The sequence below is a fragment of the Achroia grisella genome, unplaced genomic scaffold (genome assembly GCF_030625045.1).
Source record: "Achroia grisella isolate CSIRO2021 unplaced genomic scaffold, CSIRO_AGI_Agris_v1 utg1080, whole genome shotgun sequence".
In the NCBI taxonomy this organism is placed as follows: domain Eukaryota; kingdom Metazoa; phylum Arthropoda; class Insecta; order Lepidoptera; family Pyralidae; genus Achroia; species Achroia grisella.
Genome location: NW_026712570.1, coordinates 1,098,273 through 1,353,169, shown reverse-complemented (window position 1 = coordinate 1,353,169; position 254,897 = coordinate 1,098,273). Strand labels below are relative to the sequence as shown.

General features: G+C 35.1%; 19 protein-coding genes and 1 pseudogene across 19 annotated transcripts; 8 read left to right on the top strand and 12 right to left on the bottom strand.

Annotated features, from left to right (window-relative positions):
* Window positions 1-16,357: 16,357 nt before the first annotated feature.
* LOC131841986 (protein C1orf43 homolog) lies at window positions 16,358-23,351 on the top strand. Its single transcript, XM_059190417.1, has 5 exons — window positions 16,358-16,715; window positions 16,789-16,942; window positions 17,663-17,882; window positions 18,938-19,097; window positions 23,078-23,351. The coding sequence occupies exons 1-5, from the start codon at window positions 16,557-16,559 to the stop codon at window positions 23,177-23,179; spliced, it is 795 nt and encodes a 264-aa protein (XP_059046400.1). The 5' UTR covers window positions 16,358-16,556; the 3' UTR covers window positions 23,180-23,351.
* Window positions 23,352-26,893: 3,542 nt separating this feature from the next.
* LOC131841946 (focadhesin) lies at window positions 26,894-53,229 on the bottom strand. Its single transcript, XM_059190356.1, has 19 exons — window positions 52,768-53,229; window positions 52,045-52,248; window positions 51,392-51,551; window positions 50,772-50,914; window positions 49,411-49,562; window positions 48,285-48,847; window positions 47,023-47,127; window positions 45,409-45,530; window positions 44,707-44,931; window positions 43,934-44,126; window positions 43,349-43,442; window positions 40,417-40,628; window positions 39,016-39,258; window positions 37,228-37,497; window positions 30,955-31,151; window positions 30,472-30,591; window positions 29,990-30,179; window positions 29,419-29,546; window positions 26,894-27,274 (listed from the first exon to the last, which is right to left on the bottom strand). The coding sequence occupies exons 1-19, from the start codon at window positions 53,046-53,048 to the stop codon at window positions 27,232-27,234; spliced, it is 3,645 nt and encodes a 1,214-aa protein (XP_059046339.1). The 5' UTR covers window positions 53,049-53,229; the 3' UTR covers window positions 26,894-27,231.
* LOC131841954 (uncharacterized) lies at window positions 34,529-36,252 on the top strand. Its single transcript, XM_059190369.1, has 2 exons — window positions 34,529-34,941; window positions 35,680-36,252. Exons 1-2 carry the CDS (start codon window positions 34,579-34,581, stop codon window positions 35,926-35,928), a joined length of 612 nt encoding a protein of 203 aa, XP_059046352.1. The 5' UTR covers window positions 34,529-34,578; the 3' UTR covers window positions 35,929-36,252.
* Window positions 53,230-53,284: 55 nt separating the features above from the next.
* Window positions 53,285-56,659, top strand: LOC131841961 (probable protein BRICK1-B). Its single transcript, XM_059190380.1, has 3 exons — window positions 53,285-53,535; window positions 53,864-53,946; window positions 55,096-56,659. Exons 1-3 carry the CDS (start codon window positions 53,415-53,417, stop codon window positions 55,120-55,122), a joined length of 231 nt encoding a protein of 76 aa, XP_059046363.1. The 5' UTR covers window positions 53,285-53,414; the 3' UTR covers window positions 55,123-56,659.
* A 2,077-nt stretch (window positions 56,660-58,736) lies between these two features.
* On the bottom strand, window positions 58,737-65,000 carry LOC131842327 (3-ketoacyl-CoA thiolase, mitochondrial-like). The gene is made up of 8 exons (XM_059190869.1): window positions 64,519-65,000; window positions 63,833-63,999; window positions 63,023-63,154; window positions 61,953-62,217; window positions 61,357-61,532; window positions 60,308-60,508; window positions 59,585-59,739; window positions 58,737-58,923 (listed from the first exon to the last, which is right to left on the bottom strand). Exons 1-8 carry the CDS (start codon window positions 64,535-64,537, stop codon window positions 58,842-58,844), a joined length of 1,197 nt encoding a protein of 398 aa, XP_059046852.1. The 5' UTR covers window positions 64,538-65,000; the 3' UTR covers window positions 58,737-58,841.
* A 1,275-nt stretch (window positions 65,001-66,275) lies between these two features.
* On the bottom strand, window positions 66,276-74,789 carry LOC131842479 (3-ketoacyl-CoA thiolase, mitochondrial-like). Its single transcript, XM_059191017.1, has 8 exons — window positions 74,163-74,789; window positions 71,826-72,020; window positions 70,479-70,613; window positions 70,118-70,382; window positions 69,167-69,342; window positions 68,283-68,483; window positions 67,339-67,493; window positions 66,276-66,510 (listed from the first exon to the last, which is right to left on the bottom strand). Exons 1-8 carry the CDS (start codon window positions 74,787-74,789, stop codon window positions 66,429-66,431), a joined length of 1,836 nt encoding a protein of 611 aa, XP_059047000.1. The 3' UTR covers window positions 66,276-66,428.
* A 10,789-nt stretch (window positions 74,790-85,578) lies between these two features.
* On the bottom strand, window positions 85,579-97,645 carry LOC131842050 (3-ketoacyl-CoA thiolase, mitochondrial). Its single transcript, XM_059190488.1, has 8 exons — window positions 97,497-97,645; window positions 95,974-96,140; window positions 95,252-95,383; window positions 90,745-91,009; window positions 90,059-90,234; window positions 87,657-87,851; window positions 86,777-86,931; window positions 85,579-86,241 (listed from the first exon to the last, which is right to left on the bottom strand). Exons 1-8 carry the CDS (start codon window positions 97,513-97,515, stop codon window positions 86,160-86,162), a joined length of 1,191 nt encoding a protein of 396 aa, XP_059046471.1. The 5' UTR covers window positions 97,516-97,645; the 3' UTR covers window positions 85,579-86,159.
* A 596-nt stretch (window positions 97,646-98,241) lies between these two features.
* On the top strand, window positions 98,242-100,184 carry LOC131842178 (acyl-CoA-binding domain-containing protein 6-like). Its single transcript, XM_059190711.1, is given in 2 exon segments — window positions 98,242-98,983; window positions 99,323-100,184. Coding segments are annotated over 2 exon segments (1,410 nt in total). The 5' UTR covers window positions 98,242-98,343; the 3' UTR covers window positions 100,093-100,184.
* A 4,420-nt stretch (window positions 100,185-104,604) lies between these two features.
* On the bottom strand, window positions 104,605-114,554 carry LOC131842032 (CCR4-NOT transcription complex subunit 11). The gene is made up of 10 exons (XM_059190466.1): window positions 114,429-114,554; window positions 114,259-114,350; window positions 112,871-113,094; window positions 112,075-112,235; window positions 111,008-111,158; window positions 110,514-110,645; window positions 109,552-109,746; window positions 107,916-108,055; window positions 106,332-106,497; window positions 104,605-105,264 (listed from the first exon to the last, which is right to left on the bottom strand). Exons 1-10 carry the CDS (start codon window positions 114,470-114,472, stop codon window positions 105,133-105,135), a joined length of 1,437 nt encoding a protein of 478 aa, XP_059046449.1. The 5' UTR covers window positions 114,473-114,554; the 3' UTR covers window positions 104,605-105,132.
* A 2,593-nt stretch (window positions 114,555-117,147) lies between these two features.
* On the top strand, window positions 117,148-163,796 carry LOC131841994 (E3 ubiquitin-protein ligase Nedd-4). The gene is made up of 21 exons (XM_059190429.1): window positions 117,148-117,306; window positions 122,182-122,261; window positions 132,659-132,740; window positions 133,898-133,936; window positions 134,736-134,905; window positions 138,345-138,495; window positions 139,396-139,455; window positions 140,438-140,553; window positions 141,806-141,926; window positions 146,201-146,788; window positions 152,061-152,142; window positions 153,459-153,557; window positions 154,370-154,498; window positions 155,375-155,499; window positions 156,331-156,472; window positions 157,087-157,296; window positions 157,840-157,946; window positions 159,371-159,504; window positions 160,952-161,180; window positions 162,988-163,157; window positions 163,694-163,796. Exons 1-21 carry the CDS (start codon window positions 117,148-117,150, stop codon window positions 163,794-163,796), a joined length of 3,096 nt encoding a protein of 1,031 aa, XP_059046412.1.
* Window positions 163,797-180,644: 16,848 nt separating this feature from the next.
* On the top strand, window positions 180,645-207,825 carry LOC131842141 (nose resistant to fluoxetine protein 6-like). The gene is made up of 13 exons (XM_059190666.1): window positions 180,645-180,796; window positions 183,299-183,435; window positions 191,834-191,989; window positions 192,394-192,556; window positions 193,803-193,920; window positions 194,867-194,954; window positions 196,010-196,176; window positions 196,796-196,981; window positions 199,801-199,980; window positions 201,837-201,987; window positions 203,375-203,558; window positions 205,749-205,891; window positions 207,100-207,825. The coding sequence occupies exons 1-13, from the start codon at window positions 180,724-180,726 to the stop codon at window positions 207,334-207,336; spliced, it is 1,983 nt and encodes a 660-aa protein (XP_059046649.1). The 5' UTR covers window positions 180,645-180,723; the 3' UTR covers window positions 207,337-207,825.
* A 1,801-nt stretch (window positions 207,826-209,626) lies between these two features.
* LOC131842465 (uncharacterized) lies at window positions 209,627-211,725 on the bottom strand. The gene is made up of 3 exons (XM_059190992.1): window positions 210,964-211,725; window positions 209,893-210,123; window positions 209,627-209,812 (listed from the first exon to the last, which is right to left on the bottom strand). The coding sequence occupies exons 1-3, from the start codon at window positions 211,723-211,725 to the stop codon at window positions 209,627-209,629; spliced, it is 1,179 nt and encodes a 392-aa protein (XP_059046975.1).
* Window positions 211,726-214,993: 3,268 nt separating this feature from the next.
* LOC131842120 (uncharacterized) lies at window positions 214,994-217,911 on the top strand. The gene is made up of 3 exons (XM_059190640.1): window positions 214,994-215,758; window positions 216,837-217,067; window positions 217,726-217,911. Exons 1-3 carry the CDS (start codon window positions 214,997-214,999, stop codon window positions 217,909-217,911), a joined length of 1,179 nt encoding a protein of 392 aa, XP_059046623.1. The 5' UTR covers window positions 214,994-214,996.
* A 3,244-nt stretch (window positions 217,912-221,155) lies between these two features.
* On the top strand, window positions 221,156-224,516 carry LOC131842060 (uncharacterized). The gene is made up of 3 exons (XM_059190498.1): window positions 221,156-222,029; window positions 223,123-223,353; window positions 224,271-224,516. The coding sequence occupies exons 1-3, from the start codon at window positions 221,268-221,270 to the stop codon at window positions 224,454-224,456; spliced, it is 1,179 nt and encodes a 392-aa protein (XP_059046481.1). The 5' UTR covers window positions 221,156-221,267; the 3' UTR covers window positions 224,457-224,516.
* Window positions 224,517-225,875: 1,359 nt separating this feature from the next.
* LOC131842068 (uncharacterized) lies at window positions 225,876-228,525 on the bottom strand. The gene is made up of 3 exons (XM_059190546.1): window positions 227,770-228,525; window positions 227,077-227,307; window positions 225,876-226,064 (listed from the first exon to the last, which is right to left on the bottom strand). Exons 1-3 carry the CDS (start codon window positions 228,523-228,525, stop codon window positions 225,876-225,878), a joined length of 1,176 nt encoding a protein of 391 aa, XP_059046529.1.
* Window positions 228,526-229,843: 1,318 nt separating this feature from the next.
* Window positions 229,844-232,015, bottom strand: LOC131842067 (uncharacterized kinase-like protein D1044.1). Its single transcript, XM_059190530.1, has 3 exons — window positions 231,260-232,015; window positions 230,740-230,970; window positions 229,844-230,032 (listed from the first exon to the last, which is right to left on the bottom strand). The coding sequence occupies exons 1-3, from the start codon at window positions 232,013-232,015 to the stop codon at window positions 229,844-229,846; spliced, it is 1,176 nt and encodes a 391-aa protein (XP_059046513.1).
* A 1,333-nt stretch (window positions 232,016-233,348) lies between these two features.
* On the bottom strand, window positions 233,349-237,520 carry LOC131842456 (uncharacterized; annotated as a pseudogene).
* A 2,253-nt stretch (window positions 237,521-239,773) lies between these two features.
* Window positions 239,774-242,347, bottom strand: LOC131842065 (uncharacterized). Its single transcript, XM_059190514.1, has 3 exons — window positions 241,592-242,347; window positions 240,390-240,620; window positions 239,774-239,962 (listed from the first exon to the last, which is right to left on the bottom strand). Exons 1-3 carry the CDS (start codon window positions 242,345-242,347, stop codon window positions 239,774-239,776), a joined length of 1,176 nt encoding a protein of 391 aa, XP_059046497.1.
* Window positions 242,348-243,975: 1,628 nt separating this feature from the next.
* LOC131842126 (uncharacterized) lies at window positions 243,976-246,706 on the bottom strand. Its single transcript, XM_059190646.1, has 3 exons — window positions 245,957-246,706; window positions 245,109-245,339; window positions 243,976-244,167 (listed from the first exon to the last, which is right to left on the bottom strand). Exons 1-3 carry the CDS (start codon window positions 246,704-246,706, stop codon window positions 243,976-243,978), a joined length of 1,173 nt encoding a protein of 390 aa, XP_059046629.1.
* A 4,685-nt stretch (window positions 246,707-251,391) lies between these two features.
* On the bottom strand, window positions 251,392-254,592 carry LOC131842072 (uncharacterized). The gene is made up of 3 exons (XM_059190559.1): window positions 253,846-254,592; window positions 252,211-252,441; window positions 251,392-251,589 (listed from the first exon to the last, which is right to left on the bottom strand). Exons 1-3 carry the CDS (start codon window positions 254,590-254,592, stop codon window positions 251,392-251,394), a joined length of 1,176 nt encoding a protein of 391 aa, XP_059046542.1.
* Between the last annotated feature and the right edge of the window lie 305 nt (window positions 254,593-254,897).

Below are 254,897 nucleotides of genomic sequence, written 5' to 3'. Positions count from 1 at the left end.
AAATTTGATTTGATTTAAGAATTATATATACATACATAATATTACTGGAAAGTTGTTAATTTAAAATTACAGACAGACACCTCAATTTTATTTAACGGTATAGATATAACATTTATAAATTTAAATCAATGAGTCAAACATAAATTGTGCAATTTCATTAAGGAAATTAAGCGTGATAATTGAATAAGTAGATATTTGTAGATATAGTTTGCATTATTTGTTTCTAAACCTACATATTAATCTGTACCATGATTTATTTAGGCTAATGACAAAGAGATTGTAAACGAATAATCATATAGAAAACAGCAATGGAAATACCAACAACATACCGATTACCTATTCCTAAAATTTACTAATCATTCATATGAACATCGAATCATTAACATTTTTCTATTTATTTATTTGCACAACACGGAAAAACCGATTTGTAGGAACTGTAGAAATTAGTACATAATTAAAACAAAATAAAAAAAGTAATGGAGTGTGTAAGGAATCAGGAACGAGAGTCTATGGCTTATAATAACGTCAGACCATAGAATAAATATTGTTGAAAATCGATGTTGTGCGATCTCTTAATTATATATTGATGGCGAGATTAATTACTAAAATGATACTACATATTCAATTTTCAACATATATTTCTATTGTAATTTTTTAACATTTTTATTTATTATTCCATTCAAATTAATGTAGGCTGCCAGTACTTGTCAATCTGCAACAAATATTGGTTGTTGGTGACATGCAAACTGTTTTAGCAGATCCTTCACACACTGCGGCTAAGGCAATTTGTTTACTGGTGAGGTAATGCAGTAATTAGTTTTAGGGTACAATGGGACTTGCATGTACTTTTAGATTGTACAAAAATCCCTAAAAGTAATTAGAAATAAAACAAATATGAAGAAAAATTCTTAGGAATTCACATACAGGGTAATAATAATAATTAATAAAAAAAGAACTTAAGATTTTTTTTTTATTTATCTGTCATGCTGCAATCTTCCATGTTGACTATATAGGAAGATATAAGAGATACCGTATTTTTTATGGATGATAATGGAATGATGCACTCGCCTCTAACGGTTTACCAGGCAGGGCACGAGTGGAGGATGATAAGATAAGCATGAATTGAGGGCAGTTAGCCCATCTTGGCAAATGGCAATTAACCACGAAGATTTTCAGGGGAGCCGCGTGGATGTTAACTTAACATGGTACATTGCTACCAACGGGGTTGTTAAGGGGAAAGGGATAATTAGTAGCTAGCCCAGGCTTCGCCTGCGTATACATTTCTTATACATATAAACCTTCCTCTAGAATCACTCCATCTATTTAAAAAAACCACTTCAAAATCCGTTGAGTAGTTTTAAAGATTTAAGCATACATAGGGACGGACAGAAAGCGACCGCGACTTTGTTTTATACTATGGAATGATGTGAAGAAATAACCCCATTGCTAACAATGTACCATGTCAGCTTGACGTAAACGCGGTTCCCCTTGGAAACGTGACGTAAACCTTCATGTTGTATGTGCGCGCTAAACTCAGAAACGGCTTTACTGATTTGGGTGCAGTTGTCACTGCATTATGGGAGCTACATGTAAAACTGTGCTGTTATTACTGCTTGGTATATTATTCCAATTGGTTCACAAACAAAAAGTCGAAGTCGCAGGTCAGAACTAGTCTATTAGTATAAAACAAAATATCTTTTTACGTGAATCCCAAACAAATAACAATATCATTTCTCCCGCGGTTGAGTAGTAAACGGAAAGGATACATTGCATTAGGGAGAGGAAATCTGGATGATGTTGTTAAACAATGCACTATCTTTTGTATAGCACAGGATCGGACTGAGTCAAGGTGGCTTTAGCCAGCCGGGCCCCAGCCCTCCCAGTCCCGCCATGTCATTTTTATGGATGACTAATTGTATCCGCGGTTTCTTATAGCCTATATGTTATTCTGATGTATAAGCTATATTACTGTAACGTGTCATGAAAATCCGTGAAGTAATTTTTGCGTGAAAGAGTAACAAACATCTATCCATACTCACAATGTATCACGTTTATTATATTAATAAGATAATGGAATGAACGCGCTAACAGATTACAGCGGCCACCAATGGAGGATGTTAAGATGAACATGAGGTCAGGTCTGTAAGCCCATCATGACACATTCATTAGGAATTCGTCACGATGGTTTCCAGGGAGAACCGCATGGAGGTCAATCTGACATGGTACAGTACTAGCAATGTACTATGTCAAACCAGTCAACATTATTAAAAACATCGACAGTTAACAATGTCTCTAACTAATCCACGGATACGACTTTAGTCTGAGAGCACTGCTAGGGGGCCCCGAGATCGTAGGGAGCCACGCGGGCCCTTCCAGGCTAGTCCGTCCCTGTACTGTACAGGTGCAACTGTTATCTACAGTAAATATTTAGAACTTTAAAGTATTTAACTACATATTATGTCCGGACTATGATATTTTATGGTCTTCCTCGACGTTGAGAAGATAAACTGAGGTAGTTTGTAACCTTCCACATTAGTGGATGCAGTCTTAATCACGGTGTTCTACAGAATCTATGGATAGATGTTATCTGTACTGACATAAGAAAGAGAGTGAATGAGAGTGGACTTTGTTATAAGGATACTCCGGAATCATCATCGCAGCCCGGAAGATGTCCACTGCTGGACATAGGCCTCCCCCTAAGATCTCCACGACGATCGGTCTTGCGCTGCCGGAGTTGGATGGAATCCAACTCCGGAATCGCTGAACAAATTTGAGAAATTCTTTTACCGTTTGTATGGTACCTGCATTACCATACTACAGAGTAATATAGGGTTGCCTACCAACATTTATTTATTAAAGGATAATAGTTTATTTTATTTGACTACTACCCTACTGCCCTACCGGCTTCGCACGGCTGTACATGTATTAGACATATAAATTATGTTATATATATAAAATATATTTTAGTCATCATATTCTATTTTTTTTTAAGCTTTTTATTTTAGTTCTTAGTTGTACAATTAGGTTATGTAAATACTAGTTATATAATAATATGTATAGTAATATAATACTACAATTATGATATGTTATTATACAATCCGTTACATAGTTTTAAAGATATAAGCGATCAGACAGCGGAATCGACTTAATTTTATACTATTTAAAGATTTATTTGTAGTTTTTAGTAACAGGTAGGTTTCAGGGGTAAGATTTATACATATACATATACACACTCGTGCGAAGCCGGGGCGTGTTAGCTAGTAAATTATAATAAGATTCCAACGTCATACGTTACGGAAAAGCAACGTAACAGAATATGAATTCGAATCGAGGTCCAGCGTTTGTCGAACCGAAATATAACCTTCCAACCGGAAGCAAGTCAGGATATCCTTTACATTTATGGTGCACTATCTCCATAGCATCCAGACGGACTTATAATAACGCCATTACGAGTTTATTTAATATGGCAACAGCGGCCATTTTGTAAGACATGCGCGTGCGCCGTTTCCTGCGACGAAAAGAGCGCTACCTACCCATTGTTTTGCTGGAGGGGATGCGTGTGAGGTGAATACATATCGTGTTGATAGTTTAACTATCGATTTGAAAGAATGTGAATACCTTTTTTAAAGTATTTAATATGCCTAGCTATTTTGTAGAGTCGTCTGTATAATATTGAAATGAAATGGTATTTTTTTTTATTTATAACTCTTTATTGCACCTTAAAAACAATACAAAAAAACAATATTCCGTGTTTATCCTAGTGTATCGCTAAAGCGATTTCTTCCAGACAACCTTTGGGTAGAGGAGAAAAGACAGAAGGTGGTGGATGGCGCGTGGATGGCGTGGATGGTGAATGGTATCTTAGAAACAATCAAGTAATAACGGCAGTCGCATAAAAAAACTAAAGGATTTTAGTTTACATTTAATTTATTAATAAAATACATTTTAAGTTATTGACTAACCATAACTATATAATAACAAGTTATATACTATTCGTTTTTTCGGACTACTCTAATGCTGGCCTTTACAGCTTCACCGGATGATATGGGGCGAGTACCGATGACACTCCAAACCCGCGGAAGGACTTATGGAGCGGCTGAATGCCAACTCCCGCCTGACGGATACTATTTTAGTCAGGCACCGCTAGGGGTTCGAACATCGGCTCAAGCCGTCGTAATTTCGATCCCCGTTTGAATTAGACGGGGGATCGATCGGAGGGGTAAAAGTTACGTGTGTGCGTATGTGTCAGAGCATCCACCGTCTAGGTCCGTGCTCAGCATAATGCTGTAGCGCCTATATCGCTGCAACGCTGTTTTTCAGCACAAGATTGAGGATAACTTCTATAACCAAGCCATAAAGGCCAACTGCAGCCAACAGCATTAGAATAGTTCGAAAAAATCAGTTTCCTTCAGTCTAATGATAAGATAACAAATAAACAGACAGACAAGTATTAACGTATTATTGGATGTTTATTTTAGACGGACAACGCCGCAAGACACAACTAGTATTTAATAGTGGGAAGGGGATTGTTAGTAATGTGGACTGTTACCCCATTGCCAGGAAGGTACCATGTTAGGTTGACCTCCGCGCGCTCTCCCCTGGAAACCATCGTGATTAATTTCTGGTGAATTTGTCACGATGGGCTAACTGACCTGACCTCATGCTCATCTTATCATCCTCCACTTGCGCCTCGCCGCGTAAACCCTCGTAGCAGATATAATATTAAATAAAATTGGAGTGTCTGTTTGTAATATTGAAATAACCGTTTTTTACTACATGCGTACATACAACAAAATAACATTTCTTAAAATTTTTGTTTGTCTGTCTGTCTGTTTGTTCCGGCTAATCTCTGAAATGGCTGGATCGATTCGATCGACGGGACTTTTTTGGCAGGTAGCTGATGTAATAAGGAGTAACTTAGGCTACTTTTATTTTATAACAATAAAGATAAATTCCACGCGGACGGAGTCGCGTGTACAGCTAGTCATCGATAAAAAAAACTAGTGTATAAGCCCTTCAAAACTAGTGTATGAGCCTTAGCGCATACGGGTGCAGAATTCCATTTTTTTTTTGTGATAGATAGTGGAATGGTGCACCCACCTGCGCTAACGGTTTACGCTGGCAAGGCACCAGTGGAGGATGATAAGATGAACATGAGGTCAGGTCAGTTAGCCCATCGTGACAAATTCACCAGGAACTTATCACGATAGTTTCCAGGGGGAACCGCGTGGAGGTCAACCTGACATAGTACATTGCTAGTAATGGGGTCATAAGTCCACATTACTAACAGGACGGAGACGTCCCCCTGCAGAATTCCATTAGAAAAACTAGTGTGTAAGTCGAAATAGCATCACGATTAAAGATGTACCAAACAATATTCAATTAGTACAAGAAATGGGGGCGTAGTATATATAATGAGTTGAGTCATCATTTCATCATTGGCCCATTCATCTGGCCGAGACAGAATGACACCCACTCGCAAAAAAGACAGACAGATCTTCTTATCTCATCTACCTGAGCTTACGAGAGATTTAGTAACGAGTTCTCAATTGGATTTATATACCGAACTGGACGGTAGGGAAAAAAATTAAAATTATAATATAAAAATCTGACGTTCATAAGCGGCTAAAATGTCCTACATTAATAAATGATTTTTTAATTTAGAATTTGAGTTGAAAGTTTAATATGTTTTGAGATAATTTAAGATTAAAATATAATTATCTATATTCAAATAAACTTAATATTTACACATTTGAATTGTTCATTTATTTATTCTACAACCTTTTTAAAATGAATCAGCATAAGAAGAATATGCAACACACTTGTCTATTGCTCTTTTAAACAAATCGTCGATCAAATAGAAAAATTACATTTTTCAAAATTAGAAGCTAGAATTGCCTCCTTTTATATCCTTCTTATTAAGTCAATTAAATTAACCACGCCGTCTTAATCATTATCTAAATATTTTTAAAATGATATGTTATACTTCTGTGTAAATTTAGAACTTTAAAAGGAAAAATAATTGAAATAAATTCAAAATCTTTAATTGCTTGTCTACAAGATAAGACAGCATTTCTGTCTTATCTTGAATACATACATTTTGAATACTGCCATTTTTCTATTGAACCGACGAAATATATTTCAACTTTACCTGTTTATAGTTTATAGAGTGTTACTCAATAGGTACTTGTAACAGTATGACCTCGGTGGTCTAGCGGTTTGGCACACCGCTTTACTTCCGATGGTCGCGGGCTCGGTTCCTCAAATTCAAAAATCATTTATTCATGTAGGACATTTTAGCCGCTTATAAACGTGATTTTTTTTAATATATTTTTTTACTTACCGTCCAGTTCAGTATATAGATCTAATTGAGAAGAATTACCTATACTACTGACGACCTCGGTGGTCTAGCGGTCTAGCACACCGCTTTACGACCGATAGTCGCGGGTTCGATTCCTCGCACGGCACAAACATTTGTATTCATGAGTATGATTGTTTGTATCGGTCTCGGTGTTTTCTATGTATAATATGTATGTATTTACAAAAAACATAATATATGTATATGTATCAGTTGTCTAGTATCCATAACACAAGCTTTAGCTAGCTTAATTTGGGTCTAGATGGCGCTGTGTGAATTGTCCTGAGATTATTATTATTATTATAAAAGAACTAGCAAGAAACTCATTTGAATTACTTCTTTTTTCGGTACAAACATTTATATGTATGTCATGAACATTATTGTTTGTACTGGTATAGGTGCTTTCTATGTCTATTATGTACGTATTTTCCCAAAAATAAGTATTTACTTCCGATGGTTGCGGGTTAATTTCTCGCACTTGTTACTCATGAATATGATTGTTTGTATCGGTCTGGAATATTATGTTATCTGTGGTCTGGGTATTTTTTTGTATATACATTATATAGATATTAAGAAAAAAATGTATCAAAATATAGAATTATTTCAGTTATCTAGTACCAACAACACAAGCTTTGCTTAACTTGGAACTAGATGGCACTGTATGAATCGTCCAATACTTATATACCTATGTACTTATATACTAAAGTATTCATAATGCAATAATTGAAAATAGTTTTTATTTCATGTCAAAAATACACGTTCATTTCGGAGCCTTATTTCCCTAATCAATTTTTTATTTATACATTTACTTCATGCTACTAATGGACCCTATTATAAATACCTTATAAACTAACATACATATATAATAATATATGGAATGAGTCACCTACGAAATTGCAACACTGTTTAAACAGAGTCCATGTGTGTATTGTTGAGATATATAATCAAGAAATTATCAATAATCGTAATTCAAGTTTGATTCAAAGAGTGGTAATCAAGATACAGCTTGCGTAGCATCTCCATATAGTTAGTGAGGTGTAGACATGCCGCCGGTAGCGTAGTGGCGACACTGGCGACACACGTTTCGTGCGCATATTTTCGCGTACCAACGCCATTGTGGAAGCTGCCGTACGCGATTTGAATGCGCACACGCATCATTGTGTCAAAAGTTTGGAAACATACCGAGTTTATATGTCGCTACAAAACGTATGATGGTTCATATCAAAATCAAAATATCTTCACTCATGTAGGTTTATTACTATAAGTGAAGAATTGATTCAGAATGTATCTTTGTATCTTCTTCCTTATAGTAAATTTAAAAAAGATCTATTAGAAGCTCTTATGATACGTCAAATCTGCCGACAGTTCGGTGTGCTATCAACACTTTACTAGATCGCGTGATGACAGTCATACGGATTTTATATGTCGCTACAAAACGTCCGATGGTGTATATCAACATATCTTTATTCATGTAGGTCTATTACAAACTCTTATGATACTTCAAATCTACCGTCAGTTCGGAGTACTATCAACACTATACTACATCGAGTAATGCCAGTGGTATACAGAGTTTATGAAACGTACGATGGTTCATATAAAAATCTAAATATCTTCACTCATGTAGGTCTATTACAGACTTAACAGTGTTAATATTGTATATGTTTCCAATATATACTCCATTTTATAACAACGATTACGTAATTATTACGTAATATATATATATATGGGTCGTTTCCTTCGGCAACTTTTGTAGTCTTGGGGTGCTAGTGATCACCCCCCATCCGCCTGCACGTCGTTTGTCTGGATCACCCAGTTTTTTAGAAATCGCTAAGTTAGTCTGAAATATTTCAAAAAAATCACAAGTTTCGTTTTCAAAGGTCGTTCTGTCATACTAACTTCAGTTTTCACCCCAGACTTTTGATTGTCTAGGATGCCTAAGGTATCCCTCCGTCTAGTTGAGTAAAAACTAGGTCGGATTTCGCTAAATTTTCATCCTAACTTTCGGTCTAAGTCCGAAAAATCGTAAGTTCCGTATACAACTCTCATCTCCCATTACCCTTTCTCCCCCCCATCCTAGAATTTTTTAACTATTTTTCCCGACATCCCCTCGCTCCCCCCCCCCCTCGATTGACACCACACTCGTCTGATTCTGACGATTTTTTTTGACAAATTAGTGGAGGGGGGAGGACAGACCAGTAGTATCGTGACATTGAGGGTGACGCAGCTAAAGTCGAGTCTTAACGCGAGTTTCAAGTCGTCTGTGGCCGTAGTCCCCACCAACATGAAGGAGGCCTACTGGCCGAAGGGGGTGGTGTATCGGCGCTACCGTGGCAGACGGCCGTCAGCAGTGCGATGACCATATAGACAATTTATATATTATATTAATATCATATATTATTCAAATGAATGTGCGTCTGTAAGGTATATATAGTTTTTTTTTTATGATAATGAAATGGTGCACCCGCCTGCGCTAACGGTTTACGCCGGCGGGGCACCAGTGGAGGATGATAAGATGATATGGTATATATAGTTAATAGCTTGAATAAAATAAATAATACGATGTGATGTATGAACACCGTCGCTTATGTAGTTGATGTTTGACTTATAACCAGGCGTTAAGGGAGTGAACCCACACTGTTAAAAAATGATGTAGGTATCCTATCTCTATTCAGAGACCTTACGTCTCTCCTCATCCAAGAGTGATAGCAATACTTCAAATCGAAATTTTGCCGTAAATATTTACGTTACTCCCTACTCGACTTTCTCTATTATTTCCTTATTGTATTATATATTTTTATATTGGAATATTTCGTTAATCTAAAAATTCATTACAACTCCAATGTACAATTTTTATACTGTTGTTGTATTGTACATGCGAATACGCTAAATATAGGTCCTTTTTTAGTGTATGACAAGTTTTTCAATTACGTATAGTATTAATCTAACTTGTTTAAAGAAAATCTGACAATTGTGAAACTTTAATATTAGTTACCTTATCGTATGGACAAAAAATCATCTATTTTAATTAGTTGTTGTAGAAAATTTACATAGTAATACGTTTTGTATAGAAAGGAGTAAGAAACAAAAATCATCTTTTTATGTCTCAAATAAAAACTGTTTATTAAAATGTTATTAAAATTTTAAAGTAATAATCGAGACATATCGGTCTATAACTCAGAGAAGGCATTGAGTCCACCTCTCTACTATCTTGTTATACCCTTTATTAATAAATTAATACAATAAAAGCGTGCAATACTGAAAAAATATACATGCAATCTGTCATAGGAATATATTTGGTTGCATATAAAGTAGGCAAACGTTTGCATTAGATGTGGAAAGCGAATGTATCTAGGTGCTTTCCATTGCATTGGTGTTCACGATGCCTAATGGTGACTCATGTCCAGGCAACTAGCAGACTACCAAACATTATATTTGCAAATGAAGTGCAAATCCGTCGTAACATGTCTGATAGGTAAAACCACATCCCTGTCTATGCGTCGTCTATGATTAAAACTTATATTGACCATAATGGAGGCAAGAAGGAGATAAGAAATTATACATCACTAGCTGTCCCGACAAACGTTGTTTTGCCTTAAAATAAAAAAAAAATTAGAGGTGGACTACCCCTAACATTTAGGAGGATGAAAAATAGATGTTGGCCGATTCTCAGACCTACTCAATACGCTCACAAAATTTCATGAGAATCAGTCAAGCCGTTTCGGAGGAGTATGGGAACGAAAACTGTGACACGAGAATTTTATATATAAGATTTATCGTATAAATTTGCAAAATAACATGTATAATAATAGAGTTTGTTTTAGGATAAGCGATATGGCCGCCTTTTGTTAACATATTTATTAGTTTTTTTTTTATAATTATTTTTCTGTGCACAAGAACGAGTTATATTATAAGTAGCTATTCGCCCCGGCTTCGCACGGGTGTACATGTATTATATATATTAACCTTCCTCTAGAATCACGCTATCTAGTAAAAAACCGCTTCAAAATCCGATACGTAGTTTTCAGTTTTATGCATACATAGGTACGGACAGACAGCGACAGCGACTTTATTTTATACTATGTAATGATAATAATAATAATAAAGATGCAGAAAGCGGTGCTGTTAGATTCTGCCCGCATTGTACGCCGGTTTCTCTCCCTGGGGCCCTGAACCCCGGCCGACTGTGCTTCTGCCGGTATGTTGCCATCCCCTCTCCTTAAGAGGGGAGATGAGAATATTTGAAAAAAAGAAAAAAATAATAATAAACTAGGATAATACACACAGCGCCAACTAGTCCCAAGTTAAGCAGAGCATGTGTTATAGGGGTTCTAGGCAGCTGATGATAAATACTCAAATAATAATAATATTCCTGTGCAATACAGGAGGTGATTGTTAGTAATATGATCTAATAACCCCATTGCTAGCAATGTACCATATCAGGTTGACCTCCACGTGGTTCAACTTGAAAACCATCGTGTAAATAAAAAAAAAAATCACATAGTGGTATTTAGTCTCAGATTAAGCAGAGCTTGTATTACTAGACAGCTGATATAAATACGCATGGGTGACGGTAGACTGTGCCGGTACGTAATGTCGACGATAAGTTCATTGGCCTCTATATTATTAAAAAAAAATACAATCTACAAACATTAGAATTACCAGAAAAACTACTTAATACACCAAGTAGGTCTGTCACAACTACAGATATTATTCAACAATTATTGCTAAAAGCCTAAACAAAACTGGTTCATTTATTTAAATTATTGTTCATGTCGTAACCGTAACCTCAGTCCAAGGTCGGTGGTTTTAGCGGGAACATGACAAAATGGCCGACCTACGTCACAAAATGGAGTACCGCCGCTAAACAAGAGGTCACGATGGGACAAAATGGAGTGATAATTGCGTAATTTATTTCACTTAAAAAATTTGATTTAATAAAGAAGAAAAATTATTTGAATTATAAAAAAAAATATTATATTAGCTTGAGCTATGATCACTTGTATGTTCTACCGGATATACAACGGACTGTGTTCTGAATCTTTCGACATGATGTCCAAGGCTACTTTTTACCATAGCACCGCTCGCCATCATCGGGTAATTCATCCGCACATGCTGGAACCTGGAACATAGTCTGTTTTTTTTTTGTTTTAATCATCTTTATTTCCTATAAGAGCAAATAATCTAAGCCCATACAGCCGTTGTCTTCACATATCGCATATCAATTTATTCATAAATTTATAAGTTTCTTGCTTTTTCAGTAAAATTTGAATAGTGCGCGGAATATTCAGATCCTTATAAATGCACATTGAATTGTCAATTGACCAAACGTTGTAAATTAAACTTAAATTTGACAATGTGGTTTCGGACAGTGCGGTTTCAAAGGAGCTGCCTCCCGCGTACATTTAGATTGTGGAAAGAATTATCCAGCATAAAATCCATAAATGAACTTATAACTAAAACAATAATAACGGAGCGGCATGAACTAAGGCTTCAGTAGCCCGACTTAGATCGAAAGGTAGTAACTTCAAATCTGGCCGAAACAAAAATCACCTTTCTGACTGGCTTTCGATGATGACGGAAATAGCAAACTTAATTGCTTTTTTCTAAATTGTACAGAAAACAACGCAAACACAATCATACTCATGAATACAACAAGTACATAGTACAAGAATCAAATCCGCGACCTGTAAGGCGGTGTAGGTACCTAAGCAGCTGGACCACCTACTTCGAAATACAATATCGTACTAATAATATAAACGCGAAAGTTTGTGATCATGGATGGATAAATGGATGTTTGTTACTTTTTAACGCAAAAACTACTGAAGGGATTTAGTTTATACATCAGATTAACATATAGACTATATTTTATATTGAAATTTAACATTTTATATACATGCCGTCGAAACTGCGAGCACAACTAGTAGATACATAGTTTCACAGTCACAAATAAAATCATATAAGTATGTGTTATGGGAGGGCCATCAAGCCCATCGAGTTCCCGATATGTTCAAGTACAATGAGTGGCCGGAAAATCAACGGATTCCATATACGAGGATATTATTGGTCATCGCCACCATATACCACGTTTTAGTCTATTGAATATGCAAACCACGTCCGTTACCAAAGACCGCCTTGCCCAGCTGTGAATAGAAAGAATCGCTATCATGGAATTTAGGTGTGTCCACACACGAAAATATCGATATCCCATATATTACATATTTATAAAATATCGATATCGATGTACCTTTTTTTTTTCTTGGGGAAATCCGTCATGGAGACCCGCCCGCTCCAGAGGTAAGGAGCGGGTACTGGCGGACTCCTACCGGCTAAAACCCCAAGGTGTACCTCTACTGCTTGTTGCCGGAGCTCCTAGTCCAACCACAAGTTCTGTTACAAATGAGTACATTTCTTTTTGATGAAGCAATGTAATATTAATAGAACAAAAAATATAATCAGGTTGTGAACACTGATTAAATTTTTTGTTCTTTGCGATAGCATATGCTGGTGGTCACTCTATTCTCCCAAATTTGAATTTTAATAACTGTATTTATCATAAACATGTTCCACTATTATTTGAAAAAAAAATACGAGCTGAGTTTCTTGTCAGTTCTTCTCATCTCGATATCATTCCGAACTGACGGTAGATTTGACATATCATAAGAGTCTGTAATAGACCTACATGAATAAAGATATTTTAAATTTTGAATTTTATTGTTAAAATTTTACCTACATATTTATTAAAGTTCAGCAAAAAATAAAAAAAATATCCAAAGGCGACACTGTCGCCTTTAGCTTTTATATAACCTTTAATCTGTTTGGCCACGAATGTATGGGTTTACGAGCTTTTTCCAAGGGAAATTTCGCCACTGCTTGTGCCAAAGATTTGTCAAAAAGTCACCGTGTCATTTAGTTTAGGCCATGTTCACTAAAACTGGCCATAATTTGAAGTCCAAAGAATTGAGACCTGGGCAAGATGAGGGCCATAAAGTCCGGAACGTTGGTTTCAAGCCAGATTTGGGTGATTCGTGCCTTATGACCAGGTGCAGAGTCCTCCTGGAAAGTCCACGGTATATTTTTAAAAAGTGTATTGCTGAGAGGTTTCCCAATATGATCTAAAACTGAATCTTGATACACTTTGGCTGAAGTTTTCACTCCTTTTTCGCAAAAATGTAGTTTTGCGACTCCTTGATAAGAGTATTTATGGCCAGACTAGTTATCACTATCAATATATATAGAGAAATGTATACCTATAAGAGCATACTTCCTAAAAGGACGGCAACGCACTTGCAATTCTTCTAGCGTTGCGGGTGCTCACGGGCGGCGGTAATCACTCATCAGGTGAGCCACAAGCTTGTCTGTCCCCTGTGCTATATATATACAGTGGCGTAGCTACCTAGGGGCTAGGCGGGGCAGTGTCCCGAGTCCTTCAAGCTCAGGGGCCCTTGAACCCTTACTAGAAAATCTCGATCGAATTGAACTTTTGAAAATTCTAATTTAAAACTCTCCCATTTTCAAAATAAACATGACAGGTTGCAATCTGACTTTAATCATGGAATTCGGAATCCTTCGGAGTTCCCTTAAATTCTTTCTTGGGTTGGCAGTGTTATCAATTTGACGGATAGCGATATGTGCGTTTTAACAGAACCGTAATGTAGGGCCTCACTGCTCAACAGTGGGACCCCATTTTGTTGTTTGTCCCAGGGCCCTTGGTTATCTAACTACGCCACTGTATATATAACCTTGGTCTGTTATATTAAATAATTGTCTATATACATAACCAGCGCTACGGACATTACGTTATCGTGTGGCACCTGGTATACCAGAGTCATTGCCGTTCCCAATAACGATGATCATGACAGATGTGGCATTTTATTAATGTTGCCGTTTATTTTACAGTTCTGTATTAATAATAATAATGTCTCAGGACAATTCACACAACGCCATCCAGTCCCAAGCTAAGCAGAGCTTGTGTTATGGGTACTAGACCACTGATATAAATATATGGATGCATTTTTTTGTAAATAAATACATATTATACATAGAAAACACCCAGACCGATACAAACAATCATACTCATATATAAATGTTTGTATCGTGCGAGGAATCCAACCCGCGACCATCGGATAGTAAACCACTATACCACCGAGGCTGTCGAATTACATGTTATCAGTCAATTTAATTGATGTTCTTTGAAAAAATATGGTTTCCTATATACCTGATAATTTACATCGATATTTCGAAATACCAAAATAAATAAAAACGAACTATCGATATTTTTTCGACAAACCTATTTGAGCTCGAACTACCGGTGGCTCTGTGCGTATGATGTACGTACTTACCACGAATGGAATATCTTCTAAGAATAGTACCTACTTGACAAATTTATATTCATGAATTGCATATAGGCTGAGATTGGGCGTTACTGTCTTTGTTCTTTTTTTAATAGATAATAGTAATAATAATAAAATTAAAGATATGTATAACCACACTATAATATAACCAACTATATGTTGTGGAATGCTGAAAAAAAAAGACATTTCTTTAGCATTAGATACATTAGTATTCTTATTTACAATAATAATACTGTATAACTTAAGGACTGTGTGAAAGATGATAGGTAAGAACGGGAGATAATAACGTGATGAGTGCGAACAGGGATGAATGGAAGAGAGAAAAACATATTACGACGACCACAAATAAATTAGATAAGGAAGAAGCAGATGATGATTACTATATAACTTAAAAGCTACAACATACTGGCAGTTGTACCTGATTGCAGCGAGCGCTGTCAGCGCGAGCGAGGTTTTCAGTAGCTCCACCAGACACGAGACTGCGTGCGTACAGATAACAAAAGAACATAAAATTTACGAATAAAATATATAACAACATAAAAATATGAACCATTTGGGTTTCTTGCCATTTCTTCTCTGAAATAGCTAGCTGAACTGGACGGTATGGATTTTGATAAAAAAGTATTTCATAAATACATAAGAGGCCGAAATATCCTATTACGCATGACTAAATATTATTTAATTATAATTCTATACATGTACTGAATCAGAAAGTCGGATCAGAAAGTCAGTAATATCTCATCTTTTACACCAGAATAAGCACAAGCTGCTCGTGGCAAAATTGGTGAAATTCATATGTCCAAGCAGACGACTATGTACTGTATCCCTTAAGACAAATAAGTTAAAAATGATCCTATCTAACGGTCTATCTATGTATGCAGACATACTTGAGTATCAATGGATTCCACCCTTGCACCTTGTTTCCTTTCATTATTTCTCTTTGTCGATTAATGTATGGATGTGTTTATGGATGTTTTCTAGACACGAAAGATGAGGTTCAAATATGGTTTGTGGGTACCATTTATATTGCAATTTCTTAATAGTCGATAACGCGTAATTAATACTCCATGTGTCAATGTTTCAGGTGTCAAAGGCAACGTTAATTGTTTACTTCTATCAGACGGGGCGTATGCTTGATAGCCATAATTGTTGTGTAAAAAATATTTGTTTGTATAATAAAACTGTTGATGGTTGGTCTTTCGTACCGTCATAGAACGGGGTTTGCCCCGACATCAACTTCGAGGACAACAAGCCCCAGGGACTGGATGATTATCCTCATATTGTCATGAATAATATTTAGTAAGTGGTCACTCTATAAAAATTAATCTTTATTTTGGTAAACATGTATAAGCTTATTTCAAAAGAATAAGATCTGTGCTCGAAAGCACTCCGAACTGACGGTTGATTCAATTTATCATAAGACTCTGTAATAGATCTACAGAATTAAAGATATTTATGATTTTGAGTGATAAGGGAATTAAATAATTCAATAACGGAATTAACCAATTCAATCTTGTAATAAAATCGTAAAAGCTGAACGCAACCATAACTGTCAACTGCAATTAGTCTAATGTCAATGTCAAACTTCCGTCAAAATAATCAGATTCCGACTGACTCAAATTAATATACAATTAAAATAATAAATAAATTAGTCTTAATAATTAATAATTTGCATTTATATTATTCTCTACTATTTATTATACTTTATTTGTGACAAGTTGATTGTTCTCTTACTTGTTTGATTTGATTTAGTTGCTGATTGAGTATTGTAATTCTTAGATTTGATCAAAACAATGTCCAATAAATAAAGGAAAGTGTAGGTTACGCAGTGAAAAAAGAACAGCACAATGCACGATTTTACAAGCATATTAAACATCATATTTATAATAAGCGGTGGGGTACTCACTTGCGTTATTTTGTTTATATTCGCCAAAAGGCAAATCACAAGGTTCGCTCTCCGCTCTCGTAGAGGTCCTCACGTTCCTATAGGTGCAGACGCTAAAAAAGTGAGTTAATTGTACTTAAATAAGAATTCATTCTATTATCATCAATTAAACTATAAAAATATACTTATTTCAGTGCCTAAAAAAGGAGATTGAACGTAGAATCGAAGCTGTACCACGGATCATGCACGAACCAAAGCTGTTGAGTGCCGAACCCTCACATTATATCTTGGAGCCCCAGCAGCCGTACCACTACAGGTTCAGAGCAGTGGATGATGTGAAGCTACTGGGTTTGTGATTACTATAGCATATACAATAATGTTACTTGAATCCAGAGAGTTTTCATGTTTGAATTTGAATATAAATTAACCTATTTGTTAATTTAGGATATGGTTTATCTATGTACCAAAATTACATTCCAATTTATGCAGATCTTATTAGTATGATGTAAAGTAGAGGTTCCCAAACTTTTTTGTGTCATAGACCCCTTGCCATATTTTTCGGTTTTGGGTAGACCCCCCATTCTTACTTGGTATTGATTTTTTGTAATTTTCTAACCATAGTATAGTTTAGTGTTAAAAACATAAAGTAAAAACACGATTACTGCTGTCGTACACCCCTTGCAGTTTGTCATAGACCCTTGGGGATAGATATAAATTACTTTGGGAAACACTGATGTGAAGGATCTAGTGGGTTAAGCATATGAAAACTACAGTTGCATCTGATGAATGTCTTACCTTCTTTTTATTGTTTTCCATCTAAAATAACCATACACTCAATCTCACATCCCAAACCCTATATGGTTGAAAAAATAAGAAAATATTAAGGGGTGGGTCACCCTTATCATTAAGGGGTAAATAGGTATTGATAGATTCTCAGCCCTACCCAATATGCACACAAAATGCCATAAAAATTGGTAAAGCCATTTTGGAGGAGTCTGGTAACAAACACCGTGACAGGAGAATTTTATATATAAGAAGATAATAAAATATAAAATAAATTGACTATAGAAGAAGAAATAGCCCGCCAAGATCCGGTGTTGCGGCGTCATCCGCGCGAGTCTCTCCGCGCGTTCCTGTTGTCGTCGCTGGCGGCGCCGCTGGACGGACGCGGACAGAAGCTGGTGCACCAGTTCTGTGATACATATGAGTTCGCCAGACACCACCCGGGAGAGTTTGGGGACGAAGAATATCAAGCCTACAGTCGACTCCTGTTGAAATTACTGGATGCGTAAGTCATATGGTAATCAAATATTAAAGAAAAATGCTCATACCTTCATAAAAGGCCATCAACGTAGTTGCAATTCCTATGGTGTTGTGGATGCTCATGGGTGATGGTAATCACTTACTATCAGGTGACCGGCAAACTCGCTTGTCTCTTATGCTATAAAAAACATTTGACTGGTGGTAAGCTCCTTCTGCAGAGTCTGATCGTCTGCTTTACTAATCCGCCGTAGAAGAGAAATCGCCCTCTAGCCTAATCGCCGGTATATCCTTGCCTCTAGATAAGGATATACCTAACTCCTAAGAAATTAAATTAATATTTTATGTAGGATAATGGTGGGTCAAGTAACGGGTCAACAGTACAGCATGGTAAGATGAGAATGAAGTTAGGTCAGTTAACCCATCGTGAGAAATTCACCAGAAACTTATCACACAAAAACACACAAGCTTGTTATGTGAATTACTGTATTGCCGACTATTCAGATTGCCAACTTCATGATATAAAAGATTTGTGCTGGGTCACATAGCAGGGTAAAATTTCAATGGACTGCTGTTCTCATTTCTCTGCTACTACCAGTCTTTCTATCACAACATGATATCGTCTAAAAAGCATGTAGGAGACATGCGACAGTAATGCTTTTCCGTAATCGACCTAATACATTTTGTCTATTACTCACTCGGCGAGCGACAAATGATCACCAATTACACAATACCCTCAGCTGGCTACTAAAAGTAGCCATAGTGGAACTCCATCTACAACTTCGATATAAGTTTCACTTCAACGAACTAGAGACGCTTGGGAAGTGGACTGTTAGTAATGTGGACTAATGATCCTTTTGCTAGCAATGTACCATGTCAGGACCTCCGAGCGGTTCCCCTTCGAAACCATCGTGATAAATTTCCGGTGAATTTGTCACGTTGACCTAAGTGATCCGACTACATGTTCAAACTATCATCCTCCAATGGTGCCTTGCCAGCGTAAAAGTTAGCGCCGGCGAGTGCACCATTATCATCCTCTAAAAAAAAACTAGAGCCGCTACAGTGAGCGTGGCGTGTCCTCAGGGCGCGGCTGCTGCGCAGCGTGGGCGCGGGCGGGCAGTCCCCGCGCGGCAGCCCCCTGCGGCGCACGCACGCCGCGCGCCTCCTGGACGCCGCGCGGCTGCGGCCCGGCCTGCCCGCGCTGCCCGGCGCCGCCAACCTGCGCAACTACACCGCGCTGCAGGTCGCTCTATATCGCACTATATCGCACTGTATCGCACTGTATCGCACTATATCGCCGCCCGCCTGCTGGACGCCGCGCGGCTGCGGCCCGGCCTGCCCGCGCTGCCCGGCGCCGCCAACCTGCGCAACTACACCGCGCTGCAGGTCGCTCTATATCGCACTATATCGCACTGTATCGCACTGTATCGCACTATATCGCCGCCCGCCTGCTGGACGCCGCGCGGCTGCGGCCCGGCCTGCCCGCGCTGCCCGGCGCCGCCAACCTGCGCAACTACACCGCGCTGCAGGTCGCTCTATATCGCACTATATCGCACTATATCGCACTGTATCGCACTGTATCGCACTATATCGCCGCCCGCCTGCTGGACGCCGCGCGGCTCGCAACTCGCTCTATATCGCCTATATCGCACTATATCGCGCGCACTGTATCGCACTATATCGCCGCCCGCCTGCTGGACGCCGCGCGGCTGCGGCCCGGCCTGCCCGCGCTGCCCGGCGCCGCCAACCTGCGCAACTACACCGCGCTGCAGGTCGCTCTATATCGCACTATATCGCACTATATCGCACTGTATCGCACTGTATCGCACTATATCGCCGCGCGCCTGCTGGACGCCGCGCGGCTGCGGCCCGGCCTGCCCGCGCTGCCCGGCGCCGCCAACCTGCGCAACTACACCGCGCTGCAGGTCGCTCTATATCGCACTATATCGCACTATATCGCACTGTATCGCACTGTATCGCACTATATCGCCGCGCGCCTGCTGGACGCCGCGCGGCTGCGGCCCGGCCTGCCCGCGCTGCCCGGCGCCGCCAACCTGCGCAACTACACCGCGCTGCAGGTCGCTCTATATCGCACTATATCGCACTGTATCGCACTGTATCGCACTATATCGCCGCCCGCCTGCTGGACGCCGCGCGGCTGCGGCCCGGCCTGCCCGCGCTGCCCGGCGCCGCCAACCTGCGCAACTACACCGCGCTGCAGGTCGCTCTATATCGCACTATATCGCACTGTATCGCACTGTATCGCACTATATCGCCGCCCGCCTGCTGGACGCCGCGCGGCTGCGGCCTGCCCGCGCTGCCCGGCGCCGCCAACCTGCGCAACTACACCGCGCTGCAGGTCGCTCTATATCGCACTATATCGCACTGTATCGCACTGTATCGCACTGTATCGCACTATATCGCCGCGCGCCTCCTGGACGCCGCGCGGCTGCGGCCCGGCCTGCCCGCGCTGCCCGGCGCCGCCAACCTGCGCAACTACACCGCGCTGCAGGTCGCTCTATATCGCACTATATCGCACTGTATCGCACTGTATCGCACTATATCGCCGCGCGCCTGCTGGACGCCGCGCGGCTGCGGCCCGGCCTGCCCGCGCTGCCCGGCGCCGCCAACCTGCGCAACTACACCGCGCTGCAGGTCGCTCTATATCGCACTATATCGCACTATATCGCACTGTATCGCACTGTATCGCACTATATCGCCGCGCGCCTGCTGGACGCCGCGCGGCTGCGGCCCGGCCTGCCCGCGCTGCCCGGCGCCGCCAACCTGCGCAACTACACCGCGCTGCAGGTCGCTCTATATCGCACTATATCGCACTGTATCACTGTATCGCACTATATCGCCGCCCGCCTGCTGGACGCCGCGCGGCTGCGGCCCGGCCTGCCCGCGCTGCCCGGCGCCGCCAACCTGCGCAACTACACCGCGCTGCAGGTCGCTCTATATCGCACTATATCGCACTGTATCGCACTGTATCGCACTATATCGCCGCCCGCCTGCTGGACGCCGCGCGGCTGCGGCCCGGCCTGCCCGCGCTGCCCGGCGCCGCCAACCTGCGCAACTACACCGCGCTGCAGGTCGCTCTATATCGCACTATATCGCACTATATCGCACTGTATCGCACTGTATCGCACTATATCGCCGCGCGCCTGCTGGACGCCGCGCGGCTGCGGCCCGGCCTGCCCGCGCTGCCCGGCGCCGCCAACCTGCGCAACTACACCGCGCTGCAGGTCGCTCTATATCGCACTATATCGCACTATATCGCACTGTATCGCACTGTATCGCACTATATCGCCGCCCGCCTGCTGGACGCCGCGCGGCTGCGGCCCGGCCTGCCCGCGCTGCCCGGCGCCGCCAACCTGCGCAACTACACCGCGCTGCAGGTCGCTCTATATCGCACTATATCGCACTATATCGCACTGTATCGCACTGTATCGCACTATATCGCCGCGCGCCTGCTGGACGCCGCGCGGCTGCGGCCCGGCCTGCCCGCGCTGCCCGGCGCCGCCAACCTGCGCAACTACACCGCGCTGCAGGTCGCTCTATATCGCACTATATCGCACTATATCGCACTGTATCGCACTGTATCGCACTATATCGCCGCGCGCCTGCTGGACGCCGCGCGGCTGCGGCCCGGCCTGCCCGCGCTGCCCGGCGCCGCCAACCTGCGCAACTACACCGCGCTGCAGGTCGCTCTATATCGCACTATATCGCACTGTATCGCACTGTATCGCACTATATCGCCGCCCGCCTGCTGGACGCCGCGCGGCTGCGGCCCGGCCTGCCCGCGCTGCCCGGCGCCGCCAACCTGCGCAACTACACCGCGCTGCAGGTCGCTCTATATCGCACTATATCGCACTGTATCGCACTGTATCGCACTATATCGCCGCCCGCCTGCTGGACGCCGCGCGGCTGCGGCCCGGCCTGCCCGCGCTGCCCGGCGCCGCCAACCTGCGCAACTACACCGCGCTGCAGGTCGCTCTATATCGCACTATATCGCACTATATCGCACTGTATCGCACTGTATCGCACTATATCGCCGCGCGCCTGCTGGACGCCGCGCGGCTGCGGCCCGGCCTGCCCGCGCTGCCCGGCGCCGCCAACCTGCGCAACTACACCGCGCTGCAGGTCGCTCTATATCGCACTATATCGCACTGTATCGCACTGTATCGCACTATATCGCCGCCCGCCTGCTGGACGCCGCGCGGCTCGCCGCCCGCGCTGCCCGGACCGCCAACCTGCGCAACTACACCGCGCTGCAGGTCGCTCTATATCGCACTATATCGCACTATATCGCACTGTATCGCACTGTATCGCACTATATCGCCGCGCGCCTGCTGGACGCCGCGCGGCTGCGGCCCGGCCTGCCCGCAACCTGCGCAACTACACCGCGCTGCAGGTCGCTCTATATCGCACTATATCGCACTATATCGCACTGTATCGCACTGTATCGCACTATATCGCCGCGCGCCTGCTGGACGCCGCGCGGCTGCGGCCCGGCCTGCCCGCGCTGCCCGGCGCCGCCAACCTGCGCAACTACACCGCGCTGCAGGTCGCTCTATATCGCACTATATCGCACTATATCGCACTGTATCGCACTGTATCGCACTATATCGCCGCGCGCCTGCTGGACGCCGCGCGGCTGCGGCCCGGCCTGCCCGCGCTGCCCGGCGCCGCCAACCTGCGCAACTACACCGCGCTGCAGGTCGCTCTATATCGCACTATATCGCACTATATCGCACTGTATCGCACTGTATCGCACTATATCGCCGCGCGCCTGCTGGACGCCGCGCGGCTGCGGCCCGGCCTGCCCGCGCTGCCCGGCGCCGCCAACCTGCGCAACTACACCGCGCTGCAGGTCGCTCTATATCGCACTATATCGCACTATATCGCACTGTATCGCACTGTATCGCACTATATCGCCGCGCGCCTGCTGGACGCCGCGCGGCTGCGGCCCGGCCTGCCCGCGCTGCCCGGCGCCGCCAACCTGCGCAACTACACCGCGCTGCAGGTCGCTCTATATCGCACTATATCGCACTATATCGCCGCGCGCCTGCTGGGCGCCGCATTTGTTTACTTATTATTATTTATCAAAATATGTAGTTTACTAAATGAAAAGTGTAATAATACCAAATTATACGGGTTTGTTTGTATCTATGTACCCCAAATCAATAGCAAATCGTCAATTATGTTACTATATATTTCCAGAACTTGCCAGTAGAGTCAAAACTGGACGAGATCATCCGTATCCCAGTGAAGAGCCCTACGGAGCCGCTGGTGAAGCCCCCCGCGGACGAAACGGCCGTCTGAGGGCGGCGCACCCGCCACGAGGCGCAGACCTTGTAGACGGGTTCATAACAATTATAGTACACACGACTACATACACAATGCAGAGTGTAAACTCACTACTATTACTGGGCACTAGCTCAATCTTAAAAGTGACATTAGTCAAACAAAATCATGTACACCTTAAAAAAATTATAAACATCATTGTCTATGTTTCACTACTCTCAAACACAATTTTTTTTCAACACTTCTACTACATTTTTGGGCACCAATTTAATGTGGAAAGTGTCAAACAATATGAGAAATTGACCATAGAGAGTGATGACGACACTTTTTTTAATCTGTAATTTAACTGGCATATTTTAATGTGCAAGCTCACTTGGGAAACAATAGGTACTATACACTGAATGCATATAGTCTACTTTGCTAATTAATACTATAGATAAATAGAGAATTTATTTATTTGACAATGTTTTATTTAAATTGTAGATCTTACAATAAAATATGGTATAATTGTTCTCCTCATCATCAGAAGTCATACAAACTACATTACAATGTAATAATAAGAAAGTTCAATAGTTTTATGTTAATTCTTGCAAAGTATAGAAAAAAAAGTATTCATAGTTATGTAAGAAATATGCACTGGCGATAATTTTCCAGAATGAGCACTGCCTAAAAACTTGACTTTCACTTTGTAATCTTCTGTAGAGTGGTGTAATAAGGTTTGATACTTTAGTGCAATTGTATAGGGCCAAACGTAAATTATGTAACATTTTCATATAATTTTGACCCTTTCTCTTGTGCTTATGATAGATGTAAATAAAAAAAATGAAAATAAATTGGCTTTAACAAAAATAGAAGTTCAGTTCAGAAGAATAATTGTAATACATTTTCTTACGTAATACTTGAACGGTCCCTTAGTATTTTGTTAATAGTTCACATTTCGTATTTTGATATTTAGATGTTAGATTTCGAAATGTTCACTTAGTCACTTTGTGAACACCATCTTCCCGCCTTTAAAGTTAGACATAATTTATTGATGGCCCCTATAATAAGTGGGTGCTTAGATCAGTTGTTACTAGTGCCAAATGTGGAACTAGCAGAAAGGTCGTAGGTTGTAATTTATTCGAGGTAACAATAAATGTATATATATTTAATTTTGTATAGGGCCTCGTTTATAGAACTTAGTCTGAAATTAGGTGTAATTGTATATTGAAGAAGGAATCTGCATGTTGACTCTAGTAACTAATTTCGAAATAAAATACATTAACTCAAAAATTATCCTTTTTAAAAATCACCTTTAATGTTTACAGTTTAAAGTCGAATTTACAAAATTTCATTTTTTTAGTTGTTGCAGATTCCAAACGTGTGATATATAAATATATAGGATCTTGCATTTGTAATGTTATGCGTTTTAAAATCATTACCCGATTCATAATATAGATTGGGGTGTGAAGAGTAGCCTAAAATGTCGACTGTTGTACTTTTTAAATAAAAATATTTATAATGCATATTTATATATTGTGGTATATTGAAAACGTGGGTGTGGGTGACACAGTGTAATATATTGTATGGAGAGGTTAGAAAATGAACTGTAAATATATAAAAAAGTGTATTTTGTAAATTTACGTACCTAAACCTATTTATAGTCCAATAAGCATATTATGTAATTAAATGTAATATAATTTAAACAACCAAAGGCTTGTTAATAAATATTAAACAAAGTATTTTTTTTTTTCTATAATTATCACACTCGTTTAAAACCAATTCTGAAGATATTGCGATGTACAATAAGCTGATTCGTATTTTGATGAGACAGCTTTCTCAATGAGCGAAAGATTAAAAGGTTAACTGACTATTCAAAAGTGCTTAAATTAAATTTATTTGCATATAAAGGATTTTCTATTCTATAATTTCACAGCTCTTTAAGAGTATATAGTACACTAGGAATATGCTACTAGACCTCCACGTGGTTCCCACAGGAAACTATCAAGATAAATTCTTGGTGAAGCTGTCATGATGGGCTAACTGACGTGACTTCATGTTCATCTCATGCTCCACTGGTGGCCCGCCAGCGTAAACCGTTAGCGCAGACGGTTGCTACATTCCATTATCTATAGCCCACAGCCACAGTCGGCTGTGGCTGTAAAAGAACGACGCTGGGGTGGTCGACCCCAGCAGAATGCCCGGGCAAGGAGCGCAAGCTCGGGGCCCGCACCCAGCGGTACACGGACCAGCGGACGACCCGGTATCTAATTTATACATATAAATAAAATTGGAGTGTCTATTTGTAATATTGAAGTAACCGTTTCTTACTACATGTATATGAATATAAATACGGTACATACACCAAAATAACATTTACAATTTTTGTCTGTCTGTTTGTTCCGGCTAATCTCTGAAATGGCTGGACCGATTTTGACGGAATTTTTATTGGCAGGTAGCTGATGTTAGAAGGAGTAACTTAGGCTACTTTTATTTAAGAAAAAATAAAGTTAAATTCCACGCAGACGAAATCGCGAGTACGGCTAGTCATCTATAAGAAATAGGTTGAATAGGTAGTAAATAATAACAAATAAATTGTATAACAAGTTTAATATCATAAAAATCGTATAAAAATCAATACTATGGACTAGACTGATCAGAGAATTCTTAACAAATAGATTTACTTTTAAACTTCCGCGTTTTGTATACATAAATACATTATTTTGTAAATATGTATAAATAATATTTACAAAATAATGTATTTAAGTATTTATCTCAGTTGTCTAGTACCCACAACATAAGCTCCGTGTTATAACAAACCTGAATCAATAACAATCAAATGATTAATTCAAACAAGGGGGGAAGTTAATTGTTAGTAATGTGGACTTATGTTCCCATTGCTAGCAATGTACCAAGTCAGGACCTCCACGCGGTTCCCCCTGGAAACCATAGTGATAAATTCATGGTGAATTTACTACGATGGGTTGACTGCCCTGACCTTATGTTCAACTTATCGTCTTCCACTGGTGCCCCGCCAGCGTAAACCGTTAGCGCAGGCGGGTGTACCGTTCCATTATCATCATTAAAAAAAATCACACAGCGCCATCTAGTCCTAAAGTAAGAAGACCTTGGGTTATGGCTACTAAGCAACTGATATAAATACAGTGTTATCTCACTAATCCGGCACTTCGATAGATAGGCACGTCCAATAATCCGGCACTTGTCAACCCACATCACATGAGCAGAAAAAAACGGCATATCTGCCAAAGATATATAATACTTCGCAATATGCGAGAAAAGGTTTTTAAGCAAGGACTACAAGTTACACAGAAGCAGCGCTCAATGATTTTAAAAGGATATTTTAAAACTAGTTAATTACATATGTACCTACATGTTAATTTAATACATTACATACATACAATTATTCTCTCTATGAAATGCTTTATTTTGTTCACTATATACCTATGACTTTTTCATTCTATTAGCTATGACGTAGTCTGGTGTTTTGAATAGTCATGCTCACTAAAATGTCCAGACTTGTGGCGGCGTGGTGGACTGGGTCATTGGGCTCCCTAAAATATGGTCCAGCGCAGTGATAGCTGGCTCATGGATGTAAAGTAAGAATAAAATTATTTAAAAGAGCAACACACAAGTTTCTTTCTTGTTCTTCTTAAGATGAGACAGCTTTCCGAATGAGCGGTAGATTATAAAAATGTGATAACTATTCAAAAGTTCTTCAATTAAATGATTTTCTATTCTATTCTATTCAGTATAATCCAGTAATCCGAACATTCTAATAATCCGGCACCCTCCAGTTTTTAATAGTGCCGGATTAGTGAGATTACACTGTACTTAAATGCATGATTTTGTCTGGTATTGGACTTGATGTTTTCTATTTACAAAAAACGTGTCTATCCACACTCACAAACTTCCACGTAAGACTGGCGACCCACTCTGCCTTCGCACGGGTGATTTATCATTTTTTTCCAGCTTTACAATACTATTTTGTGCATGTCTTGTACATATAAAACTTTCCCTTGAATCACTCGTATCCATTTCAGAAATCTGCCTTTAAATCTTTATTTTCAACATCATATGTCCATGGCGACTGCGTTTTTAACAAAGTGGCTCTCTCTGAAATAAAAACATTCAATCATTAATATATTGGGTATACGGGTGCTGCTTGTAGGGACTGGTCTGCTCTAATCACTATGACTGATTTCCTCTTATTAATTGTTTAACCAGTGGGTTATATATTCAATATTTTTTTTCTATTTGAGTATTTAATTGAATTAGTGCTAATTGGTGGTTTGTATTCACACACTTAAACTTAAAAATGTAAAGTAATAATAAAATTATTTAAAAGAGCAACACGCAAGTTTCTTGCTCGTTCTTCTTGTGATGAGACAGCTTTCCGAACGAGCGGTAGATTAAAAAATGTAATGACTATTCAAAAGTGCTTCAATGTAAGTTTATTTGAATAAATGATTTTCTATTCTATTCTATTTAATACTAGCCATGCCCGCCGGTTTCACATGCGTGAAATTTATAGTTAATATGTTATTCTAACTGTCTCTTAATTCTGTTAATTTTAAGCAAGACTACTGTAAAGTTTCATAAATATCCGTGCGTTCAGTAGTTTTTCCGTGAAAGTCTAACAAACATTTATGCATACTCACAAACTTTCTATTTGGCACATTGATTTTAGAAGAAACAGTCTAATCCATCACATTTAAAATAAGTAATCATGTTGCTAAGTAACAGTTGATATGTAACGTGCAACTGAATCAGATCGAGAATAAATTATATTTGCTGCTGTAAATGATCCACTGAATATCTCCATCACTTTCGCGTTTATAATATAATTAGAATTAAAACAAATCTACGACAGTTACAGAATAGTGCGGGGCGAAACAGAAAGCTAAAATATCGTATTCCATCATCTAATAAAAATTGGTGTACACATTGCATAACAAAAAATACAATTTAGTTGAGAATTTCCTTTCTGAAGTCGGTTAAAAAATGAGTTTTATTATGTGGTAGCTTAATTCCGTGGCGCTGCCTGGGTAGAATGCAGTTTATGAAATTTCTTGATGATAATCTAGCCATGCATAGCAAAAGGAAATTAAATCACTCAAGAATATTTTGAAAGATTTACTAAAGGAAAGATTTCTAATGTTACCATTATAAACAATTAAAAATTAAAAATCCTACCTCTTTACAATATTAGTATTGATGTACTAGTTCGGATCCGGATAAGCGTGAAATAGAATTACATAATACATAGATAAATAGAATAGTATGAAAGTGGCACCGGTGTCAGAGAGGTTGACGAGTAATCGTCTATCATGGTATGGACATGTAATGCGTAGGAACGAGGATAATATTTTAAGAAAGATGTTACAAATGAATGTGGATGGTTAGAAGGGCAGAGGAAGGCCGAAAAGGAGATGGATGGACTGTGTGAAAGATGATATGGTAAGAAAGGAAGTAAATAACGCGATGACTGCGAACAGGGATGAATGGAAGCGAAAAACATATTACGCCGACCACAAATAAATGGGATAAGGAAGAAGCAGATGATGATAATAGATAAATAGACCACCCAGACCAATAGAAACAATCACACCTAAATACAATTGTTCGAATCCTGTGAAAATCAAATCCTATCTTTCGGGCTACTCTACTGTTGTAATAGCTTCAAAAAAAGACAGATGTCCATACACTTGGATAGCACTTTTAATTATTTAGACTAATGATAAAAGGCCAAAGAAAAAAGTTTCAACTTTGTAGCTTCAAAAATATCAAATTTCTATGCAAATTTTTATGTCTGTCAATCCATTATTAAGAAGTAGTCAGGGACTAGACTCTAGACTATCTGTGTACCAAATTACATTTAAATAGCTTCAGTAGTTTTGGCGTGAAAGCGCGACAGACTGAGTTCATTTCGCATCTATAATATTAGTAAGGATCATAGCATCTAGATAGTGTGTTTTTTTTCGGACTACTCTAATGCTGTTGGCCGCAGCTGGCCTTTACAGCTTCACAGGACGATAAAGGGCGAGTGCAGATGACACTCCAAACCAAAGGTAGGACTTATGTAGCGGCTGAAGACCAACTCCCGCCTGACGGATACGACTTTAGTCTGAGGGCACCGCTAAGGGTTCGAAACTCGGCTCAGGACGTCGTAATTTCGAACCCCGTTTCTCGTGATCATCGGAAGTAAGGCGGAGTTCTAAACCACAGAATCATAGAGGTCGTCAAAAATATGTACTTACAATCTGGTCCATATCTTGTGATGGGCAAAGTGGTGCGAATGGCGGAGTGCCAATAGAGCTCGCTGGCACCACATCGCGGTGTCAGGTTCACCCACTGAGTCACGGGTGTGGTACAGCCATTCTAGCATCTGCAAGCATGTTGAACAAACCCTTCATATCTTCATAAATATTCTTTATTCTAATAAACTTAGTATAACCTCTTTTGAATAATCAGATTTTTTATTTCCGTTCAGTGTAAAGCTGTACATTACGACTCCGTGTCGAGTTGTACGCGTTACTAATAAGTCATGTAACACACTAAAGCATAAACTCACTAGTGTAGTAATTATTTCACCTGTATACTCACTACGTACATACTAAAATAAACAATAAATTATGTAGCGACACCTCATCACATCATATATAACGTTACAGTGGTGAGGTGATAACTGTCGCATTACACATCTTCAATTTTTTGAACCAAATATTACTAACAATACTAGTTAATATTTTTCATTCTTTAAAATCCGGCTCGAAGGACGCATTAATAGTCCTTCGAGCCGGATTGTAAACAAACAAATAGATATCTTACATGCACCGTGCAGTCGGTCCAGGCTTCCCGTGCGAATAACGCTGCACAAGCAGCTGGCAGCAGCGCCCGCCGACTGTTGGCGGTCAGCTGCTGTACAGCATCAGGACACAGCGCCCAGTGACCACAAAACGTCACCACGCTTAATATCAACACGTCGCATAGATACACTTTTGCCGATATGTCCACCGTTCTGAAAGCAATTCAGACAGATGGAGTAATCCGAGGTATTGTCAACTGTGAACGCAACACTTGACATGTCGGGAGGTGAGTCTGCCGCTGTACCTCCTTTTTTTTATATAGATAGATAGATAAACTTTTAATTACGTTAAAAAGCACACATATGTTACAGTAATATAAAGAAAAATGTAAAAATACAAAAAAGATGTAAATTAGTTGGTTTAACTTTTAAAAGTCAACTTAAAAATTAATTCCCACTTTTTTTTTTAAAAGATTATTGAAAATAATTTCTGAATTGAACTTACTCATTGAAAGCCACTTGTGTTCGAGCCATGAGCTGGAGAAACCACTCCCTGGTGGAAGGCTCGTCAGGTTTAGCAGCCTTTAGTGGATCCATCATACATTTTAATGAGAATTCTTGTCCGCTGCAAAGAGCAAACTTTTTATTGAAACTGTAGTTTGTTTTTAGTAGAATGTTGGAATATTCCAGTGAAATAATTATAATAATACACCGGGACAATTCACACAAATTCACTTGATATAAAACACGATAACTAATATAAATAGATTTTTTTTCGTAAATACATACATAGAGAACACCCAGACCGGTACAAACAATCATACCTACTCATGAACACAAATGTTTGTGCCGTGCGAGGAAACCAACCCGCGACCATCGGAAGTAAGACGGTGTGCTAAACCGCTAAACCACCGAGTCAATCAAATGAATGAATGACAAAAGCTATATTCATTATTTGAATAAATATTTAATATTTGTATTGGCTCACGTAATATCCTGCGCCTGCGCATCTATGAGTTCGTTGAGCCACACGAGAGATGATGAGGCGGAGGCTGCAGCGCATCTCACGTCTGCCGCCTTCCGCAGCAGTTCCGGTGACGTCTCCCACCAGGAGCTGGGCAAGGTCATCCTCTCCAGGTACTTGGATGACAGTGACCGGGTAGTGTTCACGTACGCTGGCCATGCCTGTCATAACCCAGAGGTAGAGTATACAGAACGTGGCCATTTTTTTTTATGGATGACAATAAAACGGTGCACCCGCGTGTGCTAACGGTTTACGCTGGCGGGGCACCAGTGGAGGATGATAAGATGAGCATGAGCTCAGGTCAGTTAGCCCATCGTGACATATTCACCACGATGGATGAAATTTATCACGATGGTCCAGGGGGAACCGTGTGGAGGTCAATGACATGGTACATTGCTAACAATAAGATCATCAATCCACATTTCTAGGAATCCCCTTTCCCCCCAACGTGGAAATTAATTCTTTTATTAAAAACGACATTGCTTTATTTAGTTCAATTAACAGATTGTCTATGAAAAATAAATATATAAAAAAAGTTGCGAAATAAAAAATATACCCGATAAATATGACTAAACATTTAGTTATATCTATTTATAAATATTTATCGGAATAACAAATCAGCTTTAATAATAATAAAGCTCTTATCAGCCAGACCATTTATAAAAGAAAAAATTATGACTGTAATTTCATTGTATATCTACCACAGCTTATTGACTATACACGATAAAAGCAATGAGTTAAATAAGATTTCCGATAATCATAATTACCATACGCGTAATAAAAAGGCAATATACAGTTGCCTAAAACAAGACTTGGTAAAACTTTTAAACAAGGCATTAGTATAAAAATCAAAATGTATAATAACCATATATGTATGTAAAATAAACTACCTATGCACCATAAGAGAATTACCCCCAAAACAATTCAAAACTAAAATAAAATCTTTTTTTGAAAAATAACCTTTTTATAATATTACCGAGTATTTATACCTAAATATAATTATGTCGTAATTATGAGTACGAAACATATTATGTTATTAGTTATTATTAATGTAATTTTATTAATTAATATAATTTTATTTAAAAATGTAATTTTGTTAATTAATGTAATTGTAATTGGATTGAATTTATATAAATATGAATTACTGTATGTTATACTATATGACTTGCTATATATGTAAAGAAGTTTTTTACATTGGTTAATAAACGAAATATGAAAAAAAATATATATATAAAAAGTTAATGACACAACAACGGAAATAATAATAATAATGTTTCGGCCGTAAGAGTGGTAAAAAACCAGTAAAAGCTGAGTGTGGGCGATAAAGGAAACCAGGGAATTGCAGGATACATATATATATTGTATATCATAAGAGTATATTACAAAGAAACACTACTAAATAGGGCCAGGAAGGGAAACCGAAAGGAATCATAGAAAACAGCGACAATTTAGAATATAATTTTGGTATTCGAAATATAAAGCTTATAAAATAGGCCATAGACTAAATATTCTAGGCCTATATTCCACACTGAGAAAATGCGACGTTTTATTTGACATTGATAAATGTTAGCACATTTTTTACATAATTTTAACAGCAACTTAGCACATTTTGTATTATTAGTCGTGTTGGCAACACTGACTTTACTTTGACCTTAGGACATTCTAATATCTATGTGTGTCGTTCGTTTAATTCAAACTTTTGTGACACTGCTACATTTCATTTTATCTGACAATAACAGATAAAAATCTTTATCATTTCTTTGTGTTGTGATATAAGATTAGGATAATAGTACTTATGCTGTACGTAATAAGTTTCATGATGTTTTTGATAATAACAAATCATTGTTTGATAAACTTGTTAGTGGTAGAAAGTATTTTTTGTATTCTGGTGCTAAAATTTATGAAATAAGAAACTATATTGCTATATAAACATTGACTATATATAATTTGATTTATATTTTATTTCTGTGGCATCCTGCTTAGTGTTTAATATTGTAAGACAATAATTATATTACTTACTAGCTGTACTCGCGACTTCGTCCGCGTGGAATTTAACTTTATTTTTCTAAATTAAAACTAGCCTAAGTTACTCTTTATTACATCAGCAAGCTGCCAAAAAAAAAGTCCCTTCAAAATCGGCCCAACCATTTCAGAGATAGCCGGAACAAACAGAGAGACAGCCAAAAATTTTAAAAAATGTTCGTTTGGTGTATGTACTGTATTTATATTCATATGCATGTATTAAAAAACGGTTATTTCAATATTACAAACAGACATTCCAATTTTATTTATATGTATAGACATATATATTCCACGCCTGATTTAGATAATAATTATTGGAATGCTATATTTAATTTGGGAAATAATAACATGTCTTGTGTTTTCTACATGTATCTTTGAATTACAATTCAAAAGAACATCTATAAGGTAATTATAATATGGGGTATTAGAAGCCTGAAGTAAATAAATAAATTACTAAATTAACGAGGGCAAAGAAGTCAAGTATATTCAATGCCATGGCGTGCCCTAATGCATCTAATGGTATGTCATTCATTTGAAACACAACAGAAGAAAACTCATGTACAGACAGGTGTACCCATACCCATGCAGACTATTGCACAATAACACAGATTTTTTTTTTTTTGTTGTAGACAAATATACAGATACAAAAGTAAACATTAATAGTGATATTAAAATATATATATATATATAAAATGGAACTCCTTGATTATGTTTATTCGATCAATGGTGAAATCTTTGAACCTGTATATCAACCATTGAAAAAGTATCAAGAAGTTAGTATATATGCTGAAAAATTGGATACAATAAACTTTTGCAAAATGGCCGAAACTGATGAAGATTGTGCGCTACCTGATGGTGAGGAATCCAGTGAGGGTATGTTAAATGATTGTCATTAAAAATTAAACTTAATAAATAAAATGAATGTCGAATTTCACAGTTTATCTGTTGCTATTTGTGAAAACCTCTCAGTGGTTTACATAATCATAATCATGAAGTGCGTAGCGATTTCTATCAACATAGAAACTGCAGGCCTCTTACTTGTTATTGTGTAGTCATTACCATAGTATTATTATTATCATAGTATAAAACATAGTCGCTGTCGCTGTCTGTCCGTCCCTATGTATGCTTAAATCTTTAAAACTACGCAACGGATTTTGAAGCGGTCCTTTTTAATAGATAGAGTGATTCAAGAGGAAGGTTTATATTTATAATACATGTACACCCACCCGTGCGAAGCCGCGGTGAGTGACTAGTTATTTATATAAAAAAATAATCACAAGAGCAACACGTTTCTCGCTCATTTCTTCTTGTGAAGAATCTGCATTCTGAATGAGTGGTAAATTAAAAAATATGGCTATTTAAAAGTGTTTTTAAAACTGAGTTTACTTCAATAAAGATTATTTCTATATTTATTCTAAAAAAACGCTAGTTTTTATATCGACTCAATATGTGTATAGTAAGCCTAGGTTTTCCTTTAATAAATAAATAAATAAAATATTATTTATTTCAGATATGCCAACGAGTGAAGATGGAGTATTTAGTATAGTGGGAGTAAATGGAAATGAAATGGGAGAAAACAAAATTATATTGGGAGATAACGAAATTAAATTGGGAGAAAGCGAAATTAAATTGGTATCAAATGAGATTGTATCGGATGATGAAATTAATGTGACAAATAGTGAGGACTCGTTTGAAGCGTCTTTAGATACCGAAGCGAAATTGTTTGTACTACTGGATTCTTATTATAAAATCACTTTGACATCTTACAACTCTATGGCTGCTACGGGCAGCGGATCGAGACATTGCTTTATTTGTAATACAGAAGTTGAGCCTGATGTTTTCAAACAGCACATAGATCATCATGATCATAAGAATAACATGCAGAAATATAAATTTCTGGATAAATACAAGAATAATTTAATTAGACAAGTAAGTATTTTCTCTAATATATATATGAGGGTAATTCACATAGAGTCATCTAGTCACAAGCTAATCAGAGCTTGTGTTATGGGTACTAGACAACTGATATAATTTTCACTCTTTTTTCTTTCTTTACACTTCAAAATAACTTATAAATATTAATTTTCGATTGTGCCACAAAACTATTTAAGAATAAAAAAAGCTGGCAACATCGTTAATGTCAAATTTGTCTCTGAGATAAAAAGCAGACTATCATCCTCGAGGGGCTAAATCGCCACGAAGAGCTAACTGAGGGAGGGATCCAAGTAGGGTATATTTGGGGGATATAAAAAAGAATTTTAACAAAAAACCAAAAAGAAACGCCAAATATGGCACTAGTTAAGCTGTTGTATAATGTCCCAATACCTTAATTTTTTTGTTTAATTTTGTCAATATAAAAAGGTCTTAAAACCAGTCCCCTAGTCGTTGTTGCCTCCGGAGTCGACACCGGGGCAAAGGGCCTTGCCCCGAGCCTCAACGTGCACCCTCTTAGGAGTGTGTCCCTTCGGATAACCCGTTTCATTCATTGCTAACTGACATGATTTCATGTTCATCCTATCATTCCCTATTAGTACCCCGCCAGTGTAAAACTAGAAGTAGGAGCATGCACTATTCCTTGGACAACTATTAAAAACTTACTTTAATTTTATTTTCAATATTCCTTGGATACCTCCATTACAAAATACTGACTGCATTTTTTATTTTCAGAGCCGCCTGACCTACCACTGTGCCATATGCAATGTTATTGTCTACCGTTCTGATTTACCTGCACATTTAGAATGCAACCCTCATAAGCAACTTATGAAACAAAATAGCGCCATTACGAAAAAACAACGCAAAAACCAAATGAAAGCTGGCCTCGCACTATATAAAGTTGAAACACAAAACGAAGTTATATACAAAAAAATGAAAGAAAAACAAATCATATTCCATTTGAGAGCTATTATCACAGACTGACACTGATCATCCGCAACCTCCTAGGGGGGTGAAGGTTGGAGCCTCGGGGCGAACCCCTTTGCTTCGGCAACCACGGGGGCAACCCCAGTAATACTTTTAAAGTAGACATAACCAAATTTAAGAAGTAATGCCATGCTTCGAGACCAATGTGTTTTGATAATAATAATTGCAAATCCCCTCCTCTACAATAGACCTATTACAAAAAGCCGTCACTCTCAACACATGCCGTATTGTACGGATATTTCTGTCGTCTTCACTTTCATCATCCTTAAATAACTTTTAAACTCATCCACGCTTGGCTAAGGCCCGCGTGCTTGATTGTATTACCCCTGTAAAAAAGGAGATATATAATATATCTTATATATAAAATTCTCGTGTCACAGTTTTCGTTCCCATACTCCTCCAAAACGGCTTGACCGATTCTCATTAAATTTTGTGAGCGTATTGAGTAGGTCTAAGAATCGGCCAACATCTATTTTTCATCCCCCTAAATGTTAGAGTTTTTCATCCCCCTAATTTCTTTTTTATTTTAAGGCAAAACAACGTTTGCCGTGACAGCTAGTATTATACATACATAAAATAATAATAATAATAATTTTTATTTTGCATCCAATATTTACAATTTAAATTGTTCCCTGGTACCCAAACTAAGTAGAAACTTGTATTTTAGGTACCAGGTGTTTTGTTTTTTGAAATTATATATTTCCTTTTTTAGTATTTTTTTTTAGTTTTATGTTTTCAGATAATACTGCAGCAGTTAAGAAGAGTTAAATTCTCATTCCCCGCCAGTTTATTACTTGTGATATTTAACATAGTGTGTTCCTTTTTTCTGTATATATCTTTACATAGTATAAAATAAAGTCGATTCCTCTGGCTGTTTACTCAGTTCTATTAAACTACGCAACGGATATTAATGCAGTTTCTAGCAGTAGATAGAGTTGGTTTATATGTATAATATAATAATAATAATATAATAATATCAGGACCATTCACACAGCGCCATCTAGGCCCAACTTAAGCTACATAAAGCTTGTGTTATGGGTACTAGATAACTGAAAAAAAATATCTATGTATCTGTACATTTTTTTTGTAAATAGATACATATTATACATAGAAAACACCCAGACCGATACAAACAATCACATGAATACAAATGTTTGTGCCGTGCGAGGAATCGAACCCGCGACCATCGGTCGTAAAGCGGTGTGCTAGACCGCTAGACCACCGAGGTCGTCAATATATGTACACCTGTGAAAATCCAGGACAGATAATTTATTTTTTTTATAAATATTAACTCACCACATTATCGTCCGATATTAGTGAGAAGTAATGCTCCACGATCTGAGATAACAGCGTACTGTTCGCATCGTGTATCCTCTCAGCCTCCAAGCATTGCCGTATCATGGCTAGTTGTTTAACAAACATGCATTCTTCCTCATTTTTCTTCACTCTGATTGTGGTGGAGAAGGATTCGCTGAGACACTGTTCTATGGGTCCTCGCAGTGAATTTGGAGGCAGTCCCCGGCATAGTATCGGTAGGATATCAAATACTTGCATTATTTCTGAATCCTACAAATATATAATAATAATAATAATACACATACAGAAAAAAATACTAAGTATACTGATCTAGCAATAGAACTAAAAAAGCAATGGCAGGTAGAAAAAGTAAAAACTCTCCCAATTATTATCTCGTCCACAGGTGTCATTCCAACATCCACATCCACACTCTAGCCTTGAAATATTACAGCTTCACCCACTTACTTTCATACTTCTCCAAAAAGCTGTAATTCTAAACACCTGTAGAATAGTCCGCAAATTTTTGTCATCATAATCATTTATTTTATAATTGTTATTGTTTGATGATATTCACCCGCAATGACAAGTTTAACACCCCATCAAAGGGAGATATATAATATATATATATATAAACAACAATAACATCATATTATACAAACACTAAATATTGGTACTAATAAAACATATCTGCTTCAAAAAACCACAATGCTGAATATCTGTCGCATTACAAATAAAATTTCTAACTTCCACAGTAATAACCTCTCCCACACTTGGCTAAGGCCCCTCCGATCCATCCCCCGTCCAATTCAAACGGGGACCGATGTTACGATGGCCTGAGCCGAGGATCGAACCCCTAGCGGTGCCCTCAGACTAAAGTCGTATCCATCAGGCGGGAGTTGGCTTTCAGCCCTCCATAAGTCTTTCCGCGGATTTGGAGTGCCATCTGCACTCGCCCCCTATCGTCCGGTGAAGCTGTAAAGGCCAGCTGCGGCCAACAACATTCCGTCCGAGTAGTCCGAAAAAAAACTTGGCTAAGGCCCGTGGGGTGTGGGTGAGTATCACCTTCTTTTAAACAACAGAAAAGAAAAAAGAATAATAATAATCTTGGATAATTCACACAGCGCCACCTAGTCCCAAGAGAAGCACAACTTGTAATATAGGTACTATACAAGACAACTGAACAAATACAATATAAAAACATACATTTTTGTAAATACATATAAATTAATAACCAGCGCCATCTAGTCTCACGGTAAGAAGAACTTGTCTCACGGTAAGCAGAACTTCTGATATGGGTACTAGACAACTGATATAAATACGATTTTTTTTGTAAATACATAGATAATATACATAGAAAACACCTAAATAAAAAACCAATACAAACAATCATACTCAAGAATACAAATGTTTGTGTCGTGAGAGGAATCGAAACCATCGGATGTTAAGTGGTATTCTAAACCGCTAGACTACCGAGGCCGTTCAATTTTATATATAAAAAATATTAACATCTGTAAACAACAATAAATACAAAAATACAAACATTATCATCTGCTTCTTCCTTATCCCATTTAATTGTGGTCGGCGTAATATGTTTTTCTCTTCCATTCATCCCTGTTCGCAATCATCTCGTTATTTACTCACCATATCATCTTTCACACAGTCAATCCATCTCTTTTTAGGCCTTCCTCTTCCTTTATAACCATCGACATTCATATGTAACACCTTCTTTAAGATATGATCTTCATTCCTACGCAGAACAGGAGTAGGTTATAAGGTCAGAATACTCACATCAGTAGTGCCAGGATCTATGCCCTGCAGATAATTCTCCAGGAACCTCCTCGCTGATGGAGAAGTCTGCGCTTGCCTGGCAGCCAACTTGATGCAGCCAGCCCGCCATAACGTGCCACGGTGGAAGGTCTCATGTAGAAAGCACAGGTCCATCGGAGGGAACGGCTTACAGTAGTCCTCGTTGAGGGTGTGCAGAATAGAGAGGAGGACTGCATCAGGGAATTCGAAGGATGGGGACGTGACCTATAAACAAACACCAACTTGAGGGCCGGCAACGCGCACGTGACACCCCTGTTCAACGCGTCCATAGGCTACGGTAACCATTTACCATCAGATGGACCGTATGCTTATTTGCCAGCAAATGGTATAAAAAAAATTGTAACATCACCGATTGCTATCAATGTACCATGTAAGGTTGATCTCCACACTTCCCCCTGGAATCGTGATGAATTCGTGGTGAATTTACCACGATGGGCTAACTGACCTGGCCTCAGTGGCGTAGCTACCTAGGAACTAGGCGGAGCAGTACCCCCGGGCCCTCAAGCTCAGGGGCCCTCGAACACTTACCAGAAAATCTCGATCCAACTGAAGTTTTCAAAATTCCTCCCAATTTTAAAATAAATATGACAGGTTGTAACCCGACTTAAATCATGGCAACTCAGTTGAGAGAAATTCGAAAGTTATACTTAATTCCCCTAAATTCTTTCTGTTGGTTGGCAGTGTTGTTAATTTTATGGATAGCAGTATGTGCGTTTTAATAACACTGTAATGTGTAAAGGGGGCAATGGGGCCCCACCGTTCATCAGTGGAACCCCATTATTTAATTTGCTCTAGGGCCCTTGGTTATCTAACTACGCGACTGCCTGGTCTCTATAATTTATTTTACCATTCTATTCTAGCGCCATCTACCACTATTACTACTACTAGCTACCACCTTTTGTCTTTTATCCTCTACCCAAAGGTTGTCTGGAAGAGATTGCGTAAGCGATAAGATCGCCTTTTGTACCTTATTACTCTAGTATATCTTATTAATGTTATAAACGCGAAAGTTTGTAAGTATGGATGTTTGTTACTCTTTCACGCAAAAACTACTTCACGGATTTTGATGAAACTTTACAGTTAACATCAGAATAACTTATCATTACATAGTATTAAACAAAGTCGCTGTTGCTATCTCTCCCTATGCATGCTTAAATCTTTAAAACTACGCAACGGATTTTGAAGCGGTTTTTTAAATAGATAGAGTGATTCAAGAGGAACGTTTATATTTATAATTCATGTACACCCGTGCGAAGCCGGGGCGAGTAGCTAGTAGGCTATATTTCACGTTGAAACCGCGGGTACAGCTAGTAAATAAATAAACACCCCTCTATTTTGAAGTCGGTTAATTGTAGCACGCACCTGAGTCCTGAAGCAGTGCAGCAACCCTCGTAGCACGGAGTGCGGGTGGAGGACAGCCAGCGACGGCAACGGCGGCTCGAGACGCCCGTCCAGCTGGTACGCGCCGCTGCGGAGACCGCGGACCTCGCGCTCTATCAAGTGCCGTGCCAGACGACCCACGCCCGCGAGTGCCGCCTGGTTGCTGTATTTGTATACCTCTGGCCACACCTCGCCTAGACGATATTTATTATTGATGATAATGGAATGATGCACCCGCCTGCGCTAACGGTTTACGCTGGCACCAGTGGAAGATGATAAGATGAGCATGAGGTGAGATCAGTTAGCTCATTATGACAAATTCACCAGGAATTTGTAATGGTGGTTTCCAGGGGGAACCGCGTGGAGGTCAACCTGAGTTGGGACATCGTCGTAGATATATTGCTAGCAATGTATCTAGTCTTCAGTTCACATTACTTAGCCTTTAAAATAATCAAATATTTATGTCTAGGGAGGGGTCCCTAGACTAATAAATAAATATTTGATTATTTTTATATACATATTTTTTCTTATCTATATAAATAAAATTGATATGTATCTTTGTCCCCGTGTTATTTGGGGGAATGTTATATGAGGAATTGAAATGTCGTAATATGAAAATGCGTTTTTTTTAAGGATGATAATGGAATGGTGGGCCCGCCTGCGCAAACGGTTTACACTGGCGGGGCACCAGTGGAGGATGATAAGATGAGCATGAGGTCAGGTCAGTTAGCTCATTATGACAAATTCACAAGGAATTTGTAATAACAGTTTCCAGGGGGAACCGCGTGGAGGTCAACCTGACTTGGGACATCGTCGTAGATATATTGCTAGCAACGTATCTAGTCTTCAGATCACATTACTAACAATTGCCTTTAAAATAATCAAATATTTATGTCTAGGGAGGGGTCCCTAGACTAATAAATAAATATTTGATTATTTTTATATACATATTTTTTTTTATCTATATAAATAAAATTGATATGTATCTTTGTCCCCGTGTTATTTGGGGGAATGTTATATGAGGGATTGAAATGTAATATGAAAATGCGTTTTTTTTTTTTAAGAATGATAATGGAATGGTGGGCCCGCCTGCGCTAACGGTTTACACTGGCGGGGCACCTATGGAGGATGATAAGATGAGCATGAGGTCAGGCCAGTTAGCCCATCGTGACAAATTCACCAAGAATTTATCACGATGGTTTCCAGGGGGAACCGCGTGGAGATCAACCTGACATGGTACATTGTTAGTAATGGAGTCATGAATCCACATTACTAACAATCAACTCCTCACTCCTCCCCATGAAAATGCGTTATAGGAGTACCGTGTTATAGAGGGAATTACTATATGTAGACGACGTCATGTAATCCGTTAGTTCGTTTGCCATCGAATTAAAAAAAACACAATCTAAAGTCAAATTATCGATCTATCACTCGATGTTTTGTTAAGCACTAAATTGATACCACATTGTGGTATCACCTTCCAGCAATGGTATTTCCGAACCGATACGATATTGAAACCTTCAAGAAGAGAGCTTATTCCTTTTTAAAAGGCCGACAACGCACTTGCAATTCCTCTGGTGTTGTGGGTGCGGCGGTAATCATTTACCATCAGGTGAACCGTCAGCTCGTTTGTCCCCTGTGCTATATATGTTAGGGTTCACATCAATATGACGACCTCGGTGGTCTAGCGGTCTAGTCTACCGCTTTACGACCGATGGTCGCGGGTTCGATTCCTCGCACGGCACAAACATTTGTATTCATGAGTATGATTGTTTGTATCGGTCTGGGTATTTTCTATGTATAATATGTATGTATTTACGAAAAAAAAAAATATCATGTATTTGTATCAGTTGTCTAGGACCCATAACACAAGCTTTAGCTAGCTTAACTTGGGTCTAGATGGCGCTGTGTGAATTGTCCTGAGATTATTATTATTATTATTATTAATATTGTAGAAAAATGTGATATTTCAAAAAGATATTAAAAGAAGGTAGTTTATGTTTAGTACTAATGCAGTGTTAAATGTAAAGATTATTACAAATATTGTGAATAGCGCCATCTAGTATTTATGAACCGAACTAAGATGTTTGTCATAAGATATTCGTTACCCCCCACTTCTCTCCCTACTACACTGACTTCAGTCTATAATTACAGAAGTCGGTAGTTGAATAATTCTCCCCTTCCGATCGATCCCCCGTCCAATTCAAACGGGAACCGATGTTACGACGGCCTGAGCCGAGATTCGAATCCCTAGCGGTGCCCTCAGATTAAAGTCGTATCTGTCAGGCGGGAGTCGGCCTTCAGCCGCTCCGTAAGTCCTTCCTTTGGTTTGTAGTTCCATCTGCACTCACCCCCTATCGTCCGGTGAAGCTGTAAAGGACAGCATAAGAGTACTCCGAAAACAAAAGTAATACTCCTTCGTTGAATAAGCCACGGCATTCAGTCGACAAGCACAGAACGTGCTAGTTGTACTTCGGATACTAAAATGAATTGTATTGGAGACGGGTTTATCCCGGATTTAGTTGGGCCTGGGGGAAGCTACAAGTAGTGAAGGTGAGTGTTAATGCATTCTAAAAGGGCCTTTTAAACCTACACCCGTGTCACAAGTCACGGGCGCTACTTGGGGTTTCTCTTCCAGAAGCCGGCTTCAGGATACTAAAGTGAATTGTATTAGAGACGGGTTTATCCCGGATTTAGTTGGGCCTGGGGGAAAGCTGCAAGTAGTGAAGGTGAGTGTTAATGCATTCTAAAAGGGCCTTTTAAACCTACACCCGTGTCACAAGTCACGGGCGCTACTAGGGATTTCTCTTCCGGCTTCACTACCTAAGTCGTCATCATAATTAGTGGTTGTTACATCTAAAACAAAATATGATACATAGAGATTCATTATTCATCCAGATTTGAAATTACTCACTGGGCACGTAATCCAAAACGTCTTCGGGATTCCTCGCTGCGTCCGCGGGAGTCTTGCAGTACGACGCCGGTAGTTTCACTGTCCTTCTATATATCTATAATATTTAAAATAAAATAACAATTATTTGCATAATAGACTGTACACGCGACTTCGTCCGTGTGGAATTTAACAAAAAAATTAATGAGAGATTTTTTTCTAAAATAAAAGTAGCTTTTAAGTTACTCCTAATTACATCAGATACCTGCCAATGAAAGTCTCGTCAAAATCGGTACAACCATTTACGAGATTACGGGAGTGTCTGTGTGTAATAATGAAATAACCGTTTTTTACTACTATGCATATAAATACGGTACATACACCAAAATAACACTTTTTATATGTCTGTCTGTTTGTTCCGGGTAATCTCGGAAATGGCTGAACCAATTTTAACGGGACTTTTTTTGGCAGGTAGCTGATATAATAAGGAGTAACTTAGGCTACTTTTATTTTAGAAAAATAAAGTTAAATTCCACGCGGACGAAGTCGCGGGTACAGATAGTCATCAATAAAGAAAAATTAGTTAGTACTAGAATATTATAATCTCACCTCTGGTACATCTTTAAGCTTGTAATCGTCTATTTTGTAAGCGGCAAGCGCGTCACAGGCCGCTTCAACAACCTCGGGGTGGTTGGACTCAGCGATGTAAGACCATAGCTTCCTCGCTGTATCGCTCAGTAACTTGTCATATTCAGGAGTCTGCACCCGTAGTGCTGGCACTTCTGACAGCAGCTTGCATAAGCTGGAAGCATTTAGTAAAGTATAAACTTCACTTCTGTTTGGTAACAGCATCGTAAACATTCTTACTAATATTATAAATTTGAAAGGGTTGTTTATTACTCTTTCGCGCAAAAACTACTGAACCGATCATCATGAAATTATGTACACATGTTCTTGGAGGTATTAGAATGAATATAGGATACGTTTTATTTAAAAACAAAAATTTTTTTATACCTAATAAACAAAAAAAAAATAAAATATCAGCATTTTGCTACTTCAGCCAGTAATGAAGTTATTTTTATGGATTTTATGTGAGTGAAGCCGCGGTTGAAAACTAGTAATTTAATAAATATTTATTCTTTTGTAAAAAATGATACGATAACCCGAAATGCAATGCTCAGATCAGTTCCGATTTTGATAAATCGGAACTGATCTGAGCATTGCTTGACATCAAAGATCGACACCGAGCAGCAGGTCCACACAAATGTACTATATGTATAAACACATGTATAGAATGTAGTTTCTACCATTTATTCTTATACAATTAATGTGACCAATGCTTTGTTGCAGTTGATTAATAGTAGGAAGGGAGAGAATGTAACCTGATCTGCATGGCGGGCCTGCGGTCGGGCCCCAGCTTGGGCTCCAGGGCCCTCCAGGTCCCGGGCGGCGCCACCGCCGCGCCGCGCCACAGGCAGCCCAGCGCATGCAGCGCCCGAGACCCCACCACACCACCGCCGCCACCGCCGCCACCGCCACCACGCTCCGTGCACCGGTTCAGGATCGACGATATCGTAGGCACCAACTCCAACCCGTGGCTCGACGGCCTGTGGAGTACCGTTGCCTTTTAAAAACATCAATTTAAAAAAAATGTGCTAAGGTAGCGATTAGTATTAGATGGAAAAAGTTTTTATTTGTAGTAAAAGTCACACACAAGGTAATATAAAAAGAAAAAGAAACTAAATAAAGTAAAAAGTAAAAAGTATATAAACTGCCAAAGGTAATGACAATATAAGGGTAATACTTGTTAGGCAAATGATAGGCACCACATTCCTTGTACTACTTACTTAAAGCATACATGCCTATAACAGTGTGGGCTGATCCTTTTGCCTTTCCCTGAGATGTCAAACAGAAATAAAAAAAAATTAATTGTCTATAGCATTGTCCCCATTCATTCCTAATTTAGGACCCACACTGTCGGTGGAGTTCTTGCCACTTTCCATGATCTATCTCATGACTATCATTACATATTGTCCCCGTGCAGATGAAATGTATTATTAATCTTTTTCACTTAAGTTGCTTACCTAATTTCACATATCCTCTCGACGGCCAGGGCTCTAGCGATCTCCACTTCCCAGCTGAGTTCGTCAGGCCGCCCCGTTCCAGTTTCCGCCAGTATCTCTTGCAGATACGGGAAGCAACGCACCTGCAATATTCAATTTATTGATTTGTAATAAAACATTAACAAAATTTACAAAAATCTGTGTTTATCTGTGTTGGAGTTGTGGACTTTGGGTTTCGTCCTTAGTCATTCGTGTCTGCTTGGGTAGGCTTCGTGGCAGAAGTGTCGAGGGCGATAAGATCAACCCGTTTATAACCAATTAACTTATATTTGGAATTATTTACAGTTAGAAACGATGTTAGCTCAACGATGGCGTTCGGCAGAGAGAGAGAGTTGCCAACATACAAATTTAAATGTAAATTATTATTAATGTTGCCAACAATCTCTAATTGTCATATTGAACTTATTATTAAATGTCAACGAAACGATTCTTTTCAGTTAATACTACTGTTAAACTAATCTTCGACACTCAATGTCTTGTTTTTTAGTAATAATGTATTATATATAAGTTTTTTTAATCACTGTATGTGTCAAAATAAAGAGAAAAAAAAACAATTATCGTATTCAATAAAATTAAAAAGTATCTTTAAAATTGAGCCAATGTTATAATAAGCCCGGACAATTCCCAGCGCAATCTAGTCCCAAATTAAGCACAGCTTATGTTATTATTGGTACTAAACTACTGATAGAAATACTTATATATTAATTTTTACATCCAAATCAATACAAACAATCATACTCATGAATATGAGAATTCCATACAAGATACATACAAATATTTGTATCATATCGAATTGTTAGGAACTCAATAATAAAATGTTTGAAGATCCCGTGATTTTTACTAATTATTCGTATAAATAATGACAGTGTCAAATTTAAATTGAGTATTTATTATCTAAAGACAGACAAGTCATCCATACTCTCCCAAGGGAAGGTGAAGGTTGGTTTAAAATTATATTACGGTCATAGTCACATTTAAGCAAAAAACGATATTTATAAGATATCTTAAGATATTTGATACACCATATTTCTTTTAACAAACTGTGATCAAAGTCACAATTGAAATTCCAAAAAGAAACTAATATTTTTTCATAGTCTCTCACCAACTGTTGGTTGTCATCTATGTGTTTTTATAATGTAGATGAATACCTTTCCCAAATGGTAAAAAAGTGACCATTCAAATTGACAGTTGTCTGTTGCATGTCAGAAATGTGCGGAACAAAATTTAAAATACCACAACCAATGTAGCACATTTTATGCAATAAAATTTAATTTAATTTCATAACTTCATTACATAGTATAAAGCAAAGTCGCTGTCGCTGTCTGTCCGTGCCTTACATAGGCATTTAAATCTTTAAAACTACGCAACGGATTATGAAGGTTTTTTTAAATATATAGAGATAGTGGTTCTAGAGGAAGGAAGGAAGGAAGAGGTATATATAATACATGTACACCCATGCGAAGCCGGGTCGAGTAGCTAGTAAGGTATACACTATGTTTGGGGATTTTAACAAACTGTGATTAAAGTAACATTTTAAACTCCTAAAAAAACTATTATTTTTTTATAGTCTCTCACCTGTGTTTCAGCTAAACTCGCATATAACATAATGAGGAAGGATGTTGGCGCTCCCTTGCCCGCCTTCAGCTTACTCAGGATAGACACTACAGTCGGTACATTTTCCTGTTAACATAAAAACTATATATATACTAGCAGTAGCCGCGACTTCGTGCGCGTGAAATTTAACTTTATTTTTCTAAAACAAAAGTAACCTAAGTTACTTCGGTCGGTCCATCCATTTCATTAGCCGGAACAAACAGACAGATAAAAATTATAAAAAATGATAATTTGGTGTATGTACCGTATTATATTCATATGCATGTAGTAAAAAACGGTTATATCAATATTACAAACAGACACTCCATTTTTTTTTATTTATTTATTTATTTATTCTTTTGCACACAAAAATGTATACAAGGCGGACTTAATGCCTGATGGCATTCTCTACCAGTCAACAGTCGCGTTGATCAGAGATAATAATAAGGCGGTGCAATTTAACAATTAATATATAAAGAAAAACAAATATGGATAAATACGGAAAAATAATATTATATATATTATTATATGCAAATATATAACTTACTAATATACCCGCATAAAACACATATACAATTACATAAATAAACAAAAATTAAGGCCTATTGATTACATACAAAATAATACATATATATGTATATATATACACACATACATATAATAAAATTATATTAAAATTGCATATATAGTCTCATGGGATATTCTGCAGTTAAAAGTTTGGCTGAATACTCTTACAGAAATTTTAAATAATGTTCACGCAATGATCTCTTCAAGGAGAATTTGGATTGACATCGTCTGAGGCCAACAGGAAGTGCATTCCAAAGATTGATAGCAGTAATAGTGAAAGACTGATAAGAGAAATTAGAGCGATGAGAAGGAGTATAAAGCAGGAGATTAGAAGAAGAGCGAAGATCACGAGAATGTGATGAACTAAGAAATTGAAATCTTTCTTTGAGGTACTGAGGAGATAGTGGATCGTATAGAACAGAAAAAAGTTGACAGAGAATTCTGACACTCCTGCGCTGGCGAATAGGAAGCCATTTCAGCTCAGAGCGGACGTGTGAGATATGGTCATACTTACGAAGACCGAATATGAAACGTATGCAATTATTGAGTAAACGATCCATTTTATTTAGGAAGTCTTGGTTAAGATTATTTTATTTATATGTATAGATATTTGTAATACATATTTATACTAATATATAATTGAGCAAAACATTTGTATCCTAAAAAGATAATCTTACCTTATATTTAGCTAATTTCGGTAATGCTCTCAAACACTCCAACTTTATACTTGGCGATTTGACATTTGCTATCTCATACAATAACAGCGGTAGCACCATGACTGACACCTCCTTCTTAACTCCTATCAACTCCACCACCACTCTCAAAGCCCTCAGGACCACCTCCTCAAACCAATCCTCCATCCTCTTCTCCAAACACACCCCGAGTAGAAACGGCAACAACTCAAATTTAAATGTGTCATCTACTTTTTCTATAGAATCAAACCAACTTTTCAATTTATCCGGATTATCTCTGACTCTCTCCCATGTCTCATTCAGTTTGAAGGTTATAGACAAATGGCTGTCCGTATAGAGTAATGATTGGAATATCTTATTAGTTTTTAAGTTGGGCATGTGTAGTCTGTTGTCTTTGGTGCTTGTTTGGTAGATGTCGAGTATTTTGGAGGCTATCTTCAGAGCTTCAGACGTGAGGTACGAGGGCAGATTGAGCCATTGTAATGACAGCGCAACGAACGCATTTAGTGATATCGTTGAGTGTTCATATTTATTTACAATATTAAGACCTGAAAATTAAAATAATTTAGATAACTAACTGCTACCTGCGGCTACGTCCGCGTGAAATTTCATTTTTTTTTTAAATGAAAGCAGTGAAATATAGCTTAAGCTAAGTTACTTTTCATGATATTAGTTATCTGCGAGTGAAAGTCCGTCAAAATAGACATTTCAGAGATTAGCAATATCAAACAGACAAACAGAACTTTTTTTTATGTAAGTACTATATTCAAACGGATTTTGTGAAAAGCTGTTTTTAAAATTACAAACAGACAATTAAATTTCATGTATTTGTACACTTTTCTAGAAGGTTTCAATATCGTATCAGTTCAGAAATAACACTGCTGGAAGGTGATTCACAATGTGCCTGGCAAGTTAGAAAACCCCACGATGGAGACATACAATAGAATAGAAAATAATTTATTCTAATAAACTTAATTTAAGCACTTTTGAATGGTCATAACAATTTTTTTAATCTACCGCTCATTTGGAAAACTGTCTCATCACAAGAAGAACGCCATTCATCCATATGATCAGGATGGTACTTTATGCAAAATATTCCAACACAACTTACACAAGTTGAAGAGTTCGTGCAGATGGAGTGCGGAGCTGATGGCGAGGTTTTCAGCCAGCAGTGCGATCACCAGGCCGGCCACGTTCCTCAACTGCGGCGCATCCAGAGCGAAGCAACGATCTATTAGTGTGTAGCAGGAGCGTGGATCTCGACTGTTTAAAACAATAGATTTGTTTTTATTTATTTCTTTCAGGCAACTTAATATTATTATATAACAACATTGGCCCATGAGAAAGGAAAATCAACTTTATGGTATTCGAGTTAGGGTCGATTTCTCTCTTTTTTTTAAATACTATTTTAATCTTACCAGTTTGGCAACTGGTAAGATTAAAATAGTATTTAAAAAAAAGAGAGAAATCGACCCTAACTCGAATTCTTCCCCTAAATCGTAGCTGTCTTCGAATACTGGCGTATTCGAAGACAGCTACGATTCGTACTCGATATTTAAAATTATTATGTAATCATTACACAGTATAAACTAGAGTCGCTGTCGCTGACTGACCGTCCCTATGTATGCTTAAATCTTTAAAACTACGCAACGGATTTTGAACCGTTTTTTTTTTAATAGATAGTGATTCAAGAGGAAGGTTTATATTTATAACACATGTACACCCATGCGTAGCCGGGGTGAGTAGCTAGTTATATACATATATATATCATAATATGTATATTATAAGTTTGAACATTATTAACGTTCTATTGTCAAATACTATACTTCTATAATGGTAAGCACTGGCAATCGTACAGGCAATATATATACATATATATTTGATGTATATTATAATCTATGTCTATATAAATTTAACATTTTTTCATTGCATGCCTAAATCCAGAAACCCGAGGGTTTCCGTGTTAGGAGTCAATGCCGGGGCAAAAGGGGTCCCGGGGCCCCAACACAATCCCCTAGTTAGATGCGGACGACCCATGTCAGTTAGTCCTTTCAATCTTTGTCAGGGTAGTTAACTTGATAACATCATCATCTGCTTCTTCCTTATCCCATTTATTTGGGGTCGGCGTAATATGTTTTTCCATTCATCTCTGTTCGCAGTCATTCCGTTATTTACTCCCTTTCTCACCATATCATCTTTCACACAGTCCATCCATCTCTTTTTCGGTCTTCCTCTACCCTTATAACCATCCACATTCATATGTAACACCGTCCTTAGGATATGATCTTCATTCCTACGCATTACATGCCCATACCACGATAGACGATTACTCTTTAACTTCTCTGACATCGGTGCCACTTTCATACTTCCTCTGATGTATTCATTCTTTATCTTGTCTATCCTCGTCACACCACACTTACAACACACATAGTTAACTTGATAACATGCTTTAGGAAATACAATTACTCTTACCCATGTTTAATAAGCTCGGTTGATATTCGCGCCAACATTGGTAGTAGAGCCACAATGTACTCAGTATGTTGTCTGTACACTGCCGCGTCAGTCACCACTGAATATGCCTCGAAAGCTTTCTCTATCAGGCTCGGGTTGCATACCTGTCAGTTGCAGTGAAAATAATAATGGCGGAATTTTTTTTTTTAGTTGATGTAAATGAAATGGTGTACTTGCGCAAACGGTTTACATAAGATACCAGGTAAGAAACATACGATGAGCATTAGTACAAGTGGGTTAGCCTAAAATACATTGCAATTTTATATCAAAATTTGTGATAATAAAATTCATATTCCAATAAACATACAGACAAGTTGATATAGGGACTGGTGGTGCTAATTAAGCTCTGGAAAGCTATTCAGAGCTTGTGTTATGGGTATTAGACAACTGATAGATACTTAGATACATTTTATTTCCAAATATATACATAAAAAACACCCAGACACACAAACAATCACACTCATGAATACAAAACGTTTGCACCATGCACAGAATCGAACCCACAACCATCGGAAGTAAAACTATGTGCTAAATCTACTTGCTTTAATTTTAAAATACAACTAGTGAAACATAAATGTAACCTGTTGACAACTGAGACAAGCTAGAAGTAACGTTGACTGAGCAGTGGACTGAGGCAGACTGAGCAGCAGTTGCCATGGCCTGATGCCACTACTGTGCTGGGGGTTACACGTCAGCCATATGAAAACTGCACGAAGAAGTTCCAAGCTGTTGGATGATACTCTGTAAAATAAAACAATATTACATTCAATAGAGTTTATTTACACTGTCAATTGGGTCTTATCATGAGTAATTTTAGGGTAAATAATAGTATATTACGATATAAGTGTGTTAGGATATTTATAACACATGAGGCAAAATTTTTCTGAAGGAGGTGTAATAGATTTGAAATAAACTCAACCATAAAATAGTGATGCAAACTGTTCCTTTCTGGCATATTATTTTTTTAAATCAACAGTGCCCTTGGATCATCCATTCCGCCCTGCCTAATGGCTGGCGCCGCAGTCAGTTCATAATTTTATATAAAAAATAATAAATAGTGCAGTTATGGAATATAACTTCACTATTTATGTTTATAACACACACATGTTTTATGACCTGCTTTATATATCGAATATCTGGTCTATCACCTATTGGTGAGAAGGAGGTAACAAAGTAGACAACTTTGTTCAAAGTGTATGAAAATAAATAAATATATGTAACCATAAAACCTTACATATAATCAGGATGTGTGCACAATGCATGCATTTGTACAAGTACATCCTCTTCTGCATTCTTATTTTTCTCCAGCACCGTTATGAACGGATGTTTGGGGGATTTCAGAGAGAACTGGCACTTGTACGGCTGTCCAGGTACAAGACGAGATTTCAGGTCCAAAATCAGTAGGCCAGCCATTGTGGAAATTATTGCTGAATGGTTGCTGTGATTGAGTAAAAAATATAAAATTGTAGTTAATAGTATATTTAAAAATCTTAGATACATATAATTTACAAAAATGACACATAAAATTATCACCAATTAAAATTTAAAAAAGTTAATTATAGTACAGCACATCAAGTTTAGCACATGACCTTACTTCCAATTATTGCAGGTTTGATCCCTTGGACAATAAATATATATTTAAATATTTCTATCATTTTTATTATGAGCACTAGACCCACAAGTTCTTCTTAAATTAGAACTGCAATTTAATAAATAGATTCTTCTCAGTGGGTAATTATTTAATTATCTTTATTAATTTTAAGAATTTTTACGATTAGTTTGTAATAATGGGGTTGACATATTCAAAACAAAAACCCCAAAATAAATTTAGATTAAAAAAAAATTTGAACTAGCTGGTGCTGTGTGAATTGCCTAGGGTTATTATTGTTATTATTATTTTCTTATTAGATTTAATAAAAGTAAGTATAGTAATATAATAAAAGAATATTGTACATACTGTGCGCTAGGTAGTAAGGTTATAACAGTCGACATAGTGTGCCCAATTTCTAATACACCCAGCTCCACCAGCGCCAACAGGCCTTGGCAAGCGGTCAAGCTCACTGTAGCCTCCTTGGAGGTACACTTTTCTCTTAAAAATTTCAATTCCTCATTCTCCAATACAAACTTTTGTCGAAGGTTGACTTTATACTTCGATTTAATTGTATATATTAACTTATCAATTGCGTTCACGATTAAAACACTGTTCTTTGTATTTAACTTGTATTCTATTTCTTCCATTTTTTTTATTTCTTTCAATTTCTTCAAATTTACAATGACACGCGCCGGGACAGCATTGAAAATGTTGTTTGAATACAGCTGATAATGTCAATTTTTTTTTTTTTCTTTTATCCTTCAGGAAAGGCAAAGGGAAATTAAATTTGTTAACGTGAGGGAATGATGGATATCCGTGGTTCAATCTGCTGAATGATAAACTAAGTGACTCCAGTCTTAATGTCAATCATATGTCATTGTGATTCAGTTTAGTTGTCCATTCAGTACATTAAATTCTGATTGATATATTTTGTTTCTAAATAATATATTCACAAAATCCTAAATATACATCTGAAATTAAACTAAATTACTGCCTAAAAATCCGATTTTAAAATGTCTACGCCACCGCGGGAGACTATCCAAAAGCAAATCCAACAAGATTGGGCGAACAGGGAATACATAGAAGTTATTACTGGAAGCATAAAGAAAATCACTGATTTCCTCAATTCTTTTGGTAAGTGAAAGTTAAAGAACATTATAATAGTAATAACGAAGTAGATTTTGTACAAGACAGTTTGCTTGGGTATTTCAAGTACTTTAGCCGAAATTACAGAGTACCTTAATTCACTAGTATAGCTACTAATGCCAATACATTATCACAATTATCACGGAAATACTTGATCCTTCTGGTTCTATTTACTTCTAAGGCGACGAGATTCACACACCACCACTTACAGTCAGTTCGACTGTCACTATCGTCCTTTTTGAAAATCTTTTATTGGAATCATAATGAATTATAACTCACTTTGGTGAATTAATTGATGACTTTTATTTTGTTTTAGACATGTCCTGCAGATCACGCCTAGCTACTTTGAATGAGAAACTCACATCTTTAGAAAGGAAAATTGATTATCTGGAGGCCTGTGTAAGTATAATTTTAGGATTAATCATGGATAACATTCTTTATTTATATATTTTTTTTATTATTACTATTTATGATAATATAATAGGGCTGATTAGAAGCTATGGTCTTGTTACATGCGTCCTCGCATATGTCTCTGGGCAGTGCCTGAATATCAGTGGTTTGCTACTTGTATGCAGTAAACAATACACTGAGGTGCTGCCTTTTTGCATATAGGCTATGCACACACACTACGTTACTCATACCGTTTTTTGTTAACTGTATTGCATTTTATTTTATCTGTATATTTGTTCTGTATTGTATTTTGTTTGACTTGACTAATGTAATTGTATATCTGTTTTTATTTTTGTTCTTAATATTACAGTGCCTTGTGTGTGTGCCTTAAACATGAATAAAATTTTTATATACTTAGCTATCTATTTTTTGTCAATTTTTTTTGTTCGGATCTGCCCTTTTCTGGGAAAGGCAAAAGGACTCAGCCTATACAGCCATTGTCTTCTGTAGTGTTTTCATATTATATTTTTTCCAATAATTGTCTTCATATAAGTTATATATCTTGAAATGTTGATATGACATACCAACATTTAAATCAGTCAATCTGGCAATCACGATATCCTTCCATACAAAACTTTATTTACTTTTAACACTGATATATAAGTTTCTATTATCATTATATTAATATACTAGCTGCACCCGCGACTTTGTCTGTATGGAATTTAACTTTATAAATAAAATTTCAGTATATGTTTATAATATTGAAATAACCGTTTTTTACTACATGCATATGATTATAAATACAGTACAAAAACCACAATAACATTTTTAACAAGTTTTGTCTGTCTGAAGTTAGTTAGTAATGTCTGAAATGGCTGGACCGATTTTGACATGACTTTTTTTTGGCAGGTAGCTGTTGTTATATAGAGTAACTTAGGCTGCTTTTATTTTAGAAAAATAAAATAAAATTACAGGCAGACAAAGTCAGGAGTACTGCTAGTTTTATTATAAGCAGCAATTGTAATAGTTTATTATTTGAGAAAAAGATGATTTTTATTATTGTGATCCTAAGCTCATATAAAGAGAGAAAAAATAATCTTTCTGATTGTAATATATTCATGTAATTGATTAAAAAAATACTCATATTTTTACTTGCAGGTAACCAAAGGAGAGACCCTCACATAGTAATTACAGTAATTTTTTGTTTATTATAATATTTGTATTATGTGCAACTTATCATAAAAATCTTTTTTTTGTTTTAACATACTACATAAAAAACATGACCGTACAGCCAAAAGCATATCTAATATGGAGTTCTCACTCAAAATGCTATCTAAAGTTTTTAAAATTTGGTGGAAAAAACATTGCATCATACAAGTACTTTTAGTTCTTGCCTCAGTTCAAATATTCTACTACCAAGTTGGGAATAAATAATTACTAATTGATTAAATTTATTTAAGTAAAGTTTTTTTTTAAATAGGTCACCAACAAGATTGATACCAACACAGTTACATTATATATAATACATTACAATCTATTTATTATACTAAGCGCAACCTTAATTATAGGCAACTACGACATTTATGTGACAAATTTGTGCTTACAATTCACAATTAACAAAACAAAAAACAACTTAGAATTCTACCTAAAAAAACGTGTACTGATTCAACTAGAACTAGTTTATTTCTATCTCTGCTGTGCTAAACTAGAAATCAATAAATAGTTAAACTAGTTTTAAAACGAATAATTATATGGTAAATAAAGGTAATTACCTCTCGTCGGATTTCACACAGGGTATTACAGGATATTACAGGTTATACCTATTCCAGACACCAGCTCCTCAAAGCAAATGTATTATAATAATAAATTGAAGCATTTTATTATAAAAAATCTACATGTATTATTGTCATCATTGTTATTATTTCATTGGAAGATCTAATTTGGATGCCGGCACCTATAATAATAATAATAAACTTTATTGGCCAATAAAACACTTTTACATTCAATACACATTACATTGTACTATCAACATTGACATTCGCTTTCGCGCTACTCCAGTTAGCTCGTGACCACGGCTAGTGCGACCTAGTCGATACGGCGAGAGAGGAAAATACCTTTATTTACCATACAATTATTCGTGTTAAAACCTGTTTACCTTTATTAATAATGTGTAATAAACAAAGTTTAAAAATAAGTATTGCAAACTATACAATTGTTTGTAATAATTTTGCAATATTTACAATGTCAGGTTTGACTTTGTAAAAACTCGTCCGCCTGATTATCTCAGTATCACTTATTCCAGCTTTGTGTGTATTTTGATTGAAGGGTAAGATTAACTATAATAAAAATGTGTATTAAACGAGGAAGTTTAAAAATAAATATTCCAAATTAGAAATTATGTAATTGTAATAATTTTGCAATATATTCAATGATGTCAGGATTGACTTTGTAAAATGTCGTCCGCGTGGTTACTCAGTCCCACTTATTCCAGCTTTGTATGTATTTTAGTTGAAGGGTAAGATTAACTATAATATATTTGTGTATTCAACGAGGAAGTTTAAAAATAAGTATTCCAAATTAAAAATTATGTAATTGTAATAATTTTGCAATATTTACAATGATGTCAGGATTGACTTTGTAAAATGTCGTCCGCGTGGTTACTCAGTCCCACTTATTCCAGCTTTGTATGTATTTTAGTTGAAGGGTAAGATTAACTATAATATATTTGTGTATTCAACGAGGAAGTTTAAAAATAAGTATTCCAAATTAGAAATTATGTAATTGTAATAATTTTGCAATATTTACAATGATGTCAGGATTGACTTTGTAAAAAGTCGTCCGCGTGGTTACTCAGTCCCACTTATTCCAGCTTTGTATGTATTTTAGTTGAAGGGTAAGATTAACTATAATATATTTGTGTATTCAACGAGGAAGTTTAAAAATAAGTATTCCAAATTAGAAATTATGTAATTGTAATAATTTTGCAATATTTACAATGATGTCAGGATTGACTTTGTAAAAAGTCGTCCGCGTGGTTACTCAGTCCCACTTATTCCAGCTTTGTATGTATTTTGATTGAAGGGTAAGATTAACTATAATATATTTGTGTATTCAACGAGGAAGTTTAAAAATATGTATTGCAAACTAGAAATTATACAATTGTTTGTAATAGTTTTGCAATATTTACAATAATGTCAGGTTTGACTTTGTAAAATCTCGTCCGCCTGATTATCTCAGTCTCACTTATTCCAGCTTTATATGTATTTTAGTTGAGGGTAAGATAAGGTGAAATTACTCGATAAGAGGCATGACTTACACTATGTAAGCTGTAGCATGTGACAGTTGCCTGTACAACGTTTTATTTGTAGACTACAACATTCTGTCTGGGTTAAATTTAAATTGCTACAGTTATTAATGATTTAATGTATTACGAATGTGGTCCAGCTGAAATATTAAGTCTAAAATTGGTAAATAGCAGCAACTTTCAAGAGTGAAACTTTATTTGAACTGTCATACGTACCGTGCTACAGCGCACATGGTATAGTCCTCCAGAATGGCAACATCTGAGTGGTATAACGGACGTCACATGGTAACGTGATGTCCCTAGTACTTATGTTATAAGCGATGGTTACCACTTACCATCAGGGGAATACTAGATTGAATGAAAAAATTGCAACTTATACTCTGACAGGTGACGACATCCAACATTTGAATGTATTTAGATTATACTTAAAAATCTTGGTAATTGACTTATATTTTAGGAAGCATTTTTGTCATACGCACCATGCTATATCGCATTGAGTATAATTAATATTACTTATATGTTTATTGTAGGTGTTAATGAAATGAATCGTATGTAGATTATGTAATGGATATCTTATAATCGAGCTTTAGATATAAGTTCCGTATTATTGTTAAATAAATATGCATAGTAACTTATAGTGTAATGCATTTAATTTAAATATATGTTAACAATATATTTCGCCTTTACATTGATATGTATCCACTATTAAACCTGTATATTATATACCTTCCATTATAAATGCGATAGTAACTATGTCTGTCTGTCTGTCTTACTTTCACGCTAAAACTACCGAACCGATTTAAATGAAATTTAGTATACAGATAGTATAGACCATGAGAAAGGACATAGTCTTTTTAAAGTGAAAAAGCTCAGAAAATATATCGTTAAATTTGAAGTAACAAAAAAATAGGAAATCTTTCTAATTAATATATGTTTGGATAAGGATTAATACCATTTTAATAAAAACACCACCAGAAATAATACATTATTTTAGAAGTAATTTGATTACCATAAAAAAGGTTATAGTGAGTTAATATTAAAAGAAAGACGTATGATTTTTAGAACTATTAATGGAGATCAATTCCGTCATACGAGTACATATTTTTTGCGTAACTTTGACCATTTATTTAGCGTACGCAACGGATCTCCTTAAAATGAAACTTTTGCCACATTTTTCGTTACTGATCCTTACAGTGTTTTGATTAATTCTACCCCCAAGGGGATGAAAGTTTGTATGAAACTTTGTCAATTCTAAACCGATCGTGCTGAGACTTTGCATGCATAAAGCTACTATGACGTAGGCATCCCCTAAAAAAGAATTTTGATTTATTCCACCCCTAAGGGGATGAAAGTTTGTATAAACCTTCTAAGATTTTCAACTGATTGAACTGAAATTAAAGATTGGAGCTACAATGATGAAAACACCATGGGGACAAAATAACGGATGTTGCAGGATGTAAATATATTAGTTTGAACCTATCAGTACCTAATAGAATAAATTAAGACGAACAAAATAATTTTTAGTTCTTTAGGCTACTTTTATTTTAGAAAAATAAAGTTAAATTCCACGCGGACGAAGTCGCAGGAACAGCTAGTGTAATCATAAAACTTCAAACATAACAGCTACGCCTTGACCTCCACCGCAACTCGACGCGGCGATTCCTCTTTTTAACTTCCGGCGGCTGAAAAAAAACGTTCAAAATTGTTATGCTGCATAGAGAAGTTTATGATAAATTTTACGGATTCTTGAAGTCATGATCTAACTACGTACATGGACCATATGATGATGTCTATAGGTACCCAAACATCAGGGTCAGAAGATTGTAGGATAGTCAGTAGTTTCTCGTGAAAATAGAAGAAATAATTCAGAAAATGATTTCATTATAGCACACGAAATCAGAAGTTTATTAAACAACGCTGTGGTAGGAAAAACAATTCCCCTCACCAAATAAATAATTCACCTCAGATTTAATTTAGAGTAGTTGTTCCCGCGACTTCGTCCGCGTGGAGATTATACTTTATTTTTCTAAAATAAAAGTAGCCTCAGTTACTCCGTATTTTATCAGCTACCTGCCAAAAAAAGTCCCGTCAAAAATGATATCTTTCTATATGTACCGTACATATAGAAAAATATCATTTTTGACGGGACTTTTTTTGGCAGGTAGCTGATGTAATAAGGAGTGACTTAGGCTACTTTTATATTCATGCATGTAGTAAAAAACGGTTATTTCAATATTACAAACAGATACTCCAGTTTTATTTATATGTATAGATGTATAGATATACAGCACTTTCGTCTTAACAAATTCTACCTCGAAAATTTCAGGATGCATGACTTCTTACCTCATTTCATGAACAATATGGACAGCCATCCTGGCGCCTGTAGCTGCTATGGGGTTCCCCATTGCTACAGCACCACCATTAACATTCACCTTACTAAGGTCTATATTTAGCTGTTTGGCGCAGATCACAACCTGTGATGCGAAGGTCTCGTTTATCTGAAATTGTATCATACCCATATATACCTTCTTTCCTAGATTTTAAAGGTAGAAGATTGATATTATTATTATTGAAGTTACAACGATTATTTATGAGAAATAGAAATCCAAATAAACTTAAAATAAGCTGGCCCCTCTTCCCCACTGGGCGCACTGGACCCGTGCCTAGGGCCCCGCGATGGAATGGGGCCCCTAGACTATTCTAGTCCTTACTCCATTACCAAACGATAACAGATAGCTACTCTACTCTCGCCTGAATTTTCCTTTAGTTCCTTTCATTTTGAATCAACTCCAAAAAAGGAGGTTGTGGTTCTTAATTCGGCTGTATTTTTTTAGGATTGTTACTTCATAACACTGTTAATTATAAACAGATTTGAAAACCTTTCTTTATATGAAAGAGTATACTTTCAGATTGGTCTCATTTTTTTAAGTTATTGTACTCGTTTTGTTTAACTAGATTATTAAAAAAACTCGATGCAAACAGTCTCTTTTAGTACGTCAGGGCTATGGCCTCCTCTGCAATCCAATATTGCATAGTTGGTTTTAAAAGAAAAAATAGAAATATTACCTCAAAGATATCCACGTCATTTACACTGACGCCCGAGATTTGTAATAACTTCTTCACAGCGGGAACAGCAGCCAGACCAGTTTCCAATGGATCGGCCCCTACACAAGACCAAGCCGCAACTCTTGCTAAAGGAAGCAGATTGTGCTGATTCACAGATTCTTCTCCAGCTAGTATTAACGCAGCAGCGCCGTCTGCTGGAGGCTGGAGAGAAGAACCACTTTTAGTTGCATTTAAATTTACAGTAATCTTAGTGAACAATTTTGTAATTTTCTCAGGTATATTATAGTGCAGCATAATACTCGAAGAATGAGGGAACGTCCCGCTTCAGGGAAAACGTCGAGTAATCCAGGTACCGTAGCCATAATCTCATATGTACAGTGTATATACAAGGTGTGATATAGTAATTCCATTTCAGCACGTAAGATAATAGATTGAAAGAAAAGAAAGAAAGAAAATTGTTTATATGGTACTCTGAAATTAATTTTTAAATTTTAATTTACATTACAGTACCAAATAGGTCTCCGCTCAGCATATGTCGTGACGGGGTGCCACGACGCTGGTTTTCAGCGGTTGCCTTCATATATAATATAATAATAATAATAATACACATACATACATTGCCAGAGTACCTTAGATAAGTCATTTTATCGAACGACACCTAAGTCACGCAGTGGTTAATATACGAGTATATAGTCAGTAGTTAGTCTAAGAATAATTCAAGAGCTAATACAAAAATTCCAACCTACTGTGTGTTTACTCGCAGCACTGCTCCTGTCATCATTAGTCGGAAAGACTATAATCATGAGGTGATACCTCACTACTGTAGCGTATCACTAATAACCTAAAGTATATTAACCTATCATCTCGCGCCGAGCGCACACGGTCCGTGAGGCGGAAAATGGGAGATGATTCCCCGCGCAGACGCCGCAGAGTAAAGACGTGGAACTCTGGCTAACGAACCGATATTATCGTGATGTCCAATTAATATAATAGAAGATATAAGACTTAGATTACAAATAAGTGAACACAATAACCATATTTTAACTTACTGATGAATTTCCAGTTGTGATCAATGATCCGTCATCTAGAATAGTTGGTAATTGCCGCAATTTTTCCGCATTTAAATCCGTTTTCGGTACTTCGTCTTTATCTACCACTATCTCTTTCTTCTTTGTTGTAACGGTCACATTTGTTATCTCTTTCTCGAAAATATTTGCTTCCTGAGCTGTAATTATTGAATTTTTATTTATTCCTATGTAACAATTATTGTAAACAAGCATACTCATAAATGGTGAACACTTAATGTGGCCCAAGACAACATCCTCGGATAATTCACACAGCGTCATAATACCAAGCAGAGCTTGTATGTGGTTTCTCTAATATGGTTGAGAGCAATGATGTCTGGCTCATGCGGTATACTCGTGAACGGGTGCTGCTTTTGGGAACTGGTATGGCTACTCATTAAATTATTTCCTTAGTTGATCATTCTCCCTAATTTGAAGAAAACGGTAATTTTGTAAAATAAATTTGTTCTTGTCAGTTATTCTTAGCTTCAAAGCTTTCCAAACTGACGGTAGATTCAATATATCATAAGACTCTGTAATAAACCTCATCTACATAAATAAAGATATTTGGATTCAATCACCTGCCTTCCATTTAAAGTGACTTAGTAAAGCAAAATCATCTATCTCCTCTCTTGAAATCTGATATTTCTTTGCTAAATCTTCTGCTACCTTCTCCAGTGTAACCCCGCTATAACTATCCAGAAACTGTTTTTTGATGTAGTCCTCGAATTGATACGAGGAACCCAGGGTGGAACCGAATCGAATATTCCTTACCAAATGTGGCAACGATGACATATGCTCTGTACCACCGGTCAATGATGTTTTTGCTAACCCTGTTATAATTTCCTGAAAATTTAATGTGTTGTAAACGCTTTAGTTATAAGTAATAACAATAATAAACCCAGGTCATCCACCCACAACGCCATCTAATCCCAAGCTCAGCTGTGCTTGTCTTTGTCATAGGTACCTACAACTGTTAGAAATACTTAAATTATTTTTTTGAAAATACATAATATTATATGAACAGGACGTTTTCGATTATATCCGTACCAAAAGTAACCTGACATTGATGGTGACGCGGCTGCAGTCAAGTCACAACGCGAGTTTCAAGGCGTTTGTAGCCCGGGTTCCCACCAACATGCTGCCCACCTTTATGAAGGAGGACTATTGGTCGAAGGGTATACCACACCCTTCGACCAGTAGTCCTCGGGGCTACCATGGCAGATTGCCGTCGTCAGTGTCGTGATCACAGACAATATCAATATCTTAATTTTATATTATTTCATATGTATGTTATTCTATAAGGTATTTATAATATGGGCCTAGTAGCCTGAAATAAATAAATGGTTAAAATAAAATAAATAATTTATGCAAACAGAATACACAGAATAATCCAAACAATCATACATATGAATACAAACGTTTGTACCGTACGAGGAGTGGAACCGCAAAGTAAAACAGTGTGCTAAAACGCTCGACCACCGAGAGATTAAAAATTACAAAAAGAAATATGTAAAACATTTAAATCAGTTGTCTATTATCCACAAAACAAGTTCTGTTAAGCTTGAGACTAGATGGCGCTATGTGAATTGTCCAGGGTTATTAATACTATTAATTATGACAGATATAAATGTGGGCAGTTAATTCTTACCACAGCACCATTCACTATAGTTTGCAACCCAGATCCGCATGCTTTGTTCACGCCCAGAGCTGGTCTATCGATAGGAACACCTGAGTATATACCACAGTATCTCGGAGTTTTACCACCATCGCACTGGCTCAACTAGAAAATCATATACAATTTCAACGTCTGGCCATTTATGGAGTAGCCAAAGCCTGTCAATTTCCATAGACAACTTTTTTACATTTCTGTAAACTCATTTCATGCATGTACATACGTTCCGGAGACTTGACTGATGAAATTAGGTGTTACTTTGAAGAAGTCCAATTCATTATTTTATAAATTTATATTAATTTGTTAAAACGCTACCATTAGCATATGTGAGATCACAAATATTCCATGCGATAACCGCCACTACTGGAAACGTTATGACCTCTATTTATAATCAAATTCCATCCGATATTCAATCTACACCCATCTTAAGACATCTGTTTGTCCTCTGAACGAGGCATCATCAGCCAATAAAAAGTAATTAGAACTCTTGTGTTAACTGTCGACACAATCGCAGTATAGTCGCATAGTATAGTATAGATTCTACTGTCGGAATTTAAGTACTAATAGAGAAGATCTGAACGCTTCCAGTAGTGGTGGTCAGTCTCCGCACTATATATTTGTGATCTCACACACGCCAATAGTGGCGGATTTGAACAAAATAGATTAAATTCATTAAGTAAGATTAATTGAGATTAATATAGAGACCAAATCAGATGATTAGATGCTAGCATCAACATCCTTACTTTTAGGTAGTTCCTACTTGTATTGAATAAAGCTAATACTTACAAAGTGAACGTTTGCCACAATTGTATTGTCTATATCAGAAGCATTAATATTAGAAGATCGAATAGCATCTTTAGCAGCAGCAGCAAACATCTGTGAAGCTGTAATGTCTTTCAATGGTCCACCATAACTGCAGAATGGCGTTCTTTTCGCTCCAATTATGAATATACCTGCAATTTTTAGACATAACTTTTTAAACGAATTGATTAATCCAATTTAAATGTCCTTGGTCTGTTCCATAGAGTTCAACAGTGAACAGAAAATTTAATATAATTTGGTACACCTGCATACCCCTTGATCATTTTTTTTTAATGTTCAAAAATATCAGTGATCATTTTATACAGTATAAAAAAATTAAATCGTCTTTATTGTCCAATAAAAACTCAATATTATCTAAATTATCTTCTGTTATATTTTAACTGTATGAATAAACCACAGAATCACTATTATTATTACATATCATTTAAATCTAGTATTATAAAGATACAATACAATTAATACAAAGAGCATGAAGTTAGTTATTGTAATTACTGCTTTGCAGGAAAAACCAGTAAATTCTACATAAATGTTTTATAGAAACAAAACAAACAGATAAAGAACACCAATTATACACACTCCGTTAAATTTGTGCATGCGCACTTTTGGGAGATTAAAATGTATGGGACTGTATTATTATTCAGTGAAAGTACCTTTGCTCGGCAATGCCATACTTCTCAAATTAAATTAATTTGCAATATAAATACCTACAATGTTTTGATATTTGTGTTGTTAAAACGAGTTATTACTTTAGCAATTGTACCGAGAGTGATATATAATTGTGTGAGTTCATATCTTCGCTTTATCAGCTTGTTGATACAACGATATTTTTGTTTGTTACATATTAAACTACAGAGCAATGTAATTGTCATTTATTATTGTATATTTAAACATTATTTTATGTAAATCTCGTCTCTCGAGAGATGGAATTTTTAGTGATAGCGATGCTACTGTAGGAGCTGAAATTGATAACTTATTTATTACATAACTTTTCTTTTAGATGTTAGCGGGATCAATTCCTCGTACGGTACAAACATTTGTATTCATGAGTACGATTGTTTGTATTGGTCTGGGTGTATTCTATGTATATTATGGAGGTGTTAATTTATATCAGTTGTTTGGTACCCATAACAAAAACTCATTTCATGTTGTGAGGATTATTATTATTATTTACTGTGGAGTTTATATACACACACCTTGGTACTTAAGTGGTCTCGGATAATGCGGTTTCAGAGCTTCCTGCCTCATTCCTCACAGTTAGATTGTGGAATGGACTACCTGCCGAGATTTTCTCGAGAGACTACAGCATTAGGTTAATTAAGGTTTTGATCCTCAAGAATAACATGAGAGTACCACGTCCATGGGCTAATAGAGAACAATTTACATTGTCAATATTAGATGCAAACTAAAAAATATTATTATTATTATAACATAAGCTTGTTTAACATTATAATTGCAAAAAAATCTTATTAAGTTTATTAATTGCCTTAAGTATTATAGAATATTAAATGTGTTATAAACTTAAAATTAAAGTTATTTTCATCACATATATGACAAAATATAGGTTAAGAAAATCACCATTGGCGGTTATACCCAAGTCCGTGAAATCTCCCCATCTATGGTATTTCTGCTGTGGATGAATCCAGTAAAAATCCCATAGATATTAAATAATTTTCATTAGATTTTTCTTAAGGTGCCAAGTTAGTAGAAATAATAGACGCTTTTTTCACTACTCTCATGCTGTTAGCCGCAGCTGGCCTTTACAGCTTCACTGGACGATAAGGGGCGAGTGTAGATGTCACTGCAAACCCGTGGAGCGACTGAAGGCCAACTCCCGCCTGATGGATACGACCTTAGTGTGAGGGCACTGCTAGGTGTTCGAACCTCGGCTCAGGCCGTCGTAATTTCCATACCCGCTTAAAGTGGACGGGGGAACTATCGGAGGGGAGTTAATAGATATTTGGGATAAGAAAATAAAGATACAAAAAGTTATTAATAAAAAAATATATATTTATATTTAATAAAATATGTATAAGTATCTTCAACATGATTATAATTATTTATTAACAACATATATTAGTTTTAATGCCTAATAACTTTTTACAATATACCTCTGTAATCTTTACATAATGCAGTTTTCAGCAATAGATAGGCTGATTCAAGAGGAAGGTTTTTATGTATAATACATGTACACCCGTGCGAAAACGGGGCGAATAGCTAGTAAATTAGACATAAATAAAATTGGAGTGTCTGTTTGTATTATTCAAATAACCGTTTTTCACTACCTGCATATGAATAAATACGGTACATACACCAAAATACATAGTTTGTCTGTCTGTTTGTTCCTGCTAACCTCTGAAATGGCTGGACCGATTTTGACACGACTTTTTTTGGCAGGTAGCTAATGTAATGAGGAGTAACTTAGGCTACTTTTATTTTAGAAAAATAAAGTTAAGTTCCACGCGGACGAAGTTGCTGATACAGGTAGTAAGTACAGGTTAACATAATCTTAGATTATCGCAGTCTATAGTTAACTCGCTGCACTCTCAGTATTCGCAGTTCATCACACAGCCTCGATCAATATGGCGATGCCCTGCCCTCCGCCGATGCACGCAGATCCTATTCCTCTTTTCAAGCCACGCCGTCTGTAATTAAACATTATATATATATATATAAAAGAGAGGTGTTTATATATATATATTATAGCTTAGGGGACAAACGAGTTTGCAGCTTACTTGATGGTAAGTGATTACCAGCGCACATGAGTAACCGCAACAAACGGAAATGCAAGTGCGTTATCAATTTAGCTCTTTTCTTAAAGGTTTCAATATCGTGTCGTTTCGGAAATACCATTGCTGGTAGGTGATTCCACAATGTGGTTGTGCGTGGCAAAAAGATTACACTACTCATTCATTCATAATTTAAGAGTGGGTTCGGTGGAGATCCCGCCACCTTCTACGATCTTCTATCAATCGTTTTAGTTGTTGATACGACACGACTCCAACTTTTTCCTTAACCTGCTTGATATAACTGTGTTTTGGTCTTCCTCTTCCTCTCTTTCCATTTATTTGTCCTTCGATAATATTACTAACTAGCTGTACACGCGACTTCGTCCGCGTGAAATTTATCTTTATTTTTCTAAAATAAAAGTAGCCTAAGTTACTCCTTATTACATCAGCTACCTGTCAAAATCGGTCCAGCCGTTTCAGAGATTGGCCGGAACAAACAGACAGACAGACAACAATTTAGAAAAATATTATTATGATGTATGTACCGTATTTGTATTCATATGGATGTATTAAAAATCGGTTATTTCAATATTACAAACAGACACTCCAATTTTATTTATATGTATAGATAAGTTCGTCGTGTCGTATCAAGTGCCCCAACATTTTCCCCCCGCCTATTCTCAATAATATTTACATGTCTCTTTTCTTTAACCCTTTCAAGTTGTAGTATATGCTTATTGGTACCTGAGTTCGTGAGTCAAATGAGCGGTGATCCTAGCACCTGACGCGCCCACGGGATGGCCGATGGCGATCGCACCACCGTTCACGTTCAGCTTACTCCGGTCCAGGCCCAGTTCCTTCACGCAGGCCAGTGTTTGCGCAGCGAAAGCCTCGTTGATCTGAAAAATCCAATTTACCTTCAAAAACTGTGGTAGACTCAATGTCATCCGCCTTTACCTCGTCTATATCTATTTTTTTATAAGAATAAAAAATATATAATGCAAGTTTCTCTTCGGACTACTCTATGGTGTTGGCCGCAGTTGGCCTTTACAGCTTCAACGGACGATAGGGGGCGAGTGCAGATGGCACTCCAAACCCGCAGTACTTATGGAGCGGCTGAAGGCCAACTCTCGCCAACGGATACGACTTTCTGAAGGCACCACTAGGGGTTCGAAACTCGGCTCAGGCCGTCGACATTTTAATCCACGTTTGGACGGGGGATCGTACGGAGGATATCGGATGGGGGAAGAGCCCACGCCCTCACCCCATTCGGTTAAATTAATAAAAAAAAACACAAACGACACATGAGCACAGATCAGAATAAACATTAAGAAACTGAACAGAGTAATTCAAACATTAGCGCCATCTGTGCAATCAGTCAAGCGGTTAGTAGATAGATACGCATAGGGCAGAGTGTTTACATATTCATTTTAATTTATACTATATTTTGGACAAACATAGAAAGGACATTAACAAAATTAAAACATAAAAAGAAATATAACTCAGTACAAAAGGTGGTCTTATCGCTAATTCAATCTCTCCCAGACAACCTTAGGAAAAAGAGTATTACCAAAAAAATAAAGTAGGTGGCGTATGAGTAGAAATATAATATTATACACACTTATGTAAATAAAATAGACATCAGCGAAAGTGCTCAGGACTCGGTTTTTGATACAACAGTTACCCACCTCAATCAAGTCGATGTCATTTAGCTTGAGTCCCGTTACGGACAGAACATTCTGTATGGCGGGGACTGGCCCGATGCCCATTATGCTCGGGTCTACCCCAACGAAGGACCAGCCCAAAATCCTCGCCAGCGGTTTCAAGCTGTGTTGCTTCAAAGCCTCCTCGCTGGACAGGATCAGAGCGCCAGCACCATCGTTAACTCCCTGTCAATAGAAGTACAGGGGATTGTTAGTAATGTGGACTGTTGACCTTACTTTTTTATGATAATGGAATGGTGCACCAGCCTGCGCTAACGGTTTAATCTGGCGGGGCACCAATGGAGGATGATAAGATGAACATGAGGTCCAATCAGGTAGCCCATCGTGACAAATTCACCAAGAATTTATCACAATGGTTTCCGAGTGACCTGATGGTACATTGCCCCTGTTGACCCTATTAGCAATGTGCCTGTCAGGTCGACCTCCACGCGCTTCCCCCTGGAAACCATCGTGATAAATTCATGGTGAATTTGTCACGTTGGGCCTAACTGATCTGACCTCATGTTCATCTTATCATCCTCCACTGATGGAGCATCAGTGGAGGATGATAAGCGTAAACTGTTATCGCAGGCGGGTGCACCATTCCATGATTATACATTAAACAAAATAGAAGTACAAATACATACATATATATACTTTTATAGACAATTCACACCAGCGCTATCTAGTCCCAAACTAAGCAGAGCTTGTATTATGGCTACTAGACAGCTGATATATATACTTAGATATTTTTTGGTTACAGTATTTTTTACGGTACCTGCTCCTTTGTATTCCTGAATTAAACAAATAGGTTCCATAACCATAATTAAATTTGTTTTACTAAGTCTATAATTGAACAATAAACCTACTGACGAATTTCCAGCTGTAACAACACCCCCCTTCCTGAACAGCACGGGCAGTCTGCTGAGTCCATCGATAACCGTGTCGGGACGTGGATGCTCATCTTTATTCAGAACCACCTCCTGTCTCTTCACTTTTACAGTCACAGGGGATATTTCTTCATTGAAAACGCCGGCATCGTATGCTGTGATAATTTAAAAGATAATTAAAGTCCGTATGGAGAGCTTCGAGAGGTTTAAAACCTTGAATTACGCCTAAAAAGTCGTGGGTTCAAATCTGGCCGATATAAAAAATGTGTCAATTTACATTTTTGACGATCTGGTACAATTCCCACAGCGCCATCTAGTTCCAACCTAAGCAAAGATTATGTTCATGTGCAACTGATACAAGTCCTTAATTACATATTTCTTTTATAAATATTTACATAGAAAACACCCAGACTGATACAAACAATCATTCATGAATACAAATTTTTACACCGTGCGAGGAATCGAACCAGCGACCATCGGAAGTAGTAAGGCGGCCCTTACCGACTAAAAAATTACTCAAATTGGTGGGGCTAATTTAAAAATGGCTCCTAAACAACTATATCTCCTTCCCCCACCCTTCCTCACCCTTCACGGTTTAAAATTCTCAAATTGATGTACATAAATTTACTGATAGCCCCAAAACAACAATAATAATAATAATCTCAGGACAATTCACACAGCGCCATCTAGACCCGAGTTAAGCTATCTAAAGCTTGTGTTAAGGGTACTAGATAACTGATACAAGTACATAGATATTTTTTTTCGTAAATACATACACATTATACATAGAAAACACCCAAACCGATACAAACAATCATACTTATCAATACAAATGTTTGTGCCGTGCGAGGAATCGAACCCGCGACCATCGTAAAGCGGTGTGCTAGACCGCTAGACCACCGAGGTCGTCAAACAAACAATAAATCTTACCGGCTTTCCATTTCTGTTGAGACTGTAACGCAAATTCGTCAACTTCGCTCCTCTTCAGTTCATACTTTTCTGCTAGATTCTCGGCCGTCTGCGGCATTGTGAAGTTGCAATAGCTGTCCAGGGATCCGGTGGTCAGCATATCCTCGAAATGGTAGCCAACACCGAGCGCGGTGCCGAAGCGGACGTTCCTAACTGCAAATGGTACTAATGACATATTCTCTGTACCACCAGCTAGTGACACCTGAGCCGATCCTGTCAGGATATCCTGTAATGAAGATATTATTTTAGGACGGGATTGTTAGGAACGAAGCAGCCAGATGACAATTCACAGAGTGCCATCTAGTTTTCACACGTGTTTTACCTGTGTACTATTCACAATAGCCTGGAACCCAGATCCGCACAGTCGGTTCACACCTAGCGCGGGCTTCTCCTGCGGGACCCCGGCCTTCAGAGCGGCGTGACGTGGCGACAAGCCACCGTCTGATGTACCACTCAACTACAACAATGTTTTTAAATTTAATTTTTTTTTATTGATGGAAATAGAATGTTGCACCCGCCTGCGCTAACGGTTTACTCCGGCGGGGCACCAGTGGAGGATGAAAAGATGAGTATGATGTCAGGTCAGTTAGCCCATCAAGACATATTCATCAGGAATTTGTAATGATGGTACCGCGTGGAGGTCAATCTGACATAGGACACAGGACATTGTTAGCAATGAGGTCATCAGTCCACATTTCTAACAAACCCTTTTGCCTCCGATGATAAAGGAAGTACTTAAGTAAAAAAAATTGATTTTTTTAATAATATGTTTTACGGCTCTGGATACAAGTCCTTTTTCGCCGAACTTAACAAATATACACATAACAAGTTCGTAACTCGAAGTTTTACAAAATTTACTTTAAAATAGAATTTCAATTGAGTTTCTTGCCAGTTCATCTCAATTGAAACTGTATACTGAACTGGACGGTAGGGAAAATAATAAAAAAAATTACGTTCATGAGCAGCTAAAATGTCCTACTTGAATAAATGCTTTTTGAATTTGAATTTGAATAAAATTAAAATATATATTTATTCATGTAGGTCTTAATCAGTAAAAATGAATGAAAATAGAGAGATGCTTCTATAGACGTTTATTACAGCAGAGCGCAGTGATAGAAGTGTTATGAAACAAAATCTATAAAAAGAACTCTCATACTTTAAATATGGATAAAATAATATAAAAACTGCCAGTGACTCTCATTGTAGGTCTAACATAATCTACCGTCAGTTCGGATTACTTCCGAGCTAAGCATTGACAAGAAACTCAGCTCTTATTCTTTGAATTTAATAACAATAATAATAACCTAAAATATAGACTATGTGTCTTAAACCAATATGACTATTCATAAGTTCTTATACTAAATTTATTTGAATAAAGATTATTTATATTCTATACTTAAATAGTCTGTAGCAATTTTTATATCATATCTTCTTACATATAAAATTCTCGTGTCACAGTTTTCGTTCCCACACTCCTCCGAAACGGCTTGACCGATTCTCATGAAATTTTGTGAACGTATTGAGTAGGTCTGAGAATCGGCCAACATCTATTTTTCATCCCCCTAAATGTTAGGGGTAGTCCACCCCTAAATTAATTTTTTTATTTTAAGGCAAAACAACGTTTGCCGGGACAGCTAGTAAAAATATATTAACGCGAATATATACTCACTCCATATACTTGTCCAATGTTGACACTGTCTACTAGAGCCGGTGCGATGTTGCTGGCTTTGAAGGCATCCTTGGCGGCAACGGCCAGCAGGTCAGAAGGATGGACGTCTTTCAGCAGACCACCCAATCGTCCAAATGGAGTCCGCTTCGCCGCCACCACGAATATACCTGCGGCAATAATAGAAATAGAAATAATCTTTATTCAAATAAACTTAATACAAACATTAAAAAAAATGTAACACATATAGAGGATAAAAAAAAATAGGCCAAAAGGACGTAGCTAAAAAAGAAGCGGCAGATTGTACTATAAAAAAAATAACTTTTGAATAGTCATATTCGTTTTATTCTACAGAACTCGATTTTCAGAACGCAGACTCATCACAAGAAGAATGAGCAAGAAACTTGTGGGTAGCTATAATCTTCTTTACATTTTTCTATCATTAATAATTATAATAATTAATAATAATAATCTCAGGATAATTCACACAGCGCCATCTAGATAATTGATACAAATACATAGATAATTTTATTTTCTTAAATACATACATAGAAAACACCAAGACCGATACAAACAATCATACTCATGAATACAAATATTTGTGCCGTGCGAGGAATCGAACCCGCGACCATCGGTCGAAAAGTGCTAGACCGCTAGACCACCAAGGTCGTCATTAACAGCAACAAGAAATTCTAGTCTTTAATAGTAGTTCCTAATCTTTAACATGTTAGTACTTTATTATTCGTGACAATTTTTTTTATGGATGATAATGGAATGGTGCACCCTCGTGCGTTAACGGATTACGCTGGCGGCGCATCAGCGAAGGATGATACGATGAGCATGACGTCAGGTCAGTTAGCACATCGTGACAAATTCACTAAGACATCACCACGATGGTTTCCAGAGGGAACAGCGTGGAGGTCAACCTGATATGGTCCACATTACCAAGAATCCTCTTTCCCCCTTATTTATGACCATTGTGTGGGTTGTTTTGCATCGGTTACTTTTATTGTGCTGTCAATCTGAATATTATCTTAAAATATGCGATAATGGTACGAGATAAGTTAAATGCATAAGCCTCGCTCGACGGGGTGCCGTGATAAAGGCCCAAAACAACAGTTGAATAACAAAATGCTAATATATTTTTTTTATAAGTCAACTAGCTACTCGCCCCGACTTTCCTCGGTGTGCATGTATTACACATGTAAACCTTCCTTTTGAATCACTCTATCTATTAAAAAAACCGCTTCAAAATCCGTTGCGAAGTTTTAAAGATTTAAGCATAAATAGGTAGAGATAGCAACAGCGACTTTGTTTTATACTATGTAATGATTAAATTAACCACGCCGTCTTGATCATTATCTAAATACTTTTAAAATTATATATAATACTTCTGTGTAAATTAAAACTTTAAAAATAATTTAACTAAATCTAAAACCTTTAAATGCTTATCTAAAAATTATTTTCTATTTAACCGACGAAATCTATACATGTAAGTAGAATTGGAGTGTCTGTTTGTAATATTGAAATAACCGTTTTTTACTACATGCATCTGAATATAAATACGGTACATACACAAAAATAAAATATTTACTATCTGTCTGTCTGTTTGATCCGTCTAATCTCTGAAATGGCTGGACCGATGTTGACGCGACTATTTTTGGCAGGTAGTTGATGTAATAAGGAGTAACTTAGGCTAATTTTATTTTAGAATAAAGCAAACGTTTATCTAATTTAATTTTATATGAGACAAGAAAGTGACATATATAAGTTGCGCGCGCAGCTACGCATGCGCGCTACCTATACAATATATTTATGTACGTACTAGCTGTTGAATTGGGAGATATTCCGAGTGAAATGATCTAGATTTTTAATGGATATTCTTAATAAAATACGAACATGATGTTAAACGTAACTTTTAATCTATCAATATATATTTTTTAACAATGACAGAATTTATTACTCAAATACAATTATGTATATGAACCTCTATGTTCATTCAACATGCCCCCTTAATTGTATTTTAATTTAACATGTATTTAAGAACTAAGTAATTAAGAACACCACTAAACATTTTAAGAAAACTACTTTAAAAAAAAATATTAATATTACTTACTCACTAAACTATAACTATTACAATAAACAAATTAAAACAAAACTTCTGTCTTAAAATAAAATAAAATTACTTGTATAGTTGCCCCCTTAATTTTGTTTTATAAACTAAGAAATAATATAAGACTTTAAATAAGAAAATTTTACATTTCCAAGAGGCTTCGTCAGAATATCAGCAATTTGATGCTCAGAGGGGCAATATTTTATTTTTAAAAGTCCTTCACTGACTTTTTCGTGTATATAATGATATCTGACATCGATGTGCTTTGATCTTCTGTTCATAATACCGTTGTTAATTAAATGAATTGTACTTTGATTATCTACATAAAGCGTTGCATTAACTTCTTCATTTACTACCTCACTAATTAAGTTTTTTAGGTACATTAACTCCCGGCAACAATCTGCAGCAGCTATATATTCGGATTCCGATGATGACATGGCAACTATGGGCTGTTGTCTTGATGACCATGTAATAGGACCTCCACATAGAAAGATTATATAGCCTGTTGTGCTCTTTCTTGTATGTGGATCATTAGCATAATCAGCATCACAATAAGCTTCTAAATGCAGATTACTGTTATAAAATTTAATACCTGAATTTGATGTCCCTAGCAGGTACCTTAATATTCGTTTTCCATTAATGACATTTTGCTTTGTTGGTTTTTCCACTCGTCTACTACAAAAATTAACCGCAAATGCTATATCAGGACGAGTTTTATTAGCAACATATAATAGCGACCCTATAAGTTCTCTGTAAGGAAAATACGAATTATTAAAATCTATTTCTTCATCTTCTGTCTCTATTTTGTTTGCTCCGATGCATATTGGTATTGGAGTACTTTTAGCATCTTTCATTTCAAATTTATTTATTATTTTGTTAATGTAATTTTCTTGTGTTAATGTAATATGATTATTTTCATTTTTATTAATTTCTATTCCTAGAAATAAACTAGGTTCTGTATTCAACGTCATTTCAAATTCATTTTCCAGCTCTTTTATTAACTTCTCCATTTCTTTTTTATCTTTTCCCATGAGTATTCCATCGTCTACATAAATACCCAATATAAGTGATTCATTTTTAAACAAACATTGATCAGCTTTTATAGGTAACAATCCTTTATTTTTTAAATATGATGTAAATCTCTCGTTCCATTTTAATGGTGCTTGTTTTAAGCCATAGAGTGATTTTTTTAATTTTACATATTTTTCTTCATAACCCTCTGGTAACTTCATGTATATATCTTCCAATAACTCTCCATATAAAAAAGCTGTTTTAATGTCAAATTGCATAATATTGTAATTTTTATATGCAGCAATAGCAAACATTGCTCTTAATGTACTTGTATTTATTACTGGACTGTACGTTTCCGTATAGTCGATTCCTTCTTTTTGTTGACAACCTTTTACTACTAATCTAGCCTTATAGCGACCACTTTCCTTAATTGTAAATACCCATTTTGCCGTTAGTATATTTTTATTTTTTTACTTCTTCCACATCTATTACATTCCACGTATTATTTTGCTCTAATGATTGCATTTCATCTGCTATAGCTTTTTTCCATTTTAATTTATCATCTCCAGATATTGCTTCTTTGTATGTTAAATATACGAAATCTGGATGTATATTTCGTTTCTTTTCTCTTTTTCCTCTACCTAGTAAAGTATCATCTTCTTCTATAATATTATTATTGTTTGAACAACATGGAGTATTCTGTAAAAAATTTGTTTGTATGTCTTGTGACTGTTCTTTATATTGTTCATACATATCATTCATACGTACCATCTCTACCGTATCATTAAAGTTTTTAATTTCTACATTGTCATTTTGGCAATCCATTAACAAAGGTGTATTATTATGTTTTTCCTTATTTATATTCATATCAAAATCATTGGCTATTTCATTAACATCATTATGAAAAATTACATCTCTCTCTACATAAATTTTTCTTTTCTCTTCCGACCACAATCTATATCCAGTAGGAGCATATCCAACCATTATTAATTTTTTGCTTCTAGGTTCAAGTTTCTTTAAATAACCAAGTTTTTTTACATATGCTGTACTGCCAAAACATTCGACATATTTAAGATTTGGTTTTTTATTTGTCCATTCTTCATATGGTGTAATATCCATTCCAACTGTAGGTAATCTATTAAGTAGGTATGTAGCCACTAAAACGGCCTCACCCCACATTTCATTTTTAAGTCCAGATTGGAATAATAAAGTACGAGCTTTTTCCATAATGCTTCGATTTAACCTTTCAGCTTTTCCATTTAACTGAGGTGTATGGTGAATAGTGTAATCTAGTTTTATCCCTTTTCTCTGACACCAGATTTTAAGATCATTATTGGTGTACTCACCACCATTATCACATCTTATAGTACTGACTTTATTCTCTGTTTCACGTTCAACTTCGTTAATATAATCTTTCAGGAGTTGTGACACTTCATACTTATTTCTCATTAAATAGGTTTTTACGAAATGTGTAAAATCATCAAGTACAGTCATAAAATATTTCTTACCATCCCAAGTTTCATCTTCGATACTACACACATCAGTATGAATAATTTCTAACTTTCTAGTAGCTTTATTTCTAGAATAAAATGGTTTTCGAGTTTGTTTCGCCATAATACAAATTTCACATTTAAAGTTGGTTAAAAATTTTTCATCTATGTTTATACCAGTTGCCAATTTTGATAATTTTAACAAAGATTCATTTGACGGATGTCCCATTTTAAAATGCCACATACTTGTGTTGTCTTTCTTTGTTGTATATAGTGACATATCTTTTCTGTCAATAAATGTTTCTAAATTTATGACATATAATCCTTCTGCTGTTCTTTTACCGTGTAGGATTGCTTCAGAATCTTTAGTAATAATTACAGACTGATCTGAGAAATTCACTTCACCGCCATTATTTGTTATATTGTTTACAGATAGGAGATTTTGAGTTAAACTGGGTACGAACAAAACTTTTTGCAGTATTATATTTCGACCAATTATTTTACCTTGACCCCGTGCCATCATAGTTTCATCATGTTTAGCAACACTGATCTCAGATTGAATTTCTTGAAAATCATGTAGTGTATCTCGGTTGTTTATCATGTGAATTGAACAACCCGAATCCACTATAAATTGTATGTTTTTCTGGTCATTTGACATTTCTTTAGATAGAAAGGTAACGTGTTTGTTATCCTTTTGATATTTATTTACAAATTGTTTTTTATCTGTACTATAGTTGTTCTTCTTTTGAATGTGGTATTTCCGAAAATAGCAATTAGCTTCTATGTGATTTGTCTTTTTACAAATAGAACATGGTTTTGTTCTACATTGCTTCGCATTATGACCCATGCGATTACAATTTAGACATTTTACAACTTTCTGCGTCTTAAAAGCAGTAGCAGTTGTATTCATATATTCAGTTTTATTCAGCCTATTTTCTTCCGTTAAAAGTCGACTTTTTAGGTTTTTAAGGGTCTTTTCATCTGTTTGTGTTGATTCCCATGCAGTAATAAAATATGAATAGTTGTCTGGTAATGAACTTAATATTTTTGATGTTACAACTTCGTCATCCAATTTTTGTCCAAGTTTTTTTAGTCTAAAAGTGAGATTTTCTATTTCTGACAGATATTCATTAATGTTATAACTAGGTCGATATTTATAGTTGAAGAATTCTTGTAAGATTTGACATTTATTACGTTCTTCTGAACCATCATATAAACTACAGAGATTGTCGAACATGTCTTTTGCATTTTCACAATTTAATAAATGTTGTACATGTTTTTTATCAATAGATGTAATTATAATAGCCTGAGCTTGAGCATCTTTTCTTTCCCAGTCGCCATCTTTTTTCAATTCATTATTGCTTGCTATTATTTCAAATAATCCTTTGGCTTTTAGTATTATTTTTATCTCGAACTTCCAGATATTATACGATTCATTATCTACTAGTCTTGTTATGTGGTCTTCATTACTATTACCCGATCTCGCCATTTTTAATGTTTTTAATTTTAATTATTATATTTTATGTAAATATTAATATATTTTATATTATTTGTAGTTATTAGCCCATAACCTGTTGAATTGGGAGATATTCCGAGTGAAATGATCTAGATTTTTAATGGATATTCTTAATAAAATACGAACATGATGTTAAACGTAACTTTTAATCTATCAATATATATTTTTTAACAATGACAGAATTTATTACTCAAATACAATTATGTATATGAACCTCTATGTTCATTCAACACTAGCTGTCACGGAAAACGTTGTTTTGCCTTAAAATAAAAAAAAAATTACAGGTGGACTACCCCTAACATTTAGGAGGATGAAAAATAGATGTTGGCCGATTCTCAGACCTACTCAAAACGCTCACAGAATTTAATGAGAATCGGTCAAGCCGTTTCGGAGGAGTATGGGAACGAAAACTGTGACACGAGAATTTTATATATAAGATATATACATAACACTACCAAATAAACTTACTAATGTACTTGTTTGACGAACTCGGTGGTCCAGCGGTCTAGTACACCGCTTTACGACCGATGGTCGCGGGTTCGATTCCTCGCACGGCACAAACATTTGTATTCATGAGTATGATTGTTTGTATCGGTCTGGGTGTTTTCTATGTATAATATGTATGTAATTACCAAAAAAAAATATCTATGTATTTGTATCAGTTATCTAGTACCCACAATACAAGCTTTAGCTAGCTTAACTTGGGTCTAAACGGCACTGTGTGAATTGTCCTAAGATTATTATTATTATTATTTATTATTATTAATGTACAATAAATAGTACAATTATTCCACCTGTATACTCACTACATACATACTACAATAAACAATATATTATGTAGCGACACCTCATCACATCATATATAACGTTACAGTGGTAATTTTTCCCCCGTCCAATTCGAACGGGGATCGAAATTACGACGGCCTGAGCCGAGGTTCGAACCCCTAGTGGTGCCCTCAGACTAAAGTCGTATCCGTCAGGCAGGAGTTGGCCTTCAGCCGCTCCATAAGTCCTTCCGCGGGTTTGGAGTGCTATCTGCACTCGCCCCATAACGTCCGGTGAAGCTGTAAAGGCCAGCTGCGGCCAACAGCATTAGAGTAGTCCGAAAAAAAAGGTGATAACCACCACGCTACAATGGGGTTGGGCTACTGTCAGGTGCTTTAGACCTGTAGCACTGCGACCTACATAGATCTATTGTGCTCGCCCTTTTTCAGAGTTCGCTACCTAGACCCGTTAGGGACAAGAATTGAAGGTTATTCTTAGGAGCGATGGTTTTTATCTCCTCAGGGTGATATAGAGTGTATACTTTCCAAAGGAGATATTTCGTTTATGCATGAGTGGGCTACAACCACATAGGAAGTGTAGAGGCGTTTCGTTTCAGCTTGTAGAGCTTGGCTTGGCTTGAAAGAAAGGGGAATCATGGCACCTTGGCTTGGAGTATATTAGATCGACCTACAGTCGGTACGCGTTCCTCTGGGACCACCATAATTACGACCTGACTTCATCCTTATCCCCAACTGGTGCCCCAGAGTATACCATTAGGATATTCCGGTGTATTATCCATGCGGGTAATGGCGACAGTAGTCTAACGGTTTAGCATTCCGATGGTAGCGGGTTCGATTTCACGCAGGGTACATACATTTTTATTTAGAGTATGATTGTTTGTATCGGTCTGTGTGTTTTCTATGTATTATTAAAATGTATATAAGTATGTATTTATATTAGTTGTCTAGTACCCATAACACAAGCTCTGCCTAGCCTGTGACTAGTTGGCGCTGTGTTAATAGTCCATGATTTTTATTATTATCGATTCTGATTAATAGGGAATTAATCAGAATCGAACTAAAATGTAATAGTTTGTTTTTTTTCGCACTACTCTAATGCTGTTGGCCGCAGCTGGCCTTTATAGCTTCACCGGACGATAGGGGGCGAGTGCAGATGGCACTCCAAACCCGCGGAAGGACTTATGGAGCGGCTGAAGGCCAACTCCCGCCTGACGTATACGACTTTAGTCTGAGGGCACCACTAGGGATTCGAACCTCGGTTGTCGTAACATCGGTCCCCGTTGAGTTGGACGGGGGATCGACCAGAGGGGAGTGTTTATGGTAGATTTTAGTTGTTAATAAGGTGGTTATTCTAAACACAGATAACATAACATTACATAGTGTAAAAGAGCTATAAATATTTTTACAATCCTCTTGTCTATTCCCAGCTGATACTGCATTATGAATGTGGCGTGCGAATCATGAAATAATGATTAAAGAGGCACTTTTATGAATAAACATTATTTCTATTTATACACCTAGATGTTGTTTGCAAGTCAAGTCGGACGAGTGAATCAGCTGTATTGCATTCTCGCTCTAATTCAACTGGACATTGAACTGTTATTGGAATAACTTGTTGATCAAATAGATAAACTAAACATATGATAACATAGTACGTATGTCACATAGCAATAGACTAAACCCACAGAACACAAATAATATTCATCATCATCATATAAATAAGTTATTTTTCTTCTGTTATTAAGTTATGTATCTATCTAATTATTTAGATATCGACTCCCATGTCATTTTAACTAAATAGCTGTCCCCGTAGTTTCACCCACTTAAAATTTATAGCCTATGTCTTATTCTGATCTATAAACTATATTATTGTAAAGTTTCATCAAAATCCGTTCACTAGTTTTTAAGTGATTTATCAATCCAGACTCACAAAATTTCGCGGTTATAATATTAGTCAGATAAGATTAGATGTTAATATACGAATTGACAAGTATTATTCCGAAGTTTATTACATTTGTGGATATAATATATTTATAAGGAATTTAAATAGTACATATTTATTAATAACTCACCTTTGTTTACAGCTACTGACATATTTTTTATATTTTGAGGTTATAACAGTGGAATGAAAACAAAAACAGCGCCACCCACGTACCGCGACTGTCCGCAACCGGCTTACGATCACGTGTGGTTGGTTGATTATTTGTGATAGCTGTAGGTATCTTGTAGTCATGGCGCTATTTGTTAATCACAGTATTTTACACTAGCTGTTAGCTCCGACTCCGTTTGTATTGTTTGAGATAAAAGATGTTATATCATATGATATAATATGTTAGTTATCATGATACAGTTTTGTTACGTTCAGCCGTTTAGTCGTGGAAAGGTAACAAACAAACGGGCAAATAAACACTTTCCATATTTACAAATTATTTCATATTTACAAATTAGGCAATTTAGGAAACTCAGATTAATAGTTCTCTCAATAATATATATAAAGTTCAGCTTTATTTAAATAACGTATGTTTATTTTATAAAATAGTATAGTTTAGGGGGGTCCGGCGGGGGGTTGGAACCACAATAAGGGTCTGGCAATGAGCAGAGCAAGTTATAATACTGTTACGAGCAATATGTGAAAAAATGGAGCATCTTAAAATAACGAATTTGATATGAAATTGTATACGCCGCCGCGCCGATGTTACCCAATATACGGTTTCAATAAGTCTGGTAGGATAAGGAACCAAGAAAACTGTCTGGCAATTTAGGAAACTCAGTTTAATAGTTCTCTCAATAATATATATAAAGTTCAGCTTTATTAAAATGACGTAAGTTTATTTCTAAAATAGTATAGTTTAGGGGGGTCCGGCGGGGGGTTGGAACCACACTACGTGTCTGGCAATGAGCAGCGCAAGTTATAATAATGCTACGAACAATATATGAAAATATGGAGTTTTTTAAAAAACGAATTTGATATGAAATTTTTTACACCTTTGTTACCTGTTACCTGCTAAAGGGACCACGATCCAGGTTTCATGTTTGGGGATCGTTCTTATCTGTGTTAGGGACACACATACAAGAACTTTCACGTTTACTAATATGACGTATGTCTGGCCGTCGTGGGCTCTTGCTCTATAACAATTACATACATACACAATATAGTATAGCGTCAGTCTTCATAGCGTAGTGGCCCAGTGATTTGCTAGCTTGAATTACGCCTATGTCGTGAGTTCAAATTGGCCAGATTTATTTTTTGACAAAAAAAAATGCCTTTATATTTTTATCGACAATGTCTCTGGCTGGGGGAAGGGAATTGTTAGTAATGTGGACTGATATTACTTGACCCCATTGTTAGCAATGACCATGTCAAGTTGACCTCCAAGCGGTTCCTCCTGGAAATCACAATGATAAATTCCAGGTCAATTTATCACGATGGGCTACCTGACCTGACATCATGTTCATCTTATCATCCTTCTCTGGTGCTCCACCAGCATATACCAATAGCGCATTATGATCCATAAAAAAAAGTATCTCTGGCCACTCCATCTCAGATAACAGTCCTGATGGTATGTCTGTTTGTTTACGAAGTAGAGGTATTGATTCATTAATTGGTACGTATGTATTTGCATTGTACTTCAAAGTCAACTAGATTGAACTTGATTGGCATTATTAACACTATGCACTTATGTATGTATGTATAATAATATTACAAAGCTGAAGAGTTTGTTTGTTTGAACGCGCTAATCTCAGGAACTACTGGTTCGAATTGAAAAATTCTTTTTGTGTTGTATAGTCCATTTGTCAAGAAAGGTTTTAAGCTATATAACATTACGCTACGACCAATAGAAGCGAAGCATCAGTGAAAAATGTTGCAAAAACGGGGAAAATTGTTCATAACCGTTTACGCAGCGCACGCAACGAAAGCTGAGGCACAGATAACATAATATTACATAGCTGAGGGCTTGCGTTAGTTAGTTAATATATGTAGGAAAGAATTATTCCTCTTTAAATGATCTAAAAAAATGTCCGCGACAGTATAACTATGTAATATTATATTATCTGTGGTATAACTATATAACTTTTGATTGACTCACTAACCTTTAATCGCGATAGTGATTGATATCCACGCGAAATCGCGGGCAGAGCTAGTGTATACATACATTACATACATAGGTAATGTTTGTACTGTGTACCTAACTACATAAGATAACAACTATCAACTCTTAGTGACAAGCAGAATGAGAGAGAAACTTGCACTTTGTACTTATGATAATTTGTATTGACGTATTTTATATGTATTTTTTATTTGTATAATAAATAGACATAAACTTATGAATAAGTACTTAGAATACATGTAGATATATGTAGTACTTAACCTACTGAACTGAAGATTAAACTTGTTCTGGCGTTAAACAGCTTGCTTTGTCAGCTGTGCAGTGCTTATTTATATACACTCGCTAGCAAAAGTATAGTATCACTATGTAATATTATATTATCTGTGGTACACTTGTGATACACTTACTTGGAATTAATTCCGCGCGATCTTGAGTAATAAGTAATAACTAGTTAAGAATTATAGAAATTGTATCATTTGAAAGGTCAGCGCGGAATCAAATTCAAGATTATTCCATACCTTTGCACGCAAGTGTATATAAAAAAAATCTATTCAAAAGAGCAACACACAAGTTTCTTGTTCAATCTTCTTGTGATGAATCTGCGTCCTGAATGAGTGGTAGAATAAAAAATATGACTATTCAAAAGTGCTTGTATTAAGTTTATTTGAATAAAGATTATTTCTTGCGGTGTGATGTGGCAATGGGGCACCCCCAACTTCAGTAGCATCCATAAGAAAAAAAAAATTTAAAACCCAGACTAATACGATCTTACTCATGAATACAAATGTTTGTACCGTGTGAGGATTCGAACCCGTACCATCAGAAATAAGCCGGTGTGCTATATACATAGAATCTATTATGAATATAACATTGTCTAATGGTTTGTATTTATTTACGATAAAATATATATCTATGTATATATGTGTAGATAACTGATACAAATTATCAGTTATCTAGTACCCATATAACACGAGCTTTAGCTAGCTTAACTTGGGTTGAGACTATTATTATATTATATTATTTATGATTATGATTGTCTCCATTGGTCTAAGAGTTACTAGGCATATTACTTATTTACAAAAAAAAATATTTAAGTATTTATATCAGTGGTCTAGTGCCCATAATACAAGCTCTACTTTACTTGGACCTAGATGGCGCTGTGTGAATTGTCTTGGATTATTATTATTATCATTGCTTCTCATCGTTATCAACAGAACAGTCTCCATCCTGTAAAAATATTCTACAGGTAATAAGAAACGAACTTTTTATTCCCTGGAGTCACCGTGCGGGTGCCAGATCCATCATGTGGTAGACAGGGAAAGAGCAGTCTCTCTCTCTGTCAGAGCAGTCACTCCGAGCAGTTCCTGGTACTTGTGACCCGGGTGTAGGTTTAAGGACCCCATCGCCGACGTACTTCATCATTCACGTTGAATGTTTATATTTCATTCCCTGCTTAAATTCGGTAGAAGACTGCTAGTGCAGCTTCAGATACATGTTCTGGTACTTAATCAAAGTATGAACTTCCTTTTGAATTGAGACGAAGCGATGACGACCGTGCATGGCAATAGTTGTTCATGCATGGGATTTTGATTTAATGTTAGTCATAGACACCTATATAAATACCTATATATTGTAAATAAACTGGCTTGAAAAAAAAGTAATTCAATCGAGTTTCTTGCCAGTTCTTCTCAATTGGATCTATATACCGAACTGGACGGTAGGGAAAAAATATATAATGTAAAAACTTGACGTTCATAAGCGGCTAAAATGTCCTACATGAATAAATGATTTTTGAATTTGAATTTGAATAACACGGCTGACAATGGAAAAATCAATATACCAATTATATCGCCAAGTCAATAAAAGAGTAAAGTATAAAAAAACAACTTTATTGATATCAAATACAATAAATAGTTTCACAAAATATAATCTCCACAGAATATTCTTATCCAACACTATCTAGACCTATATCATATGTAATATAAATAACAAGTATGACTTTGTGCAATTATTATGTACTTCAGTCATATAAATTCATTTTTGAACATACCTTTATTTCTATCGATTCTGAATTTGCAAGTGGAAAAATAATATTTCAGTTATTTACATTTATTATACATATATTTATATAAAATATATTTAATTGACACATATATTTAATATATATATTGTTACTACACAGTATATATATCTAGTTTTAAATTATGTACATAAAAAGATCATAGACTTGATTTCCTGTACTTTGCACCGTAGATAAATTACGGTAAAACATATTATCATTTTTCGTAACTTTTAATAAAACATAACATCACTCTATTGAGAAAACCTTGTAAGAGACAATGTGAAAACGGATTTTTACGAATTGTTATTCATAAAAGCGAAAGTATTTCTGTCTGTTTGTTAACATTTTTCAACGCATCGTAATCGCAGTAACACTAGACTTCCAAGTAGATCCAAACTCTGTTCATTGCCTGATTGTGCCTTGTTGTGTAGCAATATGGGTGTAGACGCAATAACGGTCGGAATTTGATCACCATTAGAGAAGGTCGTAACGGTAGTCAAGTTTCCACACCGAATATTTGTGACCACAAATATTCGGTGTGGAAACTTGTGGAGACTTGAGTGTTTCGCCTCAACAAGGCACAATCAGGCAATGAACAGAGTTTGGATATACTTCACACATACTAATTGTAGCGGAATTAAACACAATAATATAAATATATTAAGTATATATTATTTTAATTTATTCATTTCAAACTTAAAAAAAGAATTCCTCTTTATAACATTAATATAGATATATGACTGACCATTATAGTTTATTACGATATAAGTGCGTTATGATGTTTATAACACACTAGCCGGAATTTCAGCCCGAGCCAGACGAGGGCGTAATAAAGCCGAGTGTGTTAAAGACGCACGTATAACGTACGAAGTTTTTCAACACAGTTTTCAGGAAACAGAATAAAATATAATATTTTATTTTGTTAATTTTGGCACTTTCCCGCTGTTTCACTACTGGCTGACGCTGGGCGGGCAGAATGAAATTTGATAAAATAGCATATAATGTGGTTATGGAATATAACTTCATTACTTAAGTTTATAACGCACGCGTGTTTTATGCACTGTTTATATATCGGTAACCGGTGTTTAATTACACTTTACAAGTGTGTTGAAAAATACATTATATAACTGCTATGTGAGGTATACAGTTATATCTAAAGAGCCGTCTCTACTATAAAATTATGTTTGCCATATACGCGGTTTTCCCAGTGATGTGACGCCGTCGATGAGTTAGTATGGTAACTATATTAAATTATACGCTTTCGACCAGCACAGCGATGCCTTGTCCACCTCCGATGCAGGCTGATCCGATGGCTCTCTTCAGTCCACGTCGTCTGTGGGTAACAAGTAAGTAATTAGCTCATATTTTGTCTAGGTAGACTTTGTATAAAGTCTAAGTATAAGCTTTAAATCCGATGGTCGCTGGTTCGATTCTTCGGACGGTACAAGTATTTGTATTCATTGTTTGTATCGGTCTGGATGTTTTCTATGTATATTATGTATGCATTGGACTAGATGACGCTATGAGAATGGTCCAGGATTATTATTATTTTTATTTACACTATTGTCTCATTTTCTCAGCGTTTGCTGGTTTTTTATTCCCTATTCATCAAAATCATACGAAAAATAATAATAGTTAAAGATTTTTCGTGATACATTTTAGTTTTTATAAATAAGGCGATTAGTCTAAGACATATCTGTACATCTCAGTTGAGATACAGCTAGCTTAGCTTGGCACTAGATGGCTTTGTGTAAATTGTTATAATAATTGAGAAGAACCAGTAAGTAAAAAACTCAACTGTATGTAAATTGTCCTGAGATATTATAATTATTGACAAGAACTGACACGAAACTCAATTGAACTCTTACCTGAGTTCGTGAACTAAGTGCGCGGTGATGCGGGCCCCGGAGGCCCCGAGCGGGTGTCCGAGCGCGGTGGCGCCACCGTTCACGTTGAGTTTCTCGTGGTCCAGCTTCAGGGCCTTGGCGCACGACAGGGTCTGGGCTACGAACGCCTCGTTGATCTACACCAACAGAAAACATACATAATAACTAGCTGCTCCCGCGACTTCGTTCGCGTGGAATTTATCTTTATTTTTCTAAAATAAAAGTAGCCTAAGTACTCCTTATTACATCAGCTACCTGCCAAAAAAGTTCGGTCAAAATCAGTCCAGCCATTTCAGAGATTAGCAGGAACTAACAGACAGACAGACAAACAAAAAATCTGAAAAATATTATTTTGGTGTATGTACCGTATTTATATTCATATGCATGTAGTAAAAACGGTTATTTCAATATTACAAACAGACACTCCAATTTTATTTATATGTATTGATATCCTATCAGATCGACATCCACCCGGTTTATTGATCAAACGGAAATGAATAATGAAACAATTAGACAAAATGTTTTTTTATTATTATAAATGGGTTTGCGCTTGGTCTTACCTGATAGTAAATGATAGCAAGATCTATGATGTAGCGCGCTTATCTAATAAGGAGTAACTTAGGCTAGTTTTATTATAGAAAAATTAAATTTAAATTCATTATAATAAAAAAGAATAACATTTATTACATCACACATCCCATACAACAATAATTATGCACAGCAGCATATAAATTATTATTTGTAGGGGAAACGTAATGTCATTAGGTAAGTGAAAAAGAGGGGGGGGGGGGGACATACGGGCTCTAATATAACAATCAGTGCATACAATAGGTATAGGGTAGATTTCAAACAATTTATTTACCTCAATTAAGTCAATATCGTTCAACGTGAGCTTGGTAACTTTTAGTAGATTCTCGATGGCGGGCACTGGACCGATACCCATGATGGTGGGGTCCACCCCCACGTACGACCAGCCGACCAATCTCGCGAGAGGCTTCAGGTTCTTGGCTGCTTCCTCGTTAGCGAGGACTAAGGCACCCGATCCGTCGCTGATACCCTGTTAACCAAGCAAGTCATTATTACTAGTTTTTTTATAATAGCGTAGCGTAGCATAGACGGTTGAATGCGTAGCGGTTTCTATGTCGATTGTCGGATGCCTAATCCTTGTTAATGTAAATTTAATTAAAACAATATTTATTTAAAAGAGCAAAGCACAAGTTTCTTGCACATTCTTCTTGTGATGAGTCTGCGTTCCGAATGAGCGGTAGAATAAAAAAATGTGTCTATTCAAAAGTGTTTATATTAAGTTTATTTGAATAAAGATTATTTCTATTTCTAATAAACAATTTGGTAGCAAACAACCATATGATATGGTCCATCTGATGGCAGATGGTTATCGTAGCCTATAGACGCTTGAATCACCAGGGGTATAATGTCCACGTTGCCGACCCTTAAGAAACTTCATGAAAAACCCCATGCTGTAGTCTCGTGCGAAAACCTCAGCAGGTAGTTCATTACACAATCTAAGTGTACGCAGGAGGAAGCTCCTCTGAAACAGCACTGTCTGTGACCACAAAGATTCGAACGTGTGGATGAATTCCCTGTCCATGGCGAGTGGTTCTAGTTCGAATAATTTCGACCATAAATAATTTCATATTCAGTAAGACTATAGACAAACAATATTAATCTATTCACAATTTCACCACATACTGACAATAAATAAAAGAGTATATATGTATGTGTGTGTAATGTTTTTTTATTGATTTAATGTATTTTTTTTAAAGTATTAGTTGTCTGCACTCCTGTATATAAACAATAAGTGTGCAAAATGTCATACCCTTTCTTCAGCGCTATATTCGTAAAAATGGTAAAAAACTTTGCTTCACGTATTAATATGTATATTTACGGCTTCGGTCTAGGAGTTTTGTATATTACGTATTTACCACCAAACAACCATACAGGAACTCATTGAAATACACTCAAAATTTAATACAAATCGCTCCAGCCGTGTAGGAGTTAAGTGACAAAAATACAGAAGAATTATATTAAGATTTTTCAAGAAATCGTCATGAAGTAATAGGATATACAAATAGGTATCAGTAGAGAGATAACAATGTAATCTTGAAGGTTACATGTCCGTACAACGCTGTCCGTGTGTGGTGTGTGTGTATGTATGTATGTGTGTATGTACTCAAGACTTACGAGTACTGGTTACTTTATCATTGTTTAAACACAGGGTATTATGTATACCACGATAATAGCAACTGTCAAACGAAATGCAAAATCAGTATATATACAGTATGTATATTTGACGGCCTCTGTGATCTAGCAGTTTAGCACACCGCCTTATGATAGTCGCGGGTTCGATTCCTCGCACGGTACAAACATTTGTATTCAGGAGTATGATTGTTTGTTACGGTCTGAGTATTTTCTATATAATATGTATCTATTTACGAAAAAATATATATCTATGTATTTGTATCAGTTATAGTACTCAAAACACAAGCTTTAGCTAACTTAACTTGCTCGTGCTCGTGAACGGTCGCAAGCAGCGACCGTTCACGAGCATAACGGGTCAGCCAGCAATCACTGCGCTGAATCATATTCTAGGGACCTCAATGTCCCGTCCCACCAGCAATCACTGCGCTCAACCATATTCTAGAGACCCCAATGTCCCGTCCGACCAGCAATCACTGCGCTCAACCATATTCTAGAGACCCCAATATTTCGTCCCACCAGCAATCACTGCGCTCAACCATATTCTAGAGACCCCAATGTCCCGTCCCACCAGCAATCACTGCGCTCAACCATATTTTAGAGACCCCAATGTCCCGTCCTACCAGCTATCACTGCGCTCAACAATACTCTAGAGACCTCAATGTCCCGTCCGACCAGCAATCACTGCGCTCAACCATATTCTAGAGACCTCAATGTCCCGTCCGACCAGTAATCACTGCGCTCAACCATATTATAGGGACCCCAATGTTCCGTCCCACCAGCAATCACTGCGCTCAACCATATTCTAGGGACCCCAATGTCCCGTCCCATCATGCCGCGGCCTGTCTGGACATTTAAGATAGCATGACTGACTCATCACACTCATCCACACAGTCTAAAAAAAGTATACGTTCAGATAGATCGCATTTTATTTGTATAAAATGTTTTCGCCTATTTCAACGGCCAAACAGCTTGTTTCTTAAGCTGTTTAACGGTTTAAATGTGCCTTTAAGCTTTTAATTCTAATTACATAAAAAGACTACTCACCGATGCGGTTCCGGCAGTGACCAAACCTTCTTTCTTGAACACAGGGGGCAGTTTCTTCAGACCTTCGAGAGTGGTCTGCGGACGCGGATGCTCGTCGACCTCCACGTTCACTTGCTTCTTCTTCACTGTCAGGGACACTGGTATGATTTCAGATTTGAACACGCCAGCGTCGTTTGCTGTGGATTTAACGAATATTTAATACGTATCCAAGTGAGTTAGTCATAGAAATATAAAACAATAGCTGTGCCCGCGATTTCACTCGCGTGAAATTTATAGGCTATGTTATTACGATGTATAAGATATATTATAGTAAAATTTCATTAAAATCCATTCAATAGTTTTGCGTGAAAGAGTAACAAACATTCATCCACACTCATAAAATCCTGCGTTTATAATATTAGTAAGATTCTTTATTCAAGTAAACTTTAGAATAGTCACATATATATTATTAATTCTACCACTTATTATTTATTTTTAATTCTACCACTCATAATCCAGATCTTCACAAAATGAATGAGCGTTTGCGTGTTGCTCTATTACTCATTTATATATAATCAAAGATATCTCCAATCAAAGATAAATCCAATATTATATATCAAAGAGCATCTCTATATTCGCAACACAGTATTATACTTTTGAAGAAACGATTACAATAAACAATAAACGTTTCGACAATATATACTCACAAGTCTTCCATCTCTGCTGGGACCTCAGCGCGAAGTTATCCACTTCATCCCTGGTAATACTGAACTGGGCGCCCAACTTCTCTGCAGTCATGCCCATGGGCAGTCCACAGTAAGAGTCGGTGAGTCCAGCCCACAGAGTGTCTTCGAATGCCAGATTCGTGCCCAGGGCTGTTCCGAATCGCACATTGCGGACCGCGAAGGGAGCTTGGGACATGTTTTCGACACCGCCGGCTACTGAGACGTTTGCCGCGCCAGTCAGAATGTCCTATTAATATTTAAAATCATTTATGAACTAGCTATAACTTCGTCTGTAGAATAAGAAACAGACAGACAGACTAAAATATGCAGTGTGATCTATGAAATTGTAACACTCTTTAAACAGAGTCCATGTGTGCATTATTAATTTGTTATCTATATGTAAAATTATTTTATATGCATGTGCAATTATGAATAAATAAAATTAATATAATAAAAAATCTTTGTAAAAATAAATTTACATTTAAGGACTTTTTATATAATAACATTTTTTTTAATCTTCCCCACATTCGGAAGCTGTTTTAGCACAAGAAGAACAAACCAGAATCTATAAATAATGTTACATATTAATGTTATATTTGACGACCTCGGTGGTCTAGCGGTCTAGCACACCGCTCTACGTCGCGGGTTCGATTCCTCGCACGGTACAAACATTTGTATTAATGAGTATGATTGTTTGTATCGGTCTGGGTGATTTTTATGTATAATATGTATGTATTTACAAAAAAAATCTATGTATATGTATCAGCTATCTAGTACCCATAACACAAGCTTTAGCTAGCTTAATTTGGGTCTAGATGGCGCTGTGTAAATTGTCCTGAGATTATTACTATTATTATTATAATAGACACCTGCATAAGTAAACAATATTAACAAACTGGTTATAATAAAAAAAGAAATTTAGTTGAGTTTATTGCCAGTTTTCAATTGAGTCTATAGCCTGAACTGGACGGACAGAATAAAATTATAAAACAAATTCATATCCTTTAAAATACCCTACATGAATTTTTTTTCTATTGTTACGTCACACTTATTGGTCTTTGCATGATGTTTTTTTACTTTTTAAAACGCAAATCACATTCACTAGGGTTTATAGTGCATGTATCATAATCATTTTATAAGTTTTCTGTAGAAAGGAAATTCGCCATCAGGATCTGTTCCTGGCTCGGTATTGGTGTCCATCGAGATAGCTGATCCGCTTATTATTTACTATAGCAGTTTACCTCACTGTCACATCTAAGTCGATCAAACTAGACCAAAAGTACGTCACAAAGAAAGCGACAGATATAAATAAAAAAAAAGTCGATAAAACTGCTCATTTTGGGACTACATTCCGCTGTATGTTATGGCCAGAGTTGTTTATATTTGTATTCATCAGCGTCTGTTTTCTATTTATGGTACATATAATATAAGTATCAAAAATTATATTTAAGTAATTTTAGCTGTTCAATTATTCACAGTGCAATCTAATTCTACAATTCAGCAATCAGTTATTTGGTTCTATAACCACAGATTAATATAATATGTATTACATAGTTGTAATTTAATATAATTATCTATATTTTTTTTAATGTAACGGTTGGTAATAAATATTTTCTTTCCTTTTTGTCTTTAATTTAGTTTCTACGTTTATTAAAAAAAAGCATTAAATTTGAGTTTATGCAGAAATAGAAATAGAAATAGAAAATCATTTATTCAAATAAACTTAATTTAAGCACTTTTGAATAGTCATAACAATTTGTTTTTTATCTACCACTCGTTCGGAAAGCTGTCTCATCACAAGAAGAACGAGCAAGAAACTTGTGTGTTGCTCTTTTAAATAATCCTTGTAAGTTTACATTTACAAGTCGAAACGTGTGAATATGTGTGTGTGTGCAGATTTTTTCAATTGAATCTTATACTGAACTGGACGGTAGGGAAAAAATATTAATACATTAAGCTTGACGTTCATAAGCGGCTAAAATGTCCTACATTAATAAATTATTTTTGATTCGATTTGATTCATCTCAGCTCAATCAGTTACGAATGGGCCGTTGGTGTTGTAGGTATATATTAAGATAACATATGTACCCAAAGAGAGGTATCTATTTATAAGCAGTTATCTATTATTATTAATGTGTTATTTACGTCATTAATTTGCTCGTGGCTGTGACCTTAAATTACTATTAATTGAAATTAATTAATTCATTAATGATTTCAAAATAATGTAATTTCTAATTCTAATATCTGATTATTTATTTATTTCTTTGTACACATTACATCAATGGTTGTAAACAAGACAATTAACAGCAACCCCTGCACTAAGCTCAAGGCTTGTGTCGCAGGAAACAGAAATCCTTAATTACAAAAACATTAATTTATTTTTTTTTTTTAAATTAACTAAAAAATTAATTTAATTAATATTTAAACGAAAACTAGAAATTAATTCATCAATGATTTAAAATTATTATTATTTCCTAATTCTAGTATTTGATTAATTTAATTAATATTTAAACGATAATAAGAAATTAATTCATTAATGATTTCAAATTATTATTATTTCCTAATTCTAGTATTTGATTAATTTAATTAATATTTAAACGATAATAAGAAATTAATTCATTAATGATTTAAAATTATTAATATTTCCTAATTCTAGTATTTGATTAATTTAATTAATATTTAAACGATAATAAGAAATTAATTCATTAATGATTTAAAATTATTAAAATTTCAAATTCTAGTATTTAATTAATTTAATTAATATTTCAACGAAAACTAGAAATTAATTCATTAATGATTAATGATTAATTCTAGTATCTGATTAATTTGATTATAATTAAAACGAAGAAGAGAACAATGTTCTATGTTAAGAATGTTAGAATCGACTTCAATAACTGAAGTTAGTTTTTTGATTCTTATATTTTTTTCCGTTTTCTGGATCGAATATTTTCCGTTTTCTATTTCTATATTTCTTTATGTAGAAATAGAAAACGGAAAATATTGATATACTACTACTTGTTTAAATATATACCCACATTAGTCCACTAATATTAATTTAAATGATTTATTGGACTATCTTAAAAAATATTATGACTGATGGTTATTTATAGATAGATAGATAGAGAAATATGTAGGTAGCTCATACATAGCTCAGTTTAAGATTATTATTTTCATATAATTATTTTATTATTTAAAATATATATTTATATACCATTTATAAAGTTCATAACCATATGATATATATGGTGTTAAAACCCGTTGAACTATATTAATAATTAATTACCATCAATTATATTTGAACTTCGACACATTGCTAAGCTTCGCGGCACAAACCTTTGAAGATAAACAGATTAAATTGTCAAGGAATCCGTTATCTTACGCTATTAGTACTGTAAATCCAATATAATACACAATAATTTATTACTAATTTATATTATCATGATTTAGATATACATTTATTACGAGTCACCCTGCTGACCGTTACCTAAGCGTGTAATCATGCCAATAAATTTATTATCTCTACCTATCAAAGTCCATTAAATAAAATCAAGATGAAAACGTATAATGAATCAACACTAGAGATGTTTATATAATACTAGCCGCGACTTCGTCCGCGTGGAGTTTAACTTTATTTTTCTAAAATAAAAGTAGACTAAGTTACTCCTTATTACAGCAGCTATTTGCCAATAGAAGTCCCGTTAAAATCGGTCCAGCCATTTCTGAGATTAGCCGGAACATACAGACCGATAGACGAAAATTGTAAAAAATGTTATTTTGGTATAATAAAATTTATTTTTTATATTTATATTCGGTTATTTGAATATACAAACAGATACTCCAATTTTATTTATATGTCTATCAAAGTCCATTAGATAATATCAAGATGAAAACGTATAATGAATCAACACTAGAGATGTTTATGTAATGTGATTTTTAGTCGACATCAATAATCGATCGACTGTAAAACAGATAATTGAAAATTAATGCCGATACAAGGACATTAAGTGGCGCCGGCGCCGGCGCCGTTGTACAACTTTATATATCTTGACTTATATTTGTTTGCCACCATATAGCAGTATAAAAAATATATATATATTACAGGATTGCTAGTGTATATAACCCCCTCGGACTATCCCCCGGCCAATAAATACTAAGTTCAAAACACAGTTGTAAATGTCAAATTTTAAAACAGTGTTATCACCTGCACAGGGGTAGCGCTGTACCTGCGATACCGACTACATTTAATAATACCTATATTTTCTTAAATTTGTGTTGATGCCTTTTAAATAACACCCAAAAAATTATTTCTGAGTAACCTATAAAAATGGATAATTTATATTAATTTACGTCAGTGCCGCGATACTATTTAAAAAATGCAAAGAGCTGGTAACATCGGTAATGTCAAATTTGTATCCAGGATTAAAAAACAGAGTATAGAACCGATTAAAAAAATAAGACTGTGGACATAGAGTAATGTTTGACGTATTACCTGTGCGCTGTTGACAATAGCCTGGAATCCAGAGCCGCAAAGTCTGTTCACACCCAGTACGGGTTTCTCTTGAGGTATGCCAGCTTTCAGGGCCGCATGTCGTGGAGTAAAGATGCCGTCAGTTTGTGAAGCCTGTATGGGATGAGAAACAGATTTTTTTTAATGTATGTAAGTGGTATAGCTGAGTACCAGTGTATGATGATAGAATGAGCATGTAATCACATCATTTAACTCATAGCGATGAATTTACCAGGTATTAATCACGATGGTTTCAAGGGATAAGCAATGACAATGTGGGCGTCTTATCAGACCACTCTAGTTCTAGAATTGCAATTCCTTGTAATTATTATAAAGACAGCCTGTATTTTATGGTTAAATCTTTAAAACTACGCAACAGATTTTGAATGTTTTTTTTAATACATAGAGTCATTCAAGAGGAAGGTTTATATGTATAATACATGTACACCCATGCGAAGCCAGGGTGGTTAGCTAGTTGATAATATAGCTTTCCAAAGGTGAATATTTAAAAAAATGTATTTATTTTATCAATTATGAACATAAAATAAAATCTTTACTATGCAGGTATACTGTTGGATAACAAAAATTGTGTGTCATTATTTTTTATTGTCACTTTGAATGGTTATTTAATACCCATAGAGGCATCTCTGCTTAGTTTGGGAATATACAATAATGTTCAGGACTTCTCCTATTTAATTCCTTACCGACATGACTTGTCCAACAGCAACAGAGTCAACTTGCGCGGGCGCCACTCCAGCCTCTTTGAGGGCACCTACGATGGACAGGGTTTGCAGTTCCGTAGCCGATGTGTTCCGGAACACTCCGCCAAACGTCCCGAATGGGGTACGTTTGGCACCCACAATGAATACACCTGTAACAATATGGTGTTATTATGGCCATTCATTTTTTAAAGAAACATGATGTTTTCCAGACAATGGACATATTCCAAACAATAAGACCTCAGAACTACATAACTACCTATGTATTTTTAAGACCTAAGATTTTAGTTTTATTAAAATTAACTGCATACAAGGTCTAGGGGTTTAGTATAGAGCTTGGTTGTGGATTTGATTCCTTGCTTGTTGCAAACATTATATTCTTGAGTATGATTGTTTGTTGGTCTAGTTTTGTAATGATCTACATGTCTTCTATGTATATAATACCCAAAGAAAATGTATATATCTATGTCAGTTGTGTGAAATTGTGTTGTGTAAATTGTCCTGAGATATTATTAATAATTACCATTTTCATTTTCAATTTTGAAGCCATCTTATAGGCTGAGTATATGCGACTACTGTATCACCTTATGCATAAAGATTTCTTATTTATTTTCAAACACACTATCATGTCATATTATTTTCAAGCATTAGATTTTTAATGTTTTAAAGTTGTATTCCACCACATCTAATGAGATATAACATTTATTTTGTACAAAGTCAATGTGAGATAAGGAAATGACTGTCCAAGTATATCTATCAGTTGTCAAATACTGGTAGATGTTGCCAAAAATCCCAAACTGGGAATGTTTGGCACATATAAAAGCATTTTACATTCAATTCCTATTCAATTATCTTGTTTAGTATTTAACTGAGTTGGTAGTACACTATTCAATTGTAAAAAGAATTATCAGAAACTAGAATTAGTGTAACTAAGAATAAAGTAGCAAAACAAACCACTGGGCAGAATACCATACAGTTTTAAAACAGACCAGTTAATACCTTAGCCATAAATGTATTTAACATATGGAAAAAAAATACAGTCGAATTTCGAATCTCATTTTTTTTAATTGGTTCGTAACATAAGGAATATGCAAAGAGTATGTTTTTTGGGTGTTCCTTAGTGATAATTTCGAAGCCTATATTTTTACAGTATCTAATTTATGTATCTTGTACTTGTAGTAAACACCGGTTAGCGCTGTGTACATAAATAATAAAAATATTACGTCGACAAGGCAAGAACATGTGATTGGACTTCGCTCTGTGAAAGTCAAAGGTGCAATGTTGATATCTTGATTACTTTAAAAACATATTATTACTAATAAATTAATGCAATTTACTCTACATTCCTAGTAAGTTTCCATAAATTTATAGTTATTCGCATAAAATATCGATATCTTTTATTATGTCTACAATCAATCAAGCCACTTGGAATTTGACCCCTGGATTCTAAACAAAATTCCAATTGCAATTGTTCGAAATTTAAATGTGATTTAACATTATTAACTCACCCTTCACTGCTACAGACATGTTTGAATTTGATTTTCGAATTTATTTATTAGAAAATAACAAAAGAACACAGCACCGGGAAAAGAGCGCTTTTATTTTATGCCGCTCAACAAGTTCTGTAGAGTGAAGTTTTCAATAAACTAAATGAAACGAACGAAACTACGATTACGAGATCAAAAGAATGATGTATGAAATGTATTGAATGAATTCATTCTAAGTTATTTGAATGAAATATAAAATATGAATGATTTATCTACTGCTTGAGGAAGATTTTCATATATATTTTTTTGTTTGTTTTATTTATCCTTATAGGAAAGGCAAAGACTCTAAGGCCATACAGCCGTATTGGTCAACTTTCATCAAGTTGATGTCACACGTGACAATTGAATTTGACACGAACGACGAATTAATTTTCATTCTGCGATCCTGTTCCATTCCATGAATGATTCAGTGACATCAGTTTTTAAGTGTTAGCATATTAATAACTTTTTATTCCCATATAGCTGTTTTTATAATGAAAATAATGTAATGAAAAAGCACTTAATCGTAATGAATCAAACTAAACGATGTGTTTTAGGAGTAATAAAATAATCTCAGTAGATTATTGTTCACACATACTTAGAAATATAGAACTACGTAACATTTGAATAAAAAAACAAATGCCGTAACTTCTTGCAAGTAATATAACTACTTTACTTAAGATTGCAGTTAGCAACACTGTATACTTCAGTCACTTGAAATCTGACTGATGACTGAAGTATACAGATTTCATTCAACATTTTACTTTGATATTGTGTTTAATTTCAATATAGACAACTTTTAGTTTAAAACGTTGGAAATGCTTATGCAATGAGCGATGGTCGCCCTGTAAGCGGTCAGTTGAAGAAGTTTGTGTTTCGCGGAAAGTCCACAACTAACGGTGACACTCGAGGTGAATATCTTGAGATTAAAATACCGGAGTTGCTTTCCGCTGGCTACTCGTTTTACACGTGGCCTTCTGCACCACTTCTAGCTTGGTACTTGTGGACGCAGCGACGACATTTGCGCGGTCTCCGAGTACTAGAGCTCGGTTGCGGCACTGGTTTACCAGGAATATTGGCGGCAAAGTGCGGTGCTCGCGTCACTTTAACTGACAGCGTTGCATTACCACGATCACTGCGACACTTGTCTGCATGCTGTGAGGCAAACAATCTCGTTCCTGGCCACGATATACAAATCTTAGGACTCGCCTGGGGTTTATTTCTTACTGATGTCCATTCCTTACGTCCTGTAGATCTGGTTTTAGCTTCTGATTGTTTTTACGACCCGTCGCAGTTTGAGGAGGTTATATCAACTGTTGGTTACTTACTAGACGGGACTGACACTCGATTTTTATGTGCTTATCAGGAACGCAGTGCCGACTGGTCGATTGAAGCTCTACTGAAGAAGTGGGGACTGAAAGGAGCTCTCATTGACTTGGATTCTCTGAGCGAGAGCTCAGGGGTTGATTATAGAGCCTTAATAGGCGAACGATCGTTGCACTTGTTGGAGATAGTGTGTGCGTAGGGTATGGCCAGCACAGCTAGAGCAGCACGCTTGTATGTGGGCAATTTGCCTTGGACCGTTGGACATCGCCAACTGAGAGAGTACTTTGCTCAGTTTGGTGCTGTTCAGAGCTCTAGAGTAGTATTTGACCGTTCTACTGGACTCAGCAAAGGATATGGTTTCATAGAGTTTGCCAGCCCCTCGGCTGCAGCTGATGCAATCAATAAGCAGGTTCATACTTTAGAGGGCTTGAATTTAACAGTGCAAACCCAGAACAATTAGGCACAGTATCTTACCGATTAACAATTTAGCATGGCAGCGGCACAACCAGAATACCCAGATTCAGACTTCTCTGATGAGGATCAGTCACCATTAGATGTATCTTTTAACCAAGCGGCTGGCCATGTAAGGAAGCTCACCAGCAAACTGGACAACAATCAACTTTTAGAGCTCTATGGACTGTATAAACAAGGTACAGAAGGTAAATGTAACACACCTAAACCTGGTTGGTTGGATGGCAGGGGTCGTAGAAAGTGGGAGGCTTGGAAATCACTTGGTGATATGCCCATTGTAGAAGCCAAGGAAAAGTATATAATATTAGTTCAGAAGTTTGATCCGGAATGGTCAGATGAGCGTGCAACAGGTTTAAAAGAACAGTGGGTGGCTGTCTCATCACTGAGACGATCTTCTGAATCAGAACTTGATGAAGATGAGTTATCACTATTAGATGCAGCTAGAGAGGATCGAGAGGACCGTGTAGCGGAGTTATTGAGGAAAAACCCTGAGTTGAGACATGAGAAGGATGACGATGGTCTCACTGCTTTACACTGGGCTGCTGACAGGAATGCCACTAAAGCCTTGACTGCTGCTATTGAAGGTGGATGCGTAATAGATGCAGTAGATGAGTACGGACAGACTGCCCTTCACTATGCGTCTTCCTGCGGTCACATCCATTCCACAAAAATACTGTTGAACGCTGGTGCCTCATTGTTAAAAGACGTTGATGACTGTACACCTTTAGATTTAGCCACAGATGATGAAATTAAGAAACTTTTGGAAGGTGCTAAAATGTAGATGTAAAATGTAAAAGCCAGATCTTGTGGCAATTTTAGTTAGAATTATTTTTTGTTGTAATGTAGTACCTATATCAATAAATTTTTAATACGCTATAACTCTCTCTTATTGTAACCTGTATATTTTATAATTTGTATTGAACAGTAACAGTGAACTGTGGTAAATGGTAATATTGAGAATATTATAGTATAATACCTACTACTTCCTTACTGAAGTAACATATACTTACATATTTATTCTTATTTTTACAATTAATAATACTAATAACAAACAATGAAATATTTTTTTCTAGATTTTGTTTACAATGAATAAAAACAAAAAATACTTGACCTACTTCTGTAGGAAGAAAATTCCAGAATTTCATATATAATTTACGATTTGGAGTAATATTACTATCATCCATTCATAGAATTTTGTTAAACTGTAGTTATCTAAATATGGGTATGGTACAAAACAAAGTCACTGTCGCTGTCTGTCCGTTCCTATGTATGCCTTAATCTTTAAAACTACGCTACGGATTTTGAAGCGGTTTTTTTTAATAGATTGATTCAAGAGGAAGGTTTATATATATAATACATGTACATCCGTGCGAAGCCAGGTCGAGTAGCTAGTAAATAAATACAAAAGAGTATAAATTAAGATGTTTATTAGTAAAAATAGACAAACACATACAATAATTGCAGTGTTTAAGTTCATCAGTGGTCTTGGATTTTTTTCTGTTTACAAAATCCAATATTACTAAACAAAATTTAATTGATATTATTGATAATAAAAAACGTTTAAGTAAAAGTCCTTTACGGCATACAAAGCGTTAGTCGATCCGGTATACAAAATTGAAAGCCAGGTAGAAAATAAATAAATAGTGAAAATCTTAAAAAAATAGTGCAGATTGTGTGAATGTTTTAAGAAGTATTTTCATATTACCTGTGCCCGAGGTTTCAATCGCGTTAAATTCCAATATAAATATAACCTGTGTTATTCTGATGCATAAGCTATATTACTGTAAAGTTTCATCAAAATCCGTTCAGTAGTTTTTGTGTGAAAGATTAACAAACATCTATACTTACAAACTTTCGCGTTTATACTATTATTTTTAAATATAAGATTAAATGGTACAGTTTCGCTAGTATTACACCTGGCTTTCGCTTTGCTATATCCTTTACAACTAACCCTGTATATCTGCGCCAAAATTACACCGATTTTGATGATTTTTTTGCAATGTACTCTGGTCATAGTCCCATATAAATCATCACAATTTACATCATCTTTTCTATAACAAAACATTGAATTATTCTTAATCTAAAAGTTTTTAATGTACATTACTGCAGGCGAGAACAGGTTGCTTTAAAAATATATATACAAAACATACCTTCAAGTCTGTTATTCGAGATGGGATAGTCAGAAGCTTGTCAATTGAGGTCGTAGTGACGAACTCAACACTTGACATGCCCATATTTCGATATATAACTGGATTTTTGATTTCATACAAAATTGTTCCATTCATAGAACTTCATTTTGGTTCCGTCATTGATAATAATAATCTCAGGACAATTCCTACAGCGGCATCTAGTACCAAGTTAAGTTAGCTAAAGCTGCTATAGGTACTTGATAACTGATACAAATATATAGTTTTTTTTTCGTATATACATACTTAATGAAAACAAATGTTTATACAGTGCGAGGAATCGAACCTACGACCATCGGAAGTCAGGCGGTGTGCTAAACCGCTAGATCACCGAGGCCGAACATTGAATTATATGTTAACATATACAAACATGTAAATATATACAACATTACAGTATAATGGGAACTTAATCTCTAGCAAAATTGGAGAAATATAATTTAAAATTACGAATAAGGTTGTTGATATACAGTCGGCTACTGTCAGCAAACCCGTCAATCGGAATCCATAGGAACGTTATTCCCATTAGGAACATTACAGAGAACTTAATCTCTTTTGCAAAATTGGCGAAATATAATTTAAAAATACGAATAAGGCTGTTGATATACAGCCGGCAACTGTCAACAAACCCGTTAATCGGAATCCGTAGTAACGTTATTCGCATTTCGCTTACCTCATAACTGATCGACTGTATATCAGCAGTCTTATTGATATTTTTGAGTTACAACTGCAATCATCACATGTAAACTGACGAGAAACGGGTAAAATACAGTCATATTTAGAGATTACAATAACCTCGGGTAGGCGATCCTTTATGCATCAACGTGCCATTTGTTCCAAAAAATTTTTAATGGAGTCATTGACTTGCCATCAAATAATATTGACTTTCTGATATTTTGGAAAATAATAATATCAAAACTCTATATGAAATAAAGTAAACAAAAGAGGTACATTTTGGATTGTTTTCATTACACGCATAAATTAAATTACTGTAAAATTAGTGTGACTTCTGTTGCTGCAGGTTAGATGACAAATAATTTATGTCAGGCTTGTACGATGTTACTTTTAGCAAAATGCATGCTGAACTGCATTCATCTGTCAAACGGTTTCTAACCGAGTTTTTAATGTTATTCATCTCTGAAAATAATGACTCGCAGGCATAGGTAGGTGAAAATATTGTTAAAATAGCATGAGCCAGCTTCTTCAAACAGTTTTATGATCGATGACGTGCCCAAAATATTGTGTGGCGTTCCGTCAATGGCACGCGTGCCATTGGTTCGCCTACCCTGACCTAGGACAATTGACACAACATCATCTAGTCCTAAGCTGAGCAGAGCTTGTGTTATGAGTACTAGACAACTGATGGATATCATTGGATACATTTTTTTTAAATAATACACATAATATACACAGAAAAGATTCAGACCATACTCAGGAATACAAATGTTTGTACCGTGCGGGGAATCGAATCTAGACCTTGTGTTATGGATACTAGATAACTAAAGGATATCATCGGATACATTTTTTTAACATTATACATAATATATACAGAAAACACAGACTGATACAAACAATCATACTCAGGAATACAAATGTTTATACCGTGCGGGGAATCGAATCTATGAACATCGAGGTTAGGCGGTGTGCTATACAGCTAGACAATCCAGGCTGTCGATAATATACAATTGAGACATATGTTTGTACGTTGCTTATGTACACATCAGAAATTAAAAAGTTATTAATTATATTCGAGGTTACAAAAATACATATAATTTTATAGTATTGTTATAATCCACTAGTGTCCCGCCAGCATATACCGTTAGCGCAGACGGGTGCACCTTAACATTAGTTAAAAAATAACTTACTATATAACTATATACAAATTAATTACACCAATAATTATTCACGCCAGCGTTAACACAAATCCATTTAAAACATGGATTTCGTATAATAAAAAGGCGTAGATAAGGCTGTATATATATTAGGCTACTTAGGTATATATCTGTCTGTAATAAACAGTGATCGGAGTAGGTAGAGCTATTTTATGTATTAGCCATATTAACTAGCTGTACACGCGATTTCGTCCGCGTGGAATTTAACTTTATTTTTCTAAAATAAAATAAACTTTATTTTTCTAAAATAAAGTTAGTCTACGTTACTCCTTATTACATCAGCTACCTGCCAATAAAAGTCCCGTCAAAATCGGTCCAGCCATTTCAGAGATTACCCGCAACAAACGGACAGACAGACAAAATTTGTAAAAAATGTTATTTTGGTGTATGTTCCGTGTTTATATTCATATGCATGTTCAAAAAACGGTTATTGGAATATCACAAACAGACACTCCAATTTTATTTATATGTATAGATAATATGTTGGTTAGGATGTACAGAAATGGGCCGTTCAAGTATTACGTAAGCAGATTTATTACAATTATTTACCCCCCCCCCCCCATCCCCCTTGTCAGCAAAGTAAGCAAAGCTCTTACCCCCTCCCCCATGCTTACGTAATCATTTTTCAATTAATGTATTGTTTTCTTGAGCAAAGACAATGTGAGGGTTGCCATTAGTGTAAAAAAGTTAATAATTACCGATGACGTTAATTGAACGGGAAAAACCGAACCAAAAAAAAAGTAAAGATTCCCCCGCCCCCATAGTACTTCCATAATACTTGAACGGCACCAAAGAATACTGGGACTGAATGATGTATCTCCTGACATATCATTTCATATCCAATTGCATAAAACAAGAAGACTCAGCAACTACAGTTTTTTTTTTAATCCCAGAGACAAATTTGACATTACCTATATTGCCAGTTCTTAGCAATTTTTGAATACTGTTGTGGAAGTATCGGAAATTAATATAAATTACCCATTTTTATACATATTGGTTACTCAGACATAATTTTGTGGGTGTTTATTTAAAACTCATTAACAAAGAAATTATAAAGTATAGGTATTATTAAATATAGTCAGTATAGCAGGTACAGCGCTACTCCGCTATAGGTGGTAACATTATTTTAACATTTGATATTTACAGCAATCAATCTAGTCTCCAAGATAAAAAAATTTTTGCAAGTTAGGTCAAGTTGTTCTTAATGTTTTACTCGCCCTAAGAGGCTTCATTCCAGTCACCCGGAGATTGTTGTCCTCAGAGTCTAGGGGCCCCGAGGTCCCAACCTTCCTAGGGGGGTGGGGATGACCAGTCAGTCAGACTCTAAGTATAGTTGCTGACTCTTCTTTTTTACGCATTTGGAATGGCAAATAAGGCGACATTTTTCAATTACTATGAAGTGAGATAATATTTTTTTCGGACTACTCTAGTGCTGTTGGCCGCAGCTGGCCTTTACAACTTCACTGGACGATAGGAGGCGAGTGCAGATGGCACTCCAAACCTTTTCTTATGCTATAATCTGATGATACCACTAATATGTTGCCATTCAAGAGCAACAATGTTATTCTTATCCTGTAATATCACTGCCTAATCTACACCCTACAACCGAAACAGCTTACATAGCAAGCTGCTTGGCTGATATAGGTGAGACTGAGGTACTATAAATTTTACAGTCTACCACACATTATTCATGTACCACTAACAGCTCAGGCCGTTGAAATCACACCGAATACGGTTTAGGAATCTTCAGTTCTCCTTAACATCCTTGTGAGCCATTCCATCTCCGGAGTCGAGCTGTTTGAGCAGCCTGAACAGAGCGGCAGCTTCTCTGATGCGACTAAACTCGATGCAGAACGCCTCCACTTCAATGAACAGCTCCTGGAAGATAATGAGTAGTATCACGTTCAAACGTAAATTTCGGGAATATTATTTAGACTTGTAACTTCTCTTTTACTTTTCGTCTCCTTCTTTTACATTTTTCTATAATTTCCCTATACTTCTCTCTGACTAACTTTATTTTTTTTACATTCAATATGAGGCTGTACTTAGAATTTAATTATCAGATCATTAAGTATTTATTTGTTTATTTACATGTACATTATTTTTTACAGAAATTATATATATTTAGCCTTATATATTTAGAAATAAAGTGTTCTGGCCCTATCACTGAAGAGGAAACGCTACTATACATCCTACATGGTTGTAGGCCACCCATGCATAAACAAAATATCTCTTTTGGAAAGTATACACTATATCCTGAGGACATAAAAACGATCACTTATAACAAATACTTAGTTGTTATACTGGCTAATAAGAAACGTGTTTTATATCTAAATTTGTATTTAAAATTTATAGTTTCATTTGTAGATTCTTGTTTGTTACTTTCATTCTATTTCTGTTATATGTCAGTAGTCTACCCTAATATAAAATTTTCTCCGTATACCAAATCCTTTTCTTTTTCTTACGTGTACAAATATAATAAAATACAACAGTATTTGAAGGGCATTCCTCCTTCTTGTCCCTGATATGTAGGTAATTTAAAACAAGGCCGGTAGGGAATTCAAAAAGAAATTGGCCCTTGCAACAAACGGGCAAAATCATTAAGGCCCAGATTTCAAAGTTTTGTAGACCCCTGATCTATATAACCATACATCGTCAAATGATATTTATCAAAATTTGAAGATAGAATTGCCTCCTTTTATATAAGTCAATTAAATTAACCACGCCGTCTTAATCATTATCTAAATACTTTTAAAATGATTTATAATACTTCTGTGTAAATTTAAAACTTTAAAGGAAAAAAATAATTTAAATAAATATAAAAGGCTTGTCTTGCAAAAAAAAATGTACATTTTGAATACTGCCATTTTTATTTTTACCCGACGATATGTAGAAATTCATGTAAAGTGTACATTTGTTTCAAATATATATAATATAGTACGCACCTTGACGTTAATGATCTTATTTCTAATGAGCGACTGCAGGAACACGCATACTAGTCTCACGAGCCGGTTCTGCATATATCTGTCCCGGATGGTCTCGCACGTTGAGATGCAGTTGCTTATGTATAGATGCACGAAGTCTACAGGCAGATCCACAGTCGTCGTTAGCCTGGTAACAAAGATTTTTGTATGAGCTGAGTGTTGGAAACTATTTTATATACCTTTTTTATTGTCTATATTTTTATAATATTATATTGTTTTTATATGACATACGTCAATTTATTACACAATTATTCTACAAATAAAAAAAAAATAGAAATAGAAATAATCTTTATTCAAATAAACTCATTACAAGCACTTTTGAATAGTCAATAATAATTGTAATAAATCTGCTTACGTAATACTTGAACGGCCTATTTCTGCACATCCATATTATCTATACATATAAATAAAATTGGAGTGTCTGTTTGTAATATTCCAATAACCGATTTTTACTACATGCATTAGAATATAAATATATATGTACCGTACATACACCAAAATAACATTTTTACAATTTTTGTCTGCTTACTTTTTAAGCTTTGCTTACTTTTGCTGACAAGGGGATGGGGGGAGGGGGGGTAAATAATTGTAATAAATCTGCTTATGTAATACTTGAACGGCCCCATACACATACTTGAGAATAATTTACTTAGTAGATATTTATATTGTAACATATCAGCTTGTTAGTGCTTTTTATTTCAGTACTGGTCTGCTCAAATTTCAATTTTGTTGTATCACATCTAAATATTCAAATTAGAAATTTAAATAATTTATTCGTGTAGGACATTCAACGTATCTTTTTTTTATATTATAATGTTTAGTATATATATCCAATTCAGAAGAACTAGCAAGAAACTCAATTGAATTTTTATCTATAACTTTATGCTGAGTTGGTTGTCTCTTCATCTCTGGGATACATAAAGTCAGCTCCATTTTTTTATTTGTACAATTTAAATATTTGTATCTTATGTATGATATATAATAATAATAATAATATTTCAGGACAATTGACACAGCGCCATCTAGTCCCAAGCTAAGCAGAGCTTGTGTTATGGGTACTAGACAACTGATATAAATACATGGATACATTTTTTTGTAAATAAATACATATTATACATAGAAAACACCCAGACCGATACAAACAATCATACTCATGAATACAAATGTTTGTACCGTGCGAGGAATCGAACCCACGACCATCGGATAGTAAAGCGGTGTGCTAAACCACTAAACCACCGAGGCTGTCATAATTGTCATATGAACAGAATTTATGTGTATTATTTGTATTATTTTTTTAATTATAATTCTATTAGCCGCATCAAGTATATCTGCACATCCCAAAGGTTGATTGGAAGAGAATGCTATACCATTAACTCCACCTTTTGTACCAATTATAGTGGTCAATAAAGCAAATTTTTATTTTTTGGTAGTTAGGTATCTGCAATCAGTACTGGTACTATAAGCAGGTGAGTTGTTGGTAGTACAATAAAGCAAATAAATAAATAAAATAAATGAATAAAGCATTTATTAATACAGCTATCCGACCTGTTGACCACCTCCATGGAGTGTAGAGACATCTCCATGTTGACGAGGACGCTGAAGTACTCGGTGATGTGCTGCGAGTGGATCAGCTTCAGCAGCACAGAGATCGCCACCATCGGATTGTTCTCCACCAACTCTGGCAACTGCAATTGTTATTTAAAGGAATTATTAATTGGAGATTACTCCTTAAGGTCTCATTTCACCAAGGAAATTAATCGCGTTTAGTTCCAATAAACAGGTTAAAACGTTTAAATGAGTTCAAAGCTTCATTTTGCATTTCACCACTACAATCTGAACTAGTTTTCGCTAAATTCGTTTAAATTCTGAACGCCCGATTTTATACTTCTTAAAATTATTTTAGTTAAATTATCCATTGCGTCAAATATTATTTTATGAGCGTGTAACACTGCGAACGAATGAAAATCTAAACTTCATTTTGGTAAACGCGATTAAGATAATGCTGGTGAATTTAATTTAAAGTAAAACGAGATCAACGTCGTATTTATTTTCGAGTTTACGCTTAACTCCAATTTCCTTGAACTTGTTTATATTGCGATTGGTGATATCCAGACTTGGCATAAATATCTTTTTAATATTTTTCTACTTAAAAAACAAGTCGTGTGATTCGGGGTATATCCATATTATTCTATCACATTCAAATTCAAAATAATTTATTCATGTAGCACCCTTTAGCCGCTTATGAACGTCAAATTTTTTATATTATAATTTTTTTCCTACCGTCCAGTTCAGTATATAGGTTGAGAAGAACTGGCAAGAAATACAATTTTTTTTAAAGCTAGTTTATTTATATAGGTGTCTATGTCTAACATTAAATGAAAATCCCGTGCATGAACAACTATTGCCACGCACTCTCGTCATTCAAGTAATCGTTTAGTGAGTAAGGCTTTGCTCAATAAATATGATAATAACAATAATCTCAGTACAATTCACACAGCGCCATCTAGACCCAAGTTAAGCTAGCTAAAGCTTGTGTTATGGGTTCTAAGCAACTGATACAAATACATAGGTATATCATTTTTTTCGTAAATACATACATATTATACATAGAAAACATCCAGACCGATACAAACAAACATACTCATGAATATAAATGTGAGTGCGAAGAATGTGCTAAACCGCTGGACACAGTCGTCGATGATTTAACAGATGTTTTGAATTATCATATGGCAAGTACGTAAATTAGGAAGGCATTGGATGCGAGCAGCGCAGGACCGATCGTCGAGATCTTTGGAAGAGGGCTATGTCCAGCAGTGGACGTCTTCCGGGCTGCGATGATGAAATAGCATAAAATAGCTGTACCTACTCCGATTACTGGTAATTATATAAAATACTAGCCGTACCCGCGACTTCGTCCGCGTGGAAAGTAACTTTATTTTTCTAAAATAAAAGTAGCCTAAGTTACTCCTTATTACATCAGCTATCTGCCAAAAAAGTCCTGTCAAAATAGGTCTAGCCATTTCGTCGATTAGCCGGAACAAACACACAGACAAAAATTGTAAAAAATGTTATTTTGGTGTATGTGCCGTATTTATATTCATATGCATGTAGTAAAAAACGGTTATTTCAATATTACAGACACTCCAGTTTTATTTATATGTATAGATAATAAGTAAATTACCTGAGCGGGAGTAACTCCAATATCATAAACAACTTTAGGGTCCTGATCCAGTAACGCTAACAGTTTCTGCTGTTGCGGTACACTGAGCGGGTTCTTTAACGCCAACTGCGTTAGTTCCTTTGCCTCATTCGTAATGTTAACTGGCTCCTTCTCTTCTGGTTTCTTCTCTTCTTGTTTCTCTTTCTTCTCCTCTTGCTAGCAAAAATAAACTATATTAATGAACATACACTTTTTGCAACCACATTGTGGCATAACCTTCCAGTAATGTTATTTCCGAACCGAAACGATATTGAAACCTTCAAGAACAGAGCTTATTTCGCCTTCCTATAGAAGGCCAGCAAAGTACTTGCAATTCCCTTGGTGTAGCGGGTGCTCATCCCGATAAATTCCTAGTGAATTTTTCACAACTTGAAATATGAAATGTACTGTAACTGAACTGTACCACATGGTATTCCTGGAAAGCATCAGGGTAAATTTCTGGTCAATTTGTCACGATGGGCTAACTAACCTGACCTCATGTACATCTTATCATCCTCCACTGGTGCCCCGCCAGCGTAAACCGTTAGCGCAGACGAGTGCACCATTCTATTGTTATCTATTAAAAATATGTGTCCTTTTATACAAAAACTATCGTACAATAAATTATTATAAACAAACAATCTCAAGTTATTGACCTTACCGCGCGCCCAGGCGCTCCACACCGGTGGCCCCGGTCGCCTCTCCGATCGATCCCCCGTCCAATTCAAACGAAGATCAAATTTATGACGACCTGACCTAAGGTTCGAACCCCAAGCGGTGCCCTCAGACTAAAGTCGTATTCGTCAGAAGGGAGTTGGCCTTCAGCCGCTCCATAAGTCCGCGAGTTTAGAGTTCCATCTGCACTCACCCCCTATCGTCCGGTAAAGCTGTAAAGGCCAGCTGCGGCCAACAGCATTAAAGTAGTCCAAAAAAAAAATACTGACCTTATTCTTGTGTTGGGGTTGTGCTTGAGTCCGTTTTTCTGCTCGCTCTACCTTCACTCCCAGGAGTCCCTCGCAGTCTGTATCGTACATGGGTATGTATGTGCCTCGATTCACTAAGTTCTTCCATACTGCCTAATAATAATAATATATATTTTTATTTCATATTATTGTATATTGCATTTGCTAATCAGAAAAGTTTCAACCCCTTACCGTTGGTAAGGGGTTGAAATACTTATTTATTTCATATTATTGTATATTGTACTGGCCAATCAGAAAAGTTTCAACCCCTAAGGGGTTGAAAGTTTTTTTCGCATTAAGAAGTAACCTATGTCCTTTTTTAGGGTCTGGACTATTTTATAAATATTATATAAATCGGTTGAGTAGTTTTGGAGTGAAAGCGAGACAGACAGTTACTTTCGCATTTATAATATTAGTAAGGAAAGAAGGATAAAAGAAGGTTCACATACATACTAGCTTTAAATTTGAATTCATACCTCATCAGCGAAGGGTATATCGTTGGTGTCGAGAAGGAAGACTGGCGGCGGGATGGGTCCTGCCGCCTTCAGGGTGCGGTGCAGCGGAGTGTACTCGTTGGACATCAGCGCTTCCAGAAGCTCCTTCATTGCCATGCGGTTAGGTAAAGTCCTAATAATAACAATACAGGAAGTATATTTATTATGAAATTATTAAAGATATTCTGAATGAAGATACTTGGTCAGTATGCCTCGTATCATCAGGGGGGTTACGAGTTACGGTATACGAGTTCTCCTCTCCTCTTCTTCCCCTCGGAGACGAGTATCGGTACAACTATTAATAACCATTTAGTGGTCGCACTTGCAAGTATCTATGCACCGATTGTAATTGGACCATACGATGTGACGCATTCATTGCCTCAACGATACGATTTATTTTATTTTTAAGTATACCCTACATTTGTCTTATTTTTTCGTTCACCTCTAAAGAATCGTATAGCATGTTATCTTTAGGTGGGCAATGGTGTCTGAGATACAGGCTAGGCCTAGTTTAGACACTACTGCACTGGACTTGATATTAAATAGTTAAGAACTATTGTATATATATGAATTAATATAGATATATAACCTTAGTTAAGTCCCTTTTGTATTTGTTTTTTTGCACAATAAAGTTGTTATTGTTATTCTTTATTTTTTCTCAGCTATTGCTGGTTTTCTCCACACTTACGGGCCGAAACCAAGTAAGTGCAGAGTGTGTGTATGTGTGTGTGCGCGTTATTATTATTATTATTATTAATAACCGACTGATAAGGGTTGAAGGGGCACGGGGGTTTTTATAGGGGTACAGGGTAGCGCAACTCGCAGGTAGCGTAGTGAGTAATTTGTCCCATATTCCCTAATTGCGCAAACGAACATGTAGGTACTTATTTTATAGAATGGTGTTAATGTTTTTTTTTAAAGTAAAGTTTCAATCTTTCTAATGGCATATCATTTTTATTAAAATGTTGAATACTTTCACTAAAAACAATGTTTGAATGCAGAGGTAGCGCTTGAGTCGATTTGGTTGCTCGCGAGTGTAGTTAACATACCCATCACTGAGAGGTATGAGGGCGGGTGCAGTTGCTCGCGCCATCGAGCTCATCTCAGTGGCCCGTTCAGCCACCAACGCTTGCAGCGGTGAGTAATCGAAGTCCAGCTCTTTAGCTATAACTTCTGTTAGCATCACTTGTTTTGCTGATTTCTTCATCACCTGCAATATATAACCGTAGGGATGATGAGAAATATAAAGAATGTTGAGTGAAATCAGTGTGAAATAGTTCTTTAGGGAATTGTCTATACATATAAATAAAATTGTAGTGTCTGTTTGTAATATTGAAATAATCGTTTTTTACTACATGCGTATGAATATATATACGGTACATATACCAAACTAAAATTTTTTATATTTTTTGTCTGTCTGTCTGTTTGTTCCAGCTAATCTAAAATAATCAGCTGAAATGACTAGACCGATTTTGACGCGACTTTATTTGGTAGGTAGCTGATCTAATGAAGTGTAACTTAGGCTATTTTCACTTAAGAGTATAAAAATAAAGTCCACGCGGACAACGTCACGGGAACAGCTAGTTATTAATAATAATAAAGCCTTTTTTCAGTTTTTCTTTTTATTCTTTTATTGTACTTTCCTTCTGCAGTTAAGAATTTAAAATGCCTACAACACACTTGCAATAATCTCTTCTTGAAGATTGCAGTATTGCATTAAGTTCAGAAATGTTATACCATTTCTGAACGGTGATTCCTCAATGTGGTTGTGCGTAGCATGAAGTTTCTGGAAAAACGTACGTTGGAGGACCATCATTTATCCAGATAAACTATTAAAATACTTACATCCTTAATATTGACCGGTATAAATCCAAGAACTTGACCGATGAACAGTCTCTCCTGTGGTGCCAGTGATTGTAAACCTGACTTCCCTTCCAATAAGTGCAGGAACAAAACGCTGAATGGGTTGTCCACCTTATATATGTCATATAAGAGTGCTAGGGCGACCACACGTTGCCCAGGAAGGGAGAGGTCTCCACCAGTTATAAGCGATGACATTATCAGGCATACTGGAAATAAAACAAATTAATAGTCCTTAATGTGTTTTTTTAATTCTTTTTTTTAGTTGGTGGTGCATTTAAATAAATAACATTTTATTTTTTCTGTTCCTTGTATATCCGCAATCAGTAAGTGCACTAGAATCGGATTGGTTGGTAAATTACTATGCAAGCCTACAGTCCAGTGACTGCACAACTTTTTATTTAAGAGAAGCCTCCGGCGCTTTGATTAGATTTCAAGACCCGGAGTACACTTTATCCAACTCCAGTGTATGTGTCCTTTTCATCTCAATTTATAGTTGCAATATTATTTTACTCAGAACCTTAGCCACAACAATGTGTGGCCGGGTCTGGTAGTAATATATAAAAGATGCATATATTCATATACAGATACATAACTATATACAACATTCTAATGTTTGGTCATGTAATGCATAGGAATGAAAATAATATTTTAAAAAAGTTTTATAAAAATTTATAGAAATATTGCATGCAAAATATATATATGTTGACAACCATTGTTGTCAAATATATAAAAATCATAGACAATTCAGACTATATACAGATATGTATATAAAAGAAGTGTTCTGTATCAACTGTAGTTAATTGATCTATATCAATAATAAATCTCTATAGATAAATGGAACTCTCATATTATTAAAAAACTTAACATTTCAGTTACTTGACCTGATTATACACAATCTTATTAATGAATTTGTGTCATAATTATTCTATAGCTTGTCATTCCTGCTTCCTTCTAGGTAATACCTACTCTGCCAGGGGGAAGGGGATTGTTAGTAATGTGGATTCATGACTCACTAGCAATGTACCATGTCAGGTTGACCTCCACGCGGTTTCCCCTGGAAACCATCGTGATAAATTCCTGGTGAATTTGTCACTATGGGCTACCTGACCTGACCTCATGTTCAACTTATCCTCCACTGGTGCCCCGCCAGCGTAAACCGTTAGCGCAGGGGGATGCACCATTCCATTATCATCAATAAAAAAAAACCTACTCTGCCAGCCTAGTATATAGTAGAAGAATGTATATTATTCTTACTAGGTGGACTGTTTATTACTGTTTACCTATTATGAAATCTAAATAGAATAGAAAAAATAATCTTAAATGAAGCAATTTTTTAAAATCTAAATTTAAAATGACTTAATAGTACTTACGATTGAAATGCTCAGATTTTGGAAACCGTTTTTGTACTTGGACACATATAGAATCCAAGCTTTGTGAGTCGACAGTCTGTTCCGAAAATAAACTGGAAAGAAAAAGAAAACAAAGTTTCCAAACAATACCAATACTTGAGGTTAGAAAGTGTAATTGATATTTTACTCACTCCAATACATATTTACTATTCTCATTTATTAACTGCTGCGACATTTTACACTTATATGTGTAACTAAAGCTATAATTGTGGCAAAATTTATATTATTAAAAACAAAATTTAAAAGGGACAATTTTTATTTATTAATGCATAGAGTAATTTATTTCTTGAACTACAGATACACTGACAGTGACAGCAAGTGACATATCATGACAGTGGAAGTCTACTCTGTTACAAGACCAATTATGTTATGTCACGCGAAATAGCTAAGCTGTAAAGAATAGTCCACAAGAGTACAATTGGAATTTATAACAATATTGTTCTTTTAAGTTCGACATGAAAAAGTGTTTCATATCATGTTATTGGAATGTAAATAATCTAACTGCTCACTTCATAGCGAATAATACCTGTCGCTTATATAGGCATAGAACATAGCACATACAAACTTGTTATACCACTTATGACGCCCATGATATCACTCACGTGTTGCCATTCCAGGACTATAACAGCCTTTTATCATATCTTATTTCATTATTGAACTAAAACAGCTTACAAAGCAAACTGCTTGGCGGCTGAATTAGGTAGACAGAGATACCAAGCACAGACAACTTTTTAGAAATATTATTTTCAGTGGAAAGCTGAAACAAAAAATTATATTACTACTTACTTGAGTAATATATTCAATGAAATTTTAATCGTAATAAAATTAAAATATCAAAAACTAGGATAATATTTTTTTTTATTAAAATAATTCATGTTATTTTTCTTGTATAGTTTATCTTATTTTAAACCTTTCAATGTGAGACTCGCTCTTACTAGATAATATGGTAAGATAGTATATGGCGAGTTGGTATAATAGATGTGAAATAGAAATAGAAATAATCTTTATTCAAATAAACTTAATATAAGAACTTTTGTATAGTCAAGTTTTTGATTCTAGCGCTCATTTTGAATGCAGTCTCATCACAAGAAGAATGAGCAAGAAACTTGTGTGAAGGTAGATTATATATTTATTAACTCAACACCACATTCCAGATTACTTAGAATATAGTTTCTACTAATAATTAAATGATATATTTTGTCATGGCATAACCAACCTTTAGAAAATTATAACTATCGTATGCGTAGTGTGTATAGAAGAATCGAATCTGACTCACTACAGATAAAAATGTTCTGATTGCCAAAGTAATTAATAACCTTGCGTGTGTTTGTTTTACTTTCAATATTGATAACAGTAGGTACATATTGTTTGTTTGAAACACGTACGTATGTACATCTTGGTATATTGTTGTAAAACGCATTCTGAAAATTTCATCACTCGTATAGTGCTGAACAAAATTCGATGGAACTCGCTATTTCAATTCAATCTATATGATCTATAGGATATTTTAACATAAGTTTAAAAGAGTATTTAAACGAAAATGCGTGCTATTGGTATATATGGACATATGTAATATATTTATTGGAAAATTCTAAGAGAATGGAAAAATAATAAACCCTGGCCACAGTAAAACCTAAGTAAAATCTAAAAACAAGACATCTGTTAAGTAATTACTGTATTTAAAATGTATTGGGTTATATGTTATGACTTATCAATATTTTTATTTAAACTAAATAAGTAAATAAACATTAAAAATGTAGTTCAAAGTTCAAAGTACATATAAACACGAGAAGTGTTAAGATAAACGCCTGTTTAATTTAACTAGCAATTTTTGCGATGTTAAACTTAATAATTGAAATGGGAGCACAAGAACACAGTAGAGTTATGAGAAGACAATCCCTCGATCCTGAAAAGATCTTACATGCTGTAATGATCAAATAACGAAAACTTGGGTTGTGGAATAAGATTCTTGCCGAGGTTTCCACTAGCTGAAGAATAGCATAATAAGTACGTTACGATCACGTGATATCCTCATTGTTTTAAGCTTAAATGGATTTCTGAAAACATTTACCGTTATATTACATGTAAATTCACTAAGAATGCAAAATCGCAGCTTATCTCTAGCAATCAATTCAATAATAGCAATTTGAAACAACATATTACAAACACAGATAAGTATAATTTATATTTGTAAATGTTTGAGATTGTGAATACATATAATTTCATCAAGAAACTATCCATTAATCATATTTAAATATTTATCGTAGTGAAATACCTAATTAATTTAATTCAAAAATATTAAATTGGTTTTTATTTATTCCATGCAATCATATAAATAAAAAGAAAAATTAATGCATCATTACATTTAAATTTCATTACCAAGTCCTTATCACAGTTCTAGGTACAAAATGTATGTGAGATTCTACAAATAATAGATATTGCATGTCATATAAATTCTACATTGATAGTGATGCTAGTACAAGTGTCTGTTTGATGCATTTACCTCGCGCCAAGCCCGTTATCTCTCATTGTGTGAATTTCGGAAAGAAAAAAGTTTTATTGCTGTACACATAATGCGTATACCAGAAGCCACAAAGCTGTACATAAACCTACACTGCATGACACCGTTGAACCTAGTTATCATCAAAATGCTAATTGTAAACGCTCACTTTTTTTATCACGTCCATTCCTCCTCAGAGATAAGATTACGCCAGTCATATGGCACGAACGAACGCCTCTTTAGTAGCGCGTTATAACTCAATTTTTGTAAACATTTAATAATTGATATTGATGTGAACAGCCAATAGTCAAGTGATTGAGTGATGGTGCAGTGTTATAGTGTAATAAGATATGAGAGATCCCCGTACGATAGCAGTCATGCATAACGTCAGGTCTCTACATATGGTTTCGGAATCAGGTGGCGCACACCGAAACCGTTCTATGTCATTGTCTACTCGCCATTACAACGGAGCTCCAAGACCGGAACCTAGATATTCTTTACAACTTCAGGTAACAATATTATAAACATATTAACAATTAAATACATCCGAATGGAGTAAACACTTCATATATAAAATAACATATGAGGTTTGTCTACAGAAAGGTTTTTATCAAATAGATAATGTCTAAATAAAACGAATTTAAAGTAATATAGAACTGAGATGAGAAATTATTAAAATATAAAGGACTGGACAAATAAACACAAGGAAAAAGAAATACATCAAATGTTGTGATTTGAGCTCTAAATATTCAGATAGCGATATTAACAGTCATTTAACACACATTGAACATAATTGATATGAAATTTTAAGTACCTAAACCTTATACGAAGTGAAAATCAGCTTGTCATTATTTATAAAGAATCAAAGAAAAAGGTAAAGCTAAATAAAAAGCAAAAACGGTAATTTTAGCCTTACAAATAAGCAAAGGTCTATGGAATTCTAGCAATAGTGTAGTGATTTATCTTTCAATAGGTTATACATGCGAATGGATGCTGCTTGAAGTGTTGCGTACAAGTTATGGATGCTGATTGATTATTTTTATAGGTACTGATTTGTTACGTAAATTCAATGTTATGGTAGCCTATGCTAATGTCAAAATGCACTTGAAAAGGGCCTGAGTAAAGTCCGTTGTCAGTTTCTGCCATTTCAAGTTACGTCTTGAACTGTCCATAGAAATAATTTATCACATATATCTTTAATAGACTAAATGAATAAAGAATAATTTTCAATTTGAAAATATATTTTTAAAGTGATGATAGGTTAGTTACTGGACATAATTCTGTGGATATTTAATTTCAATACTGTAATGCAAATGGTGTAAGATTCAATTCAAGTCACGCTCAAGAAATAAGAATCTAAAAAAAAAATAGCCCTTATAATAGAATTGCATATATATTTCGTCATTGTGAAAAGACCGATAGAGAGTTATAGTCAAATCATAATATTTCTTCACGACTTACAAAAACAATTTTGTAACTTCACACAGTGTGTCTATTGCCTTAAACAGATGTCGGTTCACTTCTCGTTACTATATTATAGGAACTTAACTTATTATTAATTTATTATACAAACGATGCATATTCGAATTTTAAATAAGTAATCATTTATTAATATAGGCCATTTCTGCCTGTGTAATTTTTATCTACATTCCATTTCTAATCCTTTAGAACTCGTAAAAAAGTCACCTCATATTAATTTATCTAATAAATAACTGAGTAGTTATGGTATTATGTACCTATCTAAGTAATATATATTATTTATTTTATTAAATTATGAACTTGAACTTTCAATTGAAATGAATGAGATAAAACGATTTATGGTTGAGTATAAAAATTTTATCTTTTTATAAATAAAACGCTGTGAGTGTGCCTATTTAACAGATTTAGAATCTTCGATAAGTATATTATCATTTCGGAATCATATAATCAAGCTATAACAATTGCATTAACCGCAGTTCACCACGAAAATGATAATGACAGCTTGTTTGACATACATGGCGACGACTGACGTTATGACGGGCGATCGGCTGTCAATCGACTGTCATAGTCGATAATCCATCTTAATATTTAGATTTTTTATTTGTATTTCAATTATTCTTGTAGGAAAAATAATAATTTTGCTGTTTAGATTTTATATTAGGACATTGCAATAAACATTTCTAATGTCAATAAAGTGTGGGACGTGTTCCGTGAGACCTCTGTACAAAATCGCCTGAGAACGTGTCACAGATTTTTTGCTAAACGTTGTTCATTAAGATATTTGTAAAGGAATGTGAATTGTTCCCTGTTGTATTCGTAAATAAGTGAATTTTACACATGGGTGATGGCTTGGCAGTCGGACACACGTGTAAGTACGACAAATGAACGGACCACTATGCTGATTCATGTTTAGGAAAACACTTAAATGAAACAACATGTTAAACGTGTTCTTGTCACCGAATGTCAATTAAATATGTTTTGAAAAACGTCTAATTTAAATGTTTATTGTTGTACAAAGTTTGTCCAAAGTGATGTTAAGTATAGTGTGTTTAAATGAATGAAGTAGGTACTAGTAAGTAGTGAGTTCACATGCAACAAGCTTTGTAATATTACTAATTTAATAATATAGGTTTAAATTTGTGTAATGGTATATTGTTAGGTATAATATAATTACAGGAATGATATAAGAGTGTTATTCATTCACATAAAAACATCTACATGACCACAATTCTTGTAAATAATGAAACAATACCATTACTACATAGAATCTTTCTTAGATTCATTTTGTGGCCTTGGTAATGTTTTCTATAGAGTCAAATAGAAATAATGTTTATTCAAATAACCTAAGTTTAGTTTGAGAAGAACTGACATAAAGTACTTTAAATGACTGCAGAATTTGCTATTTCTGCAATATGGCCTTAATGATCCTCTGTGGGATAGTAGTTTAGTACACTGCTTTAGTTGTCATGGTCACAAGTTTGATTCCTTCCAGGGTATAAAATAAACACTCATGATTATGATTGGTCTGGGTGATTTCTATGTACATTATGTATGCATTTGCAAAAAAAATGTATTTAAGTATATACATCAGTTGTCTAGTACCCATAACACAAGATCTTAACTTGGGACTAGATGGCATTGTGTAAGTTTTCCTTGTTTATTATTATTATAAAAAAAATGGGTTGTTTATTATTATTATATAAAAAAATGTGTTTCTAACAAACATATAGTTAATAATGTAGGCTTTCTGTTGTGTTTATACATTATTTTATCAAATGTTACAGTTTCACTTGACTAGTTTCTAATAGAGTTTTTATTACATTTTACAATAAAAGTATAAATTTTGCAGAATTAAAAAAAAAAACTGGTTTTAGAATGTACCAAACAACCTTTAATAATAATAATAAAATTTATTTATTCCATTCCATTATAAGTATTCCTAAAATTGTTTTAACAATGAACATCTTGTAAATATAACAATATAAGAGAATGGAACGGAATCTGTGCTAGGAAAACCTGTTTTATAGAATTCCGCCCCTTTTTAGCACTACATTTAAATTTTTAGCATCTATTTCTATAGATTAGTTGCTAGGAAGTAATCCTACCTATTGTAGTCTTTAATTATTCTTTCTCGTTAACATTATGAGGAAATATTTGTATTTACTTATGAAATGTTAAGCAATTTAAATAAAATCTTTTATAAATAAAAATAGAAATTGTCTTTATTCAAATAAACTTAATATAAGCACTTTTGAATAGTTATATTTTTTTATTCTACCACTCATTCTGAATGCAGAGTCATCACAAGAAAAATAGGAAACAACTTGAATGTTGTCTTTTTAAATAAATGTTGTTTTAAATAAATCCACATTGATAAAGTTAAAAGTTATTTATATGTTTTTATTCTACCAATAATACAGAATGCAGAGTCATCACAAGAAAAAGAGAAAACTTTTGCGTGTCGCCCTTTTAAATAAATTCACATTAACAAAGTTAAAAGTTATTTATATGTTTTTATTCTACCAATAATGCAGAATGCAGAGTTATCACAAGAAGAAAGAGGAAGCAACTTGCATGTTGTCCTTTTAAATAAATGTTGTTTTAAAAAAATTCACATTAACAAGGTTAACACTTAGAATGGCACCTACATTGAATATGTTTATTTTATGGTATGACATTATTGTATGTTGTAGATGTTCCTCACACATTCCATCAGCAAATTGTGTTCCGCATGGAAGTCAGTCCACATTACTAACAATCCTCTTTCCCCCCTGGTAAACTAGTTAGTTTGTAGTACCTAACCTCAAATTTGTTTTTTTTTAATTTAAAAAAAAACAATGGAACATTTACAGGATAATTGAAAAGAAAAAAATAGGCCAAAAGTATAAAAAAAAAAGATATTTATGAAAATGGATACTCGACAATTATGATAATGAATATTGTAATGGTGTAATGATTACTCTAAGCATACACCATCATACAACCAAAAACATTTGCTCCCTCTAAAAATAGTAAAGTCAGTCAGTACAAAAAAGTAGAGCAGCCATATACATATAACCCTAGAGTAGGACAATGCCTCCTTTCTCCCACTTGTTATCTCTTTGCATTGATAAGACTGATTTTAGTCGCATACTATAAAAAATATGAACAATAATATATAACGAAGTAAGCCACCCACTTTTCTTGTTTATTGATAATATATAATGCTATTCATAAATATTATCATTGCAGAAGATACATACAGTATATAGAATTAGGATTTATGGAAAGAGAACACATTGACCTGCTCTTTCATTTTTAATAACATCTATTCAAAAGAGCAACACACAAGTTTCTTGCACATTCTGAATGAACGGTAGGATAAAAAAATATGGCCTGTTCAAAGTGCTTTTATTGAGTTTATTTGAATAAAGATTATTTCTATTTCTAAAATAAACTGACTCTAAAGTCAAAGTATTATATAACAATGTATAATATTGCAGGACAATTCACACAGCGCCATCTAGTTCTAAGCTAAGCAGACAAGGTTATGGGTACTAGATGACTGATATAAATACATAGATCAATTTTTGCATATATAAATTTTATGTATAAATAGATTATTTAAATTATTAACCGGGACTTAACACGAAAAATTTTATGGCAAATAAAGGTATTTACCTAATACCCGGTTAATAATTAAATTATTATATTATTAAATTATTATAATGTATATTAAACACGAAAGTTTAAAATTAACTAGTATAAATAGATTAGTAAAATACTTGATTTTATTTTATTTATTGTTTGTATTTTAGTAAAAATAATAATGTTAATAATATAATATTCTTACCGCCTACTCCAAGGGAGATATATTGAGTATGCCTAAAATGTCGTCACACACTAAAAATAATATTTATTTTCAGACTGACGAAAACAGCTACCTACTTCGTTTGAAGATAATAGGTGCTGTATCATTGGCTAAAAAGGATATATTTGGTGCTAGGTAAGTAACAATTTATTAATATTATACTAGTTGTAGTCCAGTGGTTGAAATTCGACCTTAATTAATTTCACATTCATTAAGACTATACACAAATATTAAAGACAAATCTATTCTCAATTTGACCACAGACCTTAATAATAAACAAAAGAGTAATATATATGTGTGTCAAACACGCGACATCTTATGTATAAAATTCTCGTGTCACAGTTTTCGTTCCCATACTCCTCCGAAACGGCTTGACGGATTCTCATGAAATTTTTTTAGCGTATTGAGTAGGTCTGAGAATCGGCCAACATCTATTTTTCATCCCCCTAAATGTTAGGGGTAGTCCAACCCAAATTTTTTTTTAAATTTTTAGGCAAACTAACGTTTGCCGGGCATTTAGTAATGATATAAAAAATATAATAGTATAAATTAAAAAAAATATATTAGCATTCTGCACTCCTTTATATAAACGGTAAGTGTGCGAAATTTCATGCTCCGTCCGCGCAATTTCCGAAAAAAGGTGTTTTTACTTTTGTACGAATAATTTGATGGTAAATAAAGGTATTTATTTTTCTTGACGTTTCAACTAGGTTTCATTAGCTGTGGTCACGAGGTGACTGGAGTAACGAATGTCAATGTTGATAGGTGCCGGCAGTTTGTTCAACTACCGTCGTTCGATTGTAGAGGATTTTGTTAGGTTGGACCTTTGGTTGGTTACACCCTTATTTACCATAAAATTATTGGTCGTAAACCCATTTAAATATATTAAGAAGGTGTACTAATTGCGAAAGTTTCAAAGTCCCTTGGTTCTTATTCCGATGTTACCAAGATACTGCATGACAATGGACCCAATTACAGTAATTTTTATTGCGCATTGTATTGGATCAACGCATACCGACATTGTGTCGAATGTAGCTCATTGTAGACCTTCCGATCTCCCATCCAATTCAAACGTGGATCGAAATTACGGCTTGAGCTGAGGTTCGAACATCCAGCGGTGCCCTCAGACCAAAGTCGTATCCGTCAGCCGGGAGTTGGCCTTCAGCCGCTCCATTAGTCCTTCCGCGGGTTTAGTGTGCCATCTGCACTCGCCCTCATCGTTCGGTGAAGTTGTAAAGGCTAGCTGCGGCCAACAGCATTAGAATATTTCAACAAAAAGGTTTAGCTTAGGAGCTCAACTGCGCATGAAACTGGAAAAATACTACGTAATATGCTTTCTTCGTAGATTAAATGCGCTTAAAACCTAGGTTAGATAAAGAAATATTGCCCTCCTTTGTGTGGCTTAAGACTTCCATTTTCCATTAGCTGAGTTGGTTGTGTGAGCTTAGTTGTAAAAAAACAAAATCGTGTATTTAATCTATTGATCTAATCAGCTCCACATGTACGCGGTGTCGGGTCTGGTCCTTTCTGTTTGTGTCATCATCAATCTGTTCTGTTCTGATTTCGTCTATAAGGTAATTATTTTTGCTTATGGATGATAATGGAATGCACCTGCCTGCGCTAACGGTTTACGCTGGTAGTACACCAGTGGAGGATGATAGGAAGAGCGTGAGGTCAGGTCAGTTAGTCCATCGTAATAAATTTACAATGAATTTATCACGATGGTTTCCATGGGAAACCGCGTGGAGGTCAACCTAATATGGTGTATAGTTTCAATCTTTCTCCTCTATTATTAGGTAGTTTCTTTAGTTGATTGATACGGAATTCTTCTCTCTACGGTTACGGTATTTGCTGGTGAAGCATCAGTTGATGATGATAGTACGAGCAAAAGTTTTGTACGGGATTTTTGTTTTTCTATACGAATTACGAGGAATTTGATGAGTGAATTTTTCAATTCAGCAAAATCTTACACTATCTAAATATATATATATAACTCAAAGGTGACTGACGTAGTGATCTATCAACGCACAGCCCAAACCACTGGACGGATCGGGCTGAAATTTGGCATGCAGGCATCCGCTGAGAAAGGATTTTGATTAATTCTACCCCCAAAAGGATAAAATATCGGATGAAAGTTTGTATGAAACTTTGTCAATTTTAAACCGACCGGGCTGAGGCTTTGCATGCATAAAGCTACTATGACGTAGGCATCCCCATAGAAAGGATTTTGATAAATTCCACACCTAATTCCCATTAGGGATATTATCGCGAGCGAAGCCGTGGGCAAAAGTTTTTGAGTAGGGTGGATGGATGGATGGATGGATGGATGGAGTTAAATCTTTCACGCAAAAAACTACTGAACGAATTTTGATAAATACAGCATAGACAGTGCAATAACATGAAGGCTATAAATTACATACGGGTGAAACCGCGGGAACAGCTATTACATATATAAGGAACACCTAGACCATTACAAACAATCATACTCATGAATACAAATATTTGTACTGAACGAGGAATCGAACCCGCGACCATCGGAAGGCGGTGTCTAACCGCTACACCATACTTGAATACTAGAATTCAATAACAGATGGTGAATATTGTTTGTTTGCTAAATGACTGGGACAGGTTCTTATCACAGCGGTTTTGTTCCGGAGTGATTAATAATTTTCTTTTTGTTTCATGAACAATAGCTTGAATATGTTATCTGTTATCAAATGATAACTGTGTATTTTCTTCCGCTCCACATATTTTATGAATTCTATACAATAGTTTTTAATGTATGATAATGGAATGGTGCGCCCGCCTGCGCTAACGGTTTACGCTGGCAAGGCACCAGTGGAGGATGATAGGATGAGCATGAGGTATGAGTTAGCCCAACGTAATAATCACCGTAGTAATCATCGTAGTAATTCACCTTTTCTACGCGTAATAACTACTAACTACGGGTAATCCCTTTCTACGCAGTAAGCCAGTGCTTCGGGGAGCTGGTCCAATTCCTAGACGCTTCATGTTTCTCCAAACACTCCCATAACTCTGTATGTGCTCGTAAAAATCATCCAAAACTAAAAAATTGGCACCAGGAAATTATCAGGATAGTTTCCAGGAGGCACCGCGTGGAGATCATCCTGCCAGTACTTTGCTAGCAATGGGGTCTTTAGTCCATATGCATTTATTAATTACTAGGTATAATTCAAATTCAAATTTAAATTCAAAATATCTTTATTCATGTAGGTCTATTACAGACTCTTATGATATGTCAAATCTGCCGTCAGTTCGGAATGATTTCGAGATGAGAAGAACTGACAAGAAACTCAGCTCGTATTCTTTTCAAATGACTATCAAAATATTTTTATTCATGTAGGTCTATTACAGACTCTTATGATATGTCAAATCTACCGTCAGTTCGGAATGATTTCGAGATGAGAAGAACTGACAAGAAACTCAGCTCGTATTCTTTTCAAATGACTATCAAAATATCTTTATTCATGTAGGTCTATTACAGACTCTTATGATATGTCAAATCTACCGTCAGTTCGGAATGATTTCGAGATGAGAAGAACTGACAAGAAACTCAGCTCGTATTCTTTTCAAATGACTATCAAAATATCTTTATTCATGTAGGTCTATTACAGACTCTTATGATATGTCAAATCTACCATCAGTTCGGAATGATTTCGAGATGAGAAGAACTGACAAGAAACTCAGCTCGAATTATTTTCAAATAAGTGTACGTGTTTACAATTATTGTAAACATGAATTATGATTATATTTTTTGTTTTTTGCATTAGCATATGCTGGTGGTCACTCTATTCTCCCAAATTGAATTTTAATGACTGTGTAATCGGAATGATTTCGAGATGAGAATAACTGACAAGAAACTCAGCTCGTATTCTTTTCAAATGACTATCAAAATATTTTTATTCATGTAGGTCTATTAAAGACTCTTATGATATGTCAAATCTACCGTCAGTTCGGAATGATTTCGAGATGAGAAGAACTGACAATATATTATATATAATCTGGGAACCATTGTCCAGGTCTAATATTATTATTACTAGCTGCGCCCGCGATTTCGTCCGTGTGGAATAATGACTTTGACCAAATAGAGAAAATATATTTAGTTAGATTATAACCTAAAAAAGTTTTATTATCTAGACACGCGGGAGCGTGTCAAAGCCGAGTTCAAGTAAGAGAACTGGCGAGCAGCACCGTGTGTAGTTTTACACGAACCATTTGGATTATTATTACTAGCTGTACCCGCGTGGAATAATGACTTTGACTAAATAAAGAAAATATATTTTGTTAGATTATAACCCAAAAAAGTTTTATTGTTCTACTTAAAATATGACGATACTTTTATACAATCTTTAATCTCCGCTTTTAACCACTTAGAACCATTTTTTCACGCTAAAATGTTCTTTCTGAGGATCTAGGCTATCTGTGTAACAATCTCATTTAAATCGGTTTAGTAGATTTGCCCTTCTTCTTCCGAATACGGGACGTATTCACTAATTTTTAGTAAATAAGTAAGTATCAGAAAATTCATGTGCATTTGTGTTTCCTGCTGTCCGCGCCATCATGTTCACTATTAAGTGCATCTGTGTGACGTATCGGCAAAGGATTGAGGTCTTTTAAGCATGCTTTAATCTCATTGGCCTTTGTTCCCGTGGTACTACTATTAACTTTAGTTTAAAACCCACACACAACAGCATTGTTATTATTATTATTATTACTCAATTCTGACTCCATTCACATTCACAACACATACGGCAATCACGTGTGTTAAAAACTACTTTATGTGACTCACAATATGATTCATTTCGCATTACCCACGGATGATACCTAGACCGTTACTACAGATGATTATAGATGTCTATTAGATTCGAAGTTATGTTCTGCATAGTTTGTAAACAAGCTGACGGCTGACCTCATGTCATTAGTCAGGTCAATCAGAACTGGATGGCTGCATGGTATACTACTACTACTATAGTAGTACTATATACTACTATAGTAGTAGGCAACAGGGGCGGATCGTGAATTTGTGGGGCCCTGGGCTAAATCTACTTAAGGGCCTAGCTACCGTACCTAAATACTCGACTAAAAAAAGCACCGACCAAAAATAAGGGACTAGAAATTCACCGTTACTTTCGATAGACGCGCACTTTTTAACATTCTAGATATTTTTCTATATTCTAAATATCGTTTCAGTGGGGACTGGTGGCCCTTTGTATCCTCAGGGTCCTGGGCTGCAGCCCAAAAAGCCCTTAGGTAGATCCGCCCCCAATGAGCTCCCCATACGAATTACTTATCGTGTCACTTTGCTGAGATTCTAATTTTATGTACTGTATTTTTGTATGCATGTATAATGTTTAAGTGCATGATATAATGTAATTGTTATTTTGGCAATACGAACACAATCCTTTAGAGAATGTGGACTTGGGCATCGACACGACAGTGGCCGCTAAGGCCTCGGCATAGCCAGGCCCTTCTTCCTCACTGGGCACTGGGGACACGTGCCCAGGGCCCCGCGATGGATTGGGCCCCCTAGTCTAGTCTAGTCCCTACTCCATTACCAAACGATAACCGATAGCTACTCTACGCTCGCCTGAAAATCAGTCTTAACAAATACTTATCGACTATGGTCAATTTGTTTGTTTTTGTTAATTTTTTAATACATGTCTCGTGTCATTAGCCAGGTCAATCAGAACTGAATGGCTGCATGGTACTAGAGTAGTAGGCACACACTAATGAGCTCCTCATACAAATTACTTATCTCATTATTTTGCTGATTCCAATTTTATTTATTGTATTTTGTATGCATGTATAATTTTTTAAGTGCATGATAAAATGTAATTGTTACTTTCTGTGAGATAAAGAGTTTTTCATGCATCCATGATAATAGTGTAATGGATCGGTGGACTTGGTTGTCTAAATGATGAAAACACGTATAGAATGTGATAGTAAACTATGATAAACAGCGGCTGCAGGGTTACCTAGTAGATATATAATAATAACCAAAGACAATTCATAAAGCGCCATCTTGTTATCTACTCCTTTTCTCACCATATCCTCTTTTACACAGTCCATCCATTTCTTTCGGTCTTCCTCTACCCTTATAACCATCTACATTAAAATGTAACACTGTCCTTAGGATATGATATTCATTCCTACGCATTACATGTCCATACCACGATAGACGATTACCCTTTTTTTTTCTCAGGACAATTCACACAGCGCCATCTAGACCCAAGTTAAGCTAGCTAAAGCTTGCGTTATGGATGCTAGATATCTGATACACATACATAGATATATATATTTTCGTAAATGCATACATATTATACATAGAAAATACCCAGACCGATACAAACAATCATACTCATGAATACAAATATTTGTGCCGTGCGAGGAATCGAACCCGCGACCATCGGATGTAAGGCGGTGTGACCACTGAGGCCGTTAAACAGTCGCCGCCGTTTTTAACCTCTCCGAGTTAGTATAACCAGTAAATAAATAAATATATAATACAAGTGTAACACAAGTTGTAACCCGTAGATAACTGTATTGATTTTGCAATTATTAATTTATATTTTTGTATTTATTATGTATATATACTTACATAAGCGACATGCCCTGGCTTCACACGGATGCATTACAAATCTTTGGATTTCTCGGCTTGTTCTATACTATAACACGCATATATTATACATATATGTTCCATACTAGTAATTCCCAAAGGTCTATATAGAGCCCCAGAGGTCAATGACAACGTGCCCTTATGTTTCGTATATTTTATATTAGCTGTTACCAGCACTTTGTCCGCGTGAAATATAATTTTAGAAAATTTAAAGTATTTTATACTAGCTGTTACCACAACTTCGTCCGCGTGGAATTTAACTATATTTTTCGAAAATAAAAGTAGCCTAAGTCACTTCTTATTACATCAGCTACCTGGCAAAAAAGTCCCGTCAAAATCGGTCCAACCATTTCAGAGATTAGCCGGAACAAACAGACAGACAGATAGACAAAAATTAAAAAAAATATTTTGGTGTATGTACCGTATTTATATTCATAGGCATGTAGTAAAAAACGGTTATTTCAATATTACAAACAGACACTCCATTTTTTAAATATGTATATATATAATTATATATATATATTTATATAAATAATATGTATATATATAAAAAAATGCTTCCTACCCCGTTAAGTCAGCTATCACGCAATTAAACGAACTGGAGACTTTTTTCAAACAATAACAATTTTTTTATGTCTGTACTTCACAGTCGAGTCTATTTCCTGAACTGAACAAAAAATGATATACAAAAAATATTATACGTATGTCATGATTTGCTATAAATACTGTCTTAATAATGGAATAAATGTGGATTATTGCCGCTACCGTAAGAAAGTTAATAGAGGGAGCCACTAAGTTATGCCGTGGAGATAGCAGCGCCATATTCTCCAGACTACCTTTCTAGAATGAATATCTGTGCCTAAGGCTAGTCTATGGCATGCCATGTCACATTGGTGGTGGGGCAATAGCGAGTACTGGGGAGAGAATACATTTGAGAGGACACTTAGGTCTTGATAGTTGAGTATACACAATAGGACAACTAAGTAGTACCATTTACAGTTAATATAATACGTACGCTTATCTTATATATTTAATTGGTTTAGCACTCCTTCTTTCTGATGGTCTTGGGTTCGATGCTTCGTACGGTACAAACATTTGTATTCAGGGGTATGATTGTTTATATTTGTCTGGGTGTTTTCTATGTATATTATGTATGTATTTACAAAAACGTGTATCTAAGTGTATCCGTCAGTTGCCTAGTACCCACAACACAAGCTTTGCTTAGCTTAAAACTAGATGGTGCTGTGTGAATTGTCTAGAGATATTTTTGTTATTAATAATTCAACGAAGTTTTCATGTTTTTTTTTTGTTTGGACTACCTACTGTAATGCCCAATTTACACTCAGCCCGAGTGGGCAGAGAAGTGAGCAGCGCAAGAGTGGAAACACTTCCCATGCCATTGGCCCTGCCACTCGCGCTGCCCGGCGCTCCCTCGATTGTCGGTTGTTCGTGCGCGAGTCAAAGGACTGGCAGCGCGAGTGGCAGCGTGTTTTTACATTCAGCCCTCTCGCTCAGTTGGAAGCGGCTGAATGTAAACATAGCATAATGCAGTTGGCCGCAGCTGGCCTTTACAGCTTCACCGGACGATAGGGGGCGAGTGCAGATGGCACTCCAAACCAAAGGAAGGGCTTATGTAGCGACTAAAGGCCAACTCCCGCCTGACGGATACGTCTTTACTCTGAGGGCACCACTAGGCGTTCGAACTTCGGCTCAGGCCGTCGTAATTTCGATCCCCGTTTGAATTGGATGGGGGATCGATCTGAGGGGTGAATTAGTAGACATACTCTCGGGAAGCCTTGTGGCGAAGGCGTGTGGATTGTTCAACATAATCTATACATCTATACATATAAATAAAATTGGAGTGTCTGTTTGTAATATTGAAATAACCGTTTTTTACTACATGCATATGAATATAAATACCGTATATGCACCAAAATAACATTTTTTACAAATTTTATCGGTCTGTTTATTTCGGCTATTCTCTGAAATCGCTGGACCGATTTTGACGGGACTTTTATTGGCAGGTGGCTGATGTAATAAGGAGTAACTTAGGCTACTTATATTTTAGAAAAAATCTTTTTGTTTTAGAAAAATAAGGTAATTTACACCGCGGACGAAGTCCCAGGATCAGCTAATTTGAACTAAAATCTTTCCTTACCGACCATTGTGTGTTGGTATAAAAATGTTTAGATTTAATACTTTGATTGTTCAATTGACCGATTACGATAATGACCCGCGGGTCGCATGACGTAACTGCACTGATTGGGTCATGTGAGTCATTTTTGTAATTGTAACGTCTATAGTACCATCAGGGTTGCCAACCATACTTTATAATAACGTATCCAACTTTATTTTTGGTAATTATACTTTGTACTTTTACATACAAATAAAGTATGCAAAAATACTTTATTTTCATTTTCAACCTTTATTGTGATGCATAAAACAAAATATCTATTATGAAAATGACTTTATTTTCAACCTTTACTGTGATGCATAATACAAAATACTCATTATGGGTATTAAGAACAAAAGAAGGCATAAACTAAATATCTCCTTTGGAAAGTGCACACTATCCTGAGGAGATAAACTATCGCTCCTAAAAAATATCCTTTAATTTTGTCCCTAACTGATTTAGGCAGCGAGCTCTAAAATAAATAATAAATAAATAACCCTGGACAGCTAATACAGCGCCATCTAGTCCCACGGTAAGCAGAGCTTGTGTTATGGGTACTAGACAACTGATATACTTTTTTAATGTAAATATATACATAATGTACATAGAAACCACCCAGACCGATACAAACAATCATACTCATGAATACAAATGTTTGCAAGGAATCGAACCCGCGACCATCGGAAGTAAAGCGGTGTGCTTAACTGCTAGTCCACCGAGGCCGTAAGGACGAATTGAATAGATCTGTGTAGGTATATATGTATGCTATAGGTCTAAAGCACAGAGTACCCTTAATAAAAAAATACTCTGTTTTCAAATGAGATTGTACGCTTTTGTCACGTAGGCCAATCGTATAGGTATTGGGTTTTATTGCGAGTTTTCCTTCTTTTATACGTATATAGGTGTTTTTATAACTTATTTTACTAATGGTCAAACAGGTCAAGGTGATATTTCCCCCGATCCAAATATCTATCCACACAAGATCCACTTATTCGGATATATCTTATCCATAATATAGATATCTTATCCACCAAAGATCTTATTCTGAAAGAGTCTATGGAGGTTGTATTGTGATGATTTTAAAGATACAAGTATGTTAGCCATCTTAGAAGTTTTTGACCGGAACTAAACAACTGACCAAATAATAATAATATCTCCAGGTCAAGGTGATATTTCCACCGATCCAAATTTTGTTCTACTTATTCTTAAAGAGTCTATGAAAGTTGTATTGTGATTAATTGAAAGATACAAGTCACTTATTATAATACTGGCTTAACTCAAAAATTAAAAATTTTGGAAATTCCACCTTATAAATGTGGTATTAAAGTCTGATTTAAAATTACTGAATTACACCAGTATTTTACTAGATATGCGAAGTATCTTAGCCATCTTAGAAGTTTTTGACCAGAACTAAACAATTAACCAAATAATAATAATATCTCAGGCAGTTTATATACCGCCATCCAGACCCAAACTAATTAGAGCTTGGGTTATAGAATGGTGCAGTTAAGTATCAAATCAGTCAATCAAACAAGTCATTTCATTGGTCACACTAATAGTGTACGACTTACCGAGAAGAGAGGGACACCCAATATAGATACTAGACAACTGATATAAACACATATATATACAAAATATTATATATATATATATATATATATATATATATATACAGACTTTTTTATTATTAATATTAATAAGACTGTTTGTCCTCAATTTCAGTGATCCGTATGTGCGTGTGGAGCTGCAGAAAGTAGACGGCGACTTCACGCTAGAAACGTTTCTAACCAAAACAAAGAAAAAGGTAATTGCATAGTGCACTGCAAACTGACCGCCGCTTTAAACACACAAGCAGACAAAATATCTCAAATTCAAAATATCTTTATTCATGTAGTTCTATTACAGACTCTTATGATATGTCAAATCTACCGTCAGTTCGGAAATGAGAACGGAGATTTCGAGATGAGAACTGACAAGAAACTCAGCTCGAATTATTTTCAAATAAGTGTACATGTTTACAATTATTGTAAACATGAATTATGATTATATTTTTTGTTTTTTGCATTAGCATATGCTGGTGGTCACTCTATTCTCCCAAATTGAATTTTAATGACTGTGTAATCGGAATGATTTCGAGATGAGAAAAACTGACAAGAAACTCAGCTCTTATTCTTTTCAAATGACTATCAAAATATCTTTATTCATGTAGGTCTATTACAGACTCTTATGATATGTCAAATCTATCGTCAGTTCGGAATGATTTCGATATGAGAAGAACTGACTCAGCTCGTATTCTTTTCAAATGACTGTCAAAATATCTTTATTCATGTAGGTCTATTACAGACTCTTATGATATGTCAAATCTACCGTCAGTTCGGAATGATTTCGATATGAGAAGACTGACAAGAAACTCAGCTCGTATTCTTTTCAAATGACTGTCAAAATATCTTTAATCATGTAGGTCTATTACAGACTCTTATGATATATCAAATCTACCATCAGTTCGGAATGATTTCGATATGAGAAGACTGACAAGAAACTCAGCTCGTATTCTTTTCAAATGACTGTCAAAATATCTTTATTCATGTAGGTCTATTACAGACTCTTATGATATGTCAAATCTACCATCAGTTCGGAATGATTTCGATATGAGAAGACTGACAAGAAACTCAGCTCGTATTCTTTTCAAATGACTGTCAAAATATCTTTATTCATGTAGGTCTATTACAGACTCTTATGATATGTCAAATCTACCGTCAGTTCGGAATGATTTCGAGATGAGAAGAACTGACAAGAAACTTAGCTCGTATTCTTTTCAAATGACTGTCAAAATATCTTTATTCATGTAGGTCTATTACAGACTCTTATGATATGTCAAATCTACCATCAGTTCGGAATGATTTCGAGCTAAGAACTGACATAAAACAAACATTTATGAATTTTTCTCTGTTCTGTTTTCAGACTTTAAATCCTAAATGGAATCAGGAGTTTGTATTTAAGGTAATTGTTTTATATTTATTGTATTTTATAACAGAAAACAGCAATTTACAAATATATTTTACTAGCTACTCGCCCCGGCTTCGCACGGGTGTACATGTATTATATATATAAACCTTCCTCTAGACTCACTCTATCTATTATAAAAACTGCTTCAATATCCGTTGCGTAGTTTTAAGGATTTAAGCATATATAGGGACGGACAGACAGCGACAGCGACTTTATTTTATACTATGTAATGATAATGAAAATACATGTGTATGTGCAGCAAGAAAAAAAAGCACAGATCAGAATATCCATTAGAGATGGAACATAGTAGGTTGGTGTATAGACGCGCAAATGGCGCTAATGTTTACATGCAACAATATTATTTCTCGTTAATAGTTCCCGCGACTGTGAATCGATTAAATTCGGTAATTTCGGGTTTCGGTAGGATTCGGTGGCCTGGCCGTTTAACACCGCCTTATTTCGGATGGTCGCGGATTCGATTCCTCACAAATTACAAAACATTTGTATTTATGAGTATGATTGTCTGGGTGTTTTCTATGTATTTACAAAAAAAAAAGTATATCAGTTGTCTAGTACCCATAACACCAGCTCTGCCTACAGTGGGACTAGATGGCGTTGTGTTAATTGTTCAGGGTTATTTATTTATCATTAATTACACATGTAGTGGCAACTACTAAAAAATATATCTAAATGTATCTGTCAGTTGTCTGCTACCCATAACACAAGCTTTGCTCAACTTGGGATTAGATGGCGCTGTGTGAATTGTCCTGATATTATGGTTATTAATTTGCAGGTGAACCCCCAGGAGCACAAGTTGGTGATCCAGGTGTTCGACGAGAACCGGCTGACGAGGGACGACTTCCTCGGCATGGTGGAGGTGCCGCTGGCGGGCGTGCCCACAGAGAGTGCGGCCAACGTTAGACCCTCGCCGCTCAAGTACCCGCTGAGGCCTCGCAGGTCTGCGTAAGTGGTGCATGATGTGTTCTATTCTATCACCCCCCCCTCGCCCCCCACACCCTCCTCACCCCCTTTCTTCTTTCACTCACGTAGTATAGAGTATTATGAACAATGATATTTATTTATTTTATTTATTCATTTATTTCAGGCAACTAGGCCCATATTATAAATACCTTATAGACTAACATACATATAATATAATATTTAAAAACTAATACAATAATATTGTCTGTGTGATCACGGCACTGAAGACGGCAATCTGCCACGGTAGCGCCGATACACCACACCTTTCGGCCAGTAGTCCTCTTTCATGAAGGTGGGCAGCAAGTCGGTGGGGACCAGGGCCACAAACGCTTTGAAACTCGCGTTGTGACTCGACTTCAGCTGCGTTACCCTCAATGTCAGGTTACTCTTGGTACGAATATAATCGACAATGTCCTGCTCCTTAGTGGCGTAATGTAGACGGGACAGGTACATTGTCGTGGTCGGTGTAGCAGCACGCAGCAGAAAGTTGGGCCCAGTGAGTGCAGTGCCACAATGATTCCTATTGACCTTGTTTGTGCGCCTCTTCTTTTGTACCACGACGAAGCCATCATCGTCGCGGTTGCCAGTGGCAGCACACGTAGGGTCAATGTTCAGTGCCGTTTTTGGCACACGCCGCTGTACTGAAGCAGCCGGTTTGCTAGCGACGACGGCGGCAAAATCTCGACGCTGTGGTTGCACCGAGGATTATACTTACTAATATTATTGACGCGAAAGTTTGTGAGTATGGACGTTTGATACTCTTTCACGCAAAAACTACAGAACGGATTTTGATGAAACTTTACAGTAATATAGCTTATACACAAGAATAACAGATGGGCTATGATTTCAAAAGGATATTATGTAAATTAGACATATAATGTAAATGTCAAGTAAGTGTAATGCAGACCAAGTTGCATGGGTTAGCTAGTAATAATAAAAAAACAACTGCAATGAAGAAATCCATCTAGATAGAACTAGACAACTCCATAGTATTATACGTGTTTAATAGTTAGGAAATTATTTATATTGTTAAACGGGTCTTGAGGTGAATACTTCTATGGTAAATAAAGGTAAAAACAGACTATAGTCGAAACGTCGAAGTAAATACCATTATGATGGTGACAGGACTATGTACTATAGGATCCCTGGTCGTATGGTCGGACGGCGAAGTAAAAATGCTCGGTTGTTTGCACTTAGTAGGAAGGCACCTATCGGGTCGCTGTCTCGCCAGTGAATGCGGTCCGCTGCTTTTTTTTTTTCGGACTACACAAATGCTGTTGGCCGTAGCTGGCCTTTACAGCTTCACCGGACGTTGGACGGTCCGCTGCGCGGCCGCGCTGTTTATATAGACGCCCGACGGGTGGCCTTCCCTACTGCAACTGTACGTTGCGTGTGATTTATTTACACATAATTATTATTAACAAAAAATGATCTTATCTATACTTATATACAAATTCTGCTTATGCTAATTACTTATATTTAGAGCAATAAAAAATATATTTTATTGAGGATGACTTATTATACTAATTACAGCTAAAACTTATTTTCTAATCGATTCCGTCGTGTACACATTATTTACCTTAAAATTATTCGTGTTAAGACCCGGTTAACAATATAAATAATGTTTACTCGTATTAAACTCGAAAATTTAAAAGTAACTTGTACAGAGCAGTCCGTGCAGTCTCCGAAGGAAATATTTCCATGTAAATGGTGCATGATTTGTTTAATAACCATTCCCGGTTACTCAAGTATCTACAGAGTGGTCTAAGTATATTATATAGATTGCTTAGGTCTATGTCAATAGCTGCCCTTACACAGCCCCCTAAATAGCTACCCTTATTTATCGCACTCTTGATCGCGGCCGATTTAGCGCGGGAAATACAGCGCGCGCAACTGTGCGTTATTGTATTTTATCTGCCTTTACACGATACGTCCATTCACGCGCGATTCGCGCGCAACCGTGCGTTATTGTAATTTATCTGCCTGTACACGATACGTCCATTCACGCGCAACCGTGCGTTATTGTATTTTATCTGCCTTTACACAATACGTCCATTCACGCGCGCGACCGTGCGTTATTGTATTTTATCTGCCTTTACACGATACGTCCATTCACGCGCGCAACCGTGCGTTATTGTATTTTATCTGCCTTTACACGATACGTCCATTCACGCGCGCAACCGTGCGTTATTGTATTTTATCTGCCTTTACACGATACGTCCATTCACGCGCGCGACCGTGCGTTATTGTATTTTATCTGCCTTTACACGATACGTCCATTCACGCGCGCGACCGTGCGTTATTGTATTTTATCTGCCTTTACACGATACGTCCATTCACGCGCTATCGCGCGCGATTTAGCGCGGGAAAGGCAGCGCGCATCCGTGCGTTATTGTATTTTATTATTTGCCTTTACACGATACGTTCGTTCACGCGCTATCGCGCGCGATTTAGCGCGGGGTTCCAGCATAGTAAGGATTCGCGTGTGAAAGAGTGTACGTATAAAGGCAGTTATTTACATAGATGTGTTCTGTTGTCCCTTTATTGAACTATATAGCGTAATCTGTATAAGCCTCGCTGGCCAGGCCGTGGTTGGTGCATGATCTGTTTGAGTTTGATTGTTGTTTGTCTTACTTAGGTAGTATAACAGAGTGTTTTTTTTGTTAAAAATAGTATATAACATTTTTTGTACCGTATTGGGGATAATAAGGAGACTCATCGGCGACGAATCACTTGTGGCTAGGAGGCTTCAAAGTCTTAGTCACCGACGTAAAGAGGCTTGTCCATCGGTGTTCTATGAACTCCACAACCTCATTTCTCCAGCACTGTACAATAAGACGTACAGAGCGGCTCCTCCTATACACTGTTGACATCCTTGCTGCTCTTACCAACTGTTTTGCATCATTTCTCCTTATGCGAGCAGCTAAGGAGTGGAACTCTCTCCCAGCGTCTATGTTTCCTGCCTCTTACAACATTAGGCTTTCAAATCAAGAGTGAATAGGCACTATTCGAGCTTGTAGTAGCTTTGACTGCATCATCACTTAACATCAGGTGAGACTGCGGTCAAATGCGCTCAAATTTAGACATAAAAAATCGACCAATTGGTTCAGAATTTAGGAATTGAAAGAAAATTTAGAAAAGAATATTTTTTTATATAAATTTAGTTTTAAATGTCATTGCCCAATGGTTTAAAAACAATTGGAGACCTTTTAAAGACAGGCTCCGTTCATTTCTGTTGGAAGTGTTTTTATATTAATATGCTGAAGTTTTTTTTTCGAATTAAAATTCAAATCAAAATGCAAATTTTTAATTTTGAGTGATCATTTGTAATCAGTCATAAAAAACTAACGATAAAATATATAAGGTAGTTTGCGCGAAAATCCTACATGAACTAGTGATTTTGGAACGATGGTTTCGGCAGTGCTCGGTCCCGTGTTCGAGGTCACATCGAGGTGTACGCGGCGCTGGTGGGGCGCGTGGGGGAGCCGGGGCTGGCCGCCGCCGCCGACGCCGCCGCCGCCGACGACTGGGAGCTGGTGCAGCCCGCGCCCAACACCGGGGAGGTGCACTCGGTAACTACTCAGAAAAATAATCTTCATTCAAATAACCTAACAATACAAAAAAAATTACGTATTATATCAGTTGTCTAGTACCGAAAAACCTTGTCTGCTTAGCTTGGGACTAAATGGCGCTGTATGAATTGCCCTGAGATATTGTACACTATTACATTATACTTTGCCTGTAGACGCAGTTTATTTTAGAAATAGAAATAATGATTCGTTAAAATAAGGTTATTATAACGAATCATTATTTCTATTTCTAAAATAAACTGCGTCTACAGGCAAAGTAATATGAGCAATTTTGAATAGTCACATTTTTTATATTCTACTACTCGTTCAGAACGCAGATTCATCATAAGAAGAACGAGCAAGAGACTTGCGTGTTGCTTTTTTAATTAAATGTAATTAAATAAACATTAACTATGACTTTGCACGCGCCAAAGTACTTTTGAATAGTCAACATTCTTGATATTCTGCCAATAGTCCAGAACGCAGACTCATCACAAGAAGAACGAGCAATTGATGATTTTACTTAATTATATATTCTATCTTAGTTCCAAAAAGAATGATTAAAAATAAGTCAGTAAAATAATCAAAACCAAATCGTAGTGAATTTACCAGTAACTAACCGCAATGGTTTAGAAAGGGGAGGGGTGCCTGGAGGTCGATCTGATAGGACTATAAACATATAATTGCAATTCTCTCTCTCTCTCTCTCTTCTCTCTCTCTCTCTCTCTTCTCTCTCTCTCTCTCTCTCTCTCTCTCTCTCTCTCTCTCTCTCTCTCTCTCTCTCTCTCTCTCTCTCTCTCTCTCTCTCTCAGCCCCTCCCCCGGGAAATATGTATTGATACTAAATCCGCGTGATGGTGCGTAGAGATATATTTACCAACACTTAGAGAGGTATGGGTACCAGGTGGGGACGGTACCATCTACCATCGGCTGCGATTGGGAGCTGATCGACGCCCCGGAACTGGTAGTGCACTTTTATTATTTAACTTAGAGTTACTCTGCTGTTTTATATTGTGTAAGATTAGTATGACATCCTAATTTATTCTAAATTAATGGTGGAATGGAATAGCAATGAATAGAATTGGGGTTTGGAACTTAAATCATCATCATCATCATTCCAGTTTGGAAGACGTCCACTACTGAACAAAGGCCTCCCCCAAAGATCTCTTATCTGCACCTTAATTTTTGAAATATAAATAAAAAAATATTATATATTTGTGTACACTTTCTTCCATAAAAGTTTTATAGATTGATTCATTTCATGTATGAATCAAATCGATACAAATTTTTTATTAAATCTCTAAACATTTCTTGAAATGTTATTTATGTATTATGGAAAACTGTGATTTAGAGTTAAATTAAAGTTTTCTAACTAATAATTGCAACTGGAGGGATAAATTGACATGCATAGTCATAGTGCATGCAATGCAATATCTATGTATGTGAGTTTGTACAGGTTGATGCGTGAAATGGAACGTTGAGTGAAAGGGAAACAGATATATGTGAGAGAGAAAGCAAACAGCAAAAACCAAAAAAAAAGCAAGTTTGTACTTGCTTTTTTTATAAATAAATAATTTATAAAGCAACTGAATAGAGATAGAAATAAATAAATAATATTTTTTTCTGATCTGCTTTGGACTTTTATAGTTTCTACTAAAAAACCGTTAATTAATACTAATGTATTGCAAATGTAAGAAGGGATTGTTATTATTTGAAGAGAATATGAACCTTTATGTAATTAACTTACTCTACTCCACACACACTTAGAAGTCTAGTCCCAATCTAAGCAGAGCTTGTGTTATGTGTACTAGTCCTATAACCCAAGCTCTGCTTAGCTTGGGACTTCGAAACGCTGTGCTAACTGTCCTGATAAATAAAAAAAAAACTATCACTTGCTCTCACTAAATTCTACATATATGTCAGTGTTTATGGACATTATTCTACAGACGCTGGTGGGTGAGACTCTGCCACAAGGCTGGGAGGAGCGGCAGGACGGCAACGGCCGGACCTACTACGTGAACCACATCGAGAGGACCACCCAATGGGAACGGCCTACGTTCACGTGAGAATATTATATATTTTATTCAACGACGATCAGTGAGTTACTTTATGGATTCCTATTATACTAGCTGTGCTCACGGATTCACTCGCGTTAAATTTCAATATAAAATATAGGTGTTGTTATTATGTTAAAGTGTCATTAAAATTCGTTCAGTAGTTTTTGCGTGAAAGAGTTACAAACTTTCGCGTTTATAATATTATTAAGACTAGCAACCCGCCCCGACTTTGCACATGCCCAATATTTGAGGTTCAATGAGTAACGAATTTAATTGGATAAATATTTATATCATTTTTATAAAAACACCGTCGCAAATAAGGCATTATTTTAAAAGTAATTTGATTACCATAAAACAGGTTATTACTATAACCTTAAAAGATAGATATATGTCTGGGGATTTTTTTAATCTTTTTAAGGAGAACTATTCCGTCCATACTTATGTATTTTTTGTATAACTGTTTACGCAACGCTAGCAGCGGAAGTACTCAGTATGATTTTTTTGCCATAAATATATTAGCTAAAAGGATATAGCCATAAAGAGAGCAACAGATAATACTTAAAAAATAAAAAAAAAACCGAGCTAATGTTGCTGTAATAAATTTATTTTATAGATCTATACATCTATACATATAAATAAAATTGGAGTGTCTGTTTGTAATATTGAAATAACCGTTTTTTACTACATGCATATGAATATAAATACGGTACATACACACCAAAAAAACACTTTTTACAACTTGTCTGTCTGTCTAATCTGTTTGTTCCGGCAAATCTCTGAAATGGCTGGACCGATTTTAACGGGACTTTTTTGGCATGTAACTGATGTCAGAAGGAGAACTTAGGCTACTTTTATTTTGGAAAAATAAAGTTAAATTCCATGCGGACGAAGTCGCGGTTGCAGCTAGTTATAATAAAAATAAATAAATAAAATATACAAAAAACAGAAACTAAAACACCATTATGATGATATGGATGAATGTCGGTCCACCACAGTGCGGTTTTCTAGAAACTTTTTGCCACGCACAACTACATTGTGGAATCACCTTCCAGTAATGGCATTTCCGAACCTATACGATATTGAAACCTTCAAGAAAAGAGCTTATTCCTTCTTAAAAGGCCGCCAACGTACTTGCAATTCCGCTGGTGTTGCGGGTGCTCATAGGCCGCAGTAATCATTTACCATCAGGCGAGCCAGAAGCTCGTTTGTCCCCTGTACTATAACAAATAAATTTTAAACGTTACTTGTTTTAATTAGCCGCAACCAAAGCGTGGAGTCGCAAGCTGAGCGAATGGAGACAGCGGCCACTGAGTTCCAGAGGCGGTTCCACATCTCTGCAGACGATGAACACTCCAGCCCAGTATCCTCGCAGCACCAGGTAATATACACCGTATATATTGAAGCATAAGATACATTTTGCTTTGTATAACTGACTTATAACTTGGCAAATTTTAGGTATATTAATATACGCCGTATATATTCATATATAAGAAACATTTTGAAATGCTCGACTGACATAAAACTTAGCAAATTCACTGTATATATTGATTTATAACATACATTTTGCATTGTCCAACTGATTTTAAGTTGTCAAACTTTAGATAAATTAATATACACCGTATATTTTAAATCTTAAGATACATTTTGGATTGCCCGTCTGACTTATAACTTATCAAACTTTCGGTACATTAATATGCACCGTATATATTCATTTATAAGATACATTTTGCATTGTCCGACTGACATATAACGTATCAAAGTATAGGTACATGTTTCCTTTAGAGTTGTATTTTTGATTGAGTCTCAATAATGACTGAATATTGAACCTTATTATTAGGGGTATAAGGTACAGATTTATTATACAGAGTTGCTGGTTTTGGTATACAAATATTTTAGTACAGCATCAGGGTTGGCAAAAATTAGTTATACATTGAATAAAATATTCTGAGAACTAGCAACTGTTTTCCAGAATCCAAATGTATTGATGGACCATTCCTATAGTAATTCATTGATGGCAATTTTTTTATACAGTCCCCATAGGTCGTGGCGTCATAGGTCATACCTATTTTTTGGCTACATGCAGTTATTACCTAGCAGGGTAATAACTGCATGTCAAAACAGAAGATAGCATTGTTCTGTTTTGAATTGTCAAATATGGCAATGAAAATACTGTACACTATTATCTTTTATTCCGTTATTTTATAGTCTCCTGATATTGTAGGTGTTTAAATACTGTTTGTGTTAACGGTTTACCATCAGACCAGACGTGTGCTTGTATAAACAAGTACATTATTTTAGCACATTCGGTGTAAAAAATGACCGGAAATGATTATTGTCTAGAATTCATAACTAATTGATAATTACTATTCATTGATATCTACAATCAGTTGATAAATTTGTCGTGATTGATAAATCAAGGCGATTATTGACTAGGTCCGGATTGAGGTATTGATCAATAGCTAAAATAGTTTAATAAGTATTTGTTTGATACCTGGTTGTTGATTGATAAGTTAATAACTAATGATACTTGAGTTTTTTTTTATCAAAACAACCATAATTAAATATATGTAAAAACAATTAACAGGGTATTATTTTTTAGGATTGAAAATTGGGTTTGATTGATAACTAGGTCTTAACACGTTAAGGATCGCATTGAAAAACCTTATTTCTCACATAGAGACCGACATTTTTTTTATTGTTAATTACGTATATAATTTTTTAAATATAATAATAATAATAATCTCAGGACAATTCACACAGCGCCATCTAGTCCCAAGTTAAGCTAGCTAAAACTTGTGTTATGGGTACTAGATAACTGATACAAGTACATAGATGTTTTTTTCGTAAATACATACATAATATACATAGAAAATACCCAGACCGATACAAACAGTCATACTCGTGAATACAAATGTTTGTGCCGCGCGAGGAATCGAACCCGCGACCATTGGACGTAAAGCGGTGTGCTGGACCGCTATACCACCGAGGTCGTCAAATATGTATTTAGTGTACAATAATTTGAGGTAGACAACCTAGATTTATTTCAATTAGTGCCCACGGGTGATCACCCGGTCCCAACGTGTAAATTTACTTCCGCTGCGGAGTGACCCACCGGTGGGCATGTGGTCTTTAACGTGTTAATCAAATATTAAGAAGTGAAACTTATAACTTTTGAAAATATGTATGTATGTATGTATTAACACAGTAGAATGCATGTACGATTGTATCTTAGACTATTTTAAAAATATCTAATCAAAATGCAAGTAAATTGTTTATTATTGTACATTGCATACATTATTTGATGTAGCATGTATTCTAGAATATAAAACACTAAATATTATTACAATATTTGAGTGTTAAATGGCATTTTATTATCATTTTTTGTATGGAATAAACAACAAGATAAGGAACAATGTACTAAACTGTACCATTATTTTATTTCAATTCATTTAGTCTTTTAATGATTTTTATATTAATTTCTTTTGAGACGATGGCGAATTATACTCCAATTGGAGTCCAATAATGCACTTTTTATTTACTATTAATAAATAATATGACTAAAAGTAATATAAAAGTAATATTTTATTTATTAATAAATATAATTTTTTTGGTAAATAAAATACTTTAAAAATAAAACTTTAAATAATTTAAATAATGATTTATTCTATTCTATTATAACAAAGTGTTAGTTTTCTATTTTCTATTAAATATTAATGGAGCTTTATGTAGTAAACATTAAAAGAAAGAGAAGAAAAACAACATTACATGTTTTATTTATACAATAGAAAAATAAATTAAAAGCAAAATCAAATTAATAAATAAACCAAAGAAAATCTTGTCTTGTTAGTTATTCTGTGCTTTGTGTTTTATTATAGTTTTTTTTTACTAAATTCAGCTTTGAAGCAATTTTATTTGAAAATTTTTAGATATGTGTGTCAGAGGAAAAATAAATTATTGTCTATATGCATGATCTATGAACATAGATGTTTGAGTATTGCATGTAAATATTTAGTACCTTGTCGAAGTAATCTTCGGACAGATATTGAATGAGTCAAATGTATTACAAATAACTTTTAACTATGACACGGTGTTAAATGTATAAAGATTCTAAAGGGAGTTTAGTATACAAATTTGCAGAGTAGGAAGTGATATATAGACATTAATGCAGAAATGCGGACATATCTTCACTAACAATCGTAACTAACTTGGAAATCATTTCATGAAGTTGTGTACTCACTCTATGTACTCTATTATAAATATCATCTACCAGCTACTCGCCCTGGCTTCGCACGGGTGTACATGTATTATATATAGCGTATGCTGGTGGTCACACTATTCTCCCAAGTTTGAATTTAAAAATTAATCTGTATTACATGTATAATATTAATTTGAAAAGAATACGAGCTGAGTTTCTTGTCAGTTCTTCTCATCTCGAAATTATTCCGAACTGACGGTAGATTTGACATATCATAAGAGTCTGTAATAGACCTACATGAATAAAATAAATTATGATTTCTTTTTAATTTTATGAACCTTCTTCTTGAATTATTCTATCTATTAAAAAAATTGCTTCAAAATCCGTTGCGTATTTTTAAAGATTTAAGCACATATAGGGACGGACAGATAGCGATAGCGACTTTGTTTTATACTATCTAATGATGATATATTAATAGATAAAGCAGAAACATTGTATCCCGTTTTTTTATATTAAAATTTGAGCGCGTTTGACCGCAATCTCACCTGATGTTAAGTGATGATGTGGTCTAAGCTGTTACACACAAGCTCGAATAGTGCCTATTCAATCTTCACTTGAAAGACCCAATGTTGTAAGAGGCAGGAAAAATAGACACTGGTAGAGAGTTCCACTCCTTAGCTGCTCGCATAAGGAAAGATGTGCAAAACGAGTGGTTCGAGCAGCTGGGAAGTCAACAGTGTATGGGTAGAGCCGCTCTCTACGTCTTGTTGTAATTAGTATAAACTCAAAATTTAAAGTGAAGCCTACTTTTATTACAGTAGGGAGAACTGCACCCAAATCTGTTAACAATTTCTTAGATCAATTTTACAATAATTAATATTATTTACTTAGAGTTCTATTGCGTTGATAAAGTCACCAATAATAGTTTTCTCCACATATCAACCATGTAAATGGCGATCAGTTACATACATTTTGTATAATTATGGATTTTAAATAATTTCGGTAAATTATCTAAACCAACCAAACCAAACCAACTCAAAATCTCTATCCAGACATTCAGATTAGTTACCGCTTGTTGAAATAATACTATTTGTTAGCCTGTAACTAGAGTGAGTGCACAACTGAACGTTACTGACAATGATATTAATGCTATCATTGCAACACAGACACTAATAGGGCGGGTGTCCACACCAACAAACAACTCGCAGACAAACATTGTGTTGTCCTCACTGTCATAGACAATTCAAGCACACAGATATCTAACACTATCCTAAGATCTATCCATAACGTTTCCATTGCAATAAACAATAACAGTTCTATTTCTAATAACAAAAAAATAAACAGTCACCCTGCAAACTTATATGTGCAGCCATGTAAAAAAATGAACCAGAAAACGCGACCAAATCCAACCTGCAGACATAAGTTTGTAGCACATAATATAAAATATTCTCTAACAGGAGGATCTAAGCAATAGAAGCGGGGCGACAAATTCAACAGAGCCAACACCTTTTTCCACACCAATACGTTCCCCAGATATAGTAACAGAGGGAACAGGAGGTGACGTTCTCGAGGAAGAATCAGAGAATGTTGCGCAGACTAGTTTAAGTGAAACCGACTGTGATAGTAATTTAAGGGATAACTGTGAAGACGATGTTGTATGCGCAAACGAGGCTATAGAGCGTGTACGCAACGCGGATCAGGACAACGACAATGATGTTGCTCAAGTCGACGGTGATGAGAATGCTAGTCAAGAAACAGAGGCTGTACATAATGGTGCAGATGCAGAGCTAGAAAGCGAGAGAATTAATATTAACGAGGAGAGTCAAACGCAAGTTACAGATGAGAATGCGATAGAAGTTGAAAATGACAATAATCAGGTTATTGAACGGCGAGAGAATGGAGAAGTAGAACTAACTGGGAATGAGACAGATGAGTTTGCAGAAGAGTCGTTGACGTTTGACGAGAACCATTTCAGTACACCGACCGGGGCTAGTCCGACGAGGTCGCCAGTCACTCGACGTAGGACGGCGAGTTCGGATTCTGAGGTAAGATTGGTTGGTACTGGGGCGTGTGGCGTGACGCGTATGTACATATCATCGCTTACTATACAATAACTACATTCATTTCAATTGCATCGGTTTTGGCGTTTACCATGGGTACAACTAAAACAGTTTTTACCATTATGCTTTACTATATATATCATTTAGTTAACATTCTTCGTTCATTTATATATATGTCTATGAATTAGCTAAAGTTCATCACAGGTACATATTTATCCCCATCGGACTGACTGACACATATTGCTGATTATTTAAATATTGTTTTTATACATCTACTATTATTATTATTATTTTAATTATAAGAATTATAATAATTAATGAACACATAAATCTTTTTTTTATACAATATGTATAACTTGACTTATTAAAACAAATATAACAAAATGGTCATACCTATTGTATACATTAACTGCGCTGTGTGAATTGCACTGGAATATTTTTAACGCATGCGTATTGTAAAAATAGCACCATCCAATATCATACATAATAACAATTACAATCATACAAATCTGTTCATAATGCTTCGAAATTATACTGAGTTTTTGTATTAAAATGCATTTCTTCTTTTTATTTTCTATTTCAGTTGTTATTTGCTTTCACATTTAATATAGTTTTACACACATGACTAAGTAGTGTATATACCGCGTCACTGCCTGCACAGCCTTTTGGAGTGCTTTGGGAAATTGTCTATGAGGATTTGTGAGGTACAACATGCCACTGTGATGTCCATCGTGCTTTCGTCTCTAACACAGCGTACGACGGCTTATAATCGACTGTAACTTGTGATTGTCCCATATCTGTGTTGTTTGAAGGCGCGATATTAGTATGCGGAAATCCTTAGGTATTACACGTAGGGCTGGAGTTACTTCCTTTTCTATCTGACTTACATGTAACTTAGTTTTGTTGCTAGTAGAGTGCTTTGTAATTTCAGTAATGTGCGTGCGTATTTTATTTAAATGTAGAGCATGTGATTTTGTGTCCAGAACGAGTAATTAAGTAATTCTCATGAACTTGTCTCGATGAGAATATTTATTACTTTGGTCTTTAAAAAGCAACAAGTTGAAAATGTAATTTCTGATTCGTAAGAAATCTAAGTTTATTCAAAGTTAATAGGTTTAGTTTGCTTGCTTAGAGGTCAATCGTACTAATTTTTATACTTGCGTGTATGTTTTTTTATGTAAGTTGAATTAGAGTAGTTGTCTACTTTTTAGTTGGCTGTTTCCATTACATCATATTTGTGTTTTGCTACCTCTTGTACATTTTTTGATGTAAACTATAACTGTTAATAGTACAATAAATAGGCCAGAATGTGTCACACAGCGCCATTTAGACCACACTTTTAACCATACCATACATATGTAGATCTGTACAAAAAGATGTATGTATTTACAAAATCATATATATTACATATGTTTTAACATATATATTAAAACATGTGTAATATATATGACTTTATGATACATCAAGACAAATACAATAAAACATTCAATATAAATGATTTATACAAATTGCTCTCTCAAAACTATACAAAATGCAAAATATTACAATAAAATATAAGATATGTTATATATTTGATTTTTAAAATAATTCCTAGCTATCTTTAGTCTTTAAAAAAAATAGTACGTATTTAATATTACATGTATACTATATATGGTTGTATGTCTAGTTGTGTTAGTAATTAACGATATTGTCTAGTTTGGTACTAGATGGCGCTGTGTCATACGTCCTATTATTTGGTTATTTTTATATTCGCTTTGTGTAGTTTGTGATGTTTTTATAGTTGGCAGTTTTTAGCATGTTTCTGTAACAATACAACAGCTTTAAGAGGATTTTCGTACTGAGAATCGCAATATCTCGGTCACCTATTTAAATTTTGTTGGTTTTCATTCATTTTATTTTACTAGCTGTTCAATTCAGAGAAAGTGCAGTGCTACAAATTTATCTGAGCCGGTGGCTAAAATTGGAACTAATTTTTATTATTGTATTTACTAGCAATACTAAATCAAACTTTAAGTTAGGCAAAAAGGACTTGTATACAGAGCCGTAAACCATATTAATAAAAAAAATTGTGACACTGTCATTGGTTCAGATAAGTTTATGGTACTGTATTGTGTTTCATTTTATAAAAATGACATCTATTCATAATTAAAAGAGGGAAACATTTCTCTTAATTACTGGCTTTCGATTTATATGATAAACCTCTTGTTATATCTTTATTTATCAGTTACTTGGCATGGAAGCATGTTAACTTAGTCCTTGGGAATGGTATATGTGGTAGCAAGGGTACTATAATGTATTGTGTAATATCCATATATATATACATAGTTTACCATTTACCGTAGGCCGGTACGTCAACTTGTTTGTCATTTTAATTTTTTAAATAGAAATTTATGTATTGGAGGTCTAACAATAAATAAGTAGATTCTGTTGGTAAAAAAGCTGTGTCTGGTTTGAAATAGGATTAATAATCATATCGTTACAATAACTATTTATTTTAATGATATATGAGTACAAATTATATTTATACCTTGGGATTGTCAAACAAGCTGACTGCTATGCGTTGCTATAGAATAGAATACAATAGAAAATCATTTATTCAAATAAACTTACATTGAAGCACTTTTGAATAGTCATTACATTTTTTAATCTACCGCTCGTTCGGAAAGCTGTCTCATCACAAGAAGAACGAGCAAGAAACTTGCGTGTTGCTCTTTTAAATAATTTTATTATTACTTTACATTTTTAAGTTTAAGTGTGTGAATACAAACCACCAATTAGCAGTAATTCTATTAAATACTCATACTATTCCAGAGAACTAAAATGTCGTGACTCTTATCCTGTAATTTCACTATCTAAACGCACCTTATAACCGAAACACAGCTTGTGTAAGTTATACTAAAGGGATCTTTTAGAGGTTTCCAAATTACTAAACAGCACTACGATATATGTGATTTTTATCATTAATCTCATAATAATGACTAAATAAAAGATGTATTAGCAATAGTTTTGAAACAACTTGAGTTCTTAAACAGCTTCAATTATCTAAATGCGGGGTAAGTCGTAAAGGGTATAAAAAAAGGCGAAAGCAAGGTAAAATACTCGTGCAACTGTAACCCTTTAATCTGAAAATAAATGTTGAACATGAACAAGTAGTAGTAAGTAAGTAGTTTACAACTATTTACATATTTGATCTTAACTTCTTATTTTATAGTTTTAGAGTTTTGGGCTATTGTTTAGCGCTTAGATCAGTAGCTCTGTATCTACGGAGATCTTTTGTGCTCGTCCTGTTTTAGAGTTAGGGATAAGAGTTGAATGGTATTGGTAGGAGTGCCTCTTTTTTTGTAACTATTCTAATGCTGTTGGCAGTTGGCTTTTACAGCTTCACTGAACGATAAGTGTACATGGCACTCTAAACCTGCGGAAAGACTTATGGAGCGGCTGACTTCTGCCTTAAAGATACGACTGTAATTTGAAGGCACCATTAGGGGTACGAACCTCGGATTTTTGGAGCGGCTGAAGGCCAACTCCTGCTTTAAAGATACGACTTTAATTTGAGGGCACCGCTAGGGGTACTAACCTCGTCTCGGTCGTAATTTCGATCTCCGTATGAATGATCCGTGGATTGATGGGAGGGGTCAAGTAATTTCGAAAGGAGATATTTTCTTTAACCAACCAACTGCCTGACGGATACGACTTTAGTCTGAGGGCACCGCTAGTTATTAGGACCTAGACTCAGGGCGTCGTATTTTCGATCCCCATTTGAATCTGATGGTGGATTGAATTAGATGTATGAATGGATGCATGAGTAGAATATCACATAAGATTTGTACTGTCGTTACTTTGAGTATTTAATTGAATTAATGCTAATTGGTGGTTTGTATTCACACACTTAAACTTAAAAATGTAAAGTAATAATAAAATTATTTAAAAGAGCAACACGCAAGTTTCTTGCTCGTTCTTCTTGTGATGAGACAGCTTTCCGAATGAGCGGTAGATTAAAAAATGTAATGACTATTCAAAAGTGCTTCAATGTAAGTTTATTTGAATAAATGATTTTCTATTCTTATTCTATTCTATTGTTATATAGCATCTTTGGGGTTGTTGTACACTTTCTTGAATGGTATTACTCGCTCTCGGTTTATACCCTTTACGACTGCATTGATTACCACCGTGGTAGGAAAAAAATGTGGTGTATAAAATAAAATTGTTACGAAGACTTGTTTCAATTACTTACACAGCATATATAATAAGTTATAAATCTTTCAGTATGTCATTGTAAATATTATACTACTTGATAATGTAAATAGCAGTAGTCATCATTCACATAAAAAACATAGCTAGATTTTATATAAAATAATTATATTATTTTCTGGATTGGACTGGCGTATATAAATGAATTTGCTTATGTACAAGGAGTTCAATGATTTATAAATATAAAATGTTTGTTTATGTAGTTAGGAAAATTATGTCATGTATATTTTATTAGAAATTTAACTTTTAAGTTCAAACTCCTCGTTATAAATTCACCAATTTTTCGAATGTTATTGTACTATAAAAGTAGTTTTTAAATTGATCATATATGAAACATATTATTGAGCACCTTGTATATAGGGTTGATCGTAAGATATACTAAGCAGAAATTCACTTAAATAAATACTTATTTTAGTAGTTACTTATCTACAGATGGATCAACTCCTAATTATATATATATATTGATAGAACGGTGTTTCTGCTAGCATAAACTGAATTTATTGATACTGTATACTAAAGAAAAGAGCTTATTCCTTAAAAGGCCGGTAACACACTTGCAATTCCCTTGGTGTTGCGGGTAAACACTTACCATCAGGTGAACTGCAAGCGCGTTTATCCCCTATGCTATAAAAAATGTCAGGATAAGAATAATGCCATGTCAGTATACCTGCTGAATTCATCAGGAACTAACCATAAATTGTTTAATACTGATGAATCTGGTAAGTGTTCTGACCTGACATGCATTTATTTGTAGAAAAGAGAAAGGGATGGATGACTGTTTCTTTCCTTTTTACACATACATACATTTTTAAATTATAGTTTTTACAATCGCAATTATATTGGTTTAGAATTGAATCAGTCTCATTTCATTATCACTCATTCATCATAACATCTGTTTGGTGTGCTCTTTACGATCGAACCAATATAAGCAATTCATAAATAAAACCGTATGTTGTTACACGTAGGGTCCATATTAGCATGTACGTGAAGGTTGTGTGTTTGATAGGACGAGACGGACGGGTCGACTGAGAGTACGCGCAGTAGCAGCGCCAGTAGTACGCAAAGCCAGAACCTACCTAACGCTGATGGTAAGTATAACATCTATATGCCACTTTTACATTCAGCCACTTCCCCTGCCACTCGCGCTGCCGGAAATATTGCCGCGTCAGCGTCGACGGTAGTCAACGCGAGTGAGTGTCGTTTACTCACCCTCATACTTATTTACCGGGCGACTCGCAAAGATGGCGGACGTCGAGGTTGTTGCGGCAACAGCTGCATGTCTGCTTACTGTAATGAATTAACTAAACAAGAGGGCTCAATGTAAACACACGCTGCCATTCGCGCTGCCAGTTCTTTGACTCGCGCACGAAAAATCGACAACCGAGGGAGCGTCGGGCAGCGCGAGTGGCAGTGCCAATGACATGGACAGTATCGTGTTTACACTCTCACGCTGCTCACTTCCCTGCCCACTCGAGCTGAGTGTAAATTGGGCTTCAGGGATGGGCAACAGGATCGCGACTGTTAGTCCAATAGAGCGTGGCAAGGCAAAAAATATAAATACAAAGACCAGACTGCGCAATGTAATCGTAAAAAAGTTTGGCAATTTCCAATTACAAACCTGATTATGCTAAATTAGTGGAAGACGGAATACTCACACTAATATAAAGCTAAATAAGTACCTAGTTACTAAGAATAATTTTCACACTTATGTTTTCTCTCTTAATAAAAAAAAAATACTACATGATTGTGTACTGAACTATGCTGTTTCATTTAAGTTTTCAATAAGTATGTAATTGGTAGATCGCACAGGGTTTCAATAGTAAACAGGAGATCTTGGGTCTAATCATGTTGGCCACCCCTGATCAATATCAATATACTTTTTATAATTTGAAAAGTCACGGGCCCTAATAAGTTTTTCTTTCTTTTTATTTACTTCAAGTTTAAGTTTATTGATTTTAACTTTAATGCATCATTATTTATTCCTAAAATTACGAATAATCTTGGGACTTTACCACCATTTATTACTTTTTATTGTGTTACAACCGCCATACAGCACCCATGTTTGTATTAAGTTTATTTATTTATTTAAACTTTAATGCACGTAATTTTAAAGGACAAATGGCTTATTTAAAGGACTTTGGACTTAACATTACGCGCCATTATCTACCAGTCAACCATGGGTGTTGCAGACAATAATTGTTAGCTGTGCAAGGTTATTTGAATAAAGATTATTTTTATTTCGGCCTTGACGGCAGATAAATTTGTAATCTGTGTTGCAGTTTAGGGGTGAGAAATGGCAGTGACATTACAGTTTACGGTGAAATAACAATATCAAATCATTTTTTTTTTAAATCGAAGTCGATAGTGATATTTTGATGGTTGTTTTAAAATATGCTTATTTCAGGTTTACCATCAGGCTGGACGATGCAGAAGGCGCCCAACGGCAGGGTCTTCTTCATTGACCACAATCAGAAGACCACCACGTGGATAGATCCTAGAACAGGTGCCTTAGATACACGGATTTAACATTGATTTGTTCGTTGCATTACACCTAGGGAATCATACAAAATACTGTAATAAAAACCCTGGACAATTCACACAGCGTCATCTAGTCCTAAGCAAAGCAGTGTTATGGATACTAGATACTGATAGAAATACTCAAATATGTTTGAGAAAATCATTTTGACGTTACTACACAATTATATATTTAGAAAATATTTAGATCGATACAAACAAGATACTCATGAAAACAAATGATTGCACCGGTCGAGGATTCGAACCTGTGACCATCGAAAGTAAAGCAGCGTGCTAAACCGATAGACTACCGAGGCATTAATTGAAAAGTATTTTTCTCAATGAATATAAGTATTAAGTGACAAGTCAAATAAGACGAGATATCAATATTCGAGTCTGTCTTTATTGATAGCACTTGTATAAGCCCTCTGACTTATGGTTCTATCTAAAGTAATACTTAAAAGAAAGGGAATCTAGCTAGACTTCATTTGTATGTAATATACGAACTTAAAATATTACTAAACTGATTTTAAATAATCTTTCACACATAAAAAAGTTATATTATTAGTTTAAAATTTTAATTTTATTAATATAAAAACTGTATTCCGCAAATAAATGAATTGATTGATTCATTAAATTGATTCTTGGATTGACTGATTGGTTGATAGACTGCTTAATTGATTGATGTTTCATTGATGACTGAAGGATCGATCGATTGAACAATTCAAAGAGACTTCTACAATTATTGTATAAGTGAAACACGTGGTCAGTATTAGTAAGTATGTGGATGGTGTCGTACAGGGTGCGCGTCGAGCCTGCCGAGCGCGGCGGCGGCGTCGTCCGGGGCGGAGGCCGACGAGCTGGGCGCGCTGCCCGAGGGCTGGGAGGAGCGCGTGCACACGGACGGACGGATCTTCTTCATTGACCACAGTCAGTCTTATATCTCACTCGGAATTATTTAGTACCACATACTCGTGTAGTTCAAGACGTGACCCAAAACCGCACAGAGTACTGATCGCTTCTACACAATACAGGATAGTATGCAGCTAAGGTGACAGTGACGACGAGTGACGCAATGTCAAGTAGTAGCAGTCTCCCCTGATTATATAAATATAAAAAGAAAAAACAAATTAAAAATACATTTTATTGTAGGAGGAGCAATGATGAAAACTAAACAAAAAAAAACAGTAATATCTATACTATATATTCATATTTACTCTCATCATTGCCTTGCCTTTATCCCATTATTTGGGGTCGGCGCAGTATGTCATTCTCTTCCACTGCTCTCTATCGGTCGTCATATCTGAACTTACTCTTCTTTTATTCATATCATCTTTCACACAATCCATCCATCTTTTCTTAGGGCGTCCCCTCCCTTTACATCCTTTATATATACATTTACTCTAATATATTTAATTCCATCTGGTGGCAAACAAGTATACGGCCCGTCTAATAATAAACTGAATTCTATGGATGCCTGAAACAAGAGTATCAAATGTGCGTTACTGATCAACTTGCTGTTAACCTTAACAACGAAAGACTACTATTTTATATGTCTATTAGTCTGTAACCTATATACAATATGAGCTATTAAGTTGCCTAAAATAAATTAAAAAAAATAACAAGTTCAACCTACACGCCGCCACTCAAAATCATCAGCTATCATCGTGGTGAATTCCAACTGGGGTGATGGACCTGACCTGACTCCATCTTCATACTATCACCCTGCACTAATACACCTACTTGCTGTATAACGCTACATGTCTATGATTCCTTAGTTATAGATTAAAAAAAATGTATACCCAGATACTCGCACGACGCAATGGGAGGACCCCCGGTTGTCGAACCCGCAGATAGCGGGCCCCGCAGTACCGTACTCACGCGACTACAAGCGCAAATACGAGTTCCTCAAGGGGCAGCTACGGAAACCGGTACGTACACATCGGCTTTTGGGAAGTGATCACTATTACTGCCTTGTGGAAGTCTGACCTTAAATTTGTGCCTATCGAACAAAGGACTCATCGGCTTTAGGGAAGGGGGAAAGATGATTTGATGATGTTTGTTCCTTAGTCAAATTCTGGCCTATTTTGAGATAGACAAGCACATATACACACGTGATATATCGATACATATAATAAAAATGTTACTGATCGATGTCTGTACGTGAAAGATGTGTGAGAATAACTGTTCTTGAGGTACTTTATGAACGTAAAATAAAAACAATAGGTATTAGAATTTTTAACAATAGTTTGTGCGCATCTCAGAAAAAAATTAATAGATTTGAGTGCAATTTTCACTAACGTAAGCAGTATTAAAAATTAAGTCTGGTTAAATTAGATTTTTTAATGTATTTTAAAATTGCCTTTACTTATAGAAATATATATGTAATATATATATATTCTCAGTGAGTAACCAATGCGACAGATGCAAATTTTATATGAATGATTATACTTCTGTAAAGAATTACATAATTCTAGATAGCATATTAAATGATATAATTTAAAAATGATTATATATTATTGTTTAGCCATTTTTAATATTTCACTGTCTCCTGTAGAATAAACATTTATTTATTTATTTAAACTTTAATGCAGAAATACAATATATAAATGTATATATGGCGAACTTAACACCTAAGGGCTCTACCAGTCAACCATAAGGCAAACTGAGAAGTTAGTAAGCGACGCATTTACGTTATATTATAGTACAAAATGTGCTGTAAATAATATTTTCATGTTTATTTATGTATTTATATTGTACAGAGCAACGTGCCTAATAAGTTCGAGATAAAAGTGCGTCGTAACTCGATACTGGAAGACTCATATCGCATCATCACCTCCGTGAATCGCATCGAGCTGCTCAAGACCAAGTTGTGGGTGGAATTTGAGTCGGAAGTCGGTCTCGGTGAGTTTTTTATGTATCTGGAATATCGAAGAACATTACCTGATGGCAGTTGTCGTCGCATCCGTCATACTCGAAAATACTGCTTATCCCCATAACCAGCACCCATTTATGACCTATTTACTGGTCTTATTATTTCCTTTCGATAAAAATATAATACCATATGCCTGTGGTCAGTACATTCACTATAATTTAAAAATGAATCTGTTATTCATAAGCATGTACAAGCTCATTTAAAAATAATAAGAGCTGAGTTTCTTGACAGTTCTTCTTAGCTCGAAAGTAATCCGAACTGACGGTAAATTTTACATGTTTTTTCGGATTACTCTAATGCTGTTGGCCGCAGTTTGCCTTTACAGCTTCACCACACGATAGGAGGTGAGTGTTGATGGCACTCCAAACCCACAGAAGGACTGCTGACGGCCAACTCCCGCCTGACGGATACGACTTTAGTCTGAGGGCACCGCTAGGTTTCAAACCTCGGTTCACGCCGTCGTAATTTCGATCCCCGTTGGAATTGAACGGGAGATCGATCGGAGGGGGTATATCATAAGTCTTAATAGACTTACATGAATAAAGATATTTTGATTTTAATTCTGATAAAACGAATTTCCCAGATTATGGGGGTTTGGCGCGAGAATGGTTCTTCCTGCTGTCGAAGGAGATGTTCAACCCGTACTACGGACTGTTCGAGTATTCAGCGATGGACAACTATACACTGCAGATAAATCCGAACAGCGGCGTCTGTAATGAGGAGCACCTTAGCTACTTCAAGTTCATCGGCCGCGTGGCCGGCATGGCGGTATACCATGGGAAACTGCTCGATGGTAAGTTTAGACTGGGATACAATATCTATATATTTACATATTATTACCGGTATTAATATTCAACTCTCTCTCTCTCTCTGTCTCTCTCACACACACACATACACACACCCTCACACATTTGTTATTATTATTACACATTATAAGATTAAGTCGCTTCCGCTGTCTGTTCGTTTAGAATGTCTTAGATCTTTTAAACTACGCAACGGATTTTAAAGCAATTTTTAGCAATAGATAGAGTGATTAAATAGGGATTATATGTATTATACATTTACACCCGAATGTTCTGGGTCAGTTAGCTATTTAATAATAATTCACACAGCGCCATCTAGTCCCAATCTAAGCAGAGTTTGTTGTAGAACTAGACAACAGATGGCAATGCTTAAATACATTTTTTATAAACACATAAGTAATCTTACTAAAGTTATAAACGCGTAAGTTTGTGAGTATGGAAGGAGTTTCCTTTTCGAATGAGTAGAAAATATAAATATTCAACAGCGCCTTGTTAATCTGAAACGTAGGCAATAATAAAATTAATATCGACAGCATTCTTCATCCGTCCATTCTACAAAATGATGCTGAGCAAGCCCATTGAACTGCAGGACATGGAGTCGGTCGACTTGGAGTACTACAACTCGCTTATATACATCAAGGTACAACGAATTTACAATATAAATATTTACAACAATAGTTGGTTACTACATAATAATAATAACCCCGGACAATTTTCACAGCGCCATCTAGTCCCAAACTCAATTTCAAGTAAATTCACATAATTGTAAAGTATGTGGTACATCATCATCATCTGCTTCTTCCTTATCCCATTTATTTGTGGTCGTCGTAATATGTTTTTCTCTTCCATTCATCTCTGTTCGCAGTCATCTCGTTATTTACTCCCTTTCTCACCATATCATCTTTCACACAGTCCATCCATCTCTTTTTCGGTCTTCCTCTACCCTTATAACCATCCACATTCATATGTAACACCGTCCTTAGGTCTTCATTCCTACGCATTACATGACCATACCACAATAGACGATTACTCTTTAACCTCTCCGACAAAGTAAAGTATGTGGTACAATTGAGAATATATATAATTTGCTGATGGACTGTGTGAGGTACGAGAGTCTACGACATATAATAACGTCATACCATACTATAAATATATTCGATATAGGTGCCATTGAAAGTGTTAATATTGTTAATGTGAATTTATTTAAAACAACATTTATTCCCAAGGCAACACGCAAGTTTCTTCCTCATTTCTTCTTGTGTCTTCATGAGTCTGCATTCCGAATGAGTGAGAGAATACAAAAAAATGATAACTATTCAAAAGTATTAATTTTAAGTTTATTTGAATAAAGATTATTTATATTTTAAATCAAATTATGTTAAATAATCTTGCTAAAATTGACTCGTGTCATACTTACGAGTCAATTTTAGCAACACAAAAGTTACACAAAAGTGCATATATAAAGTTATGTTATTATTTATAGTTGTTACAGATAGTTATTATTTATGTTATGTATGTAACATAGATACTAAATGTTCACAGATAACGTGATAGAAAAAAACTCTACAAGTTAAATATCTCGCAAACTTAGTGCTACTTCTAAGCTTCCATAGATTAGATAATAGAAAAACATTTTTCAAGTTATTTTCTATCTTGCGAGATATATATAATGCTTAACAAAATTTAAAAAAAATTACAGCGACTGAAAAACATTCTACAAGTTATTTTAAATCTCGCAAACTTAGTGCTACTTCTAATCTTCCATAGATTAGATGATAGAAAAATATTTTTCAAGTTATTTTCTATCTTGCGAGAAATATAATGCTTAACAAAATTTAAAAAAAAATTACAGCGACTGAAAAACACTCTACAAGTTATTTTAAATCTCGCAAACTTAGTGCTACTTCTAATCTTCCATAGATTAGGTGATAGAAAAATATTTTTCAAGTTATTTTCTATCTTGCGAGATATATATAATACTTAACAATATTTAAAAAAAATTACAGCTACTGAACATTCTACAACATTTAGTACTACTTAATAATTAAATTGAACAATTTACAGGAAAACGATCCATCAGAGTTGTATCTGACATTCTCGGTGGACGAGGAGCAGTTCGGTAAGACTATACAGAGGGACCTGAAACCCGGCGGTGCTAACATACCGGTAGACGAAGAGAACAAAGATGAATATATCAAGTGAGTTGTTAATATAGTATGCTTTTTAATCCCGGAGACATATTACATTATACCGATGTTGCCATTTTTGCGTTTTTAATAGGATTGTGGCACTATCGGAAATTAATATTGATTACCCATTTTTATAGGTTACTTAAAAATCAATATATATATAACTCAAAGACTGACATAGTGATCTATCAACACACAGCCCAAACCACTGGACGGATCGGGCTGAAATTTGGCATGCAGGCAGATGTTATGACGTAGGCATCCGCTAAGAAAGGATTTTGATTAATTGGGGGTAGAACTCAAGGGGATAAAATAGGGGATGAAAGTTAGTATGAAACTTTGTCAATTTTAAACCGATCGGGCAGAGATTTTGCATGCATAAAGCTACTATGACGTAGGCATCCCCTAAGAAAGGATTTCGATAAATTTCACCCCTAAGGGGATAAATTAACGCGAGCGAAGCCACGGCCAAAAGCTAGTAATGCTATTCATTCATTCATTCATAATTTAAGAGCTGTGCTCTTGTCGGTGGAGCTCCCGCCACCTTCCACGATCTTCTATCAGTATATAGTAATGCTATACAAATGTAAAAAATATAACTATTTAAAAGTGCTTGTATTGAGTTTATTTGAATAAACATTAGCTAAAAGTTTAAGATTTCTTAAACTTCACTAACTCTGTTTACTTGTGTTAGAAGTTGAACCCTCAAACTCAACGTTTGTTTACACATAGGCTTTTATACTGTTTTAAATTTGAGGCGGTTATTATTTATACGTATAATTAGTAAAAATCACGGGATCTTACCACGTTTTATATTTATTTGCTGAGTTCCCGATATTTCGGCAGTGTTTCAACCACCATGATCACGGGTAAACGGGTTTTAGAGTCCGTGATTTTTGCTAATTATACGTATATAGGCTTTTGATGTGTTTAACACAATCATACACTATTTTAAGGAATATTCCATTAAATGAATAGATACTACAGATAGTGTTCAGAAAACTATTGTAATATTCTACAAATTCAAAATATCTTTATTCACGTAGGTCTATTACAGACTCTTATGATATGTCAAATCGACCGTCAGTTCGGAATGATATCGAGATGAGAAGCACTGACAAGAAACTCAATTCGTATTATTTTCAAATAAATGTTGTATATGTTTACAATAATACAGATTCATTTTTAAATTCAAATTTGCAAGACAAACAAACATATAAAGAAATAAACTTTATTCTATGTTTTCTGCTTTCTTTCTTACCAGCTGGCGTTAAAGAAGTTGTGTTTTTTTTTTTCAATCGAATAAAGCTATGGATTCTTAGTTCAATTGTATTTTTTATTTGTATTTCTTAGGTGATTTTTGCAAGATTCAATATATAATCGGGAATCGTTTTGCTATCAGCGATTTATCTCTATTTCTATTTCTATGAATAAGCTTGTAAAATACTCGTAACAGGTTGGTGATACAATGGCGATTCGTCAGTAGAGTACAAGAGCAGATGTCAGCGTTCCTAGACGGATTCGGTGCACTGGTGCCTCTGAATCTGCTGAAGATCTTCGACGAGCACGAACTGGAATTGCTGCTGTGTGGCATCCAGCACATAGACGTGCGAGACTGGCGCGCCAACACGCTCTACAAGGGAGACTACCACGCCAATCATATTGTAGTCCAGTGGTTTTGGAGGGTGAGTTTTATTAAATCTTTCTTTTTTATTGTACATATAAGAAAACATTGCAGTAATAAGGTAAATGTGATGTACAAGGTTGAACTAATCTATAAAATGAGATTATTAGATTATTATACAAGGGATACATATATCATGTCAAGTATGTGAGATGATGTATAGTTCGTTGTCACTTCAAAATATGCGTGCACGCTCGCATATACGCACACACACCCACACACACGCACACGCACACACATGCACACGCACGTACACGCACACGCCCACGCAAACGTACACGCTCACGTACACAGTCACGCACACATACACACCCTCACGCACACACACACCCACACGCACACTCGCACACACACACCCACACGCACACTCGCACGCACACGCACGTACACGCACGTACACGCAAACGTACACGCTCACGTACACTCACACACACTGCACTTACTTGGTTTCGGCCTGTAAGTGTAAATAACTAAAAACTGTGAAAATGATAATAATTGATTTAATAATTATTATTTGGTGATTTTTCACCCGCAGAGACAAATTTATCAACCCATCAATAATAATAATCTCAGGACAATTCACACAGCGCCATCTAGACCCACGTTAAGCTAGCTAAAGCTTGTATTATGGGTACTATCTAACTGATACATATACATAGATATTTTTTTTGTAAATACATACATATTATACATAGAAAACACCAGACCGATACAAACAATCATACTCATGAATACAAATGTTTGTGCCGTGCGAGGAATCGAACCCGCGACAATCGGTCAATAATACTTATTCATTACACGGTACTCTAATGAAGCAGCAGCGCGACCAGTGGGTACACCGACAATACCCTAACGGAGCCGACCACCACTTGTGTATAGTACGGCGGCAAAGTTACACATAATTTTATATTCTTGTAAAGAATCAGCAATTAATAATACAGACAATATCATTGTACTAGTTTTTAAATATTATATTATATGTATGTTAGTCTATGTAACGGATCGGTGGACTGTATGGGTGTCTAAATGATGAAAACACGTAGTTTGCAATAATATAATATATTAATATGTGCAATTGCGAACTATACGAAAGACAATAATAGAATGATACAATAAATTGAAGTATATCAAATAACATGACATATAAAAAAGAACTCTTCAAAAATATAAATTTAAAAATAATAAATATATCAAAAGAGTTCGGCGGTCGGTCGCCAACAGTCTATAAGGTATTTATAATAATTTTAATTTGACGACCTCGGTGGTCTAGCGGTCTAGCACACCGCTTTACGACCGATGGTCGCGGGTTCGATTCCTCGCACGGCACAAACATTTGTATATATGAGTATGATTGTTTGTATCGGTCTGGGTATTTTCTATGTATAATATGTATATATTTACAAAAAAAAATATATCTATGTATTTGTATCAGTTGTCTAGTACCCATAACACAAGCTTTAGCTAGCTTAACTTGGGCCTAGATGGCGCTGTGTGAATTGTCCTGAGATTATTATATTATTATTATTATTATAATATGGGCCTAGTTGCCTGAAATAAAAGAATAAATAAAATAAATTAATAAATTAAAGTACTTATCATATCAACATTTGTATTATTGGAGCTGCTGAAGCTCCAACAATACTAAAATAAATAATAATAATTTAATTTTACATGTAATATTTATATCTTAGTAAGTAAAAACCTATATTTTAAGTACCATTTTAAATTTATTACATTATAGTATGTAGATACACTGTGTTCCATATATATCTATACAGACTATATGATTTATGGTCAATATCACACAGGTGGTGCTGTCGTTCTCCAATGAGATGAGGTCTCGACTGCTGCAGTTTGTGACGGGCACGTCGCGCGTGCCCATGAACGGGTTCAAAGAGCTGTACGGGTCCAACGGACCCCAGCTGTTCACCATCGAGCGGTGGGGCAGCCCCGACAACTACCCTCGCGCTCACACCTGGTACGTATTTTTTTAGTGGATGATAGTGGAATGATGCATCCGCCTGTGTTAACGGTTTACGCTGGCGGAGCACCAGTGGAGGATGATAGCATGAGCATGAGGTCAGGTCAGTTAGTTCATCGTGGCATATTTATCAAGATGGTTTCCAGGAGGATCCGCGTGGAGGTCACCGTGATATGGTACATTGCCAGTAATAAGGTCATCCATCCGCATTACTAACAATCAACTTTCTCCCCACCGAGTACGTATTCTCATATGCTAGCTATTAAACATTACGATATAGAAACCTTCAAGAAAAGATATAACAATAGAATATATTTTGTATTTATAAAAAAAATATCTCATTATTTATATTATATCAGTTATTGTAGTCTAGTACCTATAACCTATATAATTATTATTAAATTACTGCCTCATTATCTCTGATCAACGCGACGGTTGACCGGTAGAGAATGGCATTAGGCATTAAGTTCGCCATGTATACAATTATATGCGGGAAAGAATAAATAAATAAAAAAAAACATATTTGTTCACAGTTTCAATCGAATCGACTTACCTCCATACGAGAGCTATCAGCAGTTACGCGAGAAACTCGTCAAAGCCATCGAAGGGTCACAGGGCTTCGCGGGCGTCGACTGAGCCCCGAACTGCCACGTGCGGTGTCGGCCGGCCCCACGTGCGTATATCATACGCCTACATTCTATTGTGATATGTTTACATGCAGAGTATTGTGTTTAATAGCGTAGATAAATACGCATCTATGCATATAGTATATAAGGTTTATATTTGAATGCCTAATGCGTTGAATGCGGAAGTGCGGCAAACGTACTTCTGGTACGACTAAATAGTAATGTACAGTCACATGCATTAATATGTGAACGCTTTAAGCAACAGGTTATTTGTTAATTTAAATATACAGGGTGTTTTATACATAAGGCGTAACAGAAAATGTATAAAAACAGACATCGTGAAAAGTAAACCGTAATAAAAATATTTATACAGCAATTTTGTTATCAATTATTTGAAACTAGCTGTGCCCGCAGTTTCACGCAGTAGTTTTTGCATAAAAGAGTAACAAACATCCATTCCTACAAACTTTCGCGTTTATATTATTATATTAAAATTACTCTTATTACTTTCTTTATACAAAAAATCTTATAAATCTATTTTAAATATTCAGCCATTCAGTTCTTGTCTTTCAAACCATTTTCTTAACTTAAATGAACGTATCGTGGCTCACGTCATGGCTAAAGAACTTGAGACAGTTTGAGAGTAGCACCAGATTCCTGTTCAGAACAGGACAGTGGATAAAGTTAAGATCGCCAGGATGATCGTCAATCTCCAGTGGGAGACAGCACATAAAGAAGGAGAAGAATGAGCGTGTAAAACATTCTGATAATTAAATTGAGCTTAACGTTTTAATTTTATTAAATAAGGATGTTCATTCAAAGCGTAGTACCTTCTCGGGTGTTCACATATTAATGCAGTTGATTGTACTAATTATTTTTTTAAAAGGCTTGGGAATTATTGAAGAGAAGTATAAAGTTATTTTACGCGAGTTTAGTGACTGGTATTACATTCATACAGTGAATATGCGCAGTTATTTTGGACATTTTAAATTTACCTATAATTAGGCAATTCTATCAAGATTTAGTTTAAAAATGTGCTGGAGTAAATTTGAAATTCTGTACTGTAGGTAAAAATTTCAATACAAAATAAAACATTAAATTACAATACAATACAATATCCTATCCTATTGGTAATTACAAACCCATGATATGTATTACATATGTATATAACTTTTACTGCAGCACATTTCATAACGATAATATATTCGAAATTTGAATTTGAATTAATTTCGTACGATTACTCATTTTATAAATAACTTGCAGTAGAATTATGTTAAAATTACAATTAAAAATTACATTGAACAGTAAAATTTCAATACAAAATTACAATACAATACAATAGGATATAAATTATAATTAATAGGAATTTCAATACTCGCGCTAGATACAGATGTGTGAATAGTAATATATTGTACTATATTTGTCAAATTCTAGAGAGCTAGGTTCAGATCTATTTTATTAGGATTGTCAAAATGATTTCACTGCACGCCTGTCGTGATGTAAATATTTTGAACTAGTTTTTTGTACTTTTAATGCCATAGATAAAGAAATTTCACTTGAAATATACAGACCTACTTTATTTTCATTGTTGTACATCAGTAGAACGTAATACAGGAACAGGTTCAAAATAATAATAATAATAAAAAACAAATATGAATAATAATGTGACAGGAATCTGTGGTAATTATTCAGTCTAAATTAAAGGACTGGTTTTCTATAAGGGTTAATATGCATTGTAATTTTTTTAGATAATATATATTATCTACGATCTGACGACCTCGGTGGTCTACCGGTCTAGCACAGCGCTTTACATCTGATGGTCGCGGGTTCGATTCCTCGCACGGCACAAACATTTGTATTCATGAGTATGATTGTTTGTATCGGTCTGGGTGTTTTCTATGAATAATATGTATGTATTTACGAAAAAAAAAATGTACTTGTATGAGTTGTCTAGTACCCATAACACAAGCTTTAGCTAGCTTAACTTGGGTCTAGATGGCGCTGTGTGAATTGTGCTGAGATTATTATTATATATACTGCAAAAAATCTATAGTTACTTTATGTGGGGATGATTTGAACTGTTATATTAATTTTAAGTCAAAGTAGCAATTGGCGGTTCACTCCACGAGTGTACCAGAATGGCAGCCAATAGACACAAATGGCGAGCTGTCGTACAGCGGATGATATCAGCCTCATACCCCACTACACAATGACCACGACCCGTTAAGAATGTATCCAATAACAAGAAGAATTAATTGTAAACAGTTTTTTCTTATTGAGATTTGACTTAACGTTTATGTGTTCGTACGCAGGATCTTATTGTAAGTTCGAGTAAAAAAAATGCTAAATAAATTGCAATGCATATCAAACCTATTCTGAATGAATATCCATAACACTTGCAAACAGTACTAAAACTGGATTATAAATTGCTATATTACATTAAAGTTGAAGTTGCAATATATTTTATCTGTTACATTATCTTCAATATCTATACCTGTCTATCTTTAATCATTGATATATAAATATAAACCTGAAACGAACGATTTATATATTATAATAAAATTTCATGAATATTGTGTCAACTAAAATCGTCAGGGATAGTGCAATACCGCGTATCCACCACAGGACAGGCCGTGTATCTACACTACACTACGCATAGTTTTATAGACGTTATTAACTATATTATGTTTCTTATTTCAATCACTATTAAGCACATTTGTACGGAGATTATTTTGAATGGAGTACAAGTGTTCGTATTTTGCATTACGTCAAAGATATTATATTACAACAACATTCCAAATAGTAGATAAATAGAAGTAACAGTAATTGAAAATACGAATCACAAACACTCCATTTCGCTATTCATTTAATCAGATTTGGATCTAATGATAAATATAATTGGGTATAAATTTAATTACAGCAGTAAAAATCTAGACAGATTGTAATATTGTACTGGCTTAAGCCAATTTAGTGTTTATTGTATTCAGAATAACAGTTAGAACCTTTTTGTTTATGAAATGTTTGTATTTAAACAAATACAAAATGTTACGGATATCAATATATAATACGTAAGTGAAAAGCACATTGAAATCAGCTTTAGTTAGTTACTAGTGTCGGAAATAAGCATGCTTAAAAGCATTCTATAACACACTTTTCCAAAATAAACACTTAACTGCTTATAAATACATACTGGTCTGTCTTGATTTTAATATATATAAATATATATATATATATATATTATTAATATATATTACTGTATACTAGTACACCGTATGCTATATCATATACCAAGCTGAAATCCATGCAATATACAAATTAAACTAAATCCCTTTCACAGAGGAACAAATTGGAAATCTATACAAATAAATAAAATTTAACTGTCTGTCTATAATTTCAAATTAAAAAGCTTTTCACTAAATGCGTATGAATATATACGGTAATTACATAAAAAAAGTCTATATCGGGTTGTTTGTTCCTGCTAGCCTCTGAAACGGCTGGACCGATTTTTACAGGACTATAACTCGCAGATATCTATTGTTGTAAGTAGTAACTTAGACTACTTTAAATTAAAAAAAAAATATATATATTTTAATAAAAAATTAACAAGTACCATTTTTTTGTTTGAGTGTTATAAATGTTATGAATGGATTTCGGCTCGGTGTACTCTTATGACTAGCTCTATATTATATAGAATTACAACGAATATGGACGCTGGCTTATTACATATATAAAAAAATAAAAATTATATATCAATATTTATAAAAACATCAAGTATGTAACTAATTTAATTAAAAAATTCAAATACTTTATCACTTTCTATCACACTACATTTTTAATAATAAAGAAAGGGACAAAACGATACTAGACGTTGTCCATGTTATGAGTGATTAAAATTACTAATTTATCTAGTACTAATGTCTAAACTTGAGTGCCTATATTCAATTTGCTTATATTTTGCGGGGTGATTAGAATTGGCGGAAACTGTAATACGTTTCTTGTATACACGACGCTCAATCGGCCGACATCGAATGCACTCACAACAGTGCACCTTCTTGTACTCTCAAATTTCGTCTGTTTCTTGTTAACACGCACCGACAGGACGCTTCTCTACCCTCCGATCGATCCCCCGTCCAATTCAAACGGGGATCGAAATTACGACGGCCTGAGCCAAGGTTCGAACCCCTAGGTGCCCTCAGACTAAAGTCGTATCCGTCGGGCAGGAGTTGGCCTTCAGCCGCTCCATAAGTCCTTCCGCGGGTTTGGAGTGCCATCTGCACTCGCCCCATAACGTCCGGTGAAGCTGTAAAGGCCAGCTGCGGCCAACAGCATTAGAGTAGTCCGAAAAAAAAAATAAAAAAAGGACGCTTCACGGACGTCATCCAATGCGCACGCAAGAACGCATCTCTTAGTACTTTTAAAGTATATATATTATACGCAATAGTGGTCAAACACGTTCAAATTTCGTAATAAAAAGCTACATATTAATTCCTTATTTTGAATTAAATGAAAGAACTGATATTGTTATCAAATTATTGTTTATACTTGATTAGCTACACGCCCCAAAATCGCACGGGTGTACATATATTATATATATAAACCATACTCTTGAATCTCTATCAATTGCTAAAAATTACATTAAAATCCGTTGTGTAGTTTAAAAGATCGAAGCTTTATACTATGTAAAGTTTATGTTTCAAAAGAACAGATACAACCAGCATCGGTTTCAATACAACAATTGTAACTGATATTGAAATCAAATCAATTTGGTTTGATTTGATTTGATATTGAAATTAGACTCCTTAACCCTTCAAAAGTTTTGACACAGATCTGTGCACCCCTCTTAAACCGTATTACCGTCTTATCACAGATCTGTGCCCGCAAAACCGAGACATCTTTTTAACCAATTTAGTCCCTATTTGAAACGAAATAAGATCGAAACGTATTTGAAAAATTACAGCTGGCGCGCGCATATCTATTCACATTCGGTCGCTGCGACAGAAGGCAGACTTTCGAAAGGTTAATAGACTTGTAGGGTATTGGAGTCTCATATGAGGTAGAGTACAAAATTTTGAAATGACCTTGAAATTAGTCTCCTTAGTAGACATTCAGGATATTGGTTTATGATATGAGGAATACTGCACTTCCAGCTTTTGTGTTCCCGGAGAAATACAACCCCGGATTCTTCAAGTCTATGGTGAATAGATATCTTCTGGGTAAGCGTGCTACATCCTAGGTCTTACCATCATTTACCATCAGATGAGGTAAGACCAAGCGCAAACCCATTATTAAAAAAAGAAAAAAAATACCTATTAGTTTTTGGGATGGTAATACATGCGATAGATGCGAGAAGCGCAGGACCGCTCGTGGTGGAGATCTTTGGGGTAGGCCTTTGTCCAGCAGTGGACGTCTTCCGGGCTTAGATGATAAGTACATGTTTATGAAGACACGTATCGTGAGTAGTGCATTTTTTTGGGTTTGAAATGATTAATGTGCATCGAAGCATGCATGTTAACACACAGCAATTTACAATAAATTGAAAACAAGCTGTGATTTATAAAAATAAACTATAATATTAATAGAATAGAACACAAATTCGTTGAGCTTGAATTAATGATAATTATTGTTGAAACGTAATGTGATTTGGTGTTACATTACATTGGAAAATGTGTACAAAAACGTGGAATTGTTAAATACTGTTTGTATACTAGGTGTTTTTTAAACATCTATAATTATAAATTATTATTTATTTAAATTTATTTACAATACTTAAGTTCTTAATTAAAATCAGTACTACTCACAAGGCTGGACGATTTAATATTAAGCGACAGAGTAAACTGTTTTTTTTTATTATTTATTTCTATAGAGAGCACGGCTCTTGTTTTATTCGTCTATTCGTATTACTTTAAAAAAATATATTAATAACAGTTCATAGTATTCCACACTGTTAATAAGAATTAAAATTGGATAATTGAGACTAAAATGAATAATAAATTAAATTACTATGTCACTAAATGAAACTTAAATACTAATTCAAAATCAAATTTAAAAAATAAATTAAAGTCAAATTTAACTTTATAAATAGAAATATGGAACGGACCATTACGTTTCGTATCAGCTCCTAACCACCCCCAAAATATAGGCATGCGTTTGTAAATAGTAAAGAATATTTTAGCCCCATTGAAATTAGTAATATTTCAATTATGAATGCGTCTTATATATGTTACTTGCAATTTTCTTGTTATGCAGGTAGATATTTTAGTAATAAGTTTAGATTAAGCAGCACTTTTTGTAAAATATTTACAGTCATTTTCCTATCTTATAGGAATATATAATTAGGAGGATAAAAATTAAAATCTATGATGTCAATCATAGTTTTTAATTTTTATCCTCGTTGCCATTTATAAATAATGTCACGGGATTGAGAGCTCCTTTCACAGCTCGTTTCTTATCCAACAGGCCGTTACAAAGACTTACCCTAAAGATATTACTAAAATATCTACCTACATGACACTTCTAAGTACTTTGCTGTCAGCAATATGATTCGACAAATCATAAGCAATAAAATGTTTGGTGTTGTTATGGAGTTACGTTGTATAGTGAAAAAACTATTGTATATTTCTGTATTAATATTTCTTGTATAATTTGTCTTGCCTTTTTATTCATAAAAACTATCATTGTTTAATAAGCTCTCCGATAAGTCTGTCCCGTTCTTTTAAACGATATTTTTAATATGAATGTAAGAGACAAAACAGTTGGATCGTTAAATGAGTTTGCTGTTTTAGTTTCTATGAATAATCGGGTTGACATTATAGTTTTTCATTTAAATGTATCGGATGTAAATAGTGCTGTGTGCCCCAAATACTTGCATTATACCTATAACTTTACAAAATAAAATTGTGTAAATTGTATCATATAAAAAATTAATCTTTTTTTTCATGAAACTAAAATTTCAGGATTTCTATATATATGTATTTCTGTAAATTTCAACACGGGAATTAATTTAATTTAACAATGGGACTTTAATTTTAAAAACATAAGAATACTGGTAAATGACTACTCGCATATTTTACGCTCTAATGAAGTCTTTACAGAATTCATTGAAACATATACAATATTACATTAGAATTCAGTTTGTAAAACTTATATTTATTAAAGATCTTTTTATTATGTACCTATAAAAATGATTGTGTCCATTCATTAATTGTTCTATTATTTTTTAAACAAAAATTGTGAAAATCCGAAATTAAATTATTACCTTTAATTGAGAGATTATTAATATATATTAATGTATTTGTTAATAACAAGTGAATTATGACGAGCACAATAGATCTATGAAAGTCGCAGTGCTAAAAGTCTTAGCACCTGACAAATCCAATATGCTCAATAAAAAAAAATACAAACTTAATTTTTAGATTAAATTGAATGCATTAAAAGTAAAATTACATTCTTTTTTACAAATTAAATTCAAGTTATATGAAATTATATTTATTTTCTACATGTATATTAATATGTATATATATTACAGTCTCATATAGCGATAAAAGAAAATAGGCCTTAATAATAAAAATTATGTATATTATATTGAATTCAATGAAAGTGACTCATACAAAGGCATCTAGAAACATATTGTAATACTTTTCTGAATTAACCGAATCTTAACTTTATCCCAATTCTAATAAATGTTGCTTTTGCTTGACACAAACATTTTTATACAAACGACTGACAGAATTGGTCGATAATTGCTCACTTGAAACGAACGAGTGAATGAAATGAATCAATTAATTGTTAAGTAATTTTGATAATCGAGTGTTAAATAATGTAAGCTTAATTATGTATGTAGTTAAGTTTCACGCAATGACTCTCAACAGGTTTCATTTCATTATATGTGCTATAAATTTTACTTCGTGCCAATACTACCTATGTCGCCGGGATATACCTGCACAGGGAGGTTATAATGGCTATTCTACCCATTTCACTTAATTATACGGTAGGGAAAAAATATTAATACAAAATACGTTCATAAGCGGCTAAAATGGCCTACATGAATATGATTTTTGATTTGATATGGTTTGTTTTAATTTTATAGCGTACAAAATCCAACGGGGAAGATCTGACATGAATATTTTGTTTTTCTTTTACATAAATAAACAGTATACATAATAATGGTAAATTCGTATTTACTAGGCCGCCCGAAGAAAATGTACATTAGGATTGGTAACATACAATCGGTTAGTCGTACAATATGGTAGCCGATCTCAAAATAGCCGAGGCATAACAACCAGATCCTGAACCATAGAACTTGAAGAGAAACCGTGTGTATGTTATCAGCCTAAACGTTCAGTACAAAATAATGAAATGTCACATATTACTCGAGTAGGTATGTAAAAATCATCATACTAAAGGAAGTTCATGGAAATTAGTAATTATAACCTCCCTATAACTATTTTATTGCGTCAATTGATACTGGATAATTTGACAATACGTTAAACGGACGTTACGGGAATTTGAACCTTAAACGACCGCCTATTTATTAAACTAAATGTTCAGAACTATGTTTGGTTTATAAAATATGTTTTCAATTATGTAATATATTTACTTTAATTTAGCGTTACTTTAAGGTCAAGGTAGAAGTTCGTTGACTTCGTGAATGGCACTCCTAAAATCGTTGTATCTTTTCCTAATATACTATCCGGGCCTTGCTAACCTGTAGGATCAGTGGTGGTGAACACACTCTTACGCTGATGGTCGCGGATTTAATTCTCGCACCATACATTTCTGTTCATGATTATGATTGTTCATATTAGACTGGGTGTTTTTTATATATTTACAATGTAGCTTTATGCTGAGTTGGTTGCTTATTCACCTTTGCAGCATATAAACCACATCCATTTCTTTTATTTGTTTATGTATTTTTTCTATATCTCATGTGCTTATGTATGCTATGTGTTTATAATTGGTGAATAAACAATTTATCTATTTATATCCATCTATCTAATCGAGCTTTCTCGACGAGAATCATCATCTGCTTCATCCTTATCCCATTTATTTGGGGTCGGCGTAATATGTTTTTCGCTTCCATTCATCCCTGTTCCCAGTCATCGCGTTATTTACTTCCTTTCTTACCATATCATCTTTCACACAGTCCATCCATCTCTTTTTTGGCCTTCCTCTGCCCTTATAACCTTTCTCGACGAGAATATAATGTATATTCTCGTCGAGAAAGCTCTATTAGCTCGATTATTTATCTAATCGAGCTTTCTCAACGAGAATATACATTATCTCAATGAGAATATTCGGTTCTATATGGTCAATACTTTTTAATTAAAATTCATTTATACTTAGTATCAGTTGTCTAAACAACTGATACTAAGTATAAATGAATTTTAAACTTATGTTATGGGTACTAGTACCCATAACATAAGTTTTGCTTAGTTTGGGATTAGATGACCCTTTGTAGTGTTCTGGGTTACAATTGCCTTACCTTTTCGGCAGGGAGTGCCACGCACGAATTGTTCGACTTGTTATTACACTAGCATATTGTTGACTGGTGTTTTTTTTTTTACAAATCAAAACACCATTGGACAATCATTGCTCGCGTGTTTATTTATTACACTTTCTTGCGTCCTGTAAAAAAAATATATTTGTTTTAATAATTAAGTCTGCTTTTTGTTTAGTATAAAGAAGATATTTTCATATTCGAGCTCATTGTAAATAATATTAGTATAAGGTGTAAAAAATTGCTATATCGTATATGTATAAAATATATATATATATAAAAAATATATACATATATATATATATACAATACCGAGGATGTGTCCATGTAATGGATAGAAATTTATGAGATATAAATATAATGTAAGTGGGGCAATTGTTTACACCGTGTATTTATTTAGATTAATCTAAATTATTATAAAGTCAGTAGGTTATGTTTACTTAATGTTTTTTTCTTAGTTATTCTCTAGTATTTAACGAATATACCCATATTGTGTGAGTTTTGGTCTCTTTATAGATTTAGTTGCTGTTATGTATTTGAAAGGGATTTTGAACGGATATATTTTAAATTGGGTTGCATTTTACATCACCAATTCGGCGCAATATTATTGATAATTATTTTTGATTTTACTCCCATTTTAGTTCTACACAATGTTCATACCCATAACAGTAGTTTCAAACGGAGATCGAAATTACGACGGCCTGAGCCGAGATTCGAATCCCTAGTGGTGCCTCAGACTAAAGCAGTATACGTCAGGCGGGAGTTGGCCTTCAGCCGCTCCATAAGTCCTTCGGGTTTGGAGTGCCATCTGCACTCGCCCCCTATTATCCGGTGAAGCTGTAAAGACTGCCCGCTGCGGCCAACAGCATTAGAGTAGTCCAAAAGAAAGCTGTATAGTATACTTTTTATTTAAATCTGCTCCGATTTTTATTATTATTTTTAATTCAATAGAGTTTACTCCCATGCTAAGTCTTCGGATTTTGTCTCAATTATAGTATTAATGTGTGGAATTTTACTTGTGTTCAAACGCGTTTTTGCGAATTATAATGCTTAAATTTAGCAAATGATCAAGTTAACCTTCATTAAGAATGTTAACTTATTTAACATACATTGATATTCAAAATTTTATTTCCTTATTAAGCATATATGACAGACCCTTTTGGTTTATAATTCATTATGAATATATTATACATTATGATATAATGGACCTTACTGGTCTAGCGGTTAATATACTGCCTCACTTTCTGAATACTACGTGTTTGACTCCCCGTACAACCATTATTAAATTGATTAATATTTCAGACAGTTTGTATCGGTTCAGCTGTATCTTTGTATTATGTATGTATTTATATAAAAAAATATAATAAGTATTTTTATCATTAGTTAAATATTGGCTCACTTTGCGACCAGATGACGGTGATCTCTATGAGAAAAAATATTCATAATTTTGAGAATACTAATAAATTTGTCTGGGCCCATATCCTGTTAAAACCCAACCTCTGGCTGTATTACTATCTGTTCTATTAAGTTATCGCACCCTTAATACCTTATCGTATTACTCTAAATATACATTTTTTGGAAATTATACTTTAAAGTTGAAATATTACAGTGGATTTTCTAAAATTTGTAATTATTGAGTTAATTTGTATTAAGTGTGCGGTATAGTTTTGTTGCCTTATTTTTCAATAGTGTAATAGAACGTAATTGTAACTAAATATTATAAAGAGTGCTAAAATGAGACATATAATAATGAACTCTGTGCTCTTACTGATAAGATTAAGAATTCAATTAGATTAAATTAAGACTGCGACATGAGTGTTTTAATTAATTTTCTTGTAATCGTCTTCTTATATATAGAAATGAAATGGCGTTTGTTAGTCTCCTTAAAACTCGAGAACAACTGAACGGATTTGGCTAATTTTGGTTTTGAAATATTTGTAGAACTCCTAGGAAGGTTTAAGTGGTAAGGAAATAGGAAGAAATCGCACCGAAACTAGTAAAAACAACAATTTTATTTTCCCAACTATAAAAGTTTTCGTACCTGTCAAACAAAAAACGTTTGACATTTTCTTTAATTCTGAGGCGAAACGAAGAATTTTGGTTGTCTTAATTAGGTTGATTTCCTAACTGATTTAAAAAATAGGTGCTCTCAATTCGGCGGTTTTTTTTATGTATATTTGTGCTATATCTAAAAGTTGGGATTGGTACCTATAATAAAGGTATTTCTTCTTATTTCTGCATGGTTTCATAACAGACTATATACTCTTATTTGAAATCGATTTTTGTCAATAATAATATGTAGTTTGTATTGATATTTCATAATGTAACTATTTATTCACATTAAAATATATATTTACTAAAAAGGTGACGTAAATAAATAAAAAAAATATGTGTAAATAATAATTTATGAACGCAACGAAAATATAAATTTAAAACGCTAACGTTGTGTGTAAAAAGTACAAAAAGAATATTGTGAGAATGTGTATGAGAACGGTTGTGAATGGACATTACAATTTCTAACTTACAATCAGTTTATTACCTTTTTATCTTTTCTTTACTTGAATTAAAAACTTTTTCTAAGCGTAATTCTAATTTAGAATGAAGTAAATTGATAAAAACACTCTTGTCGCTTCCACAAGTCGCCTTCAGAGATGACTTTAGTTTTGCATCATCAACATTAGAAATATATGTATTAAAATACATTGTCAATGCGTTTATATTATTAGTACACGCGTGTTTTCGTTTAGCGTCGCGTCACGTCATGTGGCGTGGCGTCAAGTCGTTTAGCGTCGCGTCACATCACGTGGTGCGGTGTCACGTCATTTAGCGTCGGGTTACGTCACGTCACGTAGCGCGGTGTCACGTCGCGTGGCGTGGTGTCACGACGAGACTGACGCTATGCGTATTGTTTTACGAACAATGTTTGATGTTGTTGCATTAACCATAGAGATATTTTTATTATGATTATAACGAATATCCTGTAAATAGATTATTCAAATTGAGAAACTGCAAATAAAAGATTATTACTGATTTGTGTTGTGTTTTAATTTGTTTCCTATATTTCTTATTATTTTCGACAATGGGAGCCTGCGACTTGGTATGTATGGACGTTTATATGCAGCCATGTATACGACGCCATCCATTGTTTATATTAACAATTAACATTGACTAAATCTAAAAGAAAGTAATATAAAACGGTTTGTCTAAGAAGTTCTGTAAATACAAAAGATATAAAAAGAAGTTCAGACATATTTATTTCTTTGTACACTTTTATATTAATGAATATAGATAAAATGTTTTAACAACATTTCCTGAACTCAACTCAAGCTACCTCAACAATATATACATAGATACTCGGTTATATCTGTACCTGTTTTTGACGGCGCCGATGATCCAGCGGTTTAGCGCAACACTTTACTTTCTAATGGTGCGTGTTCGATTCCTCATACTGTACAAACATTTGTATTCATGGGTATAGTAATTGTTTGTATCGATCTGGGAAGTTTCTATGTATATTATGTATTTATTTACAAAACAAAAATGGATTACATATATATATATAAGTATTTTTATCAGTTGTCTAGTACCGATAACATAAGCTCTGCTTAGCTAAAGACTAGCTAGATGATGCTGTGTGTATTATTCAGGAATATTATTATTACTATACTTTAGAAAGATAAAGTAGAGAAGCAGTATACTTCAAAAGCATAAAATTTTAAAGAAAAGAAAGAATGAAAGAAAATAGTTTTTACATAACTGTCTGTAATTTAAAAAAATATTTTTTAAATTACATACTGGTTTATATCAATTAGATAGTACGAAATAGGTATCAGCATACATATGTCGTGACGGGGTGCCAAGACGCTGGTTTTCTGCGGATACCTTCATACATATCTATACATATAAATAAAATTGGAGTGTCTGTTTGTAAGATTGAAATAACCGTTTTTACTACGTGCATATAAATATAAATACGGTGCATAAACCAAAATAACATTTTTTACAACTTTTGTTTGTCTGTCTGTCGATCTGTTCCGGCTAATCTCTGAAATGGCTGGACCAATTTTGACAGGACTTTTATTGGCAGGTAGCTGATGTAATAAAGAGCAACTAAGGCTACTTTTTTTTGCACGCTGACGAAATCGCGGGTACATCTAGTAATAATAATAATATACATACATACATAGATCTAGGCGGATAACACAGAGTAAACTTTTGGGTGTTCTCTATGTATATTAATATGTATTAAAAAAAAAAAGGAATAATACATATATAAGTATTTATAACAATTGTCTAGTACCCATTCCGATCAAACCCACTGTCCAATTCAAACGGAGACCGATGTTACAACGACCTGAGCCGAGGTTCGAACCCCTAGCGTTACCCTCAGACTAAAGTTGTATCCGTCATGGAGTTGGACTTCAGCTGCTCCATAAGTACTTCCTTTGGTTTGGAGTGCCATTTGCACTCGCCCTCTATCGTCCGGTGAAGCTGTAAAGGCCAGCTGCAGCCAACAGCATTAGATTAGTCCGAAAAAAAAACATAACGCAAGCTCTACTTAGCTAGGGACAAGATGGCGTCGTGTGAATTGTCCTCAGATAATATTGTCACTATTTGTACTTTAAAAAGATAAAGTATATATACAACTAGCTGTGCCTGCGACTTCGTCCGCGTAAAATGACGATACTTCCATAGAACCCTATTATAATATATTCCCTTTCAACCCCTTGCAACTCTTTTCTAACTTTAAAAAGTAGCCTACGTCCTTTGTCAGGGTCTATACTATCTGGGTACCAAATTTCATTTAAATCGCTTCAGTGCTTTCAGAATGCGAGACAAACAGACAGACAGACAGTTACTTTCGCATTTATAATATTATATATATAGTAACTGTCCCGGCAAACTAAATTTTTTTTTTATGTTTTGCCCTAAAATAAAAAAAAAATTAGGGATGGACTACCCCCTAACATTTAGGGGGATGCAAAATAGATGTTGGCCGATTCTCAGACCTACTCAATACGCTCACAAAATTTCATGAGAATCCGTCAAGCCGTTTCGGAGGAGTATGGGAACGAAAACTGTGACACGAGAATTTTATATGTAAGTTAGTAAGGATATACTTTAAAAGCATTAACTTTTTGGTGTCATCTACATAATTAAGACGTAATGTTGCCAGTGTCGCTGTCGCGTCATGTGCATGACTGTAATCTTCATTCTTCTTAGGTAATCCCGCGGTTATGTCATGTCATCCGATATTCTTGTCACAAGCGATCAGCATTCCCCGTGCATTCCTCACAGTGCTCTCATTTCGACCGCATTTGCACGACTTTCGATTTCTTACATACTGTAGTTAGTGCTATATCTTAGCTTAGAACTAATGTAAGTTCTAACTAAGATACATAATATCTACATCTAATCTAACCTATACATCTATACATATAAATAAAATTGGAGTGTCTGTTTGTAATATTGAAATAACCGTTTTTTACTACATGCATACGAATATAAATACGGTAGATACACCAAAATAACCTTTTTTACTATTTTTATTTCTGTCCGTCTGTCTGTTTGTTCCGGCTAATCTCTGAAATGGCTGGACTGATTTTGACGGGACTTTTTTTGGCAGGTAGCTGAAGTACTAAGGAGTGACTTAGGCTACTTTTATTTTAGAAAAATAAAGTTAAATTCCACACGGACGAAGTCGCGGGTACAACTAGAATATATTATAAAGCAGTAACATTCTCGTGTCACCATGTTAGTTGTCATACTCTTGCCAATTATGTTATCTGTGCTCTTGCGAAACAGTTGGACCGATTTTGTTGAAATTTTGTATGTAGGTATATAAAGTAATCGTCTATTTTAAGGGTGGGCCTCCCGTGAAACTATTTTTATATTATTTAAAAAAAATGAAATATAATATATGTACACTCCTAAATTTTAACCTATTTTCTTTGGCTGGTCAGCTATAAGTAATGTAATATTTTATTATGTAATTAGAACGTCAAATAAGTAGTCAGCTCACTTGATACTAAGCGGTAACCTTCGCCAATATACAGGAACTGTATCACGGACATCACGTTATCATGTGACGCCCGTGATAACACTAACACGTTTTCATTCCGGAGGACAAAATGGCTCCATATAGGTACTTTTACTCTCTAACGCCCACCTTTAAACAAAACATCATATTTATTTACAACTAGCTATTTTCCGCGGCTTCGCTCGCGTTAATTTATCTCCTAAGTGATGAAATTTATCAAAATCCTTTCTTAGGGAGTGCCTACGTCATAGTAGCTTTATGCATGCAAAGTCTCAGCTCGATCGGTTTAAAATTGACAAAGTTTCATACAAACTTTCATCCCCTATTTTATCCCCCTGGGGGGTAGAATTAATCAAAATCCTTTCTTAGTGGATGCCTACGTCATAACATCTACCTGCATGCCAAACTACAGCCCGATCCGTCCAGTGGTTTGGGCTGTGCGTTGATAGATTTACTAGTTGACAAACGTTGTTTAATATTTTATTGTTTTATAAATTGCAATAGAATTAAAATAAAAAAAAATCACCAGAATAAAAAAGATATTTTTTGGCGATGGACCATACTTATCACTTAGGGGTGTGAAAAATAGTTTACTTAAGTGTGGGGGTACAAAAAATAGTTTAATAGATAGAGGTATGTGTACCTCTATCTATTAAACTATTTTTTTGTAGATGACTTTTTACAAAGTCAACCATTATTAGTCTAATAATGCTCTGTAATATTACTACTATATCTCATATTTGAAGGCCTCGGTGGTGTAGCGGTTTAGCGCCTTATTACCGGTCGCGGGTTCGATTCCTTGCACGGCACAAATATTTTTATTCATGAGTATAATTGTATCAGATTCGGAGTTTTCTATGTATGTATTTACAAAAAAATCTATGTATTTATATCAGTTGTCTGCTACCCATAATACAAGCTCTGGCGTTCTGTGAGTTGTCAAAAAAACCGAAATCTCAACCTACAAGATTTCCTTGGCTGTGTCAGGAGTAACTCAGATAGAGGCATCCAGGCAGACAAATTTTAAAGTTTCGTTGTGTACTATTCAAATAAAGATAGTGCAAACAATAAAACTTCAAATATTGCACGTCCATCTTGTCCAGATGTGCCATACGTGTGTATGAACATCTTGTATGGTAAGTACATGTCCTCACCTGCCATACAACGCATTCATGACGAAAAACAAAAGCTACGAAATTTTGACTTAAGTTTTGTTTACAACTTTACCTCATATGTGTTGAAATGGTCGACAGAGAAGGGCGGGCGACCTCCACCTTCAACATTATGCAATTACAATATCGTAAGTCGGTTAACACCGCATATGCAAGCGTGTTGCGTTTGTTTTAACGCTCCCAGCCTGATGTGAGGATTGTGCATTTGTGATATTTTAAATTAACAATTATGGCGGACAAAATTTTATTGTGTACATTTTTAATTATAAACACTGTTTGTGCTAGTGTCGTGAAATTTAACGGTAAGTACCTGTTTATTTGATTATTAAAAAAATAGTTGTTACACTAATTTAAATTTAGAATGAGTAATTCTATTACAACATTTGATTATGGCCAGTACGAGTATGGTTTAAAATAATTCTTATAAAAATAAACTTGTTACTTTTTGAAAGAATTCTTTAAAATTTTACTATAGTTTCGTGTCGAAATTTAAAAATCTTTTTTGAGCATTTTTTACTAAATACACGGCCACATGATCAATTTAGTAGAAATAGATATAATCTTTATTCAAATAATAAGTTCATTTGAATAAAGATTATATCTAAACTAAAATAAACACTTTAGAATAGTCTTTTTTTTTTGGTACTACTCATTCGGAACGCAGACTTGTAAGAAATGAACAAAAAACTTGCATGTTGCTTAGAATGAATTCAAATTTTATTTTCAAATTTCGATTCACGGTCCGTTATATCAATATTGTTATTATTATTACTCAGGCCTTTGTGATTTTGCGGTTTGGCACAACGCTTTAATCCTGATGGTAGCGGGTTCAATTTCTTTTATCGTAAATATTTGTACTCATAAGTGTGATTGTATCAGTCTGGATGTTTTCTATGTATGTTATAAATATATTTAAAAAATGTATATAAGTATTAGTTGTCTATTACCCGTAACACAATCTCTACTTAGCTTGGGAGTAGATGGCGCTGTGTGAGCTGTCCTGGGTCATTATTTATACGTATAATTAGTGAGTTTACTCGTGATGATGGTGGTTAAAACACTACCGAAATATCGGGAACTCAGCAAATAAATATAAAACGTGGTAAGATCCCGTGTTTTCACTAATTATACGTATTATTATCGTTGTCTAAGTCATTCCTATCATACTCTAAATAGAGACTCTACATTTGGCCAGTAACACACATGCAATCACTTACCATCGGGTGTGCCGCAAACTAGTTTATCCCCTATGCTGAAAAATGCTATAAACTTTATTGCTTGTATTGAGAAGAACTGACAAGAAACTCAGCTCGTATTCTTTTTAAATGACTATCAAAATATCTTTATTCATGTAGGTCTATTACAGACTCTTATGATATGCCAAATCTACCGTCAGTTCGGAATGATTTCCAGATGAGTAGAACTGGCAAGAAACTCAGCTCGTATTCTTTCAAATAATGTTGTACATGTTTACAAAAATACAGATTCATTTTTAAATTCAAATTTGGGTTTTCTATCTTTTTTATATTGAAACATGTAGGTTTATAACCAATACTTACAATAAATCTACAATGTTTAGCATATAATTTAATAAACAGACTGACGAAAGCAGAAATTTAATTTTATAATATACTAGCAACCCTTCCTGGTTTCGCATGGATGCATTAAAAATCTTTGCAATTCTCTTCCTGTTGTAGACTATAACACGCACGTATTATATATATACATTCAAAATATTTATTCATGTAGGTCTATTACAGACTCTTATGATATGTGAAATCTACCGTCAGTTCGGAATGATTTCGAGATGAGAAGAACTGACAAGAAACTCAGCTCGTATTTGTTTGTCAGCTCGTATTAATGTTGTACATATTTACAATAATACTATTTAATTTAAATTCAAATTTGGGAGAATAGAGTGACAACCAGCATATGCTATATAAAAAAAATCAAAAAATCTAATCAGTGTTCGCAACCTGAACAGACCAGTCCCCACAAGCAGCACCCGTACACGAGTATGACGGATGAGCCAGCCATCATTGCACTCAACTATATTAGAGGGAGCACATCGACCCGGCCCACCACGCCGCCACAAGTTTGAACTTTATAGCGAGCATGACTGTTTCAAGTTACTCCACTACGTCATTTATATTATTTACAGCATAAACTGTACCAATCACAGTTTTCACCCATTACAATATTTAATTTACATTATTTAAATTACTATATATCATTACTAAATTTAGGATAAGTTTCTTTAGTGTTTATTACATTATCTATGACAATGAGAAAGTTATATACCTCATAACAAAAGTTAAAATTGTAATTAATAATAAAATATATAAACAAACCTCTTGAATCTATCTATCGCTGAATTTTTTTTTTATACCACGTAGGTGGCAAACAGGCATTCGGCCCATCTGATGGTACACGGTTACCGTAGCCTATGGACGCCTGAAACACCAGGGGTGTCACGTGCGCGTTGCCTCCCCTTAAGAACCCTTTGTATAGGGTATATAAATGTATTAAAAAACGCCATGCTGTAGTCTCTCGATTCTGAATTGAATCTGCATTAAAATCTGTCCTGTAATTTAAAAGATATAAGCAGATAGTAGCGGCTATTTTGTTTTATATTATGTAAAGATATGAAATTCATAGTATTATAGAAGTTTGTTGATTGATCCCGCAATAAATAAATAAAAACAAGTAATTTCTTAAGATGAATATATCCCATATTTCTGATATGTATTATAAATGTATTTGCTGTACAATAAAGTGTTACAGATAAAAACAAAATATTTCAGAGACCACGTTTGCATCCTTGCCTCCTCTATACGAGTTGGACGAGTGGAAACAGTGTCAGCAGCCAGGGGACGTATACTGTATAGTGGATGCTGTGCTACTCTCACGACATCAATCCCCTGGGCTCACATTGTTGCAGGTGAGTCAAATATTACATTACTTAATTGTAGTGGAATTAAACAAAATAATATAAATCCATTACTTGACGACCTCGGTGGTCCAGCACACCGCTTTACGTCCAATGGTCGCGGGTTCGATTCCTCGCACGGCACAAACATTTGTATTCACGAGTACGATTGTTTGTATCGGTCTGAGTATTTTTTATGTATAATATGTATGTATTTAGGAAAAAAAATATCTATGTATTTGTATCAGTTATCTAGTACCCATAATACAAGCTTTAGCTAGCTTAACTTGGGTCTCTAACATGGCTCTGTGTGAATTGTCCTGAGATTATTATTATTATTAAGAAGCGAAATGGACTTCCGCAAAATAATAAACAATTCAATAAAATAAATCAAATATTACATTATTAGTTTAGCATTGGTATTGTTTTTTTTTTCATTTAAAATTTTAGCATTAAATAAGCAGAGTTAGACTAAAAAGTCAGCTGCGCATGTAGCTACTTACACTGTTTTTATTTTATTTCTTATTCATTTTATTAAAAGTTACAAGTTGTTAAACCTCGTCTACGGTAGTACTACAGTCTTGTGAATGATAATGGAATGATGCACCCGCCTGCGCTAACGGTTTACACTGGCGGGGCACCAGTGGGGGATGATAAGATGAGCATGAGGTCAGGTCAGTTAGCACATCGTGGTAAATTCACAATGAATGGGCGAACCTCCTGGAGATCAACCTGACATGGTACATTGTTTGGTGGTTAGTACACATTACAAACAAGTGTCTTCCCCAGCCACTAGTACTACTTAGATCTAGGCCATAGCTGTGAGTAAATCTATACATATAAATAAAATTTGAGTGTCTAATTGTAATATTGAAATAACCGTTTTTTACTACACGCATATGAGTATAAATACGGCACATACATCAAAATAATATTTTTTACAATTTTTGTCTGTCTGTCTGTTTGTTCCGGCTAATCTCTGAAATGCCTGGAACTATTTTGACGGTACTTTTATTGGCAGGCAGCTGATGTAATAAGGAGTAACGTAGGCTACTTATATTTTAGAAATATTCTCTAATTAACTTTTTTTTAAAATTCCACGCGGACGAAGTCGCGTGTACAGCTAGTATAGTATATAGTTGTAACATTGTATTAGAGAGCAAAATGGGCTATATTTTATTTCAAAATAGTTAGAAATTCCTACAATCAACAACTCGGCGACACACAAAAGCCGAGATATGTCTGTACGTACGAGACGAGTACATACGGAATAAAATTTCATGTAAATTTAATCCATTTTCGAGGTGAGTCAGTCCAAGTGGCCACTGACCGGACTTGAACCGGGCCCTTGGTAAGAAAATCCGGATAGAGATTTCTTAATATAATTACCTTAATAATAGTACCTTATTTAGGTACAATACTATAAGTTAAAATAAAAAAAAAATATGTTAGCAATTTTAAAAGTCTGAGCTATATACTCATAGGAATATCTCAATACAATTATACAGCGCTATCTAGTCCCAAGTAGACCTTGTGTTATATGTACTGGACATCAGTTATCGTAAATACATAGATACCTTTTTTTGTAAATACATACATAATATACATAGAAAACACCCAGACCGATACAAACAATCGTTCTAATAATGAATACACAATAATACACATGTTTGTACCGTGCGAGGAATCGAATCCGCAACGGATTGATAATAATTTTCTATATATTTTATGTCTATATGTTATACCTATTTATGTTTTTTTTATTATTACTATGTATGATAATATAATAGGGCTGATTAGAAGCTGTGGTCTTGTTACATGCGTCCTCGCTTATGTCTCTGGGCAGTGCCTGAATATCTGTGGTTTACTGCTTGTATGCAGTAAACAATACACTGATGTGCTGCCTTTTTGCGTATGGGCTATGCACACACACTATGTTACTATTTGTTTTTTTGTTAACTGTATTGCATTTTATTTTATCTGTATATTTGTTGTGTATTATATTTTGTTTGACTTGACTAATGTAATTGTATTTTTTTTATTTTTGTTCTTATTATTACAGTGCTTTGACACACAATTTTTATCTATCTATCAACCATGAGATGTTAGACCACACAGACCGTCAAAAATAACTGCAACATAAGACCTTAATGAAAATGGTACACTCTCGACAATTCGTAATAATTGGCAACACTGAAGATTATTACTAATGTGTCTTAATGACCTTATTCCTAACAATGTACCATGTCAGGTTGACCTTACCCCGGAAACCTATCGGAACCTAAGTGAATTTGTCACGATGTGCTAACTGATCTGACGTCATGCTCATCTTATCATCCTCCACTGATGCCCTGCTAGCGTAAATCGTTAGCGCAACTGATCCTTGAGGGGTTTCCATGAGGGATTTTCTTCACGTAAAATAAGAGTACAAAAAGTAATTGTTTGTTGAAATTAAAAAAAATCTAAATTAAAAAATCATTTATTCATGTAGGACATATTAGCCGCTTATGAACGTCAAATTTTTTACTTTATAATTTTAATTTTTTCCCTACCGTCCAGTTCAGTATATAGATCCAATTTAGAAGAACTGGCAAGAAACTCAGCAGCCAAAAAAACAAGCCAGTATATTTATAATATATATATATATATATATATATATATATATATAGATGTCTATGTCTAACATTAAATGAAAATCCCGTGCATGAACAACTATTGCCACGCACGGTCGTCATTCAAGTAATCGTTTAGTGAGTAACCTTACCTAGACCGTAGACCTTAGACCTTACTCAGTAAATATGTTTTAACAGATGTTTAATTAAGGGTAATTCCAAAATATCCTTTGGTATCTTTATTTTATTAATTTTTATACCTAATCCCATAAGAGACCTATTGACTTTTTCTAAACGATACTTGGGGACAGCAAGTTTGTCTTTAAATCTAGTATTAATATTATGAATATTGCAATTTTTTTATGAACATATAGGATATTTGAATATATAAATTGAGAAGAAACGGTGAGAATATTTGCCTCCATGAATTTCTCTCTTAATGAGTTACGACTCTTTATAATAAATATGATGCTGTGTAGCGGTTGTAACACTACCGAAATATCGAGAAGTCAATAAAAAGAAAAGAAAACTTGTTAAGGTCCCTTAACTTTTCAAATTATAAAAAGATATAGATTATATAAAAAGACATTGATAATAGGCTTTGCTCAGTAAATATGATTTAACAGATGTTTTGAATTTATTTAAGGGTAATTCTTATATTTTATAATTATTTGTGTATAGCCGGTGTCTTACACAGAGTTTTTAACAGGTGATATTGTAGTAAGTAATACTTACATTGGTTTATCGCTGTTTATTTGCATACATATGAAACCGTACCGGTTCTGTTAGATCATTAAATTTCATCAGTGCGGTGTCCTTGACCACTTGCTTATATAATTATATGGAGTTAACTTTAATTCCGTAAAAGTGAAGTATCTTCTGATATATATAATTTACGTGTTATAATGTTAGTTACCATACCATACTACTCCGAAACGGCTTTACCGATTTTTATGAAATTGTATATGCTTATTTAGTAGGTCTGGAATTTCTATCTATTTTTCATAAGTGATAAGAGTGATCAGGGTAGTCCAAACCTAACAATTTTTTTTAAGTTTTAGGACTGTTTTTTTGTAATGTTGAATAAAAATTAAACATAAAATTTCACCCTTCTAGCATCAACCCCTACTTTTTAATAGTGATTTTAATTTATATAGCAAAACAACGTTTGCGTTTGCGGGGTCAGCTATTTATATATAAATTAGTTAATATATGCATGTAATCTTAAAGACTAAATTCTAAAGTCAGAGAATTCACACCGCGTCATTTCCTCCCAAATTTGACCGGACCCGATGGTGTAGCAGTTTAGCACACCGCTTTACTTTCGATCTTCGCACGGTACAAACAACTGGATTCATAAGTTTGATTGTTTGTATTGATTTGGCTGTTTTCTATGTTCATTATGTATGTATTTACAAAAAAAATCTAAGTGTTTATATCAGTTGTCAAGTACCCGTAACACAAGCTCTGCTTAGCTTAGGACTAGATGGCGCAGTGGGAATTTTCCTAAGATATTATTAGAATGTAATTGACTTTCACGATCGCGCTTCAAAATAACGTTACACAATCGAATTGGACCCAAAAAATTAAGAATAGAGATTAAATTTATGTTTAAAATATTATATCTAATTACTACTACTAATACTTCTTAATTTATATACTTAAATATTCTAAATGTACATAAAAATCTTTACTTAATAAAAAAAACAGCCATATTCATAGCATAAGCTTCTTGATGAGTCTGCATTCCGAATGAGCGGTAGAATAAAAAAGTGTGACTATTCATAATCTTTATTGAAATATTAAGTTTATTTGAATAAAGATTATTTCTATTTATATTAATACTAGATTTTCATGTAATGTTTGTCATAGACCTATATAAGTGAACAATGTAAATAAACTGGCTTTTTAAGAAAAAATAAGAAATTCAATTCAGTCTCCTGCCAGTTCTTCTCAATTGAATCGGTATAGTATTGTATGTCTGAACTGGATGGTAGGGAAAAAATATAATACAATAAATATGACGTCTAAAATGTCCTACATGAATATGATTATTGAATTTCAACTTGATGCTCAATTTCAAATTTCATCCTACATCACCATATCTTATTAGAATCTGCCGTAATGCAGGTAGCACCATTTCATAGCATAAAACTATAGTAGGAACTTGTAGTATAATAAACAACAGATCAAGGACGTTGACTTGAGACCGCGGAAGAAAAATAGTCAGATTAAAACGCGTTTTGCGCATAAGGTACCTTCAAACATGCATTCGGCTATATACAACCAACTGCCAAAAACACGGAACCGACTGTTATGTTATTAATAAAATAATTATTTAAAGGTGAGTTGTGGTACATTAATGAAAAAAAAATTAAATAACACATCACTTCCTATGTCCCATTTTACACACAGCTTTATAATAGTCTATACATATAAATAAAATTGGAGTGTCTGTTTTTAATATTGCGGTTATTTCAATATAATCGTTATTTACACATGCATAAGAATATAAATACGGTACATACACTAAAATAACATTTTTTACAATTTTTGTCTGTCTGTCTGTTTGTTCCGGTTAATCTCTGAAATGGCTGGACCGATTTTGACGGGCCTTATTTTGGCAAGTACCTAGCTGATGTATTAATGAGTAACTTAGGCTACTTTTATTTTAGAAAAATAAAGTCAAATTCCACGCGGACGAAGTCTTGGGTACAGCTAGTGTTATTAATAAAATCATGATTTAAAGGTTTGTTATTGTACATTAATGGAAAAAAGGAAATCTCACAGTTGTACTGCTTCACTTCCGTATGTCATACAGATACGAATGTTATAGAGATGTCACACAGAGTTTTATAATATATTTATCTATACCATCATTATTACATGGTACAAATTAAAGTCGCTGTCGCTGTCTGTCTGTCCCTATGTATGCTTATATCTTTAAAACTACATAACGGATTTTGAAGCGGTTTTTTTAACAGAAAGAGTGATTCAAGAAGAAGGTTTATATATATAATACATGTACACCTACGCGTAGCTAGTACTTATATTATAATAATAATATTATAAAGCTGAAACGTTTGTTTGTTTGTTTGAACGCACTTATCTCGGGAACTACTGGTTCGATATGAAAAATTATTTTTGGATTGGATAGTCCATTTGTCGAGGAAGGCCTTGCCTTGGATGGACTATCCAATAGCTTAAAAGCTATATAACATTACGCTACGACCAATAGGAGCGGAGCTGTAATGATAAATATTGCAAAAGGTGGAAATGAAACGCAGACGAAGTTGCTCGGCTGACCGCTAGAATCAGATATAACTTATTTTTATAATTTTGATGAGTGCACTACGCACTCAGGCGTTCAGGACCCTTGGGTCCCTTGTATTGCGACAGGCACACCAGTTAGACAACATACTTAGTATTAAAATACTATATAATGTCTTCGTACGCAGTAAATTAGAAAGTAACGCAATTATCTGGAACCCACATGAGTCAAAATATATACTCATGGTGGAGAAACTCCAAAAAAAGTTTATACGATATGTATATCAAAGGCAGTACGGTTATAGAGTCACATACTCTAATATATATCCTACTATGTTTTTGTTAGGGATGGTGGGATATGACACACGCGAAGTAAGACGGAAGATTGCATTAATGGAATATGTAGTCAAAGTCGTGAGAGGTGAAAAATGTAACCAAGCGGTAATAACATCAGTATCCATAAGAGCGCCCAATAACAACGTACAAGCAAGAAGACGAAACTTGTTTGATGTTCCATGGAGAAGAACAGAGCTGGCCAAACAGGCTCCTATTTCTCTGGCATTGAGTCTACTCAACGGTGTAGTTAGTCACTTTCCAGATCTAGACATATTTACTTGTAATTTGCTGGAGTTTCGTAGGATGGCAGTAGATTATTTAGGTAGTATGTTAAATGGAGATTAGGTATTATTATTATTATTGTTTTTTTTTTCTCTTTTGTTTCCTTGTGTAATTAGTGTTTGTAATTGTGTGTATTTGTATATTATCTTCCTATGTGAGCATATTGAGAGACTGTAAAGGTCATTTAGTACGATGTAAATAAATAAATAACTTCATTTACCTTTAAACTTTGTACGTCGACATTGAACGACTAGTTTTGTATTATAAACAAATTAAATAGCCATTACTGCACCATCATTACCCATGTGTACTTATGGTGTCTTGTGCAATATCCCTTCATACAACTAATCTATACATATAAATAAAATTGGAGTGTCTGTTTGTAATATTGAAATAACCGTTTTTACTACATGCATATGAATATAAATACGGTACATACACCAAAATATTTTTTTTTACAATTTTTGTCTATCTGTCTGTTTGTTCCGGCTAATCTTTGAAATGGCTGGACCGATTTTGATGGGACTTTTTTTGGAAGGTAGCTGATGTAATGAGGAGTAATTTAGCCTTCTTTTATTTTAGAAAAATAAAGTTAAATTCCACGCGGACAAAGTCGCGGGTACAGGTAGGCAGTAAATATAAATATTATCATATTTATGCGAAAAGCGTTTGAGTAGCCGTGACCTTTTGATTATATGGATAACACGAAGTGCAATCGCTTGTGAAACGGATGGGAAATGTGGGATTGTAGCCACTAATAATTGTAAAATTTTAAGTATTTTCTATTTTTTGTATTGGAGGGTTTGGGCAATAGCCAAAAAAAACCTGACAATAGTTAGGTTTTTTATGGCTGATAATGGAATGGTGCACCCGCCTGCGCTGACGGTTTACGCTGGCGGGGCACCAGTGGAGGATGATAGCATGAGCATGAGGTCAGGTCAGTTAGTCCATCGTGGCATATTTACCAAGAATTTATCACGGTGGTTTCCAGGGGGAACCGCGTGGAGGTCAACCTGTTATGGTACATTGCTAGTAATAAGATCATCAGTCTACATTACTAACAATCCACTTTCCCCACGGCTGTTGTGAGTTGCTTGGAACTGTAACACTGCGACCTACATAGATCTATTGTGCTCGCCCTTTTTCAGAGTTCGCTGCCTAGACCCGTCAGGGACAAGAATTGAATGATATTCTTAGGAGCGATCGTTTTTATCTCCTCAGGATGGAGTGTGTACTTTCCAAAGGAGAATATTTCGTTTATACATGAGTGGGCTATAACCACATAGGTATTTCCTCTTCAGTTTAGCAAAGTCTGCAGATTTTAAGTAACCTATAAAAAGTAAAAAATAAATCAATTTTAGTAAGTAAAGTTAGTAGCGAAAGTTTGTGTATGTTTGTTACTCTTTCATGCAAAACCTACTGAACAGATTTTGGTGAAACTTTACAGTAATATAGCTTATACATCAGAATAATACATAGACTATAATTTAAAAAGATATTTTGTAAATTGGGCGTAATAGTAATGATAAATATCAAGTGTGATGCAGACGAAGTTGCGCTGGTCAGCAAGTAATTATATATTATACTAGCTGTTCCCGCGATTTCGTCCGCGTGGAATTTAACTTTATTTTTCTAATACAAAAGAATTTTTCAAAAATAAAAGTAGCCTAAGTTACTCCTTATTATATCAGCTACCTTCCAAAAAAAGTCCCGTCAAAATAGGTCCAGCCATTTCAGAGATTAGCCGGAACAAACAGCCGGACAGACAGACAAAAATGTTATTTTGGTATATGTATTCATATGCATGTAGTATAAAACGGTTATTTCAATATTACAAACAGACACTACAATTTTATTTATATGTATAGTTAAAATTTAGTATATTTTCTTTATTTCTTTCCTTATTCCAGGAATATTCAAAGGAAGTATTAAAACACTACAACCGGACACAAATACACCGCGGCGTGTGTGTCACGAGATGCGGTGTAAACGACAACGCTACAGGTTCCTGGGAGGCTGCTGCTCAGCTCTGTGTCAATGAGAGCGTGCAGAAATATGGCCTGGAGGTAGGCTTGTAGAGCTATAGACACTGCACTTTACTTATGCTTTTTAATATCCCAACACTCGTTAAAGACAGGGAATTCATCCCCACTACCTCAAGGTTGTGTGGATTTTCAGGGAATTCATGCCCACATCCTAAAGGACCTAAGTGGCCTTGGACAGTGCGGTTTCAGAGGACCGAAATTGTGGATTGAACTACTTACCAAGGTTTTGTCTAGACTCTACACCATGCGGTTTTGTAAGAAAGGTATATAAAGGACGCTCTCATAGGAGCATCCTCCCGCATACGCATAAATTTTGAAATGAACTGTCTACCGATTTTTTCTTTTGAGTCTTGGAGATGTTATTTTAAAACGGAAAAGGTCTACAACATGATACATCAATGATTATACTAAGAACAATTCTACAGGCGGAAGTATTAGGGGTAGACTGGTGTGCCAATGTGGGGGAATCTCCGATAGCTGAGTCCAGTTCAGCACGAGCGCTGGCCGTTCTGAGCATCGTGCTGGTCGCTCTGGCCTTCCTCGCCACCATACTGCACGTGCTCGGGGAACGCTGTGCCAAAGTCGATGGTATGTACGAGTAGAGATGGTATACAGTGGACACCTGGTAGTCCGACAATCATTTTGCAGGGCAGTGTCGGACTATCGAATTTGTCGGATTATAGAGTACTGCCTAAGACCCCTTATAGTCCGAATTTTTTTACAAAAGAGTATCTTGTGATCCGACAAATTACAGATCCAGTGATAAGATTCTATGTTATATATGTATGTATGTATATGCACTCTGAAGTATATTGTCAAAGTAATATTCAATAACAAATAGTAGACAATGTCGGATTACAAGGGGGGCCGGATTAGACAGGAGCCGGATTACCGCGGGTCCACTGTACTTCAAAGATTTATGTATGATGTGATTATATTCCTTTTATTTTCGGACTACTGTAATGTTGTTGGCCGCTTTACAACTTCACCGGACGATCCTCTATCGTCCGGCGAAGCTGTAAGGCGAGTGCAGATGGCACTCCAAACCAAAGGAAGGACTTGCCCCCTGACGGATACGACTTTAGTCTGAGGGCACCGCTAAGGGTTTGAACCTCGGCTCAGGCCGTCGTAATTTCGATCCCCGATTGAATTGGACGGGGGATCGGTCACAGGGGGATTAGCTTCATAATAATTTTTGGTTTTATATCGGTGTTTTCTTACCAAATTTAAACTCACGTTCACTACCTTGTCTTGTTTTTTTATTGGGGGTTTTGGGCTATTGTCAGGTGCTATAGCACTGCGACCTATGGATCTATTGTGCTCGCCCTTTTTCAAAGTTCGCTACCTAGTCCCGTGAGAGACAAGAATTGAAGGATATTCTTAGGAGCGATGGTTTTTATCTCCATAGGGTAGAGTATATACATTATAAAGGAAATATTTCGTTTATGTGAGTGGTCTACGACCACAAAGGATGTGTAGTGGCGTTTCCTCTTCTGCTTGGCAAAATCAAATTGTTGACGCATTTTATAATACTCCTCATGACTCATTGGTCTAGCGGTTTAGATCACCACTTTACTTTCAATGGTAGCGGGTTTGATTTCCGCAGGGTACAAACATTTTGTGTTCATGAGACGTTTGTTTGTAATGGTCTGGGTGCTTTCTCTGCATATTATGTATATACCAAAAAATGTATCTGTTAACATTAGTTGTCTAGTACCCATAACACAAGCTCAGCTTAGCTTTAGCCTAGATGGCGCTGTGTGAACTTTCCTGGGTTATTGTTATTACAACTAATTTCATAATTAAAACTTATTTTTGTGTTATAAACTTCCAGGAAACAAATATTTGCTGGCATTTTCCATGAAACGTAACTGGAGTATATTGACTTACGATCGTTCAAAGCCGAGGTCGGATGAGAGAATGAAATCCTTGGCCTGCCTGGAGGGAATGAGGTATGTAATTCATATGTTTAATACTGTCTATATATTGGAGCGGACCGGATGAGGAAGGCGCGGGAGAGGGACGTGTGGAGGGGTTTATTAATTAGGCGACTATTGCTGAGAATGTGAATTAATATTTAATAAGATTTTAAGAAAAGTTGTAAACAATAAAATAAAGGGCTTTTCTATTTATTTATTTTATTTTATATATTATGTACATTTGCTTCTCGGGTGGCAAGAGACTGTCTTATTTTTAAGCCAATGCGATATGGTTTCATTTGCATTTATATATATATTTATGTTCAATAAAAAATGTTATTGATACAACTCGGTATAAACATTTGCATTCTGTTTGTATAGATCTCGGTGTTTTTTTGTAGTATATTATATACAGGGTGACTGGTTAAGTCGACCTATTCCCGTTAAAGGCGTATAGTTTACATTATTTCTGGCATATTTCACTATGAGACACCCTAACCTAAATTTAAACATTTTCGAGATATTTTAATTTTTTTTTACAAAAAATTCCCGATGTTGATTTTACAGGTGTGAGTCTGATTAAGTTCTGCTTATCAGATGCAGTCAGTCTGCTTACGTTGTTTTCTTAGTCACACCTGCATAAATCGTTTCAAATAATACATAAAACAATTCAATTCAAATATCTAGAAAACGGTTAGATTTAGGATAGGGTGTTTCATAGTGAAATCTATCAGAAATAATGTAAACTATACGCCGCGGAATAGGTCGGTTTAAACAGAAACCCTGTATATATTTACTAAAAAAAATATTTCAGTGTATATATCACTTATTTGGTACCAGTAACACAAGCTCTTTGGGTCTAGATTGTGTGTATTGTGATTGGTTATTATTACTTCATATTCTTTAAATTATTCTGTGTTATTATTACTGTTATATAAAATCTGTTTCTGTTTTTTTACTATATTATTATTATTTTCAGAGTAATGGGCTTATTAAGCGTGATATTCTCTCACGCATTATTAATCTATGTATACTCCTTTACTGACAATCCAGAGTTTATCGAAAACGTGAGTATATAGTTAATTTTAAACTTTCGTGTTTAATATACATTATTTAAATTATTAACCGGGTCTTAACACGAATAATTTTATGGCAAATAAAGGTATTTATCTCTCTCGACGTTTCGACTAGGTTGCACTAGCCGTGGTCACGAGCTGACTGGAGTAACAGCGATGTCAATGTAGATAGGTGACAGCAGTTTTTTCTTCATCTACCGTCACAAGATTGTTTAACGACAGTTCGCGCCACACAGCACTCACGGTATCCGTACACTTATTGACTGTTGATGCTACTGAAATTTGCCATAAAATTATTCGTGTTAAGACCCGGTTAATAATTTAAATAATGTGAGTATATATTATTTTTTATAAATACATATATATTAAAAACATTTTTGTTACATTTAGGATTCTTGTTACACTATAAAAACCTACACTTGCATGAATAAATATATTTTGAATTTTTTGAATTTTTATATCAGTTGTCTGGTACCCTTAAGACAAGCTCTGCTTAGCTTAGGACTAGATGGCGCTGTGTGCATTGGTCTGAAAGGTTATTATTTAATCGTCCAGGGATATTATTATCTGTAACTCAATATATATAATTCAAAGGAGACTGACTGACATAGTGATCTGTCAATGCAAAGCCCAAACCACTGGACGGATCGGGCTGAAATTTGGCATGCAGTTAGATTTTATGACGTAGGCATCCACTAAGAAAGGACTTTGATTAATTCTACACGTAAGAGGATAAAATAGGGATGAAAGTTTGTATGAAACTTTATCAATATTAAACCGATCGGGCTGAGACTTTGCATGCATAAAGCTACTATGACGCAGGCATCCCCTAAGAAAGGATATTGATAAATTCCATCCCTAAGGGGGTAAATTAATGCGAGAGAAGCCGCGGGCAAAAGCTAGTTTTTATATAAGTTGTCTAGTACCCATAACACAAGCTCTACTTAGCTTAGGACTAGATGGCGAAGCTCTACTTAGCTTAGGACTAGATGGCGCTGTGTGAATTGTTCTGATATTAATCTGATTACATAAAACAAATGTTTCAGATGTACGACCAGTTTGTGTGGAAGACTCTTCTGAACACACCGATATGGCTGCAGGCATTCTTCTCCATGTCAGGGTTCCTGACTGCCTACTCAATACTCATCACTGTCAATACCAAACCAATTACAATCTGGAAGTGTCTGATTGGTATTGTCAACAGATATATAAGGTAAGGTTATATATGGACGGCCTCGGAGGTTTAACACACCGTCTTACATCCGATGGTCGCGGGTTCGATTCCTCGCACGACACATTTGTATTCATGAGTATTATTGTTTCTGATCGGTCTGGATGTTTTCTATGTATAGTATGTACGTATTTACGAAAAAAGATCTATGTATTTGTATCAGTTATCTAGTACCTATAATATAAGCTTTAGCTAGCTTAACTTAGGTCTTGATGGCGCTGTGTGAATTTTCCTGACATTGTTATTACTATATCTTCTTAAGATTTGTACGTACTTCATATGTGCGGTTTCAGAGAAGCTTCCCGCGTACACTTAGATTGTGATATGAATATTATTAATACTAATGAACTAAATACATCAGAATAACACATCTTTTTATTATAATTATAAATGCGAAAGTTTGTTAGTATGGATGAATGTTTGTTATTTTTTCAAAGTACTGAACGGATTTTGATGAAATTTTACAATAATATAGCTTATACATCAGAATAACACATAGGTTAAAAATATCAAGTTGGCGAAGCCGTGGGCACAGCTAGTATGCTATAAACTTCACGTGCGTGAAGCCACGGGTTCAGCTAGTTATTTTTAATTGCGATAGGTTAACACCAGCAGCAGGCTTCGCGTTATGGTTCATCATGTCCTGGTACCCGCTGTTGGGGTCCGGACCGCAGTGGACGTGGATGGTGACCAGGGAGGCTCACGACTGCTCAGAGAGGTGGTGGTACCACATACTTTACGTTCACAACCATCTGGAGATGGGCAAAATGTGTATGGGACACACCTGGTAAGTTTAGTTTGCGTTTTAAAAGAGAAATAGGAACAATCTCTATTCAAAATTGAGAATGCCTGCAGTAAATAGTGCGCTATTTCATCAAAATTGTAGAATAATGTGTATAAAAATTTACCATAAAATACCTCAAACTATTAAAGAAATGTCTTTTGAAATTATTCAAAATAGATTACGCAACTGGTTAATTGAGAGATGCTTTTATACAGTAAAAGAATTTTTAAATTTTGATGGTAAAATGAGTTAAGAATTGGATAATATTAATATAATAGTAATGACATAACAGTAATAATATTGACATATAATGACTAAATAATAATATAGATATAATAATTTCTTAAAATTGTATAATATAATAATGTAATATGCTATCTGAAAGACAGAATTGTAGAAGCATAACTAATATAAAATTTTGCATGTCCTCATATAAGACGGATTGTATGGAACCATATGTACTTTATAACATCTGTGCATCAGAAATGTGGTGTACATTTCTCGCAAAATAAAATCATTTCATTTCATTTCATTTCGGATAAACTCAATATTAATATTAACAGTTGTTGAGATGATTGGATCGAAGAATATTTTATTTTAACAATGCAACGCAAGTGACAGATAATGAATCAGAGAGGGAATGCAATATGGCGTGCGCTCAGTTACTCCCAAACCGATAATAGATGTTCACTTTTTTTTGTGGATGATAATGGAATGGTTGACCCGCCTGCGCTAACGGTTTACGCTGGCGGGGCACCAGTGGAGGATGATAAGATGAGCATGAAGTCAGGTCAGTTAGCCCATCGTGACAAATTCACCAGGAATTTATCACGATGGTTTCCAGGGGATCCGCGTGGAGGTCAACCTGACATGGTACATTGCTAGTAATAAGATAATCAGTCCACATTACTAACAATCCCCTATCCTCCACATGTTCACTTTACATAACTTAAGATTATGAAATTTAACCTAATTACAACTACAATACATGTTATTCACATAGCGCAACCTCTCTCACAGGGGGGAAGGGGATTGTTAGTAATGTGGACTAATGATCCCATTGCTAGCAATGTGTCATGTCAGGTTGACCTCCACGCGGTTCCCCCTGGAAACCATCGTGATAAATTCCTGGTGAATTTGTCACGATAGGGTAACTGACCTGACCTCATGCTTATCCTATCATCCTCCACTGGTGCCCCGCCAGCGTAAACCGTTAGCGCAGGCGGGTGCACCATTCCATTATCATCCATAAAAAAAAACCTCTCTCACACTTGGCTAAGGCCCGTGTGTATGAGTATCACCTTTTAAACAAGATAAAAAACAAAAGAAAAGAAAAGAAACATTCACAATAATAAGAACTCTTTATTGCGCACACATAAACAAAGAACAGTAAGTATAGTAGAATAAGAAAAATATTAGCAATCTTAGTTTACTACTTACGTTTGAATAATCAGACTAAAGTTGTCCCTCAGGCGGGAGTTGGCCTTCAGCTGCTCCATAAGTCCTTCCACGTGTTTGGAGTGCCATCTGCACTCGCCTACCGTCCGGTGAAGCTGTAAAGGCCAGCTGCGGCTAACAGCATTATTTGTGGTCGTCGTAATATGTTTTTCTCTTCCATTCTTCCCTGTTCGCAGTCACCGCGTTATTTACTTCCTTTCTTACCATATCATCTTTCACACAGTCCATCCATCTCTTTTTCGGCCTTGCTCTGCCCTTACAACTATCCACATTCATATGTAACACCTTTCTTAAAATATTGTCTTCATTCCTACAAATTATATGCCAATTGCAATGAAAAAAACAATAAAGGCTATTTATTCAGAAAAAGTTAGCTTAAAAGATCAGTATTGTCGGATAAACAAGTTTGCTTTTAAGTAAAACCACAGATAAGATATTATTACATGCAAGACTGAGGTTTTGGCTCGTTTTTTTATACCTATTCACTTTATTTATCAACAATAATCGATTATTGTTGATAAATAAAGTAAGTCGACAATACACATTTTGGCGGAGTTTCCAAAAACGGGACAATTTTGCGTCCCAGAGTTCATTTTGGGGACACCGGGACTCGTAATTATAAAAAGGGACGTCCCGTTTAAAAGGCGACATCTGGTTACGTTGTTAATATATATTTATACTAGCTGTTCCCGCGACTTCGTCCGCGTGGAACATAACTTTATTTTTCTAAAATAAAAGTAGCCTAAGTTACTCCCTTTTACATCAGCTACCTGCCAAAAAAAGTCCCGTCAAACTCGGTACAGCCATTTCAGAGATTAGCCGGAACAAACAGACAGACAGTCAGACAAAAATTGTAAAAAATGTTATTTTGGTGTTGTTCAAAATCTACCCTATACCATCGTAAGCACAGATATTATATTATATTAGAGTCCGTTAGTTTTCTGTTCCCGCGCGTTCCCTTCCCCTCCCTTACCTAGTACTGAACCGACTGTACGGCGGCCATGACGCGCGCGCGCATTGTGTTGTGAATTAAAATAAATTAGAACTGTGTTAACCTACTGTGAAACCTACTGTGAAGCTGGAAAGCTAGCGAAGATATCTTCGAGACCCTGAAGCCCAAGAAATCCGCAGAACCATAAAGGTAAATGACTGACGCTTCCTTATTTTTACCTATATATATACAGAGAGTAAATTCCCTAACATTTTGGTAGCAGAGTAGTTTCCCAAACAGGTGTATATAGCATATTTATATTCATATGCATGTAGTAAAAAACGGTTATTTCAATATTACAAACAGACACTCCAATTTTATTTATATGTATAGATAAATACATATACAAAAATCTTACTTATCTTATCATCAGGTATTTAGCGGCTGATATGCAACTGCACATAGCTGGGTTGTTCCTCATGCTGTTCCTGGTCAGATATCCGAAGACTACCGTTGTAGTTCTACCGTCGCTGGTGATCACGTCAGCGGTGGCGGCCGGCCTTGTTACCTACTTCAACGAACTCACACCGATCATCACCGGTCAATCTCCTGAGTAAGTAAGACCCTTAAGACCCAATAGGGACCTAAATCTATTTACATACTAAATTTTCTCAGCTTTTATTGGTTTTCTACGCTTTATATTTATTTATTTAATTAAACAGCTAATTGCCGACATGTTTAAAACTATTTATATTACTTAAAATTATACGATGATAAAAATATTCTTATTTTATTTATTATGGAAGGCAAGACTTCTGTATAAACGTCAGCATCTTGGACCTTAACTAAAAATAAATTTAATAATTGCAATGCTCTCATAGTGGGAGAATTGCTAGCGTGGCGTGGCGTAGCACCGTAGTTATAGCGTATACCACCCCCTCCAATCGTTCCCTCGTCCCCCTCCGATCGATCCCCCGTCCAATTCTAACGGGGACCGATGTTACGACGGCCTGAGTCGAGGTTTGAACCCCTAGCGGTGCTCTCAGACTAAAGTCGTATCCGTCAGGCGGGAGTTGGCCTTCAGCCGCTCCATAAGTCCTTCCGCGGGTTTGGAGTGCCATCTGCACTCGCCCCCTATCGTCCGGTGAAGCTGTATAGGCCAGCTGCGGCCAACAGCAGTAGAGTAGTCCGAAAAAAACAACTTACGGATCGAAACCAAGTAAATGCAGTGTGTGTGTATACGTGTGTGTGAGCATGTGGACGTGTTTGCGTGTGTGCGTGTTTGCGTGTGTGCGTGTTTGCGTGTGTGCGTGTTTGCGTGTGTGCGTGTTTGCGTGTGTGCGTGTGTGCGTGTTTGCGTGTGTGCGTGTTTGCATGTGTGCGTGTTTGCGTGTGTGCGTGTTTGCGTGTGTGCGTGTTTGCATGTGTGCGTGTTTGCGTGTGTGCGTGTTTGCGTGTGTGCGTGTTTGCATGTGTGCGTGTTTGCGTGTGTGCGTGTTTGCGTGTGTGCGTGTTTGCGTGTGTGCGTGTTTGCGTGTGTGCGTGTTTGCGTGTGTGCGTGTTTGCGTGTGTGCGTGTTTGCGTGTGTGCGTGTTTGCGTGTGTGCGTGTTTGCGTGTGTGCGTGTTTGCGTGTTGTCGCGTGTGAGTGCGTGTGTGTATATACGATATCTTATTATTATTGTTAAATACAGCGCCATCTAGTCTTTAAGTAAGTGACACCAATGTTCTATTTCTTTTATTTTACACACATAATAATCATAATATATCTGGACAGTTCATATGAACTCCATTTAGTTACAAACTAAGCAGAGTTTGTGTTATGTGTACTGGAGAACTGATAAATATACTTAAATACATTTTATTGTAAACTAGATGTACCCGCGACTTCGTACGCATGGAATTTAACTATTTTTCTAAAATAAAAGTAACTCAAAATCGGTCCAGCTATTTTAGAGATTAGCCGGAAAAAAAAGGCAGACAAAAATTGTAAAAACATTATTTGTAGCATATTTATATTCATATGCATGTAGTAAAAAACGGTTATTTCAATATTACAAACAGACAATAAACAGAGATCTTTTTATTTTTATTGAGTTCCCGCTATTTTGGCAGCGTTTCAACCGCCGTGATCACGGGTAAACTGCAACGTTGTGCAACCGGCAATTATGATTATATATTTTGCCGTATTATTATTATAAAATAATAGGGTTTGATGGTACAAGGGTGAAAATTTACGGTTGTGTGTATATTTAAATGATGAATCATAAAAAAAAATCTAGGGTGCATCACACTTATTAATTAAGGGTATGAAAAAAAATATATAACCGAAAATGGTCCTTCGAGCCGGATATAAACCAGCCATCTGTGTATATATCACATGCTCTGTTTAGCTTGGAACTAGATGACGCTGTGTGAATTGTCCAGGGTTATTTTTATACTAGTATAGTACAGTTAAAGTGTTTCGATAGAGTGCTGCGCACGATGTTCGCCGGCTCCAAGATCCTGAGCATGCTGTACCTGCCCAGCTGGATGAACCTGTCCGGATATGTCGGTGGTATAGCCACCGCTTTCATACTACATTACAACCAGGTCAACGGCATCAAACTGAATCAAATGAAGGTACATTTGCTAAGTCATAATTAAACACATTATAAATCGACGACCTCGGTGGTCTAGCGGTTTAGCACACCGCTTTATTTCCTATGGCCGCGGGTTCGATGAGTATAATTGACTGGGTGTTTTGTGTGTATATTATCTTATATATAAAATTCTCGTGTCACAGTTTCCGTTCCCATACTCCTCCGAAACAGCTTGACCGATTCTCATGAAATTTTGTGAGTGTATTGAGTAGGTCTGAGAATCGGCCAACATCTATTTTTCATCCCCCTAAATGTTAGGGGTAGTCCACCCCTATTTTTTTTTATTTTAAGGCAAAACAACGTTTGCCGGGACAGCTAGTATCCATATATATTTTATATGATAATGAAATGGTGCACTCGTCTGCACTAACGGTTTACGCTGGCGGGGCACCAGTGGAGGATTATAAGATGAGCATGAGGTTAGGTCAGTTTGCCTTTAAATTTATCACGATTGTTTCCGGGAGGGAGAACCGCGTGGAGGTCAACCTGATATGGTACATTGCTAGCAATAAGATCATCAATCTACATAACTAACCCCCTTTCTCCCTCTTTGCACATTATTATGTATTTAGAAAAAAAATCTATATATAGTATTTATATCAGTTGTCTAGTACCCATATCACAAGCTCTGCTTACCGTAGCAAGATGGCGCTGTGTTAATTGTCCAGTGTTATTTATTCATTTACTTAAATCTACGTTATCTGAAGAGGTACTAATGGAAGGGTGTCAAGTGTTGACAGAAATATTACATATATTATTCTTTCGCCGTTCAGGCAATCAAACTCTGGAATGACTTACCTCTTGATATCAAGACCGCCACGAGTAAAATTTCGTTTAAACAGAAATTGCGGGAACATTATTTAAATTTGTAACATTTTTTTACTGTCTTTCTACCTTTTTCACATCTTTCTGTTATTTCTTTATAGTTCTCCTTATATTTTGTTTTTTTTTTCTTACTTTCAATGTGAGGCTGTACTTATAATGTGATTATCAGATCATTATGTATTTATGTTTGTATTTATATATAAATATTGATGTACGTTTATTATTATTATTATTATTTTATTGAAATTTATATTTAAAATATTTTGCTTTATATTTATATATATCTTTTTTCTTGACATTTCTCATCTATATTAGTGCACCGCCAACAATCTTTCTCTGCACCACTCATGGTTGCCTGGTAGATAACGCCGCAAGGTGTTAAGTCCGCCATATGTACATATTGTTTTTGTGCATTAAAGTTAAATAAATAAAAAAAAATATATCCATAAAAATATGTCCATATATATATATATATATATATATATATATATGGACACATTATCATTAATGTCCTAATAAAAGTTAACATGGAATTGGTGCAGTGTTTCAACGTGGCGTTCCACCTGGCGATGACGCTGGGCGGGTGCGTGGCGGCGGCGGGCGCGGTGTTCCTGGCGGACCGGGCGCCGCCCCCGTGGGCGGCCGCGCTCTACGCCGCCCTCGACCGCACGCTCATCGCAGTCTTCTTTAATATCTTCATGCTGGGCTGCCTTAGTGAATGCAAATGTAAGTGCTAAATTTTCTTTAAACGCGCAATCTGTTTATTTATATATTTACTATCTACTCGCCCCGACTTCGCACGAGTGTACATGTATTATATATAAACCTTCCTCTAGAATCACTCTATCTATTAAGAAAAACCGCTTCAAAATCTGTTGCGTAGTTTTAAAGATTTAAGCATACATAGGGACGGACAGACAGCGACAGCGACTTTGTTTTATACTATGTAATGATTTATTCTTTCATTCAGTTATTCATTTCATTCATTCATGAATTTATTCGTTAATTAATTAATTTACAAATATAACACAGCTGATTGTACATTGGACTAGCGGTTCGCATTTTTGTATTGGTCCGGATATTTCCTATATGTAGTATGTATTTAAAAAAAAATACATACATTAGTATTTGTACCAGTTGTACCCACACCAGAAGATCTTAGCTTTTGACTAGATGGCGCTGTGTGAATTGTCAGGATTATTGTAATTATTATTTTGCTATATATTTATTCTGATTTCTCCCCTTGAGTGATAGTTTGTGTTGCAAACAACTATTGTTTATTTATTTATTTATTTTATTTATATACTCTTTATTGCACCAGGAAAAATTACATTAATAGAGTAATTAAAATAAAAGGGTACAAAAGGCGGCCTTATCGCTTATGCAATCTCTTCCAGGCAACCTTTGGGTAGAGGAGAAAAAAACAAAAAGGTGGGAGGTGGCATTAGAATAGGAGAGAAAAAAAAAAAAAACATAATAATAATAATGACAAATGAATAATAATGAATAACATAACATATTACATATATAAACAGTATACACCAATATTAATATTATATATATATATATATATATATATATATATATACATACATACATACATACATACATAACAACATGCAATAAATAGATACAACACAACACAAAATAATGCAAGCAGCAAGTAACTGTGATACACGCATAGGAATAATACCTACTAGTAATATAACAATGGTGCCGACAGAAAAGAAACATTATAAGGAAAGATAATGTGATTTGACCGAGTTCTTAAAGCTGGGTAGTGATCGTGAGCTACGTATGGAGGAAGGTAATGAGTTCCATAGTCGAACGGCATGTACCGAAAAGGATTTGGTGTAGAATGAGGATGTGTGGGAAGGGATTTTGAGACGGAGGTTTGTTGCACTGCGTAAGCCATGATGTTGTGCCTCACCGAGAAATAAGAATCTATCTTTGAGGTAGTTAGGAGTAGCAGGATTAAAGAGAACGGAGTAAAGAAGGGAAAGAATATGCCAGTCACGGCGAAGGCGTATAGGGAGCCACTTAAGCTGTGCACGATAATGTGAGACATGGTCATATTTGCGAAGTCCAAATATAAACCTGATACAAATATTTTGAAGACGCTCAAGTTTGTTTAATTGGTCTTCGATGAGGTCTAGGTAGCAGGTGTCGGCGTAATCAAGGATAGGAAGAAGTAGGGTATGTGCAAGCGAAACTTTGGTATCGACTGGCAAGAAATTGCCTAGTCTCCTGAGTGAGCCTGCGGCAGCGAAAATCTTGCGACTCACTTCGGCGATCTGAACTGTCCAAGACAGCGTCCTGTCGAAGTGGATGCCCAGGTTCTTGACGCTATCACTGTACTCAATGAGTACTCCGTCCAACACTATTCGAGGAAGAGATATACTATAAAAGAAATATTTATGACCAGCTGTACCCGCGACTTCGTCCGCGTGGAATTTACCAAAAAAGGTTAATTAGAGATTTTTTTTTAAATAAAAGAAGCCTAAGTTACTCCTTGTGACACCAGCTACCTGCCAATAAAAGTCCCGTCAAAATCGGTCCAGCCATTTCAGAGATTAGCCGGAATAAACAGACAGACAGACAGACGAAAATTGTAAAAATTGTTATTTTGTTGTATACAATACGTAACGTATTTATATTCATATGCATGTAGTAAAAAACGGTTATTTCAATATTACAAACAGACACTCCAATTTTATTTATATGTATAGAGTATAGGTTAAAATTTTATTGATCATTATTATTATTATTATCTTTTTTTTTTGGAATTCTCCATTCGATGAAGTGATGGCTTGATGATGGATTTGATGATATTATTATTATATACTAAAAACTTAACAACCGAATCGAGTAGCTCCTCCTTTGAAATCAAAAGACTGACGTGATCCCTGTTGGCAGCTGGCTTAAGAAGCATGCTGGACTGGCGCGGGTTCCACTTCCTCGGCAGGCTGTCGTACAGCGTGTTCCTCATACACTTCATCATCCTCCGGCTGGTGATGGCGGGGAACACTCAGTTGGGTCATGGCTCCATATACTCTTTGGTAAGTCAGACTATCTTACTAATCGTTTAGTGAGTAATAGCGAAGCCTATTACTCACTAAACGATTACTTGAATGACGAGCGCGCATTGCAATAGTTGTTCATGAACTGGATTTTCATTTAATGTTAGACATAGACACTTATATAAATATACATTGCAAATAAACTGGCTTATAAAAAAAGTTATTCAATTGAGTTTCTTGCCAGTTCTTCTCAATTGGATCTATATACTAAACTGGAACTGAACTGTTAGGGAAAAATTAAAATTATAATGTAAAAAATTTGACGTTCATAAGCGGCTAAAATGTCCTACATGGATAAATGATTTTTGAATTTGAATTTGAATAATATAAACGCGAAAGTTTGTGAGTATGGATGGATGTTTGTTACTCTTTCACGCAAAAACTACTGAACGGATTTTTATCAAACGATGTCCATATATAGCTTAGCCGTGGTCTAGCGGTACAGCACACCGCTTGACTTTCTATGGTCGCGGATTCGATTCGTCGCATGATACCAAAATTTTGTATTCATGAGTATTTTTGGGTTGTATGTATTTTTCATGCTAATGCTAATCAAAATAATATAAAATAGTATAGCGAAAAAATAAAACACAATATTTAGGGGTGGACAACCCTTGTCATTTAGGGGTATGAAAAATAGATAGTAACCGATTCTCAGATCTATTGAATATAGTAATAGAAATAGATATAATATAATATATTGCATCTATTTATATATATATATATAATAGTTTATTCAAATAAACTTAATATAAGCACTTTTGAATAGTTAAGTTTTTTGAGTCTACCGCTCATTCGGAATGTAGACTCATCACAAGAAGAATGAGCAAGAATCTTGTTGCTCTTTTAAATAAATATTGATTTACTTATATTTAATTAAAATCAAAGATTAGGCATGCGACAATACATATAAAATTTCATATATAAGATTATATTATATTTATATTGTATTGTATTGTAGATAGATAGATAGATACAATATACTTTTTTTTGCAACATACAGTAAAGAAGAAGCACAAACAATATTACAAAGACACATGTATCATTACAATAAGGCGGCCTTATTGCTAAAAGGAATCTTTTCATTTCATTGTATTGTATTGTGTTGTATTGTATGGTATTGTATGGTATTGTATTGTATTGTATTGTATTGTATTGTATTGTACTGTATTATTTCTTAATTCCAGATATCCGTACTAATAACAATCTCAGTGCTTTCCTTCATCATCGCCATACCGTTCTGCTTGCTGGTGGAGCTGCCAGCGATTGAGCTGTGGAAGGCAATATCTGAGAGTGACCGCTCGGACAAAAGCCCACCCACCGCGTCTGCCCACCAAGCGCAGGTCCCTACCATCCATACCAGCATGACCACAGTGAAACCCATGGACTTATTAACGAATATCAGGAGAAGGAACGAAGTGTAAATTTAAGAAATACATATAAGAGATATCTTTACATAGAATAAAATGAAGTCGTTTCACTGTCTGTTCGCTTAGATCTTTTAAACTACGCAACGGATTTGAATGCATATAGCAATAGATAGAGTGATTCAAGAGGAATGTTTTTATGTATAATACATGTATACCCGGGCGAAGGCGGATAGCTATTGTATAATAAAAGTGACTTCATTTTAAGGTTATTTAACTAATTAATAAAAAAGATTTTACAATTTGATTTCTTTAGTCAGTCACAAACATATGTTGATTATCAATTTTTTTTTTTTATTTTGTTTGTAATTTTTAAAGTAATCTAATACTGTAAACTATATAAATTATATTTGCCGTCTTCGGTTGTACAGCTGTTTAGCACACCGACTTACCTCCGATGGTCGCAGGTTCGATTTCTCGTACGGTACAAACATTTGTATTCATGAATATGATTGTTTGTATTGGTCTGAGTGTTTTCTATGTATATTATGTATGTATCTAAGTGTATCTGTCAGTTGTCTAGTACCTCCATAACACAAGCTCTGCTAGCGTGGGACTAGATGGCGCTGTGTTAATTGTACTGATATATTATTAATATTAACAAAGTCTCATAGTTAGACTGTGCAGTTGCTCAAATTGTTATAAATAGATTGTAGAAATAGGTTATATTTAAGGCTCTAAATATATAGGTATAATATCTAACTACTGTATCTATAAAGGAAGATTTTGTAAAAAAATGTCTTGTGTGTCTTGTTTGAAGGTTGATTTTCGGTTGAAGTGTGTGATAGTTAGTGAAATTACAGGATAGAAGGTACTAAACATCACATGATTTTTTTTCGGACTACTCTAATTATGTTGGCCGCTGGCCTTTACAGCTTCACCGGACGTTAGGGGGCGAGTGCAGTTGACACTCCAAACCAAAAGTGGGACGGCTGAAGAAATGTGGAATGGTAAGCAACAAGTTTACCATTCTGGCTGTCAGCCTGTTTACCATTAGGGTTACATAAAAAAATATATTTTTATTTTTGTGTTATTTGCTGTTGCTGATGTTGATGTCCAATAAATATTTACAAACAGAATTTTGTCGTTTTGTTTAAATTAATTATATTGGAATTTTCCAAATATATTATAACACTTTAGTATTATTTGTGTAATAAATTTCATATGAAAATAATTTCAAACCAAAACCAAAATCAATGCTATGGGAATTTTTCTTTTATGAAACTTAAAACTAACTTTAGGAGTCACTTTATTCTATAGTTTCAGATAAAATAAACTTAGTGTAAAATGTTATTCATTAAAAAAAGAGTCATGAAAATCGGACCACTCTAAAATACACGTTATGGTTAAATTTTCTGTCAATATTTGTTTCGAGTTTAATATAAAACAACTCCACTCCAAACTATTGTAGTATGAATAACTATATTCATAATTATAAATGTATCTAGTGAGTGTAATATCGAATTCGCAACCATTAAAATGTAAGGCAGACTGCTTAATCACTACACTACCGAGGTCATCGTTGATTCCAGACGACAGTTACCAAGATACATTGATTATCATATCAAAATCACGATATGATATTATCATTGTATAGATAAACATTATACAAATTCCAGTTTCTAAAGATGCCGAGAAATACCTATTTAATAATCTGTATATACTTATATATAAATTAAAATCGCTATTAAAAAATAGGGGTTGGTGATAGAACACCTTTCTTAAGATATGATCTTCATTCCTACGCATTATATGCCCATACCACGACAGACGATTACTCTTTAACTTCTCTGACACCGGCGCCACTTTCATGCTTCCTCTAATATGTAAATTAAACAGACATATGGCAAAACTAGGCCTATGCACAACAAAAATCTGCAGATGTTTCCAAATTGAAGACGAAATGCCACTACACATCCTATGTGGTTGTAGCCCACTCGTGCATAAACGAAATATCTCCTTTGGAAAGTTTACACTCTTTCCCGAGGAGATAAAAACCATCGCTCCTAAGAATATCCTCCAATTCTTGTCCCTGACGGGTCTAGGTAGCGAACTCTGAAAAAGGGCGAGCACAATAGATCTATGTAGGTCGCAATGCTACAGTTGCTACAGGCACTAGCCCAAATAACCCAATAAAAAAAAAACTCATTCTTTATCTTATCCATTCTTGTCACACATCGTCTCTCATCACCTTTACGGGCCAGCACTCTGATCCATACAAGATATTTAAAAACAAAAACTACTAAAACTTTTTCTTTACTACAATTTTTTTATTTTCACTTATCTATTATGTAATTATACCATATCTGATGTAATCATTGACTATACCATTAATTCTCTCGGCGTAATACGGGCTGACCTTTATGTCTACCATGGAGTTGATGTCACCATCTCCTATAGAAGGAGCGTTCTCTGTTTCTACAGTAATAATTGGAAGGAAGAATATACCAATCAGCAGGCCGCTTGGTAAGATCTAGGGAAAGAAAAGAAAGATTAGGTAACAAAAATATATACCTTTTTAGAATTTTTCTCTCTCCATGTCTCTACACTTACCTCTTTAATGTCGAGATCAAATTCGTCCTCCGTATATATCTGGCGAGGGTCTAGACCCATATTTCTGAGCGCGCTGCACAATTCTCGGTAGTAATGGTCGACCAGGTCCCAGAAATGTCGCCGGCGGAAGTTCTCATCTGATCCGGTGAAGATGAAGTACATCAAGTCGATGAGTGGTGCTCCGGACTGTATTGTTTGGTAATCCACTGGTATTACTTCGACAGTGCCATCCTGAAAGATAATTATGCAGGTTAAAAAAAATTATATTACGTCATACTATTAGTATGGGGATAAATTTCTATTAATATGGGGATAAATTAGCATTAGCTAATCGCCATCAACAGGAAATTTATCCCTATACGCTAGACCTTAAGTGGTCTCGCACAGTGTGGTTTCAGAGGAGCTTCCTCCCGCATACACTTAGATCGTGGAATGAACTACCTGCCGAGGTTCTCTCACTAAACTACAGCATAGGGTTTTTCAAGATGTGTACATTAAGGTTTCTTAAGAGTCGGCGAAGCGCACGTAACACCCCTGGTGTCTAAGACCTCTATAGACTATGGTAACCATTTACCATCAGATGGGCCGTATACTTGTTTGCCACCGTAGTAGTAATAAAAATTACTGCGAAACTGTTACGTACCGCCCGGAGAAGCAGCATCACCTACCAGGCCCATTTGTATTTTCAAACCATTCAGAAACCCATTGAAATCATCATCATTATGAGCCCACTGCATTCCACTGCTGGACATAGGTCTCTAACAAGGCACGCTCTTCAGCCCTTCTCGACCAGTCTACCCGCAACCCTACATATGTCGTCGCTCCACCTAGCTGCGTATGGCAATTGCGAGTGTAGGATACTACGTTTGCCAGTTGCCATTGAAATGTACACACATAATTTCATCCAAATTGGTGCTACTTGTTTATCATTTTCAGGTGAGAAACACATGGACAGAAAAATTATACATATTGAGATTAAAAAGCGAAATTAATTGAGTCTTTTGTTTCTAACTTATATATAAAAAAAAAATTTAACCGTTACAAAATTTAAAGTATTAAACGCAACTTTACCTCATTCTGCCTGTGCATTAAATTGCTTGGCCGGTAGTCTCCGTGGCACAAAGTTGGCCGGCGACTCGTTAAATAAAATTTCACCATCTTTTCCACGCTCACATTGGTTTCCAAATAATTCTTCAGTTTCTCTTTGTTATTTTCCGATACTGCAGCTACTGCGAAGTTTGAATACCTTTCCAAGCCTTGTTCAATAAACACAGTGAAAGCTTTTTCTTGAAATTTCATATTGTCGAGAACGTTTTTAAATTCCTCGGGATACTGTTCTGCATATGCTATAGATAATGCGTGGAATCTAGCTAAAGTTTCCACTGATTTAGCACCATATTCCCAATCAATGGACTTGAAACGGTCGTATGTAGTAAAACCTTTGGCTGCTAAATTTTCTAGCACAATTGTCTCTTCATAGAGAGTCGGATTACATCCGTAGAACTTGGCTGCACGCAGTCTTTCTTCGGTAGGAACATTATGATTGTTCTGTATCAATTCATATTTCGTTAACAGTTCTTGGTATGCGTATCGCTCAATATCGTATAGAAGTATTGGCATCTGTGAACGCATTTTTTCACCAACGATACCAACTTTGGCGAATAGTTCCACATCTTCATTATCAGGTACGGATATAGTTACAATGAAGAGCACTGATGTGTAGTTAGCACCGCCTGTAGATATTGGTTTCACGATTGTTTTAGCATCTTTATAATTTCTCTCTTTAATAATATCGTCGAGAAGTTTTTGTAAAATTTCTTCAGGAGTTGACATCTTAATTTTGCAATATACGTGGTAAGTGTCAAAGATATAATAATATACTAACGTAAATACGATAAAAACGATATTTCATTTTATAAAGAAGTGTTATTTAATTTGATAACGATATCTATTGTATTTAAATCTCTGACAAAAACCAGAAATGTTTTATCTATAAAACTTCATTGCTATATTTGGTCGTAATGTAGGAAACATCGGTGTAGGTAATAATATGTAGATTAATATGTTTTGTTATTTTGCTTTTGTAATGATTCATGTAATTCATTGTTATAAATTAGACAATATTTAGCTTGTCTTACAACCCTTAATTAATTGCAAGTATTAAATTTAGGTATCTAGGTAATTGTATACCATAAATACAATAAGTATTATTATCGAGAAATAGAATTAGAAATAATCTTTATTCAAATAAACTTAATACACTTTCGAATAGTCATATTTTTTTATTCTACCACTCATTCGCAGACTTATCACAAGAAGAATGATCAAGAAACTTGTGTGTTGCTCTTATGAATAAACGATTTGTTTTTAAATAAATAATTACACAATAACAAGTAAAAGGCATGCGATAATGAACATAGAAACATAAAACTACGCACTCATTCTTAGATATTAAAGAAGTTTTTGGACTACTCTAATGCTGTTAGCCGCAGCTGGCCTTTACAGCTTCACCGGATATATAGATAGATAGGGGGCGAGTGCAGATGGCACTCCAAACCTGCGGAAGGACTTATGGAGCGGCTGAAAGCCAACTTCCACCTGACGGATACGACTTTAGTTTGAGGGCACCGCTAGGGGTTCCAACCTCGGCTCAGGCCGTCGTAATTTCGATACCCGTTTGAATTAGTCGGGTGATCGATCGGAGATCTTAAAGAAGTATGTGACTACACTTCCATAATAGGTAATGTTAGATTAAGCCGCTATTTTTGTATTGTTGTGTAGAATACATTTTCCTGTTGCTATTCAATTGATGTTTATCTAAATCGCACGTATATAATTTTTTTATCGCATTATCATCGTGATCGATCAAATGTATGTAAAATTCCTTTTTAGGTGCTTTATTACGTACATAATAAAATACCAAATATGGAAATAGTGTGATGTTTGATACAAACATACTCAGAATAATGTCTGTCTCTCTCATCTGTGATACAGTCGTGAAATTATATTCTAGGAAATATATTTAAATACAGATATAAAAATATTTAAACACTGGTCCATGTGAACCAAACAATAGCATATTTCGGTGTGAATTTTTTTTCTTTAATTTACTTTTTCGGGGTAGATTTTTCGAAAATACAGAAACAAATATTTTATAGAGATTATATATTATGTGAAGACGTTTTTGTTTTCAGATAAAAAAAACTTACATCATCATCATAATCTCAGCCCGGAAGACGTCCACTGCTGAACAAAGGCCTCGCCCAAAGATCTCCTTACCAACTGCATAAAAATTAAATTATGGTGTTTTTGTCTTTTGTTGCTTTATCTCGATGGTGTTATATGACTTAAATCACAGGATTCTTGTGTATATGTATTTACTACATGATCATGACTTGGGTTAGGTTTAAAATACTAACACAAAATTAAATTTTCGTTGACAATAATCAAAACGTCCGATGTCTTCCTACAACGTTTTACTTTTAATTATTGTTTTATTTTTTTAGAAATAATAACCTTTGGACTCGATAAAACCGTAAATATCCAGTACAGTACAGTGTAGAAATACGAAATTCATCATTAATCAGCAATTTATAGTTCTAAAAACACAAATATATCGATAATGTATTTATAAACAAGTTAGTAACATAAGGTTACAATTAATGTTGATAAATAAACATCCTACATAGTGACTCAATTTTATTTTTTTATATTTAATATGGTGTGTTGTATGGTGTAACTTTGCAAATAAACACTTAGATTATGAAATGAACTACCTGCCGAGGTTTTCTCACGAGACTGCATGGAGTTTTTCAAGAAAGGCATATTAAGGTTTCTTAAGAGTCGGTGACGCGTGGTACTCCTGGTGTCTCAGACGTTCATAGGCTTACGGTAACCATTTATCATCAGATGGACCGTATGCTTGTTTGCCACCGTCGTGGTATAAAAGAAATGTTTTTTTATACTCAAATTTAAAAAACCTTTACTGGCTTATGGGTCGAAATACAAAACTGTCTATTGACAATAAACTACTGATTTATAAGTCCATTCTAAAACCTGTATGGACATACGGCTTACAACTTTGGGGAAGTGCGTCAAAGTCAAATATCAACATCATTCAAAGGGCCCAAAATATTATACTGAGAACAGTATCGGGTGTACCTTGGTACATCACCAACAACGAAATTCACAAGGAACTTGGCGTACTGACAGTAAAGGAGGAGATCCTCAATTGTAAAGAAAAATATAAAAAGCGACTATGTGATCACCCAAATCAACTGGCTGCTCAATTACTACAAATGCTTTACCCCAAGCGACTAAAAAGAAGCGACATTGTGTAATGTTTGCAGTATGCTTAAGGAGTAGATTCTCCCGCTAAGGTGGACACTCCATTCTTAGATCCCACACCCAAAAAATCTGCTCATAGTTCCGGGACTGATTGCAGATAAGAAAAGAGAAAAAAAAATAATATTCAAATTTGAGTGTGGAATATAAACACATTATTGTGTCTTAGACGTCTGCATACTCCTTTATTTCATCAATAATTTTCTATTACGATGTTCTTTTCCACTTGGAATGTTAAGGTAAGCTTTGTATAAAGTTGTCGGCTAACCTTTATTTATGACTCCTGAAAATATTTATGCAGCAAAATTATACGTATATATTGTATATGATGGACAATGCGGAAACAAAAACGTCGGAGAGGGCAGATTGTCATAACGATTAATACTAGATACCATAATGACTAGTGGTTAAAAGTTTATGGTCTAATGCCAACAGTGAGATCATTTGTTCGACTATCATCACGCAGCGTTTGAAAACTATTGTGGTTGACTGATGAATTCTCTTGGATGGACTAAAGAAATTATCTTCATCACATAACCTTTCAATGGGGCCTATTACCATAACGCAACAAAGATAATTGGGCCATCAACAACAAAAAATATATCGCGTCGCGACTGACGATAGGTAAATGTAGAAGCAAAGATAATTTGATAACTCATTATCTGCTATAAACTTATAAAAAGTCGTTGTTTTACGTTTCTGTGTCAGTGTGTAAGAAGTTCGATAACTGTTAGTCGTGTAGAACGTAATAACAAGTACGATGTCGAGCCCCGAGGAAATATTACGAAAATCTCTGGACGATATTCTTAAAGACAAAAATTATAAAGATCCAAAAATAAGTATAAAACCAATATCTACCGGTGGTGCCAATTACACGTCAGTGCTATTTCTTATAACAGTCTCAGAGCCCGACAATGAAGACCTGAAACTGTTTGCCAAAGTTGGTATCGTTGGTGAAAAAATGCGCTCCCAAATGCCGACAAACTTCTACGATATCGAACGTTTCGCATATGAAGATTTACTGAAGAAGTACGAAAAAATACAAGATGACCGCCAAGTGCCCGCCACTGAAAGGCTACGTATACCCAAGTTTTACGGTTATAATGCTAAACTTTATGAAGAAACCATTGTCCTTGAAGATCTATCAGCGCAAGGTTTCACTACGTACGATAGACTAAAGTCAATAGATTGGGACTACGCATCAAAATCAGTGGAGGCTTTAGCGAAGTTCCATGCTCTGTCTATAGCTTATAAGGAGGAGTATCCAGAAGAATATGAGAAGTATCTAGACACAATGAAATTTCAAGAAGAAGCATTCATTGCATTCATGGACTCAACGTTTGATAAGCTAAAGGAGACAGCCTTGAGTGTAACTTTGGAAGTCAATAAAAGTAAATTGAAAAAATATTTGGACGAGAATGTCAACGCGAAGACCATGGTACAGTTTTATTTGACAGACCGCCGAAAGATTCTCTGTCATGGTGATTATAGACCGAGCAACTTAATGCATAGAGTGAATGAGGTATGTAAAGTATCAGAATACCTTGAAAATTAATGACTTCAGAAGTATTTAGGCAAGATTAGTCTAGTATTATTTAGTCCTATCGTTCATTTAGAGGGAGGCAGGGACTAGATGGCTTCTGTCCTATTTTAGTTTTCTCTTTTTTGGTAGTGGTTTCTTCTTTTTTGAGTAGTATAAGTAAAGTCTGAACTACCTGTTCAGACTTTACTTATACTACTCAAACGTCAACAACAACACTAGAGGCTTCGTTTTATCTCTTTGTTACGTTACATTTTATTCAAATATTTGAAACTTACAAAACGATTACTTGAATGACGAGCGTGCATGGCAATAGTTGTTCATTCACGGGATTTTCATTTAATGTTAGACATAGACACCTATATATATACATTGTAAATAAACTGGGTTTTCAAGAAAAAGAATAAAATATTCAATTGAGTTTTTTGCCAGTTCTTCTCAATTGGATCTAGGATCTATATACTGAACTGGACGGTAGGGAAAAAATTAAAAATATATTGTAAAAATTTTACGTTCATAAACGGTTAATAGGATAGGAATGTAGGACATGAATAAAAGATTTTTGAATTTGAATTTGAAAATAAGATTTATCATGTGTTTAAATATCTTTTAAGTACTTACAATTTAATTTATTTTGTTTTATGTTCATAGTTACTAAGTTATCTACTATTTAGTAACCATGAACATAAAACAAAATTCTACAAAACAATTAATCTTTATTCTCGTTTCAATTTATTGTTCCTATAAAGTGAATGTAAGATTCATTAGATATACTATTTGTTTCCAATAACAATACGTGATGTCCATTGTGCTCATAGTGTCTGTACTGCTCGCTCGTTTACCAATACAATCATTACATAGTATAAAACAAAGTCGCTGGCGCTGTCTGTCCCTATGCTTAAATCTTTAAAACTACGCAACGGATTTTGAAGAGGATTTTTTAATAGATAGAGTGATTCAAGAGGAAGATTTATATATATAATACATGTACACCCGTGCGAAGCCGGGGCGAGTAACATACAAAAATTGTATTTAATGCACCAAATTAAATATTTTCCAGAATGGTGAACTGGAAGTGATACCTGTAGACTTCCAAACTATACAAGGCACTACCCCGCTAATAGACTTGTTCTACTATATCTTCGCGGGATCAGATGAGAACTTCCGCCGGCGACATTTCTGGGATCTGGTCGACCATTACTACCGGGAGTTGTGCAGCGCACTTGAAAATGTGGGTCTAGACCCTCGCAAGGTGTACCCGGAGGACGAGTTCGATCGGGAGGTTAAAGAGGTTTGTAGCTTTAATAATATATTTCTCAGATTATTCAGATCCCTCAATCAATCAATCCATCAATGCATCAATCAATCACTCAATCCCTTGATTTTGCTGAATATAGTAAATTTAACAGAAAATGTACTACTATGTCGGGTTTGATCATTTCATCATTCATTGGTTCATAGTATATACTTCCGATGGTCGCGGGTTCGATTCCGCGAACATTGCAAACCTTTGTATTCAAGTAGTATAATTATTTGTACCAGTTTGGGTTTTTTTTCGGTCAACTCTTAATACTGTTGGCTGCAGCTGGCCTTTACAGCTTCACCGGACGTTAGGGGGCGAGTGCGGATGGCACCGAAACCCGCAGAAGGACTTATGGAGCGGCTGAAGACCAACTCCTGCCTGACGGATACGACTTTAGTCTGAGGGCACCACTAGGGGTTCGAACCTCGGCTCAGGCCGTCGTAATATCGATCCCTTTTGAATTCGACGAGGGCTCGATCGGAGGGGTCCGGGTTGGGTGTTCTCTATTAATAATATGTATTTATTAAAAAAAAATGCATCTATATATTTATATCAGTTGTCTAGTACCGACAAGCTCTGCTTAGTTTGGGGCTAGATGGCGTTGTGTGAATTTTCCTGCGATATTATTATTAATCTTATATTTCAGTTTCTACCATATGGACTTCTTATTGGAATATTCACCCTTCCCATCATCACGGTGGACACTGAGGATGCACCTTCCATGGACGGCGAAAACGACATGTCCAGTTTTTTTAACATGAAAACCAGCTCGTTATTTCCGGAAAGGTTAAATGGTATAATCAACGATTACATCAGATGGGGTGTTATATAATTAAGGCAATAAAATTATTCTCTATGGCCATACCTTGACATAGTATAAGTTCCTTATTGCAGGCCTGCCTTATGGCAGGGGATGTCGAACATTAAAATGGCCAATATACGATCTTTGCGTTGCAACAATTGACCATTCATTTTCAAAGTAAAATTCAATTATCTTCACTCGCTATTCTGTTGTTAACTTATCCATGATAAAAATTTCCAGGGATTATATTTTTTAATTCGAAAAGAGAAAAAGAAATATATTAATAGAAAAAAAGTTATTTCATTTTCAAAATGTAAAGTGACTTCTGAGCCACCCTGTATTATCTACATTACGGTGAATTAAATTAAATTTATTTTATTTATCTACATGAAAATGGGTGCATATTACGAATAATGAAGGTATTTTATTTTGTTATTCCACATTTCGTGCCTTTACCGGTGTAAATTACAACAATATACTTGTTTGTTGGAGGAATCTTGCTATGTTTAATTTGTTATAATAATGAAATAAAAAATGGTTAGAATTTATTGTACACTGAATTTAATAGTGACGCCACGGAATGTTCGAGAAGAAGTGAAAAATGTATATAAAGACAAAACAACAACGATGTTCCATACGTGACGTTACAAATTTGAATTTTTTTTTTAAATGTATTATATAGCTATTTCTATCGCAAACAATATTTGTAAATGTCTAATTACCAAAATTATTATAATAATTAGATAAATGATTAAGTTATTTACTAATACAGCCCGTAGATAAATATTCTAATACTTATTATACCAAATTTAGTTATAAATAAAATATATTACTGTTTAAATAAATTGTATGAATACTTTATTGAATAATAACATTAATTTAATATTAAAATATTTGTTTTGACATAATTTCCTAATTTCCGGATCCTTGTATAAACCATGACTATCTATTTCATTCACTCAAGCAATTCCAATTACAAATTTTCCCGCCGACGAATGTCAGCTGTGAGTGAATCAAGCACCGGCTTGCTTACTGAAGCAGAGGGCGCTTGGTAATATAATAGAATAAAAAATCAATTGAAAATAAGAACTGGAATAAAAAGAACGCTCCATATTTAAAATAAGAAAATTATTTATTTAATTAATATAAATAATTGTTGTTATTAAAATATACACTCTAGAGTGCGTGGCTACTAAACTGTACTACACATCAGGACGTTGCTGAGCAAAGGTGAGTAAGTTTGGTGTTACATTACTTCTTTTGAGCTGTTCGGAGTATGGAGGACGTCCTTCCAGGTCGAAATCGTATTTCTCGTGCCTTTTTCATTAATTATTTTCTTTTCTAAAAAACCTCTCTCCATTTTTATTTATTCTATATACGGATTCTTAATCCAAAACAGTTTGTTCTGTAACAAATAGGTCCGATATTAATAATTATTTCTCGCGCACTCTTAATTTTCTTTTAGATCTACTATACGAAATTCAAAAGTTATAGGCAGTTAAAAATTGCCTATATTTGCGATGTGGGATCGTTACCATAATCATCACTGCAACAGACTGTCATCACTTCCTGTAATGACAGTATGTTGCAATATTTATAGAGTTCTGTTGTTTTTTATAAACAACGATAAATATACGTTATCTTATATATAAATACATGTATTATATTAATGGATATATTATCACCACTTAGGTACATATATAATACTAGTAACACCGAACTAGCCAAGGTCGTAAAGTATTTTGATATTATCAGTCATTAGCTTTTTGTGAACCGTACTTTAAAAATAATGACTATTTCAAGTATTGTTTTTTGTTACTTTATCGTTTCGTCTAGAGATATTTATAGATATTTTTGCTAATTGTCAACATTTTTTATTGCATTTTTTTAGACAGACTGTAAAATCTTTGCGCGTCTCAGTGGCACCTATTTCAGCCACTAATGCTTTTTTGAATAATAATAGAAATAATCTTTATTCAGCTCTCTTGCTCAGTTGTCGTCTGGCAATATTTCCGGCAGCGCGAGTGGCAGGGGAAGCGGCTGAATGTAAACGTACAATAAAAACACGCTGCCACTCGCGCTGCCAGTCCTTTGACTCGCGCACGAAAAATCGACAATCGAGGGAGCGCCGGGCAGCGCGAGTGGCAGCGCCAATGGCATGGGAAGTGTTTCCACTCGTGTTTACACTCTCGCGCTGCTCTCTTCCCTGCCCACTCGGGCTGAGTGTAAATTGGGCAAAATAAACTCATTACAAACACTTTTGAATAGTCATATTTTTATTCTACCACTCATTCGAAACCCATATCTTTATCTCATTACAAGAAGAATGAGTAAGAAACTTGTGTGTTATTTTGAATAGATGTTTATCAGACTTCATTTCTTTTGCCTGGATACCTCAGTCACATGTACTGCAGCTGCCGAGCAGTTTGTTTTGTAAACTGTTTCGGTTGTAGACAGTGAAATAGGGACAATATAAGAGGGATGACATTGATGACAACAGTGATGACTTGATGATAACAGTGATGACTTGATGACATATGATGTCTGTAGTGCTGTTCATGTATATATGTAGCTAATGAGTCGTCCATGTCATTCAATTGCATAAAATAACATATAATAAATAACAAATATGTATATACTATACTATATATATACTAGCTGTCCCGGCAAAGGTTGTTTTGCCTTAAAATAAAAAAAAAATATTTAGGGGTGGACTACCCCTAACATTTAGGGGGATGAAAAATAGATGTTGGCCGATTCTCAGACGCTCACAAATTATCATGAGAATCGGTCAAGCCGTTTCGGTGGAGTATGGGAACGAAAACTGTGACACGAGAATTTTATATATAAGATATATATTTTTACCTTGGACAATTAACACAGAGCCTTCTAGTACCACGGCAAGCAGAGCTTATGTTATGGGTACTTACTAGACAACTGGCTTGTAAATACATACATAATATACATAGAAAATATCCAGACCGATACAAACAATCATACTCATTTGCACCGTGCGAGGATTCAAACCCGCGACCATCGGAAATAAAGCGGTGTGCTAAACCACTAGACCTTCGAGGCCGTCATTTGAACATTATCTCAAACAAGAATCGAATATAGAATTCGAGACAAAAAATGTAAAAAAAAGGTTATCATTCCGAAATAATAAATATATTTAGGAACTTTGACGATGACGAGTCTTTGGTTACATTTTAGTCTCGAATTTCATTACCAACTGTAGTTACCGGCAACACAACACGTTCTGACGGCTGGCGAACAAGTGGCGTAGATAATTTGATAAACCATTATCTGTGATTTATAAAAGACACTTTTGTATCGTTATTGTGTTAGTGTGTAAAACAGGATCGACTGTGAACATTATAAATACGATGTCGACGCCAGAACAAATTTTGCGTACATTGCTCGATGATATAGTTAAAGATAGAAATTATAGAGATCCCAAAATAGATATAAAACCTATATCTACCGGTGGTGCCAATTACACTTCAGTGCTGTTTGCCATAACGGTCTCTGAACCTGGGAATGAAGACCTACAGCTATTTGCCAAAGTTGGTACAGTTGGTGAGAAAATAAGGTCGGAAATGCCTTTAAACTTTTTCGATATTGAACGTCATGCCTATGAAGATTTACTGAAGAAGTATGAAAAAATACAAGAGGACCACAAAGTGCCTATCTCTGAGAGACTACGTATACCTAAGTTTTATGGTCATAATGCAAATCTTTTTGAAGAAACCATTGTTCTTGAAGATCTAGCAGTGCAAGGTTTCACTACTTATGATAGACTAAAGTCAGTAGACTGGGACTATGCATCAAAATCTGTGCAGGCTTTGGCGAGGTTCCATGCTCTGTCGATAGCCTACAGTGAAGAAAATCCAGAAGAATACAACAAGCTTCTAGAAATTATGAAATTTGACAAAGATACATTTGTAACAGTTATGGAAGCAACTTTCGGAAAGTTAAAAGCTACAGCTTTAAATGGTACATGGGAAAATAATAAAGAGAAATTAGAGAAATATCTAGACAACAATGTAACGTCGCAAACGCTGATAAAATTTTATTTATCCAATCCTCGTAACATTTTGTGTCATGGAGATTATAGGGCGAGCAACTTAATGCATAGACTGAATGAGGTACGTTAAATGAAACTTAGGTATACTGTTAGAATGTAATCGTAATTTAACGGATGAAAAGTTAATCAAAATTTAGAGGTAACTACAGCTTATATGCATGAACAGAATCGTTAACGTCATATAATACATCATGACACACGATTACTTCTCACGCATTGTAATTCCTCTCGACTAAATTATTACGCGTCCGTATCATATAGTTAACTTATATTTGTTCGTGATATTAATACGAATACTATAGCATAGTATATGTATTTTAATAGTAACTGACCCGGAAAAGGTTGTCTTGCTATATAAATGTCTATATAGCGATACTCTTATTGCTTAGGGCTGTACAACAGCCTACTGATTTTCAGACACAGACTACTAAATATACACCAACAATTTCATAAAATTGGTCAAACGGTATCGGAGTTTGATAACAAATGTGACATTGACAATTGAATTCCACATATTAACACTGAGCGGTTCGCGTCGTCCTTTCTAATAGGCAAAGCCAAAGAATGGAACACATTTCCAGCTTTCGTGTTCTCGGAGAAATACAACCCTGGATTCTTCAAGTCTGTTGTGAATAGATTTTTTCTGGGTAAGTGCGCTACATCTGAGGTCTTGTCATCATTTACCATCAGATGAGGTAAGACCAAGCGCAAACCCATTCATAATAATAAAAAAAAGACATCACATTTTTATATGTTTTTAAAGTTACGATTTCTTTTATCTTCTCTCGTAACTGTACTGCGTCACTATCTTATCTATTATATAAGAAATCTCCGTCTAAACTCTATTTTGTTTGAATTTAGTCGAATTAACAGATTCGAAGAAACAAATAAACAGATTCACTCTATATTTGGCGACCTCGGTGGTCTAGCGGTTTAGATCACCGCTTTACTTCTAATGGTCGCGGGTTAGATTCCTCATATATTTAAGAGTATGATTGTTTGTATGGGTCTGGGTGTAGTCTATGTATATTATGTATGAATTTACAAAGAAATAGCTATTTATTTATATCAGTACCAGTCTGCTTATCGTGGCACTAGATGGCGCTGCGTTAATTGTTCAGGGTTATTTATTTATTTATTATTACTTTTTCCAGGATGGCACGTTAGAAGTAATACCTGTAGACTACCAAACATTACGGGCTTCTTCTCCGCTGATAGATCTGATGTCGTTCATATTCATGGGCTCTGATGAGAACTTCCGCCGGCGACATTTCTGGGATCTGATCGATCATTATTACCGTGAGTTGTGCAGCGCGCTCCGAAATCTGAACCTGGACCCAAACAAGATCTACCCGGAGGACGAGTATGATTTAGATGTCAAAGAGGTTTGTAAATGCCCTATCAAAACTAGAAATAATCTTTCACTCATTCATAATTTAAGAGCGTCGCTCTTGTCGGTGGTGCTCTCCACGATCTTCCTTCATACTCTTTAAACGTCACGGCTCCAATTATGTCTTTTATCTATGGCTAATGTAGCTATGCCTTGGTCTTCCTCTCCCGCTCTTTCCTTCTATATTTCCCTCAATAATTCATTGTGCTGTATCAAATGGCTTTTACATTTTTCCTCGTCTATTTTCTGTAGTATTAAAATAAATAATTTTTATTCAAATAAATTTAATATAAACACTTCTAGTCATAGTAAAAATACTAAAGCTTTGGTAATTATTACTAAAGGGGTATTTAGAGCTTATTTACACGATATCAGGATAATATTTTCTTTTTTGTAATAAGTTATATTTTACAAAAAAACTATTTTATTGGGTCTATTTTAACTTTAATTAACTTACTGATTATGTCTTTCGAGACAATTGTTTCGACTTGTCGTCATCATGGTGAGGTACGACGCGTCCATTAGAATTCCCATTACAATATGAGTTTTTAATACAAACTTCTGTTAAGATTTATAAATTAACTTTGTTTTTTAAATAAAATATACTATATTTTATTTAAAAAATAAAGTTAATCTATAAATCCTCACAGAAGTCACATTTTGCCCAATAGAAGAGATAATCTTTATATAAATTGTCTTACATCATACTGCCTAGCAGTTTGCTCGACTGTGTTTTAGTTCAAAGGATAATATATGACTTAATCCTTTTCCCATTAGATTTTCACGTTTTTGTTGTCTACATTTAGATACACTTTGCTGCGTAAAAGTCTAAAGTGATCTAAGAACGTACGCCTAAAGGCTGCTATTGACATTATTTGCCAGTTTACTTATTTAATTTTTATTACTTTTCAGTTCCTTCCATTTGGACTGCTAGTGGGATTATTTTCTCTTCCCATTATCACTGTGGACGCGGAAGACGCACCTTCCCTGGGCGGGGAAAACGATTTCGCCACATTTTTGGAGGTGAAGACTGGCGCAGTGTATTCAGAGAGACTCAATGGTATCATTAATGATTTCATCAGATGGGGAATCATTTGATGTGGTGTTCAGATATTAATTCAAGTAGTATAACAATTAAGACATTTTTATTGATTTATTATACATATATATTTTTGTTGTCTTCATTGATGTTTAATTTTGTATTAGTTAATGAGAATCAATATATACTTAAATATTATTTTAATGTAAATTGTAATGTTGAAAATGTTATGACTAATTAAATGGCTGCATACAAATAATTGATTATACTTTTATTATTACGAGGTACTGACGTAGACGGCTCTGTAGAAAGTAAATATATAAATGTAAAACGTTAAAATTAAATAATTTATATATTATGTATACAACAAAAAATATTGGTCTTAATACGAATAACACTCGTAAAAACAAAATTTATGATAGACGTGTCATAGACCAAATATTTTTTTTTACCTGACAACAAAATGCAAGAACTTTGTTACATCAATTAATTTAGAAAGTATTTAGTGCTGTACTAATGATCTGAACTGTACTAGATGTTAGACCCTATAGGTAAATGAAACCCAAGGATAGTACTAGACATGTGTATATTCCGTAGTTAGAACATATTCCTCTCTCTTTCTCTCTCTTTACAAAACGTGCTATAACTTAAGACATAATGCAAAAATATCTTGCCACCGCGATGTAGAAATTATACATAAATGAGACAGCGACATCTAGTTTCATTTTCGGAACTATTATGTACTACAACTAAATATTAGATTAAACAAAAGAGTTTCAGGGAACTCATCGGTTTTGACACATTGCCTTTCATTTTATTTCAATCTATATACTTACTATATAATTGATTGTGATTATTAGATAATTGTTTGAAAGCAAATACTATAGTTGAAACATAATTGTGTAGGTTTCATAGACATTCCCTAATAAAGATTTAAAGAAGACTAATGTTTACATATAAAAACAAAGTTATAAAATCGTTACGACGCAAAAATATCTGTCTGTTTTTGAGTTTTTTTTATGGATGATAATGGGATGGTGTTCCCGCCTGCGCTAACGGTTTACGTTGGCGGGGCACCAGTGGAGGATGATAAGATGAGCATGAGGTCAAGTCAGTTAGCCCATCGTGACAAATTCACCAGGAATTTATCACGATAGTTTCCAGGGGGAACCGCGTGGAGGTCAACCTGATATGGTACATTGTTAGTAATGGAGTCATGAGTCCACATTACTAACAATCCCCTTCCCCCTCTGTTTTTGAGTTAAGGTTTCATAAAACGGCTGAATGGATTAGGATAAAATTTTCAAAGAATACGTTGTTAAATGTGGGTCAAACATGTAGGATAAATCTCAGTATATGACCAAATGAGTAAATTAGTATCTTTTATTTAAAATTTAAATACGCTACCTACTATTGTAAATTAAATTATCAATAATGATATTATTTTGTCAATACTTGATACAGATTTACAGGCATTCTTATTCAATGATGCCCCATCTGAAGAAGTCGTTGATGACGCCGTTCATCCTCTCTGGATATGATGACCCGGTTTTAGCTTTAGCCACTTTTTCCAAACTACTATCAGCTTGCATGGACGGAGCATCTTCTACCTCGACGGTGACGATAGGCAGGCTGAATATGGCAATGATGAGGCCGAATGGTAAGAACTAAAACGAAACAATGAAGATTTGATTAGTCTAATAAGTAAACCTAAGAAGGAAAGAGGGGGAGGGGAAGACCAAGGAATAGCTACATCAAACAAATTGAGGACAAAATGGGAGTCGTGTCGTATCAAGAATTAAAGAGCATGATAGAAGATCACGGAAAGTGGCAAGAGCTCCACCGACAAGAGCGTAGCTCTTAAATTATGAATGAAATTAATGAAGTAAACCTACCAATACTAAGGGAAAATAGGGAAATGATTGTTAGTAATGCAGACTAGTAGTCAATTTAAAAATGCAGTAAATAATAGGTAATCTCATTTTTATTAGTATCGCAAACGCTAAAGTTTGTGTTTATGGATGTTTGTTACTCTTTCATGTAAAAATTACAGAACGTATTTTGATGTAACTTTACAGTAATATAGCATACATGAGAATAACACATATGCTATATGTCATGCGAGTGAAACCACGGCCACAGCTAGTTAAAGATATAATTGTTACGATAGTCTAATTCATCTAACTTTATACTATATTACTTTATTAAAGATAAATTTATTAGCTGATAAATGTATTAGAGAGACTTCTCAACTGAGGCAGCTCGCCGAACTAGACACTGAATTTCGTATGTGATAGAAAATGTTCTAAACTAATAAATGGTTCTGAATTTACACAATGTGGTTATTTACCAAATTAATCTACTTTTTAGATACTTGTAGATCCAAAGATACAGGGTATATTACTGGTAATGGGATTAATAGATCCATAAAACTAACAAGCTCTATCTCCATCTTTTATGTAAGAGTAACCACAGACCTAATATTACTAATATTATAGATGCGAAAATTTGTGAGTATGGATGGATGTTTCTTACTCTTTCACGCAAAAACTACTGAACACATTTTGATGAAACTTTACAGTACTATAGATTATACATGAGAACAACACGTAGGCAATAAATTTCATGCTGGTGAAACCATGGGTACAGTTAGTTGTATATAAAAAAACAGTATTGTACCTCTTTTAAATCCAGTTCAAAGGCCCTTTTAGGATATATAACATCAGGATTAAGCTCCAGAGCGCGCAGGGCACTGTTCAGCTCTTGGTAATAGTGGTCAGTAAGGTCTTGGAAGTACTGCCTCCGAAACTTCTCATCAGATCCCGTGAAGATGAAATATAGCAAGTCGGATATGGGACATCCATATTGTAACGTTTGGAAATCTACAGGTATCACTTCAAGACTCCCATCCTGTAAAAGAAATGATTAACACTACTTAGATTAAATTATATTTGAGGGAAACTAATGTTATAAAGTTGACTAGGATATTTTCTGATCTATCTCTACAGACAAACGCGTCTATCATGTATTTTATCGAAATTAGTGTTATTTTGCTGAAGTTAATTTAATTACTTAATGGATTTATATGATTTTGTTTAATTCCATTACTGTTAGCATGTGTGAGACCACAAACGTTCAGTGTGGAAACTTGACCACCGCTATTGGAGGTATTACTATCTTTCTTTACTGGGCAAATCCGATCGTTATTAAGCCTACACCCATATTGTGACACATGTTTCGCCTCTGAAAGAGGCGTATTCAGATATTGTAACTAACTTGGAAGCCTAGTGTCGACTTTTCGACTGACATTATAATTATAAAGGAAATTGCATATTTTTTTATATCATACAAAGACTTAAGATCTGTACGTACCTCATTATATCTGTGCATTAAATTACTCGGTCTGTAGTCCCCGTGGCAGAGAACAGGTCGTTGAGGAGATTCACTAAGTTTGATTACAGCGTCTAGGGTCATTTCAGTTTTCAAATATCTCTCCAGTTTACTTTTATGTTTCTCTGATGTTACAGCTAATGCAGTCGCTGTGCGCTGTACAAACAGTTGACGGAGAACTCCTGTGAACATTTCCCTTTGAAATTTCAGATTGTCAGTAAATTGTTTAAATTCTTCTGGGTGCTTTTCTTTATACGCCATAGATAAAGCGTGATACTTTGCTAGTGTCTCTACAGCTTTGGCAGCGTACTCCCAATCTATAGACTTAAATCTGTCGTATGTGGTGAAACCTTTTTCAGTTAGATTTTCAAGGACTATGATTTCTTCGAATAATTTCGGATTGCATCCGTAATATTTGGGTATGACAAACCTTTTGCTACTTGGCAAATTTTGTGCAATTTCTATATCTTCATATTTCTTTAAAAGGTCCTCATAGGCTAATCTTTCTATGTCGAAGATACCTTCTGGTAATTGTGAGCGAATAGCTTCATTAACGTTGATAACTTTAGCGAACAGATTTAGGTCTTCTTTGTCAGATTCAGATACAATAATCGTGAATAGTGCTGAAGTATAATTTGCACCACCAGTGTTTATTGGATTGATAGCTATTTCAGGATTTCCGTAATCGTTCTCTTTGGCAATGTCCACTACCAATTTACGTAAACGTTCGGATGCCATATTATTTATCACACGATTGCTATCAGATATTTTATATTGGACTAACAAAAATTCATACACGTATACCTTTTTATAAGAAGCAGATAATATTTTATCAAATTTATCAATTTGCATTCACTTGAAGAATAATGTAGATTAGTGTTATTACTCATAGATTATTTTCATTTTTGCGGAGATGTTTACCGTTATAACAATATTTTATGATAATACTTTATGACATCTCTAGTATTTCGTTTGTTTCGTCATTTATGAGGATCATTTGTCTTGTCTCCTATCATTCCATTGATATATAATGAACTCTTCAAATCGGAATAAAGTTTATGAAGCTACTTTCAGAGATATCGATTTTGTTCGACCTTTAGTGGAAGACGAAATAATTGATTTAAATCATCCTATTTATTTAACAACATGATGCGCCTGAATAGAACTCGATTGGATATTGTACTTAAAATTCTGCATTGTAAGTACTTGTACAGAATACATATAACTACTGGAAACAAATGTTTGATCCGACTCCATCTGTGATATCATTAAGGTATTTGTTAACCTTCTAACTAATACAAACATACGTTAATTTAGGCTTTATTTTTGACGTATCTAAGATATATTTTTATGTGTTGATACAGTAATTATCTGTGAATATTTGAAATATATTAATACTGTGACATTTCTGCATTTTAAAAAGAAAGTTATCAACATTGAAAATTATCAATTGGTATGAATACATTGAAAACATTGATAATCTTCTATAATTGACTGACTTTATCACGACATAATGACATTAAAATGTACACAGTACGTGTATGAACAATTTTTTAGATAAGTGGATATTAAAAGAAATCAAAATCATGATTAAGGTCAAATAAATTGGATTCTATTAATATTACGTACCTACTTAAAACTACTAATAAAAACGCCCTTTCTGCCGATATAAATTTATGAAACAATGCGCTGGTGAATGTAGGTACTGTTCAAATATTTTCCCTATTTCTTACGACATTGATGGTTAATAATAATAGTTATTAGAATAATAATAATAATAACAACGCAGGGCAAATTCTTTAGCGCCATGTAGTCCCAAACTTGTGTTGTGTTATTGGGTAATAGACCACTGATATAAATAATTATACACTTTTTTTGTAAATATATATATAATATAGATAGGGAAGAGGCTAGTACAAACAAGATACTTATGAATAGAAATGTTTGTACCGATCCGAAGCCACCACCATCAGAAGTAAAGCAGTGAGCTAAACCACTAGACCGTCAAGGCCCATGTTTAATAAATCACACGTTAGTTTTTAATAAGCAATTTTTTCTATTCAATGATGCCCCATCTGATGAAATCATTAATGACACCGTTGATCCTTTCTGGATACAACGCGCCAGTCTTAGATCGTGTAAAGTTTTCAATGGCATTTCCCCCTTGAACCGACGGAGCATCTTCTTCCTCCACAGTGATAATGGGTAAACCAAAAATGGCCATGAATAGGCCGTGTGGTAAAAACTAAAACGAAAGCAATTGAATTAGTAATTAGAAGTTAGAGTGTCTATAAAGGGTTTGAGAGGAAGAGGATTGTTAGTAATGTTAACCATTGCTTTATCGTTACCATTGTAACTAATGCCATGTCGGTTTAGCCTCCAGTAGATTTCACCTGGAAACCATCAAAATAAATTCCTGGTGAATTTGTCACGATGGGTGACTAACCTGATCTCATATATATCTTATCATCCTCTACCTTGCTAGCGTAAACCGTTAGCGCTTTACTTTACTAGTGTTAGAATGGTGTGCATTCTATTATCATTTATTAAAAAAAAATATAAAAGTTTTTACTTAGGCTGATATTTTGAAATTACATATTTAGTTCTGAAATTATTACGTTTATTTAAAATAGTTGCGATGAATTTAAAAGTAAAAATGAAATCTTAAAGAAGTATTAATAAATTCTCATAGAAAATACAAAATATGGACAATACTAATATAAAAAAAACACTATTACAATTGATAAGCAAATAAAGATAAAGAATGTAACAATGAGCAATATCTTCCAGACATACTCAAGTTAAGGAGAGAAGCGAATATACATGTTAGACCAAGGTGTCGAATTATTTATAAAATGTATAAATATACATATATGTAAATGTATATATGTAAATATAAATGAAAATATGATGACGTTTGAAATTTGAGGAGCATGAGATATACGGTCATACCTTTTTTAAATCATGATCGAAGACACTCTTTGGATATACTACATCAGGATCAAGTTTTAGAAAACGTAGAGCATTGCACATTTCTTGGTAATAGTGTTTGGTAAGGTTTTCGTAGTGTTCCCGCCTGAAGTTCTCATCAGATCCCATTAGGACGAAGTAAATCAAGTCTGTTATTGGTGAATTACATTGCACATTTTGAAAATCTACAGGTATAATCTCAAGAGTGCCGTCCTGAAACAATAGTTTTTATATTAGTCTATATATTATAAATAAATAATATACCTTTACGATTGTTACTTCAGGGGGTAAGCAGGGCCATTGACAATTGTCGACATCATAGTGAGCAGAGTAATTGACTATTTCTCTGGTATATTTGAATTTAATTGGCAGGCGGCGAGCACGCCGACAAATTTTTGATGTCAAATTGGTTAGAATCATGGGTTGTGGACCTTCTGGGTGGAAATTAGGATATTAAACCATAACATGGATTTAAGTTCTATTATTTAAGATTCCTACATACCTCTTTATATCTGTGCAGTAAGTTACTCGGTCTGTAATCTCCGTGGCAGAGAACGGGTCGTTCTGAAGATTTACAAAGTTTGATTATTGATTCTAAATTTATATGAGTTTCCAGATATTCCTTCAGTTTATTTTTATGATTCTCTGTGATTACAGATAAAGTTGTCTCTATTCGTTGTTCATAGAACTGGTACATCATTCCCGTAAACAATTCTCTTTGAAATTCCATCTTTTCTACAAACTCCTTATACTCTTGTGGGTTCTCTTCGCTGAATGCTATTGATAAGGCATGAAATTTTGCCAAAGACTCCATGGCTTTTGCTGTATAGTCCCAGTCTATTGACTTAAATCTGTCGTACGTGGTATAACCTTTCGCACTTAGATCTTCAAGAATGACGGTTTCTTCAAATAGTTTTGTATTGCAACCGTAGTATTTAGACACGAGTAATCTCTTATCTGACGGCACATTGTGTGCGATTTCTATGTCTTCATATTTTTTTAAAAGTTCAACGTAGATCGATCTCTCAACATCGCAAATACCAGCTGGCAATTGTTTACGAATAGCCTCCTTCACAGCCAAAGTCTTGGCGAACAAACGAAGATCTTCCTTGCCAGACTCTGATATTGTGATATTGTACAACAATGATGAATAATTGGCACCACCAGATGATATTGGCTTTATAGCTATATTGGGATTTTCAAAATTGTTATCTTTAGCAATATCCTCTACCACTCCATATAAACTTTCTATTGCCATTTTGTCTTATTGGTACGTGGTAGTTATCAAATATTTTTTATTAGACTGACAGAAATTTCTGTACATTTTCCTTATTGTATTAAACAGATAATATTTTATCAAATTTATCAATGTGATTTGATTTACATTCACTTTATTGATATTTACTAGATTAGTGATGACCTACAGTTTTAGCATGTTGATTAAATACCAAAGGATTTTTTTACATGAAGCTATAATATTAGATTTAATTTATATTTGAGCCTAAATAAATTAGTGCTGGTTGGTAGTTTGTATTCATACGTTTCGACTTGTAAAATGTGAACTTACAAGGATTGTTTAAAAGAGCAACACACAAGTTTCTTGCTTATTCTTCTTGTGATGAGACAGCTTTCCGAATAAGCGGTAGATTTAAAAAAATGTTGACTATTCAAAAGTGCTTAAATTAAGTTTATTTGAATAAATGATTTTCTATTCTATTTTAGATAACGTATTTAATCTTAAATAGTTTTATTATATTCAAGTAGTATCTGTGATTTAAGGTACCGTACATAGTAATTAATGTAATTTCAAATTAACTGCTTTTCACTAAATGTATTTGAAAGGATATGTGCTATTTAAATTTAAAAAATCCTAATTATTTTTGTGTCTGTGCCGTGTCGAGTGCTGATGGCACTCGCCCCCTATCGTTCGGTGAAGCTGTAAAGGCCAGCTGCGGCCAACAGCATTAGAGTACTCCGAAAAAAAGACACAAACTGGAGGCAGAAATGGACGAAACACAAGAAACCACATATGGGATACTGGAATATGGGAGAGAGATGTACAAAACCATCTCTATCCTCTCTCCAAAGTAAAATTCCAAAATAAAATTAAAAATGTTGAGACCACTGTTAAGTCTATGAAGGTGGATAGACCATATGAATAGGGAAAAAATACTTAAATTGACAAAAGACATTAATAAACACATAAAACACATAATTCTTATGTTATTCGTATATTATGATAATAATATTAATACTAGATTTAAAGACAGACACTTGCTGTTTCTAAGTATTGTTTAGAAAAATCAATTTCTATTCTTGACGGCCTCGGTGGTCTAGCTGTTTAGCACACCGCCTTACTTCCGATGGTCGCGGGTTCGATTCCTCGCACGGCACAAACATTTGTATTCATGAGTATGATTGTTTGTATCGGTCTGGGTATTTTCTATGTATAAAAGTGTTTACGAAAAAAAACATATCTATGTATTTGTATCAGTTGTCTAGTACCTATAACACAAGCTTTAGGTAGCTTAATTTGGGTCTAGATGGCACTGTGTGAATTGTCCTGAGATTATTTATTTATTTATTATTATTTATTCGATGATGCCCCATTTGAAGAAATCGTTGATGACGCCATTCATTCTCTCTGGATACAATGGACCTGTTTTAGATTTCGTCATGTTCTCGAAGCCACCTTCTCCTTGCATGGACGGAGCATCTTCTACCTCCACAGTGATAATAGGAAGGATTACGATAGCAATGAAGAGGCCGTATGGTAAAATCTGGAACAAAAGTAGTTCATGTGAGTAATATCCCATCAAAAACATAAATGTGAAATGATAGCCGAGTTTAATATTATGATATATGCCTTGATTGTTGACTTACGACAAAAGAGGTGAGATCTAAATGGGTGCCAAGTTCAATGGTATGTCCTGAAATGTATTTATAACAATATAAAATATCATTTCTTCTTATAACTTAGGATAATATACTGTAGCCTAAGGTCTAACTTGGCCAGTTCTCATATTTTTACTAATTTTTACTTTCGATTGCTAGTTACTACTAATAATAAAATAGGAACCAACAAGTAACTGTTGTAAATGATTAGAACTTGCGAAGGCTACAGTATATTTCGTATATGAAAACTAGCCAAGTTAGACCTTAGGCTACAGTATAAATAGAACACGCCCCAATATAACGATACAGGGATTTTTAATATACATAAATAAAAATACTATATGTATTTTTACCCTAAATTTTACTTCTACAATCAACCCCTATTTTTTAGTGATATTAATTTATATAGCAAAACAACAATATAAAAAGAATACAAAGTTATATGTATAATTAGTAAAAATCACGGGATTACCACGTTTTATATTTATTTGCTGAGGTCCCGATATTTCGGTAGCGTTCCAACCACCATGATCACGGGGAACTCAGCAAATAAATATAAAAGGTAGTAAGATCCCATGATTTTTACTAATTATACGTATAAACAATGTCCGAGTCAAATTGAAAACAGAATACAAAGTTGGCTCTAATAAGATTGTACATGTCTATGTAATTTAACACTTATGTATAAATTTGGTGAATATGTATTTGGTATTAGAAGAATAGTAAATTAGTTTTTATGCAATACTAGCTGTTCCCGCAGCATCGTTCGCGTGGAATTTAACTTTATTTATCTAAAATAAATATAAAATTAAAGTTATTTTTTAAATAAAAGTAGCCTAAGTTACTCCTTATTACATCAGCTACCTGCCAAGAAAACACCAGCCAAAATCGGTCTAGCCATTTCAGAGATTAGCCGGAACAAACAGACAGACAGACAAAAATTGTAAAAAGTGTTATTTTAGTGTATGTACCATGTTTACATTCATATGCAGGTAGTAAAAAATGTTTATTTCAATATTACAAACCGACACTGCAATTTTATTTATATGTATAGATTTATAGTATTTAATTAAAGTCTTATCATAATAGGTAAATCTGTGAATAATATTAAATTATATGTAATAATAATTTTATTATGTTTATGTGCCCTAACAGGGTCTATAATGATCTTAAACCAATTATGAACATCTTTCACAGTAATATTATACTATATTATACTGTACTATTTGTTCGTTGTCACCTAGAATATAAAATAATTTCAATTGTGTTCTAAGAATAATTGCTAATTACAAATATAATTCAAATTAAAAAATCATTTATTCATGTAGGACATTTTAGCCGCTCATGAACATATTTTTTTTTATATTATAATATTTTCCCAACCGTCCAGTTCAGTATATAGATCTAATTGAGAAGAACTAGCAAGAAATTCAATTGAATTACTTTTTTTTAAAAGCCAGTTCATTTACAATGTATATTTACCTCTTTTAGCTCATACTCGTAGGTCCTCTTTGGATAAATGATGTCAGGATTAAGCCCTAGATAGCGCAGGGCGCTGCTGAACTCCTGGTAGTAATGGTCTGTGAGGTTCTGGAAATGCTGTCGTCTGAAGTCCTCGTCAGATCCCGTGAATATGAAGTATAGAAGATCAAACAGTGGAGATGAATACTGTATCGTCTGGAAATCAACTGGTATCACTTGTAGCGTGCCGTCCTGAAACAGACGTTTTTTATAAAAAATATAGCAGAGAAACAAGCGTACCACTGTGTAATATTATCTTACATGTGGTGTATAGAAGAGAATAGAAAATGCTTGCTATTGCTATTCAAATAAACTTAAATTTACGCACTTTAGAATAGTCAATTTTTTTTAATCTACCCCTCATTCGGAAATCTGTCTCATCATAAGAAGAACGAGCAAGAATAAGTTTCGTGCTCGTGTTATTCTTTTAAAAAATCTCAGAACAATTTATACAGCGCCATCTAGTCCCAAGTTAAGCTAGCTAAAGCTTGTGTTACGGGTACTAGATATATACATATTATACATAGCAAACACCCAGACAAATAATTATTAAATTAAAAAGTTCAAATGTGTGAATACAAACTAATTAATTTGAGTCAAAATATTAAATACACAATCAACTGGTTAAGTAACTAAATAATATTGATCCAGTCGCAGTGATTAGAGCAGACCAGTCCCTATTAGCAGCACAAGTTGTTCACGAGTATGTCGGATTAGCCAGCCATCACTGCTCTCGACCATATATCAGGGACCCTACGACCAATGCATTTAGCTTTTGTTTCTTGTCACCTTTTTAAAAAAAACTGATATCCAATCTAGTGCTCCATAGCTCCTGGCCTTACCCAATGTCCCTTTCAATATATAGCAAATTCTGTCTTCATATATAAAATAAGAAAATAAATTTTGTACATATGTTAAATTGTTGAAAACATTATTTCAAAACAAAGCCTATTACAGTATTAAATAACATCTGGAAGATACAATACTCAAGTGTGCCTTGTACGTCTCGCATTTATGTTGCTATACCTCAAAAAGTACATGTGTAAGTTTTGTATTATGTAATTATGTGCGATATTAGCATATATAAAGAATAAATAAAATGGGATATATGTATCTAAATAAATTTTCTGTTGACATTGTATTTGGAATTACTCTCTTTATAATAATTATATAGTTTACATTACAACTCTTATCCGCACCATAAAATTCGTTACTTAATTTTGCTGAATTAAACTCCTGATCAACAACACCAATTTTAGAAATTCCTTCTCTGTTTAAGGTTACATTATTCTTAACCTTTCAACCACTAGCTGTTAAAAAGACATTAACGCACGATCTGTGAGACTAATTACAGGACTTCTCACAGTTGGGACTATAGTATCCGAGTCTAATAATGGGCTCCTTCGCAGATAAGAGGATAAGTGACAAAAGCTACATATTGCGCAAAAATTATGAGCACTAGGATGAAGTTAGTGTGGACCACTAGTATATCACCATTAGTAGTTGTACATACCTCATTGTATTTGTGCATTAAGTTGCTAGGTCTGTAGTCTCCATGGCTCAAAACTGATCGCTGAGAAGACTCACTAAGCTTGACTATAAATTCTACATTTATATGTGTATCCAGATATTTTTTCAGTTTACTTTTATGTTCCCCTGTTGTCACCGATAAAGTAGTCTCTATTCGCTGTTCATAGAACTGGTAGATAATTCCTAAAACAATTAGAATAGAGTATAGAATAGAAAATCATTTATTCAAATAACCTTAATTTAAGGACTTTTGAAATTCACTTTTGATTTCTTTTTGAAAATCCATCTTTTTTACAAATTCTTCAAATTCTTGTGGATTTTCTTCGCTATACGCTATAGATAGGGCGTGCAATTTAGCTAGTGACTCCACGGCCTTCGCAGCGTACTCCCAATCTACTGACTTGAATCTGTCGTAAGTGACGAAACCTTTTTCCGCTAGATTTTCAAGAACAACGGTTTCTTCAAATTTCTTTGTGTTGCAACCGTAGTATTTAGGTACGACTAATCTCTTTTCAGGTGGCACATTATGTGAGATTTCTATGTCTTCGTATTTCTTTAAAAGATCAACGTAAATTAAACTCTCGACGTCAAAAATCGCAGGTGGCATTTGCGCGCGTGTAGTCTCATTAACTGTAATAATTTTCGAGAACAGATGTAGTGTTTCCTTGGCATCCTCCGAAACAACGATTGTGAATAGCTCTGAGGAATAATTAGCACCACCAGTAGATATTGGGTTTATAGCTATTTCGGGTTTTCCAAATCCATTCTCTTTGGCGATATCTTCTACTAGTTTACGTAAACTTTCCATGGCCGTATTGTTTTATGTTCTTACAGTTATCAGACGCTTTATAAACTGACAGAAATTTGTGTGAGTTCACATATTTATGTTAAGAAGATAATGTTTTATCTGGCTTATCGGTGTGACTTGATTTTAAATCATTGAAAGAAACGTAAAGGTTAGGATTATTGTTATAATTACTGTCTATAAGACTCAGGAAATTATTTTCTGTAACTGCAAATATTGTAACTATTTTAAATAGCTTACCACAGTTGTTTGTATGTAGGTATATATTTTATATTATTGCCCCGTTACTTTGTACGTGTTTACTTTTGTAGTGTTTGATATTTATATTTGAACAATGTATGCATGGCAATAGTAGTTTATGCAAAGGGGTTTAATTTAATGTTAAACATTGACACATATATAAATTTACTTTGTAATTAAAATTAATTTAACATCCATTGTAAGACGTATTTATAATTGAAAGGTCAGAAGATTTGAGAGAAATCTCAATGTATGTCTAAAAATATGCTTATTTAAATGATTTTTTAACTCATTATATATGTTTATTTATGTCAATCCTAGAAACTAATAATCATATTACGATTAATGATAGAATCACCATGACTCGGGTATTTATAATTGGAAACAGTTCAACACTGACTATCTAAGGTTAAGGTTGCCAAATAAAGTGTAACATAAAATGATCCGCATATATTGTAGATAAGTATTATTGTATATTTTGTCGAATTGAATGTTATTTTACGGAAGTCTATTTCATTATTTAATGTATTTGTTTGAAGTAATGGTAAAAAATCGACTATAGTTAATTCAATATTTAGTAAGTTATTCTTACTAAATATTGAATTACTATTAAAAATAAAACTATTAACTATACTAATAAGTACTATTAAAAATAAAACTATTAACTTCTCAACTTCTCAATTTGACCACATACTTTAATAATAAACAAAATACATGGCGTGGATGCGCATGGGCATGGACGTGTAATAAAATACATGGTAATGTGTGGAATGGTTTTTATTAATTTACTACTTTAATACATTTTTAATTGCATAATATTACAAAAATATTAGTATTCTGTACTTTTTCTTATATTTAAAATTCTCGTGTCACAGTTTTCGTTCCCACACTCCCCCGAAACGGCTTGACCGATTCTCAGGAAATTTTGTGAGCGTATTGAGTAGGCTCAGACCTACTCAATACGCTCACAAAATTTCATGAGAAATCGGCCAACATCTATTTTTCATCCCCCTAAATGTTAGGGGTAGTCCACCCCAATTTTTTTTTTATTTTAAGGCAATACAACGTTTGCCGGGACAGTTAGTCTCTATATAAACTTAAGTGTTTGAAACATCATACTACTCCCTCCGCGCAATTTGCCTAAAAATGGGGTAGAATAGAATAGAAAAAAAATAATTTATTATTACAGTAATTGTAGCTTATGCAATAGAACAACACATAGGCTATATTTTATATTGATATATGCACAGCTGGTAGCAAATAGTTCTTTAACAATAGCTTTAAAATAAACTAATAGATAATATTGTGCATTGAACAAAAAACAAACATTGACATCTTGCAGCAGTGGTCGACGTGCTTGCCCCGTTTCTGCAATCCATAGTGGTGATGCGTAGACACAGAGCTTCTGCCCTCCGATCGATCCCTCGTCCAATTCAATGATTATCGAAGTTACGACGGCCTTAGTCGAGGTTCGAACCCTAAGCGGTGTCTTCTGACTAAAGTCGTAGCCGTCAGACGGGAGTTGGCCCTCCGCGAGTTTGGAGTGCCTCTACGCTCGCTCGTCGTCTGGTGAAGCTGGTAAAGCTTTAAAGGCCAACGGCCAACAGCATTAGAGTACTCAAAAAAAAAACAGAGCTTTTCAATTTCTATGGATAATCTATGTATATTATGATCATAATATTAATAGCTTTAAAGACAACTTGCTTTTCCTAAGTATCGTTTAAAAAAGTCAATGAGTCTAAACTCCTACATATTACTTTATCTTTGGATACCATAAAACGTAGAAAGTTACTGCGCTACATAATAATGTGCAATGAAGAATATAGTCTTTTACAATTAATCATTCAAGGAAAAATCCAGAGCCGTCAAAGACCAGGTAGGCGCCGTGCTTCATGGCTAAAGAATTTAAGGCAGTGGTTTGGGATTAGCACCAGATCCTTGTTCAGAACAGCGGTGGACAAAATTAGGATCACCAGAATGATCGTCAACCTCCAGTAGGAGACGGGGCATAAAGAAGAAGATATTCTATTCAATGATGCCCCATCTGAAGAAATCGTTGATGACGCCGTTCATTCTCTCTGGATACAATGGACCGGTTTTAGAACTCGTCATGTTTTCGAAACCACCTTCTCCTTGCATGGACGGAGCATCTTCTAGCTCCACGGTGATAATAGGAAGGCCGACGATAGCAACGAAGAGGCCGTATGGTAACAACTGAAACAAAAGTAATTCATCTAATGAATATCTATCTATAGAGGTTACTTATCTATAGGTAACTATATTTTTTAGGAAAGTACTTATATTCTTTAGGAATTTTAATGCAGTTTTTAAAAAATAGACAGATTCAAGAGGAAGGTTTATAGTTTTATTATGATTTAGCATTCAAAAAGGCATACAACGCTAAATTTTCGCCGTTGTAGCCTAAATCCTAATTTTTGTAAAAGCGATTATAATTTATATGGCAAAACAACGTTTGCGGGGTGAGCTAGTTTTAAATAAATAAATTCACAGTAAACAGAGTAACTGAACTCGGGTAATCTAGGTATTCTTCCGGTCTATAAATGACAGTTGCTTATTTTGTTGTCACCAATAACAAAAAACAATATATATTTCAATTGTATACCAAGAACAATTGCTGTACCTCTTTTAGCTCATACTCGTAGGTCCTCTTTGGATAAATGATATCAGGATTAAGCCCTAGATAGCGCAGGGCACTGCTCAACTCCTGGTGGTAATGGTCGGTGAGATCCTGGAAATGCTGTCGCCTGAACTTCTCGTCAGATCCCGTGAATATGAAGTACAAAAGATCGAACAGTGGTGATGTATACTGTATAGTTTGGAAATCAACTGGTATCACTTGAAGAGTGCCGTCCTGAAACAAATATTTTCTATAAAACAAGCGTACGCCTACGGCTATAGAATTCAAGCCAACTGAAATTTAAAAGAACTTTAGAATAGTCAACCTATCTGAAATCTGTCTCACCACAAGAAGAACGAGCAATAAACTTACGTGTTGCTCTTTCAAATAATTATTGTAACAACACATTTTCAAGTTGTAATATGTAAATACAAACTACTATCTAGCACTAATAAATTTGAGTCAAAATATTAATTATACACAAGCAACTGGTTAAGCCACTAAATAATGTTAAATCAGTCGTAGTGATTAGAGCAGACCAGTCTCTACTAGCAGCACTTGTTGACAAGTATGTCCAATGAACCAACCATCACTGCGCTCGATTATATTTTAGGGACCCTAAGAACAGTGTACAGTGCTTTTGTTTCTCATCATATTATAAAAATAACCAAACAGTAGTAACAGTAGCTACGGGCCTCATATACATATAAAATAAGAAAATAAATTTAGTTAAATTGTTGAAAAGACTAGTTCATAACAAAGCCTATTACAACATAAAATAATAAATAATAGTAGGAAATATGTACCTAAATACATTTTCTGTTGACATTGTATTTGGAAGTACTCTCTTTATAATATTTATATAATTTACATTACAACTCTTATCCGCACCATAAAATTCGTTACTTAATTTTGCTGAATTAAACTCCTGATCAAATATACCAATTTTAGAAATTCCTTCACTGTTTAAGGTTACATTATTCTTAACCTTTCAACCACTAGCTATTAAAATGATATTAGCGCCCGATCTGTGAGACCAATTACAGAACTTCTCACAGATGGGGCTACACTGTCCGAGTCTAATCATTGGCTCCTTCGCAGATGAGAGGATATGTGACGAAAGCTATATTTTGTGCAAAAATTATGAGCACTAGGATGAAGTTAGTGCGGACCACTAGTATATCACTATTAGTAGTTGTACATACCTCATTATATTTGTGCATTAAGTTGCTAGGTCTGTAGTCTCCGTGGCTCAGAACTATTCGTTGAGAAGACTCGCTAAGCTTCATTATAGTTTCTACACTTATATGTGTATCCAGATATTTTTTCAGTTTACTTTTACGTTCCTCTGTTGTCACCGATAAAGTAGTTTCTATACGCTGTTCATAGAACTGGTGGAACATTCCTAAAAACATTTCTTTTTGAAAATCCATCTTTTTTACAAATTCTTCAAATTCTTGTGGATATTCTTCGCTATATGCCATAGATAGGGCGTGAAATTTGGCTAGTGACTTCACGGCTTTGGCAGCGTACTCCCAATCTACTGACTTGAATCTGTCGTAAGTGATGAAACCTTTTTCTGCTAGATTTTCAAGAACAACGGATTCTTCAAATTTCTTTGTGTTACAACCGTAGTATTTAGGCACGACTAATCTCTTTTCAGGTGGTACATTATGTGAGATTTCTATGTCTTCGTATTTCTTTAAAAGATCAACGTAAATTAACCTCTCGACGTCAAAAATCGCAGGTGGCATTTGCGCGCGTATAGTCTCATTAATTATAATAATTTTCGAGAACAGATGTAGTGTTTCCTTGGCATCCTCCGAAACAACGATTGTGAATAGCTCTGAGGAATAATTTGCACCACCAGTAGATATTGGGTTTATAACTATTTCGGGTTTTCCAAATCCATTCTCTTTGGCGATATCTTCTACTACTTTACGTAAACTTTCCATTGCCATCTTGTTTTATATTCTTACAGTTATCAGACGCTTTATAGACTGACAGAATTTTGTGTGAGTACACATATTTATGTTAAGAAGATAATGTTTTATCTAGCTTATCAGTGTGGATTGATTTAAAATCATTTAAAGAAATGTATAGATTAGAATTATTGTTATAATTACTGTCTACCTATAAGCCCTCGGAAATTATTTTCTGTAACTGCAGATATTGTAACTATTTTAAGTATATATATGTTGTATTGGAATGTATTAGATAATATTACTCCGCAACTTTGTACGCGTGTACGTTTGTAATTACATCTTAATCACAATCATCATGATTACATAGTATAAAACAGACAGACAGCGAAAGCGTCTTTGTTTTATACTATGTAATGAAGCCATATTTGAGAGAGAGTCAAGGAATGTATATTTTTAATTCGCAATTAAAATTAATTTAAAATCCATTGTAAAAAGTATTCACAATTGCAAGGTATGATTTATGTGTATCCTACTCAAGAAATCGTTGGCCATATCTAAAAAATATGCATATCAATTTTTTTCAACTCATTATGACGATGCATGATATATGTTTATTTATATCAATCATAATTAATGATATAATCACCGTAACTCGGGTATTTTAATTGGAAACAGTTCAATAATGGCTATCTAGGGTTAAGTTGCCAAATAATGTTAAAAAAAAAATAATCCGCGTGTATAGTGGGGACGTATTATTATATTATTTGTGTTAATTTGCGGAAATTTTATTACTTAATGTATATATTTGAATGTTGAATTAATTTGTTATTTGTATTTTGTTCAGTGGCATTTGTCATTTTTTTTGCATCAGTTATTACCCATTCTGTACCACCTATGCCACTTTTTTAAGGTGACTGGAAGAGATCTATTTTAGGGATAAGTCCACCTTTGCTTTTAAAGGTTAAATCATAATATCATCTGTGCACTAAAGAATATAATGAATTATGGTCGAATTTGGACCCTAATTATATACAAATAATATTAACTTCTCAAGTTCTTAAATTGACCTCAGACTTTAACAATAAACAAAAGAGTACATATGGGTGTATAATAAAATACATGATGTGTGATGTTTTTATCAATTTAATTAATTTTTAATTAGATAATATTAGCAGTCTGCACTCCTCTATATAAACTTAAGTGTCCGAAATTTAGTACTCCTCGTCCGCTATTGGTCAGCGACCAATATCTACTGTTATGGGTACTAGAAACTTTCGAATTAATGTTTATAGTTGAGCGGATTGCGAAATGCGGAGCGAAAAAATCAGATTTGTACTCTTTGTAACGATACTCCTGCGAAACGGCTCAGTCATGTCCTTGAGGTCGATGATAAGGTTGCCATAGACTCAGCATGGCGGAAAATATACACGCGCTATGGAAAATAATTTGATTTTAATGGCAGAGTTATTAAGAATAAACGCTCTCCGCTTAAAATGTGACATGGTGCGTAAACAACATACTGGTAACAAACCTAGTTTATATAAAGAAGGAGTACAAATTACTAATTGTTATTATTACGACTATATTTGAGAAAAAAAAACTGTGAAATTGAATTACTCTTTTTTAATTTTAGAATTACAGCTATGATTGAAGTTAGCAGTTATTTACTCAATGATGCCCCATCTGAAGAAATCATTGATGACTCCGTTCATTCTCTCTGGATACAAGGACCCAGTTTTAGTGTTCCCAAACTGTTCATAAGTATTGTCGTCGCCTTGCATGGTGGGAGCATCTTCTGTCTCAACGGTGATTATAGGTAGACCATTGATAGCAATTACTAGGCCGTAAGGTAACATCTGTAATAAAAACGATTAGATAGAATTAAGTTAGGCTTCCAAGGTATATCTGAACTCTATTCAATGCCTGATGATGTCTCGTTCAGAGGCGAAACACGTGTCGCAATATGGATTAGACTCAATAACGATCGGAATTTCCCAATAGAGAAAAGATCGTAACGGTAGCCAAGTATCCGAGACACTGAATATTTGTGATTTTACACATGGTAATTGTAGGGGAATTAAACAAAATACTGTAATAGTTAATTGTAAACTAGTGAAATGGACTAATTCGATAAAATATAAATGAACATCAAGAAATATAGGTACCAGACATTTTAAAAAGATTACGTGGCATTATACGAGTATAGTAAAAAAAAGGCAAACTGACAGCACATCAGATGGTAAGCGTTGTCTATTTACATAAACAACACCTCAATCCTCGACTATCATGTATTGCCATTCCAGAGAACTAAGGTGTTATGCCTATGTGCACTGTAATTTCTCTGCCCTTTAAGCGAAAAGATAGCCTCTGTCCTCTGTAATATATCTCTTATATTTCAAGTTTAATGTGAAATATTTCTCATAGTCCCACTCAGGATATCTTTGATATTAATATTGATATCAAAACACCACCTCTTTTTAATAATCAAATATTCTGTCTACTTAAGAATCAATAAATGGAGTAATGTATTCATGTGGCTATTAATAGTATCTTACATTCCATTTTTCATAAAAAAAATATAAAGCTCTTTTAAAAAAATGTTGAACAAGATTTATTTGAAAGAGCAACACGCAAGTTTCTTACTCATTCTTCTTGTGATGAGTCTTCTTACCGATTGAGCGGTGAATTAAAAGATATATGATATGACTATTCTATTAAAAGTACTTGTATTAAGTTTATTTGAATGAAGATTATTTCTATTTCCAATACTAATGATGTACGAGGAAATATACAGTACCTCTTTCAGTTCAAGTTCGAAGGCAGTCTTTGGATAAATGGCATCAGGATTTAGTTTCAGAGAACGCAGAGCGTTGCTCAATTCTTGGTGATAGTAGTCGGTGAGATCTTGAAAATGCTGTCGCCGGAATTTCTCATCGGTTCCCAAGAATATGAAGTATAAGAGATCGTATAGCGGAGACATATATATCATTGTTTGAAAATCTACGGGCATCACTTCAAGGGTACCGTCCTGAAATAGACAACTTTTTTATAAAACTAACGAATACGAACGATATCGAACTAGGTTTAAATGGATACAGATGAACTTCTTAGATTGCTGACCTCGGTAGTGTAGTGGTTTAGCACAGCGCTTTACTTTCGATTTTGTGCAGGGCACAAATATTTTCATGAGTATGTTTGGTTTGTGTCGACCCAGATCGACACAAATTTACAAAAAAGTCATCATATATGAAAAAAACTATTATTACTTTGTCAACAAAATGAAAGTCGAAATTAGATTTTTTGACTGTTTTTCTGGATTTTATTTAAATTGAAATTTATAAGCGCTAATCTCAGAAATGGCTTCACCTAGTCCGTGAAGTTCCCACTAGTGTAGTCCTAAACAACATTAAAAAATTTTGTGTATAATTAATTCAATCAGTTTACAAGTCACAACTCTTGGACTGAGTTTGTCCAAATAATAATATAAACATATTTAGTTATATTATTAAATATCACTAATAAGAACTACTGAATTTCCGCACGTACATAAGATCAGACACTGGTGTATCATATCAACATATAATGAGTACTAACTGGTATTACTATTTGTAGAAAAGCTGAAATAAGTAAAAATCATATACGTACCTCATTGTATCTATGCATTAAATTGCTCGTTCTATAATCTCCATGATTAAGAACTGGTCGTTGAGTCGATACAAATAGGTCAAGAAGGGCTTTTACATTTATTTGAGTGTCTAAATATTTCTGCAATTTACTTTTATGCTTCTCCGTCGTGACAGCTAATGTAGTAATTTTACGTTGTTCAAACATATGGCTCATCATATTTATTAACATTTCCTTTTCAAATTGCGTCTTTTCTACAAATTCTCTGAATTCTCTTCGGTTCTTTTCGCGGTATGCCATAGACAAAGCATGGAATTTAGCTAACGACTCCACGGCTTTCGCAGCGTACTCCCAATCTATTGACTTAAATCTGTCATACGTGATGAATCCTTTTTCTGCAAGATTTTCTAGAACTATAGATTCTTCATACAGTTTCGTGTGGCTGCCGTAGTATTTGGGCACAGGTAATCTCTTTTCCTTTGGTACATTATGTGCAGTTTCTATGTCTTGGAACTTTTTTAAAAGGTCTAGGTAAAATAGTCTCTCCATCATGAATATGTCCACTGGCATTTGCGAACGCACCATTTCACCAGCGATGGCAATCTTAGCGAACAAATGTAGGTCTTCCTTGTCAGATTCAGATACAATTACCGTAAATAATTCTGATGAGAAGTTACCACCTCCTGTAGATACAGGGTTGATAGCTATATTGGGTCTTCCATATTCGTTCTTTTTCGCGATCTCCTCCAACAAATTCCGTAAACTTTCCATAGCCGCAGTGTTTGTAATAGCGTTGTGACTAGCAGATATTCGTGTATCTATCTTTTTATACAGTAGATAATATTTTATCGAATTTATCATTTTGATTTTAATACATATAAAAACAGATTATTCTATTCGTATGTATCTTTTAATTTTATTAATTGTCATTACGATATTGGTAGTCTAACAGTTTATCACAATACCTTATATTTTCATGATGGCAGGTTCGATCCCCGCAGAACATATACATTTGACGACCTGTTTAGCTGTTCAGCATACCGCTTTCCGTCGGATGGTCGTGGGTGCGATTCTTCGCTCGGTGCAGACTTTTGTTTATTTATTACTGTTCTATTCATTATTATGATTGTTTGTATAGTTCTGGGTGTTCTCTATGTATATTATGTATGTATTTACAAAAAATCTAAGAATCTGTATCAGTTATTTAGTACCCATAACACAAGCTCTGTTTGCCATAAGAAGATGCCAAAGTCTTAATTGTTCAGAGTTATTTATTTTATTTATATGTATTCAAAGTATATTTGCTATTACAATATTACCATGATGTCTCTTTTTTATTTCTTTTTTATCTATGGTAATATGTTGTCAAGTAGGTCTGTAGATTATATTATTATGATATTTTTAAAATACATATTAATGATAAATTGCAATATTACAATGTGAACTATTTAGATATTGAAGTGATTACAATGATAACTTTATAATATATAGATTGTGCAGTCTTTCAGTAACGGAATGTGTATGTACATCATGATGATTAAATATTACTAACATGATTCAATAGTGTTGCTGCTAACTGTGGCACTTTTTATTAATCGATTCTATATTTTTATAATTCATTATCCCCAATTGTCCCCAAGTATCGTTTAGAAAAAGTCAATAGGTCTTTTATGGGAATAGGTATACGATTTTGCAATAAGATACCAAAGGATATATTGGAATTACCCTTAAATAAATTCAAAACATCTGTTAAATCATATTTACTGAGCAAGGCCTATTACTCACTAAACGATTACTTGAATGACGAGCGTGCATGGCAATCCCGAACATGAAAACTATGTTCGGGATTTTCATTTAATGTTAGACATAGACACCTATATAAATACCTATGCATTGTAAATAAACTGGAATTTAAAAAAAAGTAATATAATTGAGTTTCTTGCCAGTTCATCTCAATTGGATCTATATACCGAACTGGACGGTAGGGAAAAAAAATTATAATGTAAAAACTTGACGTTCATAAGCTGCTAAAATGTCCTACATGAATAAATGATTTTTGAATTTGAATTTGTAATTTGAATTAGAATTACACATATTCCGTTCAAGTCAAAAATCTTGGAAAACATCTTGATGAAAATCTGTCTGTCGCAATAAATTTCACAGTTGAATCGAAAAATGTTTGCAATGATTACATAATAGCAACAGCTCATGGCAACCTTTTTGATAGTTTTTATGATTTATATATATATTTGAATTTTATATTTTGACGTTCTGTTTTTGTATACCGTTTGTTTTCCTATGCCATATTGTCTTTATATTTTTGCTAGCGAGCTGATTACACTTATTTTACCTCACCTAGGAACGTGTCTCATTTTAAACCAGCCTTAATACAGTCCGTAACAAATAGGTTACGGAACTTCCTGCCAGTGGATACCAAAACTGCGCTTACACATTCCTTATTACTGCTAATCTTAGATTATGAGGATTCTAAATCTAATTAAAGAACAATTAAATAAACTTGAGGGACTCCGAAACATTTCCATACGATTCATATTTGGTCTCCGTAAGTATGAACTTACGGAGACCCTTCTAATCCTAGATTATGCGGATTCCTGCTATGCTAAATCTAATTGAAGAACAATTAAATAAACTTGAGCGACTCCGAAACATTTCCATACGATTCATATTTGGTCTCCGTAAGTATGAACTTACGGAGACCCTTCTAATCCTAGATTATGCGGATTCCTGCTATGCTAAATCTAATTGAAGAACAATTAAATAAACTTGAGCGACCCCGAAACATTTCCATAGAAATTGACTTGAGTTGATTGCGAAAATTGTAAATGTGATCATCCACATTTACAATTTTCGCAATCAACTCAAGTGGCTTCCCATTCGTCTTCACAGTAATTTTCACATACTATCCCTTCTTTACACCGCTCTTTTCTATCCTTCTACTCCAGAATATCTAAAAGCACTTTTTCATTTCACACTAAATCCCCAGGGTCTGCTTTGCGTAGTACCAGAAGCCTTTGTTTGACGATCCCAGCTCATTCCTCCACGTATTAATACAACTCAATTAATCTTTCACTGTCCATGTCAATCGCCTTTGGAACTTACTTACTACTTACCACTTTCCTTTCGATCCTCCGAATCTCATGCAATATTTAAAAATCGTCTAAGATCTCATTATCTGTCTCTATACCTAAAATTTTCCTATTTATCTCTGAAATCTTCCAATATGTTGTATATATGCATGTATATTTGTAAGTTCTTTTATTTATATGTATGTATATTTATTCATTTAATAATTATAGTGTCTCGTGTGTGCCATCGACCTCTTCTATGGACGTTAGTTATCTTGCAGGTTGTGTGTAAGAAATTGCTTATACCTTTTGTTATTAATTTTCTATTTACTGTTTCTACTGAGTTGTTATATTAAAAAATAAAGTGTTTATTATTACTATTCTATTCAATGTAACTGATATTTGATATTTTGATATTTATTTATTCATTAACAATTGATATTGTGTTTGAAATTATACAATTTTTGCCGCTAATAAATTCATCGACACTGTAAAAAGATTGCTCCAACAGCAAACAACGCAACCTCTCCCCAAAAAGCTTTCAATTATGTATTATCTTTAAACTATTGGGCAAAGAGTTATAAATCCTTACTGCTTGGAAACCCTCAGCATGCTTCACAATATTAAGGGTAGGTTTTATAATGTTAGGGTAATCCATTCTCCAGCGTACGCGGGTGAGCGCCGTGTCCTCACACGAATAGTGGGCGACGATCTCTCGCTGCCGAATTTAGTTCGGAGGATGGTGAGTAGCGAGAGATCGTGGCTGGCGGTCAGCTCCTTCTGCGAGGAAGTTATCTCGCGGAAGGAGGCGGCGGTAAGAGAGCGTGAGTGGACTCTTCCCGCTTCCCTCCGCCGCAGAAGAGCCAGGCCTAGAAGTGGGGGCGTACCCAACTCCGCCCCCTTTTATTCCCCACTGGGGTCGGGGTGACTGCCTTGAGGGACGCAGTCCCCCAATCCAAAGGCCCCGGAGGTGAGCGTGTGTACCCACACGCCTCCACAATGGAGTAGGACGAAATAGACCTAACCGTAACGAGATGGGGCTTGCCCTACCACATCTACAGGGCGGGCCGTCGCCGTCGGAGCTGGGGTGGATATGCACATGCGAATCCTTTGGCTCCAGCATAGGCGCTCGTAGGTACACCGTGTGGTTTTTGGTAAGTACAAGTCTCACACACCACCCCACCCTCCCTCCGGCGGGGTGACGGTCTTTTGAAGATTTTCCACACGTTAAAAAAAAAGGGTAATCTAATCTGCGAGTACTGAATTACTCAGGTTGATATAACTTTACTTGGATTATTTATTTGCAGGCAAACACGTTAGTTAGGTACATTAGTTACACAAAATGGACAATCGAGATGTGTCAGAATCTGGCATGCCAAATTTTTTCACAAAATTAAATAAATGAAATAAAAAGAATTAATTAAATAGTAATAGAATAGAAAATCATTTATTCAAATAAACTTACATTGAAGCACTTTTGAACAGTCATGACATTTTTTTTTATCTACCGCTCAATCATTGTCTATTCATAAGAAGGAAGAGAAGGAAACTGGCGTGTTGCTCTTTTAAATAATTTTATTCTTACTTTACTTTTTTAAGTTTAATGCAAACTACCAATTAGCACTAATTCAATTAAATACTCAAAATAATAAAAAAAATAATTTAGGTAGAGCAATGTATTCAGAGTTACAATAATATATACTGCAGTATAAGTGCTGAGTGGGAGTCACATTCAGCGTTATCAGTATGTTTTAGGTTTTAAATTGGTTAGTTTTTAAGTTGTATAGGAAATATTATTGTGATTAGAATACTGATGTAATTTATACATATAAATAAAATTGGAGTGTCTGTTTGTAATATTGAAATAACCGTTTTTTACTACATGCATATGAATATAAATACGGTACATACACCAAAATAATATTTTTTACAATTTTTGTCTGTCTGTCTGTTGTTCCGGCTAATCTCTGAAATGGCTGGACCGATTTTGACGGGACTATTTTTGGTAGGTAGCTGATGTAATAAGGAGTAACTTAGGCTACTTTTATTTTAGGAAAATAAAGTTAAATTCCACGCGGTTGAAGTCAAGGGAACAGCTAGTAATCTATAAATTTAAAGAATAATAAACATCGCGACATATTTAAAAAAAAATAGATTCCACGCTGATTTCACTATAATTTCAATTATATTGAACGGACTTTCATATAGTTTTCCTTACATCAACACATTTCTGTTTTTTTTTAAGTTAATATTTTCGCTAACCGTATCTTTGTACTTATATTAGTTGTCTAGTACCCATAACATTATCTGTTTAGTTGGGGCTATATGGCGCTGTGTTAACTGTAATTGTATTATGGTAGATTGTCTATGCTATTCGATGATGCCCCATCTGAAGAAGTCGTTAATGACGCCGTTCATTCTCTCCGGGTACAGCGAGCCGGTCTTGGCTTTGAGAAATCCATCAAAACCTTCAACACCATTTTCGAAACCTACCGTCGGTGCATCTTGTGATTCCACGGTGATGATGGGAAGTGTGTAGATTGCAGTTACAAGGGCGTATGGTAAATGCTAAAAGGAAAAATAATTTAAAAGGTTTAATTCTAGCTGTCAGAAAAAATCATTGTGTATTTTCATATCAGAATACTATTGAAGACAATGGCTGTACGGATTGAGTTCTTTTGCCGTTCTCTGTGATGGGAACGGAAGAAAAAAATATTAGTGATGGAAACCAAAGTGCAATTACCTGTAATGCTTCTAATAAAGAAAACGTAGCATATCTTCACACAAAAATGTGGACAAAATCTTCAAAATGAATCTATGCAATATGCAAACAATTGCTTACAAATATGCGCATAAAAAATTTTTTCACCGATTCATAGTTTGTTCATAATATCAAACAAACAATACCATGTCCAGTACCCTATAATTTTTAAATAATTTTAGCCGAAACACATCTTAGAAACTTCATTAAAAGTCTACCTATATAAATACAATAGAAGGAAAACCCGCTATTCTGAGTTTTCCTTGTTAGGGTCTATGTTGTTATTACATCCTAAACCTACCTAGCAGCATGGTAAAACTAGGCAAACATAGGCTAAATAGGAAGATTTATGCGGAGAGACTAGTAGCTTGATAATAACTAACTAGTCTCAACTAATCTATACCATAAAGTAATGAATGAATACATACCTCTTTCAGTTCAAGATCAAAGGCTCTCTTCGGATAAATAACATCAGGATCAAGGTTGAAAGATCGCAAAGCATTACTCAATTCTTGGTAATAGTAGTCTGTAAGATCTTGGAAGTGCTGGCGTCGAAACTTCTTGTCAGTTCCCGTGAAGATCAAGTAGAATAGATCAACAAGAGGAGAACCAACTTTGATAGTTTGAAAATCTATGGGTATCACTTCTAGAGAGCCGTCCTGTAAGAAATTGTTTATTGTACATTTAAAAAAGTTGAATTCAAGAGTCTACAACTTTACTTGGTAGTTTTTATTCACACGTTTCGAGTTAAAAATGTAAAGTTACAACGATTATATAAAAGATCAACAGTTTCTTGCTTATTCTTCTTATGGTGAGACAGCTTTCCAAATGAGTGGTAGTTTAAAAGAACAACTAACTATTCAGAAGTGCTGAAGTATTAAGTGTATTTGAACGAAGGATTTTTTATTCTATTATATTATTATTTTATTCTTATATTATACTATTATATTATTCTTTCTCTTAAATGGTAAGTAAAATAAAGAGGTCATTAAGCGTAAAGTTTTTATAGACAATTCAGACAGGCTCATACATAAATGGATGAGGCCTCTGAAGTATCATAGGCCACTAGTCGTCTATCTATACATATAAATAAAATTAGAGTATCTGTATGTAGTATTGAAATAACCGTTTTTTACTACATGCATTCGAATATAAATACGTACAAATAACGTTTTTTACAATTTTCGTCTGTCTGTCTATCTTTCTGTTTGTTCCGGCTAATCTCTGAAATGGCTGGACCGATTTTGACAGGACTTTTTTTGGAGGATAGCAAGGGTAATAAGGAGTAACTTAGGCTACTTTTATTTTAGATAAATAAAGTTAAATTCCACGCGGACGAAGTCGCAGGAACAACTAGTTTATAATATATATGTATACTCAGTGATCTCAACATAGGTTGTTATCTAATTTTTATACGCCTAAGTGATAAGGGTGGCCCAACCAAAAAAGAATTTTCCTTTTTTTTGACATCATTTTTTTACGATTCGGCATTAAAATACAACCCTACATTTTCACCCTTCTACAATCAACCCCTATTTTTTAATAGCGATATTCTTTTGTTAGTTAAAAATAAAGTTAAATTCCACGCGGACGAAGTCGCGGGTACAGCTAGTAAGAAATATAATACAAGTATTTTTCAGAATGCAAGAATGAAAGGTTTCATCAAAAACCTAATCGGTGCGTTAGGATTGTAAGATATAAACTTAGATACAAAATTGTACTTCTTCGAAATATTTTCAATCTGTGATATGACCGTTGCAAATTGTCAAGGGCCTAATTGTTCCTTAATTGTTCCTTAATTCAAAATATGAAATAAAATTATATATGTTATAATTGATGTTAAATAAATGTACTAAAACAGATCTGATACCTATTCGACATTTATTAGATATTACATTTAAATCCAATTTGCAAATGTTTGAACCAAAGTTTAGATTGCGTACTTGTGCCACCAATAGTACGCTCTGCAAAATGTGTTTCACTTTTAAAGATCGTATATAATAGTTACTGTATATATAATATATATATATATAACATTCAAATTTGAGCTAATATTTACGTACCTCATTAACTTTATGCATTAAATTACTTGCTCTATAGTCTCCATGGCACAGAAAAGGTCCCTGCAATTTAGTTTTGAACATGGATTCTATTCTTACTTCAGTTTCTAGATATTTTTTCAGTTTATTCTTATGTTTCTCTGATGTCACAGATAAAGTAGTGTCTATACGCTGTTGGTACATATGTTGTATTATGCCAGTCATCATATCAGAAGTTCCTTTGATTTTTTCAGCAAGCTGTTTAAATTCTTCTGGATATTCTTCGCTGTATGCCACAGAAAGAGCATGGAACTTAGCTAGCGAGTCTATTGCTTTTGTGGCATAATCCCAATCTATAGGTTTAAATCTATCATACGTGGTGTAACCTTTTGCTGCTAAATTTTCAAGAACTATAGTTTCTGCGTACGGTTCAAACGGATTGCAACCATAGAATTTTGGCACTACCAACCTCTTTGTAGATGGTACATTATGTGCATTCTGTATGTCTTCATATTTCTTAAGTAGTTCACGGTAAAATAATTGTTCAATGTCGACCATGTCTATTGGTAGAGGTATATCTTGTTTAATGAGGAGAATTTTAGCGAATAGATGAAGATCTTCCTTACCAGATTCAGTGACAGTGATCGTGTACAAGGATGATGAATAGTTAGCTCCATCACTGGATATTGGATTGATAGTCACTTTAGGTTTTACAAAATTTTGTTCTTTAACAATATCTTTGAGTAATGAATCTAATTTCTCCGTCGACATTGCGATTACGTTATTTCTGTCAAGAATACAATTATACACTAATAACTTATAAGTACGTTTCATTATGATTTGATAATATTTTATCATATATTTGATAACAATAAATTTGTAATTGTAATTGGATATAAGATAATCATAATTTGTGACGTGGGTCATGTAAAAAACAATAATAAAAGACATATTCTTACGACTGTAACCCCAGATGAGGTGGTCAGAGTAATATTTGACCATTTAGGTCTCGTTGTGCGTAAACATATTGATTGACAAGGCCATAATGCACTGTGATTGAATACTAGTTTATTTTC

Excerpts from the sequence above, each read along its gene's own strand:
- LOC131842050 (XM_059190488.1), bottom strand. Across the intron at positions 95,384-95,973 it reads CTGTTGGACAAGTCATGTCG|GCTTCACAAACTGACGGCAT; the intron begins GTAAGGAATTAA and ends CATCCCATACAG. Across the intron at positions 90,235-90,744 it reads CCAGCAGAGATGGAAGACTT|CAAACGACGCTGGCGTGTTC; the intron begins GTGAGTATATAT and ends TTAAATCCACAG.
- LOC131841961 (XM_059190380.1), top strand. The coding sequence starts at position 53,415 with ATGTCTACGCCACCGCGGGAGACTATCCAAAAGCAAATCCAACAAGAT. Across the intron at positions 53,536-53,863 it reads TGATTTCCTCAATTCTTTTG|ACATGTCCTGCAGATCACGC; the intron begins GTAAGTGAAAGT and ends ATTTTGTTTTAG. Across the intron at positions 53,947-55,095 it reads TTGATTATCTGGAGGCCTGT|GTAACCAAAGGAGAGACCCT; the intron begins GTAAGTATAATT and ends TTTTACTTGCAG.
- LOC131842465 (XM_059190992.1), bottom strand. The coding sequence starts at position 211,725 with ATGTCAACTCCTGAAGAAATTTTACAAAAACTTCTCGACGATATTATT. Across the intron at positions 210,124-210,963 it reads TAATGCACAGGCAGAATGAG|GATGGCACTGTCGAAGTAAT; the intron begins GTAAAGTTGCGT and ends ATTATCTTTCAG. Across the intron at positions 209,813-209,892 it reads TTGATCTCGACATTAAAGAG|ATCTTACCAAGCGGCCTGCT; the intron begins GTAAGTGTAGAG and ends TTCTTTCCCTAG.
- LOC131842126 (XM_059190646.1), bottom strand. The coding sequence starts at position 246,706 with ATGGAAAGTTTACGGAATTTGTTGGAGGAGATCGCGAAAAAGAACGAA. Across the intron at positions 245,340-245,956 it reads TAATGCATAGATACAATGAG|GACGGTACCCTTGAAGTGAT; the intron begins GTACGTATATGA and ends TGTCTATTTCAG. Across the intron at positions 244,168-245,108 it reads TCGAACTTGAACTGAAAGAG|ATGTTACCTTACGGCCTAGT; the intron begins GTACTGTATATT and ends TTTTTATTACAG.
- LOC131842120 (XM_059190640.1), top strand. The coding sequence starts at position 214,997 with ATGTCGAGCCCCGAGGAAATATTACGAAAATCTCTGGACGATATTCTT. Across the intron at positions 215,759-216,836 it reads TAATGCATAGAGTGAATGAG|AATGGTGAACTGGAAGTGAT; the intron begins GTATGTAAAGTA and ends AATATTTTCCAG. Across the intron at positions 217,068-217,725 it reads TCGATCGGGAGGTTAAAGAG|TTTCTACCATATGGACTTCT; the intron begins GTTTGTAGCTTT and ends CTTATATTTCAG.
- LOC131842060 (XM_059190498.1), top strand. The coding sequence starts at position 221,268 with ATGTCGACGCCAGAACAAATTTTGCGTACATTGCTCGATGATATAGTT. Across the intron at positions 222,030-223,122 it reads TAATGCATAGACTGAATGAG|GATGGCACGTTAGAAGTAAT; the intron begins GTACGTTAAATG and ends TACTTTTTCCAG. Across the intron at positions 223,354-224,270 it reads ATGATTTAGATGTCAAAGAG|TTCCTTCCATTTGGACTGCT; the intron begins GTTTGTAAATGC and ends ATTACTTTTCAG.
- LOC131841946 (XM_059190356.1), bottom strand. The coding sequence starts at position 53,048 with ATGGAAGAAATAGAATACAAGTTAAATACAAAGAACAGTGTTTTAATC. Across the intron at positions 47,128-48,284 it reads CGAAATTAGCTAAATATAAG|GAAAATGTACCGACTGTAGT; the intron begins GTAAGATTATCT and ends TTATGTTAACAG. Across the intron at positions 40,629-43,348 it reads CGTTTTGGATTACGTGCCCA|GCGAGGTGTGGCCAGAGGTA; the intron begins GTGAGTAATTTC and ends AATATCGTCTAG.
- LOC131841954 (XM_059190369.1), top strand. The coding sequence starts at position 34,579 with ATGGGAGAAAACAAAATTATATTGGGAGATAACGAAATTAAATTGGGA. Across the intron at positions 34,942-35,679 it reads AGAATAATTTAATTAGACAA|AGCCGCCTGACCTACCACTG; the intron begins GTAAGTATTTTC and ends TTTTATTTTCAG.
- LOC131841994 (XM_059190429.1), top strand. The coding sequence starts at position 117,148 with ATGAGAGATCCCCGTACGATAGCAGTCATGCATAACGTCAGGTCTCTA. Across the intron at positions 155,500-156,330 it reads AGGGGCAGCTACGGAAACCG|AGCAACGTGCCTAATAAGTT; the intron begins GTACGTACACAT and ends TATATTGTACAG. Across the intron at positions 161,181-162,987 it reads TAGTCCAGTGGTTTTGGAGG|GTGGTGCTGTCGTTCTCCAA; the intron begins GTGAGTTTTATT and ends AATATCACACAG.
- LOC131842479 (XM_059191017.1), bottom strand. The coding sequence starts at position 74,789 with ATGAAAGATGCTAAAAGTACTCCAATACCAATATGCATCGGAGCAAAC. Across the intron at positions 72,021-74,162 it reads ATCATTATATACACGAAAAA|ATTATTTCTATTTCTATTAT; the intron begins GTCAGTGAAGGA and ends ATTTGAATAAAG. Across the intron at positions 68,484-69,166 it reads TTACAGCTGGAAATTCGTCA|GGAGTTAACGATGGTGCTGG; the intron begins GTAGGTTTATTG and ends TTCTATTGACAG.
- LOC131842068 (XM_059190546.1), bottom strand. The coding sequence starts at position 228,525 with ATGGCATCCGAACGTTTACGTAAATTGGTAGTGGACATTGCCAAAGAG. Across the intron at positions 227,308-227,769 it reads TAATGCACAGATATAATGAG|GATGGGAGTCTTGAAGTGAT; the intron begins GTACGTACAGAT and ends TTTCTTTTACAG. Across the intron at positions 226,065-227,076 it reads TTGAACTGGATTTAAAAGAG|TTCTTACCATTCGGCCTCAT; the intron begins GTACAATACTGT and ends GTTTCGTTTTAG.
- LOC131842327 (XM_059190869.1), bottom strand. Across the intron at positions 62,218-63,022 it reads CTATAGTGAATGGTGCTGTG|GAAATTATAACAGGGTTAGC; the intron begins GTAAGAATTAAC and ends TTAAATTTTCAG. Across the intron at positions 58,924-59,584 it reads CATATTGTTCATGAAATGAG|CCGCCGGAAGTTAAAAAGAG; the intron begins GTAAGAAGTCAT and ends GTTTTTTTTCAG.
- LOC131842067 (XM_059190530.1), bottom strand. The coding sequence starts at position 232,015 with ATGGCAATAGAAAGTTTATATGGAGTGGTAGAGGATATTGCTAAAGAT. Across the intron at positions 230,971-231,259 it reads TACTGCACAGATATAAAGAG|GACGGCACTCTTGAGATTAT; the intron begins GTATGTAGGAAT and ends CTATTGTTTCAG. Across the intron at positions 230,033-230,739 it reads TCGATCATGATTTAAAAAAG|TTTTTACCACACGGCCTATT; the intron begins GTATGACCGTAT and ends CTTTCGTTTTAG.
- LOC131841986 (XM_059190417.1), top strand. The coding sequence starts at position 16,557 with ATGCACGATTTTACAAGCATATTAAACATCATATTTATAATAAGCGGT. Across the intron at positions 16,716-16,788 it reads TAGGTGCAGACGCTAAAAAA|TGCCTAAAAAAGGAGATTGA; the intron begins GTGAGTTAATTG and ends TACTTATTTCAG. Across the intron at positions 19,098-23,077 it reads GCAACTACACCGCGCTGCAG|AACTTGCCAGTAGAGTCAAA; the intron begins GTCGCTCTATAT and ends ATATATTTCCAG.
- LOC131842065 (XM_059190514.1), bottom strand. The coding sequence starts at position 242,347 with ATGGCAATGGAAAGTTTACGTAAAGTAGTAGAAGATATCGCCAAAGAG. Across the intron at positions 240,621-241,591 it reads TAATGCACAAATATAATGAG|GACGGCACTCTTCAAGTGAT; the intron begins GTATGTACAACT and ends TATTTGTTTCAG. Across the intron at positions 239,963-240,389 it reads ACGAGTATGAGCTAAAAGAG|TTGTTACCATACGGCCTCTT; the intron begins GTACAGCAATTG and ends CTTTTGTTTCAG.
- LOC131842032 (XM_059190466.1), bottom strand. The coding sequence starts at position 114,472 with ATGTCGCAGCAGTTAATAAATGAGAATAGTAAATATGTATTGGA. Across the intron at positions 113,095-114,258 it reads AAAATCTGAGCATTTCAATC|TATGCCTGATAATGTCATCG; the intron begins GTAAGTACTATT and ends TTTTATTTCCAG. Across the intron at positions 109,747-110,513 it reads AACCCCAACACAAGAATAAG|CAAGAGGAGAAGAAAGAGAA; the intron begins GTCAGTATTTTT and ends TATTTTTGCTAG.
- LOC131842072 (XM_059190559.1), bottom strand. The coding sequence starts at position 254,592 with ATGTCGACGGAGAAATTAGATTCATTACTCAAAGATATTGTTAAAGAA. Across the intron at positions 252,442-253,845 it reads TAATGCATAAAGTTAATGAG|GACGGCTCTCTAGAAGTGAT; the intron begins GTACGTAAATAT and ends AATTTCTTACAG. Across the intron at positions 251,590-252,210 it reads TTGATCTTGAACTGAAAGAG|CATTTACCATACGCCCTTGT; the intron begins GTATGTATTCAT and ends TTTTCCTTTTAG.
- LOC131842141 (XM_059190666.1), top strand. The coding sequence starts at position 180,724 with ATGGCGGACAAAATTTTATTGTGTACATTTTTAATTATAAACACTGTT. Across the intron at positions 194,955-196,009 it reads ATCCAGAGTTTATCGAAAAC|ATGTACGACCAGTTTGTGTG; the intron begins GTGAGTATATAG and ends CAAATGTTTCAG. Across the intron at positions 201,988-203,374 it reads TCAAACTGAATCAAATGAAG|TGTTTCAACGTGGCGTTCCA; the intron begins GTACATTTGCTA and ends GAATTGGTGCAG.